The sequence below is a fragment of the Ahaetulla prasina genome, chromosome 1, assembly GCF_028640845.1.
Source record: "Ahaetulla prasina isolate Xishuangbanna chromosome 1, ASM2864084v1, whole genome shotgun sequence".
NCBI lineage: Eukaryota > Metazoa > Chordata > Lepidosauria > Squamata > Colubridae > Ahaetulla > Ahaetulla prasina.
In genome coordinates this window covers 90,103,830-90,376,061 of record NC_080539.1, presented here as the reverse complement: position 1 = coordinate 90,376,061, position 272,232 = coordinate 90,103,830, and the positions used below count along the sequence as shown (strand labels likewise).

The 272,232-nt window shown below is 38.2% G+C and overlaps 1 protein-coding gene and 1 long non-coding RNA gene across 9 annotated transcripts; one reads left to right on the top strand and one right to left on the bottom strand.

Annotated features, from left to right (window-relative positions):
* Nucleotides 1-1,947: 1,947 nt before the first annotated feature.
* On the bottom strand, nt 1,948-29,172 carry LOC131190756 (uncharacterized). 2 transcript variants are annotated; one of them, XR_009153308.1, is made up of 3 exons: nt 29,100-29,172; nt 4,067-4,214; nt 1,948-2,180 (listed from the first exon to the last, which is right to left on the bottom strand). It is a non-coding gene; the product is annotated as an uncharacterized LOC131190756 (long non-coding RNA). The 2 variants fall into 2 exon arrangements; XR_009153307.1 differs by lacking the exon at nt 29,100-29,172 and adding an exon at nt 11,467-11,927.
* A 22,134-nt stretch (nt 29,173-51,306) lies between these two features.
* On the top strand, nt 51,307-187,260 carry QKI (QKI, KH domain containing RNA binding). 7 transcript variants are annotated; one of them, XM_058168080.1, is made up of 9 exons: nt 52,281-53,190; nt 102,678-102,820; nt 123,349-123,465; nt 128,288-128,431; nt 172,577-172,664; nt 176,027-176,050; nt 176,363-176,635; nt 179,896-179,970; nt 184,200-187,260. In XM_058168080.1, the coding sequence occupies exons 1-9, from the start codon at nt 53,049-53,051 to the stop codon at nt 184,214-184,216; spliced, it is 1,023 nt and encodes a 340-aa protein (XP_058024063.1). In that variant the 5' UTR covers nt 52,281-53,048; the 3' UTR covers nt 184,217-187,260. The 7 variants fall into 7 exon arrangements, 5 of the variants coding, with proteins under 5 accessions (XP_058024087.1, XP_058024063.1, XP_058024075.1 ...); XM_058168104.1 differs by lacking the exons at nt 52,281-53,190; nt 176,027-176,050 and adding an exon at nt 51,307-51,328 and having other exon boundaries at nt 176,339-176,635; XR_009153306.1 differs by lacking the exon at nt 176,027-176,050 and having other exon boundaries at nt 176,342-176,635; nt 179,141-179,970.
* The last annotated feature ends 84,972 nt before the right edge of the window (nt 187,261-272,232 follow it).

Here is a 272,232-nt window from a genome sequence, read left to right as displayed (position 1 = left end):
AATTGTATCCTGTAGAAGAGCGGCCCCCAATTTTTTGGACACCAGGGACTGGTTTGGTGGAGAGAGGTTTTTCCATGGACCAAAAGGGGAGTGATTTCATGTGCTGCCTGCATCCTGCGGATCAGCTTCGCTTATTTGCATGGCCATTTCTGGCATGCCACAGCTTGGTGCCCATCCACGAAGCAGGGATTACAGACCCCTGCTGTAGAATAAAGAGCACAAATGATTCCTTTTTCTAGACAGAAGAAGAAAACATTTTGCTGAAAAAGAACAAGAACAGCTTTCCATCTCTAGAAGATTTGTGCCACCTGTGTAAATATGGATGCTAAATATTCACAGGGAGATAAGTCAAAACAAGAAGAATCCAACCAAATGCACAGGGGCATAGCAATAATTTTCCATCCCAAACTGGAATTGTCCGATAAAGCAAGATCTGGATCACTAGTATATAAAAGGCTATCGTCTTTGTTGGAAGCAGAACGCCCAGAACAGTATTGCATTTAAATTATTTAGAGTCAGAAAATGGTTGAGGAAAATCAAGAGTTGAACTTTTCTGCCATCTTTCTGGTATTTGTCTAACAAGATAGTCATGGGATTTGCAATAGCCAAACTGGGCCAGAAGCCAGATATAAATTAGTCTCTGCAATCTGTAACATCAAAAATGTTTCTACCCAGTTTGTCTTCAATTCTTAATTCTAGGGAAAGTAAGAACTGAAACTGAAATATTGAAGTTCAGACCATTTTTCTGTAGACGAACCTTATCGCTATCTTCTTCAAAGGACTAAGTCCTGTCCTATCTCTGATTCAGCTTCCTGGAGCCAACAAATAATGGTCCTTTAACAGATGGATAAGAATTGATTATATAATTGAAGAGCATTATTTCAGCCTTCCATCCTTTATAAGGTAGGTAAAATGAGGACCCAGATTGTTGGGGGGCAATAAGTTGACTTTGTATATAGTATACAAATGGATGAAGACTATTGCTTGACATAGTGTAAGCCGCCCTGAGTCTTCGGAGAAGGGCGGGATATAAATGCAAAAAAACCCAAACAAACATCTGTTAGCCTGTTCACTGTTCAATTACCTGCTGGGTGGAAGAAAGGGAATATCAGCTTTGAATGAATGTGATCATCCTTCCTCATCTCATGACTGTTGCAGGCAAGCACTTGTAGGTCAGCCATTTTGGGAAAGATAACTTGAGTAGTCATGGACCCACTTCCAGTGCAAACCAGCTGAATACCATGTCTGAAGTGCATGCAGTTTTAAGCAAAAGACATATAAAAACATACAAGTAAGGTGGAAAGGTCTATCCTAGAGAATGTATTTTGATATATGTGGATTTGGGATTGGACGAGGTCAAGTACCAAACAGGTATTTCCACCAACTAGGAATCACATGGCTATCCTTTGCCGAAAGGCAAGGCCAAATTTCTGTACTCATACCTGATTCCTGTAAGGTTGACAGACTCACTGCATTGTAGATCTGCATCTTCTATCTCGTCCCTGGATATAATACAGATAGGCTCTGAGCTGATCCTGTACAGCATATCATTGTCAGATAATCAGCCATCATGAAGATAAGCTGTTTAGGGGGGCATTAAGTCCAGTTCCTTTCTCAAGCTGCTTGCTGGAGCCCTTTCAGATCATCTAATGGGGTTATGTAAATAAAAATCTGGCTGCTCAATCAGGCTAGGGAAATCAAAAGTCTGTTGAACATTGCCTTCTGGTTCAGGCTCCACACAGTGTTTATAACAGCCAGATCTGTTTAAGAGTATTACATATAGCTTTCTAGTAGAGATTGCCACACAGGCCTGAAACAGCTTCTCTTAGTCTAATGAAAAAGAGAAAGCAGGGAATTTGGACTGTACTTAAGGGAACAATGTAGAAAGATTTGTTTGTGCCCAAATACAAGAAACTTAGACAAAGAGGCATAAATTGTTCCAAACCATTTTATTAAAGCATTGTTTGTGAATAAGTCAGAGTTGATTGGATTCACATAGGATGCTAAGCCATAAATCATGAATGACTAATCATGATCACTTAGACCATACAACCTTCCAATCCAAATCAATTAGAAGTATGACTTGCTTCAATTCCTTGGAAAATACCAGATACATTTGACCTTAGCTTTCCAGTTCTTGTTCACTCAGACTCCAAAGGATGACGCTACAACAGCCATGCCTAACAAGGGTGGGGAAAATTACAACACTTAGATAGTAAAAAAACACCCTGATGGGGAAAGGGGAATATTGGATTGAATGACTGGCAGACTTGTCCCCAAATCTGAAGTATGATACCATCATTGGTTGTTCCAGTGATTCTAACTTGAAAGGTAGAATAATGTGAGAACTGAGGTAAATTCATTGATCCTTAATTATACAATTCAGTTCTTTGTAATATGGTCCAGTCTCATTTCCTCAGTGGTTGTACTGATTGATTGACTGATTATGTGCCACCAAGTCATTTTCGACTCCTAGCACCCACATAGATTTTCTCCATGACAATCTATCCCTAACCTGCTCTTTCAGGTCTTCCAATGGTGCACCCATCGCCACTGTAACTTCATCTGTTTCACCAAGTTCTTTCCATATTGTGTTTTCCCAGTCTGGATGTAAGTGTCTCATGAGGACAATGAGATGTCCTAGGTAAATTTATAGTGACTACAAATTGCATCTGCCAGTTAAGACAGTTTAGCAACTTATGATGGGAAAATCATGTCAGGCTTACTTCTTACTTTTATTTCAAACGCTAACAATGGTCTCTATTGTATTTAATAAAATACATTTATTATAAACACTCCTTCTCTTTGGGCTAAAATTGGCTTTTCTATTTTTTATTATTATTTCTATTGATTTAATATACATAACATGGTAAAATTTGATTTTTATCATTTTTACACACACATACACAAATTATAAATAAAAATAAGAAAGCAAAAACATAGCATGTTGCATATAAAAGATCATTTGGCTTAGTTTTTAAACAAAACAATGTATGTTCAAGGGCATCCATGGATTGGAGGTCTACAACATCAAGAGATGGAACTGCTTTTGATGTGGTGTGCACATGTGCTACATACAAAAGGGGAGGTGCTAAATTGTTTCTATACCCCAACTTGCCTTTTAAAAAAAATTCCTCCTGACATCACCTTGTATATGTTCTTATTCTTGATGCCAGTATCACCAGGGATAACAAAATCATGACTACTTCAAAAGAAGCACAGTTTGAGAAATCAGCATCTGTGAAACTTCGTTTGCACCATCCCTTCAAGACTATTTAGCTCGCCTGTTAAGCAGGGGTGAAATCCAGCAGGTTCTGACAGGTTCTGGAGAACCGGTAGCGGAAATTTTGAGTAGTTCGGAGAACTGGCAAATACCACCTCTGGCTGGTCCCAGTATGGGAATGGAGATTTTGCAGTATCCTTCTGTAGTGGGGTGGGAATGGGGATTTTGCAGTATCCTTCCCCTGCAATGCCCACCAAGCCACACCCACCAAGCCACACCATACCCACCAAGCCACACCCACAGAACCGGTAGTAAAAAATTTGGATTTCACCACTGCTGTTAAGTATAATTCCATTCTGAAAAACAAAACTTATAAATTTGCTTCTATTTTTTTTCTCCATGGTAGCTTTAGAATCTGGAGCTCTGTTTCCAAAGATCTAAACAAACTGAGCCAATTCTGGAGGGGTGAGGGCAAGATTGGGCTGTTTCCGGAAACTGAGGCCTTCCTATTTCATCAAGTTGTCTCTTTTTTTTCTGCTGATACAGAATCTGTATTTGCCTCATGAGCTCCCAAATGTCTCTCTCCCTCTCTCCCACCAGTTATGGGTCTGAGAATCCATTTCAGCAGCTTTATGTACCCCAATGGAGCACAGCATGTTTCTTGTTTTCTCTTCCTGCACAGCTCTGTCAACAGATTGCTGCAGAGCTTGACAAAGTAAACATTGCACTGAGACAAATCCATTTCTGGAAAGCAACTAAGTGAATTCTGCTATAGAAAGAAAACTAAGCAATGAGGGGAGGTGGGAAATTAAACTTAAGTAACTGACTCCATGTGAGTATTACCTCTTCTTCTGTACTCTCAGGAAGAAAAACTCAGTCGTCTTTGTGTTTAGGAGCAGCACCCTGCTCATTTTATTTCTCGGTCATTCCCTCTAAGAAGTTTACGCTCCAAACTGTTTTGTTTTGTTTTCCTAATAATGCAGAACCATTCCTGTCAGGAACAAAAGAAGAAAACGCCAGTGTTATGCTCAGGAATCCAAAGAATTCACATCTGTTGCTGTAAAAAAATCTCTTACATCGCCTTCTTATTTGTGGTGCATTATTACAAGAATCATGTGATTTAATGAAAACATTTGCTGCCTCTGTCCATCCACTGCTTTGGATGAAAAGACGGGTAGCTTAGTTCAAGCTGACCGAACAGCTGAGAGGCGATCGCCACATATGATCAGAGCCAGGCATGCTTTGATTCAAAGCAGGGCACAATAGGATCATTCAAAAAGTTGTCCTTCTCAAAGGCCTTTTTGTCCACTCCCCCATATGCCTGGGATGTCCAAGCATGTAAAAATGCAAGGCGAGGAATGGCAGAGTGGGAAAGAAAATTAGTGAAAAACAAAAATATGCCTTTCTGGGCAAAGAGAGTGTAGGCTGTATTCAGGTTTACAGTGTGAAGCTGCTTTTGTTGACTCGTTAGCGAACCTGTAGGCCTGTCCCACATTCAGAGGAATGTGCCAGTAAAACAAAATGAAAAACACTGAAAAGGCATTCTTGAAATAAAGCCCTGTGGGCGTTTTAAAATAAAATTATCTAAAATATTGACAACTTTGAGTTTCAAGAATGTCAACATCAGCCGCAATTCAGTATCTGAATACATTGAGTCCTTGACTTCACGAGTTCTTGACTTATAACTTTGAACGGTTGCTAAACAAATGGTTATAACAGTACTGAAAAAAGTGACTTACGACTGATCCTCACACTTACGACCATTGCAGTGTCCCTGTAGTTAACTCATCCAATGCTTGGCAACCGTCAAGTATTTCCGATGGTTACAGCCTACTGGGGTGATGTGATTGCCATTTGCAACCTTCCCAGCTGGCTTCCATCAAGCAAGGTCAATAAAGGAAGGTGGATTCACTAAATCACAGGTCATAAAATCAGGCACAAGTCATTTAACAACCACTCTGCTTAGCAACACAAATTCTGGTCCCAATTGTGGTCATAATTCGAGAACTACCTCTATATTTTCTGGGTCTTACATTTGTGTAGCAACAACACAATTTAAAGTTGTTAAAATGCAATTTAACCTGCTTCCATATTGCATCTGAGGATAAGGACAGGATTTGCCAAAAGGACTAGTAATTAGTGGATATGGCTGTGGGAATAGGGAAAATCCTATTTCTGATTCTGGAGACAGTTGGTGGTGTCATGACAGGCAGTCATTTCAGACCTGTCACAAATGCTGAAAGCGCCATTTTATTGGCACCCTTAAAGAACATTTCTTTTCCTGGGAGCACAGCCATCTATCCTCTCAGGAAAGGTTAAAGGTGTGGGGATTTTTTAGCCTGGAGAAGAGAGTGGAAAAGGTGATGCGATAATAACGAGGTTCAGATACAAGAAAGGCTGTCATAAATATGATAGAGCAATTTTTAAAAAACTTTTGCTCCAAAAAAATAAAGACTGTTTTCTAATCGGTTGGTGTCGTGTGCAGCTAGCAGCCATTTTATGAATAGGCAATCTCCACTCCATGACATTTGTTTTCTTTGGGCTTCCATGACTTGCTCTCAAAATGTTAAATGAGCCTACTGAATGTGTAGTCTAAAGGTTCCTTCTTTAACCCTGAAATGGGTAAAAGTTCACAGCACTAGTCAAAGGTGAGTACTGGGTTTGTAACAAAATTCTTAGATGACCATTTACTCTGCTCCACGAGCAGTATTATCTAACTTTGTTGCTGGCAATCCTTATGATTTATATTGATATACTGACCATCAATTGTGTTGTAGATGTTGTACCTTGATGGACGTGTCTTTTCTTTTACGTACACTGAGAGCATATGCACCAAGACAAATTCCTTGTGTGTCCAATCACACTTGGCCAATAAAAAATTCTATTCTTATTCTATTCTTCTATTGATCAACCTACTGGGATGCCATGCCATTTCATCCAGATCAAATAATCCCACCATAAGAGTTATTAAAACCATAAGAGTTATTAAATCTAATGGTCTCATTCTCTAGGGGAAGAAAATCTAATTTTTTTTTGTATTTGATGATTGTTTCAAATGTCACTGGCTGAACCCATATTTTAAAAAAATAAATGATGCCAAATTCAACTCCTGCATCTCCAGATAATAGGTGGGATAGATCTCAACCTGCTATCCAGTCAAGTCACCTCTGGACAATGCATCATCGGATAATACTGAACTCTGTGGATCCCCAGAGTGACTTGTTATAATGCATTTCCTATGAGGTCATTCTAAGCAGTTGTTTGCTGACAGCCGAGCTTTTCTTGTTGCTGCTCCTCAGTTAGAAGGCCAAAGTATTGGGAGGTTAACTGACTTCTTCCAAGACACACAATCTGGGCCTTTCAGAGCCAAGGTTGAATTTAAGCCACCGGAGCTCTTGTAAATGTTAGTGTGAGGTTTCCTGCCAGCTTTCAACCTCACCCATCTGAATATGACAAGCAAATGAGTCCAAAAGATTTTTGCCAAATATCTGTGGCAGAGTACAAATAGTCTAGTTTCAAAAGGCTGGTGAAAATAGAATGGCATAGAGATTTATTTACACATCACGACCAGCTGGTTCTCAAATCTTGTAGTGCTATTCAACTAAGGTAGAGCTTGACTTACGACCACAATTGAGCCCAATTTTTTTGTTGTTAAGTGAGACATTTGTTAAGTGAGTTTTGCCCCATTTTACGGCCTTCCTTGCCACAGTTGTTGAGTGAATCTGACTTCCCCATTGACTTTGCTTCTCAAAAAGTTGCCAAAGGTAATCCCATGACTTTGGGACACAGCAATGGTCATAAGTAGGAGCCAGTTGCCAAGCATCTGAATTTTGATCACCTGATCATGGGGATGCTTCAGAGGTTATAACTGTGAAAAAACGGTCACAAGTCACTTTTTTCAGTGCCATTGTAATTTTGAACAGTCACTAAATGAACTGCTGTAAGTCAAGGACTGCCTTTACTGCTTTGGAAAAGCACAAAACAACACATAAGAAAGCGTAACTTTCAATAGCATTGTAGATATTGTTTGTTTGTTTTTAAGGGAGTGAGAATGGATGATAGATATTCAAATTCAAAATAATATGCTAAATTGGACAATGAAGAGGTATGGCCCCATGATTTCTTTGATGGTTCAAATTAACTTTTTTCTTATGATGCCTCCTTCTAGGGATGGGGACTAGGACAATTTGAAAATATGTCGGCAGGAAGGTGTCTCTAAGTTCGGTGGCTTGAAGGTTTGATGTCTCTGGCAACCAGAGGTGGGTTCTGGCCAGTTCCAGAGAACCCGTAGCAGAAATTTTGAGCAGTTTGGAGAACTGATAGTAAAAATTCTGACTGGCTCCACCCTCATCTATTCTCTGCCTCCCAAGTCCCAGCTGACTGGGAGGAAATGGGGATTTTTCAGTATCCTTTTCCTGCCATACCCATCAAGCCACACCCATCAAGCCGTGCCATGCCCACTAAGCCACGTCCACAGAACTGGTAGTAAAAAAATTTGAAGCCCACCACTGCTTGCGACCCATTAGTGTAGAGAGGTGGGTTCAGAGGTTGCCAGGAGTCTGAGAGGAAGTTGTATAATAGAGACCTCAGTTTTTCCAGCCACTTACTAATCCCACCACTTTTTTCTTATAAAGCCATTTAGCTAGGTAGTTGTTATGGTTTTTTTTTTCATTGAGTTACTACTGTATGGTGACTCACAATAAAACTGACCAGGGAGGACTTAAACTCAAAATTAACCAGTGGAATGTTAAAACCCCACAGCTGCCTGAGTTTAAGGATAATACCATCACCTGGTTCGTGATCCAGTTGATCGTATCATCTGAACACATCACTGTGGCTCATTTTGTGGCTTGGATTACACTCAGGCTTCATTGGCATCCGATTCAATCCAAGGCAGTTATTTATTTTTTTATTTTTCCTTATCGCTGATAAAACTCTAAATGGGCATCCGAAAGTCTGCTTTGTTTGACACGACCCTGCTTCACTTATAATCATTTTGGTGACCTTATTCTAAGAAACGTAGCTGGTGGCATGCAAGATAAGGGAACAGCCGGTTCAACATTGACTGACTCTTTTCCAGGAAAGATTAGCCTGGCCTCTTCCTTAATGATTTCTAAGTGAGGGAAGGAAATGTTTTCATGCAGTCATGCTACATTTTTTCTGCCTTGTTTTTATTCTAGATTTTAGACGACTCCAGTTTATGAAACTGGCTTGTAATATTAAGATTAGTATTATCGTATTAAGATTTTTCTTTGGTCTCTGTAAAGTGAGTCATAGGCCAAGTGGTACAGAAATTATGAGCGAGCAAATACTTATATCAAATCACAAACCCAAAGAGATTCCATTTGTCAATTGAATATGGCAAATTTCACACTCTACTGACCATCAGATTGGACAAGGATCCACCTCAGAACTGTATTTATCTGTTTGAATTTATTAGCCATTTAACTCCAATGGATTATAGGCACCATACACAACTAGAAAAAGCAAACTAACAGAAAAACGGGGTGTGGGGGATCAAACCAAACGAACAGCCCAGACTTCAGTAATTTTGATGATCACAAAGGTTAAAAAAAGAGGGGGCTTAGGCAGTGGTGAAATCCAAATTATTTTACTATCGGTTCATGGCTTGGTGGGCATGGTGTGGCTTGGTGGGCATGGCAGGAGAAGGATATTGCAAAATCTCCATTCCCACCCCACTCTGGGGACAGCCAGAGGTGGTATTTGCCGGTTCTCTGAACTGCTCAAAATTTCTGCTACCGGTTCTTCCAGAACCTGTCAGAACCTGCGGGATTTCACCCCTGGCCTTAGGCAAACAACAATACATCAACCCCTAGCTTGGGACCAAGAGGTTTTAAAGGCTTTCTGGAACCCTATGAGAGACGGCATCCTCCTTATCTGTCTCTGTGGGGGGGGATGCTATTCCAGAAGCTTTGACAAAGAAGACTCTTCTTTATCCTGAAAGTTGGAAACATTGAATACAGGGGAACTTGGAACCCATCCACTGCTAATCCCTAGTGCCAGGCCAGAAGGATACTGTTATCAACAGCATTGAAAGTCATTGTAGGAAGTGTAGAGAGGGCATTTCACTCTTTCATCTGTACCCAGCCATCCCAATCATAATATTAATTCAGAATTAATTAATTTGTCATGTTTTTGAACCATCCATCTCCCTGCTAACATTCTCTTTTCCCATTTCTTCTGTTCTTCAATCCCTTTCCTTGAGAATTTTTTTTTATGTCTCACAAAAATGGCTGTTAAATTGAATTAAATTGTTAAATTAAATGGCTGTTAAATTGAATTTATGTAATTCATGCAATGAAATGTTTTTTATTTATTTTAAATTATTTATTTACTTTTCACATTTTTGAACTGCCCATCCGGGGCCATATTGGACATTAGCATGTGCCTTCCCTTCAGGAAAATGAATGCAACATCATCTAAATACATTAACATGAATCTTAAAGTATTTAGCAAACAGGCAGCAAAAAGCAAATTCTGTTTTCTACAAGAAACTGCTATTGTTGTTAATATTATTACTCAATAGCCGGAGTCAGGTTGTCCGTCCAAGAAGAGAAAAAAGGTCAGAGTTTTAATCATACAGTTGTGGCCACCATTTTACATTTTTTAACCTTTCTTGTGGACATCCATAACAGTAGAGGTTAAAGTTTTTCCTCCACAGCTTTTGAATGTCTTTTTGTTTTGATAGTATTGATCAAATATGATCCTACCAAAGGAGGCATTTTATTGTTCTTTCTCTGTTATGGAATGAAAACCATACCTGTAAAAACCTTTACTGCAATGAAAAACAAGCAACTTTTGCCATTTATAATTGGGCTAATGCACCAACAACTCCCTTTTTTACGACCCTGTAATCCTGTGTAATTTAATTTTTTTTAAAAACCCTGTTATTTTTCACTTAAAATAAACCAGAACAGTTAGTTAGGATGCATTTTTCTTTCGTTCCATCATTCTGAGATTATGTTTTCCTGAATAAATGTTTTGCTTTTAATGGTACGGGACTGTAAATAAATGATTTGATTTGAATGTTTTGTTCAGCTATTCTTTGTTGGTGTTTTTAATATGTCAAGTAGAATTTGAAAACTCTGTTAGGGCTGTTCCTGATTATTTATCATTCAACTGAAAAACACATTTCAGTTCCCTAATATAATCAGAATAAAACTGTAGCAAGAATATAAAGACAGCCTGAAGAGAGGCCAGAGATATATCGAAGCTTCAGATGCCTCACTAATCAACAATAAACAAACAAACAAATAAATACAGTATTGCTATTTTTCTGGGGCAGATTCGCTGCGTTTGGAATATATAATAGCGTGTGTTGATTTATGAAAAAATATTATCTTCTCCAGTGACTTTTACCATATCGAGAGCCAGTTAGGCTTAGTGGTTAAGGCACCACACTAGAAACCAGGAGGCTGTGAGTTCTAGTCCCACCTTAGGCATGAAAGCTGCTGAATGATTTGGGACCAGTCATTTTCTCTCAGCCAAATCTACCTCACAGGATTGTTATTGTGGGGAAAATAGAAAGAGGAAGGAGTGTCATGTATGTTCACCACCTTGAGTTACTTATTAATAAATAAAGGTGGGATAAATATTGAATAAATAAATGATTATAAAAGCCTATTTCTAAGAAGTACAGTAGGCTGAACTTTTGAGTTTGCTCCAATCCTGAGTTCATTGCAATCTCCTTTGGTTGTTTGATGCTGCTGAAGAGACTGAAAAAGAAGTTATTGTCAACCAGGCATCAAACATCAGACAGCTGAAAAAAGTCCATAATTCTTCAGTTCAGCTGGTAACAGAACTCAGTTCTATTAATAGACATGCAACTGTTGTTGAAGCTTTTTCTCTAATTCATAGTTAACAGTAATATGGGGCTTCCAAACATTCAGAAACCTGAAATTACTTTCATATGCAATTTTCATAAAGGACCTGTAGGAATGAAAACCCAGGTATTTCAATACCACTGTCTCTATATGCCTCGGTTTCTATAACTGGAAAATGATTAATATTAAGCAAGCAAAGCTGGGATAAAATGAAGCTAACATTATGATATCTTAAAGCAGGGGTGTCAAACTCAAGTCCCGGGGGCCAGATCTGACTCGCAGGGTGCTTAGTCTGTCATTTGCACCTCTATAACTGTCTGGTTCGGTTCTGCAACCCAACAAGAAAAACACAGACTTCAGAGGATAATTAGAACTGCAGAAAAAATAATTGCTACCAACCTGCCTTCCATTGAGGACTTGTATACTGCACGAATCAAGAAGAGGGCCGTGAAAATATTTGCAGATCCCTCGCATCCTGGACATAAACTGTTTCAACTCCTACCCTCAAAACGACGCTATAGAGCACTGCACACCAGAACAACTAGACACAAGAACAGTTTTTCCCCGAAGGCCATCACTCTGCTAAACAAATAATTCCATCAACACTGTCAAACTATTTACTGAATCTGCACTACTATTAATCTTCTCATAGTTCCCATCACCAATCTCTTTCCATTTATGACTGTATGACTATAACTTGTTGCTGGCAATCCTTATGATTTATATTGATATATTGACCATCAATTGTGTTGTAAATGTTGTACCTTGATGAACGTATCTTTTTTTTTTATGTACACTGAGAGCATATGCACCAAGACAAATTCCTTGTGTGTCCAATCACACTTGGCCAATAAAAATTCTATTCTATTCTATTCTAGATCTGGCCCGCGGGGCCACTCTAGAAACAGCGAAGGACCAGCCTGCGTTGCCTCTGCCAACAAACATGGAGCTCGGGAGGGCCACAAGCGGGTCTCCCAAGCTCCATTTTCACTGGCAGAGGGTTGCAGGAAGCTTTTACAGCTGAAAACAGAGCTCAGGCGCTTGTTTTGGCTGGCAGAGACACTGGGCCGCCACAGGCACCCCCAACACAAGTGACATCGAGCTAGCCATGCCCCTCCCAAAGTCAAACACAATCTTAATGAAATTGAGTTTGACACCCCCCCATCTTAAAGAAAAGATATCCCATAATTGTATAAATATAAGTAGATTTGAAAAAGAGAGAGAAAGCTGTACTGATCCATTAGGAAAACAACAATAACAATGCATGAAAAATATCCTAAAGAGGATCCATAAACATATCACTACAAAATGGGCAATCAGAGAAATTAGAGGAAATCCCCTCCTTGCCAAAAATTGAAAAGGAAAAAAGAAATGCCAGTGTAAACAGAAAGAGGGGTGGGGCGGGGGGGAAATAGACCAGAAATTGTTGGCATAAAGTCTGCATTAGCTTCAGCTGCAAGCTGGTGAATGAAGAGTATGCATCCCTAGCTATCAGTTTACATTTAGAGTCCTGGCATGCAAAGAAACAATGGTGACCACCCTGTTTTTGAAAAGATAATGTGAATATTACTTTAAAATTAAAATAAATATTTATTTAAAGATAAACTAAACTAGACCACCTCTAGTCCCCAGAGAAACTCACAGATTCTTGCTTTTTAAAGAGAGAAGAAGATAAGAGAAGCATGGCCACCTTCAAGAAAACCAAGCTAGAGATCCATATTAATTTGTTCATATAAGTTAAATGGATGTCTGGAACTATTTTCATGACCCTTTTGCCTCTCTGCCCATTTTTTTGTGTTTGCAAATACAGTACAGTATGAGGAGAAGGAGAGCAAGCATTACTAATGCTACTTTACCACACACTGTCAAGTACTTATAAACCCTATTTATAGCGACAGTTAAAGATTCAGATATGAAGTACTCCATTAAAAGACCACTTTAATGAGCCCTCAGAGAAAATATCTGACAAAGCCTTTTGAGCTCATAACTGCTTGCTTGTCCTGGGCTTCTTGCTTGTTAACGTTCATAAAATATAGATACTGTGAATGAAATACCAGCACTCTCATTCTGCTATCAACAGATTGCATTGTGTGGTTAAGAAATGCACCACTAGAACTTAATCGCCATGCTGTCATTTATCTCTAGATGAGTGAAGAACACACCTTTGGTTGGAGCTCTTCTCCCCTGAGGCTTTTGTTTCTGGGGATTCACTACGTCAGCATCAGGGAGGATAATCTCAGAAATATCATCCAAGTCTATTAAGTTAGAGTCACAGAGCAAAGCTGCCTTAGATGTAGTGCTAGCTCCAGGGTTGCTGAGAACTGGCCCAACAGCTATAACAAACCTTTGGTGGGATTTAAAGCAATGACAAAACAAACTGTTCTTTGACTTATGGGATCCTACGGTGTCATCACAGGCAGTAGGAGTGTCATGAGGGAGCAAGGATAAAAGAAATGCAGATAGTAAAATTGGATTTATTTATACTCTTTTTTTCCCTCTTCGTTCTTGGCTTTCCATTACTGATGTTGATTTTTTTTTAAAGGTATCTAATGTTTTAACACAGATTCACAAAAGCGGTGAGTTAACAAGTATTATCTCTTTTCTATTGCTAATTGCTGATTTTGGGCTTTGGGATATTTATGCCAGAAGCAATTTTGCACAGAATTAGCCTGTAGGTCCATCTATCCAGGATTGTCAGGATGAACTGGCAGCAATCCTTCAGGGATACAAACAGGGATTTCTCTCAGGCCAACTGGAGAAACTGGAACTGGGGCTTCTGCATGTAAAGTAGGCGCTCTACATAGGAGCTATATTCTCCTTCTATGGGCTGTCGCTTGATAGCCGATCACAGTAAGCCTATCACTGTTTAAGGGAAACCCAAGGCCAGGAAAGAAAGATATACTTTTTTTATTTTTTTATTTTTTTATTTTTGTTACACAGTATATATAAGCATAAGTATGAAAATAACTATACAATATATAAGCATATATATAAGCATAAGTATGTAATAACTATATTAATTGGATATAACGAAAGGAAACAATAGGAGAGGAACGGTAGGCACTCTTGTGCTCTTATGCACGCCCCTTACAGATCTCTTAGGAATGGGGTGAGGTCAATAGTAGAGAGTTTTTGGTTAAAGCTTTGGGGATTTTGTGAAGAGACCACAGAGTCAGGTAGTGTATTCCAAGCATTAACAATTCTATTACTGAAGTCATATTTTCTTCAATCAAGATTGGAGTGGTTACCATTAAGCTTAAATCTATTGTGTGCTCGTGTATTGTTGCAATTGAAGCTGAAGTAGTCTTTGACAGGAAGGACTTTGTAATAGATGATTCTATGAGTTAAACTCAGGTCATGTCGAAGGCAGCGTAGTTCTAAATTTTCTAAACCCAGGATTTCAAGTCTGGTGGCATAAGGTATTTTGTTGTATTCAGAGGAGTGGAGAACTCTTCTTGTAAAATATTTCTGGACATGTTCAATTGTATTGATGTCAGAAATGTGGTATGGGTTCCAAACAGTCAAGCTTGTCTTGTTTCATAAAACCTGGGATCAATATTTGCCTATGATGAAGGATTGCTGTTTAAAGATCAATCCAATAAACAGATCCTCTTGTTTTGGGCGTAGAAGGTATCCAAAATAATCAACTAGAGGTTTGAGATAAATTAATTCATATTATTTCACTTTTTTCCTTGTATTTGGTCACTCCTATCTTGTTTGTGCAATGACATAAATAAGGAACACAAGATAGATAAGGAAATAAGGAACACAAGATGCAACTTTGTGCTAATTCAGACTATGGCTGTCTTGTGCAATGCATTAAGTCACTGTTTGCTTAATCTTGATTTATTGAAGCAGTCACAAGCGGGCTTGAGTTCAAACACACCACACTGAGGCTTAATGACTAAGCTGTAAACTAGAGTTTACACAACACAACCACTGAATTCCTGCAACATATTCAGCCACCAGGACGCAAATGCCATTATGCTTTAGTATGATGTGCATTCCTGTCAAAATATCAATCTGGTTAAGAATTGATTGGCCTGGTGGCGAGAGTAGCTTTCTCTAGGATCGCAGGCAAAAGACACTGCCATTTGTCCTGCTATTTGATTTTTTTCAAATGGAAGAGTTTAGGTTAGGATTTCAAAACCTGGCATGTTCTGCATGGAATATTTTACCAATGCTGTATGTTCTACTTCTCATTTGTAGCTCTTTCCACAAATAAAGGTAAAGCATATGTGCTAGTTGTTCCCGACTCTAGGGGAGTCATCGGGAGTCGTAGTCGTCAAGAGTCAGGAGTCATCTCCATTTCAAAGCCGAAGAGCCAGCACTGTCCGAAGACATCTCCGTGGTCATGTGGCCGGCATGACTCAATGGCAAAGGCGCAGGGAACACTGTTACCTTGCCACCAAAGGTGGTCTCTTATTTCTCTACTTGCATTTTTTACGTGCTTTCGAACTGCTAGGTTGGCAGAAGCTGGGACAAGTCCCGGGAGCTCACCCCGTTATGCGGCACAAGGGATTCGAACTGCTGAACTGCTGACGTTTCGATTGACAAGCTCAGCATCTCTTACCCACTAAGCCAATGCGTTCCTTCTTTCCGCAAATAGCACTATATTATTAGTGTAAGGCAGAATAAACCCTTAACTCTGCCATGAATTCACTGCGACCTGGGGTTACCAGGAAAGACTTTAGATTTGATAGGAGCTTAGGTAAAATGCCTCTCCACTGCTACCTTTTGGTGGGCCTTCCATAAAACTTGAGTAAGGCATGGGACAACATCTCAACATCAGGGATGAAAGAGATGAAGTTTGCCTTCAAAAGTGCTGATCACTGTAGTAGAGCATGCTGTATTTTCTCTGTGTTGATTTCTGGTCACAGGTCCCTCACTGAATACTTCTGTTTAGTGGGTTTTCTCCCCCCAAAATAGATGAATTTGCAACTTTATTATTTTTTTAAAAATAATTTTTATTCATAACCATTTTTGAAAAATAGTGCCTTGTCAGGATAACATTTACAAATAGGGCAAAACCAAAGAAAAATTGATAGTAGCTTTTAGCACACAAACTAAGTTGACTTTGTAAAAATATACAAATAGAATGAGACTATTGCCTTATACACTGTAAGCCGCCCTGAGTCTTCGGAGAAGGGCGGGGTATAAATGTAAACAACAAAAAAAAACAAACTAATAATAATAACAATAATATAATAACAGTAATTATAATTGTATAACCAAAAAACCTAAACTAAATTTCTTCTTACATTAGCCTATTTACATTTTTATCCCTTACTGTAGTTATAATGTTATACATCTTTGAGTCAAGAGGTAGAAATGAGAGAAAGTAAGAGTATGAATGTTAACAATTGTTAGTATGGAGTTTGTAACTTTAGATTGCAGCTACCTTCAATACGTGGATGATATCCGTGGCCAGATAGAAAACTCCTAGGGGTTTTTATTACAAAGTTGTGCCCAAAGCAGACCGCAATTCCCTGGAACTCTAGCGGGATCAGTAGAAGTCCCCTGAATATAAAATAGCATGAAGTGAAAAATTACACTTTCCATTTCTGCTGGAATTTCCCCTGTTCTGAGAAGATGTTGCTTTTTCTTGTTCTTATGAAGGTTTGTTAAGAATAAGATGATGATGTCAATTCTGCTCATAGACTGCAGTATGGGGAAAGCCCCTCCAGAAAGTCAGCTTTGTACCCAATACTGATGGGCGGCACAGAAGGAGAACCCTTACATTTAGCGGTAAAACACTTCTTCTCCTTTCATAGGAAGCTATGCTCTTCTGAGGGGCAACAATAAAACACACAAATCGAGAACTTCTGATACAGAGCTTCCAAGCAGACAAAACCTCTGCAGTCACAGACCTTCCATGGACCCCAAGTGAAAACTTTTAACGTGATATTAAGGGAATAGATTGAATGAATATGTCTCTGGGTGGTCAGTGAAGCCTCATAATCACGTTTGCTTTCTCAATGAAAAGATGTGCAAGCGTTGTTTGACATTTATGTTATAATATATGGAATAATGGCTTTCTTTTTCTTTTACAGCTGACACGAGAAGGGCTTTAACTGCCATCAGCTTTCATTGCTTCCACTGACAATTCTCCACCCACCAGTGAAGTAAAATTCCAGCCATCGTTCGTAGCTATGTGCAAAAGGTTTAAATCCAAACATTTCATTTCAAAGCACCTGTTTGGACTGTTCCAAGCATGAGGTAAAATAAGTGTGACTCTTCCATTTTATTGCTTGTGTGTCTATGCAGAGCACATCAGTTCACTGTTTTGTGACTTGGGATTGGTCTGATTTGTTTCCCCACCTTTTCTAGTCTAGCCAGGGCAGTAGATGGCTCAGGCACGTCTTCTTAATTTAGACTGAATGGGTTGTTGTGGGAGTGGAGCATTGAGGAAAGAAGCAATTAAGCACATGGCTAAGCAGAAAAGAGCTGGTTACTGCTGCGTGTTTGCAGCCTAACAAGTTACTGGCACAGGTTGTCATATCATGTAGTAACATGGTTGGACTTGTACTTGACAGGCTGCAAAAAAAAAAAAAGCTGGAGAAGAAGTAAAAAATATCTACAGTAGGGTGACCTAAGGTGATTAAACAGAAATAAAAATTAAGGAAGCCTTGTGGGATGGATATAATAAACGAAACGAATGTTAAATAGTTTGGTCCCACTGTTTGTTTTATCACTTGGCTGAACAGTCTAGAAGATTTTGTTTAATATATCTCTTCTTAAGGGTTTTTTTGTAATAACAAGTGCTAATTGAAACATTTAAAAAAAATTAGATTGCTAAGCTGCATTACCATAGCCTCTTGTGGGGTTCTAATACTTTAAAAAAAAATGCTTTAAAAATCAAACCCTGGGCAAAATTTTCTGCAATATCTGTAGTAGGTAGCATTCATCACATGTTACAATAAGAGAGCAACAGTTTCTTACAGGTGGAATACCCAAACCATTTCAAGTTTTGTTCTGGCAGAAAATAATAAAAAAAGATGGAACTTTTAGAGTAAGATTATTTTCTTCTACACTCAAAATGAAACATGAGTTCTATTTTGTGCATAGACATACTTATTTTCACAGTTTTAAGTGGTAGAACTTCATTAGATCACCTTATGAGAATTTGATACACATTGACATAAAGGTGAGAAGATCAGTAGGGTACATTTAAGATGGTTGTAGTTGCCATATTACAATACAACAGCCCTACAGCCATTTAAAATATTCTTGATTTCTTCAGTTACACTTGATTAAAAACACTGATATGGGACTCCCATTACCTTCACTGTAGCCAGTCTTTCACTGGTCACTAGTAAAAGACTTTAGGACTTGTAGGTGATCTACAGCCAGATACATCTAGTTTTCCACCCATCGTTTGCAATAATCTATATAGGTGAATATATTTTATCTTGTTCTTCATCAGAAAAGATTCACTTCAGAGGTGATCAAAGAACCTAAGATGACCCCTGTTCATCTTCTCATAGTCATCTTCTCATCCTCCTTTCTTTTACATCAGTTTGGCCAACAAGTGTTAACTCGTAAAGCCTACAGGGAAGACATGTGGGACTCTGGAAGAAAGGGACAAGAAACCAAGAACAAGATGGTTTGCATTTTGGTTAACCCCACTGCACCCCAAGATAGTACTGTAAATGTCAACCTACTTTTTCATGTACTCAGATATTCTATGTATACGTATGTCTACTCAGAGGTAATGCTCGCTGAACTCTACATTAAACTTTGGTGTTATCTGTGAAATTGGCAAAGCTTCCAGAATAGCTGATGGGGCATAATTCTGCAGCTAAACCAGAAAGTCAGGTCTTGCACAGTTATCATGGCAAGGTTGATTTCCGTTCAGCGCATCTTGGTTTGACTTACTTGAAAGTCTAGCTACTGAACCTTGGTAAGATTTGATTTTGTAAAGCAGTCACCGAGGAGAAGTGGATTAGGATTTTTTTCCCCCAGCAAGGAGGAGGTTGGCAAATCTAACACTTGCAAATGAAATGATAGGGCTTCCTTCCTGCCTCAAATATTACTAGTGTGTAGTAGTAGTAGTAGTTGTAGTAGTAGTTGTGTGTGTGTGCGTACAAACAAAGAGTATTAAAGAGGTGTGACTATTCTGCTTCTCCAATTCTACTATATGGTTCCTTATATCTTATGCAAACAAAGAGAGAGAATCTTCACATATTCTGCTAGTAAATATGTACTGAAGTAAAATGGAGCATTATCCTGAGAAACAAGTTAACATATGTTCATAATATTAGAGAGGTCAAAAAGAAGTGATATACAGGAGGCAGAGAAAATGGTATGTGATATTAACAGTGAACATCACAAAATCATTGTTGGTTTGGAAATCCCTGCACCTTCTAAGCGATTCCTTTTGAGGACACCGAATTGCAGCTTTCAGCCTCCCAAAACGTGTCACAAATGAGTCTTTTTCTGGATTTGTGGGTTTTCCAAGGTGGTGGTGGGTGGGTGGGATCTGAAAGGAGGACATATAACATCATGAGGACATACTTGCATCTAATATTGAGACACATAAGGGCAAGGTTTGCACCCTGTTGTAGCCAAATGTTCTCCTTATGGCTACCTGCAGAAGACTATGCACTGCCAAGGGACGATCATGTTCCTTCAGCAGGTCAAAGTTCAGAATATGTACCTGAATCTTGACAAAGCAGTGAACAAAAGAGAGCCCTCAAACTAACACGGATAGTGCTTCCTAGTTTGGGTAATGAAATGTCTGCAAGAAGCGCAAAGAGCACCAATGACCTCTCATTTTAATCTTGAACTACAAATATTCTCCTTATAGAAAACCTTTGTTGTGTCTCGTCCAATCTCACCTTCTTATCTGCTTCCGAACACGGAAGAAGAAATACCTCCAGCCCCCAGCCCTGGCTCCATGCCCAGACAGGCTGAAGAAGAAGAAATACCTCCAGCCCCCAGCCCTGGCTCCATGCCCAGACAGGCTGAAGAAGAAGAAATACTTCCAGCCCCCAGCCCTGGCTCCATGCCCAGACAGGCTGAAGAAGAAGAAATACCTCCAGCCCCCAGCTCTGGCTCCATGCCCAGACAGGCTGAAGAAGAAGAAATACCTCCAGCCCCCAGCCCTGGCTCCATGCCCAGACAGGCTGAAGAAGAAGAAATACCTCCAGCCCCCAGCCCTGGCTCCATGCCCAGACAGGCTGAAGAAGAAGAAATACCTCCAGCCCCCAGCCCTGGCTCCATGCCCAGACAGGCTGAAGAAGAAGAAATACCTCCAGCCCCCAGCTCTGGCTCCATGCCCAGGCAAACGGAGCAACTAGACCCCTCCCCCTCCTCCACAGCATGTGAGCCTGAGGAAGGTTTATTACCAACAGCTGCCGACTGGAGTGACCCTCGTGTCAGAAGACTTGATAGGCGGAGGCAACAGAAGGAAGGGAGGGGCAGGCCTGGATAAGTGCTGAGTCATGGAGCCACACCCCATGGCCTATATAAAGGATCTGCTTTCTGGCATTCTCTGAGTCAGGCAAAGTCTAAACATATCTTGCTGAAGTCACTTTCTGGTCTCCTGCCTGCCTTGAGGACTTTGCTAGGACTTTGGCAGAGCTGCAGAGGCACACCTGATTCGGATTTCCCTGATCCGGCCGTCAGCAGAGGAGTGGGACACGACAACCTTATTTGAGGTAGCCCCATATCTTTGGAGTTATATCTGGCGCTAACACTATTCTTTTTGATTCCAAGAGAAAACATTTTTATAGCTTGAGCTTGTCAATCGAAAGGTTGTCAGTTCAGCGCTTCAAATCCCTAGTGCTGCGTAACAGGGTGAGCTCCTGTTACTTGCCCCAGCTTCTGCCAACCTAGCAGTTCAAAAGCACGTAAAAAATGCAAGCAGAAAAATAGGGACCATCTTTGGTGAGAAGGTAACAGTGTTCTGTGTGCCTTTGGTGTTGAGTCATGCTGGCCACATGACCACGGAGACGTCTTCGGACAGCGCTGGCTCTTCGGCTTTGAAACGGAGATGAGCACCGGCCCCTAGAGTCAGGAACGACTAGCACGTATGTGCGAGGGGAACCTTTACCTTTACCTTTATTTACAGTACTTGGGATTTTATCTTATCAAATTCTCAGTTATGTGAAAAGTTATTGTCAAATGTATTCTATTTTTATTACGTGTATTCAGATTTAATCTTGTCATATAATTTTCAAATATTTATGAGTTCTGTCCTGAGATTTGTTTCTGAACCATGGTACAATTAAACATTATTAAAATGCTTAACTAGTGAATAAGGTTATTCATTTAAATGAAGAGTCATTCACACCCTTTTTCCACACTTTGAAAATGATTCAGGAGTGCTCTGGATTCCATGCACAGAATCTTTGCTGTTCATCAAAGCAGCTTGTCAATTTTCAAGTTTTTTGCTCAAGCTCAAAAAAAAAAAAGGTGCTGCTGTTTTAAGGGTCCTATTAACATTCGCAGTGGCTCCTTTTAGCTACACAAGGAAGTCTTATAAAGTTTGACCTGCTTTAATGAGCAGCAGAGACAGTCTCTGCTCTTTTGAGGTCTAAAGCACTCTTTCAACTCATTTTCGAATTATCCGTGGCTCAAAAAATGAAATTAATTAAACTAAATGATTTAGATGATGTATTTAAATGAACTTTTCTGGTTAAAGGGTCAAACTTGACAAGCTCTTAAGAGGCCAAACTTCAAAAAGTGGGTGGGTCAGAACAAAACTGGAAATTTCTTTTGAACGAAAGAGAATTCATCATTTGTCAATTGAATATCTTCGATGATCTCTGGGGCCATTCTCAAGTCTTTGCCAATTTTAAGATGGGTGGAATTCAACTCCCAGCTGGCTAGAGAATTCTAGAAGCCGAGATCCACTCAACATTTGCTAAGGTTGAAAAACAATGATCTGGATTTGGGTCTCCAACCTTAGCAACTTTAAGACTTGTGGACTCCAACTCCCAGAATTCTGGCTGAGGAATTCTGGGAGTTGGAGTCCACAAGTCTTAAAGTTGCTAAGGTTGGAGACCCCTGATCTGGATAGTACCTTCTTGTGCTCTAAGATTAGTGAGTACAGGGAGTCCCTGACTTACAGAAGTTCATTTAGTGACTGCTCAAAGTTATGATGGCACTGAAAAAAAGTGTCTTATGACTTTTTGACCGTTGCAGCACCTCCCATGGTCACATGATCACAATTCGGCCACTTGGCAACTGGCTTATATTTATGAAGTTTGCAGTGTCACAAGATCACCTTTTGCGAATGTATGACATGCAAAGTCAAATGGGGAAGGCAGATTCACGTAACAGCCCTGTAACTAACTTAACAACTGCACTGATTCACTTAACAACTGTGGTAAGAAAGGTCATAAAATGGGGCAAAACTCACTTAACAACTGTTTTGCTTTGCAATGGAAATTTGGGGCTTAATTGTAGTCATAAGTCAAGGATTACCTTACAGAAAGAAACCAAGAGACAAGGGCTTTTTCATCAAAACCATCACATTAATCTTAATGTATTTTAGTTTTAGTCCACTCTCTCAATTTTTATGCTGATTGCAGTGACTAAGTGCCAAACTAAATATAAAATATAAACTTGATATTGTGCCGTACTGCTGTCTTTATAGAATTGTAGAGTGGTCCGATCTATGTCAGGATCATCGCGCATGAGAAACAGAGTCTTAATCTTGTCATTGATACAGCCTAAGACGACTCACTTCAGAGCTGCATACCTCCTGGAAATTCAAGTTGTACATCTCTGCTTTAAATACATGCACCTAAATGGCTTCTTTTGTTAGGCAAAAGCTTCTTTGAAGGTGGGGGGGAAATCAGATAGCGAGACCTATTTTGAAATAGATGGCAATTTTATCATGTGAAAAAATTTAATAGAATGAAACATGATACCCCTCCAGCCATCTCTTCAGTGCCAAATGTGTAATTTAAAGTGCATACACAGCTTTTTTTTTTTAAACAAAACCACACATTTGGCACACAAAAGCTACCATGTGGATCCTCTATATTCAGAATTAGTATATTTATACTGATAACAAAGGAGACCATTGCAATTTTCTTGTTCCTGTGGGAGTAATCTAGCTGGCCAGGAGACAAAATACAGTACAACAGAGAGAATTTACAAGAAGGTTGATCTCAGGTAATGAACTACCTAGTGACTGACAGGAACTGGATCTCCCTGCCTGCAACCTATTGTATGATCCACTAATAGTTAATGTGTGGTTAGGGATACACCACAGCAGAGGGAGCTAAATGGGTTTAACCCGCCCCTTTATGATACTATTCAGTGGAAATAGATTAATTCAACTACATAACCCAATATATTGATGAAGCATTTAATCTCTCTAATTGGGGGTACTGACAGCATAAAATGGGAACAGGACGAACCTTGACCTTGGAATAAAGCAAAGGAAAAGAAATTCTCCCCATATGACAGGATTCACTTTAAACTGTTAAAATATGTGATTCCAACATTACCGCCTCCCTCAAAAACCCATGTTTGATATATACTTTAAATTTCCTCCAGCAAAGAGAAAGAAACACACAAAAAATTTGAAAGCTTGCAAGATTCATTTCCCTTTTTTTTCTTCCAGAGACGGAGATGTCAACATTTCATTTCCCTAAAATGCATCTAATGCTCCGTCAAGAGTTTTTCCATGTCAGCTCATGTGATAAGGGAGGTTTGCTGCGAGCAGCTGCAAAAAAAATCAGGTGGTCTATCTTTCCATGAAACAGGAAATGGAGTCCTTGAATATTTCCCTCCCTTAATTATTTTGCTGGAAAGGCAGACGGTTTGGCAAGGAAAGAGGCCTACAAGGCTACTGCAAAATGAAGATGATGCAATTTTCTTTCTCCCTGTTCCTTCTCCAACTGTGGTGGCTTTGTGCAAAAGACACAAAAGTTCTTGGATGGACCACGCTTTTGTTTGTTTGTTTTTGTTTCCATGTTCAAGGGTATAAATCCACTTTATACTCCAAAACCTGGTTCTAGAATGTGGAATGGCAGGCAGTCAAATTTTATGTGCAAGAATGAATCTATCAAATCATCACCTCTCTTCAAGTTCACATCGGTTGACAGCCTCATTAGTGAATGCAGTTATTGAGGAACAGTGACATGTTTTCATTCTTTAGGAAAGGACTCTGGGTTAATACCATCTCGATAATAAATTGTTCAAGATAAAGAACTTGGTCAGAAAACACTTTGAAGGCAACGCAAATAAATAAGCATAATGTCTCTAAGCATAGGCAGATACATGCTAATGTATCTGATTAATTTCATTCATTTTTTTTTCATTCATTCTCAACCTCAATCAATCCCCTGCAGGATGAAGACCTCCTCAGCTACTTTCCAACTGCTTATATGGAGATAAATAGGGATTGTGAATAAATCTGCATTATTTAGTGTTAATTTAATTCAGGTTTACCTCTTCTCACATAACCTTCAATAAACAGGAGCTACAGGATTGTCATGTGCAACATTTGGTGGGGGAGAGAGAGAAAAGCCTAGGGCTATATCCTTACCACTTGAAACTTAGAAGTCAGCGCTCCAATACATCTGCGATTTAACAGGTGTCGGGTTTTTTTATAATAAAGGAAATAAGTCTGCCACTGTTTTAGATATTTCTGATTAGTTACAATTTGCTTTCCACTTGAGGTCCAACAGGGTTGGATTACATCTCGGGTATAGAAAATTAAAACAGATTTCTGCAAATTGAATTTTGCTGCTTTTAAAAAGCTGTGGATGCCATCATACCAGATACAGTAAACACAAAAAGGTATCCCGAGTAGGAAGTCAAGAGATAGTCAAGAGAGCTTGCATACAAAAGCAGAGTAATGGGAAATGTATCATAGGGTTGTTCTTGTGTAGAGAGAACATTAATAAAGGAGAATATATGTTCATCAGAATGAAATTGCAGTTCTTGGTGCTCTCTGAGCTTGGCTGTTTGCTAGCAGTCATTTTGTTATCTGATTAGGTAACATCTTCAGTGCTAGAAAGGAGAGGGATTTGCTCTCTGTTTATGTAGCTTGCCCTGCCCTGCCCTGCCCTGCCCAAGTTGGCTGTGTGTGTTGTTTTGTTCTTGGTATGTCCTTGATTAGATTATTGTTTACAGCTTGATTGTTTGTCTGAGTTGATAGTTCCTTGATTAGAGATTTGTTTACTTCTTAATTGTTTGTCTGATATTATTTCTGATGTTAATCCAGTCTGTCTGTTAAAGACAGACAGGAAGATTAGCAGAGTGCCTCCATGAACACCAAGTGGCAGTCAGAAGACACAATGAAAATTCCTTAATTTCATCAACACATGGGCAGATTTAACCATAGTTTCAAATGGGAAACCGTGAGCATCCTAGACCAAGGTAAATCCACAAACTTTAGGGAATTCCTGGAAGTTTGGCATACAGACAAACCAAGAGGCACATAGAAATAAACAATATTTACACATAGAATGAATAGAATTCTTTATTGGCCAAGTGTGATTGGACACACAAGGAATTTGTCTTGGTGCATAAGAATTTCTTAGTGCTCTTGGTGTATATAAAAGAAAAGATACATTCGTTAAGAATCATACGGTACAATACTTAATGATAGTCATAGGGAACAAATAAACAATCAAATCATATTAGGAAACAGTCAATATAAATTGTAAGGATACCAGCAACAAGGTTACAGTCATAAGTGAGAAGGGATGGGTGATAGGAACAATGAGAAGATTAATAGTAATGCAGACTTAGTAACTAGTTTGACAGTGTTGAAGGAATTATTTGTTTAGCATCATTCAAACATTTGTTTAATATCATTCAAAAGAGGCAATAAAAAAGCTAAAAAGGAAACTAGAGGAACACTTCTTCTCTGGCAATCAACACCCAGAGAAGCAAGGATTTAACATCAGGATTGACACCAGACAATGACCAGCCCAGCAATGGTGGATGATCTGTTATTGTAGAACTGCCTCTCTTTCTCTCTAATTGCTTCTTAGGCAGCATCTCTTCCCTTCATCTCCCAAGGCCATCCACAATTCCATTACAACAACCTAATGATAGAAGTTGTAGTGCGGGTATATGTTTGCACTGGAAAAATGTAAGCATTGGAAAAATCACTCTAGTCTCTTAAAGTGTAAGTGTCTGATGTATTCAGCGCTTTGAAGTACCAACAGCCAAAATGATTACATGCACATCCACTTGTAAGTCCCATGATAATATAAGACAGGCTAATATGAGTGCTTAATTTATTTCTCAGATAGATGGATGGATGGATGGATGGATGGATAGACAGACAGACAGACAGACAGACAGACAGACAGACAGACAGACAGAGACAAACAGGCAGACAGAGATGCACAGAAACATATTCCTATAACAAAAACTGCAAATAATAAATATTCCTCTACTTTTTAATAACATTTGCAAACTCAAGAAATAGATTAATGAAGGTTGTTTCTACCAATGAGTATTTTCCAAAGATGGCGGATAGCAAAAAGTGAAATATCCAACACTTCGGTTTGAGAGCATATTTTTCTTAGATTACATGCCTTTCTTTCAGGAGCTCAAGAGGACATTCATAATGTTCCCTTCTCCAAGGAGTATTCAACTGAGGCCTTCCCTACCAGATTATTTTCGCTTTTCAAACTACATATTACTGCTATTGTCCTGGGAGGCTTGGGAGGGGAGCAAAGGGATATTTAGATTTGGAATGGTGGAAATGCAAAAGAAATAGAATGAAATTCTCTCAACATTGAGAATCCTTCTGTAGGATCCTCACACAATTGAGAACCACACTCACAGTTGTAGTTGCCTGGAAAAAGCCTAAATGGGTGTCTTAATACTCACCCACAGCAAAAAAGGTTTTTCAAATTACAGCTTGTATGCTTCTAGAACAGGGGTCTCCAACCTTGGCAACTTTAAGACTTGTGGACTTCAACTCCCAGAGTTCCTCAGCCAGCAAAGCTGGGAGATGAAGTCCACAAGTCTTAAAGTTGCCAAGGTTAGAGACCCCTGTTCTAGAATATATAACAATTTAAACTGGTTGTAACAACAGACACAGAATGGGCTGTCATAACAGAGTATAGTTTACTTCGCTTGTTCATATTAAATAAACCACAGTTGGCTGAATTCACTTATCAAGATAAGCCAAAAGAAACACTTAGTACTATGTGTTAACTTTGCCATATACTACAGTAGCTGGAAATATATATCTTCTGGAAGAATAGTCTCAGCAGTGTACTTGAACCTTCTATGAGCTAAGGGGCAATGCCCTTATTCTTGTGTGTTGTGATTTCTGTCTGACAACCCAAAGAATAGGAACTATGGAGTAGGAGAGAAGTTTAGTAATTAACAAAAAATGGTTTCTTAGAAGCCATTCCATGCACCCTGGAGGTCCTTGTTCTTAGTTGGAGACACAGTTAGCTAGTGCCAGTTATTCAGCAGGCCAGGTCAATGGACAACTCTTGGACTTTATATTTCATCGAGCTCTAGTCTGGAGAAAAAGTTCTCCTTATTGTTTTTCACTGACATAGGTGACACTGACAAATGATCTTAGGATGAATGAATCCATTATCATTATTATTATTATCTCTTTTATTCATTAAATATGAAACTCAATCAACTGGACATTTAAAAATGTGTCACAAATACCATTGACTGATGCTAATGGTTGATATGGGTTGCTGCCAGCATCCTAGGTATCAACCAAGGATCGCCTAAAAATGTACAATGTTCCGAATAGCAGAGTTTTTTACAGTCGCACTGGTATTATTATTATTTATTATAATTATTGTATACTTTTATTATTATTATTTCTCTAAAGAAACAAATAGCCCCCTTGAAAATAATACAATTTTTAGTAATTCTTTTCTCCCATTTCTCCCTGGCTGGCTGTGCATCTGATGGGAAAAGTGTAGGTAACCTTACTTTCATTATGTGCTCTCAATCAAAAGATGAACATTGAAGCATTTTTAGTTGTTTTTCTTTAAGCCCTCCGAACCTGCAGTCACATGCTATAGTAGTTTTGCTGTTTGTTTATGGCTTCTGGTTCATGAGAGTTCATCTGCAGAGAATACAGTGGGAATGATGAGTAATGTGGCTCTCATTACGTGGAAATGGAATTCTGGCTTAAACTACTAGATGAAACACACATCACAGACCAACTCTTAATTGTCACGAGAGACTGAAATTGGACAAAAGTGATAAGAAATTCCTTGTTCCAGGATAAATTGTCTCCATTATTCCAGAATCATGGAAGTGCCCATTCATCCAGATTCCATTTCCTTCATACTTCTTAGTCTCCCTAAACTGGAACTCACCGAACAAGAAGCCAAAGAAATCCACCCTGGATCTTGTTGCAGGTAGATTGGTGCAATCTGGTCACAACAGACTAGATAGCAACACTGAAACTAAAATTATGAGGTTCTTGGTGCTCTCTGAGCTTGGCTGCTTTCTTGCAGATGTTGCATAACCAAAATAGGTAACATCATCAGTGCTAGAAGGGAGTTGGATTTGCTCTCAATTTATATTCTACTGGCTTGCCCTGTCAGGTCTGGTGGGAGTGGTCTTAGTGGTTTCTTGATCAGGCTGTTGTTTACTGTTAGCTTGTTTGGCAGTTCCTTGATTGGGGTAGTGTTTGATTTTCAATTGTTGGTCTAATCTTAATCTTGATGTTAATTTCTGCTCATCTGGGTGTTGAAGTGTTTTATCTTTTTGTTTCCTTTTTGGCTTTTTGTTTCTCACTTTTGAATGATATGTAGAAGTTGTTTACCACTGCTAGTACAGTAGTTAAAGTGCAGTATTGCAGGCATACGCTGTCCCCAATCAGGAGTTCGATCCTAACCAGCTCAAGATTGACTCAGCCTTCCATCCTTGTAAGTTTGGTAAAATGTTGGGGCAATATGCAAATAATACTTACATTATGAACTGTCCAGAGCATGCCATAAAATGCTAGGGGGTGGTATGCAGTGGTGGAATGCTGCCTGTTTAACAACCGTTTGGGTGAGACTAAGGTGCTTTTGCACAGGGCTGAAAATGGAGCATTTAGAAGCTCAGCTGCTTACCTTCCAAGTCAGCAACGGTAAGTAGAACAGCAAGGGGGATGGAATCAGCTGTGCCACGCGACTGAGATGAGCTAAAAGCAGGAAATAAAGGACAAGGTAGAGCGTGGGCGTGTGGGTGGGACCAACTGATCGTCGGCACTACCGGTTCTCTTGAACCGGTCTGAACCATCTGAATTCCACCTCTGGGGGTATGTAAGCCTAAATGCTATTGCTATTGTTTATCTTTATATGCCTGTTGATGGCTGATTTGTCTGAGTGCCAGGCTTCCAGGAGTTCTCTAACATTTTTGGACTTGGCTTAGTCTAGAATGCTCATGGTTTCCCAGGTAAAACAATGATTAAGTGTGCCCAGGTGTTAGAAATTAAGGAGTTTTCATCAGGTCTTTTGACTATTAGTTGGTGTTCATGGATGCACTCTGCTAGCCTTCTGCCTGTTTGTCCTAATAATCTAAAATTAATCAAAGAACTATTAGAGACAACTTACCTATGAACAACAATCTGCAAAAGCGCAACTGAGATACTATATACTTTTCTAAAAGATGTTGGATATAAATAGGAGCAGGATTACACACGAAATGTAAAAACACATACACATATGGGGAAAGATATATTCAAAACTGTGCATCCGGGAAATTAATGTAAGAGTCTCATCCAGGAAACAGGCATTTAAAAAAAAAGGCAGTCAACAGCAACATGAATTGAGGAAGAGAACAACTTTGTACGTCGAGCAATTAAGGAAGTTCTGAGATATAGATTTTACTGTTAATTGAATAATACTAAGAAAAACACAGACATGCTGGAATTCTGCCTTACTGATATGGTTATCAAAGTGAACTTTTTTGATCTGCATATCCTTATTTACAGATGTTGCAGAGGAAGTCACTGAGAAAGTCTGAGCCTTTGCTTGTCAGAAGGTCACAAAAGAGGATCACATGACTCCAGGACACTGAAACCATTATAAATGTGAGTCAATTGTCAAGCATCCGAATGTCAATCACGTGGACTTATGACAATGGTCATAAATGTGAAAAATAAGTCTCTTTTTTCAGTACCGATGTAACTTCTAATGGTCATTAAACAAACTGTTGTAGGTCAAGGACAACCTGTACACTAGACAGAGAGTCACATTTTCCAATATAAAGAAAGGGCCTCTGGTGGCTCAGCAGACTAAGTCTGTCTGTTATTAACACAGCTGCTTGCAATTACTGCAAGTTCAAGTCCCACCAGGCCCAAGGTTGACTCAGCCTTCCATCCTTTATAAGGTAGGTAAAATGAGGACCCAGATTGTTGGGGGCAATAAAAGTTGACTTTGTATATAATATACAAAAGAATGAAGACTATTGCTTAACACTGTGTAAGCCGCCCTGAGTCTTCGGAGAAGGGCGGGATATAAATTCAAATTAAAAAAAAAGGGGGAATGCAAGAACATACAATAATTTGAAATATAAAAAGAGAGAGGAGCGCAAGGGTTAATTTGAACTAGACCCATGATGGGTTGGGGTAAAACTCCATGCAGTCAGAATAGTCATGACAGAGATAAGATTGATAGTAAATGCGAGGAACAGTTGTTTTCCAGCCAGATTTTTTTTAAAAAAACAACAACCAACACCTATTCATTTTACCCCCTCTGGATTACACAATTTAACTCAAGATCTGGGGCCTTATTTTTATTTAATCAAGCCTGGAACCCTGGGATGGAACAGTGGATGGAAAAGTGCTCCATGGGCATATGTGAACATCTTGTGAAAAACTAAATTGCAGTTAGTAAAATAAATCTAAATGGTTTGTGTCAAAGGATGTAGAGCACTCACTTTTCTGTCTTTCAGCAAGTAAACGAATAAGAGACACTTGACCCTTTTAAGTATCATCTCATGGCAATAATAATCTTTCATGCATATTTATGTACAGCACTTTGCTTTTATAATGGGTACTTGAAATGCTGTTTTGCGAAGTGTGGCAAAAATATTCCTAGGACCCAATATCTAAAATGGCTCTGGTGTTTCTTGCATATCAATGAAACCTGTCCCACAAAATTTCTGGGACACGACACACATACATCCCTTCTACATTTCTCCACATAGGATTCTTACACCATCTTAGTAACAGTGGGTTTCTGCGTCAGGAACCCCCTAAGCTTCTTTTCCTGATGTGGAATTTTATGTTATTAATTATGCACCCAAAAGCAAAATCATATGACTCCCGTGACCTCAGTAACATAATTTTCTTACTGACACTTACAAGAGGAAACACTGTTTTTATTGTTAATTAATACTGCCAAATCTGGTTATGCAAATCTGGAGACTGACATTCCAGCTAGTTAAATGTGTGTAAGAGGGAATGACTGTCCATATCACTTCCACTTTTTATATATGGTATATTATTGGAAATCTTTATTTCCTGCAGAGGATAAGGATGTGGTCATTATCAGGAGAACGAGTGTGCATGTGTCTGTCTGTCTGTCTGTCTGTTTTTCTAGCTATCTAGCTATCTTATCTTGATAGAACTTGCAGGGGGAAAAAAACCTAAAATACCCCAAAACATATTTGATAAAACTAAAGAGAGAACAGATGTACAGTACGTGTACTGCAAGAAACACTACAATCTAAAGAATTTAGTGGACAGTAAAATATGAAACATATCTGGGCTCTGAATAGCTATTTTTAATGGTTTATGTAAAGAGCAACTGTGAGGAAAGTAGAAGGAACTTCTGAATTCTTGCCTCGACCACATTTTTACTCTATCTCCTGGCAAAGGAAGAATCATCAGACAAAGTATTACTTCTTGATTCTTGCAGTCGTTAGCCAGTGCTGTAATGAATTTAAAACCTGCTATATCTGCCATACCTCACTGTTAATTAGTTTTCTATTTATTTAGCAGATCTAGAAGTGAAAAGCAATCTATTGCCAGCGAATTGTTTGACTTTTATGCTAAATAGGCCACATTCCAATCCTCTGATGTTAAAACTAGCAGGAGACCAACTTTCATCTTATTGCCGTGTCGAATTAGCACCCAGCAGACCATGGATACAAAAGCTCCTCTCTTCTACCTCCTCTTTTGCTGGCTTAAAAAACACCGGCATGCTCTTATGAGGCAATATAAACAGACACTAAAAAGTAATTTGCTGTTCCCATTTCATTCTTCTCTCTTTCCCCTCCTAAATTGAAAGGTTCACTTAAAATTAGAATCCATGAGGCACAAGCATTGGGCAAGAGCTACGGTTTCTATATTCCTTTTGATCTACATTTGCTTTGTCATGTAAATTTTAAAAGGAAAAATAGAGTAAGAGATATACAATAAGTGATGGGTGAATATAAGACTCTAAAGTAGCTAATTCCCTGATTTCCCCCCCCCCCATACATGGTGGGGCTCTGGGAACCGCAGACCCACACATAGAAGTCACCTGATTAGGGAAGGATGGGGCTAAAACATGTAGCGTATGGTTCAGGGCTGCGATCATATTAAGCTTGATGGGGCTTATTTCTAGGTCATTTGGATTTAGAAAGACAGGAGTGGCAAATTAAAAACGTGATTCGGATTATAAAATGAAAGTCATGCTATTTCTTTCTTATATATATGCTCACCTTTGACTATATAATACATGTCTTATCTTAAAGATTGCATGGATTTTCTCTTCAGAAAACTTCTAAGGAGGTCACTTAACGATACATAGGGATTTACCATGAATTTTGCTGGTACTATGAACTTAATAAATAACAGTGAGAGAGCAAGGAGAGGCTAAACTGGGAAGAACTTTAAATATAAATGGAGAGGAAGTTCTTAGCAGCTTATCTCATAAATGTCTATGGAGCCACTCAGTCATCCAGGTCATAATGATCCCAAAGTTACTGTTTCAAAAGGCAACTGGATTTTGTTTTTCCTTGAAGACATTTGGCTCCTCATCCAAGAAGCTTCTTCAGTACTCACTGAATGGTGGAAAATGGAAGGATTTATATTCCTTGCAATTATCTGGTTGTTAGCACTCTATATGAGAACTGTTGAGGCCATTTGGCGGTTTATCAGAGTGGGAAGGATATGACACTACCTCTCTCCTGTTTACAACAGTCCTTTCAGCATTTCCAAGAAGATTCCACATTCATTTGCACTATTCAGGTGACAGGGCACAAATAAACCTCCAAGTGATTCTCAGAATGAGTGTGAACAACCAGATGACTGCAAGGAATATAAAGCCTTCCATTCTCCACCATTCAGTCAAAACTGAAGTAGTTTTTTGGATGAGGAGCAAAACATCTTCGGGGAAAAATAAAATCCAGTTGCCTTTTGAAAAAGCACCTCTGTGGTTTACTTCATAAACGGCATCTCAGTCTTGTTACAAAAGTCAAGGAAGAAAAGATTCAGAATGTTAGAAGAATGTCTTTGCCTCAATGAACTCATTAATAAATGAGGGCTGGAAGTTCTTGCCATAGTTTATAAGATTTTGTACTTTAATACAAATCTTTGCATTAAAACATCTTATTGAAATTAAGAGAATTTTGTCTTCCTTGATTGTGCCTTACTACGGGGGCTTGAGAGTAAGAGCAGAGAAACAGCTTTTTCAGATTCTGTTTCCCCTCCATACCTCAATATTCATGTTCTTCAGCTAAGAACATTTGTCTTCAGCAGAAGTCAGCAAGTTTTTCAGGAGATGAGTATCTTACAGTAAATTAATATTTTAAATTAAGAAACCAGCTCCAAATCTATCCCAGAGAACTCACAGGATCTCACATAATAATACCAAGATTCTCCCTTAGAATCTCACAAGATTTCTGCTAATATCATTTTTATATTGTACCTTGATGAATGTATCTTTTCTTTTATGTACACTGAGAGCATATGCACCAAGACAAATTCCTTGTGTGTCCAATCACACTTGGCCAATAAAAAATTCTATTCTATTCTATTCTATTCTATTCTATTTTTCTACTAGCTGGATACCCATGCTTCGCTACAAAACTATATGATGGGGCTTGATAAATCAACACTTACAGCTTGACAATTAATGAGTAGTTACGATCGGCCTCTCCCCTCTCCTCCTCTCCCTCAGCCTTGCCCTACAGAACCCTATCCTATCCTATCCTATCCTATCCTATCCTATCCCATTCCATCCTATCCCCCTTCTCTCCTTCAGCCTTGCCCCACATAAACATATCCTATCGTACCTGCTTCTCTCCCTCAGGCTTGCCCCACAGAAGCCTCCCCTATCCTATCCCTTCTCTCCCTCAGCCTTGCCTCACAGAAGCCTATCCTATTCCCCTTCTCTCCCTCAGGCTTGCCCCACAGAAGCCTCCCCTAGCCTATCCCAAGTTGCTGCTGTGAAAGTAAAACTGAAAATGAAACTCCTCTCCTCTGCTTGTGTTTTGCATTTGGAACAGATTTCTTTTCAGGTGGGGAGGGGGAGTAGAACTCCTTAGCATCAGAGCGTGTTAATAATAACATAGGAAATACTAATGTTCTGATGGTCATTTCGAAAAATCCTTTCTTTGTGAGTACCTAGAAGCCAAGAGGAACATACATGGCAAATTTCAAGTTTGTAGGCTTTACGGTTCTGGAGATTTTGTGATTATACCATGAGTGGTTTTTGCTTTTATATATATAGATTTCATTTTTTAGTTATAGGGACAGCAATTGATGGGCTCCTGGATACATGCAGATACCATAATGTCAATTAAGAATTATATTAGAGAATGCACAGAGATTGCAACTAACTGAGAGCTATTAGCATACTGAAGATTAGAAGAAAGACATGGATTATCTTTTTTGGGTCATCCATAAAACTGAATTATCATTAGCTTAATAATCACACACACACACACACTTATACATATTGTTTTTTCTTTATTTCAGATATGTATCTGCATTCTATCATGCACTGACATTTTTTTAAAAAAAGAAAGATTTCCTCCATATGTAACAAACAGATGCCAGAGACTGGAGACCTCGCATAATCAATGAATGATAACATATAGTATCTGTAAAACTGCAGGAAGAAATCTGAATTTCAGCAAATTTCCATCTAGCCTGGTTTTCCAGTTTGATCAACTAGAAAAAGAAAGCCAGTTGAGCATAAAACTCCATCTGTTATTATAGCCTCGATGAACGTGTGCCTAGCAAAAGAATATTCAGAGGAACATTTGAGAAATGTTATTGGGGGTGGGGAGCCCTGAAAATGAGAAATGTCATCATCTGAGTAACAGTCGAGGCTTACAATAATCAGTAAGGATTCAACTTTCTGCAGATGTCCTGAAGCAGTCAAACAGTATGTGGGATGAGACAAGTACTTTGCAAATGATTTATACACCTGTTTGGATGGCATAACATCAGGTAACTTTGGATTGTTCTGTGGGTGAATGCTGCTTAAATTAGGCCTCCCTTTTACTGCAGCAATTAATTTGCTTATACCATACTTGGTTATGAAGATGTTCCACCAATGATTGGCAGATACTCAAACCAGTGATTGGCAGATACAGCCTGCTGAATGGCAAGGGCAAGAGGACTTTAGAAATAAGTTAATAGGGCTTAAAATTAACATGTGGGAAAGATTATATGTATCTCCCGTTGCACATGGATCTTAATTTTCTGTTAATAATATGCAATGCTGCTGTTAGAACATTTTAGATTTAGATTTTTTTTTTTACAGATTATTATTATCTTTAGAGCAGGGGTGTCAAACTGGCGGTCCAGTCAAACTGGCGGCCCATGGGCCAGATGCATGAGCCAGATGCGTCAGGCATAGGCCATGCCCACCCCAGCTCTGCAAAGGGAAAAAAAATGTCGCGATATATCACGTGATGCCGCAGGTTTGACACCCATACTTTAGAGAGGGTAATATGCAGAATTTGTACTAAGATTTTTCTGAATGAACTAATTCTTCAGCATCACTCTTCGAAATATTTTTTACAATGCTGGTTTGATTCATCCTACCATGCCCACGGCCTCATTTGTTGAACAGAAGACTAAAACTACCACCTGCTACTAGCATGATGATGTTATCACTGACTTAAATTCAGATGCGACTCTATTTTATCCAAGAAAAAGATACATTTAAATGCTTATGTCAGCCCCAGCCCTGCGACGGTACTAGGGGCCGCTTGGGGACAGCTTAAGATTCCATAAAAGCCTCAGTCAGAATAAGTTCTAAAAAGAATTATGGTTTTTAGGACTATTTCATAATGGGTAGAATGAAGGCAAATATGGTTTGGAGATTATGGGGGTTGAGTGATATAAATCCAGAAGGATTCCATTTTCCTGACCGAATACATCCCCCAGCAATCTGCCAGTTTTAACCTGCTGCTTTTGGCTAACCAGGAAAAAACACATCACTACTCTTTATTATTCCTGTTATTCCTAATCAATTCTCATCAAGAGCCAGATATAAGGATTTATCAGGGAAGTGAGTGCGATGAAGTGTGTGATTTACTGGGAAGCTAAGTATGATGGAGCCACCCGGAATCGTTTTTCAGAGTAAGATGGAGAGTATATAATTTTAATAAGTGGAAAGCATAAGAGTTGGATTGGAAGAGTCACTTGTTGAGATTGACAGCTACAGAAATCAAATAAATAAATAAAGTGAAGTAAAATTCAAACTGAGCACTAAGTGTTCTTAGGATTCATATCCAGATGCAATAGTAGCAGATACTTCTCCTCTTGTCCAGAATACTTTTTAGTCTTCAAATAGGGAGAGCTGCACCTCTCTTAAATCTACCTGATTTCTACCAATTTACTGATATGAAAAATTGACACCTTGGGCAAGACAGTGTCACATCTGTGGAACATACTGAGAACAGACATTATCTTTCAGCTGTAAAAAAATGAATACTGTTGTAGTTCAGAATAAATCAGGGAACGCTAACATGCTTTAAAAAGTTGTAATATATAGTCTTGGCTATACCTTTTGTGCTTTCTGAAGCAGGTGTTGGAGATAACATCTATTCAGTATTTTGTATGAATTCAAATACAGAATTCAAACTATAGTACTTTAAACTACTTTTGGAAATTCAAACGAAGGCGGAAGTATTGTTGTTGTAAGATCATTTATTTATTCACATAACTTTTTCTTAAAATCTTTTTAATCTCTTTATCCCTCCCCTTTTCCTTCTACAAAATGTTTATAAAGTTGAAAATTTTTCTTACAGCAACTTTGGGTTATTTTTTCCCCTGCTACATTTAAGGTGATAGAATAATTCATTCATTTACTTATTAAATAGTATCTACAGGCTGCTCCAATCTATAACAAAAAGCTCTGTTTTTAATATGAATATATGACCTGTGAATTTTGAACACAATTTCAGAATGGTACAGAAATAATAAAGCTATTTATTATGAGATCTAACCACATGTTCTTTCATTTTATCCAATAAACTTTTTGCAGAAGCATTTGTTCATAGATACTTCACAAGGCCTGTTGGCTCTATGAAAGGTAGACTTTAAGCAAAAGTCTAGAGTGCCCAGGTTTTAGATAACTACTGGAATGATAGTGGATACGGCACTGGTAGGAAACAAAACTTCTGCATGGATCACCATTTACTGGGCTGATTAGATAACATCTCTTTTCTTTTTTCCTTTTGTGTTTCTGTGGAAATGAAAATGGTGGTCCCAAATGGAATTTTAGCAATAGGTTTTTCATAGCATGGCATTCTTAATGAAATATTAATGGACAAACGGGGTGAAAAGCAGCATTTCCTGCCACTCTCTGATGAATTCATGAAAGGAAGAAAGAGGAATGGCAAGAGCCCCATGGAGGAAAGTGGGACCACATTCTGGACTGGGAAGCAGAGTGGTCTCATAGCATGGCCTAGACCAGGATGATTGGGAGAACTCTCTGAGAGGTGCAGTAGCTAAGGAATCTTTTGCTTTATGGATCAGATCCTCTTTGGGAAGTTACCTGAAGCCCATATATATTTCATTACTTAGGCTGCAAGGGCAGCAGAGGGAAAATGAGTCAGGAAAGTATGCAATACACACGTCAATGAAAAAAGATACAAGAGCAACAGTATTTCTGTAATTGACAGCCCTGTAGGACAAAACAGCCCACAGAGTTCAAAGTTAAAATTTAATTAATTACTGTTAATTTGATTACAACACATATGTTTAATGATTACCTGTCTTTTGAAAATTATTTAGTGCAGTTATAATTACAATTCCAGTTGTGGGCTGCTACCGCTTTAAATGCTTAGTATGTTTATAGAGCCCAGGGCCATCTCATTTACAGTTATTCGTTTTCTATTATTTTAAAATTATAACCATAATTAAGATCTGAATCTTGGCACCATACATACACACTTTTTTTATCTTCATTTACCATATTTCATCTTGTTGAATAAATATAAAGAACTGGGGGGGAAATGATAGATATAGCATATGAGAACATATCAGCTGATCTTTCTAAAGGAACTAGTCATTTCATTAAATAGACTAACTGTAAACTGGCGTCTGATAATTTCATCTGTATTAAATTATATTTATTTTTCACATTTTTGTACCGATCTGCCTCAGAGAAGGACTCTGAAATTAGATTCCAGAAGTATTCTTTTTTGTTTTATTATTCTAGATTTGTTTTAAAAAAGGAAAAATTTATTGATATCTTGAAAATTTGTGCTACTAATTAGGGTAGGTTTGTTCTGTAGATACTAAAGCAAAGCAAATGTTCTTCTACTGTCTTGAACATAACTATGTCTGAAGGACTTAATGAAGGTCTAGCACTTCTACTCTAGATAAGATTTTAGTCGCATAATATGTACCTATTTAAGATACTCTCTCCTTCCAAAATAAATATTTATCAAGGCAAAATGGTAGCTGCATGTTTGAAAATGATCTTTAAATGTTACATTTTTATGTGGTCCTATAACAATATTAATCAAACTATTTGTGCTGACATGCCTTACACAATTTATCAGGCAAACACTTCTGCCCAAAGGACAGTTTGAACATAAACTAAATCCCACTTGTATGCTTCCTATTACTTTTAGAAATAAATGCTGTAAATTCCCATAAGCCATTACAATCAGGTACAGCACACAAGGAGCGTTACTATCTTAAAACTGGAATTTCAGAAACAAAAAATATAGCAAATCTAGATGTAAAAGGCAGCAAAGAAAGCAAAATGAATATATTGCACTAAGCCATACTTTAATCATAATTTGCAGACTAGGTAACTGTGCTCACCTAATTCATTAAACTATAAATACTGGTTTGTATGCTTTATAAGGTGCATGATTGAGTAATTAACATAACACGCTACTTCAGAACTAAAAAAATTATTAAGTAGCTGGATGTATGAACCAAATCAATAAGCACAGGTGTTCAAATTTCCTCAGGACCTCTGCGAGAGAGTCCCAATTTAGATATCTGAAGCCACCCTGTTTTCCCCAAAACAAGACCTCTCTTGATAATAAGCACAATCAGGCTTTTGAGCGCATGGCAATTAGGCCAAGTGCTTATTTCAGGATTCAAAAAAATATGAGACAGGGTCTTATTTTTGGAGAAACATGGTACTCAGTTAAGGTGATGCATATTGAGAAGCTTGATATTTTTAAAAAAACAGGAGCGGGCAACCTGTGTCTCACCAAATGTTCTTGAACTCTTGGGTTATCTGGCTGAGGCACACAGACAGTGAAAAGTAGGATATAACTATGAATAAGTAAAAAAACAAGGACAATCGTGTCCAACTTTGGACTTTCTTTACACCTTTGGACTTTCCTTGGTTTACACCTAAACTTAAGCAGCTACGACATTCCAAAAAGGAAGCCTACAGAAAAGGTGATAAAATGCTGTACAATCAGGCCAGAAATGCACTAACAAGGGAGATAAGAGCAGCAAAAAGAAGCTACTCTGAAAAGCTAAAGAATCAATTTTCAGCAAATGAACCAGCAAACATGTGGAAAACTCTTAAAAATATCACCGGCTATGGCAAACCTCCTTCCCAGGCTGAACGTAATTAACAACTGGCAGATGACCTGAATGAATTTTACTGCAGGTTTGAAAGGAAACTACAGCCACCTATCTCCACAACCCCCATCTCAGATACACCAACAACAGCCAAGCCTCCTACAACTGACCCCATTTCATTGGGTTCACAACCCCTAGTGATCACAGAAAAGGAAGTGCAGGACCTATTTCACAGACAAAAGCCAGGAAAAGCTCCAGGCCCAGACAAGATAACTCCTTCTTGCTTAAAAGTCTGTGCTGACCAATTGGCCCCCATCTTCACCCATATTTTCAATAAATCACTAGAGATGTGCTATGTTCCTTCTTGCTTCAAAAGCTCTACCATCATCCCAGTGCCGAAGAAGCCCACCATCAAGGAACTGAATGACTACAGACCAGTTGCTCTAACATCTGTAGTCATGAAAACCTTTGAAAGGCTAGTGCTTTCCTACCTGAAAACCATCACGAATCCGCTCTTAGACCCCTTGCAATTTGCATACCGAGCAAATAGATCAACAGATGATGCTGTTAATATGGCTCTGCACTACATCCTACAACATCTTGAGTCTCCAAAGACCTATGCAAGGGTCCTTTTTGTAGACTTTAGTTCAGCATTCAATACCATCATTCCAGACATTCTTCTAACTAAGCTAAACCAGCTACAGGTACCGGAACAGACTTGTAAGTGGATCACAAGCTTCCTAACAAACAGGAAGCAGCAGGTGAAGCTAAGCAAGATCACATCAAATACCTGTACAATTAGCACAGGGGCCCCCAAGGCTGTGTGCTCTCCCCACTTCTCTTCTCTCTGTATACCAATGACTGCATCTCCAATGATCCATTTGTTAAGCTACTGAAGTTCGCAGATGACACAACAGTGATTGGTCTCATTCGAGACAATGATGAATCCGCATATAGACGAGAGGTCGAACGACTAGCCTTGTGGTGCAACCAAAACAATCTGGAACTGAACACACTCAAAACCGTAGAAATGGTGGTAGACTTTAGGAAAAACCCTTCCATACTTCCACCTCTCACAATACTTGACAACACAGTATCAACAGTAGAAACCTTCAAATTTCTGGGTTCTATCATATCGCAAGATCTCAAATGGACAGCTAACATCAAAACATCATTAAAAAGGACAACAAAGAATGTTCTTTCTGCCAACTCAGTAAGCTCAAACTGCCCAAGGAGCTGCTGATCCAATTCTACAGAGGAATTATTGAGTCTGTCATTTGCACCTCTATAACTGTCTGGTTCGGTTCTGCAACCCAACAAGAAAAACACAGACTTCAGAGGATAATTAGAACTGCAGAAAAAATAATTGCTACCAACTTGCCTTCCATTGAGGACCTGTATACTGCACGAATCAAGAAGAGGGCCGTGAAAATATTTGCAGATCCCTCGCATCCTGGACATAAACTGTTTCAACTCCTACCCTCAAAACGACGCTATAGAGCACTGCACACCAGAACAACTAGACACAAGAACAGTTTTTTCCCGAAGGCCATCACTCTGCTAAACAAATAATTCCCTCAACACTGTCAGACTATTTACTGAATCTGCACTACTATTAATCGTTTCATAGTTCCCATCACCAATCTCTTTCCACTTATGACTGTATGACTATAACTTGTTGCTGGCAATCCTTATGATTTATATTGATATATTGATCATCAATTGTGTTGTAAATGTTGTACCTTGATGAACGTATCTTTTCTTTTATGTACACTGAGAGCATATGCACCAAGACAAATTCCTTGTGTGTCCAATCACACTTGGCCAATAAAATTCTATTCTATTCTATTCTATATGAATTTTAGTGAGGGGGTTTTCAAATTTATCTTTAGAATTCATTTTTTTATTTAAGCATATTTTCAATAATTCTTTATTGAAGAATTAAATGCTTTAATTCTTGGTATTAACATTCTTGACATAATATAGGCTATGCACACTTAAATAAGGTACACACACTTCATCTTATTTTTCTCATTTATATAGCATTTATTGGGTATATTCAGCTTAGAAAATGTCTTAGAAATAATGTTAAATAAACACATAAAGCATTGAAAAAATGGGGAAATGCTTTAATTCTTGGAATTAACTTTCTTTTATAACAAAACCCTCATAAAACAAACACAAAATTAAAACATACAATTAGCACTCAGCTTCAGTACTGACATTTGTAGAATTACATTATGCAAACAAATTCCACTTGTGTTATTTGCAAGGTTGAACTGTCTTTTGATAGAGAAATAATATTAAAGTATGATACTGATGCATGCTTCTAAGATTAAGAAAAAGCATTTCATTTCAGATTTATGGAAAAGGCTAATAAAAAGCATTGCCGAAAATAAAATTGGGAAAATTAAGAGTGTGGGTAAATCTTAATCCAAGTCAAAAGTGAGTCAACCAATTCTATATGAATTAGTGATGAGAAAGAAGAATTTCAGTACATTTTAAATATATAAATTGTAAGTCATTGTTATTCTGAACAATTACCATGTGGCAAATTTATTTTAAATGACATTAAGTATTATATCATATTTAAAGAGTATAAGATATGCTTAATTAAATTTGGCCCTCCTGTATAGATTATATGTGAACTTCACTCCCACATTCCCAACTAGTGATTGTTGTTGAGAATTCTGGGAGTGGAAATCACTCATTGTGGGAGCTGCCCAGGTTGATTAAAATTGAAGCAGATTATCTCCAAAAATAACTTGCTGCTTCCTTGAAGGTCCCAACCACCAAAGCACTGTACTTGATCAGTGTATATCATCTGGGGGTCTTTTATGCCTTACTTCTAACGCATCAGGAAGCTAGCTTATTGTTGCTCTTGCTACAAACTCCCTGTGTGCCACATTATACTGAAACTTAATCTAGCTTGAAGTGATTTTTCATTCAGGAAAGCCCTTAGCATGGTAAATGAAAATGGTAATGTCAATATTGAGACTGATGTAAATGATAGGGTTTTGAATAAATGAAATGTAGATCACTTTAGTGGATCCAACTACATATGAAATTAGACAACTTGAAAACAAACTACAATGAAAACTGGTACATATTTATTAAGGCAACAGACTTTGAAATCCCAAAAGACAAGAATATAAACAGCAGGAGTCAGTTAAAATCCTATTGCTTTTCAAGAAGCAGTGAACATTCTGCCATATCTAACAAGTATTTAAATGGTAACACGGAATACATGTTTTAACATTTCCTATCCTTCCAAGAACGGAACAGTGAAATTCCCCAGCTTCTTGCTCCTAGAAGCAAAAAGAAATGGATTGATGGGTAGAGCTGCAATGATAAAAGATGGACAAGATTAATCTTGAACAATTGATTAAGTACCACTGCAGTCCCAGTATTTTAATGCAATGTATTCAACCTATCTGTACCACTCAGGTTTTGCACTGTCAAAAAAGGTTTATATCCAAATATGTATGTGCAAAACCTATTACTCAATGGATAATTATACTAAAGTAGGACCCACTGCAAAATCCTAATAAAATAAATACAAAATACTTCTGTATGCAGTGCCTTATCTTGTCTAAGATTATGCCCTGTGATAGAATTCACATTAGATATAAATGAGCGAGAAGGCAATGAAGATAAACCACTGTCACCTAATCTGATTGACAAATTAGGCTACCTACTGAGCCACCAATGGAATTTTGAAGGGAGTAGAAGGGCGCCTGAGATATATGAAGGGAAGAACATAAAGAAGCTGAAACGCTTAAAAAAGGAGATGAGGACAGCAACCACATCTACTTAGAGGAATGAATCCCTTGGAAAGTCTTTTAGATAAGTGTGAGTGGAACTGATATTACATTTAAGCTATGAACCATACTCTCACATTGTACGAGGAAGAGATTATTATTATAATTACATTTGTCCAGCGATGTTGATGTACATATTATCTTTAAAGGCAACTAAGATATTATAGAAAACAAACCATATTAAGATCTACATTATCTATGACTCCTTTGGTTTTTTAATATATTTTTTCATGTGCACAACTGAATTTTCTCTGATTATTGGACAAATCAAACTAGAGACAGCTTTACAGTGCAAAGTAACGTTTCTATATTAATAGGTTGCATTGTTTTTTTCCTGAACAGATTCAAATCAAAAAGATTTTAAGCTTTTACATTTGCCTGACAATCCTTTCTCTTGGCAAAAGGTTTTAAATTTGTTTGCCTCTCTTTTTCCATGGGAACTGTTTGGTAAGTACAGACATTAAAGCTGACAAAGCTTTGTCTGTGTTTTCCCCCTTTGCTTGGTTTCTGTGTCTGTGTGTGCAGGCATGCATTCATTAACGTAATTCTTCAACCTTCAACAACAGTGCATCATAAATGAGGGGGAGGGGAGGACCTCATAAATATTTAGATTCTCCTGTCTACCTTCCAAAGCAAAGGTGGGGGCAGAGTGTTTGGTAAGGACCTAGTCAGAGTTAATCTGCATGTGAACCAAAAGAAGATACAAAAGGATGAAAAGATGCTGGAAACTAGTATGCAAACTATCTCTAGAGGGCTATTCATCTTATTCTTGTCAGCCCAGGCCCAGCCTCACTGCCTAGTTGGATCCTGCACATGACCAACAGCTTTGCGAAGAGAATTTGGCAAGAGAAATGTGTATTTTGTTCCTCCATGTGAAGCACTCTTTCCTAACCTGGCACCCTCCAGATGAATTGAAATCAGGATACACTGATTTGTCAACCAGAACTATCTATGATAGAGGATCTAGGTTGTTTGTTTAAGGATTACAATTCGGATACAGGCAGCAATTATACATCTTTTCTAACAAGTGCCTTTGCTAGTTATATTTCCTTCCTCCTCCCCCACAAATCAAAATTCATAAACGTTATGATCCATTTAAATTCTTAACTCTTGAGATCCACAACATTTAGAATGTATAATGCAATTTACAAGTCTATCATTTACATCAAAATGGAAAAAATGAATAAAGCTCTTAAGGTATCTTAATAAAAGTGCAATTAAAATTTCATAGAAATTAATATTATTAACAATGAACAAATAAGCAAATATTGTCTGGAAAATTAAAACTTTCTGGAAATGAAGTCAATTAAATTATGCCTGTAGAATTTTTTTGCTGCAACACTATCAAAAAGGTTTGTTAAATAGATGTTTTATCAAGAGAATTTATGGAAAATTTAGTCAGGAAGCCCTAATTTTATCTTTTCAAACAACTGGATTTGTTTCCAGATTTTTCCATGCCAGCAGACATATTGCTACAAGAACTTTTGATTCATGAGGGAAAGCAGTGTTTTGTTGTCTGGTGGCCTCAATTCCATCTTCTAGATTGTCTTTTTGACTGTTGGGACATTAGAGAGACCTTAAAAATAAAGAAGGAATTGTTGATGATCACTTCCTTTCTACACTCCAAACTTGGTCTCTCAGAGATAACTGTGTGTTGCTTTAGAACCCTTCGGTAGAAAGAAAGGAAAAAAATCAATTTATAAGAGGAAGGCTCTAGATTAAAGCCAGTTTTATTTTTTGTCTTTTTAAATGATACCTACTTCTAATAGGGAGCAAAAGGTTATCCCTGCACTTTTTGTGTGCGATTGAAACAAAAATAGAACCTCAATGCTTATGATAGTTTGTTTCTGATAGATAGCGTAGTTTTTAAACAAAGCTAAACTTTTAAAAAAAGTTTAGTTTTGTTTAAAAAATAACTTGTTTTTGTTCAAGCCACCTTCCTTCATAGATAAGTCTTTAAAGATTAACTTTGTTTCAACATAAGCTATAGTTATCATGAAATACATTTATCCAACTGATCCCAGAGTTTTCCCCAGGAAAATCAATATACGTATAGAAAACAGAATTAAGAGTTTTAATTACTGAATTCTGAATACACTTTATAATATGGTCTGGAAAAATCTTGTCTACATGCTTGCATTTTAATTTTCATTCACAGAAATGAATATTTTAAAAAATCCAAAGGAAGACTATTGACTGATGGTCTTTTTGATTGCAATAATCAATACTGACTCCTGGTAGTTTACATAAATAACAACATAAAGTGAAATAAAATCCAGACTATAAAAAGTGCGACAACTCAACATGTGTAAATGAGCACCAGGATAATGTTATTCAATCTCCAAATGCCCTCAGGGACAATTCAATTTTCAACAATTTAATGAAAGCCAGTAAAGTAAGGAGGCTGGACTCTCAAAGAGAGACCATTGGGTATGGGTTCTCTGATATTTTTACAGGTCACTTTTACATAAGAAAACAGTCACATAAGTACCTTAACATCAAGCCCTTTGAGTTAAAACCAGCGCTTTGAATTTTACTTGGCAACCTGTTAGTAACTAATGCAGCCACCACATTATAGGTCATTTAGGATTATGACAATTCTGATTTATCATACAGGCATCTGCGTTTTGGACCAACTGCGGTTTCCAAATGGTCTTCAAAGGTAGCTGAATGTAGATCTATAAATCAAACAGCTATTAAGTGCATGAATCAATGTTGATAGGACTTCTGGCTCTAGGTAGAGGCACAACTGGCATAGCAGCTAAAATAGACCAAAGACTCACCTAGCCTTAAATCTCTCTAGCAGTAACTGTGAGTTCATGAGATTCTCCCAACTTGTAAATCTGCTTTTTCGGCAATACTACCATATTCAGACTTGTCATCAGAACTGATGACAAGATGGAAGACATTCTAATCAAGCAATAACTGTGAGTCTAGTTTAAATCCAAACTTCAGCACCTTGTAGACATTAATTTCCAAGACTTCTATAACATCTCCAGCTTAGCCTGCAGTGGACATGTAACGCTGTATATCTTCATTATTGTGGTATCTCAAACTGTCACGTAACTGAATACTGGCTGATTTCTCCCTTTTTTTTTATTTGACTTGTTTGCTGTTCCTATGTGGAATGTTTATTTTATTTGACCCATTCTATGTTCCATAACCCTGGGCAGGTCACAGAAGATCAATAGAAGCATAGAAACCACAAGAAAAACTCAAAAGTGCTTCAAAAACAACGCTTTCCCCTACATGACCACTTGCAATTGTACTGAGCTCCAACCTCACTACTTAATGCTTGCAAGAATGGTTATCTCTTCAAGGCCTTCTGGAAGGCTAGAAGGGTGGGAGCCTGCCAGATCTTTAGAGGGAAGGCTATTCCATAGAGCAGAGGCTGCAACATAGAAGATATGCTTCCTAGGTGAGATGCGTGCATTTAAGGGAAGGGACATGGAGTCTATCCACCTTATCAGACCTGGTGGAAACTACAGATACCTCACATGAAATTAAGTCCTGCAAAAAACCTGGCTCTATACCATTCAAGGCCTCGAAAGTGATAATCAGTACCTTGAATTGTACCTGGAAAGAGATTGGAAGCCATATCATGTCACAGTAGCCAACTTCTATAACAGTTTCTAAAGCCATGCTCTGTACAATCCCAGTATTAGAACGGTCTTACATTATGCCTAGAACAGTCTTACAATATGCAAAGTGCCTGGAAGAATTGATAACTGCTGTGCTATGTTTGTTACCTGAACACAACTAAGGGACAAGAGTGAAAAGTCTTCTTAATTTAGGATGAGCGTAACAGGGATTTTTTTCATAGGATTTTCACTCATTTAGTTTTCAAGACCCAACAAGAATCGTATCTTTGAATGAAGGTATGCTAGCAGATCTATCTTGATATGTTACACTAAAAGAATTTTTAAAAATCACCAGAAGAATTTTGAACAAAAGGTTACAGAGATGGAATGCAATGGAAGTCTTACTATGTTTTCTTCCACATATACTTGCTAAAGTGGGTTTTCACCACTAAGTACAATCCAATATTGAAACAGGCTCAATATTAATGCTAAGACTTTAATAAATCTGATATTGATGAAATATATTTTCTTATATAACCTCATATAGCCAATTTGGTGTAGTGGTTAAGGACTCAGGCTAGAAACCAGGAGACCATGGTGAAGCCAGCTGGGTGACCTGGGCGACCTGGGCCAGTCACTCTCCCTCAGCTCTAGGAAGGAGGCAATGGCAATCCACTTCTGGAAAACTTGCCAAGAAAATTGCAGAAACTTCTCTAGACGGTTGACAGGAATCAAAAACTGATTGAAATAAAACACGCTAACAAACACAAAACAACATTACATTTTATAGCTTTCTGAAATATAAAGAAAAATAAATATTACAGTAAGTTTTATTTCAACATTCCTTTAGGTTTTTTAAAAAGAAACATTTCTCATTAAAATGCTGGATATTCTGTATCCTTGAAAAGTTCAAGAAATATTGTTCCAGAGCAATGGTACTCGAAGTGTGGTCTGGTGATTCCTGAGGTCCCTAAGATTATGTCAGGAGGACCTGCAGAGTCAAATATTTTAAAATTTCTCTTTTAATTTCTAATGCAGTAAACATTAATAGATATCACTCACATAAACTAAAGCTCTTTGGGGTCCTCATTCATTTTGAAGAATGTAAAGGAATTCAATTGCTGTTGTAGATTATCTTTATACTCACAAGTAGAAGTCATTCTTTTAAAAAAAGATGAACAGATAAGGAGGCATAGGGAAATAAAATTGCCATTCTATAGCATACTTGAGTGATCAGATTTTTAGCAACATAGAATTTTTATTGGCCAAGTGTGATTGTACACACAAAGAATTTGTCTTGGTATATAGGCTCTCACTGTACATAAAAGAAAAGATAAGTTCGTCAAGAATCATAAGTCATACAACACTTAATGATAGTCAAAGGGTACAAATAAGCAATCAAAAACACATCAACAGCAAGATTCCCACAATATACTAACTTTGATAAATGTTTGAAATATATCTAAAAGAAAGTAAATAACTCAGTACATGACGTAGCCCTCATGTACTAGCATAGTATACCACTATTATTACTCTGTCAGCTAACTGGTATGCTTTTTAAAAGATGATTGCACACTAGAACAATATTCTTTTTTAGTAAGTAAGAAAAGGAAGGAAGCTAAGAGAACAAAGCTGTGAATTTGGTCACACCCAGGGATATGTGATCATCAGATTTGGTGACACAGTCACATGGGGAACTGTGTCTCACTTTTGTTGCTATTTCAATGGGAAGAACAGACTAATCCCATGGCAATCTGGGCAGTTGCCTAGTTAAGAATATTAAACAATAATCTTGAAAACATCGGAATCCTCTTGAAAAAAAAATGAGAACAACATGGTCTGTGCACGTACTGTATATAAGTAAATCTACATGACAGAAAGTAAAATAATATATTAATAGTTCTAACAAAAAAGCAACAAATAAGTAAAACATCCCGCTTCCTAAGTCATGTTTATTAATTATTAATTAATCAGTTGAAATATAAAATATTGCTCTGAAGATATTTTTCTGCTTGACATTTCTTTTAACAGGGCAAAAGAAAGGCCAGTGGAGTGATGCCAAAGCAGACAGGATGAGATCAGCCCATTCACTGTTAAGTCTTACCTTTAAATCATCAGGGTTTATTAAGTACTTATTAAGAAGTGTACTAAAGTCGATTGAAGGACTAAGGAAACAGGTCTAGGATTGGACTGTGATATACCTAGTTTTCAAGATTTGAAATTAGCAAGCAATGGCAACACATTTAATAAACCATGCTAAAATGGGGTTGCTTTATATGTTCTTCTTTTAATATACACATTGAATACAGATATTCTCCAAAAGGGGAAAAAGGATGTCAATTCAACCAAATTCCTTTTTTCCTGCTCCTACAAACCCCCATATAATCAATATTGACAGAAATTTGATTACTTTTTTCCTAAATTTTAGAATAAATGTTTAAATTAACAATAACACTTGGGAATGACACCATTCTGATTCAGTCAAAACAATTAAATTATTTCTAATGGAATATAAAAATAAACTGGCACTGGCATTGCTCCATGTGGTCAATTTTATCAATATCCTTGTTAAAATACAGAAAAGTGGACAAGGGAATTCATCGGAATTTGTTACTGCGTTTTTATGCATCAAGTTTCAGTGAAACACAGTCAACAGAACTACTGATTAAGCTTCCATGGGGAATAAAACCAGTTGTTGAACAAAGTGAGCCATTCTTCCAGATAAATGAGTGGCAGGTGCTTGGCAAATCACTTTGAAATCAATCAGTTTTTATGAAATACGGGGCTAGCATGAGGCTACAACAATAATAGAATCTAACTATATCTAAATTAGAAGATCATCTCTTCCATATCTTTTCATAAGTCCCTTCCGTTCCTGTATTCAGTTTTGTAGAAAGAAATCAGGCAGCTGTAAATTACACACTATTTATAACGAGAATGAAAGTTAAGAATGCAGGGATAAATTTTTGCAAGGGCAGCATAAGAAATGTAGTATTTGGGGGGGGGAGAGGAGGGGAAAAAAACCCCCCTCTGGTTATTTAGTTGACCGATAGCGTGGGAGTATTTAACAAAGGTAAAAAAGAGAGAAAAAAGAGCGGAGGCACATCTTCTTTGCAGACTATCTCAAAATAGGTGAAAATAAGATGCAGATTCGATAGCAGGTCGGTTGACCCCTGCGGCCCTTCGAAGGAAAGAATTCATTCAAGCTGCTAGTCTGGGCGGGAAGTTGATTTCTAAAGATAGTGGCGAGAGCACAGGGAGCCTTAGGCTTTTATGGGGACTTCCAGGCGGCTGGAAGCCTCCAGCCCGATAACTCCATTCATTCATCTCGGTGGAGTTTATTAAAAGAATAAGGCGGCTGGGTTACTAGGCTAAACCTCCTTTGTTCGAAGAAGCGAGAAGGGAACGACGGCGGCGGGGAGGCTTTTGCCTGGAACCGGCTCTTCGCCTCCTTCCCGGCCAGTCAAGAAACCCCGAAGTCGAAGTTGGGGATTTTTGTAATACTGAAGAGAGTTTTCCCGCCTTTCTGCTCCCGGCGGTGAAGCCCTGCCGGCTACTTAAAGCGTTGGAAGACCGCCTCAGCCCTCGGCAGAACTTCCCGCAGGAAAATGAGCCCAGCAGAGGTAACCGCTTTTCGCGGGAGACCCTCCACCCACATCCACCCCAAAGGGCACCCACGCGTGCCGCTGCGCCCAAGCCCTCTGGCGTGCAGAGGATGGAGGCGGGAGGGGGGGAGATGCCAAGCAGACGGGAAGGAAAGCGAGCCGCCGCCGCCGCCCAACTTCCCAGATAGTCTCTCAAGAAAGTGCAGCGGCCCGTGTCTACACCGCCAGAGGTCCGGATCACCAGCCGATGTAAAAGCTTTGGCTTCCCACCGTTAAGCGCTCGGACGGGGGGGGGTTCCCCCCGCATGCGGTAGGAAGAGACCTCCCGAGTGAATGGCTGAGGTAAACTTTGCACGAGTAAGCGCCTACGGCTTCCCCGCGGAGAAGCCGCCTTGCTTAATAGCCGCGCTCTCCCCATCCCCTCGCCACCGCTACACGAGATACACGGACGACCACCCCTTCTTGATGCACCCCCCCCACCTCCTCCCGCGACCTGTCTTCTTCTCTCTCGCGCAAGCGCACAATGCTCGCTTCGATCCCGCCTCTCCCATTTCAATCCTTAAAACCTAAAATATAAGGGGCCGCGGGCCGGCGCCACACAACCGAAAGCGCGCGCGGGCGCGCACCCTCCCGCGAATCGCGGGTGTCAAGAAAACGCAGCGCGCTTGCGCCTCGGAGGCAGCGCAACCCCCTCCCACTAGCACCACGTGACCGGGCCCCGCCCCAACAACGGATCTGTGAAGTACCCCGGAGTTTGTTCAGTTTCTTTCTCGGGCGGTTGCTTACGGGATTTTTGTACACAGCAAAACAAGCAAAACAAACAAACAAACAAACAAGCAAAAATCGGCAGGGCGGCAAACCGGGAAGGAGGGAGAGGGGAAAAGGCAGGATCACGCGCACGCGCGCAACGACCTCGCGCGTAAAAGTAGTACGAGGCGGGTGGCGCGAGCGTTCGGAGGCGCGCGCTAGCGCGCCCCGTCATTCCAAAGCCCAGGGATATCACACGGGTGTGGGTGTGAGGGGCACACTCCCTTCCGTTACATCGCCGGCCCTCAACCGAGTCCCCAGTCAGTCACAGGCAAGCCGGAGGGGCGGGGCGGAGTGGATCTGCCAAGTGGCGCCGCTGCCGCCGCCACTACCGTTGCCGTCGCTGATTAACGGCCGCCCCGCCTCTGCTCCTCCGCTTCCCCCTCCCTGCCTCTCTGTTCCCTCCCCTTCCCGCCGTCGTTGCTTGCTGCCGCCGCTGTCAGCGCCGCCTGAACTGAAGCGAACTCCAGAGCGAACTGAAGAGGAGGCGGCGGCAGGAGGAGGAGGTGAAGGCACCACGGCGGCGGCAGCGGCGGGGCTGAGAGTCGTCAGCCTCAAGCAAACGGCAGAAGCGGGAAGGGAGGGAGGCGAGGCGGCGCGGGAGACGAGGCGGAACTGCCACCAGCAGCAGCGGTGGGAACAACAACAACGGAAGCACCGCCGGTGGCCGGGAACAGCTTTACAATACGCGGCGGCAGCAGCGGCAGCAGCAGCGGGGACTCCGGGAAACAGCCAAGTCCGCCGCCCCTTTGCCTGCCTCCTCGCCTCCCTCCCCGCCGCGGAGACAGACCAGGGGGCAGCAGCGCCGAGAAAAGGGAGCCGCGACCAACGTCTGCCTGTGCGGCGAGGGAGAGGAGGGAGAACTACCGAAGACTGCGCCGCTTTGGAGAAAGGCATCCAGTGGGAGCGGCGACAGGAAGCGGCGGCGGTGGAGGAGGATCCCTGTACAGTCGGGGTGGTGGAAGAAGACTAGGGCGCAACCCTCCCTGGTGGCGGCGGCGGCTGAGGAGGGTTTGGGGTGGCGGTTATCGAGTTCTCCCCTTTTATTTTCCTCCGAGACCCGCTGCGGCGTGCTTGTGGCTTCTTCGTTGACGAGACCCCCTTTTCCCGCTCTCTTGTTTTCCTAAGGGGGGGAAGAGGCCTCTCCCCCCCTCAGCCCACATAACACACCCCGTTTCTTCCCCGCCTGGCGTGCACCCAGTGCGGTGGTTGGACGAGTGCTGGTGCGGGCGCTCGCTCGCTCTCTGTTTGGAATATGGTTGGGGAAATGGAAACGAAGGAGAAGCCCAAGCCGAGCCCCGATTACCTGATGCAGCTGATGAACGACAAGAAGCTCATGAGCAGCCTCCCTAACTTCTGCGGGATATTCAACCACCTCGAGAGGCTGCTGGACGAAGGTAAAACACAATTACACAAACTCAAAACGGACCCCCCCCCCACAAGTAACTATTCTTTGTAAGTCGGAGGGTGAGGGGGAAAATGGTGGCCCTTGCCCCGGCCTCTCCGCGACATAGATCCGCTTTGCCCTTCCCGTTCCTATCCAGCAAATGGGGGCGGACTAGGCTTTGCGCCCCCTCAATGGCGTCGTTTGGCTTTGCCTCTTTTGCCCATAAACAAAGAGAAGCGGGAAGTCTACACGCAGAAGTTTTGGCCTTTGGGGAGCTATGAACTCTGAACGTCGTTTTATTTTTATTTTTGCGCAGATACTTTTCAATAGGCAAACCTCAGTATATAAAATTATATTTTGTAGAAGAAAAAAGTCGGGAGAGGAGAAAGTTTTTTTTTTTAAAATGGGATTGTAGCATTTTGAGTTCTTAAATCCTCATTGGAAGTATGAAAGGCAAAGTAGGCCCGATGAAATACTTTTAAGCAACTTAAGTCTTTCAGCCTAAACTGTACATGGCTGATTTTTATTTTGAGGTTGGGCGGAGGGACATGAAAAAAGCTGGAGAAACTTGAGGGCTCAGTTTTTATTCAATATTGAGCTGGTTGTCGCCTAAAAAGACAAAAAACTCTTAGATCTGTGAATACACATTACGAACTTTATTAGCTTCTACCGTGAAGAACAAACATACTGGGTGATTCTCGATTTGAGTATCAAAAGCCAACGCGAAAAGTGCTTTTGGAGTCTCTGAATACCCGTTGGTAGTTTTAGGCCGTGTGCGTAATCTCGATCTGCCTGTAGTTAGTTGAGTTCCAAGAAGGTGCAAAGTGAGTAACTTTGCAGACCGAAGTGTCTGCTGATTTAGGTTTCTGCAAAATAACTTAAAGTATTACAATTTTTAAACAAATTATTCGGTTTGAGAATTCAGATAGAAATGTCATAAACAATATCTTCTTAAATATAAAAAGTTTTGAACGTATGCTATATGTTCAGTCTAAAATTCAGTCAAAATCCACTTCTAAAAGTTCCCATCTTGAAACTTCCATATTTGAAGAAGACTTGAAATATGAAATATGAAACTTTAAATATGGAATATGAAACTTCCATATTTCAAGAAGACGGGAAACTTGGTGACTATCAGCCCATACCATTTGTGAATTAGACTGATAGTGCTTTTCAGGTTCCGTCTGAGATGATTTAATCATCAGATGATTTAATCATGTTGGAGAAGCATATTCACAGTTGGAACTGAAATGTGACATATATTTGAAACATTTTTGGGTTCCTTTGAAGGAGATTGTTCAAACAGCAGTTGATTGGAGTGTGCATTTGGCTAATTCTAGTTTAGATGAAAGTTAATAACATACCCTGGATATCAAGTAAAGAAGTTTGAGTATAGACATTTTATGGAAATAGTTTAGTATAAATTTCTCCTTGCAGTTCCTTTTTTAAAATAACTGTATTTACCACAACACTAACAATGATTTTAAACATTTCTGGAATCATAGGGGAATAGAAGCATAATAAATCTGTAAGAAGAGCAAATGAGAATATTTTTGGTGTGCCTATTTCAAGAATATATTAAGTCACTGAATCTTTTGAATGCTCTTGAAGCTTTGAGCTGTCAGGTTTTTTTGTAAGTCCAAAATAAGGACTGGAAAATCTAATAATTCAAAAGTCAAACTGTTTGCCCCAATATTATATATGTTTTTTCCTGTGCTACTGTTAAATTTTGTTCGTTTAAATCCCTTTAAATCCTGTTTTCTTGTTTGCATTGGCTTCTGGGTGGAAGAACTGCAAATGTTGAAAACTTTCTGGAATGTTAAAAAAATGTCCTATGCAAATAAGTGATTTAAATGTTTTAAGAGATGAACGCTAAGGGGCGCCAGTTCTTTCTTTCTGAAAAAAAGATTAAGATGGTTTTAAATGTTAATATCAAAATCAATGTATTTGTGTTGTATTTAAGACATAAGAAATTAAGTTTAAAACACAAGCATATTCACATAACTTATTTTGATTTTTTGTTGCTTGGGTTAGTGATATTTCTTTCCCCTAAAATTTTATTTATTCATATTATAATATTGCAAAAAGTATTGCAAAATATTGCAAAAAGTTTATACAATTGGAAGATATTAGGAAGAATACATAAACTGTTGTTCAGTATCACTTGCAAGTAACTTGTTTACAAGAATAACATTTTTCCTCAAGAGATCTTTAGTGGTGGTTTTTTTTTTTTTTTTGAAGATTACATTTTTTGGAATGCTAAAAACTAATAATACTGTATTTCTGTGAACAAGCAGGGGGAAAGTAAAATACAAAATTTACTTATTCTGCAATTTTTAATATTATTGGTATTTACACTAAATTATCAATATTTGCTTAGCTTATTTCAAGTTTAAAATGAAAAGAAACATATAACATTTTAATGAAAACTGTTATAATTATTGAAAAAAATTGGATATTTTCATCTTTCCAAATTCTTATATATGAATGGATGTACTTTTGAAGGGGCATAAACATTTTCTATTATGCACCCTTTTATATTCAAAAGTAAAGAAGGGGAAAATAATAAGATGAAAAGATTTTCATTCTTTACATAATCTATAGCTGTTTCTATAAATGGATAAATATATAAATAAAGCAAAAGATTTTTTTAAAAATGAAGCAATTTCTATTGGTTTACAGTAACCTATAGAAAGAAGAGGAGGAGTTTTTCTGAGTTTGAAGCTATAATTCCATCAATTACATCTTAAAATTATTGAAATCATATTTTAAAGCTAAAACCTTTTCATTTTTTGAAAAGAGAAACCTGTCGATTTCTATGTTCTTGTGTCCTTGTGTTATGAATATCTATAAACTGAATATGAAATTCCAGTCAATGATCCAAATCATTCTTGGCATAAGGGAGAGAGAGGGAGATTGCTTTATGTGTATGATATTCTTAAATAATTTTAAAAAACAGCTGTCTTAATTGGGCTTCCAAGTTACTTTTTTCAGAAAAATCAGCAAGAAACTGCTATATTACATTTATAAATTTCTCCCCAGCCTTGAAGTGTGTGTGATGAATGTTTATTTATCATACATTATAACTTAAACATGTCCTCTTGACCTGTAGTATATATTTATTTAGCTTAATCTTTATAACTACACTCATTTGCACTAACTAATGATATAATAAAACCTTTATCATCTAAAAATAGGATTTTAAAAAAATTCTATGACTATTGTGTGTATTCTTAGCTAACATTTCTCATTATAAATTATTTAAAATTGGTTTGAAAAAATGTAACCCTGAATTTTTATTTTGAATGAATCATAATTAAATGACACAAGATGCAAAAGAAGAAGTGTTATTAGCTTGAATATGATCTAATAATACATTTGACAAAGACTAAACAGTCAAAATGACATGTTGCGGCAATTAAGTTTTCAATTTGATCCAACAGCCCAATTTTCGAACAAGTATAATTGGTACCACATTATTACAGACCTACTGCATGTGTGAATTCACGCAGTCCATTTTGAGCCTATTTCTAATATATTAAACTGAAATTAATTCAGGTTTCCAAAATGTTCTAAATTTCTCAGCACTTTTACAGTATGAATTCTACAGTGTTAATGAGTAGTAGCATAGGCAGCCATTTTTAATAATTCCTGAAAGAGCTAATACTGAATTAGGTAATATGTTCCTGAGTTTATTTTAATTAGAATTTTTTATTTTATAATCTATAAAACCACAACCAGGTAAGTCAGTAGGTAACAGTTAGAGATTCCAGTGAATATATATTTAAACACGGCATACAAGAGTTAACATTAATTATGTTTCATTCTATTAGTGAAACTTTCCTCATTGCTAATAATATTACATATTACAGTAATTAAATATATTATTGTCAGTGAAAAGAAATCTATAAGATTTCCTTAGCATTTCCTTCCTTTCCTTTTTTCTTGAAATTTTCTCCTATATTTTTATATTTTATATTATTTAATATATTTATATTTACTGCACAAGAGAATTTGCCAGCCATATACAAGCATTTTGGAAATAAGTTATTTTATTCCATTTAAGGCATTTATTTTACTTTTCAGTACTGCATTCAATAAACAATCCTAATGATTTCCCTACTGACATTATTTCATTGGTAGAATTGTTAAATGAGAGAAACAATATGTCTCAGTTAAGGCAATTACATTTGTGAGGAGTGCTGTAGAAACATACCTGTGGGTAAGATTTCATTTGAAAGTTGCAGTGCCCAATTAAATGTGTTTCTGTACAGATTTTATGTTAAATTTTAAACTTATAACCTATCAATATATATTTATAAAATACAGAATTATTAGAAAATCCATGTAGGTGTTTGGTGTGCAGGGATATGATTTTTTTTTCTTGATATATACTAGTAAATTTTATTTATTTGAATGTAGTACCTAGATGTGACTTGCACAGCAGCACATTATTTCCAGTGTTGATTTAATAATAGTGGAAAGTCTTGATTTAATAATAGTGGAAAGTCTGTATTCAATATAATGTTGCATATGACAACTTCCTTCGGGTTTACAGAAGCTTCAGGGTTTTTTAAATTTTAAAGCTAAAACCAGCATTTTGGAAAGATACTAAAAGTATACATAATTTGAAAATAGCTTCATTAAACCCAAATTATGTATTGAATAAATCAGAACAAACCATTTCATAGATAGTTTCTGATAAGATTAGTAGCTACTTATGATAAAGCTATTGAAAAAACATGTTTAATGACTTTTTGGCACTTTTGGTTGAAAGTAAATAAAAATTGTTTCTTTTTTGTAAGTTCCATGTAATTTAGAATATATAAACTTACGACAGTAATGGCAATGCATTTTAAATAAATATAGTTTACTGTAAACTGTGTTCTTGCATTTCAAATTCAAGATTTATGGGTCATTGGCTTATTTATATCATTGTTTCCAACTTTGATACAAAATACTAACTTAAAGTTCTCACTAATAATTTTTTAATTTTTAATAGCTTATCATACGAATACTTATTTTTTTTTCTTATCAGGATTTTTGAAAAGATTGTCCTTATGAATTTAAGATGAATATAAATTTATTTTTCCTGATTTGATATATCAATCATTTGATATGTCTGTTAGCTAAGAAAATATAAATAGAACCTTTACCTCTTATCCTTAGATACATTTCATGTTTTAGTATATACAGTAACAGGGAAGGAAGAAACAATAGAAGATATTTTTTATACGGAAACAACTGAATAATTCATTTGTCACACTAAACTCCTTAATTCTTAAAGCACAGATGGTTAAATTTTGGCTGAGATTGAGAGTTGTATCTGCTTTTGGGGAATCTTCACTGAACAGCAGTCTACCATGTCATCCAATGGAGGGAGGAGACTTTCCAAAAGCATCCTAGTTTCTTATGACTTACGTACAAGGGAAAGAAGTTAATGATAATTGAGGCATTAGTATCATTGAGATTGCTTACTATTTGCATGAAAGATTAAGAAGGATACCAAGACTATAAATTACACTAAGAAATTAAACATATTCTGCAAGAAGGCAATATTGAACCATTTCTGTGCTGTTGCCAAGAAAATTACCTAGTTGTATCTATTTAATCACTAGCAGTTGACTCAACTGTGATCGTAACCTTTTTTGTTTAACGTATGATAATAAGCTGGGAAAAAGAAATTGTTAGGATAAAAGCTCTCACTGGGCATTCTTTTTTTTTTTTTTTGTTTACATTTATACCCCGCCCTTCTCCGAAGACTCAGGGCGGCTTACAGTGTATAAGGCAATAGTCTCATTCTATTTGTATATTTTTACAAAGTCAACTTATTGCCCCCCCAACAATCTGGGTCCTCATTTTACCTACCTTATAAAGGATGGAAGGCTGAGTCAACCTTGGGCTGGGCTCGAACCTGCAGTAATTGCAGGCTACTGTGTTCTTAATAACAGGCTTTACCAGCGTGAGCTAAACCGGCCCAGCGATTCATGCTTGAAAACATGTATTTGGTTTCTACCCATTGTATTTTGATATAGATATTGCTTTGAATACCACTATAGTGGTGTATTGCTAAATAGAATGTATAAAGGAACTAAGTACATTATTCTGTGCTGTGTGTCTTTCCTGAATGAACTACTGGAAATTTAAAATACTAAACATAGTTTTTGAAACTGTTAGATTTTAAATTGTGGATTTGAACTTCAATGCAGTTAAATATTATAGACAGAATGTGAAAGAAGTAATGTTTGTTTACATCTTTTTCATCTAGAATTGTGACTGTTGACTTATTCAGCCCTCACAGAGGAATTAAAAAATAAAACAAATCAGAAGATTCTTGTGAAGCGTGCAGACCTCTCCCCAGAATTGCCCAGCCTATGTAATGTTAAAAGTGTCTATTTGTTTATCCTTTTGTAGACAGTTGTTGAATAGCTTCCAGAATTTTTATTACATTGCTCTTATGGGAATAAAAAGGTAACTTTATAAAGTCTTAGCTTCATTTTTCTAGAAGCCTCCTGTAAACCTAATATTTCCAATTGTATATTTATTCTTTGTGTGTTGTATAGAAATGGAAGTCAGTATGTTATGTTTTAAATTATATAAAACAGCCTAGTGTAGAAGATAAAAGAAATCTGTCTTTCTTTGTCAACTCCCTGCATTGTCAAACTGATTGTCGAGAAAATGATTTCTCAAGTTAGATTGGAGCCCATTGTTATCTATAAAGAATCATTTCATTCTTCTCTAATGTTGAATTTGAACAGAATTTAACACATGTTTATCTTTTCCTTTAAAGAACTCAAGGCAATGCAAGGCACATGGCTCATTTTTCCATTTTACCCAGAATTCTAGCAAGACTCCAAGGTAGATTTAGGCTGAGAGGGATTATTAATGAATGGCTGCTTGGATTGCACTCTCATATAGGAATTATTTGGGTTTAAGTTTCCTTGAGGTTAGTGGTGCAGTTCTAAGAAAACATGTAGTTAAAAAGTGAATAACTAGGGATATCCAACTAGCCCTATTAAAATAAAACATTACTAGTTAACACTTTGTAAAAATCAACTACATCTGAAACTGTTAAGCACAATAGTTTAATTTTGACTCTACAAATCTTGATTGTTTCCAAAAATATTAAATAATGAATTAGCCTCTTTTCTGAGAGAGAAATTAAAGGCTTGAACACATTCATTTATATTTGTCTACAGATTTACATAGTTATTTTTGTAATATTATTATATTCAATCCCATTTTTTTAGAAGCTGAATACATAATACTCTCTCATTTGATTTTCTCCTATCGTGACAACTCTGGATTAAGCTGGGCTAAGAGAATGACTGGTTCAAAGTTATTTACTGAATTTCTGTGGACAAAGGAGAAATAAAACCAGGATCTCCCTGGTGCCAGTCCAACATCTTGATTACTGCTTGAATGCTTCCAGATTTAATGTTAATGCTAGGATGAACTTTGGCTTATATAATTAGAACAAAGATTTATCATTTTTTTCTTGCTGAATTTACATAGGATTTGAATAAAATGGTAATTTGAATAGCTGTAGTAACTTCTGCTACAAATATTATATAGTATTATTATAGTATTATAACTTCTTTGGCTTTGAAACGGAGATGAGCACCGCCCCCTAGAGTCGGGAATGACTAGCACATATGTGCGAGGGAAACCTTTACCTTTACCTTACAAGTAAGGTAGCAGAGTTATAGCTACTAAAACTACTGTTTTTCTAAGACCCTGTCTTATATTTTTTTGAACCCTGAAATAAGCACTTGGCCTTATTGCCATGTGCTCAAAAGCCTGATTGGGCTTATTATCAGGGGATGTCTTATTTTCTGAGAAACAGGGTACATTTCATTTGATTGGATTAGATGCAATGTATACTATACATTTTTTGGTTGTTCAGTAAATTGACATGACAGTTTAATCAGGAGTTGCTCAATTTGCATTGCTGCCCATAAGTTTCTTGGCTCTTACCAAAAATTTTAGGACTTATAGTATATTCTATAGCACTGAACTTATTTTTTAGAAACGAGAGACTTTTAATGGTTCATTGCAATGTAAGTGGTCTAGTGGTTAAGGCACTAGGCTAGAAAGTGGGAAACTGAGTTCTAGTTCCACCTTAGCCATGAAAACCAGCTGGATGATTTTGGGACAGTCACTATTTCTTTACCAAACTCGTTTCACAGGAAGGTGGTTGTGGGGAAAATAGGAGGAAAGTGCATTGGATATAACATAACATAACAACAGAGTTGGAAGGGACCTTGGAGGCCTTCTAGTCCAACCCCCTGCCCAGGCAGGAAACCCTACACCATCTCAGTCAAATGGTTAGCCAACATTTTCTTAAAAATTTCCAGTGTTGGAGCATTCACAACTTGTGCAGGCAAGTCGTTCCACTTATTAATTGTTCTAACTGTCAGGAAATTTCTCCTTAGTTCTAAGTTGCTTCTTTCTTTGATCAGTTTCCACCCATTGCTTCTTATTCTACCCTCAGGTGCTTTGGAGAACAGCCCGACTCCCTCTTCTTTGTGGCAACCCCTGAGATATTGGAACACAGCTATCATGTCTCCCCTAGTTCTTCTTTTTATTAAACTAGACATACCCAGTTCCTGCAACCGTTCTTCATATGTTTTAGCCTCCAGTCCCCTAATCATCTTCTAATCATCTTTGTTGCTGTTCTCTGCACTCTTTCTAGAGTCTCAACATCTTTTTTACATTGTGGCGACCAAAACTGGATGCAATATTCCAAGTGTGGCCTTACCAAGGCATTATAAAGTGGCACTAACACTTCACGTGATCTTGATTCTATCCCTCTGTTTATGCAGCCCAGAACCGTGTTGGCTTTTTTAGCAGCAGCTGCACACTGCTGGCTCATATCTAAATGGTTATCCACTAGGACTCCAAGATCCCTCTCACAGGTACTACTATTGAGCAAGGTACCACATATATGGTACCTGTGCATTTTGTTTGTCACATTGAGCTATTTATAAAAATAATGAAGGCGGGAGTAAATTAATGAATAAATAAATTCTCTTAATTCATTTAGATTAATGCAGGTATCAGTATATGTCTTGCAATTTGCCTCTCTTGCAGTGAAAGATCTTAAATCATGCACAAAAATGATTTAGCAAATAAGGGACGGTATATTTGTAAAAGGTATTTGGAAACAAGAATGGAGAAGGATGAAGGAAGAGTTGCAAGGTTTAGAGGATACACATTCCTGAAAATGTGAATAATAATTGAAAGATTCCAAATAAAAACTAGACAGGTTAACCTTTGTTCATAGTTACTCACTAGTTCCATTTACAATCAATAGATAAAAATGCATATGAATGGAATCTTAATGAAAGTTAGATGGGAAAACATGTTTCAGAAAAAGAGGGAAAGGTTTTTCCCCCACTTTATCACAGCTCACTATATACCATCCAGATACATTTGAGAGATTTTCCTGGGGCATCTTAATTGATTTTGGAATATGTGCAGTATGTTGCAAAAATGTGTTTGGAGGGCATTATCGAATACATTCCCCTACCTTCTTGTAGATTTACTATATATGTAAACATTTTGTATAATAAACTGGAATTAAATACTATAGAGAAATCTGTTTATTTAAGTTTATTAAATCTGTTTATCTAAGTTGAATTCATATATTGTGCTATGATATGATTGCTTTTTAAGAATGCTTTTTATTAAATAGCAACTGGTAGAGAATATCCAAAGCACTAAACTATAACATTGGTCGTAAACTACAGTAGTACTTAGACTTATATACCACTCCATAGTGTTTTATAGCACTCTTGAGTGATTTACAAAGTCAAAATATTGACCCCAACAATTTTGGTCCTCATTTTATTGACCTTGGAAGGATGGAAGGCTAAGTCAACTTGTACCAGTCAGGATCAAACTCCTGGCTGTTGGCAGAGTTAGCCTGCAATACTGCATTCTAACCATTGCACCACCATGTCTCCTACAATGATTAAATTCACATAACATGTTAAGGTCAAAGTAGTAATTGTGCTTTAATATATTGAACGTGATAGCATGGATAAAAATCAATTATTAAAAATAATGAAAATCAGATGTCTTTTTAAATCAGATTTTTAAAACTCTTTAGCATTTTATAAAAAAAAGAAGCTAACAGAGATAAACTTCTAATCATATTGTTTTATTATTGCATTTTTCGTAGTTGCTAATATGACATGAGAACAAGACTGCACATATTCCAAAATCAATTAATCTGGTAGCTGATTTCTATAGAAAAATGCAAACTCAATAAACAGAGAATTTGAGCTGATGATATTTTTTAAGAGTTGGTGATGTTGGTTCTATTATATACCATGTATATCACAGCAAAATATCTTATGAAATATTCACTGTACTAAATTGGACTCGGGGTTGTTAAGTTTCTAATGGTCAAATATGTATCTATTTACCTGGTACTTATGTAGCATTTTTTAAAGTTAAAAGCTGAAAAATATTCTGATAAAATAATTGCTTACCTATATTTTTTAAAAATTGGGTGCATGTTTATTTGCATACTGCAAATATATAGTCAGGTTATATCAAATGAGGAGGTACAGTGTCTCAAAGATATTTAAAGATGCTGAGTTTGTCAGCAGGAAAGCTGACAGCCTGGGTTCAAGATTTGAGTGCTGCACAATGGGATGCCATTATATGTCCCAGATCCTGCCCACCTAGCAGTTCAAGAGCATGCAAATGTGAATAGATAAACAGGGACCACTTCAGTGGGAAGGTAACTGCATTCTGTGAACCTTGGCATATAGTCATGTTGGCCATATGGTCATGGAAATGTCTTCAGACAATATGGTTCCCTTGGCTAAGAAATTGAGATGAGTACCACCTCCTAGAATCAGAAACGACTGGACAGGGGAAACCATCACTTTCACTTTTATATCAAATGAGAAGAATGTCCATTTACTAGACACTAGAATTATGTATGATATTTCTAATTATTGAGTGAATTATAGTTTAAATCATTAAATTGAATCTTTTTGATAGGTACACTACTTTGGAGCATGTTGGAATAACAAAAGCTCAATTTAGATATTTGTTAGACTTTTTGGATACTCGGTAATAGAAATAGAAGTATTTGGTTTGTGTCCCATTATTTGGAAACTGCAAAACAAATACTTTCTTGAGCTTGATTCTTTATAGTAATCTACTTCTTACTCATCTATTCTGTTTGGTAACTAAAAGTATTCTGCCAAAGGCATGTGGCTTTTTTTTTTTTAAAAAAAATTCATATACAGCCCTGGGATTCCATGAGCATCTCCATCCAAATTGCTTAGCTTTTCAGGATGAGCCAAAGTCAGTTAGGTGTTGCTCCTGTTGGGCCAAACATATTAGTACAAATTAAACTACTTTGTATTGTCCAGTGGAAGGCTGAAATAATTATCACTTTAATAGTGAGTAGTTAAACTTCTTACCAGAGAAGCAGTTTATTTCTGTTCTATTTTAATTATACATATAGATAGTTTTACAGTTACAAAAGAATAACCTTAGGAAATTAATGGGGATTATTATTTAGATGCTTATATAAAAAAAATCACAGTCCTAATTTGGGAGAATTTCAGGAATTAGTTTCTAGTGAGTTGAAAGTACATTTTATATTAAATATACATTCTACATTCCCATCGGAGTACATTCCCAAAATCTTGGTTTTCTCAGTTTAGTTTGAAATGCCTCATTCTCCAGGGTTGTTGATGATGGTGGTGAGACATATACCTTCAACTTGGTAGCATATCTTGAAATCACTCTTAAAATTATCTTTATATCTCCCAAGATACTTCTAATGATATGGAAGCTGTGTCTACCCAATTTCTTTCAATTCAGCAATGTATTTGTAAAGTTGCAGTCATCAGTTGTGATGTATTTATGAGCCATAGAAAATGTCATAACAGTCTTTGTTTTTTAATTTGCAATTATCATGGTTAGGAATCAGCAATCCTTTCTAATCTAGAGGAAATCCCTTAATCCAGTATATTCCCATGTGCTTGTCCCCACTGTAGGGTAATTGATACTGATCAATGTTAATTAGCATTTGAGCATCTCAATTTGTAATGTCAGGAAAAAAACCTGGAGGTTTTTTTCCATATGAAGATATGGAGTCAATCTCCAACAATTGTCCTTGAGTGGAGGGTCGTATAAAGATAATAAAAAGTGATAGCATGTAACTACGTTTTGCAAATAATAATATAACAGGACTTTTAAATTTCACCACTTTTTTTTCAATTTTAAAAAATTGAGCTGAAAGCAATTGAGTTACTCTGCAAGGGTATGTTTAATAGTAGAAACAACAGATTTTATTTATAGACAAGGATGAACAAATAAAAATTAAAACTTAAGTCTCGCAGCATTCAATTGGTCTAAGCAAACATAAATGTAACATTAAAAATACTGAATATATTTTAAGAGATTTTTTTGGGCCAGTTGAAATGCCATGGCAAAATTTTAAATGATCATATAATTTACTCTGCTAACTTTAATCTACAAGGAAATTAAATGTTATTCGCCAATTCTTTAGGGGGAATTTATTCTCTTCTAATACAAGATAAGGAACCCTGGTGGCACAGAAGTGCAGCCTAATGATCCTGATGGGCTCAAGGTTGACTCAGCCTTCCATCCTTTCAAGGTTGGTAAAATAAGGACCCAGATTGTTGAGGACACTATGCTGACATTGAAAATAGTTCAGAGTGTGCTGTAAAGCACTATGGAGTGGTATATAAGTCTAAGTGCTATTGCTATAAGTGTTTGAAATGCCAGAATTTATGATTGTGACCAAATTCAGTCACATGTAAGTTAAAGAGAGATAGGCAGTTTATTGCATTATTGGAAAATTATGCTTTTATGAATAGATGCTACTCATTTAAAACAACATATTTCAATTAATGGAATTATTTAAAAACTATTAGCTCAATTAAATATCTTTTATTTCAACCCTGACAAAGTTTGGGATTTTCAGGGATTAAGACTACAATATTAGCTATTTGTAGTGGCAGATCGCAAATTGCACAAGTTTTTAAAGAAATTGTTGAAGGCATTTTAGTAATAGTGAGTAGTGTTTCTGTGTACTTGTAATATAAATAGAATATTTACATAGGAAACTGTGTAAATAATTGTATTGTCCCTAGTTCAACGTTGTTGACTTTTTGTTAGTTTGTTTTATTAGATTTAGTCACTATTCACCTCAAAAATTGCTCTGGGTTAGAGTTATCAACCTTAGAAATAACCTTAGAAACCCAATACAGTATAAACAAGATTGCATCTGACTAATCAGTACATGTGCGTGCGTGCACATACCACATCCACACCCCCAGCAAGGGAAGCCCATTCACCCTATCCCCAAACCCCAGAGAACAGCTAGGTTTTCAGTGCTATGTGAAACACAATGAGTGTGGAAACCACACATTTTTCTGGAAAGCATTTCATTCTTGATGTTGGTTGACTTTATTCATTATTTGTCCAAATTATAAATTTATTATTTCTTTACAGTGACCTTTTAACAAAACAAAGAATAGTTCATAAGAGTAAAAAATTATTTTAGTAAAGAATGACATGTAAATTATTATAAATTATTTGTTTCAGAAATATTTCAACATTTAAAATTTGAGTTTAGGATTCAAGTGTTCATTATCAATAAATTTAATGTTATTGGTATTTGAACATAATATGTTAACATTGCTTGTGACTTGGTACAACATATATAGGTGGTACTATTTATATAATAGAGAGCATATGCACCAAGACAAATTCCTTGTGTGTCCAATCACACTTGGCCAATAAAAATTCTATTCTATTCTATTCTATTCTATTCTATTCTATTCTATTCTATTCTATTCTATTCTATTCTATAATACTAGGGGTTCAATTTATATCGGCAATGTTTAGTGTAAAGGATTTTGAAAGTGACTGCAACAACAAAATCAGGAATATTGGATTTGATAATTGATCAAGGATGAAAATCTTTTTTCCAGATTTGACTACAGTGATTTCAAAATAAGAAGATAATGTTAAATAGTTTACATTTAACATACTATAGCTTCATAATTTACATACTGTGGTTTCACAATAAGGATTCCTCGTGATAGATTGAAGAATGGGGACAGTTTCTTTTATGCCCAAAGAAGTATAGATACATTTCAAATAATGGCTGTAATTGTTTATTAAATATTTGACTGTGGAAATATTTGTCATTCTATTATAAAATTAAAAAGATGTTAAACAGTATCTTTATGAAAGAACTTTTGGTAGTTAAGTAGGTGGGCATTAGCTTTAGATAAGGATCGTCAAGATTCAATTGCATATGATTCAATTGTTTATGATTTTTATTGATAGAAAGGTAGTTCTATTTTTGTTTCAAAATGTGAATTGCCACCTTTCATTATAAGCCATAGCAACAACTACAACTTGAAGATCCAGAGCTCTGTTCAGTTTTCAAAAATCTTGTAGTCAGACTTTTGCTAAGTCAAATTATTTAGTTACTTAATTAACTTGGTTAAACTAAATATCTTACTATTTTCCCCCACTTGCTGAGGTGTGGGGAATCTGCCACATAAGCACTAACAAAGCATTTATGATCTATCACTAATGTTTTGCTATTTAATCAAAAGGAAAAATTGATATGAACTTTTGCATTTTATGTTTAGACTATTTGCTGATATTAGACTACAAATGTTTGTCTCTTGTGGCTGTATCCAAAATCAGTCTACTTCTATTAGCTCAATTAGAATTTCTCCCATCCCCTTTTTTCAGGCTTCCCAGCTTCTTTGCAGCAGATATGTAATCAAATTGTGCAGCAGATGTGTAAACAAATTGTGACTGTGTAAAATAAGGAAGGAGAATCTGATGGTTCATCCTTTCTGAGATATTTCTTTACTAGATTCCTCAATGTCTTGAACAGTGGCAGAACCTGTAATGTATTGCCTTCAGTAAAAAAAGTTGGAATACATTTAAAAATGTATTTGCATTGAAAATGCCCCATGTTGAACTGTAGTACAGTCAGCATAGGAAACATTTTATGACATTTTATGTTAGGTCATAAACTGCTTTGTGATAATTTTATGTCATAAAAAGTTTTATAAAGTTACAACATTGCAATTCCATGGGGATCCAGGATTTTGGGCATATTCTGTAAATTAGTGCATTTGAGGTACCTTAGTTCAAAGATTGTTCTCCCATGATTCATTGTTTCATCCAGTTAAAGGTTAAAGGAACAAAAGTTTGAGTAGTATGTGTAGATACAGCTGTTCTCCATAGTGTATTGATGGAAGGGGCTAGAATAATTAAATTCCAGGCTCTATGGACGGTCTTGAATTTTCTGAAGTTCCGCCTCCCTGGTGACGTTCCTCAGTTTTTTCAACTCCGTCTCAGCTATGGACACATGTTGCTTAGCTCCATAGAGCTTCTGAGCCTTTCTTCCCTGAACTTTAGCATTTTTTTTTTAAAAAAATCTTTCTTTGTTGTCATCTGGCATTGGCTTTGCAGCTGGGGGGGGGTCTCTCCTGGTTCTGGATTTGAGAATGTGGGGTGGTCCATATCAGTGCATCCCGCCCTCGTCACCCTTACGACATGGACTGGTATGCCTTTGGGGGTACTGCAGAAGGGGGCTTGATCCTCATCTTGGGTGGCAGCTCCCCGCTGTGAAGGGTTGAGCCGGGAGCCCCCAGGACCGCACCAGCCTCCTGTAGCGTTGGGGTGGTCCTATTCGCTTCGATAGAGCTGCTTCGGCGCCCGCCATTTTTTCCTTGCCATTTTTGCGCCTCAGCGCCTGTCAGCTGTGCGGCGGAGGCAAGCCCTCGCCACTGATTGCAGCGGAACGAGTTCGGCCATGCCAACCTTTTAACCCTGGGCATGGGCCGTTTCTTTCCTTGGAGCCAGGCGCGCAGAACATGCGGAAAGTCGTCGGAGTGCTTGGGACCATACCCGCCTCTCGCAGCCTGGTGTGCCTTCTGGATTAATTGTACAGGATCGGAGGTACAATTTGCCGCATTCCTGTCCAAGACCCTTCAATCAAATTGTATTGTAAATAATTAAATTGTATCGTTTTGACAGGTGAGTTCAATAAAGAGACAAATACTCTCTACGCTATTCCACATCAGATCTTGCTTCTGCCCTTCATGAATAAAGTCTGGTAAAATTGTTTTCAACCTTTCAGACAATATAGTTGTATACAATTTATAGTCATTATTTTATAAAAATATTGGTTGATAACTTCTTGTTGAACTCAGCTCTTGGGGCATTTTAAGTATTAATACTATACTAACCTTTTCCAGCTGTCAGTTTTTCCATTCTATAAAATAAAGGTTGTAAAAATTCACCTTTAAAGCATTAAATGTAGCTGACAGCCCATCTGCACCAGATGCTTTTCCTCTTTAAGCCTTTTTAATAAGTTCACATACTCCCCTGATGGTCCATTCAAAATTTGCCTCGGATTTTCCGTTATCTTCAGTAAGTTTGAGAACTTGAATTGGATCTTCTTGTGAAAGTTCTTGAATATATGAATCTTGCAGGTAATTTCGTTAAATGGATGAGATTGATTTATGTTTCACAGAAAAAAAATGTGGAGAACTGAGAAAACTGAGATTCAAAACGGGACAGGACATGGATATCCACTGTCTCTATTCCTGTTCATTTTAATTCTTGAGGTACTAAATAGAAGATTAAAGAAGAAAGAATCATAGGTTGTGCTCTCTCCCTCCCTCCCTCCCCCATCCATCCATCCATCCTAAATTAATGGCATTTGTGGATATCTTGCTCCTGGTTTTGGAAAATCCACTAGTGGGAATAGAAAGATTAATGGGAAATCGATAGAAAGATTTATGGTACTAGAGCAAATAGAAAGACAATTTGAAATACAATTGTGTATTGATGATGAAATGTATAAACCTTTGTTAAAATTTGAAACGGGAAGAACAGGTTCCAGAATGTATGATAAAATGGGCTAAGAATTTTGGTTATAATATAAAGATAAATAAATATGTAACTAAATGGGTTGAAATTTACAATAGATTTTTATAGATTTTTATAAAATGATGAATTTTATTAAAATTATATAGTACTAGCTGAATAACCATGCTCCGCAGAATTATGTGATCAGGCTTGATAAACGACACAGCTTGAAAATTAATGAGTAGTTACGATTGGCCTCTCCTGTCCTCTCTGTCAACTTTGTCCCACAGAAGCCTATCCCCTTCTCTCCCTCAGACTTGCCGGGCAGAGGCCTCTCTGATCCTATCCCCTTCTCTCCTTCAGCCTTGCCCACAGAACCTTCCCCTATCTTAATCCCCTTCTCTTCCCTCAGGCTTGCCGGACAGAGGCCTCCCCTATCATATCCTCTTCTCTCCCTCAGCCTTGCCCACAGAAGCCTTCCCTATCCTATCCCCTTCTCTCCCTCAGGCTTGCCCCACAGAAGGCTCCCCTATCTTATCCCCTTCTCTCCCTCAGACTTGCTGGGCAGAGGCCTCTCTGATTCTATCCCCTTCTCTCCTTCAGCCTTGCCCACAGAACCTTCCCCTATCTTAATCCCCTTCTCTTCCCTCAGGCTTGCCGGACAGAGGCCTCCCCTATCATATCCTCTTCTCTCCCTCAGCCTTGCCCACAGAAGCCTTCCCTATCCTATTCCCTTCTCTCCCTCAGCCTTGCCCCACAGAAGCCTCCCCTATCTTATCCCCTGGCTGCTGTTGTGAAAATGAAACTCCTCTCCTCTGCTTGTGTTTTGCATTTGGAACAGATTTCTTTTCAGGTGGGGAGGGGGAGTAGAATTGCTTAGCATCAGAGGGCTGTTTGGAAAGTGAAACAGTATTTGCTGTGTAAGCAAGGAGGAGACAGGAAGGAGCCTTGCCATGGCTTAGCTCAACTGTTTTGTAGTAAAGCTGCTTGCTGCTGTGAAAGTAAAACTGAAACTCCTCTCCTCTGCTTGTATTTTGCATTTGGAACAGATTTCAGGTGGGGAGGGGGAGTAGAACTCCTTAGCATCAGAGCCTGTTAATCATAATATAGGAAATACTAATGCTCTGATGGTCATTTCGAAAAATCCTTTCTTAGTGAGCACTTAGAAGCCAAGAGGAACATACGTGGCAATTCTCCATAGTGGTGGAGACAGCAGCCAGGAATGGCTTGTACTTGTCTGTTCAGTTGAAAAACTGAGTCTGTCAAAGTTGCAAGTCCTGCCCTTGTTTGACTCAGTCCTTCAGATTGGACTCAGTCCTTCAGATTGGACTGATGTCAGATTGTTTCTCTCCAATTCTTCTCTTCCAATTCCTGGTTGCTGCTTCATCTTATAGAGACTTTTTCTGGATCTCTTCAAATTATTTAGGCTTGTGAATAAAAGGGCTGACTCCCCATTTGGTTGAGTTGTGGCCTTTCCCCAGCAGCTGGGCTTCGGCTCTGCCTGCTGTCAAGGGGACCCCAGCTCCTTAACAGGTATTTCTTTTTGGACAGGTGTTCTGGAGTAGCTGTGGAGCTCTGCACTCCCGTGGGTGCTGAGATTACTGACTGGTGGAATTTTCGCGCTCTCTTCTGTTGGGATGAATTTGGTGGAGCTTCACGCTCCTGAATGGGCTGGTTGGGTGACCATTTGCTTTTATAACTTGGAAGGAGCCACCCGATGTTCAGCACTGTCAGAGGAGCCTCGTGCTCCCATTTCGCCTGCCTGCACTTTAGGCAACAGCCCTGCGTTACCCTGACTTGGTAGTGGCGTATTTGCTCTTCAAGCCACATTTTTTTCAGAGCTTTGAGTTCTCCTTTACCTCTGAGGTACCCTTGGAGCTTTGTGTTCCCTTGTGGATTCCTGAGCCACCATTTTGAGCTTCATGCTAGAAAATTGTTTGGCGCAGGTTAGCGGGAGCCCCACGCTTTACAAATCTCACCCTGGTTGCTGGTTCTTCTATTAAAGACAGTTTCAGCCCCTTGGCTTTCAGGCTTGTGCTTTTCAAGCGTCTAGAGGGAAGGGCCTTGCACCCTCAATTGACTGTGTAGTCCCCACACAGGAACAGGCATTTTAGGAGACCCCAGAGCATGCCAAACATGCTCGGGGGTCCATTCTCCTGCTGCGCAGAGGCTGGTTGGACAGTCTATTGATGCTGGACTCTTGATTGTGTGAGGTGCTGGCCATTAATACAAAAAAGACAGAAAGAAAGAATAAACCAAAGAGAGGAACACTTATAACAAATATAAGCTTCCAGTCCGCAAGGCTGAAGCAGCTAAAATAGCTGCTTTGATCCCAATGGACACATGTCCAGGGACATCTAAGGCCAGGACTCCAATGAATGAGACCAAGGACAAAAATGGCTCCTGCTCTCACCACAAGGCTGGTCATCATAGTAAGGCATCCCTCCAGGATGAGAGGCGCAGGGATCAGGCCCTGCAAAAAATCTGCAGCAAGGCCAGTAAAAATGCGGTCTCTACCATGGTATCCAGAGATGATCCATGTACATCAGCTGACCCTCTTTCCCACAAACAGTCCCCAGAGGCTACTCCAGACCAGGTCTCTTTCAGACTGCCCCTTGCTGATTTCGATGACTGGATTGTGGGGACCGGCAATTCCACTGGCTCAGGCATTGGCAGGTGAGCACCCATCACAAGTGGCACCTCGCTTCTGCTCCCTTTACAGGGGACAAGTTATTTGGGTCGGCATTGGACCCATTGCTGGTGGAGACAAAGGACAAGCGTAAGATGTTACCTGCATCTCAGTGGCGGGATGATTTCTGCTACTCTCCTTTTTTCCACAGGTCTCCCTTTCGGGGATCCGATTGGGGTGCTGGAACGTCTTGTTCCCAAGGGTCTTTCGGGCCTAGACAGGGGACACCAGGACAGGCCACCTTGAGGTAGAACGTTCCCAGGCAAAGGGCCATTTTGAGGGGGAGGAAGTCATTTGTTCCGATGCCATAGATAACTACATGTTTGACCTGGCGTCAGGAAGGACGACTTCCTCATCTCTATTGACGTCACTGAGGCATATCTGCACATTCCGATTTTTTCTCCACATCGGAGATTTCTTAGATTTTATTGTGTTGGTACTCACTATCAGTATCAAGTGTTACCCTTTGGGCTTTTTTCTGTACCTCGTACCTTTACTAAGGTATTAGTTGCCTTGGCGGCCCACCTTAGCACCATACCTGTCTGTGTCCAATGTTACTTGGATGATAAATTCAGTTCTCTTCTAGGCAACTTTCCATAAAAGATCTCCAAGTTACTATTCATTGTCTCAAACATTAACATGGAGTAAAGCCACTTAACCCCTTCGACCTGCTTGTTCCATCTTGGGGCAGTGATAGATTTGATAGAGTGCAAGGTATACTTGTCTCAGGAGTGGCAGGCCAGCCTCAAAGATCTAGCTGGTAGGGTTCAGAAAGACCATAGAGTACTCTTGGTGCTGCTGTCAAAGCTCCTAGGCAAAATGGTGTCAGCCATTCTCAATCAATGCTTTGAAATGGTAACATTTTAAAACTTTCATTTGTAATTATTTTATTAAATTTCTTTGCTACTACATTCTTTAAAAAAAATCAGAACTGGACAAATTTTTAAATACAACCCTATGTCTAATAAACTCTACTGACACCCTTAAAGGCAGGGAAGTTTTGCTAGGTTCTATGAAGAGATGAGTGCAGAATACATGTCTTATTGTTGTGAATAAAGGTCAATAGTCCAGGGAAATATTGTTACACTAGTGTTTGTAATTAACTATAATTAAGTTCTTAAAAATACTCTCAGAATTGGACTTTTAAACACAACCATCTAAACGTTTGAAGCCCTCCATGCTAGCCCACCAGAATATGCTCTGTTGGTGCATACTCCCACACAGTATGATCACTGCAGGAAATTTGCACTCCTATTATCAATAACTGAAAGGCTTCTAAGCTTTCCCCTATAATTTCTTTGCAAAAAAGGAATATTTTTACTGTTATCATCTTTAATAAGCCATACATAAAACTGAACAACCTTGGTACAACTTGTTGCCTTACCTATTCAGACAGGGTCATTTTGATTCAAGTAGTTGCTCTTTGAGGTTGTCCTCTATCTCCCCAATTCAACAGGGCCTAATGCCATTGGACAATGAGATGTTTGTTTGTCTTGTATGCCACCCATTTTGACTCTGGGCAGCTTACAAACATTTTTAAAAGTCATTTAACTATCTTCTCTACATGAATGACATTAAACTGTAGGCCAAGATATCAATAAGATATCAACTCACTAATCTACTTGACACAGATCTACAGAGAGAACATTGAGATGTCATTCAGAGTTGAGAAATGTGGATATAGATGGTAGTCAAGAGAAGGAAAATGGTGGGTTAGAACTACCAGTGGGGGTCACAAAGCAGACATGCCGACCAACTACAATGTGTCAAAGCTATTGTACTAATGAAACCTACAGCATACAGGAGTGCAATGGCATCAAAAAATGAGCTGCTGAGAGAATGCCTGAGGCAGCAGCAGACTTGGGAGAAAGATCAAGTGGGGGAACTGCCATGGCAAGAAAATCTTGAATGAGATGTACCATAACCTGATATGTAAGGTGGCAGAAAGTGGGAAATCCTACCAAAAGACAGCACTGACTAAAAGACAGCACTGAGACATTGATCATAGCAGCATGTGAACAACCACTAAGCACCAGATCTACAGAAGCAAATATTTACCACACTAAAAATGATCTAAAAGGTAGATTGTACAGAGAAGCCTCAGAGACAGTCTAATACATAGTGGCAAGGTGTAATATTCAGGTGGGAACAGCACATACCGAATGGCACAACCAAGTAATTGGCACTGTATACAGGAACATGTGCATAGTATATGGACACATAGTGTATGGACATAGTGTATGGACCCCTTTCACAGAAGATTATGGAGAATAACGGGGATAAGATCCTATTGGACTTTTGACAGAGATATTGGCCAATCAACCAGACAGCGTGGCAGTAAACAAAGATCAGAAGACAGTGATATAGCAGTGCCAAGTGACAGCAACATCAGGAAGGAGTATGAGAAGCTGAAGAAATACCAGGAACTGAAAGAGGAACTAGAGAGGATATGGGCAGTAAAGTGGTTCCAGTGATGCTAGGACCACTCAAGGCTGTAACTCCTAAGCATGATTCCATCAGAACCCCTTTGTGTTCTTCACATTTCAAACATGCACTTGAAATGCCTTTATGCATTCTAGTTAATTTCTCCAGCATTATCTAGTAATCTATATACATAAAAGCGACCACTCATGTATCATCACAAAATCTCCAGAACCGTAAAGCCTAAAAACTTGAAATGGGGCGTTGGTCTTACCTGAGATGCACCTTCTCATTGGGTGGAGACAGCAGCCAGGAATGGGTTGTACTCGTCTGTTCAGTTGAAGGACTGAGTCTGTCAAAGTTGCAAGTCCCATCCTTGTTGCTAGGGTCTCCAGCTTTTGGCAAAGACAAAAGAACAGTGTCAGAAGAAAAAGTGCCCTGCCTAAAGAAGATCAGACTGACCCAAGAGTGGGGCTGGTGCTGTCTCCACCCAACAAGAAGGTGCGTCTCAGCTAAGACCAATGCCCCTTCTCCATAATGGTAGAGACAGCAGCCAGGAATGGGACATATCAAAGCTGACTGTCCCTGAAACTACAGGCGGGTTCCAGTCTTGTCAGAAGACTCCCCTTCGATATGAACCCGCTGCAAGACCCTGCGACCAGATGCCGCCTCAGCCGAGATGAATCTAATTTATAGTGTTTAATAAATGGCAAAGCGGAAGTCCAAGTAGCAGATTTCCATCAGAGCGGCCCACCCTGCTGACGTGGCCACACTGTGGGTCAAATGTGCCGTCACATGTGCGGGGTTCGGTAGGGAACGCAGTTCATATGCTTTGGCGATAATTTGATGAATCCATCTGCCAAGGGTGGAAGGTGTTACCCTTGGAGATGGCCGGTGATCTCCACCATTTGAGAGATATGCTGATGCTGAGGGGAACCTGGGCCCTGGCTGGCGAATTGCTTCTGCCCATCTTCTGAAAAGGCAAAAAAACCCATTGAAGATTTCTTGCATAAAGCCGTGCCCATGGGGTAATGTGAACAGTAATCAATGGTTCTAATCTTTACACATTTGTATATTTTTTTTATTTCATTGAAAGAAATGTGATTGATACAGAGAAGCAGATTCTTGATGTGTGGAAGTGTGAATGGAATAAGAAAGCTAAAAGGCAGTAGAAATTCACTGATATCTATTCTGATAGCTTTCTCCCAGAATCGGTTTTCCAGTGATGTCATTCCCTGAAGTGCCAGCCCCATTAAATGGATCAGACTAGGAATTCAACTCCACAGGAAGGCTAAAAAAAGTGCTTCATTGAGATTAACTGTAATAACAGAACCTTGCATGTCTGAGTGTGTTCTACCTCCTCTTTCTTCTTGTAATTCACTGAGTTAAGGAGGGATACATCTGAGCCTTTTCCAAATGTTAATCTGTTCCAGTCTTAAAAAATCGCTTTACCCCTTTTGCCTGGGCTACAGCTTCCCCGTATATCCGGCAAGGTATTAACTCCATGCCATCCAGATTCGTTTTACAGTGAGTTGGGCATCATAAGCAGATAGGGCCTCTGTTTGTGCCCTGGCCAAGGCTCTTTCTAGCTGGATTCTTATTTTGCACTGGTTCAGCCAGGAATTTCTTTCACACACTAAGCTTCTTTCATGAAAGACACTCAGGGCAGGACATGAATAGAGGTCCTGGGCGTGGCACAAAGGAGGGCTTGAACAGGACACAAATGGAAGCTTGGCAAGATGGTCATGAAATGAAGTAGCACAAAATAAGACCCTACGCGGTACAGGGGTGGTGTAGTAGTTGTATTAGCAGGCATGGCTGTGTGGCAAGGGCACTGGTGGCAATGCATTGGCTGACAGTCAAAAGAGCAGAGATGGGCAGTTGGGTAGGGGGGTAGTGGGGAGTTCAAGAGGAGACAGTCCCTTCCTTTATGGAGGCTTGGAGTTGGGAGGAGCCAAGCTGGTAATGATTTTCCATACCATACCCCCATCAACATTGTAAGGACAAGGCAAATCCCTTCCTCTCCAGCATTGGTGGTGTTACCTAGTTGGATAATGAAATATCTGCAAGCAAGCAATGAAGCCACAGCACCAAGCGACTTCACAATTCAATCCTAAACTACATATATTATTGACTATTAGAAACACATTCACTTAGATTATATTATTTAAGAGTTATGGATATGTTAGGTGTAGGTAAGAAAATTGATGAATTAGAAGGGCACATTTGTTTTTGATTTCTGGAGTGGCATTTTGCAGAGTTTACATTTTTTTTTCAACAAAGAGACGACGAATTTCCAAGCAATGACATCTAATATTACTTAAAAGTTTACTGAGTTGCTTATGTTGGTTGTGTACTTCTGTTTAAAGTTTCATTATTGTTTTCTATAGCCTTTGTTTTCCTTTTCCACTTGCTATATAATTTGGCAGACCAAAACCAACTTGAACTCATATCCCAGGCTTTGGGAGACAAAAGTAACTGAATGAAAGTGGTGGCTGCTTTATTTAGAATGATGCTGTTCTTATTTTTAAAATCTTCCTCACCATTTCTTCCCAATAGCTTATGGAGTGCACATATTTTTATAATAAAGAAGATGAATTTAACAGCAAACTGGCAACTGAATGGAAATTACAGACCTTGATACTGGGAGAAAATTGTCTATAAAGCAACTCTGGGAGAACAGGCTTTAAATTTATCCACTCATTTCAAAACTGCATAGACGATAGGAATTGCAGGATATTTGGTGGACTTCCTTAGTTTAGATGCATGATGGTTTATTTTTTCTTTATTTAAGAACTGGAGAGTATGTTAAAAGATAATCTTGCGATCTTACAGACCTGACATTTTTCAGCTTTCTTTGTAAGATTTTAAAACATTTAACACTACAAATAATTTTCGTTACACATCATAATTGAAAATTTATTAATTGAGTAGTCATTAATTTTTTTATGGTTATATCCTGCTACAATTCAAAAATAATTTAAAAATGTTTTGAAGTTGACAAAAATGGTGAGATTGTTAAGGGTTTGTTTTGCTTGCTTGTTTTTGTGAAACTAATATAATACAATGTTTATGGAATTCTAGAAACCTTGTATTATATATGCCTGTCTCCCTATCTTATAGGGAATTGCAGTATATATTGTGTTTCTGTAGAATTACTGTGTTTCTGTTCATCAATAATGACTGCAGATTAGTATGCAAGTTCCTTCCCCATATTATGAGATAGATCAAGCTACAATAAAATATATTTGCCCAATCATAATTTTTATGTCTTAACCATATTGGTTACAAATAATGAGAATATCCCTGCATCCTGAGAAGGAGCGTATCAGGTAGGACCAACGCCCCTTTTAATATATTGAGTCATTATGAAGTCTGAAAATGATTTTCAGAATTTTTCCAGTGCACCTGTAATCATAGATTTATTCCAAGGCAAGGAAACTATACAGAAATACTTTAAAACGGGTCACCAACCTTTTGGATCTCAGGGACCACTAAATTTATAATTTTAAATCCCATTGACTACTAATATGATCTGCCTAATGACTGGCTGGGTGGGTATAGCAAGATGGTCATTGACTGGGTGGACATGGCCAACTCAATGTCACTCATGTCGAGCGGCATCTTGCCAGCCTCTACTTGCTACTCCTTGCCTGCCCACCTGGGCTCTTTAGGGCCCCAACGGGAAGTTGTTGGAGCTAAGTAGCCACCACGAGAAAGAGTTGGCAAAACAGCTGGCTCAGTTCAAATTGGATTGAGCGAGAAGGAGGGTCAGCAGAAGCACTCACTGAGGACTACAAGCATAGGCTTTCCAAACAGAGGGAAGACCTGTGGGAGTGCAAGGCCAGGTACTGGCTGGCACCTGGCAGCTCAGTGAACTAAGATGATCAGCCAGTTCCAGCCCATGATGAAGTCCCACTGGAACAAGGCCCTCCGGCTCTTCGCCACCAGCGGCCCTTTCCTCTAGCCTTTGCCCAAAGCCGCACACCAGGAGGCTGAAGCAGACCCCAAGTCGGAATTTCTGCCCCCCTCTGACCCACCCAAAAAGATCCCGAAGGGGGAGACACTCTGCAGCAACACAAATGTTCATTGCATGTATCCATCCCAGGGAGCGTAGTTTGAGGACCCCTGATTTAGTACAATATAAAAAAATGCAAATTATTTTTCTGGGGACCACCAGATTTTTCTCATGGACCACCAGTGGTCCACAGACCACCAGTTGGTGACTGCTGCTTTAAAATATAGTGTTGATTTGTTTTTTCAGTCAATGTTTGAACATATTTATTATATAGCAATAAGAAAAATGAATTTTGAACATTATGGTAAAAATTTTTGAAGTTACTGATTATAACATGATCTATTAGGCACTCTCTATTTCTTTAATAATTATTGTGTTTATAGAATTCAAGTTACAATATCCCACTAAATATATTGCATGTTTGTAAATTTTTCTTTTCAGTACAGTAATATTTGAAAACTAAAATAAAATGCATAAAGTACACAGTAATTGACTAATGTAAAAATCAAAATCTTGCCCTTTAACCATTTTATTTTGGATAACTTTCTTAGCAATTATTTACTTGTCATTACACTTGTTCATTTATTGACAGTGTCAGTCTAATATCAAAGATAATGGCCTTATAATAACACCATAGTAATGATAGTATTTATATTGCACTTAAAAAGTAAGTGTGATTTTAGATTTTATTTTAGATTATGTTTGTTAGACATTATACCCTGTATTCTGTTCTGGGAAGTCTTGGGGAGGTGGGAGGGGAAATGGGGGGGGGGGGGAAGGGGGAAGATTACAAACTGATTGATTGCCAATGTACAGGAATAATTGAAGAATTAAATAAGTTGGAATGGTGCAAAGTCGGGGCTGCTCACCAACCACTCCAGAAGGGAAAGGGTAGGGAGAGAGGAGAAGAGAGAAGGAAGAAAGTAGGTAGGTTGGTAGGAAAGAAGGGAGGGGGAAGAAGGGATATGAGGAGAAGAAGAAGAAGAAGGAGGCGAAGTGAGAGGGTTAGAAAGGGTGGAAGTGAGAAGTGGGAAGGAGGAGACGAGGTAGGAAAGTGAGGAGGAGGAAGGATGGGGAAAGTAGAAGAAGGTAGAGAAGGGTAGAAAGGATTAAGGAAGGGAGTGGCGTTGAGTACAATTTAAGGGAAGGAATAATTCTTGGATAATTGATTGTACCGTACACTGATTAAATTGTTGGAAATAGTATGGAAAATAAAAACATTTTGGGGGGAAAAAAAGTAAGTGTGGGACAGAAGTAAAGCCAAAGCAATTAAAATATACAGAATTAGAAAACAGACATACTGTACATCTAGGCAGCTCTAAAGAAATGGTGGGAATAAAAATAGTAAATAAACTAGACACTATAAAAATTATTAACCTAATCAATTAAATCAGATAAAATTAAATAATATCAGAATGGTGCCATCTGTTCATATTAAATTGGAAGATTTTAATATTTTCGTATAATACTATTTATATTTTGAATGCTAACTTGGGATCTTTAGGGATTCTGATGGTTTGCAAAGCTAATTAATACATAAAGTATTTTTTTTGTTACGAATGTTCAGGTTGATTATAACCTTACAATCAACAATTAATGAGCTGATCTAATAGGTCTCTACACTTTTAGATATTGCTGTCCTTGGGCAACCCTTGCTGTCTTCCTTCCACTTCTTTCATGATGTCATTGAAGATTCTCAGTTATCCAGGTACAATTGTGTGGAAGTTGAATCATGTCAACTGAACTTCTTTTCTTTTTTGGTTTGAAAGGTTTTGCTGCTATTCAAGCAGCTTTAACTCAGACTGAAGACAGCAGCATATAACAGCAAAACCTTTCAAACCAAAAAAGAAAAGTACAGTTGCATTACTCAACTTCCTGACAAGATGCCCCTCCTAGCCTTCTGTCAAGGTTCCCTCAGCCTGGCCTTATGTAAGGCAATTGCTGTTGTGCCATGACTTCTTTCCGAGGCATCGCAAGAACAGCACACAATTTGGAGGACAGCATAAATGGTGTTGCGAAGAAGGCATGTTGTGGCTGGGCATAGCTCATCAATGGAAAAATAGTAAAGATCAGCGAAGTGCCTCAGGCTCTGGATCGTAGCACGGTGATTGCTTGGCACCAGACTGGCTGGTCATGGCCTGGCGCTTGAGGCTGCTCTCCTTACTGATGGTGCTGGGTCTGAAGTAGAGACTTAGGGGTGGCTGGATGAGACTGCTGAAGGCCTGGGTCCTCTATTTCAGTCCTAGCACTGCCACCATTACAGAAGAGTGCTGCTGTGCAGGGTGTCCCAAAGGACAGATTGTGTGTGTGGGGAGGAGGTGAGTTAGAGGGAATTGAATTGCTTCTGCAGTTGTAAGTGTGGGCAGGCTGCCATGCGCACAAATTTTAATCGTGACAGTGGGGGAACTCCAACAGACATAACTTCAGGCACTGGGTATAAATACCATTCTTTCAGCCCCAACATAATTTTGAATGGTCACTGAATGAATGGTCATTAAGTGAGAACTACCTGTATATGAAGAAAGAAAAGAAAAGTTTCCAGTATATATTAGGATACAGTAACAGCTTCAGAAGAAGATAATTGGAAGTCATTATTCTACACCAGCTTATCTTGGCATCAGTGATAGCTTTCTCCTTTGTGTCAAAATTATTTCATTTTACCATACACATTTTTCTTTTATCAGTTTGTATTTTTCTTCTTTACTGTTAGTTCCTCCAAGTTAAAAGAAAACCCTGTAATTATGCACTGCATCAACAGTCCAACCTTTTTTGCTCCATGGACTGGCAGTGGTGATGGTGGAGGAAGGTTTCACATGCACAACCTAGCTCCTGTGCATGCGCAAACGAAGCTTTGCAACCCGCTCACCACTTGCGTGGCCCGGTTCTCAAACCAGTACCAGTCTGCAGTCCAGGAGATTGGGGACCTCTGCACTACATAGTTGCTTCAGGAAATGTTACTTTTGTATTTGAATACTTTTGTCATGCTTGGTTAATTCATATAGTAAGCCAATACATTTGGAAAGCTGCTGAGTTATTCTTTTTCACAAATGCTTTGGTCTGAAATATTTGAAAGGAGTTAAAAAATTAAACCATCATTGTGATTGAGGTAAAATTTCATTTATTAAGGCATCAGATTAGAAATCAGTTCTGTCCTGTGTTAGGCTTGAGAGCCAGCTGGATGATCTTGGGCCAGTCACTATCTCTTAGCCCAACTTTTGCTTAACAGGGTTGTTGTGGGGAAAATAAGATGAGGAACATTAGGTATATTCATTGCCTTGATTTTTATATATAAAAATAATACTGGATATAAAGAAATAAAATAATTACCATTTTTATTTGAATCGTGGTTAAAAATTTGAAAGAAAATATTGCCATATATTAGCTAGATTTATATATCAGTAAGGATACATAAGTGTGTCTTAAATGAGTCTAGCCATTTTGGCCAGAAATGTTTTATGGTTTATGTTTTAGAATTATTTATAAACCAAAGCTGTTGAAAACAATTGACAGGCTAATGGTTAGGCAACTGAAGAAATAAAAATCATTTATTTCCAATATCTATTTTCTTTTTTGTTTAGGTTATTGGTATACTTCACATAATCGGTTATTAGTTGGGAGTTTTACTTCTGTACAGTGTTTATTTTTTTGTTAAAGTTGGTTATTTCTGTTGTTGTTGTTTCTTAGGAGCAAGTGAATTTGGAAATCTGATAAGCTCAGTAGTGCATGTTATTTTAGTGATATTTTTCCATTTTGTTTTGATTGAATTCAAAGCCTTCCGGTTCCATTCACAAGAAGCTGATGCTAATAGATTAGAATCTTAATGATAAATCTGGACAATATTTGAGTATTATGGGATTTGTTTTACCAAGTGAGGAGAATTGAATGTTTGCCAAATCATCATTTTGCATGCATCTGTCATTCCTAGCCAATTACTATATTGTGGTATATTCATCTTTTGTTAAATTCTGTCTTCTATGTTGAGAATTCAGAACATTGACTGTCCAATGATGACTTAGCTTGCCGTCTATTTGTTTTATTAGTTCAATTAAATACAGGTGATAAAGGCAAACACTTAAGTTATTTTTCATTCTGTTGTCTTAAGTATTTCTAGAATATTAGAGAAACCTGGTGAATCTGTTTTGGTTTTCTTAATAATTATTGACCTTGAACCCTGAACAGGATATTAATGAGAATATACTTCTCATTAAATGTGGTAATTGTGAATATTGTGTCATCTATTGAAACCTACTGCAAGTAGTGTTAGTAGCAAGCAATTTAAACACAAAGCTGAGCTCCACTAAGTTTCTGCTGACAGTGGGAATGAATATATGAATATGAGTCCTTCGGGAGAAGGGTGGTATAAAAATCTAATAAATTAATAATAATAATAATAATAATAATAATAATAATAATAATAATAATAATAATAATAATAATAATATATGTCTTTGGTTATTCGTGTTTTCTCCCGCGTAAAATTGGAAGTGTCTTGGGGACGTTTTGACGAAGTCCTATTCGTCATCTTCAGGTTGGGTGTTTACAGCTTCGTGCTTCTAGGAGAAATTTCTCCTGGAAGCACGAAGTTGTAAACAACCAGCCTGAAGATGACGAATGGGACTTTGTCGAAACGTCCCCAAGACACTTCCAATTTTACGCGGGAGAAAACCCGAATAACCAAAGACCTACATACAAACACCCGTGAAAGCCTCCGAAAATATAAATAAATATAAATATAAATATAAATATAAATATGTGTGTGTGTGTGTAGGTCTTGGCATATTCAGGTCTTTTCCCATGTAAGGTTGAGAGTATCCTGGTGACGTTTCGATGAGATCTCACTCATCACTCACTCACTCACTCACTAGTCTTTTGTGTTGTAACAACCTGGTTAATGGGCTGTGTAGAAACATCCTGAGTTCTGGGAATGTGACCTCCTGTAGTGGTAATGGGTTTCCAGAACTCAGGACATTTCCAGGAAGCCCATTACCACTACAGGAGGTCACATTAACCAGGTCGTTACAACACAAAATACTAGGACCACACCCACATAGGATGCTATGAAACGGCTGACCAATCTGCAAACACCCACTCCATCCACCAATCAAGATGCAACCACACAGCCAACCAACCTGCTCACAGCAACACTCCCCACCTCCCCACCAGTATTTATATTATTTATAGAGAGACCACAGCTCCAACCACACTTTGCTCACACAAGCATGAAGCCAAAAGCACCAGCCTGAAGATGATGAGTGAGACCTTGTCGAAACGTTGCCAAGATATATATATATGTATATGTATATGTGTATGTATGTGTATGCATATATATATATATATATTTGTTTTCTGAGGTTTTTGTGGGTGTTTGTATGTAGGTCTTTGGTTATTCGGGTTTTCTCCCGTGTAAAATTGGAAGTGTCTTGGCGACGTTTCGACGAAATCCCATTCGTCATCTTCAGGCTAGGTGTTTACAGCTTCCTGCTTCTAGGAGAAATGTCTTTTTTCTTCTAGAAGCACGAAGTTGTAAACACCCAGCCTGAAGATGACGAATGGGACTTTGTCGAAACGTCCCCAAGACACTTCCAATTTTACGCGGGAGAAAACCCGAATAACCAAAGACCTACATACAAACACCCGTGAAAGCCTCCGAAAATATAAATAAATATAAATATAAATATGTGTGTGTGTGTGTGTGTGTGTGTGTGTGTGTGTGTGTGTGTGTGTAGGTCTTGGCATATTCAGGTCTTTTCCCATGTAAGGTTGAGAGTATCCTGGTGACGTTTCGATGAGATCTCACTCATCACTCACTCACTCACTCACTAGTCTTTTGTGTTGTAACAACCTGGTTAATGGGCTGTGTAGAAACATCCTGAGTTCTGGGAATGTGACCTCCTGTAGTGGTAATGGGTTTCCAGAACTCAGGACATTTCCAGGAAGCCCATTACCACTACAGGAGGTCACATTAACCAGGTCGTTACAACACAAAATACTAGGACCACACCCACATAGGATGCTATGAAACGGCTGACCAATCTGCAAACACCCACTCCATCCACCAATCAAGATGCAACCACACAGCCAACCAACCTACTCACAGCAACACTCCCCACCTCCCCACCAGTATTTATAGTATTTATAGAGAGACCGCAGCTCCAACCACACTTTGCTCACACAAGCATGAAGCCAAAAGCACCAGCCTGAAGATGATGAGTGAGACCTTGTCGAAACGTTGCCAAGATATATATACGTATATGTATATGTGTATGTATGTGTATGCATATATATATTTATATATATAATTGTTTTCTGAGTGTTTTGTGGGTTTTGTATGTAGGTCTTTTCCATGTAAGGTTGAGAGTATCCTGGTGACGTTTGACAAAGTCTCATTCGTCATCTTCAGGCTAGGTGTTTACAGCTTCCTGCTTCTAGGAGAAATGTCTTTTTTCTTCTAGAAGCACGAAGCTGTAAACACCTAGCCTGAAGATGACGAATGGGATTTTGTCGAAACGTCGCCAAGACACTTCCAATTTTACCTGGGAGAAAACCCGAATAACCAAAGACATATACGTGTGTGTGTGTGTGTGTGTGTGTGTGTGTGTATGTTTTCTGAGGTTTTCGTGGGTGTTTGTATGTAGGTCTTTGGTTATTGGGTTTCTCGCGTAAATTGGAAGTGTCTTGGTGACGTTTGACAAAGTCTCATTCGTCATCTTCAGGCTTCAGCTTTGTGCTTCTGGGAGCAGAAGCACGAAGCTGAAGCCTGAAGATGACGAATGAGACTTTGTCAAAACGTCGCCAAGACACTTCCAATTTTACGCGGGAGAAAACCCGAATAACCAAAGACAGACAGACAGACAGACATACATACATACATACATACATATATATATATGTATGTATATATTCTCCGTGGTTCTCTTGTAATTTCTTCAGAGACCAATTAACATTTTAGATAACTTTGCCAACATAGTCATTGTCTTATTTTCCAGTTAATCGGTTACTAGGGTGTTGGGTTCACCTGTCTATTTTAGAATTTTATTTTAGAACCTGCCTATTTTAAAAAATACCAACTTTTTTTTAAAAAGGCTTTGACTTAGCATGTGATTTAGTTTTAACAAGACAGCTCAGCATTTCTTATTATTGACACTTGCGTTATTTTGTTTGTGATTTTTTCTTTTGGTAAAGATTGGGGAAAAAGGGAAATAAGGAGGTTAGTATAATGTAATTTATCATCTAGCAGAGGAATAAATTTTTCATACTGATTAATCTTGTATCTGTCCTTTGAGGTGTATGTCCCCCATAGGATCTGCAGATTTGATAAACATATTTTCAAATGCCATCCACTTAAACTGTGCTCCCTGTCTTTTTACTCACCAGTTTGCCACTCTTTTCTTTTTCAGTTGCTCTATTTACATACATTTGAACAACCTTCCCTTTTGGGGAGGAAATCAAAGGAGAACAAACATATTAAGGAATTTAAAAACTTCTCACAGTCACCGGTCCTACTATCCTCCCTTGACAACTGGCTTGCCCATTCTTTTCTATATAGCCAAAAAAGACTTTGTGTTGCTTTTAGTGTCTTGCAAACCTGTTAATTTTGCACTTTAGCTTCTCTTCCCTTTTGTAAATACCATATACTGGCTGGTTAATCCTCTTGATGATTCCATCTGCTTTCCATTTCCTACACATGCTCCTTTACTTGTAGTGCAAAGAAAACTCTCCCATGTATCCACAATAATTTTCTAAACTGCTTTCCATTGTAATTCAGATATATTATCAACAGTAGTTTTCTTAGCACTTTGTTTTATTTGAAGAAATTATATTTCAAGTATTTTGTTTTTAATTTTCCCCAATCTTTTAATCTTAAGTATTTGTATTTATGCTATTTTATCTGTCTTATCTAATATTCCTTTGAGTCTGTTGAAAATGACTCTCCTGAAGATTTCAGGTTTTTTTTTTTCTGTAGATGCTCAAACTGCAAGATGATATGGCCACTTCCTTCCAGAGTTCCTGCTGTGTTTACCACTTTAAACAACTTTTTCTTGTTGGTTAAGAGCAGGCCTGGGACATCTAATCTCTTTGTCTCTTCTTTAACCTTCTGGAAAATGAAACAGCAAGATCATTGAAGAATTGTTGAGCCTTGCAGTCATGACTAGGTTGGTTTTCCAACAGATGTTCAGATAGATTTAAAGTCTCTCTCTGTTTCTATTCCTGTAACATGCTCCAGAAAGCAATTATCTAAATCTTGTTCCTGGCTTACTGATCTGGAGAATAAAATAATATTTTCGTTATACCCCCTTCCTTACAATCTTACTCAAAACTTTTAACTGAACATATCACCTATGTGCTCTGATAATTCACATAATAAAAAAGAAGCTAAATAATTGAATGAGGGAGATGGATTAGTTCAATAATAATTGAAGCATTGTCTAAAAAACAAAGACTGGAATTGTGTGAAAGGAATGGTAAATCTTGGAAAGAAGAATGCAAACATTATTGTGAATGGGAATAAACTTAATGAATTGGGGTAAAAAACAAATTTCCGGTGAAAGAGTTACTAAAATATGGAATAAAAAAGGATGGGTGAACAATGAACCATAATAACAGTTCTATAATGGAAAATACATCTTGTCACCCATCCAAAAAGCAGTACTTGAGTGGCAAATACAACGATACTAATCCATCATGAGGTTAGTGATTATAGAAACTGAACTGAAGTATTGTATGTCTTTTCGATTTGTTTATTTGTATTCTGCCTTTATTGTTTTTATTAATAACTCAAGGTGGCAGACACATCCAATACACTTTCCTCCTCCTACTTTCCCTACAACAACTCTGTGAGGTGAGTTGGGCTGACTGGCCCAAAGTCACCCAGCTGACTTTTGTGCTGAGGCAGCACTTGAACTCATGATCTACTGCTTTATAGCCTGGTACCTTAACTACTATAGCAAACTGGCTCCCAGGACTGGTGTTCACCAGATACATACTGCATGTATTTTGTTTCCATATAATCTCCAAACTACAGGTTACATAAATTATTAATAAATATCCTGTTTCCCCCAAAATAAGTTATCCCCTGATAATAAGCCCAATCAGGCTTTTGAGTGCATGGCAATAAGGCCAAGCACTTATTTCAGGGTCTTATTTTTGGGGAAACATGATATTTGAAAACTTGGAAGTAAAAGTCTATTAGAAAATAAGACATCAAAATGTACATTATTGTGATGATAGATGGGATGGAATCTCAAAAGCCTAATCTGAATATTTTTGCTTACTTGCCAGTACCTGACTTCTCATGCAATTTTTAGTGTAAAATATAAATATTTTATTTCTTTTGTAGTTTTATAAAAGAGATGGTGTAGTTGGTTTATTATTCTTCAGTGTGCTGAGGTAGTGAATCCAAAGGAATGGAGAGCAATTCTAGATCTGAAGAGGCTGAACAAGTACCTCGCCTACAAACGATTCAAAATGTAGTGCCTCCAGTCAATATTGGAGAGCATCTGGGAGGCCACTTCCTCACATCTATACCTAACGGAGGCATACCTCCACATGCCCATCTTGCCAGCCCACCAGCCGTCCTCTGGTTCCACTATGCGGGTCGGCATTTCCAATACATTCCCTGCCATTTGGCCTGTCGTCACCCAGGATATTTACCGAGCTGTTGGCAGCCCACTTCCAGATGCTGCCCGTACGAGTCCAGTGTTACCTGGACAACTTTCTAATCCAGTCCTCCTCTGGCCCCCGGGCAAGGAGGATCTGCAGACCATGATTCAGGTACTTCAGGAGCATGGCTTCTCAATCAACTTCAAGAAGAGCCACCTGTCTGCAACCAAGTGCTTACTGCACCTGGGAGCAGTCATAGACACAGTATTGTGCGAGGTCTCCCTTTCCCAGGAGCGACAAACAAGCCACATTCAGAGAGAGCGGACAGTGCCCCTGGCGCTCCTCTCACAACTCCTGGGCAAGATGGTATCTTGTATCTCCATCGTCCCATGGGTACACTTGCACGCCAGGATCCTCCAATGGTTTCTTCTGCCCTACCAAAGGTCTGGCAGAAGCAACTCACTGGCCAAGGTTTGAGTCCCACTGGGAGTGCTCCGGTCTTTCTAGTGGTGGATGTCCTAGGCCATCACCAAAGGATGCATCTTCAAAGAGCCCAGCCGCCTGACCATCACTGCAGATGCCAGCCTTTTTTGGTGGGGGGCACATTTCCAGTTTCAGATGGCACAGAGGCAATGGACTCGGGTAGACCAGGGCCACAATATCAACTGGCTGGAGCTCAGAGCAGCTTTCCTGGCCCTCAGACATTTCCAAGACTTGGTGTCTGGCAGGCATATCCTCATCCTGATGGACAATGTGGCTACCAAGGCGCGTATCAACCGCCAAGGGGGTATCCATTCCAGGTCCCTCATGCAAGAGGCCGAACTATTAGGCCTTTGGGCGGAGAGACACATTCTGTCCCTCAGGGTAGAACACATTTTGGGGGTGAAGAACATCCAGGCAGACTGGCTCAGTAGGGCCACAGTGGACCATTCAGAGTGGTGCCTATATCCCACTCTATTCCAGGAACTGACGGAATGTTTCGGCTCTCCAGTCCTGGACCTGTTTGCTACGCCATCCAACAGTCAGCTGCCCAGGTTCTTCACCAGATTTGCGATACCACGGCTGGAGGGACTGCATTTTGAATCGTTTGTAGGTGAGGTACTTGTTCAGCCTCTTCAGATCTAGAATTGCTCTCCATTCCTTTTGGATTTTCTCTTAGCACACTGAGAAGGAGCGTATTAGGTAGGGCCAACCCCCCTTTTAATTAAAATTAGTCTTTTAACTCTGTAATATATAGCATTTTAGTGTGTTTTGCTTTAAAAAATAAATCTGATTTAAGAGCAAATACATCTATATGAAATATGGGATATTTCCATAGTTTACCTCTACATCTGCCGGGGTGTACCCAGCCTACAAACAATTATGTTTGTCATAGAATTACATTGCTTTAGATGGTATTTTGTTGTTGAAATTGGATAGCCCAGATTAAATCTGAATTCAAGCTGATATGAACTTGATATAAATCTTCACTATTAAGTTCCTTTCTGGATCAGCAAGCCTTCCCCAGATCTTGATGTTCTATATAATATAATCATTATTGTTTAATTCATATTTAAGGATCAGCCATTGCTAACGTTCCTACGTATTTTCTGTATGCAATCTCATATGGATATCTTTGCTTTGGAGGTGTTTTGTTTAGGCAGTTTTGCCTTCTATTACAATTTTTCTCTTGTCACTAGCTTTGTATCATTAGCTTTGATATTTTCAAGGTAAATATTAGATCAATGTTTCTGAATCTTAACAATTTTAAAATATGTGGACTAACTCTCCAAATTCCCTAGCCAGCCATCTTGTGCATGTATTATATAAATGCCTCAGTGAAGTGTGTCTTAAAACCTTGTAAATTCATAATACAGTAAGTTAGGATTAGTCTGGGACTTCCTAAGACTGTTTCCTTAAAAAAATACCATAAAAGGAATATTGGAATAAAATATATTTTGTTTCTGCTGTTTTATTTTCTCTTACAGATATATATTGATTGCAAATCTTAATTAAATATATAAATATGCATATGATAACTTATTTCTTCATTGCCTGAAGTGAGATTTGTTTAAACAAATTCTTAGAATCAGCACAATATATGACCAATTTTGATATTTGATCTTGGTTGCTGGTGTGCAAAAAAAAAAAAAAGCTTTACAAAGCTAGGTTGAAAGAAAAGTTAGCAGAATCTTTATTACATTTTTACTTGATATTTGAATTATTTTATCTGTATTATGAAGGATTTGATACATTTTTTACAAAGCTTGTAAGGTGGTGCTAGAGCTTTCTATTTTAGCATACTAGAAACCATTGATCAAACTCCTAATGTGATGGGTTTTGATGGAAAGATTGCATTTACATGTAATGTAAGAGTTTAAAACTTGATGCCATTTTATACATAAATGATAAAGCTGAAACATTAGTAAATACTGATCTTCATCTTATTATTATTATTTATTATTATTTTATTATTTTATTTTATTTTATTATTCATATTTGTATACCGCCCTATCTCCCGAAGGACTCAGGGCGGTTCACAGATTCTTGATAATCGATTCTTGATAATCCAATACTTCTAACTATTATAAATTGACATTTGAAGGGAAATAATTAAGAATGTGCAGTTATTTTTAATCTTACAAGATGATGTGGCTGATTAGAACAACCAGCCAATGTTCCAATATCTCAGGGGTTGCCACAAAGAAGAGGGAGTCAAACTATTCTCCAAAGCACCTGAGGGTAGAACAAGAAGCAATGGGTGGAACCTAATCAACGAGAGAAGCAACCTAGAACTAAGGAGAAATTTCCTGACAGTTAGAACAATTAATCAGTGGAACAACTTGCCTGCAGAAGTTGTAAATGCTTCAACACTGGAAATTTTTAAGAAAATGCTGGATAGCCATTTGTCTGAAATGGTGTAGGGTTTCCTGCCTGAGCAGGGGGTTGGACTAGAAGACCTCCAAGGTCCTTCCAACTCTGATATTATTATTATTATTACTATTACTATTACTATTACTATTATTATTATTATTATTATTATTATTATTATTATTATTATTATTATTATTATTATTATTATTATTATTATATAATGAATGGTTTAATATTTTAAAATGAAAGAAAATTATATAAGCTAAATAAAATATTCCTGTATAAAAGGTTGATAAGAGGAAATAATTAGTTTTGAAATATTTATATTTGCAATTATGTAATTAATTTAGATCAAAGTTTGATAGAAACTGTTTGGATTTTTGTTTATTCTAAAGAAGAAAATAAATGTTCAGAGTCTTTCTATTCCTGCAGGGTCTCCTCAGATATTTAATTGCGTTGAGAAATTCATTCATGCAAGATAGACTGCTTATTTATTAACAGCTCAAAATGTTCATATTTGCTTACACAGACACTTTGGACATGAGATACTATTAAAGCTAGAACAGAGATTGATTTTTGGTGCAAAGTTGTTTTATGTTTCAACCAAAAAGAAAAAGAAAAAACACATATTTCACTGCCACTTGTTGTGGAACTTTTGACCTAATTCTGATCTTCAGAAATCATGGCTATCATAACCAAAATATTAACCATCCACAAAAATGGAAAGTTTAGTGAGTAAAGAAAAGTAGCCAAAACAACACACTCTCCATAGCAGAAGAAACTTGTTCAAGTTCAGAGCAGTCTCCAAGGGTTCAATTTAAAAAAAATAAAAATCGTTATAGGAGAACTTTAATTAAGGAATTCAAGAAAGAATAAGATGCTCATTAGCCAAGGAGTAGAATGTTCTCTATGTGTGTATATTTGAAAAAGTCATTTTAGAGGAATAAACATTAAACAGGAATAAATATTTTCAGCATAGTTTTTTAGATTCATCTTCTTCCTAAACTTGCCCAGGTGTTACTAATGTTAAATATAATTTTTACAGGAATTGCTTGACTTAATTTGTTTAAGGATGGTTCAAAGTTAAGAGGCATTGGGAAAAAAAAAGACAGTGTGCTCAAAATTATGACTGTCACACAACCTCTATGGTCACATGATTGTGATTTGGCAGCCAGCACACACATTGACAATGGTTGCACATCCTGTGATCATGTAATTGCAATTTGCGGCTTTCCCAGTCTACTTCCAACAAGCAAACTCAATGGAGAACTCACGGATGGTTGCAAATTGTGCTCATGTGATCTGGCGCTTAATGATTGGGGCAAAAAAAGGTAAAGTTGGGTGTGTAGTCATAACAACAAATGTTCTGATCCCAGTTGTGATCATAAGTAAAAGATTACCTATTCTGTTATACTTAGATTTCCTTACATTTGGAACTTAGTTGATTTTTAACCTCTGAGGGAAATACAGTAGCTATCAGAATAGTATCACCAGTGTAGCAAAGGTTATTGATGTTTCTTCTTACAATTTTAAATCCATGTCTATTTTTACCCAATGTAGCATATAGATTGAGTAAATAAGGAGAATATATAGTGTTGTTTCACTCCTTCCCTGACCTGGAAACAATTTTATTATTATTTTTACTATTTTCCATTCAGACTGGCTCTTATCCTGTGTGTTCATTTTGCATGAGGATAATAAAATGTTTTGGCATTCCCAGTTTTCCTAAGGACAATCCACAGCTTGACATGCTCATTACAATCAAAGGCCTTTCTCTAGTCAATGAAGCACGTAATTACTTCTTTTTAGTTTTCTTTGTCTTACTCAGTTTTCCAGCATGCATCAGAGATAATTTCTTACTCCTCAGATGTTATTAAAAGTAACTTGACTTGCTGGCAGCTCCTTTTCTATGCAGGGCTCTAATCTGCATTGGATGCAGGGGTGAAATACTCCCGGTTCGCACCGGCTCTCCCAATTAGGTAGCGATGGCAGCTGCTGGTTCGGAGGACCGGTAGCAAAAATCCCTGGCCCCGCCCCTCTGCCTCTGCTGAGCCGCACCATCAGCAGAGGTTTTTTTTTTTTTAACTTTTAAAAGTTTTTCTTCAGCTGAAACATGCCTTGAAAAATTAAAAAAAAAACCTCTGATGATCGCGGGGCTGAGCAGAGATCACCAGAACACTTTAAAAGTTTTTTTAAAAAAACCCTCTTCAGCCGAAGGGGAAAAGAAAAAAGAAAAAACCCCGAGGTTTTAAAAGCCTCCTCTGGCGATCGCAGAGGAGTTTCCTGATCCTCACAGGCTTTTAAACTCACTTTTTAACAGCCCCCACTTACAAGAGCCCCTACCCAAGCCCAGCCAATTTCCCCTCCTCACTTGCCTATAATTACTGCTCTTTCGGGCTGGCAACGGCATGTTTTCTTCAGCTACTGAAGAAAAAAAAAGAGCTTGCTTTGATTTCCTGCTTTGCTGGCTGAGGAACTCTGGGATTTGAAGTCCACAATAAAATAAAATAAAATAATAAAATATTTGTGCAGTTTTCTGAGATTTGGTGTGTTTCTGTAGTGTTTCACTCTAACTACACAAACACACAAATTCTCAGAAAGCTGTATGTGGCATTTTGTGTGTATGTGTGTGTGTGTGAGTTGTGTGTGTAAAGTGTGAAGTTGGTTTTTGAGCTTTTTGTGGCTGTGTGAAGTGTGAAGTGCAGCTGCTTTTACATTGTGTGTGAGTCAGTTGTGTTGTGTTGTGTGTGTGTAAAGTGTGAAAGTTGGTTTTTGATACCTCTTATTGTTTTTTATACTTTGTTTATTATTTTTATTATTTATTGTTATTGACCACACCCACCCAGTCATCTGACCACCAAGCCACGCCCACAGAACCGGTAGGGAAAATTTTTAGATTTCACCCCTGATTGGATGATTCTAAGTTTTATTTTGCTAGCATACGAAATTAAGGACATTATGAGACTCTTTGCCCACTATTAACTCTTTTCTGTAGTATTGATATGTTGACATCTGGTTTGTTTGCCATTGTGTTGTTCACCAAGTATGTTGGCATAGCTTGTTTGGAAATGTTACTGATTCTTAAGTTGCTTACCATATTTCTATACTATAGATACTGCATCAATCCCTGTAACCTTTTGATTAGAATATTGACATCTTTACTGTATAGAATTTCAATATACACCTTACATTCCTTGTGTGTCCAATCACACTTGGCCAATAAAATTCTATTCTATTCTATTCTATCTTTGATCTTTGAATCTGTTATTTGTTCTTTAGTGTCCTTTAGCATACAAAATTGAGGCTGGAACCTCCTTTTGAATTGGATGATCTTTTAAAAAACTCCTTTTTCCATGTTCGTTTCACTCTTTACAGGTATTGATCTAAGCAACAGAACCATGAGTTCAAATATATATTAGGCATTAAAATTGGCTGAGTGATTTTGAGCTAGTCACTCTCTCATACATCAGCCCACCTCATAAGAGTGTTGCAGGGAAATCTGGTATTGTTCATCAAGATAGGTGTTATTTTGCTTGTTAGAATTGAAGACTGTTAGTAATGAATAAGTAATTGGATTTGCAGAAAGTGGTTTTTTATTGTCGACCTTCCCTTTTTCTGTATCACTATCAAAGAGTTGTTCATTCAGTGATATTAAATAATTTATTAAATGTACCCAAATATAGTTTTTGCTTTATCCCTCCTGTTTATGAAAGAAACACCACTTTGTTTTTCATAAGCTGCAAAGATAGAATTACAGTTGGGTTTTCTTTTCCTGCATAGTAGCTTCTGCAACTAAACATTTCAAAAGCTTTAATCTAACCACATCATAAACAACACTAGTAGTATGAGAGATCCTCTTCATCAATAATAGCATGTTGAATGCCATCTGACTTCAGGGGCCCATCACTCAGCACTTATATCAACAATCACTTTGTCTTGTCTGCCCATGAGATTTTCTTGGTAAAATACAGGAATGCTTTATCCTGGCTTTCTCCGATGCAGTATGAAGTGAGGCCTTTATGAGCAATCATCTGCCTCCAGAATCTCCCTATATCACTGTTCTGTCTAATATAACTGCTTGCTTGTTTTAGCTAGGCAGCTGAGATGACTTTTTGTGCTTTGGGAGACTCTGCTGGGAGTGTATACTTTAGGCATACATTCCTGGCGTTCTTTGGTCATCCCACTGGGGAGTAGGCTCACCATCATCAGAACGTGACACCATAGCAGGACTGGGGAATGAGGTATTTCTCATGATTAATATTAAAGAAAAAAATATTTGTGTCTTTCCATTAGGCAAATCAGATTGTCCATTCCCCTGATAAAAGTTATTACCTTCTACATTTGTTCCAAGAATTCAAAAATAAAGTGGGCTGGGAAGTGGCTCACCAGGCTAATGCAGCCTGTTATTAACACACAGCTGCCTGCAGTTACAATTAGTGCAGGCTCGAGTCCCACCAGGCCCAAGGTTGACTCAGCCTTCCATCCTTTATAAGGTAGGTAAAATGAGGACCCAGATTGTTGGGGGGGCAATAAGTTAACTTTGTATATAAATATACAAATAGGATGAGACTATTGCCTTACACAATGTAAGCCGCCCTGAGTCTTCAGAGAAGGGCGGGATATAAATTCAAATAAAAAAAAAAGTGGAAAGGATATCAATATGCAGTAATATCTCTTTGAGTGAATGGACAGTACAGAAATGTGATAGATAGATAGATAGATCAGAAACCAGTAATATAACCTACATGAAGATAATTCAAAGAGGAAAACTTGCAGGGGAAGAAGACATTGGATTAAATTTTTTTGCAATTTTTCATCAGTAAAATCAGGCAGGCCAGTTCTGTCTGACTTTGGATAGTCACATTTTACAGGTAGGAATTTCCAAGGATATTGATTTTACAGTTACAGAACTAGCAGTGGGCAGAATCTGTAGTCCCATTTTTTCAAATCAGACTGGGTGCTTAAGACCCATTTGAAGTTACGATGGCCTCAGCAAGAGTGTTTACAGCCTCTAAAGCAGCAGTCACCAACTGGTGGTCTACAAGAAAATTTTGGTCCTTGGTGAAATCTTCGTATATTTGCCAGTGCACCCTGGTGGAGGAGCTGCGGCATAAGCGGGCCGAAGCAGCAATTGCGATGGCTGGAAGCTGTGGGAGCGAAGCACTACTTGCATTTGTGCAAGTACCCCTCCGTGCAGCATATTTGCCCAGCCGATATTTGTGCAGCATATTTGCCCAGCCGATGGCGCAAAGCAACCCTCGTCTCCTGCTGCTTGGGACTCGGAGGGGTACATGGCAACTGGTCTGGGGAGCAGCCGGATTTTGCTCTACTGTGGATGCCAAATCGCCCCCCTGCAAGCTCTCGTCTCTCAAGGAGTGCTCGCTGAAGCAGCGCAGGAAACTTCGGCCAGGCTCCTCGAGAGACGAGAGCTTGCAAGGGGCTGATCTGGCATCCACAATGGAGAGCAAAATCTGGCTGCTCCCCGGACCAGACGCCGATAATAATAATAATAATAATAATAATAATAATAATAATAATAATAATAATAATAATAATAATAATAATAATAATAATAATAATAATAATTTAATTTGTATACCACCCTTCTCCCGAAGGACTCAGGGCGGTGAACAGGCAGATAAAATACAAACATACACAATAGTTAAAAACTACCCTTAAAAAACTGATTTAAATTTGCCCAAAAATTTAAAATAACAATACACCCCATAAAATTACAAAAATTTAAAAACCCATCAAATTCAATTAAAATTTAAAAGTAAAATCAAGCTAGTCCAGCCATACGAAATAAATAAGTTTTAAGTTCGCAGCGGAAGGTCCTAAGGTCAGGTAGTTGTCGAAGCCTGAAGGGAAGTTCGTTCCACAGGGTCGGAGCCCCCACAGAGAAGGCCCTCCCCCTGGGGGCCGCCAGTTGACACTGTTTGGCTGACGGCACCCTGAGGAGTCCCTCTCTGTGGGAACGCACCGGACGATGGGAGATCAAGGCCGGCAGTAGACGGTCCCGTAAATAGCCCGGTCCTAAGCCATGGAGCGCTTTAAAGGTGGTAACCAATACCTTGAAGCGCACCCGGAAAACAACAGGTAGCCAGTACAGTCTGCGCAGGATAGGTGTTACGTGGGAGCTCCGAACCGCTCCCTCAATAATCCGCGCAGCCACATTCTGGACTAGCTGAAGTCTCCGGGTGCTCTTCAAGGGGAGCCCCATGTAGAGAGCATTGCAGTAGTCCAGGCGAGAAGTTATGAGAGCATGAGTGACCGTGCATAAGGCATCCCGGTCCAGGAAGGGACGCAACTGGCGAATCAGGCGAACCTGATAAAAGCTCTCCTGGAGACGGTCGCCAAATGGTCTTCAAAGGACAACCGACCATCCAGTAGCACGCCCAAGTTGCGTACCTTCTCCATCGGGGCCAATGACTCACCCCCGACAGACAGCCACATCTGCAGCTGACTGTACCGAGGTGCCGGCATCCACAGCCACTCCGTCTTGGAGGGATTAAGTTTGAGCCTGTTACTCCCCATCCAGACCCGTACGGCTTCCAAACACCGGGACAGCACTTCGACAGCTTCACTGGGGTGGCCCGGGGTGGAAAAGTATAGCTGAGTATCATCAGCGTACAGTTGGTATCTCACCCCAAAGCCACTGATGATCTCACCCAGTGGCTTCATATAGATGTTGAACAGGAGGGGTGAGAGAATCGACCCCTGCGGCACCCCACACATGAGGCACCTTGGAGTCGATCTCTGCCCCCCTGTCAACACCGTCTGCGTCCGGTCAGAGAGGTAGGAGGAGAACCACTGATAAACGGTGCCTCCCACTCCCAACCCCTCCAACCGGCGCAGCAGGATACCATGGTCGATGGTATCAAAAGCCGCTGAGAGGTCTAATAGGACCAGGGCAGAGGAGTAACCCTTGTCCCTGGCCCTCCAGAGATCATCCACCAGTGCGACCAAAGCTGTCTCTGTACTGTATCCGGGCCGGAAGCTGGACTGGAATGGGTCTAGATAGACAACTTCATCCAGGTGCTGGGGTAGCTGACATGCCATCGCATTCTCTACAACCTTCGCCGTGAAGCGAAGATTGGAGACTGGCCGGTAATTCCCTAAAACAGTTGAGGAGAGATCTCACCACCGCCTCTTTCAAGGCAGCGGGAAAAACCCCCTCCCGCAAAGAAGCATTTGTAATCCCCCGGAGCCGGCCTCGTGTCACCTCCTGAGTAGCCAGTACTAACCAGGAGGGGCACGGATCCAGTAGTGGCATTCAGCCTACCCAGCAACCTGTCCATGTCCTCAGGAGTCACAGGATCAAAATCATCCCAAACCACCTCAACAAGACGGGTCTCGGAACCCTCGCCTGGATCTACCCAATTTTGATCCAATCCGTCCCGAAGCTGAACATTTTATCGTATAGATAACCGTTAAACTCCTCGGCACACCCTTGTAGGGGGTCCTTCCACCCCTCCTGTTGAAGGAGAGAGCGGGTAACCCGAAACAGGGCGGCTGGGCGGTTATCTGCCGACGCAATAAGGGAGGAAACGTAGAAACGTTTCGCATCCCTCAGTGCCACTAGGTAGGTCCTGCTATAGGACCTAACTAGTGTCCGGTCAGCCTCAGAACGGCTGGATCTCCAGACACTCTCTAGGCATCTTCTCTGGTGTTTCATCTCCCTCAGCTCCTCGGAGAACCAAGGAGCTGGTTGAGACCGACGCCGGGTCAGAGGCCGCAAAGGCACGACATGGTCCAAAGCTCCAGCCGCGGCCTGTTCCCAGGCCGCAACTAGTTCTTCAGTCGTGTCATGGGCCAGGTTCTCGGGAAACGGCCCAAGCTCCGTCAGGAACCTCTCCGGGTCCATCAGGCGCTTGGGACGGAACCAGCGCATTGGTTCCGTCTCCCTGCGGTGGTGGGTAGCGGTCAGAAAGTCTAGACGAAGGAGAAAATGATCTGACCATGACAAAGGTTCGACAACTAAATCATTTAAAACCAGATCATTCAACCACTGGCCAGAGATAAAAATCAGGTCTAGGGTGCCTCCCCCGACGTGGGTAGGGCCGTCAATTAATTGAATCAGATCCATGGCCGTCATGGAGGCCATGAACTCCCGAGCCGCCGAGGATGCCACGCTGGTTCATGGCAAATTGAAATCCCCCATGACCAACAGTCTAGGGGTTTCAACTGCCAACCCGGCCAGCAGCTCCAACAGCTCAGGCAGGGCTGTTGTCACGCAGCAAGGAGCCAGGTACGTGATCAGCAAGCCCACCTGAGTCCTACGACCCCACTTCACGTAGAGGGATTCACACCCAGCTATCTGAGGCACAGTGGTCTCCCTCGGCTCAAGACTCTCCTTAATAATAACCGCCACCCCGCCACCCCTACCTTGGGCCCTCGGCTGATGGAATGCTCGGAAACCTGGTGGGCACATCTCCAGTAGGGGAACCCCCCCTTCGGTGCCCAACCAGGTCTCCGTAATGCCCATAACGTCCGCGGTCCCCTCCTGAATAAGATCTGAAATCAGGGGGGCTTTATTAACCGTGGACCTGGCATTACATAACATCAGCCGAAGGCCCAAGTCCCGAGTACTCTGGCCACTCGGGTCACGGGAAAATCCTGGGGGGCCGGAGCACGCAATCTCTCGTAAACAGCGAGAGCGAACCCCCGAAACCTGATGTGGCCCCCCCTTCCGTCATATCTGCCTCTCCCACTTACCGTTTTAATAGCTCGACCCTGACAAACTGGAACGACACCCCTCTCCACAACCTTCGGACCTATTAAGTTACCGCCGCGAACACATGGTGGACCTAGCACCCTCCCTGACGAGTTTCCTCCCGCACCCATCCACCCCCCTGAACCAAACCCGTCAATTTCCCTCCCCCCCTTAAAATTCCCTTTAAAACTCCCCGTAAAAAACCATTTAAAAAACCCCTACCCGACGAGTATCCCCCATTACCCGACTTCCCCCTCCCTCCCCTTAAAAATCTATCTAAAAAACCCCAAAGGTTTACCATTCCGAGTCCCAAGTGGCAGGAGACAAGGGCTGCTTTGTGCCACTGGCTGCCGCAAATGTACCGAGGCGGAATGCTGATGCCGCACAAAATGAAATAGAGAAAAAGAGAGAGAATGAGAAGAGAGAGAGAGAGAAAGAGACAGAGAATGAAAGAGAATGAGAGAGACAGAATGAAAGAGAATCAGAGAGAAAGAGAATCAGAATGAGAGAATCAGAATGTGGGGGATAGAGAGAGAGAAAGAAATGAGAGAGAAGGGGGGAGAAAGAGAGAATGAGAGAAAGTGGGAGAGAGAGAATGAAAGAATCAGAGAGAGAATCAGAATGAGAGAATCAGAATGTGGGGAAGAGAGAGAGAAAGAGATGAGAGAGAAAGTGGGAGAGAGAATGAGTGGGAGAGGGGGTGAGAGAAAGAAAGAAAGTGGGAGAGAGAGCAAAAGAGAGGGAGAGAGAAAGATGAGAGAATAAATGGGAGACAGAAAGAGGGAGAGAGAGAAAGAGAATGAGTGGGAAAGAGAAAGTGGGAGAGAAAGAAAGAGAAAGTGGGAGAGAGAGAGGATGAGTGGGAGAGGGGGAAAGAGAGAAAGATGAGAGAATGAGTGGAAGAGAGAAGGGGGGAGAGAAAGAGAATGAGAGAGAAAGAGTGGGAGAGAGAAAGAGAGAGGGGGAGAAAGAGAGAGAGAAAGAAAGAGAGGAGGGAGAGTGCCTGAAGGACCCTATCCCGTCACTGGGAGTCCAGGGGCTTCAGCAAGCGGCATGCTGGATTTGTATTAGTGGTCCATGGGATTTAAAATTATGAACTTGGTAATCCCTGAGGTCCAAAAGGTTAGGGATCCCTGGTCTAAAGTACTTTCAGCTATTGTAAAATTTGCCAAATCCCCTCACAGTCATGTGATCACAATATTGGTTCTTGGCAACCTATGACTAGTTGTCAATTGCCCCACATTCAATCATATAATTACCATTTGCAATATTTTCTTTCCCCAAAAGTCAATGGGAGAGTGGTAGGGAAGATTGTAAGGGCTGCCTCCTGTCACAGAGCTAAGTTCCCCCCTTCCCCACAACTCTTTGCAAATGAAAGGACTGCCTGTTTGGAGGAAATCTCAACTCTATACATAGAGGAGATACCAAAGATCTGAGGTCTGCTTCTGCAGCCTACCAGAGGAGTTCCCTTTAATGCCCTGAAGGGGTGGGAACTCCTTCAGTGGGTTGCAGAAAAGGAAATCTGATCCCAAAGCCCTCTGGTAGGCTTCAGGAATGGAGCTGGGAATTTAAGGATCTATCTGAGCCCGTTTCTCCTCTCCCCTTGAAGAGTTCATCTCCCTTCCAGGCTTCAGGAAGAGTTCCATTGGATGAACTTAAACTTGAACTCTTCTAGTGGCGTGAAAAAAAAGGTCAGATACCAGTTCTGTTCCTATAGTCCATCAGAGCCGTTCCCTTCCATGGATGGAGGGGAGTTGAACTCCATAGGCAGTTACTTCACTCCATCCACTTCACGAGATTGCTTAATGGCTACAGTTGGAAGGGCTGGGATTGCAGTAATTGAGCAAAGCAGTCAGGTGACTGACTACCTGTATTCTGAATAATTGAAAGATAAGCAGAATGTTGCTTCTGCTGAATAATGGTGAATGGGAAGGGGTTGAAGTTCTGTAGGATGTGTGCTTTGCAAGCCTGAGAATCAAAGCTTTATCCTTGTGGTTTGTAAACTCAAAACCAATTCATTCCCAAGACTATTTGAAAATGCAAAAGCAAGTTTATATAAAATCTCAGAGACTGTTCATGATGAGCAAAAGACATTCAGTGCATTTAGAGATGGTTTCTAATTGTAGCCCTTCAGTACTTTCAGCTCAAAAAGCAGAAATTTATTTAAAATATATCAGTTTCTAATTACTTTGCTGATTAAATACAGTGTTCCATACAGATGGCAGTTAATACATTATTATTCCAGATTTTTAATTTTGTTAATGTAACACACAGTATATTTTTCTCCTACAGAAATTAGCAGAGTACGGAAAGACATGTATAATGACACATTAAATGGTAGTACGGAGAAGAGAAGTGCTGAGTTACCTGATGCTGTGGGACCTATTGTACAGCTACAAGAAAAACTATATGTGCCTGTAAAAGAATATCCAGATGTAAGTACCTACTAGTCAGTTAATTTATTTCTTCTGGTTCATATGATACCTTTGTAGTGTATTTTCTCATGTGACCTCTGTTGTACAAATGTTGCGGGCCCAAGAATGCTGTTGAGAGGTAAGCCTGTATTTGATATTTATAGCTTCATAGCAAGTGTGATGTTGTTGTTTTTTAAAGTGCTAAAGTTTGCAAACATTCTATATCTATCCATAATCCTGCAGTATTACTACCTTCAGTGTGATCTAAACTTACAAAAAGACCTGTTAACAGATAGAGATTCCCATTTAATAGCCCACAGCATACAATGTCTCAGTAACAAGCTTTCAGGCTGAATTACCATGGTCTAGGGTTTTTTTTTGTTCAGGTATTTCTCCAGAAGTTGTGGTTTTCATTTTCAGAGGCAGAGTGGACTGCTTTGTGGCATATTTCTCAGCAGCTCACAGGTACCTGAAATGGACTGATTGGCCTCTTGTATTTGAATTTGGCTGATCTGTAACTGATCCATGTTACAAGACTCCAAGAAAGCTACTTCCTAATTGGATCATTCTCCAATTGGCCCATTTTGAAGTTCAAAGACCAATGAAAGTACAGTTTCTTCTATTTAGTTGTTCTCCTCTACTAAATACTGTATAATAGTGCACTGGTGCACGCATCATTCTTGCTCACTTTTATTATGATAGACTCATTTGTTGTTGTTACCATATGTTCACTTAAAATACAATACACCAAAAAATGCAACCATAGCCTGAAGTTCCTTTACAAAATATTTTATGCCTTATTCTTGGTGTGATATTCCATGATGAATAACAGTGGTGTTAATTTTCTCTAGTTGTACACTGTCTGCCTGACTGAGGCATGATAAGAGTCTTTCACAATGGTTTAGTTGCCTTTTCCAGTCTCATAAACAACAATTTTCCAGAGCATAAACAACACTTTTTCTGAATTATCCTAAGAGCTCTTGTGATCAAGCATAGTCAGTTCTACAAACTAGGGTCATGAAAAGTAGACTCCGTTAGTCACATCAACACATATGTGTCATTTGCTTGTTCCCAAACTGACATCATATTGTCATCTCATAGGAACATCTAACTCAACTTATTCTCTTAAGAGAGCTAATTATTATAGTTTTCACCTACTTTTCCAAAAATGACCGTGAACATTTCTGAAGTATATTCAGGGGAAAATTGCAAAATGGACTATTTTGGCATGGTTCAATTAGAATATCCTTATCTTGGACTTAAAGCTCTTAATGCACTAAAGACCTTAATGCATTAAAGACTGCAGGATTTGGGGTATAGAATTCTAAAAGATTCATGAACTTTCTTCCACCATAGCATAAGAACAAGCATGACCTAGCCTGCTAGGTAAATGACATTCGATAACAAAATAAGAGAGTTGGAAAGGACCTTGGACGTCTTCTAATCTAACCCCCTGCTCAAGCAGGAGACCCCACACCATTTCAGACAAATGGCTATCCAATCCCTTTTTAAAAGCCTCCAGTGATGGAGCACCCACAACTTCTGAAGGGAAGCTGTTCCATTGGTTGATTGTTCTCACTGCCCTTAGTTCTAAGTTGCTTATTCTTTGATTATTTTCTAACCATTGTTTCTTGTCTTGCCTTCTTGTGCTTTGCAAAATAGGTTAACCCATTTTTTTTTGTTGCAACAGATAATTCACTGTCTCCCCGCACCCCGCACTGATGATGTAGTACTGCAAGAGCTTTGCTTCAATTGTATTGATATAATATAGTGAGCATATACAGACTTCATAGTTTGATTTCTTTAAAAAAGTGTATTGTATAGCATTCCTAACTAAGACAGACAGACAGATATAGCTTTTTTCAGTAATGCCATAGTTCAATTAGAAAATGGCTCAGATTAAATTATATTCCTTGGTTAATGTGATTCATATTTATAGAATTATAATACGTTGTTAATATGTTAGTATATAGAAATATCTAGAAGTTGATCCAGTCTTACTGATATCCACATTGTCTGTGGGTTGTCTGGAATAGGAGAGTAGTTATATAATGATTTTTCTAATATATTCTCCGTACTTTCTGTCATGGGAGAAGGAAATATTGCTGGGGGGGGGGTAAGTATATCCTCATTAATCGTTTGATTGAACTTTTGGGGTTTTTTTAAAAAAAAAACTGCTTTACTCCTTGTAACATATCTTCATTCTAATAAAACCACATTTAAATTATACTGCTGGATTTGTAATTGAAGACCTTATGGAAGTACATTCTGCAAAATATGTTTAAAATAGGTGCGGGGTGGTGTGTGATCTTAAGATAGTGACACATTCTAGAAAGTTGTGAGAGAGTGGAAATCTGGCTTTTTGTTAACTAAACTAGCTGAAACTGTTAAGTAGGATGACTTTTCTTCAGAGAGTGTATTGAATATTTTTATTCTTGTTACTTCACTTAAATTTTGTTTTACATACCATAGTTCATAAAGGAAATTAAAGTGTTGGTAATAGGATTTTGCCTTGGAGCAGGTGACAGTGATCAGTGTTTCTTCCATAGATGAATAGTGTATCTCTGACAGTTGTCAGCGTTGTCACCAAGTAGGTGATAAAGCACTGGAAGCCTTGGACAAAGCTGACTTAAGGTATTCTCTGGGGATCCATTCAACATTAGATTGACTCATTATTAAAAGAGAGCTGATCAAGCATGATAAAAGTCCTGCTTATGTGTTTTCTCAGTTAATAGAATGATCAGCAAATGAATTCTTCATTGGAAATGCTTAGCTTAGCTCCTTTATGAAAATGCTTATGTGAACTATCAATTATTTGAGTTCGGTCATGCTAACCTGTTGTACTATATAATTCTAAATATTGCTGCAGAATATATAAAAAACAGGTTTTTGTGGCTAATTTACCATATTGTGAGTTGCATATGTATATAAGTATAGAAATATTTTTTCTAGCAATTTTTCTAAAGTCAGCATTCTAGCAATTCTTTTGAAGGACTTTTAATGGAAATAACCAAATTGTTCATATTCTAGTTTCATGGAGCATGAATATTATTCTAGATTGATTGATTAATTTGAAACAACAGTTGCAAAATATTTTATTTTTTAATAGAGTGAAAAGTTATTTTAAATTAATGTTTTTATTCTAATGCAAATTGATTAAAATATTTTTTCTAGTTAAGAAATATGACAAGTAAAATAACTAAAAAAAATCTTACGGTCTTCACGACTTTGAGATTAAAAAGTATCAGCAATTGAAATAAAACCTCAATGAAATAATCTGAAAAAAAAATTGTGTTAGATAAAACCCTTTTATAGAAGCTCTATAGATTAAGCATCTCAGTTATACTTTGTGGCAGGTGTGGGTTGTTTGTATGTGTATGTGCACATTTGGAAAACTTTCTTCTATTTATTTTGCTCATAGTTATGTGTGAATAGTGTAGTTGTACTGCTAAGGTTTTAGTCTACAGATCTATCATGTTTTCTGAACATTTAGGAAAAAATAGATTATATTTTTAAGGATTAAAAGATTATTTTTTCACTATATTTAACACCAGCTTTGTTTGTGACCAACAGTCCACAAAAATAGTAACATTCCAAGAAACATTTTTTTTTTTGCCAAATTCAAATATTTCTCCACCTTGAGGTTCCTAAACTTTCTAAAACAGACTCTTGTCTTACAACTTGGGTCTCAAACTTTACCACAGCATTTTGTTGCCATGGTCACTACTTTGTCTACTATAGCTTGGAATGATTTTTTAGACCAAAAGGAGGTTATTAATTGTATGTTATAAATTATTTATTACTCCAAAAACTTACCAAATATTCCATTCTCCAAGTTCCAAGTTTTGTTGCATATTTATTGTAAAAAACTGACACAGATTCAGATTTATAAATAAATAAAACCGGCTAAGAAATACTAATATTTAAAGAGGCTTTTTTTAAAAAAAGAAAAAGACACGTTTACCTACTTCGATCTCCAGTTGATTCTATTTGTGGTTGGCTTGATGTTGCCTTAATATATTTGCATGACAAATTCAACTTAGTGGTGCATGAGTGAAGTTTGAATCCTTACTTTCTCTTTCATATTTCATAAGCCTTATTTCACTAGGGAGCACAAGCAAGATACCTTTTCCTATTAGTATCTATTTATATCTCAAACTATCTATAGGGGAAAGATTGCACAATTAATTATAGCATTTTGGCTGTAGCAGATACCATTGAAGCACTTCCATTTATCCTGTAGAATCTTCTTACATAGGTGCAAGGTAAAAATCCTGTATCATATATTGACAGTTTGAATCCTGTGACTTGATTTTGGTAGACATAAAAAAGGCATTATTCTTTGCTTGTTGATTTCTAAATACAGAGATATGCATTATTTCATTATTTATGGGTTAGATGGCACCTCTTGTTTTCCATTCAAATTATTGCTAATAATTTGAGGAAGTAGTCTTTAGTCCCATTTCAGAAACATTTCAAGGACGGGGAGGAAGGGGGAGGGAGAGAGAGGGGAAAGGGAGGGGGACTGAGGGAGAGAGATTTATTCCCATTAGTCCCATTTCAGAAACATTTCAAGGGGATAAACAGACAGACACATACATAGATAGATACTCTTTTATGCAGGTCCAATATAAGTATCTAATACTTATATCTATGTATTCAAATAAGTAAATTGTTTTTTTTTATCCCTGTTCAAAATTTCTCTTGAAAATTTTCAGCTTAGTCAAGGCCAATTTTTATCTACATTTATTCTATGTGACTCAGTAATGTTGAGAGGACTTCAATGATCCAATGGAGGTAGATCATTGCCTTCAGAAACTTTTTGAGTTTCAGGTTTGATTCACTAGGGTAATTTTCAAATACTCCTTATCTCATTGCAATGCATGTCAGTATTCAGTCTCCCCTCCAAATTATATGACAGTTACTACGGTATGTACTCTTCATTCTAATCTATGTTCATTTAGATGTTTCTATATTAAATTCATTGCCAGATACTTACAGGGAGATGCTTCATGAGTTCTGCTGACATTTGGCCAGAAATATTGCAAGGAGAATTTATAGCATTTCTCATGTTCTCTGAGACTACTAGAAATTGTCTTCTTTTCCATTTTGTTTTATTTTTCAATACATAGATGCAAACACAGAGTTCTTTCTTGAGAATGTTATAAATTGTAGGTGGGAATAAAATGTGTAAAAGTTTTTACCTGATTGGTTGATATTATGAACATGCTTGATTCTGGACTTAAAACACACTAATTGTTGAATATAATATAAGTATTTAAATCTTTCTGAATTCAGTAAGATAAAGATAACCTAATTTACAAGACTTTAAAAAAAACAAAAACTAGTCTCAAAGAAATAAATCACCAATAAATGTATTTGACTGGAATATATGTCTCCCAAGCTTCTGCTTTATGGTTGCATATTGTCTTCTCAGTAAAATGGCAGTGTCAGCTAGGTAAAGAATGTCAGTAGATGCCAGAAAAAAGGATAGTTGTCAAAGAAGAAGGGCAATAAATGAGATCAGAGTTAAATATATGCCTGTCACATTCTACCAGCTGGTTTAAGCCCTGTTGTTGTTGTTGTTCAAATACACTGGCCTTAAAAAGGAAGCAAATGTATTGTAGCCTACATATGAAGAAGGAAACAGCTGGTGGATTTATCACTCCTCTTAATTGACAGAGAAGGTCAGACTTAAAAAAAAATGAAGTGAATTTTATATTCTTTGTGTAACAAATTAAAGCGGTACTACTATATAAAATAAATATATTTCCTTGTGTTCTATCTACAAACATAATCATGTATTCCCTGTAACATACCTGATATTGAGAGATTTAATTTATGTATGTAGGTTTCTTTTTTAAAAAAATTGCCACAACTAACTTTTCAGTTTTTCATAATGAGAAGCAAAGAACAGTATTATCTTGAAATAAGTTCAGTCAGTTATGAGACTGTTCCTAAAAGGAACTTTCAGGAGCTTTAAAATTGGGGATAAGACTCAAACAAATGGGCATTTGCATTCATGTATGAGTCCTGTAGATATTTATGTCATTAATTATAGTATCTTCTTAGACATACCACTACAGTGACTCTGTGACTGTATGTATGTATTCTATGCAATGGAAATGATCTAAAGTATTGTTCGATCCCTATAGAAGTCACAGGCTACATGTAGTAATCCATTATCATTTTCATGTTCTAGATTGGAGAAGGTCAAATTTTTCAGTCTGATTTCAAGAGTTTTAAGAAGAATATTGGTAATCTAAAGCCTTCAGAGGACCGCCTCCCTCCAGAGGACAGAATCTCTTTGTGTCCTTCCAGCTGTCTATCCTTGGTCATTGGGTTATGTTGGCCACTTTGGGGCGCTGGATTAGAGCAGTGATTGCTAAAGCCTACGATGCACAGACCTTACCCGCCTCTAAACGGATCACGACTCACTCGACCAGGAGCGTGGCCACCTCAGCCACGTGAGCTATGCAGGCCTCCTTGGAGGAGGTCTGCCGTGCCACCACCTGGTCTTCCTGCCATTACAAATGAGATATTTATGCTTTGGCAGAGGCAGCCTTTGGCCACTGGGTTCTCCAAAGAGTTCACATGGGCTGAGCATGCTGGACCAGTCGGGTTCCTCCCATTAGACACACTGCTTTGGTATGTCCCATTCCTGATTGTAGGTCCCACCTTTCTGGAGAATAGGGATTGCCTTATCTGAACGCCCTTTCTCACAAAGCAGGGACCCTCAGTCAGCCCCACCCTGGTTCCTCCCAGTTCCGGCCTCGGGGGAGGGAACTAACCTTGTTGTTACAGCTCAGCACAACAGTTTGCCACTCATCCTCGTCAGAAAGCTGGGAGGCAAGAGGAGAAGCCTATCATCTTGCAAACTCAGTCCTATTGTATCAGAAGGAGTTAACCCATTCCTGACTGCGGGTCCCTGCTTTTTGAGAAAGGGCATTCAGATAAGGCAATGCCCATTTTCAGAAATCTATCCAGCTTATAGAGTTCTTAATGATTTTTTCCAACCTTTTGTTTGAGCTGATATAATAAACTCTGGTATGGTGTTTGTGTCAGTAGGAAGTTGAATTCTATGTTTAAATTCCCTGGTTTCTGCTTTCAGAGTTGAATTATGTAAGGTTATAAGATAAAAAGTAAGGTTTTAAGAATAATGTTTATTAAATAAAATATGATCGGTAGTATAACAATCACTTCTTACATAATGATAAATCTGGAGAAAAGATAAATACACTCAGTATGGAATATTTTATTCCCAATTTTCCACAAAGAGCCTTTTATTTTGTATTCATTTATTAGCAAAGATATAGTTGCCCATCTACCAGAAGGAACAGGGAATGGGCAGCAGAATAAAAGCACAGTGCACTGAAAACAAAAACGTTATCTAAAACAACAGTGTTGACAATTAAATTCATCAATCATCCATTCTCCATTGTGGTGGAGATAGCATTCAGGAAAGGGTAAACCTCATCTGCTAGCCGATTGGACTGAATCTGTCAAAGCTATGTGGACACACCTCTTTCACCAACAGTCCCCAGCTTTTGACTCAGTCCTAGCTAAAGACAAGCTATATTACCACCAAATATCAGAGTAAAGAGCTTTACCTTGAGCCCATTGAGGGCCACACAGCGGCAAGTCAGATCACCAGGAGGTGATTCTGACAGGACAGCGAGCATGAGCTTCGCTCAAAGCAGTTGGCCCTGGGGCTTTGGAAAGACCAGGATTCAGTGTTCTTCCGCATTCCGGCTGGGCGAGAACTGTGTACTTTACCATCAGTCGAGCGCGTGCTTGGCTGCCAGATGAGCATGGGACTATCGAACAGACAGCTGCCACCTCGGAGCCATAGTCCCCAACGATTTGAGCCCCTGCCCGGTCTCCGGGCATATTGTAAGTAGCCGTCCATCACATTTTTGGCAGCAGTGCCCTTGCTGGGTAAGCCTGCTAGGTGGCAGATTCAAAATGGAGAAAGCAGCTGCTGCTTTAAGCGGAGGGAGTCGCTTCGGCAGAGGGAAGCTCGGCTCTCTCTAGTCAGATCGGCAAGGCTGCAGGGGCCTCGGGACTGAGGCCTGCAAGCAAGAGACCCTCGGCAAAGCTCTCTAAGAGCTCCCAAGTCCTATGCGAAAGACTTGTAAGGTTGCAGAACGTGAGGCTGCATGGCGCCAAAAGGGGATAGACCACAAAGTGGCCAGGGTGCAGAAGGAAACTGACCACCGAAGGGAAGCACCCCAAGCTGTCTCTCAGGCTGGTTTCCGCCAAATTGCAGGACAACCGTTGGAGCTGCCTGACATTTTTGACAGCTGACCTCCACAAACATGGTTTCCAGATGACGCTGGAGAGCAGCTTTTTGCTGCAGGTTTCAATCTGCCCAGCAACAGTGAGATCTATTTTGGCTCACTTCCAGAACTCTTTTTTATTGTAGGTGCCTTGCAACAGCCTTTAAGGCAGAAAGCCTCATCCATAGAGGCAACCTTTACCCCAGCTGCAGAGGGGCTCCGCTCAGGGAGAACACAGGAGCTTCAACTCCCTGCTGGTATGGGACCCTTGATTTCAGAGGCAATTAAGCAGAGAATAGCCGGCTTACAACAAAACCAGAGAGCTGCTTCAGTTCAATCTGACCGCCCCTTGCCTCCAGATCTCCCAACACTGGCCCAGGCTTCAGGGGACTTTTTGGCTACACAGGAATCATACTCCCCTACTTCCTTTAATCAGTCACCCTTGGAGGAAGAGAGACACAGAGACCTATAATTGTCAGAGGACAAAGGCTCTTTGCTGCCTTTTTCGTCCAGCCTTATTTATTTATTTATTTATTTATTTATTTATTTATTTATTTATTTATTTATTTATTTATTTATTTATTTATTTATTTTCATATTTTTATACTGCCCTTCTCCGAGCTGTACAGCATAAAGAAAACATAGATATCGAAAAATTTTAAAATACAATATTCAATTAAAAATCTGATTCAATAAGCTGCATGTTAAGATTTTATTCAAATCTTTGCTTTTTAAAGCAAAAAATACTGCTCGAATGGGAACCCATCTGCCAATGCCAGATCCAACATCAGAGGCTGCTGATACTCTGGACTTGCTGTTCTCTGAACCGACAACAGAGGGCCGAAGTGGTTACTTTGCCCAGGCTGTTTTTGGATGTTGTACAGAGGCAGTGGGCCTCTCCAGGGGCAGGAGCAAATCCCAGCAATCTGGACAAGAGATTTTATAACATGGGTCCAGACCTATCTAAGGCACTTCAGGTACCTGTAGTGGATCCCCCAGTGGCAGTGTTAGCTGCACCTTCTGTAATGACAGATTCGCCGAAAGATGCCCTCTGGCCTGAAGACAAACATGCGGAGCAGTTGCCTAGGAGGGCCCACCAGGCTGCTGCTTGGGCGGTTAAAGCGTCCACAGCAGCTTCCTTTTTTAATAGGGCTTCATTGCTCTGCTTGCGGCAACTGCAGGACAGAATTCCCACGGGGGACACAAGGTCTCATCAAGACCTTAATAAATTAGCAGCAGCTATGGAATTCTCAGCAGACGCCATATTCAACGCGTCAAAGGCCATCACCTCTTCAGTGGCTACCAGAAGACTACTGTGGCTTCTCCAGTGGCAGGTGTATGCCAAACATAAGTGGAGGCTGGCCTCTGCCCTGTTCACAGGGGAGAGGTTGTTCAGAGACTCCTTGGATCTGATTCTGGTTGAGTCCAGAGACAGACGTAAGATCCTCCCATACCTATCCCGATGAGCGGATTCCCGCCCACTGCCTTATTTTCACCACCAATCTTTTCGGGGGTCGGACAACGGGTTTGGGCCATCACGCTCACAGCACCCCTTCTTTCAGAGGCAGGACCAGCAACAGGACAGGGCAGGGAGGTATAAACAGTTTCCCCCCAAATGGCCCTTTTGTGGGGAACGAAGTCATTCCTTCAGACGCCAGAAATAACTGCACCACCAACGCTCCCATTGGCGGCTGCCTGGCCTTTTTTGCCAGCCATTGGGAAAACATTACCATGGATGCCTGGGTCCTGGAGATGGTCGGATTGGGCCTCTCCCTAGAGTTCCTCTCCACACCCCTGAGGTTTTTCATTTGCTGTCTTATTTTATAGGACAGGTCGAAGAGGGTCCTTATGGAAACTGCTATTCAACATCTGCTGGATATTCATGCAATCCAGCCGGTTCCAGGGGACCAAGAGAGGATGGGATTCTATTCCATCCTCTTTGTGATTCCAAAGGCCTCAGGATGGTGGTGGTGGAGGGCAGTTCTGGTACCTGAAACGGCTAAACTGCCTTGTCACCTATAGGTGGTTCAAGATGCAGTCACTTCAGTCCATTTTGGAAGGAGTCAGAGAGGGCAACTTCCTTACCTCCATTGACTTGTCAGAAGCTTACCTGCATGTTCCTATTTTACCAGAACACAGACAGTATCTCCCTTTTTCTTATGGAGGATGACATTATCAGTATAGGGCCTTGCTATTTGGCCTATCGTCAGCTCCCAGGGCGTTCACAAAACTATTGGCTGCGTTGGTGGCACATCTTCGGGCTCTTCTTGTGCATGTCCAGTGCTACTGGGACAATATCCTGATCCAGTCTGCCTCTAAGCCCCAGGTGTGTCGTGTCCCACTCCTCCGCTGACGGCCGGGTCGGGGAAGTCCATATCAAATGTGTCTCTGTAGCTCTGCCAAAGTTCTATCAGAGTTCTCAAGGCAGGCAGGAGACCAGGAAGTGACTTCAGCAATCCAAGTTAGACTTTGCCTGACTCAGAGAATGCCAGAAAGCAGATCCTTTATATAGGCCATGGGGTGTGGCTTATCCAAGCCTGCCCCTCCCTTCCTTTTGCTGAAGTCGCCTCTCAACTCTCCGGAAGCGAGGATCTCTCCAGCCTCCAGCTGTTGGCAATCCTAGCTCATGACTGGCCTCACATTCTTCAGGCTCACATGCTGTGGGGGAGGGGTTTAGTTGCTCCATTTGCCTGGGCATGGTGCCAGGACTGGGGGCTGAAGGCATGTCAGGCCCTTCGTCTTGCTCAGCCTGTCCGGGCATGGTGCCAGGGCTGGGGCCTGGAGGCATGCCAGGACATTCTTCCGAACTATCAGCGTCTGGCAGGAGATAAGAGGGGCCCGGCTGCGGCAGGGGGAGCGGGAGCGGGAGCGGGCGAGACACAACAAGGTGAATCAGAATCACCATCTAGGTCCTTCAGGACCACAGGTTTTCTATAATTACACCAAGAGCCATTTGATGCCAACAAATTGGTTGCTTCATTTAGGAGCGGAAATAGACACCATTGCGTGCAAAATACACATCTCCCAGGAGCGCCAGACAAGTATAAAAGAATTGGTAGATCAGGTCAGGAGGGAACGTACGGTACCCCTGGCCACCGTCTCGGAGCTCCTGGGTAGGATGGTGTTCTGCATTCCATCATGCCTTGGGCACACCTGCATGCCGGGTCGCTCCAGTGGTTCCTCTTGCCTTACCAGAAGCAATTCCCCGTCCAAGGTCAGGGTACCACCGGAGGTGATCCGTTCCTTACGATGATGGGCTTCCAGGGCAATTTCAAAGGGAAGTTTCTTCAAAGAACCGGAACACCTGACAGTTACAACAGACGCCAGTCTCTTTGGCTGGGGAGCACATCTCCAAAATAGGATGGCCCAAGGACAGTGGCCACAGGCAGACCTGGGCCACAAGATAAACTGGCTGGAACTCAGGGCAGTACACCTGGCCCTCAAAACAGTTCCAGGACATAATGTCAGGCAGACATGTCTTGATTCTGACTGACAATATGGTCACTAAGGCACACATTAACTGTCAGGGAGGAACCCACTCCAGGACCCTTATGAGAGAGACAGAATGACTATTTTTTCATTTCATTTATTTGATTTTTATACCGCCCTTCTCCCGAAGGACTCAGGGCGGTGTACAGGCAAATAAAAACAGACAAGACAATATTCTATAAAATACAACATTAAAAACCTTATTATAATTTGCCTAAAAATTTAAAATATATAGAAATTAAAACCCCGTTTAAAATTAATAATAAAAAACTATAAAATCCATAAAATTTAAGCCAGCCCGCGAATAAAAGATCGTCTTCAGTTCGCGAAAGGTCCAAGGTCAGGTATTTGGCGTAAACCGGGGAAGTTCGTTCCAGAGTGTGGAGCCCCACAGAAGGACCTTCCCCTGGGGGCCGCCAGCCGACATTGCTTGGCGGACGGCACCCTGAGAAGTCCCTCTCTGTGAGAGCGCACGGGTCGGTGGGAGGCATATGGTAACAGTAGGCGGTCCCGTAAGTACCCAGGCCCTAAGCCATGGAGCGCTTTAAAGGTCATAACCAAAACCTTAAAGTGCACCCGAAAAGCCACAGGTAGCCAGTGCAGTCTGCGCAGGAGAGGTGTTATGTGGGAGGTACGCGACTCTCCCTCTATCACCCGCGCAGCTGCATTCTGGACTAGCTGAAGCCTTCGGGTGCACCTCAAGGAGCCCCATGTAGAGAGCATTACAATAATCCAAGCGAGAGGTAACGAGTGCGTGAGTGACTGTGCACAAGGCATCCCGATCAAGGAAGGGGCGCAACTGCCGAACCAGGCGGACCTGGTGGAAGGCCCCCCTGGAGACGGCCGTCAAATGGTCTTCAAACGACAGCCGCTCATCCAGGAGGACACCTAAGTTGCGCACCCTATCCTTTGGGGCCAATAACTGCCTCCAACAGTCAGCTGCAGCTGCAGCTGACTGAATCGAGATGCCGGCATCCACAGCCACTCCGTCTTGGAGGGATTGAGCTTGAGCCTGTTTCTCCCCATCCAGACCCGCACGGCTTCCAAACACCGGGACAGCACTTCAACAACTTCATTGGGGTGACCTGGGGTGGAGAAGTACAGCTGAGTGTCATCAGCGCATTGATGGTACTTCACCCCAAAGCCACTGATGATCTCACCCAACGGCTTCATATAGATGTTGAACAGAAGGCGAGAGAATCGACCCTGCGGCACCCCACAAGTGAGGGCCCTCGCGGTGACCTCCGCCCCTGTCAACACCGTCTGCGACGGTCGGAGAGATAAGAGGAGAACCACCGATAAACGGTGCCTCCCACTCCCAATCCCCCCAGCCGGCGCAGCAAGATACCATGGTCGATGGTATCAAAAGCCGCTGAGAGGTCTAATAGGACCAGGGCAGAGGAATAACCCCTGTCCCTGGCCCTCCAGAGATCATCCACCAATGCGACCAAAGCTGTCTCTGTGCTGTAACCGGGTCGGAAGCCACAGGTTTTCTATAATTACACCAAGAGCCATTTGATGCCAACAAATTGGTTGCTTCATTTAGGAGCGGAAATAGACACCATTGCGTGCAAAATACACATCTCCCAGGAGCGCCAGACAAGTATAAAAGAATTGGTAGGTCAGGTCAGGAGGGAACGTACGGTACCCCTGGCCACCGTCTCGGAGCTCCTGGGTAGGATGGTGTTCTGCATTCCGTCATGCCTTGGGCACACCTGCATGCCGGGTCGCTCCAGTGGTTCCTCTTGCCTTACCAGAAGCAATTCCCCGTCCAAGGTCAGGGTACCACCGGAGGTGATCCGTTCCTTACGATGATGGGCTTTCAGGGCAATTTCAAAGGGAAGTTTCTTCAAAGAACCGGAACACCTGACAGTTACAACAGACACCAGTCTCTTTGGCTGGGGAGCACATCTCCAAAATAGGATGGCCCAAGGACAGTGGCCACAGGCAGACCTGGGCCACAAGATAAACTGGCTGGAACTCAGGGCAGTACACCTGGCCCTCAAAACAGTTCCAGGACATAATGTCAGGCAGACATGTCTTGATTCTGACTGACAATATGGTCACTAAGGCACACATTAACTGTCAGGGAGGAACCCACTCCAGGACCCTTATGAGAGAGACAGAATGACTATTTTTTCATTTCATTTATTTGATTTTTATACCGCCCTTCTCCCGAAGGACTCAGGGCGGTGTACAGGCAAATAAAAACAGACAAGACAATATTCTATAAAATACAACATTAAAAACCTTATTATAATTTGCCTAAAAATTTAAAATATATAGAAATTAAAACCCCGTTTAAAATTAATAATAAAAAACTATAAAATCCATAAAATTTAAGCCAGCCCCGCGCGAATAAAAAGATGCGTCTTCAGTTCGCGAAAGGTCCAAGGTCAGGTATTTGGCGTAAACCGGGGAAGTTCGTTCCAGAGTGTGGAGCCCCACAGAGAAGGACCTTCCCTGGGGCCGCCAGCCGACATTGCTTGGCGGACGGCACCCTGAGAAGTCCTCTCTGTGAGGCGTGCGGGTCGGTGGGAGGCATATGGTAACAGTAGGCGGTCCCGTAAGTACCCAGGCCCTAAGCCATGGAGCGCTTTAAAGGTCATAACCAAAACCTTAAAGTGCACCCGAAAAGCCACAGGTAGCCAGTGCAGTCTGCGCAGGAGAGGTGTTATGTGGGAGGTACGCGACTCTCCCTCTATCACCCGCGCAGCTGCATTCTGGACTAGCTGAAGCCTTCGAGTGCACCTCAAGGGGAGCCCCATGTAGAGAGCATTACAATAATCCAAGCGAGAGGTAACGAGTGCGTGAGTGACTGTGCACAAGGCATCCCGATCAAGGAAGGGGCGCAACTGCCGAACCAGGCGGACCTGGTGGAAGGCCCCCCTGGAGACGGCCGTCAAATGGTCTTCAAACGACAGCCGCTCATCCAGGAGGACACCTAAGTTGCGCACCCTATCCTTTGGGGCCAATAACTCGCCTCCAACAGTCAGCTGCAACTGCAGCTGACTGAATCGAGATGCCGGCATCCACAGCCACTCCGTCTTGGAGGGATTGAGCTTGAGCCTGTTTCTCCCCATCCAGACCCGTACGGCTTCCAAACACCGGGACAGCACTTCAACAACTTCATTGGGGTGACCTGGGGTGGAGAAGTACAGCTGAGTGTCATCAGCGCATTGATGGTACTTCACCCCAAAGCCACTGATGATCTCACCCAACGGCTTCATATAGATGTTGAACAGAAGGGGCGAGAGAATCGACCCCTGCGGCACCCCACAAGTGAGGGCCCTCGCGGTCGACCTCCGCCCCCCTGTCAACACCGTCTGCGACCGGTCGGAGAGATAGGAGGAGAACCACCGATAAACGGTGCCTCCCACTCCCAATCCCCCCAGCCGGCGCAGCAAGATACCATGGTCGATGGTATCAAAAGCCGCTGAGAGGTCTAATAGGACCAGGGCAGAGGAATAACCCCTGTCCCTGGCCCTCCAGAGATCATCCACCAATGCGACCAAAGCTGTCTCCGTGCTGTAGCCGGGTCGGAAGCCGGACTGGAACGGGTCCAGATAGACGGATTCTTCCAGGTATTGGGGTAACTGACGCGCCACAGCACTCTCTACAACCTTCGCAACAAAGCGAAGGTTGGAGACTGGCCGATAATTTCCCAAAATAGCCGGGTCCAAAGAGGGCTTCTTAAGGAGGGGTCTCACCACCGCCTCTTTCAAGACGGCAGGGAAAACCCCTTCCAACAAAGAAGCATTTATGATCCTCTGGAGCCAGCCTCGTGTCACCTCCTGAGTGGCCAGCACCAGCCAGGAAGGACACGGATCCAATAAACATGTAGTGGCGCGGAGCCTCCCCAACAACCTGTCCACGTCCTTGGGAGCCACAAGGTCAAACTCATCCCAAACAGAATCGACAAGACGTGCCTCCTCTCCCTCTATGTCTCTGGGTGGAGAGGCTCCATTTGTTGCTAAGGACGGAGCATATTTCAGGGGCCACAAATGTACAGGCAGATTGGCTTAGCAGGGCCAGAGTCGATCATTCGGAGTGGCGTCTGCATCCGACTTTGTTTCAGGAGCTGACAGAGTGCTTCGTAGGACCAGCTGTGGACCACTTTGCCACCCAAGACAACGGCCAACTACCAAGTTTTTTCGTGAGACGTAAGGGATTGATGCGCTTTGCAGCCCTTGGCTGCGGGAACTCCTATATGCCTTTTCTCCCCTTCCCCTTGTCTCGAAGGTTATACAAAATATTTTGGTGGAAAGGGCGGAGGTGCTGCTCTTAGAGAGGTTCTGAAGGCTGGGGGCAGCAAAAAACATCCCTTCCTGTCCAACCGGAAGTTGGGAAAAGGGCCATTTCTGGCCTCTGGAGTGCCTCTGGAGGGTGGGAAAGGCCATTTTTGCCCTCCCCACAGTCATAGAGAGGCTCTGGAGCCAGGTATGAGAGAAAAATGGGCCTTCCCCACCACCACCCAGGCCCTCCGGAGGCAGGAAACAGCCTGTTTCCCTACTTCTGGTGGGCCCATAAGGCCCAGAGCTGAGCTCGCATACCCATTGATATGGCTACATATCAGTGGGCCATCAGGGTGGCACGTGTGCCGTAAGTTCACCATCACGGAGTTAGGTTGATGAATATATTCCTATGCAGTAAACAGTAAACAGTTTTTAGCTACTATAAGATTTTGATCTGGTATTGATTAGTCTGATTTGTAATAGTGCCTCTTTGGATTGCTACTCAGCCTAATAGTGATGCTTCCTGATCACTATAAAGCTAGTGATGAATATTCACGTTCAGAAATTGTCTACAGATCATCTGATTAAGGAGAGAGAGAGAAGGGAATAGACATTTGTCTCTCATTTGAACAACAGTTGTTCAGTGAGTCATTGCAGTTGTTAAATTAGTAACACCCTTGTTAAGTCAATCTAGCTTTCCCATTGACTCTGTTAGTCAGAAAGTCACAAAAGATGAGCACATGAACCCGGGACACTCACATCATAAATATGAACCAGTTGTCAAGCATCCAAATTAAATCACATTGATGGAGATGCTGCAGCGGTCATAAGTGTGTAAAATGGCCATGTCACTTTTTTCAGTGCTGTTATAACTTCGAACGGTCATTAAATGAACTATCGTAAGTTGAAGACTACCTGTATCTTGATTTTTTCCTTTCTAAAAGCTTCTGTTCATGCTTATTGCTTGATGGTTTCTGAAGCATAAGCCAAACATTTTCACACCTTGATTCACCAAAGTTTCATTGTATTATTATTATCTGCTATGACAGCAAAGTGACCTCTAGTGTTGTTTCGAGGTTGGAAGGGCTTAGCAGAAATGCTAAAGGCAAATATGGAATGCTGATTCTGGCATTATTATTTATATATATTGATCCCTCTTTCCAGATTGGAATTGATTTATTATAATCCCAATATACCAAAAATGAGATAAGGAGCAAATTAACATCAGCTTGCTAAGCCTGTTGAGCAAGGGTACAGTTCAGTGGTGGGTTTCAAATTTTTTTTACTACCGGTTCTGTGGGTGTGGCTTGATGGGCATGGCATTGCTTGGTGGGTGTGGCTTGATGGGCATGGCAGGGGAAGGATACTGTAAAATCTCCATTCCCACCCCACTCCAGGGGAAGGTTACTATAAAATCCCCATTTCCTCTCCATCTGCCTCAGAGAGGCAGAGAATAGATGGGGGCGGGGCCAGTCAGAAATTTTACTACCAGTTCTCTGAACTACTCAAAATTTCCACTACTGGTTCTTCAGAACTGGTCAGAACCTGCTGAAATCCACCTCTGGTACAGTTGGCACCATCCTTGGCAAACTCAAAACAGGATGATACAGCATAACATCCTGATGGAAGAACAAGGTGGTTTCAGAGAAGGACAGTTAGCACTTCATACTTCTCCTTCATCTTCAAACTGAAAAAAATAATAGGCATGTGGAATCCTTTACATTGTCTCTTACTGCTTGACAGGCAGACTTTGATTCAATCTCTAAAGCTAGGTTCGGGGGAATTTTTTTTTCACTTTTTGTTGCAGAGGATGAAACAATACAAAGGCACTGTAACTGTGTTGCTCTAGTGCTTTAGGTGTTTTTTTCCCCACCCATAATCAACATTCACAAATGGGCAAAGCTTACATTTCTTCCTTTTCTTATTAAGTAATAGATTTGTTTGTACTCATCTATATTCCAATATAACAACTCTCTTGGTAACACAGAGTAGATCTGAGATAGTTTCTGTTATCTGCTAGTAATTAATAAGTACTAGTCTACTAACAAAACTAGTCACCTTTCCTAAATGGCCTATTATTCCTGCCACTCGTAAAAAATGAATGGCCTTACCGTTTATCAAATTGAATTCTTTAAGCATTTAGATATATTATTCTAAAAATATAGTATTCATATATATGTGTGTGTGTATGTAGGTTTTGGTATGTTCGGGTCTTTTCTCGTGTAAGATTGGAAGTATTTAGGCAATGTTTCGATGAGATCTCACTCACTCATCATCTTCATCATCATCTGAAGATGATGAGTGAGATCCCATCGAAACGTTGCCTAAATACTTCCAATCTTACACGGGAAAAGACCCGAACATACCAAAACCTGCATACATATACCCGTGAAAACCTACAAAAACATATAAAAGAATATATTATTCTAAGCCTTGTTGACCTGGAATCTGCAGAAAAGAGACATCACCGTTATCATCACTGATAAACTTTAAATATAATTTTTTATTTTGCTAATGGTGATAACCAGCTACAATAGAAATTTTCAGACTTCAGGTCATCGTCCACCTGTTTGATGGTATAGAGTCACTGAGTCAGGGGTGAAATCTAAAAATTTTCCCTACCGGTTCTGTGGGCGTGGCTTAATTGGTGGGCGTGGCTTGGTGGTCAGATGACTGGGTGGGTGTGGTCAATAACAATAAATAATAAAAATAATAAACAAAGTATAAAAAACAATAAGAGGTACCAAAAACCAACTTTCACACTTTACACACACACAACACAACACAACACAACTGACTCACACACAATGTAAAAGCAGCTGCACTTCACACTTCACACAGCCACAAAAAGCTCAAAAACCAACTTTCACACTTTACACACACACAACACAACTCGCACAAACACACACACACACACAAAATGCCACATACAGCTTTCTGAGATTTTGTGTGTTTGTGTAGTTAGAGCGAAACACTACAGAAACACACCAAATCTCAGAAAGCTGCACAAATATTTTATTTTATTATTTTATTTTATTTTATTTTATTTTATTTTATTTTATTTTATTTTATTTTATTTTATTATTTTATTTTATGATTTGATTTGATTTGATTTGATTTTATTATGGACTTCAATTCCCAGAGTTCCTCAGCCAGCAAAGCAAGCCAGCATTAGTTGATCACTGAAGAAATAGATTAGCTAAGCAATTTGTTCTGTCTGGGCTGAAAGTGAAATTGCTTTCGGGCTGGGAAAAAAGCCATGCGTTCATCAGTAATCAGGTAAATGCCTTAGAATCTCTACTCTTACTTGTAGAAAACATGTTTTCTACAAGTAAGAGTACAAGTAAGGTTCTGCTGATGAGGAACTCAGGTGAAATCGCCAGAGGAGACTTTAAATTTTTTTTAAAAAAGTTTAAAGGCTCTGCCGAACTCAGCTGATGGGTGGGATCCTCAAAGGCTTTTTTTTACTTTTAAAGGCATGTTTCAGCTGAAGAAAAACCGGCTTTTAAAAGTAAAAAAGAAAAAAGCTCTGCTGATGGTGCAGCTCAGCAGAGGCAGGGGGGCGGGGCCAGGGATTTTTGCTACCAGTCCTCCGAACCAGCAGCCGCCATCGCTACCGCATCGCGTGAGCTGGTCCAAACTGGGAGCATTTCACCGCTGCACTGAGTGGATTCTGTAGAGCTGATTCAGTTCAGCTTTGAGAGTTTTTGTGCAAATGAACCATTGCACATCCCATTTTCTACCAAGACTAGTATTGGACCTAATTTCTGTGAAGGCCAGCATGCAGCTTTGCCATTTGAAATACTGGATCAAATTCCTGGATGCTGAGGGTGGTGATTTCCATATAGTAAGACTTTTGTGTTGTCATAGAAGCCAGTCATATTCTTAGATATATCATGTGCCATTGACCCCATTGTCTTGGTTGACATGGTCCTGAGAAAGCCTGGCCTGAATTGAAACAACGGGTGCTACCATAGATACTGATATCCAGCATGAAATAAAATCTTACATCTTTGGTAAATGTGCTTGTTGGAGAGATCATTCTTCCCTGTCAAATGTTTATCAAGCAGATTTCACTCTCACCATTACAGTGTTTTCCCACTTTCACTATAAGAAGGAAAATTAAATCACAATGTTGCACTAGAAAAAATAGTCTTGCCTGTACTTCTGTAATGGACCTTCTCTATGATGTGGCAAGTTTACCAAATAATGCTTTTATTAATACTTTCCTCCTTCTAGCTTGTAAGTACTGGATATCTGCGCTCACTGAATTTGTTGCATTTACAATTCCTTTAACATGGTCAATTGTTCAGCAATTATGGTAACTGATATATAGTAATCTAAGCATCTGTTGTAACTTACTTTGTCCACACTAGCTTTTTTCTATTTTCTAGTGCATTTTTTTAACTTTAACAAGTTTTTTTCATTGTTTTGAAGGAATAATTCAGAATGATAGGCATGTACTAGGGCAAAGTTTTACAGAATGCTGCATGTTAATTATTTTCACTGTGTTCTGAGCAATTATTTTTCTTCTTTAAAATTTCAGTTCAATTTTGTTGGAAGAATTCTTGGGCCTAGAGGGCTAACAGCTAAACAACTTGAAGCTGAAACAGGATGTAAGATAATGGTCCGAGGCAAAGGGTCCATGAGAGACAAGAAGAAGGTAAGTTCATTCAAAAATAGCAATCGATTGTCAGGAAAACTTTTTCACAGATGGCAGAATTTCCGATATAATTAACTGATTAAACTAATAAAATACTCCACAGTTTACTCTGTTACTAAATTGTGCAGTACTTTGGAAAAAAGTTCTTTGCTTTATCCAAATAGTTTGTACATATAAATGTTATGTGTCCTGAAGGAAATCTTGAGGCTTTGCTTACTTACAGAGGATGTGTGTATGTTGTACAATGTTTATTGGGATTCTGTAAAATACATCTGTACCCATCCAAATGTAGAGGGAATTAAATTTAACATTAAAAAGAATTAAATGCAATTTTATTTTCAAGAATAGAGTAGCAACTGTATTTTTTTAAAAAATAGAAAATCTGCCTGTTAAAACTTCATAGTATATTTGAATTTTGCAAAAAACTTAAAGAAATTACATATTTCAAGCCCTAATATATAAACTGACTGGAAATAGCTGTTAACAATCATGGTTAACTATGATTGTTAACCATGACTGATTTTAATGCTTGAGGTCTGTAATCTTGGCACCTCTATTATACATTTATGATTGAGATGTTCATTGCAAAAATCCTAAATACAGTATCTTATTAAGAAAAAGACCTTTACTATAATTCCACCACTCATTCCATGGTTATAACCCTTCACTGAAAAACAGATGAGATCATCTGGCTGGTTCTTTATATAAAAGAGTTGCTATATTTTGAGAGTTTGATATGAAACATAAATTGTTTTTTAATCTCAAGACTACTAATTTAATTTTTATATCAGAACTTTAAGGCAATAGTATTTAGTTTTCACTTTATAAGAAATACAAACACACACACATATCCCACTAATATTCAAAATAAAAATTTACATTTACAGAGTTCTTCTTCATTGTGGTGGAAATAGTATCCAGGAATGGGTTAATTCCTTCTGCTACCTGATTGAACTGAGTCTGCCAAAGTTGTGATGACACACCTCCTCTGCTTGTGTCTCCCAGCTTCTTGACTCAGTCCCAGCTAAGGATGGTCGTGTTTAGAGTTGATCCTTGGATTCATCCTCACCACAGGGACTGGTTGAAGAAAGGCATTCCAGCTGGCTCCTGGTCTCGACTGGTGGAGCCGCTGGTCTTTTCCCAGCGTGACAAGTTTTTAGCTCAAGCTCGCTGAAGGCCGCAGATCAGCGGTCAAATTGCCAGGAGGCAATTGTCCATAGTGGTGGAGACAGCAGCCAGGAATGGGTTGTACTTGTCTGTTCAGTTGAAGGACTGAGTCTGTCAGAGTTGTCAAGTCCTGCCTTTGTTGCTAGGGGCGTCCAGCTTTTGACTCAGTCCTTCAGACTGGATGGACGTGTCAGATCCATCCCACACAGGGGCTTCCTGGGAGCAACCTTTGAGGTAGAGAATTCTTTCCAGAGAGGCAAACTTCACCCCAACTGCAGCAGGGCTACATTCAAGGGGCAGCCAAGAGCCTCAAATTCAAACCAACATGGGTGCTTTAATCTCTGAGGCAATTAAGTAGGGAATAGCATCTGGCTTAATGCAAGCCAAAGAGCTGCTTCGGTGCAGCTGGAATTTCTCGTGCGTACTGGTCATCAACAGGTGACCCATGTTTCAGTGGATTTGTTAGCCCCCCAGGAGATATACTCTCCAAACCAAAGTATATCTCAGGTTCTTCTGAGTAGAATCATTCCTCACTCTCGGAGGAAGAGGTTCAAAAGGATCTAGAACTATCTGAGGACAAGGGCCTATGGCCAGAGCAAACAACCTTTTGCCCATCATTATTCAAGTCTCTGCTTTATAAAACAAAGAATACTGCACTCCTGGGAACAAATCTGACTGCCCAAGATTTGGCCTCATGATCAGACAATCCTACGGATTCACTTTTCTGAGAACCAGTCACAGAGATGGAAGTGATTCCCATGCCTAGGCTAGTTCTTGATTGAGACAGAGACAGTGGGCCTCTGTCAGTGGCAAATCCCAGTGGCAAATCCCAGCAGTCTGGATAAGAGGTTTTATAGCATAGAGGTTTTGCAGTCAGTTACAAGGTTCTTTTTGAAAACACAACCCATTTTTATTACCAGATGTAGTTGATGTATGTCTTAAGTGGTAATTACATTGCATTCAATTTAAAGAATTAAAAAAAAATACCCTTCAAATTTGTATATCCATCCATCTTACCAAAAGCTACTCTGGGCAGCGGGCAACTATGATTGTTCCCTCCTAAATACTTTACAAGGACCTCCACCCCTTCACTTAGGCCTCACTTAGTCTTCAGATCTATAAATCATTAATTCATTTTATTTCTTCTTTCAGCAAAAAATCAATATAAAGTTCTAGTTGTTCAAAAAAAAGTTTTTGTTGTTTGTTCTCTGACCAATGAGATCAGTTTCTCCATTTCTGCAAATTTTGACATAATCATGGTCCATTTCTCTATGGTGGGGATTTTATTATTCTTTCATCGTTGTACATACAATAATTTTGTTGCAGTTACCATCTACAATATCAATGTGCCATAAGTCACAATAAGAAAAGTTCTGATTTTTCAGAGTATTAATCCTTAAAATCTTTTGCAGGATTATATGAACTGGTACCCAAAATTCCTTACCTTTCTCACAAGTCCACTATGCATATAAAATATCTCCTTCTGCTTTTCACATCTTCAGCATTGGTTTGAAATACTTTTATAAATAGTTTTGATAATTTTATTGGTGTCGTATACCAACACTATATCATTTTATAGACATTTTCTCTTAAATTATGACAGCATAAGTTAATACCAGTTTAGTAACAGCAATAGCACTTATGTACCGCTCCATAGTGCTTTATAGCACTCTCTGAATGATTTAAAATGTCAGCATATTACCCCCAACAATCTTTACTGACTTCAGAAGGATGGCAGTCTGAGTCACAGGTTGCACCAGTCAGGATCGAATCCTGGATGTGGCCAGAGTTAGTTTGCAATGTTGCATTCTAACCACTGCACCACCATGTTTATCTACATTTTCTCTCAAGTACTCTTCTCTATGAAGTATGTTGCTTTATTTTAAATGTTAAATTTGCCATTTCAGATACTTGGTGTTCAGTGGTGTTCTGGCATCCAGCCTCTTTGTATACAACTAAATTTAGATCCAGTCCATAATACCTAGTGAATATTGTGTATTTTCTTAATAGTATGATATTTATAATAAGACATCTGGCAGATTTATAGGAGACATTTATCTTCTGAGAGGTCTCTATGTGCAGAAGAAAAAGAATAGGATTGATTGCACACAGTCTAAAATTTCAAAGTGCTTCTAGATTATTTGCATGCCTAATTACTGTGCATTCAAAATTAAGTGAACTATAGCTGCTTGGAACTGGAAAATGAAAAGCAATCTTTTATGGAGAAAATATCACATTTGCATGTTCGCCTTTCTATATTTTAGAATTAGATTTTTTTCCGCATGTGTAATAATAGTGTCTAAAAATATGCTTCTGTATTCAATGAGTGAATGGGGTCCTGAAACATTGGCTTTGCTTTGATGTAGCACAGCAAAGTGATTCTGAGATAACAGTAGTGATGTGCATTTTGATGATAAAGGAATATGTCAGAATAGTAATTAATTACCTGCTTTGCTTGATATGGAAAACAGTGGTCCATACTCACCTTCCTAATCCTCGGGAATATTTTGTTCAAATGTTTCTATTAGTGAAGGATATTAATACACATTTGAGTTTGCTGAGATTTCTATTTGATTTGTGTGACTCCAGTATATAAAGGAATTATATTTTAGTTCTTAGTATTTTGTCTAAAGTATGTGGGAAAGTAATGAAAAGAACAGTTTACATATTTATATAATGAAATCTGCTAAGTTAATTGAAGAACAGCTCAGTAATTTGCACTCAACTTACAAGGTTTCACTGTACAGGTAGTCCTCGAGTTACGAATATAATGGAGCCTGCCTATTTCGTTCGTATCACGAGGATTAGTGGGACTGAATCTCGTACCTTGAAGGAGATTCACTCCTCTTTTTGCCCATTCATTAATCGAATGCGAGGCTCGTTAAGTGCACATGAGGTATTTCAGGGTAGGGAAGGCCATGGGGGGGGGAGGATACTGATGGAACAGGCCATCTGCCTAAGACCACCCAAGGCGTCCCTTACCCACTGAAATACCTCATGCTCCCCAAATTGCTTTTCCTTCTCCAACCTGGGTCACTCTCCAGCCTTGTGCATCCCTCCAACACTCCATCAGATAATCTTTATAGTAGTCATATAAAGCAGGCTAATGCTTTCTATATGTGGGCATGCTTTTGTGATAAAGTGGCACACTACTAGATAAGCGTCTATTAAAGGGAAATATAGTAATAATGAACTCAGTTGAGTATATCAAGAATGGGTTATTGAAATGAGCAGGATCTATTAGTGCGTTTGGAAGATGCTGAGGTTTGCAAAAAGAAAAAAGAAAGAGAGGCCTAAGGTGATTGTCACTTTTTCTCTGCCCCCAAATGAAGTCTGAGAATGTATAATGGTATCTTATTTTCAATTGAGTTATGTCATGATAGCAGTACAAAGTGAGAAAATCCTTAGATCTCAAATTATTCTTTTGTCTTTCTTACTCAGTTAAATCTCTAGAAAGTTTTATGTTGACTTCTCTCTGTTAGCATTAGAAAGTGCTTTTGGGCCATTTGATGATAATTGTTAGGGATTTCGGAAATACAAAATGCACAATGAAGCATACAAGCACACACACTCATATATGGTTCTAATATTGTCCAGTAATCTGACTTGTTGCAATTAAGGTTAACCAATTAAATGTGATCTTTCATTTTTCTAGGAAGAACAAAACAGAGGCAAGCCCAATTGGGAACATCTGAATGAAGATTTGCATGTATTAATCACTGTGGAAGATGCTCAAAATAGAGCAGAAATCAAATTGAAGAGGGCTGTGGAGGAAGTAAAAAAATTACTGGTACCCGCAGTAAGTAATATTATTGACATATTGATGTTTGATATATGTTCCTTAAGGTTATATTATCTTCCATGTGGTATTACATTGTATATAGTGAAAGGAAATATGTTCAAGTAAAATATTTTTCATCTGAAGCCTTGTTGGTATATAATGCACTGTAATGTAAAAATAAGATTGAATGTAGGATATCAATTGCTTTTTAAAAAGCAACTTTCTCTAATTTGAAAAGAGTAATATATAACTAGTGCATACTTAGAAGACATATAAATAGATTTATAGGAGAAATAGGAATATTTCAGATAATTTTTATGATTGTCTGGAGAGCAGTATGAGGCAATAATTCATTTAAATAAAGCATCCCATCTCTGTAGTAAGTGATTTTTAAAATTATAAGATTCGGTTAACTTGTGGAATTTTCAGAAACAGTTTATAATGAGGGCTATTAAGAAAAAAAAATGGTTAAGCATGGCATGGCTCTTGTACACTCTAGTAGTAACTCTGCAATCTATCTATTCCATCCAAGTGAGTAGAAAGAGGGTGCATCAGATCTCACTAGTTTATACAGTACTATTGACTAGCCATAATTTTGAGATTTGATTTCATAATACACTGAGGCAACATTTTTCTTGTTATAAAATTGTTTTGCTGAACATAGATATCTATCAGAGAAATGTATCAAAGAAGTCAATGTATTATTGGCTGTAGTTTATTATTTAAGATCATAGCTTTTTATATTATTTATGTTCCATAAAAGACCATTTTGGAGATGGGGATATTTCATTCCAAGTATGTGCATGAGCAGGATGTTTAGTTATATGAATTTTATAAGTATTTATAAAAGAAAGAAACATGCAAAGGAAGAAAACTAAAAATACAAATAAAAAATACAAACACAAATTCTGTTGGCTTAATATAGAAGGAATATAGAAAGAAAAATTCCTTAGAAACCGATATAAAGTTGGAATTTGTTTTTCATACAAACTCGCATTAGAAGGATTTTTTTCTAAAATTATATGTTGTTGTATCTTAAACATTGTTACTAACTATAATAAAATTATCAGAAAGATATTGTTATACCTCTGAATTAAATTAAATTCTGATGAATTTTAGTAGAATGATACAACTATTTAAAATCAGTTCTGGATAGTCTTGCTTGATTTTAATCATTGAGAACAATTGAAACTGCATGTAAAGTTGCAATTTTATTAAAAATTGAGAGTCAGTGTGATTTAGTGACCAAAGAGATCCTAAATTCCAATCTTCCCTTAGTCATGAAAACTAGCTAGGTGACTTTATGTGGGCCAAAAATAAAAGCAGGATAAAAATCAAAGAAATATTAAAAGAAACTTCATTCATATCAGGGAAATAAAGTATAGTTTGTTTCCTTAAAACAAAAATCTATAAATTTCATTAATTAAAATTTTGCTCATGTAGCTAATCAATTCTTCAGCAATCAACTAATTTAGTTTCATTTTTGGTCTTAAATGGAAAATGTTTGCTTTGACATAGTACACATAGTCATTTGTAACTAAACTGATCTCAGTTGTAGATATATTACGTTTAAAGTGTAATTGTGCTGATGTAATTCTTCAAATCTAGACTGAATAATTAGCTGTGTTAAACTTTTAATTAATGTGTGTCATCAGTTGATTTTAGTTGGTTTGGATAAAGATATAAAGATAAAACGTGCAAACAGTATTTTTTAATTCTAATTGTAGATAAATTTGCCAATATTTTAAATACGGATCATTGTTTATTATTGATCCATAATTTGGGTTTTGCACTCTGTATCCTTTTATCACTGTTAATATTTTAATATATATCCAAAATGTGCTTTATGTAGATGTTACAGTTATTTTTTTCTTTTTGAAATGTTTACTTGGAAGGAAAACAGGATTTTTTTGGTGTTTTTTAAAATAGTTTTTATTCAGCATTTACATCATTAAAATCATTGTTACATTTTTGCATCTTTCCGATACCGGCATCTTTGATAACATCCATTTAACCTTTTAACCAAACTATATACATATACATTTTATATATTGCTAACTAATTTCTATATTCATTACACTTTATAGCTATCTATTACACATTATCTATTTTATTCCTCTATAATATTTTCTCTTATATTTATACATTTATACATTAATTTTAGATTCTTTCTCCAGCTAGTTATACCATCTATTCCCTGTTTTGTAACATACTGTTTCCTCTCGGTCTTTTAATTCCATTGTTAATTTATCTGCTTCTGTGCATTCTAGCATCTTTTTAATTATCAAGTTTGATGGAGCAAATTTTTGCTTCCAATTTTGTGCAAATGAAATTCTGGCAGCTGTAATTATATACAATATGAGATAGTAAATTTCTTTTCTAATCTTCTGTTCGATAATTCCCAATAAAAATAATTCAGGTTTCATGGCAATTTCCCCCCCTGTCATTTCCTCTATCCAATTTTGGATTTTTAACCAGTATGCTTTTGCTTTGGGACATGTCCACCACATGTGGAAGTATGTCCCATGTTGATAGTTGCATTTCCAGCAATTTGGTGTATTTTTTGAGGATATCTTGGCCAATCTGGCCAGGGGTAAATGCCACCTATAAAACATTTTGTAAGTATTTTCTTTGTAGGCGGCTGACAATGTCATCTTATAATTTGTTCCCCATAATTTTTCCCAATCCTCTAATTCAATACTATACCCAAAAATTTTGCCCAAATTATCATTGTTTCCTTCTCCGTTTTTTCCTCCAGGAGAAAACGAAAAAGGAGGAGGAGGCATTTATATATTTTGGTAATTATTTTCTCTTCAGTCCTAGTTAACATCTTATCCATTTCCTGTTGGTCAGTTTGGAATCAATATACTTCTAAGTCTTTTTGTATTTTCTTTGAATTTGTAAATAGGGCCACCAGTCAATTTTGATTCCTTCTTCTAATAATTTTTGTCTAGATTTCAAATTTCCTAATCTGTCTAACAGTTCCTTGTATGTTACTATTTTATTCAGGTCAATTAAGTTAGGGTAGACCAAGGCTTTCATTGTCAACACCCATCTTGGAATTTTTGGATAGAATTCCTTTTAATTTTTGTCAAATTAAAAGAAAACAGAGTTTTATTTGAGTGCCTCTATCTAAATGTTCTTGACTACACAGGCAATCATAGAGAAAATGACAATCATGTTAGTTGTTTAAAATACTACCACACTAAAGACTATGATTCTTAAACAGCAACCATCAAGTTATATTTAGAAATCTATTTTTCACTCAGATCTTAGATTGTATTAATTCTACCAAATTTTCTTTGTAAATGTTGAGGTGTAAACTTTTTAGTTGATTTAGGAAATATTATCCTTGGTAGGCATACTGTAGGATAAATTGATATTAGTATCTGTAATACACATAGCTTGTTGAACAAGATGTAATATTTAGGTTAGCACAACATTAAATTATAGGCCACTAGTTTGCCAGCTGCATTGGATTTTTCACTCAGATTCATAAATTGCACTGAGCTAAAAGAAAAGTATGGCTTAGCATTTGAGCCCAAGTACTGATTATAGTAGCATGAAAAAAGTGAACTATTGTATCTAATTCCCGTGCCAAGGAGTCATTTAACAAATGAAACCTACAGCAAAATGTTGAATGTATCTTTATCTACTTGCAGAATTATGTTCAGGATTCTGCCAGCCAACCAGTTGATTGTAAATTATGTAAACAGTTGACTTCATTCTTCACCTCTCAGTTGATATTTTCTTTCTTTTTTCCAAGTATTACTAAACATTGTGTGGTTCTGGAAACTATTAAATATATGCAATTTGTAAAACTTTTTTGACATGGTATAGTGTCCTTTTGGATATAAAACATTTTACGATTCTGCTTGCTTCGGTATTTGTCCAAGTATATTTGTTCTGTCCTCGTTTCTCTAGTTTTGTTTTGATTCCATATTTGATATCACCAAATCATATGAGTTTGCAATTAGAGGGAATAATAAGTATCAATACATGAAAGTATCAATACATATTGTTTTGGAAGTTCAAACAACTAATTGCTTATGCTGTGTTCAAATGGAAAGCACCATATTTTTCGGAGTATAAGACGCACCGGAGTATAAGACGCAGTTTAGTTTTTGGGAAGGAAAATAGGAGGAAAAAAATCTGCCGATCAGGTATTCATCTGGCTATCATCCTTAGTCTGGTCAGCTTCAGCACATCAGTTTGCTGGTTTTGAGCGTGCGCGCACGCTTTTTATCTCCTGTTTGGGGATAAAAAACAGCTTCTAAAGCACATCTGAGAGGGTGCAGCAATGAGAAAAGCAGGCAAAGCACAGAGATTGCTTCACTTGCGTTTCGTTAGGGCAGAAAAAAAGCTTCTAAAGTAACCAGTACCTTGAATTGCACCCGGAAGATCACCGGAAGCCAGTGCAGCCTGCGCAGGAGTGGTGTTATATGGGAGCCTCGATTTGCTCCCTTTATCACCCGCGCGGCTACATTCTGGACCAGCTGAAGCCTCCGGGTGCTCTTCAAGGGGAGCCCCATGTAGAGAGCGTTACAGTAGTCCAGACGGGAGGTAACAAGGGCATGGGTGACCGTGCATAGGGCATCCCGGTCTAAGAAGGGACGCAACTTATGTACTTTTCCTGATACTGCATATCTAAGAATGCCTCCGTAATAAAGCTTTAAAATAGGCAGATTTGAACAAACATTAATATAAACGTGAGTATATATCAACTAGTATCTAAAGTTGATTTATATATATATATAAATAAATCTGCATGCACTCTCACACCACCACCCAGCACAGATTAACTCCGTAGCCAAGACACTCATCTCTAGAACAAAACGCTTAGCTGACGAACAACACCTAAAAACCGAACTACACACTCTCACAAACGTACTAACATCCAATGGATTCCAGAGAAATAAGATTACCAAACTAATCCAAAAAGAACCCCCCGCTAAAACCCAAGACAGAGAGCAAGAAAACGGCACAGCCCTCCTCCCATATATAAAAGGCACCATAGACAGAATCAGCAAGATCCTCCACAAACATAACATCAAGACAGCATTCTGCACAAACCAAAAAATATCCACCATCCTAAGAAACCCCAAAGACAAAATTGAGTTAGAAAATCAAGGAGTATATGAAATCCCATGCACCGCCAGCCCCACCACATACATCGGACAAACCAACAGAAGAATAAGTGCACGCATTGAAGAACACAAGAACTCAGTCAAAAAAGAGGAACCAACTTCTTCCCTGGTCCAACACCTTAAAGCCACAGGACACGATATTGACTTTAAAAAGACCAGAACTATCGCCAAAACTGAACACTTTAACAACAGAATAATCAGAGAAGCCATCGAGATAGAAAAACGCCCACACAGCATGAACAAACGAGATGATACCTCCTGCCTACCAGCCATTTGGAAACCTGCCCTTATTGACAAACGAGTCCTTAACACGAGGAATGACACCAAACTCACACTCAAGAGGTCCACACAGGATGTCACCACCACACATCCATTCAGAAAGCAGACCCAACCCACACTGATCAGGAAGCACGACCAAGGACCAGAAGCCAGACCGCAGCTGCAACATTAGCCATTTCAAACCCCTCCAATCCATATATGCAGCAGACTGACACCCACTACGAAGATGTAGCATGACCACGAACACAAAGCCAAACAACAGCAATGCAGTTCACCAGCTCAAATCCCCCTGCAACTCAGACAAATCTGAGCACAACCAAGCCCCCACCCAAACAGGACACACCCCCAGCCAATCAGAGCACAAAAAACCTCCATCCAATCAGAGCACAGCCAAGCTCCCACCCAATCAGTTCAAACCCCCACTAGCAGTTAAAAAGGAAGAAACAGCTGCAATCACACATTGCTCCCAGAAGCACGAAGCTGAAGCCTGAAGATGACGAATGAGACTTCGTCGAAACATCGCCAAGACACTTCCAATTTTACGCGGGAGAAAACCCAAATAACCAAAGACCTACATACAAACACCCGCAAAAACCTCAGAAAACATATATATATATATATATATATAGAGAGAGAGAGAGAGAGAGGGAGAGGGAGAGGGAGAGGGGGAGAGAGAGAGAGAGAGAAGCTATATCAACTATTAACTGTAGTTAAAAGTAATCCTGTGTCATCACACTTAGCAATTTTACAAACTACTTTTGTAAATTGGTCACAGTTCTTTAACATTAATTCCCGGCATATTTTAAAATTTAGAAGTTCAATATTTGTTGTAGATTATGTTTCATCTCTAATTGATCATACTTTTGGCCATGAAGAGAATTTAGACCTGATTTAAAGATAGGATTTTCTCCAAGGGAATTCATTAATTTTGTGACATTAATTAATTTAATCAGGTAATGTGGTAAAGGGATCAGAAGGCTAGATGGTGATTGGAAAACAGAAACTGAAATTTCATAAAATGAAGTGATAAAGTGAGTGGTTCCAGATTTGGGAGTTGGTAGAATTGAATGTTCTGAATGAAAATGTACTTCAAGGAACAAGATTGTCGTTTGTTGATACTCCTTGGTATAGTTTTATTTCTGGAGCCTAGATAGATAGCCACAGCGATTAACTTAATTCAGTTCTGGTCATTCGTCTGTTATGCCCTTTCTTAAATGAATATAGCCTGGCCACAATAGCCATGCTGTAATGTCTTAGGCCTGTGATGGCAAACCTAAGGCATGCATGCTATGGGTGGCACGCAGAGTCCTCTCTGAGGGCATGCGAGTCGTCACCCTGCTCAGCTCCACCCTGCATGCGCATGCACCAGCTATCTGCTTTTCGAGTCTCTGCCGCGCATGTGTAGTGGTGGGATGCATGCGGGAGACGTATGCGCATGCCCGGTGGGATCATGAACGGGGGTGGGGGAGCACGGGGGTGCAGCGCTCCCACCCATGGCCCATTTTGGGCCTAGCAGGCCTCCTTGCAGCCTCCTGGGACCAAAAATGGGCTGCGGGGAGGGGCGTGGGAAGCAGGTGTGTGTGTCGCACATGCATTGCATTATGGGTGCAGGCGTGCTGAAAAACCCAGTGATGAGCACTTGTAACCCTCACTACCACTTCCTGTGCTATCAACATTTTTCTAGCTATTAAATAACTGATTGGTGCACCAGGTATTTCTTTATGAGCTCATAATGATGTTTAACTTATCAATATAGGCCTTTCCCCTCTAGAAGTTTTGCCGGTCTGATTTAGAACTTTGAAATCCCTTGACTTGTTTGTTCTTGACTGCTTAGAAAGCTCAATAAACATATAGAAAGTTTAGTTTTTATTTGTATGGTTTTGTTTTTTTATTATATACCCTTCAGTATTGTTAAGTTTAAAAGTGCGTAAATTGTAGTAATTATATAACAATGGATTGAATTAAAGAAAACAACTTCTTTATTGATGAGAGAATAAAAGTGTGACTCTTTCATATTTGAATTGAATACGGCTTCTTTTTTCACCATTAGATTCCTTCCAAAGCATGAATTGCAAAGTACAGGTGAAATGTTATTCTATTTTTATTTTTCCACTGTATTTGAAAATTAGTTTGATTTTATGTTCTTCTTTGTTATTCTAAAAAGGGGGATATGTTTGTTGTGCAAATGTTTTAAAAAACATCTATTAGGATTGTAAATCTACTACATAGATTCTACTTTGTGACAGTTTTCATTGGAACATAGCTGCTGCATTTTCAGTATTGTTCTTCTCAAAATAAAGTATTGAATAAAATCTTGAATCCATACATTCTGATACCTGTGTGTCAACTCTGGGGTGAAAGCCAATAGTGGTGTGAAAGGAAGATTTGAGTTTGAGGCTCTGCTTATTTATGAAGTTTGTTGATTGGTCTTGTTCAGACTGCTGAGCTGTTGTGTGAATAAAATATTGAAACAAATTCTTTGAGAAGTGGCATACAGTGTTAACATTCAAGAAATAATTAGCTTCCTCTATGATAATTATACAGGGAGTTAAATTTGCACTTTTGAGGATTATATTTAGAAAAATGTGTTTTCCTTGAAAATACTTGACAACGGTGTATGCTTTACAAATTTGATGACTTTACTCAGTCTCTGCTCTTTCAAATTTAATATTTTAATTCTAATTTTACTATTAACATTCTTAGTTTAATCTAATTTCTAATCATGACACAACTGTAGCTGACCAGATACCCATATTATATTTTCTGCCCAATTCAACCTGTGACTGGACAGGATCGCCTGCATGAGAAACGGAGGTTGCTTTCCTGTAAATAAGAGTTCTTCCAGAGTGCCATTGTCTAATCAATTATCTGTAGTGTTTCCCGCTTTGGGGAATGTTTTAATTAGTGAAAGATAAGCAAAGCAACCAAATACATTGTCTTCATTTGTTGAATGGAGCGTCCTGTGTATTTGGTGACTAAAGTTTCCAGTATTCCCAGCAGTTATTTGCTTGGGCAGGGTGGCTAAGGAAGAATTCTCCTAACAGGCAAGGAGCTTCTTCTTTCTAACTCCAGTTTTTGTGTCATGTTCCAGGTCTTCCAAAGGTTGATAAGTTCCTCCCCGAAAAAGTAAGTTGGGCTGTAATTTTTCTGATTTAAAAAGTTGTAAAAATAAGCAACTTTTATGGGTATTTTACCTTTTTATAAGACTTTAAAAAGTTGGTTGTAAACATGCACTTTATTTTATAAACTGTATAATTTATACAGTTGCAATTCCTGAAATTGACCCATGAAGCTAAATATCAATATATCTGAATCATATTGTGATTTATTATAGGTACTTGATAGTAAATTCTAACATTTTGGAATAAAAAAAGGAAACATTCATGCAACGGCTAGATAATAGGGAATTCTGAAAGGTTTATGTTTGAGAATTTAAGGCAGAGGTGTCAAACTCGTGTCATCATGGTCTCACATGACGTATCGGGACTTTTTTCCCCTTTGCTAAACCGGGTATGGGCATAGCCAGAGCGTGACTCATCTGGCCTGCCCGTTGTAAGTTTGATAGCCCTGATTTAAGAGGTCTAAAATGATCGTAATAATTTCTTTTAAGAAAAATCAGAATTTAAATTGTTAATGCTGAAATTTATTATTTTAGGCATTGTATTCTAGTATTTATAATTCTAATAGTATGACTTTTTTTCTGCTTTCAAATGCAAGGACTATAATTATATTTCTACTTTTGAAAACTTTGTATTTGGAAATAGTGTAAAACATGTATAATATATATTTTAATGTAGCCCAGATTAGGAGTGTAGCTCAAACTATATCCTTGACTCTCCTTTGTATAGAATGTGTCGTTGTAAAATGAACTCAGGGGATATATGATAAATACAGGTTTTTTATAGTTTGTCAATAGGAATTGTCCATAAGACATGAATGGCATAATAGTAGTATCAGACAATAGCTGTTGTCATTTCAGAATTATATCTAGGATAATGTAAAAAATAAATGATAAATAAATAAATAAATTGACAAACAACTATAAATGTGGAACTACTAAAAGTCCTCACAGTGGAGGTCTATTCACTTTGGTCACATGAAGAATTTTAATATCTTAAGTTCTAAAGGGTTATCTTGTCTTTGGTGATACCAAATAATTTAGAATGGTTAAAAGGAACAATGGATTCTTTCAAAAGTTTATGTTGGGAGAATGAAAATTAAAATGGCAAAGTTTCAGTATAAGCAAATATAGTATTTTTCATCTCTCTCTCTCTCTCTGTCTCTGTCTCTGTCTCTCTCTGTGTATGTGTGTGCGCGCTAAACCCTGCATCTGATGGGGCCTAAACTAATAATTTATACAAAAGTTATACACATCATTATAAAAAATGATTTTGGGATTAGGGTGGTTTGCTTTATAAGAACATTTACAATGCATTTCTGATTTCCAATTGTATTGGAAATAAGAAGATGAATTAAACTGAACTGGAAAAATCATCATACACTTAGAAAAATTTTGGGGGTAGTATTCCTGGAATTCCGAGTGTAATTCTGATTATTGTACTTAAGAAAGATGCAGAATTGGACAAAACACTGAAGAGGGCAGCATAGATTCTGAGCCATCCTGCTAGGATGAATAGTTCACTTTTGGGAGTGTTTTTTAGGTGGAAATAAGTACCGTATTTTTCAGAGTATAAGATGCACCTTTTTCCCCCCTAAAAGAGAGTGAAAATTTGGGTGCATCTTACGTGCTGAATGTAGCCCCGCCCACCATTGGAGCCCACCCTTTGGTCTCTGCCTCCCAGCAATTTACCTCCTTGCAGCAAGAAGAAACAGCCCATTTCAGCTTCAGCACAGTCTAATTAGCACAATTTGATTGTTCCTTCGATCAGCCTCCCGACTCTCAGCTGTTTCAGGCTGCAGGATTGCCATTGCCTATTGCTGCGTGGGCCTCTGCTGCTTGCTGCAAGGAGGTAAATTGCTGGGAGCAGATTTTTTTTTCTTGTGCTAATCAAGCTATGGTGAAAACGAAAATGAAAGTAAAGCAGGCTATTTGCTGTTTGCTGCTACAAGGCAAAATTGCTAGGAGGCAGGGACAGATTTCTTTTTCTTGTTTTCCTCACTAAAAAAAGATAGATGCATCTTATAGTCCAGAGCGTCTTATACTCCAGAAAAATACAGTAAACAAAGGAAAAACTATTTATGAATGGTCTGGAAAAATGCATATGAAGATTTTTTTATCATTTGTAATGAAGTTGAACAATGAATTTCAACTTAGATGAGAAGATGCATTTGTATTGTCTTTTTTAAATCTTTCAGTTGATCTTTGACATAAAGATAGGTCCTTAGAACAGTTTATAACACTGCCTTCTTCAGTTTCCCGCCCCACTCTGTAATGTAAATTGGAGTGAAAGAAATTGGCTGGTCAAAAGTCACTCAATTCCCTAGTCCAAGAGCGGACTGAAATTAAGATTCTTAAATGCAGAATAGTGATATAGTTTATGTCCTTCCCTAAACAACAAGTTGAAAAGATAAATCTTAAAAAATAACATTTTGAAGACTTGTGAACTTACATCTTATTTCCAATAATTATTAAATTTTTGATATATACGGCCTTTATTTTAAATTACAGTATGTTTCTGTAGCCTTAATTCAAATTTTTGCTCTAATTTAAATTTTATTAACTGTATGTCACAAATATCAATGTTACCAGATTGTATCAACCATTAAAATTCATATACAAGAAAGCTAATTTTTTTAAAAATTAATAATAGATAAAACTTTCAATATCGTAATTATTATTGATACCTGCTTTTTATTTTATATCTGCTAGGACCTATAAAATTGACAGTTAAGTGGCAATAAATTTATACTACTTGAAGTGCTTGTTGAAAATGTCTTTAATCTGTTTAAAGAGTTCTTCAATTGATGCATTTCCCACATCTTAACAAAGTTGAAATTGTCTGTTACCCTGTAAGTAAGTTAAGCATCCATACAACTATCTGTTTCTGAATGATTATGGTCAGTTTGCATAAATTATTATGCAATTCTTCTAAATTATTGTTGAAGATCATAGTTAAGCTGCTTGAATGATGATCTAAGCTGTATGATAGCATAATCTGCATTTACATTCCTTGGTTTGATACTTAAAGGTTTTGAACACAAGAGAGAATTAAACAGGGCATTTTAGTTTTTTTTGATATAGAATTAGGGTTTGGTCAAGAGTGGCTAAATGGAAGCAGTAAGATAGCTAAATATTATTGAGAAAATATATCTCTTATGGAAGAAGAAATATTTGGTCTCAGGATTTAGCTTTTTCCTTTCTGAAGTCATCCAGGTAAGACCAACGTCCCTTTTCATATACTCGGGTTAACCAAAAGTGTTCACAAAAATCCATTGACCTTTTTAAAACTTTTTTTAAAAAAAACAAATAAGCAGCTTTTCATGTGTTTTCCCCTTGGAGAAAATGATACTGTACATTTTTTAAAGATAGTTTAACTAAATTTACTACATATTGCAGAAGCTTTTCTTTCTTAATAATCTAGTGTTTTGGTTTTGTTGTTATTGTATTCAATTAATAAAAGATGTTTTTTCCTGTACATTGCAAGGATTGAACTAGTTGATCCTTGTGATCTCTTCTAAGTCTATAATCCTCTAAACATTTATCTGTTTTCTAGAATTACTATAAAGATACAAACTATGCTAGCACCAGTGGATTTTTGTGAATGGAAGTTGAAGGCTTTCATCTCAACCAAGATAACAATGATTTGGCTGATAAAAGGAATGAATTCAAAATTTGCTTATAGGGCTTGCTTCTGGAGGATCTGTCACACACTGAATGAGTGATAGAATTAACCTTGCTTTTAAATACTGGTTAAACTATATTTTAATAAAAGTTATTTTTTAGAAGTAGTTCTTGGAATTGATTTTCGTCAGTCTATGCATCATTTAGCAGCATTGATTGTAGTGGTGTCATAATGAATTTGAAGACACTCCAAAACTAATGTTAAGGAAATTTAAACTCTTGAATATTTCTAAATAACTACCTTATTTCACGTAAGGCTTTTTGAATTTGTATGTAAAATTTTGTAGCGCACTTCATAGTCAACCACCCATTTGGTAAACTCTATTAAAATATTTTAGGCAAATATGACAATTAAAAAAATCACAATGCTCTTGAATTCCTTTGATTACAGTATTATGACTTCATGAAACGATCCTTTTTTCCAAATCAAGTATTACACTAAAATACAAATGGCAATCAAATGATTATAATATGCCGTAACATCACAATTATGAGCTGGTCACCAAGTGCCTAGGTTGCAATCATGACCACGAGGGCATGCAACAGCCAGAACTATGAGGACCTGTTATCGGCACCATTCATTCATCACTCTTGTAAGTTTAAATGGTCACTGAATTTAAAGTTAAACAGTGACTGTTCAAACTTACACTTTTGCTGATGATGCAGCTTGTACTGTATACTGACCATGCAGTCATTCTATCCCTAACTTGGATAGAGTTTACAAGTCTACAAGGGTTATTGTAGGGAAGAAATACAATAAACTAATTTAATCATTTTCTTGAAGGAACAGACATCACAAACACGAATGGCAGACAGGTAAACCATGGTAATACAGGATCAGAGGTTTTGTCTTCCGAGCTTTTGGATGTGTGCTGGAGCCTGTCTGCAGAGAACTTCTCTCTAGCACAGTATGTGCTGTTCTCTCTGTGATATTTATTGGGCTTGTAGTAAGTAGCTTTTAAAATGTTGATTGGGATGTGTTGATGGCAGGCTTTTAAGTCATTAGCTGCCATTTACTTGTGCTACCCAGTCCTCGCCTTCAAAGTACTGGATAGGCCTGGTGGTAAATCAGCTCTCCTGTTGACTGACGAGAAGGGGCCTGTTTCCCAGGCTTCAATCCCCTGGCTGTGTTTGTGCTTGCTCGTCCAACAATCTTAGTAGCTGCAAAGTTGAATGTGTGTTCCCTTTCATTGCAATGTGAGGAACCCTGTTTTGACTGCTCGCTTGTGTTCTTGCAGTCTGGTGGTTAGCGTCCTCTCCGTCTGTCCTACATAGTCACGGGGATTCGTTGATTACATTGGAAGTATCTCCCGCCTTCAAATGATCTTTACAATGCATAATGTGTCCTTCTATAGTAGCCTCTGGGCAGTGTGCGACGCCCACTTGCAGATCTCAGAAACTGCTTTCTGCAGCTTCTGCAATGTTTTTGATGTATGGCAGGCTGTGCCGTGTGGTTGGTCTTGTACCTTGTCTCTTCCTTTCTCTCCCCATTGTGTTGCATAGACATCTTGTGATAAATAATTGTGGGTATCCATTCTGCTTGAATTGTTCACATCTGCTCTCTACCTGTTTGGTATGTTAGGTACTACAGAGGATTCTCACCCTGCCATATAGTGTTCCAATGCAACTCTTTTTGTGGGACAATGGATGGTTGCTGTTGAAAATCAGAATGCGTGCAGTGTTGGTGGCCTTGCAATAAACTGATTTCTAGGATTCCATCCTCTTGTCGTGAAATTTCAGTTTTCATGTTTGTAAGATGATTCACTTGGGGATGGCTAGGACAATTATCCACTACAAGGAGAATGGACCGTTTCTTCTTCATTTCTCAGTCAATACCTCTTACCCACTTTTCACACAGGGCACCAGTCATCCAAGTAGATTTTTTAGATTTCCAGGTGACAGGAAGGTCTTTGGACTGCAAGTTCTTGAATGAGATAGCTTTGCCGATTTACCAATCATCAAAATTTTAACTTCTCTCTGGTTAAGCTAGCACACAGTAGAACTGTGAAATGTGTTTTGGAAAGTTTTCCATCTTACTTTTGTCACCAGGCTCCTCTGTCAGGCATTGCCTTGAAAAAACAGTCCACGCTCGTCAGCATTAAAGATGTCATCTTTACTGCCGAATCAAAGTCAAAAACATTGTATTGTATGATATTTTTCTTGAAAGAACTTCATTGCTACCAATTCTGCATTTCACTTCTCCATTGTATCAATGGGAGAGTCCAGGATGGGTTGCTCTAGTCTCATAGCTCGATTGACTGAGTTGAAATTCTGAGGACACGCCTCCCTGGTAAACGGTTCCCAGTTTTTCAACTCAGTCACAGCTCTGTAGGACACTCATTTCAGCTCCCTCAGCTTCTGAGGAGAAACTAGTTTGCCTTTTCAAAATTCCCTGGTGTTTTTGACAATATATAGAAGAGCGGTTTGAAAGGTTTGAAGAGCTTCGGAACACTCAATTATTTGCGCCCCACAGCTGATTGGCAGAACAAAGGCCTCTGACATAGGAGTGGCCCCTTGAAGATCCATGGCAGCATAAAGGGGCCTGGGGCCTTCTCACTGTTCCGGCTGCTATTTTGCTTGCAGTTTGCACTTCACAGCTGATTTTCAGGGACCAGATCCACGCGCCTCACAACTACCATCTGCGCGGCCCCTTGTATCTTGTATCTCCGCGATGGCAGAGAGAGGCCTGGGCTGCAGCACTGCTCGAGCCAACTTTGCCAGATCAAGCCCCGTGCCTTTCAGGATCTTCGCGCTTCACAGCTGATCTACAAAAGCCAGTACCATTAGCAAGAGTCCCTAGACTTTCCGCAGCTGCAAAAAAGGGCCTGGAGTTCCTTTTAGGGAACTCGGCCTTTTAAGGCCTACTAGAAGAGCTGAAATTTCTGCTCATTCTATGTCGAAGATTCCTGTAACAGCTACTGAGAGAGGACATCCCTTAAGGGGGCACAAACACATTCCAGAGGCAACATTTACCCCAACAGCGATGGGGTTTTTCCTCCACTGTCCCATTTCCAAAGACCCGGCAAGAAGGGAACTCATGGAATTGGTGATCCACCATTTGTTGGATATTCGGGCCATTCAGCCGGTTCCCCCAGACCAGTGGGAGCAGGGCTTTTATTCAATTTTTTTTGTCATACAAAGCCCTCGAGTGTGTGTGTGTACGGCAATTCTGAACATTAAGGGACTCAACAGGTATCTGGTCTACAGAAGATTCAAGATGCACTTCCTTCATTCCATTCTGGAAGGAATCCAGGAGGAAGACTTCTTGGTTTCTGTAGACCTGACAGAGGCATATCTCCATGTCCCTATTCGTCCAAGTCAAGGCAATTCTTGAAGTTTTGTTATGCTGGGCACCATTTCCAATATGCGGCCTCCCATTCGGCCTGGCATCGGCCTTACGGGTATTCACCAAGATCATGGCAGCTCTGCCAGCATATTTCAGAGATTTACCCATTCATATTCAGTACTATTTGGACGATTTACTAATCCAGACATCCTCCTGGCCGCAGGGACTCCAAGATCCCTCTCACAGTTACTACTATTGAGCAGGGTACCACATATATGGTACCTGTGCTTTTTTATTTTTTTGCCTAAATGTAGAACCTTACTTTTTTCACTGTTGAATTTCATTTTGTTAGTTAGCGCCCAATGTTCAAGTCTGTCAAGATCCTTCTGTATCTTGAGCCTATCTTCTGGAGTGTTGGCTATTCCTGCCAGCTTGTTTTCATCTGCAAATTTGATGAGTTCCCCATCTATCATTGATGAAGATGTTGACGAGTACTGGGCCTAAAACAGATCTTTGGGGTACTCCACTGCATACTTCCCTCCATGTGGATGTAGTTCCATTGAGGACTACATGTTGAGTGTGGTTGGTCAGCCAGTTACGAATCCATCTGGTGGTGATACTCTCTAATCCACATTTTTCTACTTTACCTAGCAGTATTCTATATATGTATTTTATAACAATATGTATCCTATAACAGATAAGAGAACTTTTTTTATTACATTAATAATAATTGTTTATTGGAACATTGCAAGAACAGTATTATATAGAAAGAAGATAGAAACATAGTAGATAAAGACTAAAATATCTATAAATTAATAGAGTTTACAATTTTCATAAACTTTGAAATTCATTATTTCATTCCTTAATTAAATGTATAGCATTAAGTTCTGAAAATAACTAGAAATCTATAAAAATCTGAATGTGATATTAATATTGATATTACCCACTTTGTCATTGTTTCAAGGATGAAAGTGTGTAATTACATAAAGGAAAGAGAAAAGAAAAAGATATAATTTTTTTTAAAAACCCCAATATTAGGAAACTATATATATAAAACCATAGGCAAGCTTTGCAGTTTCCTCCCATTATACCTGATGATTGAAATTGTTTCTAATTATTATCTTTATGTAACACTTCCCCCTTAAAAACAGTACATGTCTGAATTTGCCTTGTAGAGTGGCATCTAACAGGAAAATTTTTCTTACATAAAATCAAATCTCTGTTCTGAATCTACACTGATAATTTTGTCAGATGTTAGTCTTACGATATCTGAATTTAGTCAGGTGTCAAATGTCAAAGAAAGCACATTTTGTTATAGTAATTTTATATTGTCAGATTTTTGAATGGGAAAATGTTATGCAAATTAGAGACTCAGTGAAGTCAGGAACCAACTATGAAAAAATGAGCCCGCACAACATGGTTAAATTTAACGGTTAAGTGCAGTTCTTTGAATCTTAAATTGGTCACACTACCAATTTGCTGGTAACTCAAAGTAATCTTGCTATTATTCAAATCTGGCCTTTTTAACTATATTGATGACATGATGATGATGAATCAAGTCATTCTCAACTCCTAGTGACCACATAGATTTTTCTCCATGAAGACCTATCTCTAATCTGGACTTTCACATTTTTCAATGGTGTACTCATTGCCACTGTAATGAATTCATGCCCACCTTGCAAGTAAGTCTTGGCACTTCTCTTTTTTCCCACCTTTTCCAGGTGGAAAAGGTGGAAGTATGTCTTTGCATAATGTGTCTGAAGTAAGATAGTTTGAGCTCGATCGTTTGTCTACAGAGATTCTCAGTTATCCAGGTCGTGGTTGACCCAAAGGTGTTTTTTCAGGAGGCAACTGAACTTTCTTGTTTTTTCTTTGAAGACATTTCAAAGAAAAAACAAGGGGCACGGGCCTCTGTGGCTCAGGCTGCTAATGCAGTCTGTTATTAACAGCAGCTGTCTGCAATTACTGCAGGCCCAAGGTTGACTCAGCCTTCCATCCTTTATAAGGTAGGTAAAATGAGGACCCAGATTGTTGGGGGCAATAAATTGACTTTGTATATAAATATACAAATAGAATGAAGACTATTGCTAACATAGTGTAAGCCGCCCTGAGTCTTCGGAGAAGGGCGGGATATAAATGTAAATTAAAACCATTTGACGGCCGTCTCCAGGAGAGCTTTTTATCAGGTTCGCCTGGTTCGCCAGTTGCGCCCCTTTCTAGACTGGGATGCCCTATGCACGGTCACTCATGCTCTCGTGACATCTCGTCTGGATTACTGCAATGCTCTCTATATGGGGCTCCCCCTGAAGAGCAACCGGAGGCTCCAGTTAGTCCAGAATGCGGCTGCGTGGGTGATAGAGGGAGCCCCTCGTGGCTCCCATGTGACACCTCTCCTGCACAGACTGCACTGGCTACCTGTGGCCTTTCGGGTGCGCTTCAAGGTTTTGGTAACTATCTTCAAAGCGCTCCATGGCATAGGGCCGGGCTATCTACGGGACCGTCTGCTGCCACCGATTGCCTCCCACCGACCCATGCGCTCTCACAGGGAGGGACTCCTTAGGGTGCCATCAGCCAGGCAGTGCCGACTGGCGACACCCAGAGGGAGAGCCTTTTCTGTGGGGGCTCCCACCCTCTGGAACGAACTTCCCCCAGGTCTTCGTCAACTATTATTATTATTATTTAGATTTTATTATTTCCGACCTTCGAACCTTTCGCCGCGAGCTTAAGACACATCTATTTATTTGCGCAGGACTGGACTAGAATTTTAAATTTTAATTTGGTTTTAATGGGGTTTTATTATTTTTATTGCAATTTTTAATATTCGGCCTTATTTAATAAGTTTTTTAAATTGGTGTTTTATTTTTGTATTCACATGCATGTTTTTATTAGGCTGTAAACCGCCCTGAGTCCTTCGGGAGATAGGGCGGTATACAAACGTGATTATAAAAAAATAAATTTTTTTTTGCTTCTCATCCAAGAAGCTCCTTCAGCTCTGACTGGATGGTGGGGAATGGAAGGATTTATATTCCTTGCAGACAGCTTTTAGCTATCCAATTTGGGACGGGCACCCTTCGAATGGCATGGGAGCATAAACAAATGTCCATGGAAAGAGAAAAAAAAATTGCAGACTACAGGAGCCATCAACACTACTCAGGTAACCCTGAGGATATAGATAAATGTCCAAGTGCTTCAACGACCCTCTAAAAGGATGCAAATAACCAATTGTCTGCAAGGAATATAAATCCTTCCACTCTCCACCATCCAGTCGGAGCTTCTCCATCTGAAGAACTTTCTTGGATGAGAAGCGAAATATCTTCAAAGAAAAAATAAGAAAGTCCAATTGCCTCCTTAAAAAGCACCTTTGGGAGTGATCATTTGTCCCTCCGAGTGACAACTCTGGGGTGATTTGTTCAGTGATCCCTTAGTTTGTTTTCTTGACGATTCCACTTCTAGGAATACTACAGTTTGCACAATACTGGTCTTTGTAGATATAGACATATCATGGTATTTGAGTATGGCTATTGAGAGTTGATCCTAATAGGCAGAAGCGATATACTAATTTAATATCTTCATTACCAATTTGGTTGGCAAGTTTGGTTGTTCTATCATCATTAATTTGGTCTTCTTTATAGCTTTAACTTATATTTTCATTTTTCACTGCGCTTCTTGATTTTTACTAGTACTAAGGGTTACAGATCATTTATATTTTCATTGGTTAGCGTCATTGGCATAGTACAGGTCATGGAAGTTTCTTCCTCTATTAGCTAGATTAATAACATGGACTGTACAAATACCTTTTCAAATAGAAATATTTAATATGAATGTTTATTTTTTTTATTGAAGAAAAAAATTTACAATAATTTTTTTTTAACAATTATCTCCTCCCTCCCCCCTCCCCTCCCCCCTCCCCCCCTGGAGACTTCCCAGAGCAAAATACAGGGTATAACATCTAACAAGCATACGCTAAAATACTACAAAAACCATAACCCATGATTCTTCTGTCCCTTTGCTTTCTTAACTCCCCTTTCCCTTTTAAACAAATATACAAATACAATACATTCCCTACAATCACTCATAAGCTATTTGATACTTTTTAGTCTGATACTTATTTTGAATATAATCAATCCATTTTCTCCATTCTACTATATATCGTTCTTGTGAATAATCTTTCAGGTACGCAGAAATTTTTGCCATTTCTGCTAAATTTGAAACTTTGAGTGTCCATTCTTCAATTGTAGGCAATTCTTCTTTCTTCCAATGTTGCGCCACCAAAAGTCTCGCTGCTAATATTAAGTTCAATATTAATTTAGTCTCTATTACTATACAATCCATAATTATACCTAATAAAAACAGTTGTGGAGTAAACTTTATCTTCTTTTTCAAGATATACTGCATAATCCACCATATCTTAATCCAAAACGGTTTGATTTTTTTACAAGTCCACCATGTATGATAATAGGTAGCATCATCACAATCACATCTCCAACATTTAGGTTGCTTATTCAGATACATACATGCCAGTTTTTTAGGGTCTGAATGCCATCTATAAAACATTTTATAAAAATTTTCTCTTAAATTTTGTGCTTCAGTAAATTTAACATTCCTAACCCAAATTTTCTCCCATGTTTCCATCATTATTATAGGTTGTTGAATATTTTGTGCCCATTTTATCATACAATCCTTAACTAATTCCGTTTCTGAGTCTATTTCTATCAATGCATTGTATAACCTTTAAATATGCATTTGACCTTGATCTCTAATTTGTTTTACCAAATTTTGAATGTTTAATTTTTTAATTACATGTTTGGACATTGAATACGTACTCAAAAAAATTAGCCTTTTCTTTACATGTTTCTGTGTTCTCTTTAAATTCTATTATTCTGTTTATCTCAGATATTTATTTCCATTTTTATGTTTATATTTGATAAAGTAATAATAATAATAAAAGATGTGATAAATAATTGTTCATTCCACTTTGAAAATATCATTTCATCCGATTTTCATATGAAAAATAACATTAACTTCTTGGTCACTATCCATACTGCAGATTTTTTTTAATCTTAGCTATACTTTTTCTTAGAATGTAAATTAATTGATTTGCTACTGTGTGTATACCCTGCTTTTTTCTTGAGAATTCAGGTCAGTGTATATGATAGTCTTCCCCCTACATCCACAACTACTGGTCTATGAGGCAGGTGAGAAGGAGAAAATGTGAAAAATCACCAGTGAGTACTGTGGATGGGAAATGGGGAATGTAACTTGAAGTTCTGATACCAAGTCAGTATAGAAAACCATGCCCCCTCCAAAAATTGGCGGCGGGGGGGGGGGGCTACTACATATAAACAGAGAGCAAATCCCACATTTACTTACACTGATGATGTTACCTAGCTGGGTAATGAAATGTCAGTAAGCAAACCACCAACATCAGAAAGCACCAAGGACTCCAAAAGTTCAAGTCAATTTATAAGATATAGTTTAAAATGTGTTGTGTGTATATGTGTGTGTGTGTGAAACTATTATTTCCAACCATCCAAGGCCGTTTTAATCTGAATGGAAAATCTGTCTTGGGACCCCAAGGACAGTAATTAGCAGTCTCTTCAGAGTGACAGAGTGGAATTACCATTGTAATGGTTTAGTCTAAGGATAAAAGGATTGAATTTGGGTCTCTCAGCCTGCCAAACGAAATCAGTTGCCATGGGAATTTTCAAATAGGCATTCCCTTGAGTGATTTGAAGGGTATGAATAAACTCATAATAAATTACAGATTTTAAAGGAGCAATCTTTGCTGTCTCTGGCATAGACTGAGCAGCAAGCAGTGTGGGGGCTTTAAAGAAAAAGCTTACATAGAGAAGTTGAACCATGTTTCTATGCAGGCTATCCGGCTTATTAAAGCTAAACTGTTTCTGCTTAATGCTATAAAGTATAGCAAGCAGAATTCAAGAGAGTTTGTATCAATTCCTTTGAGTAAAAAAATCTGATTGCTGTAGATGTAAATTAAATTATTTTGCTGAATTAGATATTTTTTCAAGAAATTCTATTTAAGACAGATCTTTATTGTTTCAGCAAACATTAATTTGATTTTAACTTTCTCCTCTGCATGTAATATTTATTAGACATTACATTCCAAATGTAACTATGAAGGATACTAAAAGCTTTATAGGTAATCCTTGATTTACAACAGTTTGTTTAGTGACTATTCAGAGTTACAATGGCACTTTAAAAAGTGACTTATGACTGTTTTTCATACTTACAATAGTTGCAGCATCCCCCTGATCATGTGATCAAAACTCAGATGCTTGGCAATTGGTTCATATTTATGGCAGTTGCACCTTTTGCGACCTTCTGACAAGCAAAGTCAACTGGGAATCCAAATTCACCTAACAACCATGTTGCTAATTTAACAACTTCAATGATTCACTTAACAACTGTGGGGATTTTAAATACGTGGATGCTCCGAAACGGCGTAGTGGATGTGTGGAGAGAGGTCAAAGGAATTGAAAGAGTATATACTTTTTTCTCTAAGATATATAATACATATTCTAGAATTGATTATATTTTTCTTTCTAAAGATTTGCTGAACAATGTGGATAAGGTAGATGTGGGAATTTTTAAAGATTCTGATCATGCAGAAGTTATAGTGGATTTAGATTTTAATTTTGAGAAAAAAAGAAGTTATTGGCGATATGAGGAGAAACTGTATAAAAATGAAAAGGATAAAAAATGGATACTTAAAAAATTGGAGGAAAGTTGGAGACTAAATGATAACGGGGAGGTTAAATTTGAAATTGTTTGGGATGCGATGAAAGCAGTGTTTAGAGGGGAGAGTATTAAATTATCAAGTAGGAAATATAAAAATTATAAAATTAAAATGGAAAGGGATAAAAATCAGATTAAAGAATTGGAAAATCAATTTTTGCTTACTAAAGAAAAAAAATCCTTGAGGAGCTTAATATGTTAAGAAATAAAATGATAGAAGAGGATACAGAGTTGGTAAAAAGAAATTTGAGATATTTAAATAGGAATTTTTTTGAATTTAGTAACAGAAACTCTAAGTTATTGGCAAAGATGGCGAAAAATAAAAGAGAGAAGAGAGAAATTGAGCTTTGATAGATGATAGAGGTATAAGATGTTACAAAAAATTAGAGAAATGTGAAGTGGTTAGAAACTTTTTTCAGAATCTATATTCAAAGAAACCAGTTAATCGGGGAAAATTGCAAAGTTATTTAGAAAAATATGTGGTGAAAATTGATAAAACATATAAGGAATTGATGGAAGAAGATATAACACAAGATGAGATTAATGGAGTTATACAAAAAATAAAATTAGGGAAAGCTCCAGGTGAGGATGGATTACCTGCTGAGTTTTATAAAGAATTTAAAGAATTAATAATACCAAGATTGCAAAAATTATTTAATGGAATATTACATGGTGGAGAAGTACCTTCGTCATGGAATAGAACGGTGATATCCCTAATTCCTAAGCCAGATAAAGATTTAGAAAGGATTGAGTCCTGTCGGCCCATTTCTTTAATTAATCAGGATGCAAAGATTTTACTGCTATTATAAGTAATAGATTAAGTAGATTTATAGATAGATATATAAGTTACAACCAAGTAGGTTTCGTGAAGGGCAGATATATGGGTGATATTGTTAGAAGAGTATTAAATATTATAGATGTAGCTGAACATAATGGTGATAAAATTGGTATAGTATCATTGGACATTTTTAAAGCTTTTGATTCCGTACAATGGGAAGCTATTAAAGTAATTGTGGAGGCTTTAGGCTTTGGTAACAAGTTTATACATGTTATTTCAAAATTGTATCAAAAAAGTAGTGCAAGAGTGAAGGTGAATGGAATATTAACTGAAGAGATAAAATTAGAAGCAGGTATGAGACAAGGATGTCCCTTGTCCCCAACATTATTTTTATTGGCTATGGAAATCCTGACAAAAATGATAGAAAAAGATGAAGAATTAGAAAGATATAAGGGGTATAAGATAAATTTGTATGCGGATGATACTTTAATTATTTTGAAAAATATAGAGAAAGACCTGAAAAAGATATATAAGCATTTGAAAGAATTTGAGGAAATGACAGGTCTGAAAGTAAATTGGTCAAAATCAGAATTATTGATGGATAGTAATGGTAATGAGCGCGAGAATATGCAAGAGCAATTTGGGATAAGGATTAAAAATACATTGAAATATTTGGGTATAGTGCTCTCACTCAAGGTTAAAGAATTGAAAAAACTTAATTATGATGTGGTGATCAATGAAATTGAGAAGAAGATAGATAAATATAAAATGTTAAAGTTGTCTTGGTTTGGTAGAATTGCAATGTGTAAGATGATGTTGCTGCCCAAGTTTAACTTTTTATTCGAGATGCTACCGCTAAATTTGATAGAGAAAGATATCTTATAGAGGGATATAAATTATTTAAAAGAAATAGACCAAATAAAAGAGGAGGTGGAGTTGCACTATATATAAGAAATAACTACATCTCTACAGAAATAGAGCACAACAATGATGAAAATCATCTTGAATGTATTTGGGTCAATATAAAAGGGGTGAAAAACGATATTGCCATAGGTCTATACTATAGGCCACCCAACCAAACAGAGGAAGTAGATGAACTTTTTGCTAGTCAGCTAACTAAGGTATGTAGAAAGCACATCACAGTAGTAATGGGGGATTTTAACTACCCTGACATCAACTGGGAAACAAACTCTGCACCAAGTGGAAAATCCAACAGGTTCCTAACAAACCTAGCAGACAACTTTGTTTCCCAAAAAATAGAGAAGGCGACAAGGGGATCAGCCATATTGGACTTAATTCTCACTAACAGAGATGAAATGATAGAAGGTGTTGAAGCTACAGGAACCTTGGGGCAAGTGACCACGCAATATTGGAATTCAACATTAAGCAAATAAAAGTAGTAGAACAAAGTCAAACTAGAGTCTTGGACTTTAAGAGAGCTAATTTCAATAAACTTAAGAGAGATCTTGAGAAGGATTCAATGGATGAGAATCCTCAGGGGGAAAACAACTCAAGAAGCTTGGGAAATTTTGAAAAGTGAGATTATAAAAGCACAGTCTAACACAATACCAATGAAGAAGAAAAATAGTAGATCACAAAAGAAACCAGCATGGATGCATAAAGAACTATCTGACAAATTGAAAGACAAAAAGGACAAATATAAAAAGTGGAAAGAGGGGCAAATAACTAAGGCAGAATATCAGCAAATAGCCCGAGCCTGTAAAGATGAAGTGAGGAAAGCTAAGGCTCACAATGAACAAAGGCTAGCGACAAAAGTAAAAAATAACAAAAAAAGCTTCTTCCAACATGTTAAAAACAAGAAAAAGTCAAGGAAACAATTGGCCCGTTGCTGGGAGGAAGGGGCAAGAAGATGACAAGCAACAGGAGAAAGCAGATCTACTTAACTCATATTTTGCATCTGTCTTTACACAAAAGGAAAAACAATCCAACCTATCAAAAACAGCACTACAAAAACAGATTGGAAACACAAGTTAAAATAGGAAAGAAAATGGTAAGTGAACACCTGTCTACCCTAGACGAGTTCAAATCACCAGGACCGGATGGATTACACCCCAAGGTTCTGAAGGAACTGGCAGACGTGATCTCAGGACCACTGAACTATATCTTTCAAAGATCCTGGAGGACAGGGGAGCTGCCAGAGGACTGGAAAAGAGCTGATGTAGTTCCCATCTTCAAAAAGGAAAAACAGATCCAGGAAACTACAGACCTATCAGTCTGACCTCAATACCGGGAAGATTCTGGAAAAGATAATCAAGCAACGAATCACGAACACCTAGAAGCAAACAAAGTAATAACCCAAAGCCAACATGGGTTTGTCAAAAACAGATCATTCCAGACTAATCTTATTGCATTCTTTGACAAAATGACAAAATTAGTAGACCAGAGGAATGCTGTCGATATAATTTACTTGGACTTCAGTAAAGCATTTGATAAAGTAGACCATAACCTACTACTAGATAAAGTAGAAAAATGTGGGTTAGACAGCACCACCACCAGATGGATTCGTAACTGGCTGACCAACGCACTCAACGTGTAGTCCTCAACGGAACTACATCCACATGGAGGGAAGTATGCAGTGGAGTACCCCAAGGCTCTGTTTTAGGCCCAGTACTCTTCAACATCTTCATCAATGACTTGGACGGGGGGATAGATGGGGAACTCATCAAATTTGCAGATGACACCAAGCTGGCAGGAATAGCCAACACTCCAGAAGATAGGCTCAAGTTACAGAAAGATCTTAACAGACTTGAACATTGGGCGCTATCTAACAAAATGAAATTCAACAGTGAAAAAAGTAAGGTTCTACATTTAGGCCAAAAAAACAAAATGCACCAGTACCATATATGTGGTACCTTGCTCAATAGTAGTACCTGTGAGAGGGATCTTGGAGTCCTAGTGGATAACCATTTAGATATGAGCCAGCAGTGTGCAGCAGCTGTTAAAAAAGCCAACACAGTTCTGGGCTGCATAAACAGAGGGATAGAATCAAGATCACGTGAAGTGTTAGTACCACTTTATAATGCCTTGGTAAGGCCACACTTGGAATATTGCATCCAGTTTTGGTCGCCACGATGTAAAAAAGATGTTGAGACTCTAGAAAGAGTGCAGAGAAGAGCAACAAAGATGATTAGGGGACTGGAGGCTAAAACATATGAAGAACGGTTGCAGGAACTGGGTATGTCTAGTTTAACAAAAAGAAGGACTAGGGGAGACATGATAGCTGTGTTCCAATATCTCAGGGGCTGCCACAAAGAAGAGGGAGTCGGGCTGTTCTTCAAAGCACCTGAGGGTAGAACAAGAAGCAATGGGTGGAAACTGATCAAAGAAAGAAGCAACTTAGAACTAAGGAGAAATTTCCTGACAGTTAGAACAATTAATAAGTGGAACGACTTGCCTTCAGAAGTTGTGAATGCTCCAACACTGGAAATTTTTAAGAAAATGTTGGATAACCATCTGTCTGAGATGGTGTAGGGTTTCCTGCCTGGGCAGGGGGTTGGACTAGAAGGCCTCCAAGGTCCCTTCCAACTCTGATGTTATGTTATGTTATGTTATATTGAAGGATATCAGAAAAAATTGGACAAATTTTGCAATGGTGGGAAAAGACCTAGATTAGTGAAAAAAATGTGGTATCAAAATCAAAAGGAAGGTGGATTAGGAATCCCCAAATTATTTAATTATTACTGTGCATATGGTATCCGGATAGTGGTAAAAATACTTAAAGGTGAGGATAACTATTGGAGAGACTTAGAGTTAAGGGATATAGAGAAATTTGGATCAAGGTGGTTTTTAGATAAAGCAAACTTAAAATGTGTAATTAGAAGTTATTGGTTAAAGGGATTAAGTAAAATGTGGAATAAATTTGTTAAAATTTTAATTCCGGATATAATCTTTTTGGGGAAGACAATTGGAAATTGGCCGATTAAAAATAATATAAGACGTAATGAAGTGATTAAAGAGGAAAATATAGAAACTGTTAGAGATTAGATAAAAGTTTTGGAAAATCAAAGGAGGAACAAAGAAATTACTGAAAAATTAGGGTTAAGCTGGTTTGAAAAAATACAGATAGAAAAATGGACAAAAAAATTAAGGGAAAACTATTCGATAAATAGATGTGAAACTGAATTTGAATATTTAGTATCTCGGATTATGAAAGATGAAATTGGGCTAAAGGGACTCGTTAGCAGGGTTTATAAGATTATAAATTCTGATGAAAAATTACAAAGAGTGATGAGGACAAATTGGGAAAAAGATCTTAATATTGAAATACCAGAGTCAGATTGGAATGTTCATTGGAATAGTAGAATTGTGAGAACTTTATCTATAAGTATTAAAGAGCATAATTATAAAGTTGTTTGGAAATGGTATTTGACTCCAGTTAGATTGTCACAAATGGATAAAAAAATTAGTAAAAAATGTTGGAGATGTGAGATGGAATCGGGGACTTATGAACATATGTGGTATAAATGTGATAAGGTTAAAAAGTTTTGGCAACAATTGGAGAAAATGATATTTGAAATGATGGGGAAAGTAATAATATTGAGAGTGGAAACTATATTATTGTTGGTAATTAAGGAAATAGAATTAACAAAATATGAAAAAGAATTGATTAGAATTATGATTATAATAGGTAGAATTATAATAGCTAGATATTGGAAATTAGATGTGATTTTTAGAATAGAAGAGTGGAATTCTGAAATGTGGAAATTAGCCTTAAATGATAAAATGACATGTGATATTAAAATTAGAAGTGGTGTGTATAAAGAAGATATTTTCTGGAAGACTTGGAAACCATTCGTGGACTATGCGCTTGGAACATTGGACGCCTCGGTACCTGTACCTCGAGAACGTGGATTTTGGCAATCATGAGGATATATCCGAAGACCCAAATCTTCCTTTTTTTTTATGTATAGCACAAGGGTGGAAAAATGTGTTTTCTTTTCTTTTTTTTTCTGTTTGTTCGTAATGTGAAAATTTTTTTTAAAATAAAATAAAAACTAAAAAAAAAAAACTGTGGCAAGAAAGATCGCAAAATGGAGCAAAACCCTCTTAACAAATGCCTTATTTAGCAACATAAATTTTGGGCTTAATTATGGTCATAAGTCAAGAAATACCTGTATTTGAAGCAAATGAGATCTGAATTGATTCTTTAAGATTATCTATATATATAAAAGTGAAATACCACTGACGAATCATCACAAAATCTCCAGAACTTTAAAGCCTACAAAGTTGAAATTTGCCACATATGTTCCCCTTGGCTTCTAGATACTCACTAAGAAAGGATTTTTCGAACTGATTATCAGAGCATTAGTATTTCCTATATTATTATTAACACACTCTGATGCTCCCCTTTCCCACCTGAAAAGAAATCTGTTCCAAATGCAAAATACAAGCAAAGGAGAGGAGTTTCCGTTTCAATTTTACTTTCACAGCAGCAAGTAGCTTTATTACAGAACGGTTGAGCTAAGTCTTGGCCAGGCTCCTTCCTGTCTCCTCCTTGCTCACACAGCAAATACTGTTTCACTTTCCAAACAGCCCTCTGATACTAAGGAGTTCTACTTCCCCTCCTCACCTGAAAAGAAATCTGTTCCAAATGCAAAACACAAGCAGAGGAGATGAGTTTCAGTTTCAGTTTTACTTTCACAGCAGCAAGCAGGGGATAGGATAGCAGAGGCTTCTGTGGGGCAAGCCTGAGGGAGAGAAGGGGATAGGATGGGGAGGCTTCTGTGGGGCAAAGCTGAGGGAGAGAAGGGGAGAGGAGAGGCCGATCATAACTACTCATTAATTTTCAAGCTGTATCGATTTATCAAACCTGATCACATAGTTTCGTAGTGGAGCACTGGTATTCAGCTAGTATATAAATATAATAGAATCAAATATGATTCCCACTTTAAAGAGTTTGTTTTGGTAGCTTTTTTCTCCATATTGACACTTCTGAAATTTGAGAAAATAGAATATGTTATTGGAAAGAACTAATTTAATAATAATTAGTCAACTATAGATGTAAACGTAAATTATTCTATTTATATCAAACATGATTTATGTTTATAAAGTCAGAATAGTTTATGTTCTCTAGTTACTACCATGTTTCCCTGAAAATAAGACAGTGTTGTTGTTGTTTTTTTGTTGTTTTTTTGTTGACCCCTGAAATATGGCCTTGGCCTTATCTGGGTTCTTATCCCTAAACTTTCAGCTGAAAAAATTACTAGATATTTCATATATATCATTTCCTAAACAGTTGGTTTATTGGCATCAAAATTGCTTTGCACTTTTTATCTCTTTATCTTAACTGTTCCTTATACTGTTCGACTATATTATTTACAGCTATTTTTCTCCTTATGCATCCCGTACTTGTTTTTCACAGTACAGTAATTTAAAAAATAATATTTCTTTCACTGTCAGGAATTCCTTTTCATATTTTTCATATAGTCCACATATTTCTGTAACATTCCATCACATAATTGTTTGTAGGATAATTGTCATTTAGTACTCTTGGTTATCTGAGAAATGTTCTGTGGTCAGAGACTATCTGAAAATAATATATATTCTTTCCATGAACAGCAAAAAAACCCCAACCATTTAAGATCTCTTATATTTTTATCATAGTTTTATAAAGTGAACAAAAGAATCATGTCTTAAGGAACTTCTGTTACCAGAAATTTGTCATCCAGTTGCCCTTAATAAATAATACTAATGCATTTACAAAAGCAGTTTCAGAACTATTTTTTCACTGCCTAGAGTTAAATGTAAACATGCTTGATGTTTGAATTAATTGGCTAAAAATTCCAAAGGATAATTTTCCTTCCCTAAATTTTCTATTTTGTTATGAGAAAATTGTCTTATTGAGCAAACCTGGGTGACTATTATTAGATAAAATATGAAATTGTACTGTGTAACATTATTGTTCTTAATAATAGTTGACACTAAGAATTTAGGATCATTAGAGCCTAGAGTGGATTGTAAATACGATATTTTATGCTGTGGAGAGGCACCCTCCTTAAAAGTTGCAGAAAGGTGATCACTCCTGGGAAGAAAAAAACCTTCGTTTCAGAAGATTTTAAATAAGTGGAAGACATGTTCTATGTGCAAAGTAGAATAAAGCTCTTAAAATAGCTTATGAGATCTTCATTCTGAGATCTCCCCGCAATCTCATTCTCTATATTCAGTATCTGTGTCAGGTTATTTAACTGTATATAGTTTTTATCACTGTTATGCAAGGGACATTAAGGTCTTTTCCTGTTTAAAGTCAGATATGATAAGGTGGCATTGGAATTGATACCTCTTTTTCTAGTTTTGCACATAACCCTAAGAAGACCAATGAGATACCTAAATTGCTGTCTTTTCATTGTGAAACCAATGAACTGCATTTTAGTCCAATGATGTGTGTTTGATTCCTATTCCTATGAATTATTTCAGGTATATTTTATAAATTATCCTATACGTGCCTGTTACATTCTTTTTTAATCTTGGCTGTTGGAAATAATATATATGGGAAGCAATGGCAGAGTGTTGTGGAGTCAATGACCATGACAAAAAGAGGACCCACTGAATTAACCAGTTCTCTGAACTACTTTGCAGATTAAGGCGAGAACCTTCAGAAGGACATGCTTTATTATACTGGGTGATTTTCATTCAATCATCAGAGAAAGAAGTTATATGTAACTTTAAGAATTTAAAGGAAAAACATTATTTGAAAATAAGCAGCAAATAGGGTGATTAGATTGTTAATTTTGACAGTTTTAAGCAGACTAAGGGGCCAAATTGACTGGTAATAAGATTTTGAAATAATTAATATACTTGATGTATTTGTTTAAAATCTTATTAAAATATATGAAGATTTTGAATTTAATGTAAGAAATCTTTTTTTGCGAAAATGTTGTGGATTAGAAAGAAACATGATAAGACAAGACCTTGAAAGCTGGTTACTAGAGGGAGCCAGAAAGAACTAAGAATTATTTAGTTAAAGGAGAAGACCCATTACAGAATGGACAAAAGTTAACTCTAGAAATTATCAAGGATATTAAGCAACAATGTAGTCAGAACTTTCTCTTAAGATTATCCATAACTATAAAAAATTGTTCAAAAATGAGAAAGGAAAAGAATACAACTGAGAATCAGACTATTGGTTATGAATATGAAATGAACAGGATACAAGAATGATATTGACAAAAATTGTATACAAGACTTTAAAATGAAACTGACTGATATTTTAATAATTAAAAGGGAGAGACTTATTTATTTGTAAGTAAATCAGAAAAGTGACTTCGTTGTGTGGATTTCAACTCAGAAGAGTGACTTGGACACCTTTTTTTTGTTAATTTACCAAAGAGATATATTACACTTATAAAAGCATTCTTGAAAAAAAGAGAAAGAGAATGAAATCAGCTTTAAGGACACTACTTAAAAGGAATACATATTAAAATGGAAAAAAAGTGTTAAACTTGTAAAACAGATGTTAAACAGAGATGAAGGGAGATAATATGAAATTAATTTATAGAACAGTATTTGAAGGGATTAAATTTCAATATGTTGTTTCTGGTATTGTAGCTCAATATAATTTTTCTTGATTAAGTTTGAATGGTGAGGCTTTAAATATTTGTTTATATATAAGAGATAAGACCTGGCTTGAAGAGTTTTTTTATTTAGAGAAAATAAGACTGTGATAAGAAAAGGAAAGGAATATGAAATTAATTTATTTAAGGTCACAATATAGTTATTTCTGGCTTTTAATTGATTTGCTGATTAAGAATGAATGTTGAGACGTTATTATTAATACATAAAAGATGAGATATGGGATAGCAAGGATTTTGGTTGAAATCCTAGAGAAGGTGATACGTTACTGAAATTGTACTTGTCTTGATGAAGGGACATGAGGTTTATATATTTTTCTTTATATATTTTTTCTTCTCCCTCCACCTTTTAAATTCTGTCTGTACTTTTTATTTTTTATTTTATTTAAATTTTTATTTTACTTTTTATTTGTATTACTTTTTTCCTTTTTTTCAGGAATTCCTGTGTGTTTGTGTTTGTATTAATTTTTTCTTTGTATTTTTAAACTTCAATAATGTATGTATGTATGTATGTATGTATGTATGTATGTATGTATGTATGTATGTATATATGATTATTAAATGGGCTTTATTTACAGCTACAAGTAAGCAGCCTGAATTTTGTACTTTCTGAAACAGTGCCGGATAATTAAATCTAGCTGAGAGGCTAGATTAAAACATGCATACATATAGAAAATTATTCCCAGCAATATAAAGAAGACAAAGTGGAACTGAAGATTTTGAATGTAAAATAGCTGAGTGACACGTCTGCTCCTTAGAGAGAAGTCACACAATTTTGTTTAGTTCTCTGTATTAAACTGACTGTAAAACCTTTGCCAGAAGTAATATGAGCCAAGACAGTCCAACAGAAATAGCATTAACATCTCATCCTGGAATCTACAGACTGTCAGCAATAAAAAGCTGCAGGAAAATAATGTGCTTAGATTTACAGTGAAAGTCATTTTGGTATAGTGGTTAAGGCACCAGACTGGAAACTGGGAAACTATGAGTTCTACCATCCTATTGGAATGAAGCCAGCTGGGTAAATTTAGACTAGTTGCTCTCTCTCGTCTCTAGGAAGACGGCAACCACAAGCCACTTTTGTTCATCTTGCCAAGAAAAGTGCACGGATTAGTCCATGCAGTAACTAGGTGGTCAGTGTTCCCAGGTAAGCCAGTCAGGAAGCACAAGAAGATGAAATAATTATACTTTACTGTAAGGCTGTATTAATGGAATCTTGCACATTTGACTCCCCAATTTTAACTATTGTTAAAATTGTTAGGAAAAGGTCCTTTCTATATTTCTTTCTCTGAAATCACATGACAAGATGGTACACCGTATTTACTAGATCTGTTCTGTAAAGTGTACTGTCAGATGTGTTCTCTCTCACCCAGGAGATGCAACACCAGATCCAATTAATGGATTCAGTCTAGATGTTGAGAGAAATTTTCTAACAATAATGGCCATCAACCAATAGAATAGGCTATTTCATAAAGTGGGAAATTCTTCTTCACTCTGGAAATCTTTACAAGAAGCTGAATAATCAACCTTTAGCAAATTTTGCACCAAGCACAGAATTGGACCAGTAACTTCTGAGATCCTTTCCTATTTAAAATTCTCTGAAGTATAGATAAAGGCTTTATCTCAGAAGTTCATGGTCTCTACCTAAAAATTACTAATGCTTTTTAGATTGTGTTGTGTTTGCTTAGCTACTTTGGGGCAACAGCACACTGAAGAACAAATCTGCTGCCAGGTAGGCCACCAATCCCAAAGTACTGTACCCAACAAGGTGGCACTGTTTCCTTTCTCTGTTCTTTTCCTCTCGCAGGCGAAGAGTTCCTGAAATGTAAAATACAGTCACTGCATCATAGCCATTCTCAAGAGTAGGGGAAGTCAGGGCAGTAAAGCATACTTCTTCTCACTCCATCATGGAAGAGGTTGCAATAGGAGTAGTTAAAAAGAACAAAATCTCCACCTCCTGCTCCATCCCTGAACCAGTAGTTAAACTGTTAACTTTAGAGAATCAGTTGGAAGGCTTCTATTGTGTATAATAGGTATAATGTTGCTGTTCCTTGTAATATATGTTACAAGCTTTTTCAGAGGAAAATAAGCTATACCATACTTATTTAGCACTACAATTGTTTCATGGGAATAAACTTGGTGTTCATACATTGCTTATAAATATATAAAAATGATCAGTTGGCTGTGTGATATATCTAAACACCATTTGAACAATAGTTAAATTATCCATAGTTGACTACAGCTTTGCAAATCATCTTCCAAAATACTCTGATTTTTTCCTTTCACATATTTTAATTCTAATACAATCTGGTTAAAGATGTATACATAGAATGTTCTTTTGCCAGACCTTCTTTGAATAAAAAGCAATTGGTTAAACATTTTATAGTCCAGAAATGCAACTCATTGGCAGAAATGCAACCAGCTGTTTTCTTCAGCTCTTTCTAAATTAGGTTTCTATGCTGCACATTCAGGTAGAGGCATTTTAGCAGAGTCAGTGAGTTTTGAAGGCGTATATCATTCATTACTACAATACTTTGTATTTCTATCCTAAACATATGGAAGATAAAACCTTGTTCTGCCACCTGTTAGAAGCAATGTAGCTACACACTGGAGCCTTGAAATGCGTATCATTCTGTTGCAAATCCACTGTGCTGCTTTGCAGGGAATAATTGAAAAGGCTTTGCATTCTGCACTTTCAGTGCAGAAAATTTCTCCCAGTTTACTGCATTTCCATGTTGGTTACAAGGGATGGGCTTCTCTTTTTCCCTGGCCAGCACAAGAATAAATAAATTTGAAGTGTATATAATCTGAATCTGCTATAGTCTGCTAGCATATTGAAATTATTGTATAATGTTCCAAAATCAAAATTGTTTTCAAGTAAATCACCCTATGTGCCATGCTGCTTCATGACATTCTGTGATTGGTTTGGTGATTTGGTTAGTTGTTTTTGTTTTTGTTTTTAAATGCTTCCATGCCATGGAGACCTGAAGGATTGTTTGAGGTAGGCAACACAGTAGGGATTGTTTATTATAGTAATGTAGAATAACAGAATATTGAAAGCTTCTCTATATTTTTCTCTGTCCTATCATATATTAAACAAAATCAAGGCAATATTGTTTTGAGTTTCTTTCTCACACTTTTCTTTTTCATGTTGGTTTAATCTTTTCTGCAAGTTTCCCCTTAACAATTTGTTCCTTCCTTCTGTATTCCTATTACAAGCTCTGTATTCTTTTACATTGTTAAACAGGCATAAATTTCATCATTGCTGTCATTGGGTGAAGTCAGTTAGGAGGACAAGGGGGGATAAGACAGAGTGAGTGAAACACCTGTTCAAGCAATTGCAAAGCATTTTTAATCATGATAAAAAAATGCCTGCCATATAAATATGTAATTGTTTTAATTATAGCTATTTCCCCATCTTTGCTGTGGTGAATCCAAGAGTTATAATATAAACCATCCTTGTGAGTTTCATATGTGTTCAACTTTCTTTTTCACATTAGTTGGCACATGCAAAGAAACACTTTATAGAGTGTTGCTATGCTTCTGAATTTTCAGATTACTGCATCTGAAAACTGTTGTGTTGCTTGGTGAGCATTACAGTGAATGCACTGTGAATTTGATAGAACCTTCAAGCCAACAGCCAGATAGTATTTTTGCTGTTATATTGTGCATGGGTTGTTTTGTTAATCCATTTCTTCCTGTTCAGTTTTGTGGTTGTTTTTCTAAGCAGGCAATCTATCAATCAGTAAAAATAAAGTTTTTTATTATTTGCTATGGTTTGTAAAATGTTCTTTTATAAAAAAACCCTTTGAACACTGTTTTTGTAGGATTAATGCAACATTTGTAAAATGAAAACTAGGTTACAGAATTTATATGATGATTCATAGTATCCTAAAAGTACTCATTAGCAGCTCCTAATTAAACTAGAAAGAATGGTAGGTGTTATGTTGAATAGCTCAACCCAAACCATCAACTTCAAAAAAGTTATTTAGATAAGAAAATATTAGATGCACAAATAACATCATAGGTGTGCATATATGAATGTGAATTAAAAGCTGTTTGAAATATGAATATCTTACCAATTTATTATATGAACTTAAGTTTGTACTTAACATGTATGTACCCCTCTATATTGCTAAATTATAGAACTCCCTCATCAGTTAAGTCTTAGTTATATTGCCCAGCATCCCTCCATCAAGCACACTTGAAGTTTGTTGCTTTCAGGCTTTCCACAAGTACATTTTTATCTTATCTTTCATCATTTTCAGCTGCGCTTTGGGTTTTCTGCATTGAGTTGGCAGGTGGCCCCACTGTCACCTCCTCTTTAGCAGGTTTCTTAGAGTAGGACTGCAAAGGGTTTTTGTAATCTTCTCATTTATCCACAATCTAATTCAGCTTGTGTTTATCAGCCCATATTAGGCTGATATTAAAACCAGTAGCCAGTGGTTTCAATCCATTTCACTCCTTCTCCTTTCTAAGCATCTCTTTTTCAGAGTCCTCTCTGATGCTGTTTAAAATTCTAGCTGGGATGCTAGTGTGACATTTGTTACTAGTCCATATGCACTGCTCTTCTATGAAAGTTTTCTACCAGGTTTTCTATTCTCAATTTTTTATTAATAAAATGAGTGCAAACTGTTTTATTTGGGTACCCTTTGACATGTTGGGTGTAATTCAGAAAAATTAATAAAGAAGAGATTAAATAAATACAGGTAAATTGTTTAATGGCTGCCCCTTTTAGCCACCATTTGAAGTTATGATGGCACAGAAAAAGTAGCAATAACACTTAGATTTATATGCTGCCCCATTGTGCTTTAAACTGCTGAGCAGTTTAAAATGTCAATATATTGCCCCTAACAATCTGGGTCCTCCTTTTATCAACTTGGAAGGGATAGAAGGTTGAGTCAACTTGAGTTAGGATCAAACTTCAAGCTGTGGGCAGAGTTAGCCTGCAAAACTGCGCCACCAGGGCTCTTTAGTAACTTTATTATTGATCTTTGCACTTACAACTGTTGCAGCATCCCTGAGGACATGTGAGGAGATTTTGGCAATTTGGAACCTGTGGGTGTTTACGATTGTTACTGTGTCTACAAAAACATGATCACTATTTGCATGCTTGCATGCTTCAGCTTTCAACATACCTGTCAATGGAGAAAAAAACAGTAAACTCACAAGACACTATCCCACAATGTCTTGCTTAACAACCATGAGGGATTTGTTCAACTGCATCACTTAATGACAGAGTTGCTGGTTCCAATTGTGGTTCTTAAATGAGGACTATCTGATTTTGTTGTCTGTTCCATAAGTCAGTTCCATTGGATAAAACCAATTTCCAATTATAAATTCATGTAATAAAGAACCTTATCTTACCCAACAAACAAAAAAATAATTAACTAAGTGCCTTGCAATGAGATGGACAGCAAACAAATTTAATAAATAAATTGTATCAATAAAGGAGAATGTTTGTAGCTCAAGGTTGAAATGAGAGGTCTTGGAGCTTGGCTGTTTTCTTGCAGATGTTTCATTGCCCAAACTATGTAACACCATCAGTGCAGTAAAGAGTGAGGTTTGCTCTCAGTTTATATTGGTGGCCCTAGAGGTTCTTCGGTTGAGCTGTTTACTGTTGACTTTTTTCCTCTTTGGTAATTTGGCCTTTCTTAGTGAGGTCACTGAAATTTTTTTTGATTCGGTTGTCTAATTTTTATATTCTGTTAGTGTTTACTGGGATGTAAGTTTCTTTATCTTCTAGTATTTCTTTTGCTTTTTAGACATAAATAATATCCATAGATTATGCAAAAGAGACAATCAACAAGCCAAAAAGGGAACAAAAAATCCTAAACATCTCTCCCCCAGCAATCAGCACCCAGATGAGAATAGATTAGCTTCAAGAATAACATCAGACCAACAATCAAGTAAACAATACCCAAATCAAGAAACTGCCAAACAAGCCAACAGTAAACAGCCCAACCAAATAACCTCTAAGACCACCCCCACCAACACTGACAGGCAAGCCACTAGAATAGAAACTGAGAGCAAACCCGACTCCTTACTAGCACTGATGATGTTCTCTAGTTTGGATAATGAAACGTCTGCAACAATCAAGCTCAGAGATCACCAAGGATTCCCCAATTAATTATATGTTAGTTATATATCTGACTTTCAGTGCCAACCAAAAATTTTTGTAAATTATTTTTAAAAAATCACCCACTCTCAGCCCAACTTATTTATTTATTATTTATTTATTATTTAGATTTTTATACCTCCCTTCTCCCGAAGGACTCAGGGCGGTGTACAGCCAGATTATAAAAAACAATACAATATACAGATTAAAACAGAAAGTTAAAATAACATATTCCATAAATGGCCGAAAGTTTCAAACCATCAAATTTAACCCATAAAATTCATAAAAATACCCCAATTAAAATTGTTTAAAATTCAAAAAGTTTAAAAAATTTAGGCCAGTCCCGCTTGGATAAACAAGTGCGTTTTCAATTCACGGATAAACTAGTGCGGATAAACAAGTGCGTTTTCAATTCACTTGCCTCCCAAGATTGTTGTTGTGGGGAAAATAAGAGGAAGGTGGGTTGGATATAACATAACATAACATAACATAACATAACATAACATAACATAACATAACATAACATAACATAACATAACAACAGAGTTGGAAGGGACCTTGGAGGTCTTCTAGCCCAACCCCCTGCCCAGGCAGGAAACCCTACACCATTTCAGACAAATGGCTATCCAACATTTTTGTAAAAAAAATTCCAGTCTTGGAGTATTCACAACTTCTGCAGGCAAGTTGTTCCACTTGTTGATTGTTCTGTCAGGAAATTTCTCCTTAGTTCTAAGTTGCTTCTTTCCTTGATCAGTTTCCACCCATTGTTTCTTGTCTTGCCCTCAGGTGCTTTGGAGAATAGTTTGACTCCGTCTTCTTTGTGGCAACCCCTGAGATATTGGAACACTGCTATCATGTCTCCCCTAGTCCTTCTTTTCATTAAACTAGACATACCGAGTTTCTGCAACCGTTCTTCATATGTTTTAGCCTCCAGTCCCCTAATCATCTTCGTTGCTCTTCTCTGCATTCTTTCTAGAGTCTCAACATCTTTTTTACATTGTGGCGACCAAAACTGAATGCAATATTCCAAGTGTGGCCTTACCAAGGCATTATAAAGTGGTATTAACACTTCACGTGATCTTGATTCCATCCCTCTGTTTATGCAGCCCAGAACTGTGTTGGCTTTTTTGGCAGCTGCTGCACACTGCTGGCTCATATCTAAATGGTTGTCCACTAGGACTCCAAGATCCTCTCACAGTTACTACTATTGAGTAAGGTACCACATATATGGTACCTGTGCATTTTGGGTTTCTTTGCCTAAATGTAGAACCTTACTTACTTTTTCACTGTTGAATTTCATTTTGTTAGATAGGGCCCAATGTTCAAGTCTGTCAAGATCCTTCTGTATCTTGAGCCTATCTTCTGGAGTGTTGGCTATTCCTGCCAGCTCAGTGTCATCTGCAAATTTGATGAGTTCCGCATCTATCCCCTTGTCCAATTCATTGATGAAGAAGTTGAAGAGTACTGGGCCTAAAACAGAGCCTTGGGGTACCCCACTGCATACTTCCCTCCATGTGGATGTAATTCCATTGAGGACTACACGTTGAGTGTGGTTGGTCAGCCAGTTACGAATCCATCTGGTGGTGGTGCTGTCTAACCCACATTTTTCTACTTTATCTAGTAGTAGATTATGGTCTACTTTATCAAATGCTTTACTGCTATGTTCACTGCCCGGAATTAATCATAAAAATAATAGTTGAGATACAAATTAATAAAATGAATACATTCTTGCCTTCTCACTGCATTTTAATATATACTTGGGCCCTGAAATCCAGCCTTCTAAAATTGGTTGTTCAAATAGGGTCAGTCAGAATTTGAGCATTGATGCTATGTGTCTTGCTGATATTCACAGTTTTCATAAACTGCCAGTCTGTGGTAGGTGGGCAAACAGTGTAGAACAGAAGGATTTCTTAAATATGCAGAAATATTGTGTGTTTGATTTGGAAGCTTCTGAAAAGCTTGAGTGTACATCAAGCAAGATTTTCTACTTTTTAAAATAGCAATCTACTTCAATTAGAGAGTTAACTATTTCAGTGTAAAAGGGAAAAGGGTATAATAATACTGCTCCTTTAATCCTTTTATTTGTGATATTACATGTAGTTCTTGACTTCTGGTCATTTGTTTAATGACAGCTTAAAGCTATGAAGGTGCTGAAAACAAAATGACTTGCAGCATCCTGGGGTCATGTGATTGCCATTTGCAACCTTCTCAGGAAGCTTCTGACAAGGTGGGGGGAGGGGAATCCAAATTTGTTTAATGACTGTAGCAAGAAAATTTGGGCGCAACTAACTTAATGACCCCATTACTTAGAAACTGAAGTTGATTCCCAGTTGTGGGAATTAAGTTGTGGATTATTTGTATGCCTCATTAATACCATACCAAATATCTGATTATTGAAAGGAATTCTATATTTTAAATGCTATTTGCTTTCAGATGTATACTATAAGGTGAATTTGGGGGACTCACGGGCAGGAAGAGTCTTATCATATCAAAAATGACTAATGAGGTCTGTGTTTTAATGATCTGTCACTATAGTGAGTAAGAGATCTGTGAGTAAGAGATCTGTGACTTCGTAGAGCAGGGATGTGTAAACTTTTAGCATAATATTCATGTCTAATTGAATCTAAGGAATTGAATTCCCCCCCCCCACACACACACACCATTGTAGCTAGTGCAGTTGGAGTATTGCAAAATGCCATTAATTTGGATAAGCAGCTGTTTTATTTTCTTTAAAAAGCATGGTATAACCCAATTAATGAACTTAGTTTTAATGGTAGCTATCCTTTGGGGTTTTTTATGATAATCATTAACATTTTTAAAAATCTAGAAACTTTACCTCACACATCATGCACAACATATTATAGCAACTCCCCAAATTAAGAATGCCATGGTTTAAGGACAATTCAGATCCAGATGATTACGCAATTACTGGCCATTCAACACTGATAGTAGACAAGGACCAGAAGATAGCATGGGTGATAGATACAGCAGTGCCAAATGAAGCAACATCAGGAAGAAGAGGTATGATATGCTGGTGAAGTACCAGGTCTTGAAGGAGGAACTAGAGAGGATGTGGAAAATACAGTGGTCCCAATGGTAGTAAGAGTCTGTGACTCCTAAAGCGGAAGATTGGCTTCAACAGATCCCAGAGACAACATCGATCCAAGAAGAATGCAGTGCTACGAACGGCTAAGCTCCTGCCCAGAAACTTCAATTTTCCAGGCCTCTGGTAGAGGACCCAAGATTAAGGAAGATACATACCACCCATAGGGATGAGAAGGGATTTATTTATATTTACCTATTACTTGTGTCATGAAACCCTATTCCAAATTTCCTATGCTTGGAATAAATGATCAGATAAAACTTATCTGATCTTATATTTTTTTAATGACACTTCATTAATAGTAGAGTAGAAAACATTTTAGATTTTAAAACCAGGTGTACTCTTCCCACAACAACAGACACTTTGAAAAATGCAGCAAGCTTGCTAAAGCTTGACTGGTTAATCTTAATCATTCTGGATCACCTCTATGTAACTATAATGTTTGAGTAAACATTAACTTTGTATATAGCTTAATAGATTTCGAGTTTAAAATAAGATGTCTAGGAAGATGGAGCATCTTGTGTACATCTACTGTTTTTAGAAGAAATCCTTTAAGAAGCTTATAAATAAAAATTTGTAAAGGTTGTTTTATATTTTGCAATCAAATGTATTTAACTAGTTTTCCTTCTCAAAATCAGGAATGGGGAACCTTTCTGCCAATGACTTTGTTCCTCCAGAATAGTCTCTTGGGGGCTCTGAGATGGGCAACATTAAACAAATGGGGGGAGTCAACTTTAAAAATAAATGGGAACAGGCACTTTCTCTTTGATCTCTTCCTTTTCCGAATACTTTTTCTTCCCAAAGAGTGGGCTGAAGAAAAGGTAGAGCTAACTTTGTCAGAGATGTACACTGAACTTTTGATACTACTCAAGGCATTTTGAAACACAACACTCCTTTCTCTATTTCCCCCCAGCAACAGCCCTGTGAGGTAGGTAGGGATGGTAGTGACTGGCCCTAAATCACCTAGCTGGTTTTCATAGCTAAGGCTGGACTTGAACTCACAGTCTCACGCTGTCTAGCCTGGTGCCTTAACCACTAAACCAAACTGGCTCTATCCATTATCATATGCATTATAGTATCCCTTTCATTATGCAGTATTTTTTAAAAAAGACTAAAAAAAGGAATTGAAGACAGGAGATAAGAGAAAAGGAAAGAAACTCTAACTAAATCCAGTTTGTATTAAACCTATTCGCTACAACTTTCTGTGCTGTTCTGTCCTTGAAAGCCATCCTTGCTTTGATCATGTCCATACACCAATTCATACTTAGTCTTTTGTTCTTTAAACTTCTCAGTTCTCTTTTTGAAGATCACATTAACTCCATTGTGCCACTAGTTTCAATTTCTTCATCTCATTTACTCCTTGCTGCTTAAAGTTTGCCATTAATGAGAGGCCATTTTACGATTTCTCAAACATGAGAAGAATTGGTGGGGGCAGAGGGAAATCAAATATTGATACCAAAAACTACAACAGGAATTAAACGTGCCTAGTAAATATAAGTACCTAAAGCCCCACAAAACACATTTCTAGTAATTACTAAATTTTTAAAAAAACCAAATGATTAATCATTTCAGTAATATATTTTTCTGATCATTGTTTCAGATTATGATATGTCTAAGATTGATTGTGATTTCAAAGATGAAATGCTTGCATAAGTTATTTTATTTTAAGCTAAAAGCATGCATAAACATAGTTGCTGATTTTATTGAAATCAGCTCCCTCTCAGTTCATATATACACACAGTATTGTGTTTGTTTTAGAAGAATACATCTTTAAAACTGCTACAGTCATTGTACCAGTTTTCTGTAATTGTCAATCTAATAATAGCTGATTCACTAAAATGATGTGCTTCCTTTCTGTTGTATTTTTCAAGAATTTGATTTAAGCATTTTCCATCTAGTGTTAAAGGCACCAGGCTAGAGACCCAGGAGATCATGAGTTCTAGTCCTGCCGTAGCAATGAAAGCCAACTAGGTGACCTTGGGCAAGTCAGCCCAAGTCATCTCACAGGGTTGCTGTTGGAAAAATATGAGGAAGGAATATGGGATACATTCACCGACTTGTGTTTTTTTTTCATTAAAAAATGATAGGCAAGATATAAATAAAATAAAATTTAAAATTAGGAACTGGTGAAATGCTGCAATTAAGAGTGTGTAGTTAAATATTCTAAGGATAATGTCTACATTTATTGGTGATTAGAAATCCCTTATGGATTTTTGCATAAAAATGAAAAAGAAATGAACTTGTGATTTATGGCTTTGATGATTAGACTGGCTGGATGATAGAAAGAGGAGGGTCATGATGTAACTTTAGAGTAAAATTAACTGTGCTTATAATTGCAGTGAAGAATATAGAAAGCCACATCTTTATATCTTTTTTTACATCTTTTTCCTTTTTTAATTTTTTTTCTCATTGCACTTTTTTGCTTTTGCTTTTCCTTCTATTTTAGTTTGTATTAGTTTTTATTATTAGTTCTTATTAGTTCTTACTATTGCTTATTATTACTTTTCAATAAAATACTTTTTAAAAGCATATATACTTAAGTTTTTATTTATTACTTATTAGTAACTAATAAATTATATTTTAGAATACATACAAACAATATAATACAAAGAAAAAAATAGTTTACTATTTGTACTTTGGCCTGTTGATACAGGAATGCTTCATACAGTTTAATTTTGTAGAAGTTATATCCATTAAAGTTTTCATAACCAAACTTGGTTATGCAAGTAGCAAAGTAGCAAATATGCATGGATCATAACTTTGAATAGGTGTGCTTGTAGACTTCCCTCATGGAAGCATTAGTACTTGTGTTACAAATTAAGAGTTTTCATTTGTGACTTAAGAATCATTAGTCTTCCATTTCAAATTGCATGGAAGACAGATTCAACCCTTTAAGCTACTTCTGTAGTATATTTTATACAACTCTGATTCAAGAAAAAGTTTCCTATCCTCTTCCAGGTTTGTTTTACCTGAAAGAAAGGATTTCATGCATTGCTTTATACATTGGAATTGCTGTCCAGAAAAGAGCAGCCTCTCTTACTTTTCTTATAGCACTGTCACAGTACAGTACTATTACAGTGGTTTTTACGTATTCTTGAAATCTAATAGGTGCATTGCAAGGTGCAGGATTTCGAATTTACAAAAGCATATAAGAAGTCATTATGTGACTAGAGCAGCATCAGCATCAATTTCCTTTATGTAAATGTGTTTCTATTTCATATATCACTTAGAAGTTGTATCAAGTTCTTTGCAATTGTGCTATGAGATTATAAACTGCTTTGCTAATAATGTACTTCATTTGTGCAGGCAGAGGGAGAAGATAGCCTTAAAAAGATGCAGTTAATGGAACTTGCAATCCTGAATGGTACCTACCGAGACGCCAATATCAAATCACGTAAGTCCTATAGTACTATAGAACTTTTCATATGTGTACAAGAATTTTAGTTCTTTATATGGCGAATAGAAGCTGACAAAATGTGTTCTAGTTCTTTTTGTTATTCACATATTTTATAGCCTTTTCAAATATCTTTGGTGCTCACAAGAGTACATTTTGTGTTTGCCCCATGTGTATTATCCTGCTTTCCAGAGTTTGCATATCTCTGTTCATATTTTTGTACTCCTTAACATAGTATACATTGAGCAAAGCTTGTTGAAAGGTATTGCACATATTTTCTGGCATCTCTTGTTTTTTCTTAATTAAATCTTCACTAAATAGTCTTAATTGTGGTGACTTTTACAAAATAAATTCTCTCCCAAAGGTGCTTTTTTTCAAGAGGCAACTGGACTTTCTGGTTTTTCTTCACCTCATGACAACTGGAGAAGCTTCTTGGGTGAGAAGCAAAATGTCTTCAAATAACAGTCAGAAAGTCTAGTTTCCTCTTGAAAAAAAGTACCTTTGGGACAACCATGACCTGGATGCCTTAGAATCTCCATAGACACAATAAATTCTGTTTAATTCAGCCATGGGGGCAGAGACTTGGCACCTTCAGGAAAATAGTTATCTTATATGTTAGGGTGAGATCAGACCATAGTTCATTCTATGTAGTATTTTCACTTTCTCCCATTTCTTTTGCTGTGAATACTGAGATCAGTCATATGATAGTAATGATGACTGTAAACACTCTTAGTTGATTCAGCATGTTTTCACAAATGCATGTATTCAGGGATATTTGAAAACTAAATGCTTTTCACTTACTGACTGGATTATATTTTAGTCATGTTGAAACATTAACAGGCAAATCATTGCATTTTGAGAATAAGAATGGTTTATCTAACCACTAATAGATAATAGGAAATTATACTTCACATCAGTGCTCTTTTATGTTCAGTGAATCATAAAACTGATAAAAGTTTTCTGGTGTATTAAGGGACCTACCACAACATTTGGTCCAGACTATTCCTATAATAAATTCATTTTCTAATATACACATATAAGGAACTTGTAGTAACAAGATTGCAGATCCCTTGTATGGCAGAATAAGGCTGAATTTGATTCAGAACTCTGGCAGTGCGTTGGGAAGTTATTCTCTATTGGATTTCATTCATCCATCATTTTAGATAAGCCAATATTTTATAAATTTGCAGAAAACCTAACTAAACTTACCTATTACTCATAGCTTCCCATGCAAATGGCAGTGTGGGAAATTCAGCATACATGTTATACTGTTCTCAAATATTAAATAGTCCTTTTAAAAATTCCAGGGATACACGTGTCCAATATCACTGCCAATGAATCTAAACAAAGTCAAAATAAGAATTCTTTTTTATTATGCCTTACCACTCCATTTGAACTCATGGCATTAAAAGAATATATCCAAACATAAATTGAAATAAAAGATAAATACACAAAAGGCAATACTAATTTGAAATGTTCCTTACTTCATTGAGTAAACTTGTATGGACTTTAAGCTGCAGAGCTTTAAAATGAATTTGTACCTGCAGTGTATAAATTGATTTTGCATTAGGTCTTGAGATTATTGAGTTTACAATAGTGTGGGTTTGCTTAAAGTTTAGCCATGTAATCTGATACCTGTTTCAGCATCTAATCCCAGATTCTTTTACTTTTTTGTTAAATAATGTTTTACAGCTTTGAGAGATTATTCTTTCTTATAAAATAAAAAAATTGTAGTATAGTATAAGTTTTCTTTTTTAATATGTTTTAGTATGATTTTAGCAGCTTAGGGGACAGCTGAATCACTGTTAATATTTAGTGTTTATCTGAATTTTATTTTTAGTTATTTTCTCATAGTCTAAGTTGCACTGTAATATTAATGGTCTCCAACTTCAGTAATATAGTACATTCAAAGCACATCCCAGTGCATTCTTCTCACTCCAGATTACCATTAATAAAACATTGTGTTAGTATTTCTAAAACTCTGATGCACAGATTAGTTTGTACTTGGCCTTGACCACTGACAATCACTTGTGTCTCCTGTTGGGCCCCAAAGCTTTCGTTTTAAAAGTAATTTATTGATCCACATATGCTGATTTTGACATGTTTTTAGTGATCACTTTGATAAGTTATGCTGCAGAGCAAGTGTTTGATCTCTCATAGGTTCAAGAAGTAATCTTGTCATGCCTTAAGATAGTTTGCTGTTAGGTATAGAAATATTTCCTAGATGTATCATAAGGCATCACCATTTTCTAGTATAACAGCCCTAGGATTTAATTTCCATCATCATGCTAGGAGATGCCTGAGTATTTTAAAATATCTACAAATTAATGAGCATATGAGTCTTATAAACAGAATACTGGCAACTTAGAAACCTTGTTACCAGGTTATGTTGTCCTGAGAAAGAATGATTCTCTGAAGCCTGCCTTTTTGTGATGAATTGGCTACACTTCAGTGTCTCACAACTTCTATTGTTTACAGTTCTCTTAAATTGTGTCAGAAAAATATAATCAAAGAGCTTTAAGACAGAAATACATCCCTCTCTTCTATGCACCTGCTCCTTGTGAATTACTGGGAATGGTATTTGTAAACAAAAAATTACAAGTGATATTAGTAAAACACACTTGAATAGAAAATAATGGAATCTATCAGAATATTTTATATAAAAAGACAGGAATAAATTACCCATAACATGACCAGCATGCTATTTATTTGCTTTTGTTAAACTGTAGCTCAGAATTTTACCTTTCTTTGCTTTCAGAATTGATTCATTATTTATTGATCAGTCAAGTTTTAGTGGTTCAGCTTCATCTTAAATTTCAAAAATTAAATAGTGCTGCCTGAATATACCCCAATTGCTTTTTAAGTTGGTAATTTAAATATATTGTAAAATATATACTTAGCAGTATTTCACTCTGTTTTGATAAACTATTAAAAGTAGGCTTAAACCTAGGAACTCATGGCAATTTAAATATTTTTCAAATAGTGTTAACATATATGCACATCTTTACTTACAGTTTATTATATTTTAGTTTTTTAAAATATTACCAACCTGTCTCTAAAGAGAAAAAAGTTACAGAATTGTTTTCCAATTACATTAGATGGGAAAAAATGTAGCAAATGTTTTCTGTATCCTTGTCACCACTTGTGCTGTGATAGTTCAGAAAATGGACAGGAGATACAAACAAATGTTGATACTGTACTTGCTCACTCAATAGAATGTTTACTGGTTAAGTTGCAACTGAAATATGTTATATTGTATATTTAAGCTTCACTGAATTTCTGTGGATTCTGAAATCTCACTATTTTTAATGTTCCATATGCAATTACAACAGTATTTTCTTTGTTTCCTGCATGCCTCTCAGTCTCATGCAGTCTTGAAGGCATAGGTAATGAAAAATATGTGATCTACATTGAGCTTTTGTGCCGTGTGTTACCTGTTTTAGAAATATATTCTGCCATTTTAAATTGGCTTTTATTTTGCATGTTCATTTTAATCACACTGGGAAATGGAAAGCTGTTGCTTTTGAATGGTGTGCTTTGGCACTGTGTGATCAATGCATGTACTAATGATTTCCTTTTATTTTTCTTCTTTCCTACTTTTCTACTTTTCCCATCTTTTCATGTTTTGCACTACTGTCTCCATACTTTCTTCTGAATTTCTTTGCTTACTGTAGCAGCCCTTGCCTTTTCTCTTGCAGCAACAGCCCAGGCTCCAAGGATTATCACAGGGCCTGCCCCTGTTCTCCCACCAGCTGCCCTGCGTACCCCTACGCCAGCTGGCCCTACCATAATGCCTTTGATCAGACAAATACAGACCGCTGTCATGCCAAATGGAACTCCTCACCCAACTGCTGCAATAGTTCCCCCAGGACCTGAAGCTGGTTTAATTTACACACCTTATGAATATCCCTACACACTGGCACCTGCTACATCAATTCTTGAGTATCCTATTGAACCCAGTGGGGTATTAGGTAAGTTTATCCAAGATAGTTTAATTGAATATTATAGGTAGCATGGTTTGTGCCCCATTATGTTTGGGGAGATTCTGAAAGCATTTTTGTTTTACTGTCAATGAAATGTGCTTCCCTTTTTAAAACAAGTGTGTCCCCACATAATAAGGATATTCGGTTTGAAAAATTACACTTTTTTTTCTGTAAAGGAGATTAGGAGATTGAAATATCTGATATTCTTAATCCTTTGGTTCTTTGGTTTTCAGCATGAAGACTTTATTTTAGTATCACTTAGAAAAAGTTAGTGTTAATTTGATATTGCTGTTTTTGTTCATATCACCTTTTTTACTTTTTTCTCTGTTCCGATATTAAATGTATATAATGAATTATGTTGTTTTATGTCATTTTTAATGCTTGATTGAAAAGTAGTTACTGCTGGTGATTATATTCAGAAGCAACATATAGTCCTAGTAAAACACACATAAAATCTCATTTATTTCAGTTTGAGAAATTAATTGCAACCTTCTATCTGTTTATGTGAAAGCATGCCTGATTGAATATATTGCTGAATACATAAGCTATCTATTTAGGTTACTCTTCCATTAAAATCCATGGGACAGCTTAACCATTGGTTTTTTGGATCCCCAGGCATTTGAAATAGTGAATCAATTATTTAGTTCCCTATCTTAATTTTTTTAACCTAAAATTCTAAGCTTGCAAAGCAAGCAATACATTTTATGCCTACATCCATACTTCCCATTTTCTCTGGGATTGAGAAAACAGCATAGCTATTTTATATTTCACTGTATTTTTTTTTATTTCTTTTTGTCACAACAGTATACACAAACAATTGTCAGATAAAACAACATATCTTGAAGAAATATATATATATATATATATATGTATGTATGTATGTATGTATGTATGTATGTATATATATGTATATATATATATGTATGTAAAAAAATATGCATCAACTATATTAATTTGAAATAATGAAGGGAACAATAGGACAGGAACGGTAGGCACTTTTGTGCTCTTATGCACGCCCCTTATAGTCCTCTTAGGAATGGGGTGAGGTCAATAGTAGACAGTTTTTGGTTGAAGATTTTGGGATTTTGAGTAGAAACTATGGAGTCAGGTAATGAATTCCAAGCATTATTTAAAAGTGCTTTTGTAATATCAATTCTTCTACTATAATTTATAACATACTTTTTTACATAAAATGGCTGTTACTTTAAATTAATTACAATTAACAATAGTGTTAAGATTGGGAAATTGTATATTATCTGGTAGTTCACATTTTCACTTCCTTTGTGAGTTTTTCCAAGATGATATTTTCAGGAACACTTTAACTTAGATAGATATATTTATTTATAATCACCAATAAATGCTTTTCACATTACTTCATTTGGATCAGCATATAGTGATGAATAACATGAATGTAGCATTTCCATAGATATTTATAATACACCATCATATATAGTTAACTATGCAATTAATTTATGTTAATTCTGTTTTAAGGCTAGGCTGTTGGAATTATGCAAATTAGGGATTTTTAAAAAAAGAATAGAACATGATCCTATAATTTTTAATTTTTTAAATATAAAAAAATATTTTTTTAAAGTTATTGCTTCTGTTTGAAATGTTTGCATGCTGTCATTTTAGATATTGATATTACCTATCAACTTAAATATAATAATATAGTTTTATACGTAGTATTAGTTTATGGCTAATTTTCAGCTAAATTCAACTTTACTAAAGATTTACTAATTTAAGTTAATGTTTACAATTGTGTGTAAATATTCATTTTAATTTTGACTCTATCATGTGATAAAGTTAATAGTAATAAAATCTGAAATAGGTGATATAATACATTTTATAAATATAAAGATTATAATTGTTTCTTACAAGACAATATCAAAGTCAAGACACTGCTTCCAATGTGGAGAACTGATCACTAAAGTAAATGCCATCTATTACTTTCTGCTGTATTGTGAAAATTAAGTATAAGTCTAATAAACTATGTGTTAATAAATGTTGACGCTAAAATGCTACGTGTTAAAACTATTATTATGGAAATATGCATCTTAATTTTTAGTGATGAATGCCAGCAAGGCTGTGCAAATTATATGAAAGATTTTATTTTCATTGTGTAAGAACTTTATTCTAATTGTTAAAGTAGCTGCATCTTTTTTTTAAAGTTCATAAGCTGTTCTCAGCTATTTTTGCATGCATGTGCATGCCCATCCCTTTCATTCCCCTTCCAATGAGTCCACTTTAATTGTTTGAGAACTTGTGCTTGTATGTGCCCTTTCCCCATTGTTAAAAAAGAAAGAAAACTATTTCAAACTATTTGTAAATCCCTAATTTACTAATATTTTGGCAAAATTTAAGGATTTAAAAAGAAAAGCAATTTAGGAAAAATGTGTAAATAATTTAGGGAAGATTAGGAAATAAATTTATGGGAAGGATTGACAGCATCAAATCTTAGTTGACTAATATTTAATTCCCTTTTATCTTTAGGTATGGCTTTCCCAACGAAAGGCTAAGAATTCAAGAATGGTCTTAACTGAACCTCATCAGAGCTGACTTTTAACAAATGTTTAGTTTTCAGCAGCCTTGAAAAAATGTAGCCTAGCAGTCAGTGACTTACTTGCACTTTTTTGCACATAGAAATAAAAATGCTATTAATTTGATGTAGCCTATGCTATGGCAAAGTAGCTGTGATTTATGAGTGTATGGTAGTATACTGACTGCTATGTATTCTGTACTATTTGCTTTACTAATCACTTAATTCATTGCAGTTCACAGTTATTGACTTAGTTTTTAAAACAGTCTGTAGGCTTGAGGAATTGTGTTATATATTTTTTAAAAATGGTAAAAACTGGAAGTTGTTTAAAAATTAGCAAAGAACCTTCAGTATTAAAAATGGCATTATTTAAGATAGTCCTGCTGCAAGGAAGGCACTTCAGTGAATATGTGACTAGTAAAGCTCAGTTGTGTTTGGGTCTAGTAGATTTCATGAAATACTGTAATCAAGTTTGTAAATGAATGGATAATGCAGGTTAAGGCCTGGATGTTTAAAATAAATGCAATATTAATCTGCACAGATATAATTCATATATTAAGGTTAAAATTTGAAACTACTGTGCCTTAACTTGTTGCTTTCTTTAAACAGTATTTTAAGAAAGTGATCATTTAAAATCCATTTTAATAAGCCTGCTGTTAATGTTTTATCAAATGTTTTCTAACTGTCTTGGTAATTGCAATTTAACTAGGTGCGGTGGCTACTAAAGTTCGAAGGCACGATATGCGTGTCCATCCTTACCAAAGGATTGTGACCGCAGACAGAGGTTAGTTTAGTTCTGCAGTTCTTGCTTATAAGAAATGCTTTGAGTGTACATGGAAATTTGCAACACCACAACTGGTTAATCAAATTCTATTTTGACTGTTTTATTGATATTTATATTAAATTGAAGTGAACATAACACTTTTCTGGCAATTTAAAACTACTGTACCCTTTCTATCAAAAATCTATACACACACACACACATACACACACAAACTTCAGTGTATTGAGTATACAAAGTTATAACTTCCTTTGTGAGCACTATGATTTAATTCAAGTAGGCGTCATTTTATTGTTGGGTCGGTATTTGATTTTCCTATGGGACTCTTAAATGATTTGTGATATATCAAATTGGTGTTGCAAAATAAAATGAATGGATGAGTGCTTAATAAGGTAGAAGTAAGTGCTATATGTATTTTTTCAGGAGAAAAACTGAAGATTTATTTCCTCTCTGTTGACAAGTTGTTTGTGCCATTTGCCCTAAAATCTCTACATTTAACAAGGAGATTAAAAGTGATATATCTAAAGTTTGTGTGTTTTTTCCTGGCTTCTAGGATTTAAAAAATGCATTTATAACTAAAATTCATTTTTTGAACTTACTACTTTTGGTATTTTGGTAGGCAAAGCAAAAAACATGCTTGGCTTGGTTATTCAAGGGAAAATAAATCTTCATTTTCTCCTTTATATCACACAATTTACATTCCTTGTAAATTTATAGGCTTTTGAATGATGTCCTTTTCTTGTGAGAAGTGACTTCTCGGTTTATTGACATTGAGTTTACTACTGAAAGCAGTGTGACAATTCAGGAACATTTGTTCCACTGTAGTATTGTTTTGGTTTCTGAATTTGGAAACTCAGATGTGATATCAATATACCTCCCTTAGTTGGCAGAGGTATCGTGAGGATTAAGTTAGGTTCCATTGCCTAAAGTGCAAATCAGATTAGAATGCAAAATTTTAATTCTTGGAATAGATTTGTAATATTGCACTAGAATAAATTCAGGTAAGAATAAATTTATTGCAAAATGATATTTCAAATGCTAAATAAATACCAGTGCCCGTATTTTTAATTTTTAACCAGTTCTTGAGCTCATAGCATAGGAGCTCATTGTTAGAAACATTCCAAACCAGATAGGTACTTTCTACAACATTTCAGAAATGCCACATTGTATTTTCGAAGTATTTCCTTTTCTGAATCCCCCCCCCACTGTTTGTATTGAATCACCATTATGAATGTTCACTTCTGTGAAAAATACTTTTTGTACATATAACGAGGGAGCAATACCATGCATTCCTACTTCCATTCTTCTTGGATGCCACATGTGAGTATTGTTTAATGTGAAAAAAATTGTGCTATAAAACCACTTTACTTGATTCTCCTCTTTTGCAAATTATGGTCGCATGTGGATATCTAAAGATAACGGAATCAGGACAGATATCTCACGTAGAATGGGAAGAAAAATCACATTTCACTACTGATTGAGAGAATTGTACAGGATAGTTACTGGGCCAGAGAATCAACTAGCTTTTAATATTTTGTATCTAGAAGTCTGACGTTTGGGTGGTAGTTCAGTTTGTGACTGAATTTTTAATTGTATCTAGAGTTGGCAGTTGTTAGAAACAATGTTTTGTAGGTTTTGGGAGTTTTGTTAAAACTAATTTGCAGACGTTGTATAAAGATTCATATTTTTATTTTGGTAATATTTGAGAACACGTAGCCTACACTTTAGTAGTAGAATGTTATAGTTATAGTTACCATTGTATAGTCCAAGGTGACCTTTTTCCTCCTAATAATTAGTTTTACTAATGATGGTATATGATTCAGATACACATGACATTAGTGAACATGATGAATAATTCCATCAAACTGAGGTGGCTTTGTTTATTCATTTTGAATTGTGGGCAATGTAAAAGTGTAAAAGAGTAGAATACTATACTGGTTTTTGTCATTAATACATTTTTATTTATATCACTTGGTTCCCCATTCAGGTTTAATTTGTTGTGTGCAACCAAGTTAAAAATTCCATTGTAACTGGACACTGTATAACTTCACATGTTTGAATAATTGTCCAGTTCAATATGCATTAAAATTCAATGTCAGTAAACCGAACCACTTTCTGTTCATAAGAAAAAGTATGAGAAATTAACTGAAGCTAGCATATGCATTAATTTGATCTTTGGTTAACAAAGGTTTTAAAAGAAGTATCCCATTATTGTCTGATGAAAGATTTTATTCTTAATGCTGGCTTATATGTAAGCATTGTGTTTAAAGCAAGAGCTCCCAACTTTTCAGAATTCATTTCTGTGAGCATTAAACATAATTTCTCCTAAAGCCCCGCCATATAAATAATATAAAACTGAATTTATGTAACAGAGAGACTGACTGATTTAATTGTAATAAACTGTAATGGTGTTGCACACTTGACAAACCTGTGTGTACTGTAGATGGTCAGGGACTTGGCAGAGGATGTATCACAGGTGTACTGGTATCTTACGATAGCTTGCATTGATTTAAATACACAAGAAATGGCAGTGCTGAAACTATAATAGTAAAGTGTTTTTCTCAAAGCCAATTTTCACATAATTTATATCTACAAATTGTAATACCATATTAATCAAAATTGTAGTAAGTACCAAGAACGCTTTAAGATTCTGGATATGTAATACACATTTTTATAGTGGCAAAATAATGCCACATTAAATATTTATTAATTTTAAGGTGGTTTTTTTTACAATATTTTTAACTTAAAACCCCTCTTCTCAGCATTTAAAAAAAATCAGGGAAAATAAGGTATCATTTAAGTTACAACAGTAATGGTTTTAGAGTTCATGAACTGTAGCCTAAATGATAGGCCATAGAAATAATATAAAGCCAACCCAAGATGTACGGCCTTTAAACATGTGCTATCTGTGAACATTGCACCTACTGAATTCATTTTTAAAAATGGCACAACTCTGACTTTGCACTGAACACCTTTCTCACTTTCATCTCCTCTGCTTTAGTCAATGGCAACAGTACAAATATTCTTATCAAACCTCAGAATTTATTAGAGATAATAAAGCTGTTGAATGAGTCTTAAAATTTGTACTACTGTAAAGTGGACCAAGTTGTTGAAGGAGAATGAGAAAGAGAGTAATTAAAGAAGAAACAGCTCAAGAAAAATGGGAATGATAACTTTCCACTTGAGAACTTTTTTTTAATGTTTTATTGTAATATTTGTGTGTTTTGGAAAAGAAAATAGTATTTACAGGTGGCTTCTTTTAAAATATAAAAATATAAAGCAGGAATGTATATGAAATGTCAAATTTTATTGTATTTGCAAAGTATTAGCTTTGAAAAAAGAGCTGTTTGTAGTTTTTAAAATGCCTTATTATTATCAATTAGATTTCCTATATTTTTGATGTAACTAGAGCATTTTAAATATAGAATTTTAAATGGCAGGACTTTTACAGTGTTTACATACAAGTGCATTTTCTTAGTGTCCTATATGTGTAAGATAGGGTTTTTTTAAAAAAAAAAAAGGAAAAAGCTCCCTAGAACATTTGGGCTTTTCCTGTTTCCCATGAACGATGCCTACTCTTTTAGACTTCAATTTAGTATTGCTTTGTATCATGAAGCCAAGAAGTTCAGTGTTGATTGTAAATAGAATCATTGAAAAGCAATAAAATCTATTGAACAAAAAACTTGTTTGGCCGGTAGTTTGTGAAATCAAATGTCAAAAAAATCAAATTTCTTAGATTCATTTCTCTTAACAGTCAGTTATTAATAATCACATTCATCATTACTAGTTGCTTTGATTGCTTGCACATGGGAGAATACTAATGCTTAATAGCAGTCAGATACTGATATGGTGCACTGACTGTTCTCAATTCTTTATCAAGTTCCAGAAATCGTTCATCATTTTGTTTTGTTTTGTTTTGTTTTTTCTTTCATCGACTGCTACTAACCATTAGTTATATTTTTATTTCTATTTTTCCTTGTTAACCAGTTTTGTGGGGACTGGGCTTCTCCTTCATATGTTCAAATCATGATACTAGGCGGTCATGATTTTTATTGCATTCTGTAGATGGTGTCAAGCAGTATGTCAGAATTAAACATGCTTGTTTTTATTAGTTGTGATTAGTTTTCATGTTGTCATTAAGCCGTCACTAGCTGAAACTAATCTCTTCTCTATCTTTCTTTCTTTTTTTGTTTTTTTGTTTTTTGTTTTTTGTTTTGTTTCTAACCACCCAGCCGCCACCGGCAACTAACCTATGACCTTCTGACCTCTGAACTCTTCACCCAATGATGACCTGACCATGCCTGCCTGCTGATCAGTTAACTGGTAATCGCCTTTGCTTGTCTGTCTTCAGTGCAGCGAGCTGAGGCATTTGTCCGTTCGTCTTACCATCTAACAAAAAGACAAAGAATTTGTTGTCCTCCAACTCAGCTTTTTTTCCCTGTTTGGGTGAAAGTGGTTCTAGAACCTGCACTGAATAGTAGTAAAGCAATAAGGTCCAATTCATCCTTCCGCACTGATCATCTTTTAGTGTCCCACCCTAAAAATGGTAAGAAGGGCCTCATTTAAGAGATGGAAGCAGATGTCCCTTAACTCCCTGATGTCAGAGGCAGTTACTGTGAGACTTCTAGGAATCTTTCTCTTCTCATAAAGAAGTCAAAGCTCTCTTTGAATGTACTGTGTGATGATGCATCATGCATGAACCTTTGGTCAGGGATATCATTGGTGAAGGGATTCCTAAAAGTATTCAAAATTTGACATGCAGTGTAATCACTACCAATGCCCTCAAAGGGCAGAAGATGCAGCCTTTTTTATATTACCTGCCAAATTGGGTGTTTTTAAGAAAAAAAAAGTGCCATGAAAGATAGGTTACTGAATTTTTGAACCACATCAATGCATTAAAAGACAGCAACCCTATCGAAGCAAATGCTGAGATACAGTTCTTTTACTATCATCAACTTCCTTTTAAAAACTACATGAGTACAAGGTACATGCATTATGTGTCACATTACTGGGCAAACTGTTCAAATATTTTTTTAAGCCTCCCTGTATAGAGTAAATTCATAAGGATATAAAAGCCATGCTTGCCTATTTGCTGTATACATGTAATGAAATTGTAGATAAAGTGTAGTGCATTGAAACAAATTGAAAAAAAAAGTAGATACTTTTACTATACAAGGGTGCTGGTGCAGAAGAAATATATATTTTTGGAAATGTAGCATTTTATACTTTCAAGTGTTATAAAAAAGAAAAAAGAACAAAGAAACCCTTTATTTCATTAAATGATTTTTTCTGGTGGTTGTCGAGAAACAAAAGACCAAAAGAGCCTTTTTGTCTTTCTTTTTTTATTTTTTAAGTATTGGAATAAGTATAAAGAAAAGAAAGTGCCTTATTTTCTTCATGGTCATTTAGTCAGGTGTGTCGTATAATCAGCTCCTCCCTAAGACAGCAAGTTAATGCATGCCACTCAGTCCGCCCAGTATGTGAAAAGAAGCTGTGAGGAAAGACAAATGAGTTGACTATTAAAATTACCTGGTTTTTGCCACAGCATGATGCAACCTTGCCAGATCCCAAACTGTGAAATAGAATTGTTCCACCAACAGCCAACCGCAATATTTTTGTAACACGTTCCCTCTTCAATTGTAGACAATATATTTTTATAATACTTGCTCAGCCTTAAACCAAAGGGTTCTACGATGCAGTTTCATTCTAAATCAAATTATAAGATAACAATAGTTATAGAGTAGCAAGTGTTTGGGTTTTTTATTATTATTTAGAGATCAGTTATCTTTTTTTTTCTGATTGAACTAGATGCAGGAAACTACAAGAGAACTTAAACTTGCTCCCATATAATTTCGTCCATGACTAAACCAAACATTAAGATTGAGCATATTATAAGTTCTGGATGTTTTAGCTACAATGCCAAGTGCGTATGGATTTACATAATTTTCATGAAACTTCTACTTGAGGAATGTTAACTACTGGTTGCGCTTTCCCTTAAAGGAGGAAAATCCAGCTGTGGTTCAGTTTGAATTATTTAAAAGAAGTTTGTGTGGCTGAATTAGTATTAATTAACACTAGTGTTTATAAACACTTTACGCACAAAGTGGAGTGTAAAATTAATGAGCAAGTATCAACATGGTCACGGCTTTGAAGCAAATTGGCAAAGATCAGGTGATACCTTGCCCTTTACATTGTGTCAGCTTATTCTCCTAAAAACCTTCACAGTTTCCAAATCAAAGGTCAATAGTAAGTTAGATAAAGAGGGCTTATTTTTTAAGCATCTGCATGGTGACTTTATCAACATTGTGTCTCACCTGGAAACAAGTATCAGTTTATTTACTATGCAATAAACATTCATCTTTTTGTACGCAGCTAGCTTTCCTTTTATTCTGCCACTGGCTTTGTCTTCCTGTTACATAACATTTTTGTTGTTTTTTTTATTTGGTTTTACTTTTGGTATATGCTGTGCCATTTTGATTTTTGTTTGGTTGAATAAACTTGCGACACTCAAACATTTTGGAGAGAGGATTGCTATAACGTTACCAGTATTTGATCCAGTTTCATCTCAACTGTGATAAACCTGGACATTTTTAGATGCTGATCAGAGGTCTCTTCTTGGGAGAAGTGTGACTTCTAAAAGTAATGTTTGTTCTGAAAAAAAAAGTTTTAAAACTTGGTTGATAACATTTTGGATCAACTTAAAGCATGACTTTTGAATCTCTGAATGCCTTGGTTCTCAGTATTATCATCCTTTATTGAATTTTTCTTTCTTAAAATATGTAGTTTAAGTCTTTTTTCTGACAGTATTATGTAATTTTTAGAGTGGGTATATGGGAGTGTCGCTTGTATGTAACCGTACAGATGACATGTATTTGTCTATTCTTTTATCTTAGTTTGATGCTATGTATGTAACATAACCAACCTATTGCCTATGAGAAACATGTAAGATAATGTATTTACAGCCATTGTTACAAGTTTATAATGTATTTTTCTATCTTGTTTTATATGTATGTTATATAACATTCAGAATAATTTTTCCTGATTGAGAAAAGGATACAAAAATGCAAAACCCACAATTTTGATAACTGAAAATTGCTAATTGTTTTGCAGTACTTTATTATTATATTGGGAGTGTTGTCTTTCTTAGGCTTTTAGTTAGCTACTGGATTGAATACATTAGACATATTTGGGTTTTAGTTGGGTTTTTACATAGCTTGCATTTTAATTCTTTGGTTCTTTGCTGTTTCTATTAACCCATAGCATTATTTTAATAAATGTTATAATACCAACCTACTAACTTTGGACTATGTCAGTTTATTAACCATTACATGTTTAATTGAATAAACAAGAAAGGACAGAAGAATGTAAGTTATGAGTTCTTGGACTAACCCTGAAGAAATGACCACAGATAACACATGATTTGTTTTATGTTGTTTGTTTGGCTGACATTCTGCACACTACCATTGAATTGGCTTTGGTCATATTGGACTTTTACCTTATGGGTAAGTGCCAGTAGAGTGGGGAACAAGTAGCATATTTGCAGGTAATCTTCTTTTAGAGTCTTGCCACTCGTCTTTCAGCATCTGCATTACTAATTCCACAATCTCCTTTTCTAAATTAATCACTGTCACCTCACAGCAAAAGGGCAGAGATGCCAATATATTGGTATACAGTATATGCCCAAAGAAACCAGTTTGATTCTTTGTTGAGCCTTTATGATAGAAACATTTAGTTTGATTTGAATGTTCTGACTAAAATGACAGTTCAAGCATCTCAGTATCTAAACAGCGTTATTGTGCACATTTCTAAATGTATCTAAAGAAAGAAACACCATTAACTTAGCAGGATCCATATTTCTTTCAATTTCATTGTGATCCTAAAGGTGATTTTAGAAGCAGTCTTCAAATGATAAGTCTCAGGTAATCAAGTTGTCTTAAAGCAAACTGTTTCTTAATAAACAGTTTTAAAATTGTGGGTTCACTGCTTCTCAGGTGGAACATTTCTTTTTTATATCTATGGTTTGTAGTATTTAAATGACATCATAGTACAGGTCAAAATTATTTAAAACCAAAGTAGATAATTTATTAATTACTGCAAAAAAGGTATATAAAATATCAATTTTTAAAAGAAGTCTAACATTATTTTGTATGCTTATCTAGGAGATAATTGCTTGCAGAAATCTGTTGCAATAAATTATTCAAGTTTTTCATGAGTAGATAATGGTTACTAAAATATGGCTAATACGGCCTATTCATCTGTTTTCAAATTTAATTTAATATATTTTATGGAAGACCTATTTATATGGAACAGCATTTATTCAAAACATTCCTTTCAATGATCCACTTCAGAGAATTTAGGCTGAAACTTATATCCATTTATGTCAGATTAATAAGGCTTAATTTTGAATAGACATACATAAAATTGAGCTGTTATAAGCACAACATGAATATTGTTTTTAAAAAATGAAGTCAAGCTTTTTCATTTTTAAGAAAAATAAGATTTTGTTAATACAGTGGCATACAATCAGTATTTCTTACTGAAATATGTAATATATTTGAAACACTGTATTTCATAATAGTATGCAACAGAATCTTAACTCATCATTATTAGAAGAGTCTGGATAAACATAAGGATTTACCATCTATGAATTATATAGTAAAAGAGAAATTGAAATAAAAATGAAGTAAAGCCAACTGTCTCAATCTATTCAAGCCTATTTTCCTAAAAATATGCAATAGGAATGGGTTTTGTTCAATATTGTAAGATAAAATACAATAGGAATAAAGCCATTAACAATATGCATGGATCCATACCTATTTGAAATCATACCCACCATCGACTGAACAGTAACTAATACTAAAAATTAGGTATTTTTTATAGCTACCATTCCTTGTGTTTTTGATACAGAGAGAAACAATCCAAATGCTGCAGTGGTCAAATAGTATTTTTTACGAATGCAGAATGAGAAGCAATTGACAATTACGTATACCTAAAATTACCTAAGGCATGAAAAAAAAATACATATGATAACTTTCCATAACATCAGTCAGTATTCCATATGATTTGATGAAATGGCTGTTTAATTATGTTAATTTGAGAGATAATAGAGGGAAATTTATCTCTGTTTGTAGGATCACATAAGTCAACAGGTGTAACATTTCCACGTTTTTAACATCACTAGCTCACTTTCTAACAAAAAGTTACTTCTTTTGGAGGAAAACCAATATTTCCTGAGGTAAATATAACTTCTTTAATAGATTGAAAACAAAAGTAATAAAAGCTTCACTGTAGCTAGAGTGAAAATAATGTAAAGAATATGTTATTCATAACAGTACTTTTGATTTTGAAAAACAGCCATAATGTGAAGCTTAAAGAAGTCAGGTACAAAAATTATTTTTAAGTATGCTAAATGTTAGATATTTTGTTTAGTACTTTCATTCAGAGCAAGAATCCAGCAGAGAGTTGTCCCTGGAGGATGATGAAGTTTTTTCCAGTTCCCTCTTCGCCATTTCATTTCTGTCTTTTAAACAGTAAGATCTTACTGGAACAATGCGGGTGATGCATTGGTTTCATGGGTTAGGAAAATGCTTTCCCCCAGTTAAAATTTGAACATTATTATAGTTAAGGTAAATTAACACTAAAATTAAAGTTGAATCTAGACTGTGATTTCTCTAATAAAGTGGACTGTAAATAAAAGCAACTACTGTAATTTCATTTGGTCAAGTAATAAATTGCCAGTATTATTCCCTTTAGGAAGCCACAAAAGCATTTATTTTTGCTGGAATTAATATTTCTAGAACTTTAAACATTTAGTGTTAGTAATAGTTCTTTAGACTTATATTTGTAAATCTCATTTTTTCAGCCTATTAACTAGGGAACCACTGGAATAATTCCTGTTGGAAATACTAATAGAGAGTGGACAGCCGGTCAAGAATCATGCAGGGACATCATCTGCAGATCATCTTATGTTGGCATAAAGCCCATAATTACAGAATATATCTTGATATTTTTTTTAAAAAAAAGATACTCTAACTGGAATTTCGTATCTTTTTCAGGTATTCACTATTGCCAGTCAAATATTTTATGTAATACTCAATGTTGAATCAAACTGGTTAAAAAGGAACTGTGCTCCTGGTTCTTTTTATGCTGCCGGCTAACTAACTGCAGGTGTGAACATCCTGCCTCAGAAGTGGGTATTTGAGCAACACAGATTATTTATTTGCAATAATCAGTTCTTGATACTAGATATGATGGCAGTAATTAAATCAGAGTTACTCCCAGGAGAAAGATTTGCATTTGAGCAACTAATTATTAGACAAAAGTTTTTTTAAAAGATATAAATATCCTTTTGAGTTGTATTATTTGAATTTTGTGTCCATGATATAATGTGTATTAGGAAAAATGGATGTTGCCCAAACACATGTAAATAAAAAACATCACACCTGTAAACAATGTGCAATGAAACTGGAAATTACATGCACTTTATGCTTAGAAGCCAATGGACAGCTTACAGGGCTACCATTACTTTTATATTTTGAAAAATAAAATTTTGTTCTGTATGGCAGAATAAAGAATGTACATTTTGCACTCTTTAACTGTCATTAATGATTTTGGCACCTTCGTATATCCCAGATTTCTATGCCTGGCTTCTTAACACTCTTGTCACTGTAGATTATATATCAGCAGCTTGTGTCAGATTTTAAATACAAATAGAAATGATTGTAATAACAGGTTCCTATGAAGGTATTTTAAACCAAAGATAAAATGATGTGAAATCCAGTGTAAACAAAGAATAATTCTATTTTGCATCGTTTGTGAACAATAGAAAACGGTAATGTTGCATTTATCCTATGGAATATTAAATTGTTATAGGTGGATGTTATATATTGCAAGTGAAAAAGTTACACATTTTCTTACATTATGACACATAATTAGAAAGAGTTTAATCATTTATCTGGTAGCTATTTATTTGTACTGTTGGTACCAGTTCTGTCCCTGACAAGCCATTTTAAATCTGTTCAAATAGAACACATCTCCTTTGCCATAATAAAATTGGTAACAAGATTCATAGACAAGAAGCCTCCATTGGAATTTCTGATGCTTCTATGACTACCATAAATATGTATTCTTTAGCAATAGAATCGGAGCTAAATGGTCTCAACAACATGTGTTTCCTTTTGCTGATCGTTACTTCCAAACTTACCTTTGGCCAGAGTTGTTTTCCATTTCCTTAGATCTGCTGGCCTTCAATACTGTAACTAAACTGTAAATGCTGCTGGAGGTAATTTTGTTCGAAGAATTTCAGCTGGGGGTTGGGTGAGAATGGGAAGGGAGATTTGTACAAAGGCTTAAATGTAAATGTAGAAAAGTCTGAGTGCTCATGAAAAGGGTAAGGATGGGGTGTTTTCTTCTTTTTTCTTTTTTGGTAGCTTAAGAAAGGATACTTGCTTTCCTGGCCACAAAAAGACCTATATATGTTGTCTCACCTTGAAGGAAGCAGTCAATAAAGAATATAGATTGAAATGTTGACAGTGCCACTTAATCATTACATAGCTTCTTGCTTGCTTCTAAGCCCCCATAATAAGAGTTACTTAAGTGAAAGAGGTGGTATAGAAATGTGATGTATAAATGAACACAATTATCTAGTGGACAACCATTTAGATATGAGCCAGCAGTGTGCAGCAGCAGCTGCCAAAAAAGCCAACATAGTTCTGGGCTGCATAAACAGGAATAGAATCAAGAACATGTGAAGTGTTAATACCACTTTATAATGCCTAGGTAAGGCCACACTTGGAATATTGCATTCAGTTTTGGTCACCACGATGTAAAAAAGATGTTGAGACTCTAGAAAGAGTACAGAGAAGAGCAACAAGGATAATTAGTGGACTGGAGGTTAAAACATACGAAGAACAGTTGCAGGAACTCGGTATGTCCAGTTTAATGAAAAGAAGGACTAGGGGAGACATGATAGCAGTGTTCCAATATCTCAGGGGTTGCCACAAAGAAGATGGAGTCAAACTATTCTCCAAAGCACATGAGGGTAGAACAGGAAGCAATGGGTGGTAATTAATCAAGGAGAGAAGCAACTTAGAACTAAGGAGAAATTTCCTGACAGAACAATTAATCAGTGGAACAACTTGCCTGCAGAAGTTGTGAATGCTCCATCACTGGAAATTTTTAAGAAAATGTTGGATAACCATTTGTCTGAAATGGTGTAGGGTTTCTGCCTGGGCAGGGGGTTGGACTAGAAAACCTCCAAGGTCCCTTCCAACTCTGTTATTATTCTACTTTTGAGAAGTGTTTTGATATCAAGAGCACAATGACTGGATTTTAGAGTTTTGTTTTTTAAAAACATTAATGAGTGTGGTTAGACGATTTCCTTTCCAGTTTGGCACGTTCATTTAAGAAATGAAAAAGATGAATGAACCTTTTTCTTCCCATCAGTATGACAAGCATTACATGATGAGGGACAGTAGCCAAGGTAATTCTGGCTTTCTTGTTTTATATTACTGATAAGCTAGCTATTGCTTATAGACACAAGGAATCCTCCTCTTAAAACATTGGGATTCTGGTTGGCAGATTTTGGAAAGGAACAAATTAGTAGAGTCTTGAAAGAAGGCACTCTATGACTACTAAGTCAATTTAGATCCTGAGAAAAATAAACAGGCATAGTCAGTGCAGCATTCCAAAAAGAGTGTGGCCAGGATTATTTACTCAAATACATTTAATATGATTACATGTGTTTCATTATGTCATAATTATGGTTTGGTGCCAATTATTGGAAGTGTTCTGGAAGCTGCATCCATTGCTTTGAAGGATCTCTAAGTTATGCACTGTAGATTTCATTCTTGAATGGAGTCTATTATCTAAACACAGAGAAGATCTGCAATCATATGTGGAACTATCAAAGAACTTCTAACCTAGCATAAATTCTTGCTGATAAATCCTTTTGGTAGCAGGTAACTGGTATAAAAATGTTTGGAGATGAGATCTGATAAATCACACTGTAGATACCATCATATGTTAGTCACACATCAGAACAGGAAACCTAGATATTAAGGGAGAGGGCCATGAGTACTTAGCGGTGATAAGAATAGGGGACCTACTGAGGAAGTCATAGGAGGACTGCTACAAAAAAATACTTAGTCTTATAGAACTATGAAAGACTGAATATTCTGATGTAATTATGGTACATATAAGTAGATCTGGAGTATTATTTTGGCAAATATTCTACTTTAAAGATTCTGTTACATAGTAGCAATAAAGTTCATTTCAGAAATTCAAGTAGTTTCTGCTTCTTGACTTTGTTACTATCAAAAGGCTTAGCACTTGGTAATCTTAGTCTCCACACTGGGATTCCCAGATACTGTATATCCAGGATAGCTCTTGCTTGGCTTGAAAAAAGATAACTTTGACAGTAAAATATGTTTCATAGCATCGAGAGAGAAAAATGGGGATGAATAAGAAAGATTTATTATTGGGTGACGCTAATAGACAAAAAAGCAAATGAGGAACAGTTGAACGATTTTTTTTAAAAAAAAGTTAATGTTTTTTACATTAAGAGGAACTTGCCAACTGTCCATAGAATTCATAGTCTCCATGCTCTAGAGATCAAGTAATTTTCATTGGTAGGTTCATTACAACAGTTCCTACTTTATTTTTGAACAAATTAAATGTGCTTTAAAATGTTTGCCATTATTTTAAATGTTAAACAGGATTTCTCTGTTTCTTTCAAAACAATTAACATTGGGGGCAGACAGAAATTTAAGATTTTCTCAACTCTCGGAGGCATTCAGCTATGGGTGTTAGTCCTATTTCTGTCTGTCTCTTATGCTTTGTCATTTAGGGGTCAACTTGTTTTTCTACTGCTTCTAAAAACTATTTTTGAAGGTGTAGAGTTTTAGATATGGTTAAGTAGAGGGAACAGCGGCTATGAGAATTGGCAGAGGAATATGGGAATGCTGTTTCCCGCTGATCAGACCCAGCAAACCCTGCATATTAGTTTTGATGACAAATAGCAGCCGCCTTTGCTGCTGGACATAAGTTACCAGTGCTGAGTGACAGGGACAACCTGCATGTTTATTCTTGGTATCACAAACCTAGTCTAACAACAAAACAAGTTTGAAAAGGCTGACGTTTTTATGACAATAAAATATCCTCTGTAAGTAGCTGTAATGTTTTGATGCTACTGGTAGAATATTGCCCAAGAAGTATTTTCGACTTTATATTTTACATTTTTGATAGAATATTCTATCCAATTCAATAGTCTGTAATCAGTTATTGCTGCAGTGTCATATGCAAATATGGAAACAACAATTTTAACTCCATAAAAAGTTTTTTAAAATCAAGATGAAGGTTGATTTCCAAAGAAAAATGAATTATTTGATTATTTATATGTGAAATACATCAAATATTCAATTAAAATGAAATTGTTTTCCTTTTTGAAGCAGCTGAACTTAGAACTCTTTATCAATTTAGTGTTCCATCTTTTATTCCAAAGTGCTTAATAGAAGAGCTGAGGTGGCACAGTGGTTAGAATGCAGTACTGCAGGCTACTTCTGCTGACTGCTGGTTGCCTGCAATTTGGCAGTTCGAATCTCACCAGGCTCAAAGTTGACTCAGCCTTTCATTCTTCTGAGGTCAGTAAAATGAGGACTCAGATTGTTGGGGGCAATAAAATCTGTCGGGCCTCTGGTGGCTCAACAGACTAATGCAGTCTGTTATTAACACGGCTGCTTGCAATTACTGCAAGTTCAAGTCCCACCAGGCCCAAGGTTGACTCAGCCTTCCATCCTTTATAAGGTAGGTAAAATGAGGACCCAAATTGTTGGGGGCAATAAAAGTTGACTTTGTATATAATATACAAATGGATGAGACTATTGATTATGTAAGCCGCCCTGAGTCTTCGGAGAAGGGCGGGATATAAATCCCCCCCAAAAAAAATAGGCTGTCTCTGTAAACTGCTTAGAGAGGGCTGTAAAGCGGTATATAAGTCTAAGTCTATTCCTATTACTAATAGTTGATTTTGCAATGGAGAGCAATTTTTCAGAATCAATTTTATTTCGACTATCAAGTCAGCTTTCACTTTTTGGTGTCTGCAAAGATTATATTTATTCTTGTTATTCTGATTGTTTTATTGCTAATTCTTGGCTTTTCCAACAACATTTCACTTGATGCATCCGGCATATCCATTGTCTTTCCCTTCTTTTCCATCACCTGCAACTCTTGTTCTTTTCCAAAAGTGTTACCCATTCTCTGCTCAGGATTGAGATTACAGTACTTACTGGTCACTGATGATGATAAGACTGCAAATGAATACTATGCAGATCTCACACTAACTAACATTGATGGGTGTGCCACAGTTTGGTGCATGGCCTTCCTAGTTTTGTCCAGATTGAAAACAGATGTTTTGGAAGCCATGGACTGCCTGCAAAACAAAACAGTACAGATTGAAATATAACTGTGACAAAGGATTAGAGTATGGAGAAGGGAGGCATGGAAGTGGGGTCAAGACTAAGTTTTCCTTGAAGCTGTGTGTACAGATATTGGTTGGCAGAGTCCATGAGCAAAGGCAAAAGAAATTGCTGGAAAAATCAGAGGACAGATAAATGGGATTTGCCCTCCTAAGTGCATGCTCCTCCTCCTGAATCCATTATAATAAGAAACATGTACACAATCCATTATATAATTAACTAAGCCAAGGGAGGAAAAGAAGGAACCGGTAAGTTGGTTGTTGGACTGGGGCACAAATGTCTTGCAGGCAGGAATGGGGTGATGTACTCCTATCTGTTTCAGGACTTTTCTATATTTTGTTTTTGCCAAAATAAAACATCCTAGGTTTCTACTGAATCAGAAGATGATAGCAATTGATTATGTGCAATCAAGTTGTCATCAACTCACGAGTGACCACACAGCTTTTTTATGTGAAGAACTTTTCTGATTATCACAAATAAATATACCTATCATAGATTTTTTTTTTTATCAATGTCTAAAGCCATCCAACTCAGCCAAATGATTCTGAGTGGTTTACATCTCTAACAATTTTGTGATAAGCAAATGAAAGTAGCCACACCTTGTTTCTTATGTCAGGGAATACATAGAGTTTTTGGAAGTCAGATAGTGTACAAGTTGATGAATAATTTTATTCAGTGGAGTGAACTCCAGTTTTGCTTTTGTTCACTAGAGCCCATGTACAGCACATTTTTTCATCACAAATTCATTTTCATAGGACAGAATAATAAAATAGGTATTTTTGAGTATACTTGATTTGATTTTAATCGATATCTACCCCATTTAAAAAGTTCTTCTATAGTCTCTTCCAGATCTGTTGAAACCAAAAACAAAACTTGAAGAAAATGGAAGGACTGCTAATCAAGTAATGGCATAATGAAAATTCAATATATTTACATGATGAGAATGATCTATTTTTTTTCCATATGGAAGCATCTGGTGTGCAACACAATTGAAAGGCTATTTAATTTTTACCTAAGTATAATTATTCTTCATTGCCACAAAATGCAAGGTTATGTTCATGTACAATTGTTTGCTGTAGAGAGTGTTGTCCTGATCCTTTTTTGAACACTAGTCAAACCTAATTGCTACATTTCACCATTGGCAAACATCAGCTTGGCATTTTTTTAAATTTAGAAAACAATCTGCAAGAATAGAAGAGAACAGAAGTGTGATTGGACACACAAGGAATTTGTCTTCGTGCATAGGCTCTCAGAGTACATAAAAGAAAAGATACATTCGTCAAGAATCATAAGGTACAACACTTAATGATAGTCATAGGAAAACAGTCAATATAAATCTTAAGGATACCAGCAACAAGGTTACAGTCATAAAGTGGAAGGAGATGGGTGATAGGAACGATGAGAAGATTAATAGTAATAATCTTCATCTTCCTTTGGAGTAGACAAATGCAGCAATAGATAGTGCTAAGATAAGCATCTGTCATGCAACTGCTGCATAATAGAACCATGGATTGCCTTTTATAATTCTATTTCACTTTTAACATCTAAATTTTAAGGTCTGAATTTTTTTTATTAGATTCCTACTGGTGTTTTTACTTTTTAAAAAAATATAAATCACTTTTACATTGTCTTCAGCCAGGAAAGTTCCCAAAGTTATGCATAAAAGAAAACCACATCCAGGAATTAGCCTTTGCCCTTTAATAATCTAAATCAAAGGAGACAAAAAGGAATGGGCTGGGGAAGATATATAAAGGGATGGAGGGACTGCTTGCTTTCAGGCTTGCATAAATTATAAAGCAGGCTGGGTTACATTTCACGAGCCACGCTCCCTTTAAAATCTTGGTCAAAGCTGAATGGACAAAACATGGGCTGATTTGGGGATAGGTTTTGTCCTAGCTAGCATTGCCAAGTGAGACATACTAGCAATGAATGATTAAAGCATATTTTTATAACTTTGCAAAAATATTTAGACATGATGGCATCGTGTATATGCTTATTCAGAAATAAACTCATTAGAGTTCCCTGAGGCATTCCAAAGAAGTGTAGATTTGCACTTTTCTAAAAATTATTTTTTTTTCAATTTATATGGCCATCCATTTCAAATCCATGACAAATTCACAACAATAAAACAAAAATGACAAAAAAGTGTACATAATCCACAGCCAAGATAAACACAAATCAGCACAACTATTGCACAGGGTCAGGTGCAACTTTCCTCTCCATACGCAATTTTTAAAAAAAAACCTGCATAGGAAAGGCTGATGGAATTGGGACTCAAGTAAGTTCTGTTGGAATTATGTTCTCAAGCTGGGTGTCAGGTTCTGCTCTTGACTTACACAAGATGACATTTCCTAATAGTTCAGACATGGTGTGAAGGGCTTTATAGATCGTTACCAGCACCTTGAATTGTACCTTGAAGCACACTGAAAACCAATCCAACTCTTGAAGCAAGAGATATGCCATGTGCTTATCAAAAAGCATGCATAAATGTTCATGCAGCTGTTGGGAGTCAGCAGCATGATGCTGTCCTCATTCTCCTCCGTCCCCCAGAGCCAGTTGCAGTTGGTATTAGGGTGGGGTGGATCTACCTCTCAGCTGCTACTTTGTGGACTACGCCAGGGTTTGGTGCTTTTCTCCTGTTTATCTACCTGAAGCTACTGGGTGAGGTCATCTGGAATGAGGTATTTTCAGTGTGGTGATGATACTCAACTTTATATCTCTATCCCAGGTCATCTTAATGGAAATTCTGTCTCAGTTTCTGGAGGCCTTGGGGACCTGGAAGGGGCAAGATTGAGTGACTCTGAGTTTTGGACCTCCTGGTTGCAGGGATCTCCTCTCTTTGATTCTGGGTGGGGTGCTCTTCAATTGCATCATGTAAAGTCCATTCAGGAGGTGACCATGATATAAGTGACCGTAAACAGATTCTCATGTTCCAAGAATGGGTACAATTTCTACACAACATGAAGATGTGCAAAGGCCATCCTGGCCACAGTTGTTATCTGATCTAACAGGAGCTATAAGTCCAGCAGGACTCAAATTGCACACTGATTCTGTTTGGAGTACTGCAGCCCCATTCAAAACTAACAATGAAAAGCCCCCAGAATCGGTCCTTAATATGCCTAGCCACCCACTCTTGCTAGGATTGAATTCAAATCTCTGCAGCTATCAAGAAAGAACTTCCATAACATCACTTGGGCAGCCAGGGATGGAAAAGCAAAGTTGGGTATTATCATCACACTGATAATATCTCACCATATGACTTCATCCAATAGTCTCATGTAGACGTTTATTAGAAGCAGGATGAGTTCTGAACCCTATGGCACCACACAAAGCGGGGACTATTGGCAGGCTCTCTCACCCTCTATCCAAACCACCTGGAACCAACATGGAGAAAGGGGGGGAAAAACAGCATAACACACTACCTCCCAATCCTAGAAGCTGATCTAGAAGGGTACAAATAGATGTTGAGAGATCAAGAAGAACAAGGTTGAATGCTCCACTCCCATATTGCTCTTACCAGAGGTTATTGATATACAAGCATGATCAATGCTATTTCAGTCAAATACCCAGACATGAGTTCTAACTGAAGGGGACCCATATAAAAAGGAAAGGTTAGAGACTGAAAAAAATTGTTCAGTACCAATGGGTTCTTGAGAAAGGAGCAAACCACTGCCTCCTTAAGATATGGTAGGACCGCCCACCTCCAGTGGTTTGTTTTTGTCCAGTAACATCAGACAGAGTGAGTAAGCTCCAAGTCCTTTCAATTAAACAATGTTATTTATCAGACCTAGGAAATGCACGTTCTCTGTTACGGCATCTTCCTTCAGGAACATCATTCCCCGCCCCCCAAAAGACCTTTGCGGCTGGTGACATTCTGAAAGTCTTTGAAAGCCTGACTGTCTTCCCAGGGTGGGTGAGTGTTGAGTTCCTGTGTTAGCCCTTCAAGCTAGACCAGACTAGGAAACCGGAATTATGAATGCTACTATTACTTTTATTATATTGAGAGGAAATTGCAAAATGGGCACAATAAATCGGGATGGTGAATTTTTTATTTTATTTTATTTGAATTTATATCCCACCCTTCTCCGAAAACCCAGGGCGGCTTACACAGTGTTAAGCAATAGTTTTCATCCATTTGTATTTTATATACAAAGTCAACTTTTATTGCCCCCAACACTCTACCTTATAAAAGATGGAAGGCTGAGTCAACCTTGGGCCTGGTGGGACTTGAACTTGCAGTAATTGCAAGCAGCTGTGTTAATAACAGACAGACTTAGTCTGCTGAGCCCCCAGAGGAGATCAGAAGATATTTACAAAGCTGACTCATGATCACAGTTCTGGTACAGAAGTACCCAATATAAACGAAATGAATTCAGTAGATACATCAACCCGAGGATAATGCTGGCTATAGGAACAATTGACTTTTTAACAGAAGGGGCACTGAGGGAGACACGTTTAATGCTTGCATCATACTCTTGTCAGAAGCAATGAGGCGCTTCCAGGTTGAAAGGATTAGCCAGTGATATCACCATTGCCCTGGCAGACACCCAGTTGGGGGCTCCTTTCATGTCCCTGGCAGGAACTAGCACAAAGGATGGGAACTCACCCCCACCCCACTGCAGCACTGGGGTTTCAAATACGGGCTTGCTAACCTCCAACCTAGCATCCTTACCATGTGAGCCACTGCGCTCCTCAGGTTTTATTGCTGAGGAACTAGACAAGGATGAGAAGAATGTACTTATCTTTTTGTGATCCAAGCACTATTTAGGCCTTACCTTGAAAAAGAAAACTACACACCCTGTTTTCAAGATTCTGTAATTGATGCAGCTGTGTTTCAAACACATTAGAATTTACTAATCACGGAATACCTTGGTTAAATGCCAGAAGTTTCTTAGTCATTATAACATCCTGTAACCTTCCTGGTGGTAAACAACCCACTTGGTACATTGGAAAGACTTTTTGTGGGTGGGGTGTAATTTGGACATTATAGGCTAGAAATGACTAAAGGTATTTGCATATGCATTATTGCTTTGTATGAGGCTAAATTAGCTTTCTCTCCTTCCTCATTCTGTGTGGAGATGAGTTTTTGGTTCCTTGCAAGTTTGCCTATTGTGATTCTTAAAGGAAATTAATCCAATAAAACCTATTACTTTACTCCTTCTGAGGTGCTCACATAAATTAAGTGAATATAATTGAAATTGGGAAGGAGGCCAGCCAGGCTGTTGACTTCACACACCTAAGGACAAGGAAATATTTACTAGCACTAGAAGATAAGAGCAGCACTGTCATTCACTTCCTTTTCAGGAGGTAGGTCTTAGCCTGATAAATTCTGTTTGGTCCATTTCTTCTGTGCCAGTGTACTGCCTCTAAAACACATAATATATTTCTACACTTCTTATTCATCCTAGATAAGGAAAGAATTTGGTATGGAGGCTGTAGTTGCATAGGATTTGAAGATCATCCCTCTGACTCGAAGCTACAGCTGAAAAGATAGCATTCACTAACTATTCCTAAATGTACTGTGATTGAATCCAAACATCAACCTGAAATGCATACCAACGCTCAATTCATTTATGACAGTGTTTGAGTGATAATATCTTCTGAAGCCTCCAGGTCATTCTTTTCATGTAATTTGGGTACTTCCCAGAATATGGCTCATTCTTTGTTCTTGTCAATCATTTTGGCGTTAACCTGTGCAATATGTTGACCCTGGACCCTGTTTGTGCCACAAATGCCTCCTTTAATATCCACCAATAATAAAAGAGAAACAGCATGGTACAGCAGTTAAAATGTGGACTACAAGGTCCATGTTCTGGTCCATGTCAACCCTCTGGATGACTTTGAGCTATTGCTAACTCTGCCCAAACTGCTTTTCAGGGCTATTGGTAAAAATGGGAGGTGTATTATATCACTCCTGGAATAAAGATGGAATAAAAATCTGACACAGAACAAAAATGTAATGGGAAGTGGTATGCTATAAAACGTAACATAGGTATTTTTATGAAAAGTAGGTGACACCAACACAGAATTTTGTTAGGTTCAGCAGGAATGATACAAAGTTGGATTCCAGTCAGTCTCTATACAACTTGGAGCCAGAGCTTCTGTCTTTAGGATGCAAAGCTCTAGTTGTTAAATGGCTGCAGAATTGGAACTTCATCTACCTTTTTGCTGCTATCTGGGGTGCATATGGATTTTTGCAACCCAAAGGGGGTAAGTTCTGTTCTTCTAATGTCCCATGGGCAGTGTTGTGTCTTGCCCGCTCTCACCGCAGCCGGGGTCTGCTTATCTGCTTCCGAACGCTGAAGAATGTCCTCCCGGCCCCAGCCCTGGCTCCATGCCCAAGCAGGCTGCAGAGGAGGGAGCACCCCCCGGCCCCAGCCCTGGCTCCATGCCCAGGCAAACGGAGCAGCTAGACCCCTCCCCCTCCTCCACAGCATGTGAGCCTGAGGAAAGTTTATTTCCAACAGCTGCTGATTGGAGTGACCCTCGCATCAGAAGACTGGATAGGCGGAGGCAACAGAAGGATGGGAGGGGCAGGCCTTAATGAGTGCTGAGTCATGGAGCCACACCCCATGGCCTATATAAAGGATCTGCTTTCTGGCAGTCTCTGAGTCAGGCAAAGTCGAACTTATCTTGCTGAAGTCACTTTTTGGTCTCCTGCCTGCTCTGAGGACTTTGCTAGGACTTTGGGCAGAGCTGCAGAGGCAAGCCTGATTCGGATTTCCCTGACCCGGCCGTCAGCGGAGGAGTGGGACACGACAGGCAAGATGTGGAGTACATGCAGGCTGACCTGGTTGCCTTCCAAACTGTGTGGTACTGAGGCAAAGTAGAAAGTGGTGAGGAAAAGTAAAGGGCCAAAGCAATCATCTGAACCTCCTCCCCTCCCGTCTTGGTGGCTATCGATGCCAATTCAAAGAGTAGTGGTAAGAACACTTTAGGCTCTTCGTTGGACAATTTGAAATCCTATTGGGTTGTTCTTTCTTCATCTCTTTTGCTTCTGCCTTGACAGAAGTGGAGGGGAAATTTTAAAATCATATTGTGTTGAAAAACTTGCAGCTCTCCAGACATGAGCAGACACAGTTAATGTCCTCTGCCTTGCAATTTTTTCCCTTTCTGACAAAATAAATAAATAAAAATGCAGGCATTTTGATGTCAATGGCGATTCTCAGCCATCCAGGTCATGGCTGTCCCAAAGGTGCTTTTTCAAGAGGCAACTGGACTTTCTAGTTTTTCTTTGAAGACGTTTCGCTGCTCATCCAAGAAGCGTCTTCAGCTCCCATTTTGATGTTTCTGTGTTATAATCTGTGGTTGTCCTTGAATCTGCTAGAATCAGATTGGGTATGCTCTCAGTTTTCAAGCTTGAATCAAGTAACGCCCTCTGTGGATTTTGAATGGAATTGAATGAAGGCTGTTTTGCTCACTGCAAGTAGGAAGCCGTCTACAAAAAGAAAAAGTGCTAGAGGCAGGGGTTAGGAATGCACCGTTCAAGTTTGTCTTTTGGTAAACAGCACCTCAGTGTTTTGTGACTGGAAAAGCCAACCATGGCAATCATTTTATGAGAGACCACACAATGTGCTCTTCTAAATGTGAACGTTATCCAAAAAATGTTTTGTGGGGCTAGTATAGATCTATACACACGCACACATACACACGCTACTCATCAGGAAGATCTCTGGGGAAGAAGAAGTAGAGGGCACCATTTCATTGAGAGTTTCCATAAATAGAAGCACTTCTAATGGTGTAGCCAATTCAAGCGGCCCCTGAGTAATGTGATGTGGATAAATTCTGAATGTGTAGAAACTCTGTAGGAGGAGTCAAGAGAAGTCTGCATTCTCAATGGAGGAGAAACAGTGCTGCTTAGGGGAACGCCTGAACGGTTTATTTGCAAGAAATGACTTGCTGACATTCTGATCTGGAGCACAAACAGAAAGCAATGGAAACTGAGAAATACTTCACAACTACTTCTCCAGCTCTGGAAAAGAAAGCAGTGTGTTTCCACCTGTCACTTGTGACTTGATCCACCAAGAGTAGTAGATTTCTATAGTTCTCAGTTCTGTGTTGCAATAACTCTGGCCACATTTAATGTATAATATTGATATGGGGTAATAAAGTTCTTTATCAGCCTGAGTATTCATGCAATTCCTGAACATAAATGAAGTGAAGATTACTGTATTATGAAATATGTAGGCTACTTTTCAATTATAACTAAGCATTAGATACAGAATCTGTAGGGCTCACATGTGTGGACCAGAAAAGGAATGGGAATTTTTTGGCTGTCATTTCAACTAACTCTGGATTTCTATCAGATCCTTATTGAATCTGAATCTACGCAAACTGGTTAGTATTACACTGCCTTTGTAAAACAAACCAAATCCTTGGCTTGTGAGTCTGGTTTGTTTTACTAAACCATAGCTAATAATAATTAAATTAAAATTGATACCTGTAATCTGAATTTAAATGGACTCCAGAGGATGGTAGAGGACCGGAAGGCCTGGAGGAATGTTGTCCATGGGGTCGCAATGGGTCAGACACGACTTCGCAACTAACAACAACAACAACAAATCTGAATTAGAAATTAAGGCTTTCAGCTTTCTCACTATGCTATACTTGAGAAACTTAGGAAAGCACCAAGAACTTGACCTTATTTTCATATTTAAGCATGGATTCACTTCCTAATGCAGTTTCTTCTAGCAATCTGGGTTGCTAGAAGTGTGGAGACACACAACGTTCTCTTTGGTAAAGGTGTTTTTTGTGTGTGTTCAAGCTCCACTCGTGATGATTTATGGAAGTGCCAATGCAGTTTTCTCAGGCAATATGGAAATGGTTTCCATTATCTTCTTCCCAAGTATTTTTTTTTACCTCCCACTCTAATCTAAAATGCTAGGATTTCATGGTTGCCTTCCTCCTAAGTATTAATGGCTTCTGATCCTGGTTAGTTAGGATCTGTCAAGTTCCTCTATATTTCAAGGTTCTTTTGCCAAAATGGTTGTACAGCTTTGATTAGGGCATGTCTAATAAAATTCTGGCTTTGAAATGTACAAAAAACAATAAACTCTGTTATGAGAATTGTTGCTCTTCTTCATGTCAATAACAGGTTTTCATAAGGGTGGGGAAAATGAATAATACTTCTTGTCTTGAAGCTGAAACCACACACTGCAAAACAGGCCTAGGCTGGAGAATTCATCTAGCCCCTTCAAGCAGAAAAAACAGCTTCGATAACAGAATTGTTTTCCCCTTAAAAAATGGCTCCTTTATAAACCTGTACACTTTCTAAACAAATATATGGCAGTCTATGTCGGACACCCTAAACCAGGGGTGTCCAAATTTGGCAACTTTAAGACTTGTGGATTTTGACTCCCAGAATTCCTCAGCCAGCAAAGCTAAAGTCCACAAGTCTTTAAGTTGCCAAGTTTGGACACTCCTGCCCTAAACCTATTAGAATATTTGAAGAGTTGATTGTATGCTGCTGGAATAGGCAACATAGCATCCCTAGAAACATCTTCATCGGTTCAATATACATGTTCTAAAAATCTGGATCTGGCACGCTTCAAAAGAAACATTCAAAATTTGCAGCAATACTTTGGACCACACAAAAGCCCGGTTAGAATGGCAGGCACCATCAAGGAAGGAAAGTTAATGAGAAATCACAGCATTATAGGAAGCTTTTTTGATGACCAGAAAACTCATCTGTGGCAGTCATTTTGTGAACATGCCTACAGAACACTCTCAAATCTCCAGCTTAAAAGGCTTGTATCTCCCTGATGAATAGACAGAACCAATTGGCCCCAATGTCCTTCTCTTTATGGTTTGGGGGGAGTATCACATTTCAAGGGACCAAGTAAAAAGTGTTTCATTTTCACCTCATCAGTGTAATCCAGTTACAAAGGCTTATATGTCGATTGCTCCCTCAGAGGCTATGTTCACACTTCAACAAAACATGTGGTGAAGCCACTGTAGTGTAAGTCACAAAGCATAAAAGACTTCACTAATAGAACTCATGTCATCTCGGACCATCAGGGAGAAGCTAACTATAGCAAAAGCACCATAAACTGTGAAATGAAAACTGCTCCATTCCCTCTGATAAGAAGAAGCGGTCATTGAACCTATTACCAGATGAATCTGAATTGGTGAATTGCTTTTCTTCAGACTGTGCCCTCCCCACCAACTATATCAGAAGTGTTGAATGGCTCTCTTTTTGAATCTGAAAAATTATATAATGTTTTCTTGAATCTGGATAATAAATCCTTGACTCACAAATGTTTCCTTGATTATTTGATGAATTATTTTCTTCTAGATTGGAAGGCCACATAGATGAGGAGAAAGGCAGGATTTTTTTTTAAAAAAACCCAAAATACTAGCAAGTCTGGATTGAGCACAACAATAGATACTGCCTTAAAGTCACTTCTAGGAAGATGTTACCCCTTATTAAATTTCCTTTATATATCCTAGGCCTCTAAGTAAAACATGAAAATAAGATTAGGGTATGAGTAGGTGGTGTAAGGGACTATTTCTCACAATTTAATCGAGTTATTCTTTTCATTTAGAATAGAAAAAAATGGTTAATAAGCAGGCACTTAAACAATTATCCTTGAGCACTGTACAGTTGTGCCCATTGCAGGTTTCTAATATCACTTGCAATTGACTTTCCTGAATGCAAAATCAGTTGGTGAATATATCTAAACAGTAATCAACTTTTAGTATTTCAGTGTGACTTAGCTCACTGCAAACTGCACATCATCCAGGCAAAGATTACTGCCTGACATGTTATTACTATAGTTAGAGACTTGCATTAAGATACACGTACACCCATACCCACTGAAACACCTTCCCCACTAGATTTTCCCCCTTCGGCAAGCATTAGGCATAGACTAATAGACTAATATATGCTCCTTTTTCATTTCTTCAAATAATTCCCTTACTTGTCAATATCTATTATTTGCTATGATTGGATCCCAGCCAGTTCATTCTGATTTCATTTCAGAGTCCATGGGAAATCAAAGAGGCTAAGTTGAGGTATGATTTAGCCTTGTGTATCCTCTACCCATACTTCATTTCCATACCTTCATGGTTAGGAAGGAATCTGGCAAAACTCCAGTAAGACAGTGATTGTTAGCACTGAATAGAATTTGAAGAGAAAAGCAAATCCTCCTTCTGAGTTTTGGAGTTTGAACGTAAATACTCACTGAAATTTACTGTATGCTTCTTTACACCTTTATGTATGTAAAAACAGATTATATTTTTGCTGTATATTTCTGCATAGTAATTTCTCTCTTAATTGTCTTGCCCTCAGAATTTCCCCAGATGCTGTCTGGGTTTATAGCATTTGAATTGTCATCCTATAAAATTATTGTTAAAGCCACAGTACAGTACTTTTTGCCAAAGTACAGGGCCAATCACGCTATGTCACTTCTTTCTCTGCTCAATTAATTGAACATTATTAATCTACTGAAGTTTTCAAAATGCAGTGAGCCAGATTGCTTCGATGCTACAGTATCAGCGGACCATCATCAGTGCTTAATGATACAAATTAAAGTCTCCAGTTCTTCAAAATTCTAGAATTATGTACTGCAACTCAGAATTCTGACACAGGGAGATATTCTGTGAATAGTTGCAATATTCTTGAGCAGGAAGTTGGATTAGAAAATCTCCAAAGTCCCTTCTAACTTTGTTATTCTATTATTAAAAGCCTTACTGTGTCATACTCACTACACAGGGACTCGTCTTATGTTGGATACGTGTATACACTATACTCAGTCACAAACTATCAATCACACGGTGGTTTAGTATGTTGTGTGAACCCAATCATTGTCAACCCAATGCACCAAGACAAATTCCTTGTGTGTCCAATCACACTTGGCCAATAAAAATTCTATTCTATAAATTCTATCTTCATGACCAGTTTATGATTCAGTTTATTGTGATAAATTGACTTAATTGAATAACCATGTCTAAGATAATTTTGGCTCAGTGAGCACTGGGGACACAATCACTGAATGTAGTTGATCCCACCATCCACTGATATAGTGTCATTTTGATAGTTTTGACCAAGCATGTTGGTGAATTGTGACAAAAATACAGAACAGTCACTGAATGTAATTTTGATTAAAGACGAAGTGTTGTTCAGGTTGTTCACTTGCATCTGAGTCACTACTGTCATTCGTCCTATCAGTTCATATTTGGGAACCTTGGGAAGTGCTATGGAAGATAATGAACTTGCAGATCTTGGCCTCAATACAGGGAATAGAGAAGAAGCAATTCACTCAACCATGAAGCTCATGTTTTCAGGTTCTACTCCTGATTCTTTGATACAGTGTTGAAGACTATGGAAGTGTCAAAAGTCAAAAGGCACAGGGTCAAATTGCAGATAAAATCATCATAGAGATGGGACACCAGCCGAGCTGGGACAAAGGCCTCTGAATAATAATAATATAAAATTATTCTTAACAAAACTACTTCAGGGCTACTACAACTGTGACTCCTTTGAGATCAGCTATCTTGTTCCTGCCCACATGATGCTCTTCCTGGATTACTGCCTTTGTTTGTTTTTCCTTGGCAGCCTTCTAAGCAAGCCATGATTCCTTGCTTTGCTTTAATCTGATTGTTTCCCAATTACCCTTGTTATTGATTATAGGTAAATACTGTAGGTTCTCTTGGAAAGACCCTGAACTTCATGACTTTGCTTTTGCCTGTTTTCTGCCAAGCTTTCTGAATAGCCAAATAAGCTACTGGACGGAGTTGGCATATGGATTCCTGACCCAGGCAGTGAATTGGACTAGAAGACATCCAAATGTCCCTTCCAACACTGATATTCTTTGATTCTATATCAGGACAAACCCTGCAATAATTCATTCATAGAATCAGAATTGGTCATCACCCACATGATCATCAATAGAATGAAATATTTAGGTATTCGCCTGGTCTTAATGTGTGTAAAATAAAAGTGTATATAGTAGAGAGACTGGAATTATATGCATGACTCATTCCCCTATATCACAAACACTGGTTATTCTATTTTGCCAAATGTGAGCAATGCTGGACAAAAGAATTGAGAGGTCCACTATTATTGTAAATGCCATTTATTATTTCTACTAAAGAATGTCGCTAGTTCAGATGAAAGCAATCAAGTACTAGGAATTCTCAAATGCCCAGAAGTGCTATTAAGATAAATGAAAATGTTAACCTCAGGAATGTAGATGGGGCCAATAAGAATTCACAATCAGTGTTGGGAACTCAAAGCTTTTAGACAACACTATGTTAAAATAATTCAATAAGGTTAATCTTGATAGCTATGTCCTATTGCATGAAAAACAACTATAATTTTATTGTAACCTATCAAATCAAAGGATAATTTGCGTAAATCTATTATGATACCTCATAAGCACACTCTCTTTAATCTTTTTCATTCTGTCTCTGGTACCAAATCTATCAATAAACCAATCTGTGTTTCAATTGTAATTGTGCCTAGTTTGTGATTCAAATGTACCCCAAGAAAATTATCCTTCAGCAATCTGTGGCTCCAGGGTTGTATATCACTTTCAATAAAAACAAATGCACCTACCCACTTAAACACAGGGGGAAAAAATAGAAATTTTGGTCCTTAACTTATGCATGATGAATTCCCAACCAGTTCTGCCTTGCTCATTATAGCTATTCACTCTGCCAACCTCTGTATCTCATATAATTTATCTATCTGTTTTCTGTAAAGAAGTAATCTGTAAAATAGATTTGGGGTACAAAAGTATCATTGGTGGACAGAGGTTGAAGGCAAGCTCACACTAGGGATGATTCCAGGTCTATACCTATTAAATAATTGTGTCTACAGCTGGACTGCCTTGGATTTTAGGGGTTCAGAATCTAGTTTATGCATTTGTAGTTGATGCCTTCTTTATACAAGCATCCCCTACAAGATGCAAGGTGGGATGATGGATTATGATAAAATTTGCTTAGAAGGAATCCCTTTCTTAGTCTTTATAGCAATTGGATTCACAGCCATTCCTGCTACTTTTCTTTGATAAATGTATAGTGTTTTCCATAAACATTTCTTTCAGTTGTCCATGTGTTCAATGTGTTCCATAACTTGCATGTTTTTTGTTCTCTTCACCTGGCAATTATTCCATTTCTCAAAGAACATTTATTTTCTTTTATAATTTCCTTGACACTTCTTAGTGTTTCCTAACTCATGGTATGCATTCTAGAAGAGTTGCCAAACATTCTGGAGAGATTATATCCCCTTGATTTTCCCTTCCAGTTTCCTTTATTAAATCAACTGTTTTTTATTTAAGACTTGATAAACCAATTAAAGTAATGTGATATGGAAAACTCAAGTTCACATAGGGGCAATTGATAATTCTATCAAAGCTAAATCAACCATGAACAAGAGGGACAAGTGTTATCACACATCACAACATCAGTGCATGATTATGTAATTTGTAATGCATAGTTTGGAATTAATTTTACGTAATTATATCATTTCTGAAATGATGCCATTTCTGAAATGATGTTCTCTTTATGACAATTTTTACTGGATTCCTATGAAATTGTTTTGCTGCATCAAAGTTAGCATGCTGATTGGTCTAACCATAACACCAAATCTAGATGTAGAAATATCAGTGATGATTTTATTTGGCATTTAATACATCCTCACACATTCATGAATCAAAAATTGGAATTAAGATTGCCGGAAGAAATATCAACAACCTTAGATGTGCAGATGATACCACTCTAATGGCAGAAAGCGAAGAGGAACTAAAGAGTCTCTTGATGCGGGTGAAGGAGGAGAGTGCAAAAGTTGGCTTGAAACTCAACATTAAGAAAACTAAAATCATGGCATCCGGCCCTCTCAATTCCTGGCAGATAGATGGTGAAAATTTCATCTTCAGGATCTGGCCTTCTAAGGAGCAGTCAGGGTTGATCTCCTCTAGAACTGACTTGTTTGTTTGCCTTGCAGTCCAAGGGACTCGCAGGAGTCTTCTCCAGCACCAGAGTTCAAAGGCCTCAATTCTTTGGCGCTCAGCCTTTCTTATGGTCCAACTTTCATAGCCATACATTGCAACTGGGAAAACCATAGCCTTGATTATACACACTTTTGTTGGCAGGGTGATGTTTCTGCTTTTTAGTACGCTGTCTAGATTTGCCATAGCTTTCCTCCCCAGGAACAAGCATCTTTTAATTTCTTGGCTGCAGTCCCCATCTGCGGTGATCTTGGAGCCCAGGAAAATATGTCACTACCTCCATTGGTCGCGATGGATCGGACATGACTTCTCAACTAACAACAACAACACACATTCTCTCTGTGTGTCAATAGGACCAACAAGAAATTATCTATATAGTCTATACATTTGTAACATAAGTAGTTATTATTATTTTGGTGCACAAAGTCATATATCCCTCATTTGTGGTAGAGGGATCGGGAATCAATTCTAGTATAATTACAATTCAAACCACCAGAATAGCTTTACAAAGGTCATTTTAGACAGGAAAGAAATTGAGAGTGTTGTTGGTAATCAAACAAAGGATATTTAGTTAGCCTCAACATTAAATGAAGAAAGCAAATAATATTAGGTCTGATATTACTGCAGTCACTCAGAAATACTTTTTAACAAAGGTAGAAATAGCTATTAATTCTAGCCTTATTTGATGTATCCCTGGCCAACAGTATATATATTTACTAAGGGCAGGCAAAGATCGTGGTAGCATGTAATAGTGAATATATGGCCTACCACAATTCATTTTATTTTGTATAAGTATGCACCAGATGAAAAAGTCTTGAGTTTTTAATCCAAAAGCTACTAGAAGAGGTCTATGAAGTAAAAAGTATCATAACTTTCAGAGTTACTTCTACTAATTCCCCAATCAGAAACATGAAGCTTGAAACACTTTTGATCAGAATAGAGCTGGAAGGGACCTTGGAGGTCTTCCAGTCCAATCCCCTGCTTAAGCAGGAGGCCCTAGACAATTTGAGACAAGTGGCTGTCCAATCTCTTTTTAAAAACCTCCAGTGTTGAAACAGCCAGAACCTTTGAAGGCAAACTGTTCCACTGGTTAATTGTTCTCAGTGTTAGGAAGTTTTTCCTTAATTCCAAATGTCTTCCCTCCTTGATTAGTTTCTATCTATTGTTTTTTGTTTTGCCTTCTGGTGCTTTGGAAAATAAGTTGAGTCCCTCTTCTTTGTGACAGCCCCTCAAATACTGGTATACTGCTATCATGTCACCCCTAGTCCTTCTTTTCTTTAGACTAGCTATACCCAAGTCCTGCAACCATTCTTCAACCTTTCTTCCTCCTTCTCATCTAAAGTAACTGGTCAATTAACTTACATGAAATATCCTGTTTCATACATTTCCTTCGCTAATACCTGTCCTCACTATCAAACCTGTCTTTCCATTCTTATTTTTTTCTTGTGATATTATATATTTTTCTGAAAATCTCACCACATAGTCAGATTTAGATAATAAACTAAACCACAAAATGAGTTTATCTGTGGCTTAATGTAGTGTGAATTTAGCTGCTTTGGTTTATTGAATAATCCATGGTTAAAAAGCTATCATTTAGAATGAATGGTCTCCAAATCTATTCAGATGATAGTATAATATTTTCTGCTCAAAAAAAGACATCAAGGGTGAATCAGATGAGAGACAATGATGATCAAATGTATTGCTTAAATATGAATGTCAAGCTGTCAACAATTTGAGGTAATCCAAACAAGAAGCACCAACCATGAGTACTACCACTTCCTTTAGGTTACAGCAGGCCTGTCAAACCGGTGGCCCATGGGCCAGATGGGTCACATGCAGGCCATGCCTACCCCAGCTCCGCAAAGGCAAAAAATGTTGCAGTGTCATGATACGCCACGTGACGTGATCGAATTTGACACCCATGGATTATAGTAACAGAATCTTGCAAGTCTGAAAGTACATCTTTCCCCCCTTATTGTTATAGTTCAAAAAATTAAAGAGGGTCCCTTTTAAGATGTTTGCAATGTCCACATTCCTTCTGTTTGCTAAGCTGTTTCTTATCTTATCATTGCCTAGTCTGTGCCTCTTCCTCTTCCTCCTGCTCCTCCTGTCCCTCAAGGACATTGATCTGCAGAAACTTCTTCCACTGAAGCTGATGGTTGAAGAAAAATTTGCTATAAATAAGTGTAATGGAACAGCTTCTCATTAGGCCCGTGATAGCGAACCTATGGCATGCGTGCCAGAGGTGGCACGCAGCACCCTCTCTGTGAGCATGCGAGCTGTTGCCCCAGTTCAGCTCTGCCGCGCATGCACGTGTGCCAGCTGGTCTTCGGGTCTCTACCTTGCATGCTTGTGGGACAAGTTGCTTGCAAGGGAACATGAGTGCATGTGGGGTGGTGAGGCGCATGGGGGACACATGTCGGATGCATGCACATGCCTAGGGGGGCAGGGCACATTGAAGGGCTGTTGTGTCTGCACCCCCCCCCCAAGCCGGGGGCCCTGCCAGAAAGTGACTCGGAAAGTGAGGGGGAAGGGCCATGAGGACTTATCTCTGGAGCACCGGCTTCCCTGGCTCAGCTCCAGGGGCCAGAGGCAGGCCAGGTGGAGGAGATAACGAGGCCTCCGTCCCCTGACTCTTTCCCCCCCCCAGGCCATGCCTCCAGACCCGGCTGATGGCAATCAGGCCTGGCTGGACCCTAGGTTTCATAGGCAGGAGTGGCGGGAGCAACAGAAGCAGGAGTGGGGCAGGCCTAGGAAGTGCTGAGTCATGGAGCCACACCCCACAGGATATAAAAGCAGCAAGGGCTGCTATACTACTTCGTGGCGAGCAAATCAACTGCTTAGAGGGAGAGAATTAGAGCTGAAGTCCTGTTTGTTCCTGGTTTCCTGGCTGACTCATCGGCATCAAGAGAGATAACAGAGACACTTGCCAGACGTTTGCTAGTTTGCTGCCAGAGCTGATAGTTGCTGGCTAATTAAGTCATTGCTCGTGTCTCCCGGACTGAGGAGGGGGACAGAACAGGGACACGCACATGCACGGGGGTGGGGGCCATGCACGGGGGCCACACACATATTGCATTTGGGGGGTTTGAGCGCATGCTTTGGGCGCTTGGTCCAGAAAAGGTTAGCCATCACTCCATTAGTCTATTGACATAAAGTGTTAAAGGATTCAAAGGTATACCAAGTTGCCCAAAGTTTAGGAGAAGGCTCCTAATCTAACCATCATGAGCCAACAGAAAGAACATATATTGCTGTTGTACAAAATTAGCTTTTGTGTATATAAGGGGAAAAGCTAAGATTATTTCACTGTCTAAAAAACCAGCAACTTCTGTTCGAATGCACACCTGTTCAAAAGCTTACTTCCCCATGGGATACCCACAGGAATAAAGCCCAGCTGCTTTTGGAAAAGCATGAAAAACTTTAACCAAGCCAGAAAGACTTTTGCTGTTCTTGTTAATCCCTTAGATCAAATTTGTAAACTATTTAATTCTAAATGGAACGCCAGGCTTGCTAGCTGCTAATCTTTGAAACACAGTTTTAAATTTAATGCACTTGCTTGATACGTTTAAGATACATCTGCATTTATATAAGTTATTTGGCATATTCATTTATTTCCATGTCATTTTTTTGGCCAGCAATTTTCCAACTCCCCCCCCCCATTTTATTTGGTAATTCTTATGCATCAGAATCTCAGTAAACTCTTCATTTTTTAGCTGGCTTATGACAAAAAGTGGATACAGGCCCAGGGGCTGAAATAACATATAACAGAATTATGTTCAACTTTAGGTAATCTATGGTTTAGCCCCTGAAAACCATAATTGGCAGGCCAAGAACTGAAGAAATGCTCTGCTGAACCAGAATAGAGACTGTGAGATTCTTCATTCAGTGGTCAGCTAGATGTATTTGGGAAACACATAAGCTTGGGCAGGACAGTAGCATTCCTCCTCTAATGTTTCTCTCCAGTTAGTGCTATATGCCAGTAATTTGGAGGGTTGCATGCAGCTATCAAGAGCATAGCCATCAAGGGGTCTGATTATCCATGAGTTTGCTCAGTCTGCCTCTTAAAGCCACCTCAGTTCATGGCTGTGCTGTGTTAAAAACTACTATCTCTTTTAGTGGATCTCCCTGCATTCAGTTTCAATAAGTGCTTCAAAAGTCTAATTTTGCCAGAAAGGAGATGAGGGACTTTCTCTTTGGCCTCATTTTTCCAATTATGCATTATTTTAATCTATTATTTCCTTCCTTATCCTCTTCTGCTGCAAACTAATAAGCCCCAAATACTGTGGTTTCCTAAAATGGATCTCCTTTAACTCTGTAATAATTAGGTGGCCTTTTCTTCACCTTTTTCAGCATAATAATTTGGTAATAGAACACTACAGTACACAGTATTACAAGTTTGAGCCCTCATTATATAACAGCTTTCTCCTGTTATATTTTTATTTTAAATTCCTTTATTGATGATTCCTAGTATGGATTTTGCTTCTTTCAAAGTCAGGTGCATATGGCGCTGTTTTTTCATTGAGCTATCTGCTGATTCTAAACTCTCTCTTCCTGGGTCAGTTCCTTCTAGCTTGCCCCACTAATGTATGTTCCAATTAGCACCATTTTCCTGTTGCTTATATTGAACATCCCTGTCTTTGAATAGAAGCTTTATTTATGTGGGTTCATGTGACTTATTGAGTCATAAAGCAGTTGCTTTGGTTTTGGCTTCAACATGATGTATGAACTTGGCTGCTGTATTGTGGAAAGCTATGGCATGCTTTTTTTTTTTTTTGTCTAAGCTTTGCTGAAGAAACCACGGGCTTAATTTGATGATCTATGAAGCTGGTTGTAAGATCTTGAAATGGCACTCTTCTGTGTTTTATGTTTCTGGTTGATTTATTTTAATGGTTTTTATTTTTGTGAATTTTTTATTGTTTTAACTTGTGATGCACCCAAGTCTTGTCTTTGAGATAAGTGGCTATATAAATTAAATACAGATAATATAAAACCTGTACTATTGCCACACAACTCTGCCTGTACCCTCTTCCTCCTTAACATTTCGGTGCTGAGGCTGTTGTAAACATGGGGGCTGGTGGGGAGCAGGTGGAGATAGAGAGGAGAAGATGAATGGAATAGCTGCAGAAAAGTTACCAAGTACAGTAGTGTTAGATCGTGGGAGGCAATGAAGAGGCGGGATGACAGACAGTAACTTCAGCTCTTTATTTAAGTAAGTGACTTCTGCAAAGGCTTAGCCGGCAGTGCTCCCTTTTAAAAGGAGCTGTCCCATGGATTCAGCCACTGACAATGCTTTCCCTCCATTTGAATTCACCAATCAGCGGTGGGCCCCGTTTGAATTCACCAATCAGCAGTGGGCATGCAAATGTCCAGCTAAAGCGGACCTGAGTGAAGCCTATATCCCTGGCTTCACTCGCTATTTACATATGTAACAAGTAGATTCTTTTGTTTGATTGAGGGACTGTTAAGGCCAGAGAGTGAGGATAATGGCGAGAAAACAAGGGGTTTCTCTGAAAAGTGAAAGCAACATTGACAATGATCCAGAGAGTTAAAATTTTGCAAAAAGAAGAGCTAGTTTTGAGGCAGACTGAAAGGGATACCAAGAATTGAGTTTCCACTCTATAGGCATCTTAGAAGTGTTGTAGAGTTCCTTCCCTGCCATTTTCAAACTAATTTGTTTCCATTTTGGAGGAAGAAAAATACATTTAATTATTTCTGCAAATTTTATGGCCACCCATCCTAATCAAATAACTCCAGGTGGCTAATGAAGCGCAAAAATAACGTTCATACAAAAACCATGGAAAAATACAATAAAATGCCAGTAAAATTAATAATTTCCTCAATCAACACAGGGTAAAAACTCAAACAGGGCTCCACTAACATGCTGGTTCTAAGGTTTGAAAGAAGAGCGAGGTTTTTAATGCCCTTTGACAAGCCAATAGGATTGAGGCCATTTGAATGTCAGGGGAGTAGGCTGTTGCACAAGACAGAGGCTGTGACAAAGAAGACATGCCCTCTAGGTCCCATAAGATGATGTTTCATAGCAAAGTTCTGGAACATGCCCACCTTGCTGGATTTAATGGGACAGATACAAACCACCCAAGATAGATAGTGCTCATGTATCATGACCGCCCTGAGTCCTTTGGGAGATAGGGCGGTATATAAGTTTAAATAATAAATAAATAAATAAATAAATGACCCTGTGGCTTTGTAGGTCATAATCAGCATCTTTAACTTCAACTGGAAATCTACTGGAAGCCATTGCATTTCATGAGTTATTAGTATTACATGATGTTTCATGGTGCACCAAGACTGCCTGGGCCATCACATTCTGGTCTAGCTTCCCAAAGGGTCTTGAAGGTGAACCTGATATTACTGTAGTCCATCTGGAAAGTGACTAAGGCATAAGTGACCCATGATCCAAGAATGGGTCCAATATATAAAGAGGGTCATGACTACCACATGCTTTTCACATGCTCTTCTTAAATATTTTCTATCCCTTGAAAGTCCAATAACAAAAGCAGATCAATTTTTCCCAGTCCCTCCTTTAGGATCTCAAAATGTAAGCCACATCCATTCTGATATCATTAGCTACATTCCCCCGCAATCCCAGGGAAATCATCAAGATAAAATATGTTCCCTAGCAGCGGTGGGTTTCAAATTTTTTTACTACCGGTTCTGTGGGTGTGGCTTGGTAGGTGTGGCATGGCTTGGTGGGCATGGCAGGGGAAGGATACTGTAAATTTCCATTCCCACCTCACTCCAGGGGAAGGATACTGTAAAATCTCCATTCCCTCCCCAATCCAGGGGAAGGTTACTGCAAAATCCCCATTTCCTCCCGATCAGCTGGGAATTGGGAGGCAGAGAATAGACGGGGCGGGGCCAATCAGAATTTTTATTGAGTTCTCTGAACTACTCAGAATTTCCGCTACTGTTCTCCAGAACTGGTCAGAACCTGCTGAAACCCACCTCTGTTCCCTAGTCTGAAAAGGCTGCCTATGCCCAGCCTTGATCATTTGATATGGGAACAGCTGATTGATCATTCGTTTAAGTGCTTCTTTCAATAGCAACCAAGTTAGACAATCAATCATTATACCAATCTGGCTTCCACCACAGGTCCTGGGACTACAATTCCCAACAGCCTTATCCATCATGGTTAAACCAGTTGGCTAAGATCTCCGAGAGCTGTGATCCTGTCACATCATAAAATTACTTCATTGGATAAGGCTGCAATATCTTTCCTTGAACTTTTCACCATTCATAGAACAATAGTAAATAAAAGATTTACATTTGTATTAAGTTGCATATCCAAATCTGAGAATATTTTCCTCCTTTCAGCTGAGGTGATGCATGGAATGAAGTGGCTCTTCCTCACCCTTTGTTTTCTCCACCCCCCTCTCCCATAGACTATTCTATTTGGAAATTAAAAATTAATTTAGTTTTTTTTTTAAAGATGGGGTGAGTTGCAGGCTGTCCGGCTAAAAAGAGAAAATATTTTATAAATCTCAGTATTTATACAATGCATTTCACAACCAGCTTACCAATTATCTGCAGAAAGTGAATCAAGAATTAAAATATTTTGCTGTGTCTTCAGCTGGAATGCTGTTGCTGTCCATGCACTGAGTCCCCCCCCTCTTTTTTAATAAAAGAAATGGCTTACTCTTGACTGCATTAGAGCTAAATTATCATTTATGTTTGTCACTGGGGTTGCTAATGTGTAATGAGATTTTAGAGTTAATGTTTTGTACAAAGCACTTAGCTGAGCTGGGATGAAATTGGTTTAGGGTTTTGATGTGGTGTTTTAATTAAAGATAGTTTCCAATCAGGGCCAAGCTAACAGCTTGTCAGAAGATTTGGTTTTTGTCAGCCAATACACCAAGGTAAGCCCAGTCTTGCTGTGTGCATCTGGATTCCCCTGAGAGAATTAAATGGCACAAGGTTTTTAGTTTTGTGTTGATACTGCTTCAAGGAACCAGTTTTGGGAGGATGGTGAGATGGCAACAAGGTTGTAAACTTGGATCTGTAGAATTTTTTTGTGCAGCCCAAAAAGTCTTAAAATCAATTTGCCAAAATTTTTATATTTTTGCCTTAGCCAAAGAGATAATTTAACTATTACTGCTTTGGATTTATACTTTTATAGCTTTAATTTTTCACTGGTTTTGAAGACTGGTAAATATTTTCTAGGGGTATGAATTATATCTGGATGAACCTCAGATCTGAAGAGGAAATTGGATTATATGGTGATGCTTTCTTCGTACCTTGGTGAAAATTGGGATTGATCATATTGATCTTTATGAGGTTCTGGTCTCAATCTGCTCTGCGATAACTGGGCATTTTCTGTGTTACCTGACTGGTCAGGCAGCAGGAATGATCAAGAGAGCTTTAGTTTTCCTTACATGTATGTATTCAGTTCAGCATGTCTTCTGATCAGGACAATTTAAATCAATATTATGAAGATGGGGTATAATGTTATTTTAGTTTTGATTTCCTCCACATGGCTTTACTTATTTTGGTCTAAATCTGAGAAGCAACTCCTCACTTCAGCAATCTTTGCTTTATTTTACTACTGATTCAACTAATTACTGCTGAAGCCCCTGACTATAACATTCCCCAAGTCACTCACTTATATTGGGATTCAATTATTGGAATGTGATTTATGGGATGTGATTTAATGAATAATATTTCTGCAGATTTCCTTTATAATGCTTAATTCATTTTGCGACTCTGACATAGAATTGGTTTGCTAATTGTTCCCAATTTAAGCTTAACCTTAAATTCTGCAATGATTCCATCTTTATTTCAAAGTGGGTTGGAATTCTGAAATATTTGTTGATGGAGAACAATTACTTTTTGGCTGTCCTACACAGTGCTCGCTTATCACATGAACTGTTAGTGAAGAATTCTGTACCGTACAGTCAGAGTCCCTCTGTTTTTATTATTTTCATCATTGTTGTGAGTAACATTTCAGCCACTTTTATCTGCTGTGTACCAACTTAGCTTTATCCCTGCAACATGCCCTCTACTACAGTGTCAAAATGCTTTATCTTGGTAAAATATAGGACAATTAACTTAATACATCTTTTGACACTTGGTAAGGAAGACTATTATCTTGAAGCTAGTGTGTAAAGCTTAAAAAAAGAATAGACCACTTCTTTTCAGAACAATGCCTTTAGCTATGTTTTTCTATACTGTGGTGGTACAGTGGTTGGAGTGCAGTACTGCTGCTTGCCGATTTGAACTGCAATTTGGCAGTTCGAATCTCACTAGGCTCAAGGTTGACTCAGCCATCCATCCTTCCGAGGTGGGGTAAAATGAAGACCCAAAATGTTGGGGGCAATATGCTGACTCGGTAAACAGCTTAGAGAGAACTATAAAGCACTGTAAAGCAGTATATAAGTCTAAGTGCTATTGCTATTGCTATACAGTCAGGATCTGGTCAAAGCAGAATGGGGCCAGTCATTCTACCATTTTTATCTGTGTCCAAAATGGTAGGTAAGAAATGCTGGGATGTCCTTCTTGTAAGTGAATAAAGGGAACATAACTACTCTCGTGGTCAAGTGATATGCTATCTATAACTTCTTCCTATAAAATATTAGAAAGTGTAGTTTTATGCAGGAGGCAGGAATTTTAATTCAATATCCATAGCAATTAATTTTTCTGTATCTGCCAGCATAAACTCCACCAAGCTGTCTCAATCAGACATTGACACTGCATTGGTTTGATTTTTAAAATTTATTTATAAGAAGTGTAAACTGCTTCAGTCCAAAGCTCTGGGTAATTTACAAAGTCATAGCACCAAACACATTGCAATACAAAACATTTTTTCTATTGTTGCTGTGATGAAGGCCAGTCATTCCAGCAAGCCAAACAAAGCAGCAGCTTTAGTCAGTAGATGGGTAGACAGTGAACCAAGGCCAAGACCTTACTTCTGTCTCCTAATTCACCATCTGAAAAGCTAATTCATTGAGTTGAAGTGAACATCTCTCTTGAGCTCTTGCCCACTGGCATTGCTCTAAAGAGGATACTCATAATGATGCTTTGTGGGCTGGCTATATCTGCTGCCTATATTGTGAGAATTGTATTACTTTGGAGAACCTCTCAGAATAACATGGACCTGGCAGATCCTCCTCTTGTCTCAAGTAGCAAGATACCAGGGTAACATCTGGTCCTATTAGCTACCACTTATCTCCAAAATCAGTTATGGGGCTCAAGATGTCTGCCCTGTAAAAAGAAATAATAATAATTGTATAGAGATCAGCTCAAACTAACAATGGAATGGAATCTGATATTCAAGTACACTTTATGGTTGAAAAACTGCTTCATTTCCTTAAAAACAAATAAAATTTGCAAGAAATTCCTGAACAGCTGACAAATAAGAGGTCGGTTTTTATTTTTATCCCCTTCTTTTGAAAAAAAAAAGAGCTAGCTACAAGGACATGAACAAGCTTCCATATCTCCTTCTTAGTTTCAAAATAGTAATCTGACTGCTGCAAAGTTGCACAACTTTTGGTAACTAGGAAGAGATAATGGGAGGCAGAAGGATGGCATATGAAGCTTAAAAGAAAAACAAGCATCCATGAAGATTTTCCCTTTCCATCCCAAATTTCTTAAGAATGAAATGGTCATGCCAGGCAAGTGTACAGTGTTAGGTGGTTAAGTGACCATTTTATAACTAGGAGAAGAAGGGGAGGGATGGAAGAGAAAGGCTGTTAAAGGTCCTTCCAAGCATAGTACTGTAGCTTTTTTTTAAAGAACAAAAATAAGGGACTTTTCTTTTCACTTCAGATTAACTCCCCTCATTTAACTTTCTTCGTATTTTCTCTTTGCCTTTCCGCCTTCATTTATAAGGCAAAATGGAAGAATTTGAATCTTTGTCTCGGCGCTAAATTAATGAGAGTTTTGGTTATCGTTATAGTCCAGGGTATCATTCCATCTCAGATAAGCCTGGATTGCAAGTATGTCTCTCTCTGTGTGTCCATCTAGTGCTTAGCTCCGGTTGCTGAGAAAGATATGTGCTATTTTTCCTGTTCTACCCACCCAGCATTTTTGTATTCCTGGTTGATCTTTCCCTTACAAAGAGACAGGTCTTCTCAGTATCCAGTAAAGAAATCTCCTGTTGTCCTCTGTCATTCAAATGGCATTGTGCTTGCTGACAGTTCCCGCAATGTGTCATTGTTTAATCTTCTTTGCTCTCCAAATAAATACATTATGACAAGCCATCCCAAATTATCATTTACAGAAAGAAACAAGCAGACACCATGTCCCACATTGCCACATTTACATGCTGACTAGAGAATTTTAGAAGTGGAAATAGAAAGCTTCAGAAAGGCATGAGGTAGTAGTGGAATGCAATTCAGCTATATTTCAGACAGTGGTGACATGCATTATAGGGCTAATGTCTATATCTCAGTTTCAACCAGTTTATTGCCATGAATTTTCTCTCAGAATATTAGTAACACAGTGTGGTGAATTAAACAGCAGCATTGTTGGAGGAAAGAAAGACATTCTGTATTGGATATTTGTCAGCCACTTTGGAAATATCTCTTCTCCTTAATCTCTCTCAGTTGCTCAAGCAGCTTGCACACAAGGAGCAAGAGATAAAAATGGACTTGCTACAGGACTTGGTGTTCCCATGATAAATGGCAGAATCTTCACATAAATTTTTTGAACATGGAACACTGCTGTTACTTTTTAATGATTATAGTTGAGGAAGTGGGCCACCTGAAACAAAGCAATAGTCTCAGTATAATATCCTCTCCCTTTTCCCCCCCCACAGAACAAACAAGGCTGCCCAAGAACAGAGGCAGCAATAACCTGGCTTTAGAGATGCAACTGGGTTTATTGTAATTCAATAATTTCAGTAGGTTGGTGTTGTTCTCATGGACAGTGCGCCATTCCTGGGGTGCTAGAGAAATTAGGTCTCGTTTAAAACTGACTTTATTTTTCCCGAACTTAAAAATCTAACTGAGACTGGACAATCAGTACTTTTTCTGAGATCTTCAGGAAATCCCAGAGCAGTGGACTAAAGTGGGAAATCACTAACCATCTCAGGAAAAAAGCACTTCCTTATTGTACCCAGGAAAACTATAGGGAATATTCATGAAGTCATGAGTCAAGCTTGATTCAGATAAGACTGGCATTATTTTTACATTGTTAATTAAATTTATTAAACAAATTAAACATTTCAGAGTTCTCTTTGCAGTAGTCGTCAGTGTTATTACTAATGGTAAGTAAATGAACTATAAGTGCAGCTAAATTTTATAATTAGATTGAATACTACCTGTAGTGATTGTCTTACAGTCTGATACACAAAAAGATGTTTTATCCCTTGTTCCATTGACGCATATTTCTGAAAAACAGATGAGGTCTTTTCTTATCCCCAATGGTATTCAGAATTCATTATAATCTTAAAAGTTGCAAGGGACGGATTGTAATAATTTCCAGTCCCCAACATTCAGATCTACTTCCCATCCATGTTTTTCAAATTAGCTTGCATGAATCTTATTATCTGTTAAAGTTCTGTAGCTGGACAATTCCTCAGGAGACCTAACAGAAGGCATCAGGTGAATAGGCTGCATTTCAAAAACAGATAACTTTTGGATGGTTTTCTGAAGTCAAGAATTTCAGAACATGGTAAAATCCCTGATGTATTCTTCATCAATTATAAATCTGTACTTGATGTTTACAGAGGTTTCTTGTTTATCATGAAATATTCATTCTTGAACTCTGCATCTGCTGCCTTGTTGTCACCTACTGTTCACCTAGAGGAAATGAAATACTCTGAAGTAACCTTTTGGTTGTATGGCTCATCCTGTGAGGCAGCCACTCTTAAAAAAAACCAACCTAAGTATTTCAGGGCAGTCCTGAATCAAAATACTTTTCTGGGTATCTTTATGGAATGTGCATAAACATACATGACTGCAGTGAGAAGAAACTGTACAAAATGCAGGAGGGACAGACACCAAGTGGGACAGAATCCAAGACTGCAAACCTATTGATCAGCAGGACTGCTAACCACCCAAAGATTTCTAAATTATCCAACATGAATCCATTCCCATATTGACCCATGTACCTCCATCTTGTCAACCCGAAGCATGGATGTCCAGAATCCAACTCAGTGAAGATCTACTTGCATAACATGAAGGTGAGACTATCAGTGTTTTCCTACAACTTAAGAGTCAGCCTCTGCAGGCATTGTCAAGTAAATGACTCACTGCCCTAATCATCAAGGACATAATTAGCTAGACATTTATCTATGCCAGACTCCATCTTTATGTTTAGGGGCATTTATCATTTGCAATGTTTTCATGAAGAATTTGGATGATTTGTTATGTTTTCTACATGATTCTGATTTTCAAACATAAAAAAACCGAATGGTGTCAGAAAACACAAGTCTGAGCCAGCATAAGAAGTTCCCCTACTCTTAAGTTAAAGCACCAACAGTTCTTGAGTTGGCAGAAAACTCTTCTGGTGTAAAATTTGCTGCCTCCATGGCAACTTGTCTTCTATCACAGACATGATTCTGGCGAATGGGCTCTCATAGCTATCAGAACAAACAGAATGACAGAGTTGAAAGGGACTTTGGAGGTCTTCTAGTCCAACCCCTTGCTCAAGCAAGAAACCCTATATTATTTCAGACAAACGGTTGTCCAATCTCTTCTTAAAAACCTCCCGTCATTAATTGTTCTAACTGTGAGGAAATTTCTCCTTAGTTCTAGGTTGGTTCTCTCCTTGATTGGTCTCCATCCATTGCTTCTTGTCTCACCTTAAAGTGCTATGGATCAGTAGGAACAGAGTCTAAGAGAAAAGCAGAGATACTGATTCTGGTTCTTCCATTGGGGAGTAGAACTAAAGACATTACAGACCATGATTCAAGGACGAAGATGTCTGATAAGTATAATTTTTACAAGAATTACAGACAGCTATTCAGAATAATGCAGCAATTCTCAAATGTAAAATGCAAACCCCAAGTTTCAGTTCTTACACCTCTTTCTTCTGCCTTTGTAGTCCAACGGGTTGTGACTTTCACTTTTTTGCAGGAGTTGTGATTGGAGTAATCTACTTACCAATAGTTTCATTCTGAGGTTGCCAAACCTAGTTCTCCCATTATGTAACTGGTGATTAATGTAGATTCTGTTGTTTCATTCAAAAGAGTATCTGCCGTTTGTGTTGTAAAAAGTCTTTTCTAGTATAGTCTAGCTGGTCTTAAAACCAAATCAAAGTAGCAAGTTGGATAAATTAACCATGTCTTTGATATCATGCCTGCCTTTCTGAGTGAGGCCTAAGTGCACCTCCAGGGATTTTATGGCCTAAGATAATGACTTTTAATTAAAAGGCTTTTAAACAATAGCTTTTACCTCATTTGTCCCTTAGGAACAATTTTGGGCTGGATGCACATTACTGGCAGTTGGGTGGATTAGCAGAAATGATCTACTTAGTCTACTGAGAATAAGCAATGAGCCTCATCAGAAAACAGAGGCGTGTTTCACTGAAGCCAGCCAGGAAATAGCCAAGACCCAAGCTTAACCTCACCCTGCTATTAGGGATGCTTGTTTAATATTCTTGGGGAGGGAAAGAGAATGTATAAACAAGCCATGATGACTGATGCCAAAGGGGTGCAGTGTCTGAAGCTCCAAAACAGAAGTATCCTGAAGATTTCAAGGTTTATTGCAATTTTGGTATGAATAAACAGAGAATCGTATCAGAATAGAATAGAATAGAATTTTTTATTGGCCAAATGTGATTGGACACACAAGGAATTTGTCTTGGTGCATATGCTCTCAGTGTACATAAAAGAAAAGATACCTTCATCAAGGTACAACACTTACAACACTTAATGATAGTCATAGGGTACAAATTTAACACTTAATGATAGTCATAGGCTACAATATATCAGAGATATAATGCTTTTTAAATATATGCCTGGATGCATTCTGCAATTGTGAGGCCATTGAAAACTACAGGTATGATTAACTAAGTGAACGAGTGCTGGAGGGAAAACAGGGAATAATTCTCAATTTGCTAACCTGTTATGTTGAATGCGTGGCAGAGTCTACAGAGGGCTGGCACCTGTTTCAAGACAGTTTATAAAAAATATGCAGATTATAATTGAGACCCAGTTTGATCTGGTGGTTAAGGCACCAGGCTAGAAAGCAGGAGACTGTGAGTTCTAGTTAGCCATGAAAGCCAGTTGGGCGACCTTGGACGAGTCACACTCTTTCATCCCACCCCACCTCACAGGGTTATTGTTGTGGAGGGAAAAAAGGAGGAAGGTGTGTTGGATATATTTGCTGCATGGGTTATTTGTGAAAATAATAAAAGACAGGATATAAATTAAATAAAAATATTTGTACTGGATAAAGGCGTCTTCCCTTCATAAATGCCATATGTATTTATTTTATTTAAAAGGTTTGTATGACTCTTATGTGTCACAACTCTGGATGGCTCACAAATAATAATAAAAACCAAGAGAGACAAACCAATAAACAAATAAAAGCTATGTGCAAAAAACAAATCCTGTCCCTCCCTAAAGAGTATCTCCCTACCCATCAAGAATTAGAATTATTGGGCTTTAGCCTTACACTTGAGGTGTCCCACAGAACAGGGACCAGTATGGAAAAAGGCACATTTTCTAGGTTTTCAAAGTGAAAATAGTTATGCAAGGGACTTGGTGAATCAGGCACATATTCCTTCAGGGAGAATAGCTTGGTGCAAGGTTTTAATGTGCAAAGCTTTAAAGGTAGTAACCAGCAGCTTGAACTATACCTGCACAGGAATTGTCGCATTAGTAGTGAATTAATGGCAAACTGAGGTACACTTGAAACTGCATGTACTACCACATTCTGGACCAGTTTTATATTACTGCAATGCCCATTTAGCAGCATTGCAGTAATTATCTAACCAGGAAGTGACCACAGCCTGAGTAACTGTGAATAAAGCCCAGTGGTGGTATTCAGTTACCTTCGCTATCGGTTCGCATATGTGAGTGCGCGCCACCTCTACCGGTTCGCCCGAACCGGTTAGAATCAGCAGAATACCACCACTGGTAAGGCCTCCCAATTCAGGAATAGGTGCAATTGATACAGAAGATGAATGTGAAGCCCCACTAACCATAGCTTCCTCCTGCTATTTGAACAGGAGCTGTGAGTCAGGTAGGACAAATGGTGCACCAACTCTGAATGGGGAAGTGAGAATCAAAGATGACACATTACCAGGTCCAGGTGGTGCCAAAAGTCCAAAGCTACTTTGCCTTGCTAAGGTGACGTTGGAATGGTTCTTCCCCATGTGCATCTTTCCAGTATCAAGTTTTGTGTCAGCACCTCTTGCTGATGATACCAGTTCTCGTGCTGTTGGGTGACCTCTCCAGTGGTTTCACACAACGGTGAAAGAAGAGTGTGAGAATCCTGAATCCTGAGCCACCCCATATCGCAGGGAATTAGGGTAAGAGCACTCTTCCCAACCAAGGCCAACTGGAACTGTCCACAAAGGAAGAAAGAAAACCACTTTTAAAGAAGACTGGGAAGAAAGATGCTGCTGAGGTCAAGGCTCATTCCAGGTGCTTCACCATTTTATAGTACATTTTAATACAGATTTTCAAAACAATTAAGTCAATAGATAATTGAATTCTGATTTAAATATAGGATCAGAGAACATGTATTAGATTAACTCGTATCAGAGTTTTTTTTTAGGATTAGAATAGAAGGTTACTCTGAGGTGGCAATACTTTTACCAAATCAATTATGCAAAGCTTAATAATACTATTTGAATGAGAGAAGCCTAGAAAACTGACAGATTCAGTATTTTTGAAAGAGCATCTATAAAACAGTCCAAGTGCAGCAATTGCTTTAATATATGAAACTGCAAGGAATATGAGGGGCAACCAATGATTTGCATAAAGTGACTTACCATATAATAACAACCACCATAGGGAGCAGGATTTCTTAAACTGTTCTTCCTAGATTTTTTTTTGGCTTGAATATGTGGCCACACAATGTATTGAAAACTTCCTTTGGCATTTTCTCTTCATGGATTTTTTTTTTGCTAACATTAGGCACATAATATAACAGTGACAATATAACTGATGGTTGAACAGGCTGGTTTTTAATTCATGGAATATTTCCATCTAAAGTGACATCTGTTTAAAGTCTGTAAAGTGTAATTATTGGACAGATTCCAGCATCATTCTTTCTGCTGAGTCTTTTTTGAATGATAGTTTGGCATCCCTATAGCATTTCTTTCTGTCGGGTCAGCTCTTTTCTTCTGTCTTTTCAATGTCAGAGACAAAACCATTTTATTTTTCTTTAGCTTTAGACCATCCTTTCCTTTCCTTTCCTTTCCTTTCCTTTCCTTTCCTTTCCTTTCCTTTCCTTTCCTTTCCTTTCCTTTCCTTTCCTTTCCTTTCCTTTCCTTGCCTTGCCTTGCCTTGCCTTGCCTTGCCTTGCCTTGCCTTTCCCCTTTCCCTATACATGTTCCATTTTTGTTTTTTGTTGTTGTTAGTTGCGAAGTCGTGTCCGACCTTCGTGACCCCATGGACAACGTTCCTTCAGGTCTTCCTGTCCTCTACTATCCTCTGGAGTTCATTTAAGCTCACGCCTACTGCTTCAGTGACTCCATCCAGACACTTCATTCTCTGTCATCCCGTTCTTCTTTTGCCCTCAATCATTCCCAACATTAGGCTCTTCTCTAGTGAGTCTTTCCTTCTCATTAGGTGGCCAAAGTATTTGAATTTCATCTTTAGGATCTGGCCTTCTAAAGAGCAGTCAGGGTTGATCTCCTCTAGGACTGACTGGTTTGATCGCCTTGCAATCCAAGGGACTCCCAGGAGTCTTCTCCAGCAATAGTCATTTTATATAGCAGGTTAAGCTGAAAAATAGGGATTGACCACAGATCACCAAGTAGATTTCTGTGGTCAGCTTGGGTTTTTAGTCATAATGTATCAATTTGGATGAAATTACTGCTTTGTTTTTGCTTGTTGTATGCATGCTGGGAGATTGGAGACAAATCAGAATGACTCAGTCTGGAAATCTAAAGTTGGACCACTTTGGTAAACATCATCATGTGGATGAATTTATCAGCAACTGTATTAATAGAAAGAGCTAGCATTAGAGGAACATCATTACCAGCATTGCATAGATACCTTGGACCTGGGTATACATAAAGCTTCACTTCTTTTTTTAAAAAAAGAATTTTGATTATCTACTTTCTTCCATATCTCTTTACAGCATCACAGCTTCTCTGGTGTTTCTTATTTGAAGGCAAAATCCAAAAGGAAAAACGCTGCTCCCAGTTGAAGAATGTGATGGGGCTCGGCTAAACTGTAGCCCTTGGGAGCAGCTGTGTGAAAGGATGTCAGTGAACATTCCTGTTTCAATAAACACCGACATGCCCCTTAAAAAAAAATTGCACTGAACAAATAAAATATAACCAGAGTTCCTGCCTTCTTCCCTCCCTATCAGATGTTAGCATTCAGCAACTATAAAAATCTGTCAGTACAATGTTTTTCATAGAAAGACTATCATAATAGTCCCTTGGGAATGTGATACAAGTACCTGTATGCCCTTGCAGATCAAGCAGCACTGCTTTAGGCTCAGAAACCAGAAGCCATTGAGAGAGAGCAGCTGTAACCATCACACACACACACACACACACACACACACACACACACACACACCCCACTACATTATGTGTTATTTGCTTGAAGGTACATTTCTCCTTAGACCTTTTTTTTACTCTTACCTTTATCTTGATACCTTTATCTTGATGGCTCAGGATGGGGGAAATGCAACTATCCTGACCCTTCTGGATCTCTCTATGGCTTTTGATACCATCGAACATAGCCTCCTTCTGGAATGGCTTGGAGGAATGGAACCGGGGATAGAGTAGTACAGACTTACTATAGACCTGGTGAACAGCCACTTTGGTGTGCGTGTGGGAGGGCAGGGCACTTATGAGAAAGTCATCAAAATGGTGTCATTGAAGAGTATAGGGGCTGAAATGTTCAGATTATTTATTAGTTGGGGAAAGGACTGTAAGAGAACCTGTAATGTAAATGTTAAAGTTACATCCCTGTTTTTGCTCTGGATTTAGCAAGAAAATTCCGAGTGCTGCAAGAGCTGTAGAAATGGAGTTGAGCACTGATAGGCGTTTTTCAGATTGATCGGACAACACTCGACACACAAAGATCTTCTAGAAACCTGGATATTTTTGTTTTCTTTGTAGCTTATCAAGACTAAAGATGTTAGCTTCTCTCTGGGATTGACTCTTAACAGCCAAATAATTATGCAAGTAGCATGCAGCAAAGGCACACATACTGGACTTCAACCTCCCCTCCCGGTATTGGCATCTGTCTTCAAACAGGAATGGAATGTTGAAAATTGTTTTCTAGCCTAATTGCTCTGCTACTCTATTTTGTTTTATTTATTTAATTTTGTCAAAACAATATATACAAGCATAACACTAAAAGATTATATAATGTATAAACAAATATATGAGGAGAAACAAGGAAGTATAAGCATATATATATATAGGGAAAGAAACAAAAGGACAGGAACGGTAGGCATGTTTGTGCTCTTATGAACGCTCCTTAGAGTCCTCTTAGGAATGTGGTGAGGTCAACAGTGGATAGATTTTGTTTAAAGCTTTTTGGGTTATGAGAAGAGACCACAGAGTCAGGTAATGCATTCCAAGCACAGATAATTTTCTGCAATCCAAACTGGAGTGGTTGACATTAAGTTTGAATCTATTGGTAGCTCTTGTGTTATTATAGATGAAACTGAAGTAGTCGTTGGCAGGAAGGACGTTACAACAGATGATTCTATGAGCTAAAACCAGGTCCTGTCGAAGGCGACGGATTTCCAAGTTTTCTAACCCCAGGATTTCAAGTCTGGTGGAATAAGGTCTTTTGTTGGTTGCGGAGGAGTGGAGAACTCTTCTCGTAAAATACCTCTGGACACACTCAGCTGTATTGATGTCAGAAATATGGTATGGATTCCAGACAGGCGAGCTGTAATCAAGAATTGGCCTAGCAAATGTTACTCTGAGATTAACTATCTCCTGCCTGAAATGGTATTGATTCTGATAATATGACAAAAGCCTGTCTAAGTTGTATTTTGGTGGATGACGATTACCAGCTCCACCAAGAGTTAATCAAGGACTTTTAAAAGTTTGCTGGCAACATCTCATGGCTGGTGTAATTTTTCTTTTGGCTATGTTTAGATCTTCTGCCTCTCAATATTCACACTTGGTAGACAGATTCCAGCCTTTCAATTTCCTCTTTGAACAATCAATGCCATCTTGAGAGAATGAATCACCCTGGGACAACCAGAAAAGGATGATGATGATGATGATAATAATAATAATAACAACAACAACAACAACAACAACAACAACAATAATAATAATATTTTAATTTTATAATTTTTATACCGCCCTTCTCCCGAAGGACTCAGGATGGTTAACAGCCAGGTAAAATACAGTACAATACAAGACAATAAAAACCAATTAAAAAACAATTCAGATGAAACAATCCAGTGGTGGGATTCAAATAATTTAACAACCGGTTCTCTGTTCTAAGGATTTCTTCCAAAAACCAGTTTGCCAAACTGCTCAGAAAGTTAACAACCGGTTCTCCTGAAGTGGTGCGAACTGCCTGAATCCTACTACTGAAACAATCCCCCTTTCTGAGGAAACATTCTCAGAAGCTTGGATTTAATATTTGTAGTATGTAAAATTACAGTGGTATGGAAAGCTACAGTTAAATCTTCTATCATAAGTATAACATTATGCTATGATTACAGTCCTCATGGGGGTTCAAAGAAAGAAACTCAAATTAAACCCCACTTGATTTTATTTAGTTAAAGCTGGGACAGAAACAAACTTGGAAAGGCATTCAAGTTCCTATTTTAGTACAATAAAAATCCTTCCTGGGATTCTTGCTATGTTCGTTTTTTGATTTGGCCTACAATAAAAAAACCCAGTAAAATCAATTGGAAAAACAAGGCCATTGGACTTTCAGAAAATGGTGACTGAAGACATCTTCACAAAAGCAGAGCAGATGACTGTGGGAAACACCAAGGAATTGGTGAGTTCTTTGGAACTTCTCTAGATAAGGAGACAATAGGACTTTATTCACATCAGTAGTGGGTTCCACTTACCTTCGCTACCAGTTCAGAACTGGGAGCGTGCTCGCTTGCGCAAGGTGCTTCTGCGTTTGCACAGAGCATTCATGATGACATCTGGGTGGTTGGGCGGAGCCTCCTGCTGCCACCATTACCGGTTCGCCTGAATCAGGGTGAACTGTAGAAACCCACCATTGATTCACATGTGGTCTTTTTATATATAAAAAATATTTTTATTTTTATACACAAACAAACATTTAATACATCAATCCTTCCGTGTGTCATCTCGGTGTTTCTTCCGTGCCGCCTTCTTGTTGTTGCTCCTCCTATCTTCATTTTCTCTTAATCTATTTCAACATCTCTCCTAAAATAACATATTCTGGTTATACCATTCTCTTATATAGTTATTAATTTATTTATCTATATATCTTTTCTAACCAATAATAAAATTGTCCCCATATCTTAAAGTATTAAGTATCCTCTCTTTCTTTAATTGTTAAAGTTAATCTATTCATTTCTGCACAATCTAGGATTTTCTTAATTACTCCCCCTTCCAAGGGGATTTTCTCTGCTTTCCAATTTTGCTCAAATACTATCCTCGCTGCTGCTATTACATGTATAATCAAATATATATTTTCTTTACTAATTTTCTCTGGAAGAATACCCAATAGGAACAGATCTGGTTTTAAATCAATATGTTGTTGCATTTAATTTAAAGTACACTAAATTTGAAATCCTCATTTTCTAATCATTTTTGGAAATTGCCTATTAACAGTTTTGCAGCTATTAGAAACATTTAGAATGAGAAGTTTAAAAAGTTGTTTAGCTCCAACTCTGAACAAGAAAAATTAATCACAACCTTAAGGACAAAGAATTTGAGATAGACAATAAAAATCTAAATAAGATTTTGATTGAAGAAAGTTACAAAAGGATTAAGGGTCCAATTAAATTTGGAATATTTATTTTTACTATAAATTTTTTGGAATTAAGTATAAAAATATAGCTTCTTAAGAGAAATTGATTATTTTGGCTAGCTTGTCTCATAACAAAGACAAAGCAACTTTATAACTTTTGAAACTAGATACTAGAGGACTAACGATTTTTAGTAGAAGGAAAAAAAAATACAAGCCTGCTTTTGGTGTTGATTAGCATTGGGACTTACAAAATGACTCTACCATAACACTGAAATTATTAAAGATATTTGAAGAATAGGCAGAAATTAGTAGCTACAACTTCAACAGTGTGATTAATAGAGCCTCTCTCTTAGGATGATGGGTGAAAGAAGCTTGATAATTAATATAATATAAAGTATGATATATGATATAATGTTTGATTCTGTGTAATTATGTACAAAAGATGCTAATAAAAGATGTGGAGCAAATTTTGTCTGACAAAACAGAGACAGTATCAAAAGTGGTACTACAAACGACATGTCAAAGAGGATGTTTTGGAAAACGATGCTTTTATTGGAGATACAAAAGAAACTGACTGACGTCTTCAAAATTAAAGTGGAAATACATATGACAAACCAAGAGAATGCCCTGGAAAATGTTTTCTTATTGGATTACAAAAAAAGTTTGTCAACCTTTGAAGAAATCCATGCAATGGAATAAAGAATTGAAAAGTAATCTAATATTACAACAATATTTGAATGAATCAAAAATTATGATTGATTGAAGTAAAAGGAAGGAACATAAAGTTGGTTTATTTGATCAACTTTAAATTAAAACATTTTTTTTTGCAAAGTTCTAACAACTTGTGGACTTCTGCTGATACTAGGGTATCACTTCCTGAAATGGCAGTCGAGCATCCCCAATATCATTTAAAATTTTTAATTTCATATCTTCAAAAATTACTGTACATTAATAATCAATCCATATATCATTTCCCCCCCCTCCTCCCCTTCCCCCAGACTTCCCAGAGCAAATACCGGGTATTATGACCAACAATCACAAGCTAAAGTATACAAAATATACATAACCTCCCACCTTTAAAAATTTAAAACTTTAGATCCCCTCACAATAAAAATAAAAAGATAGGAAAGAATAATAAAAAAAAAGAAAAGAAGAGAAGCAATACCAACTTCACATATTACTTCTTCTTACAGTCCATTTTTAAAATTAATCCATCTTCTCAAATTCAATTTTTTTTTCCACTTGTATATTCCTTCAAATTTCATGTCCATTTCTCAAATTACTGTCCATCTTCTCGAACTCAAATTTTTATCACTTATATATTTCTTCAATTGCCATAACATTTAATGTCCGTTCTTCTTACAGTCCATTTTAAAAATTAATCCATCTTCTAAAGTTCAATTTTTTTTTTCAGCCACTTGTATATTCCTTCAAATTTCATAAGTCCATTTCTTAATTTACAATCCAGCTTCTCAAATTCAAATTTTCATCACTTATATATTTCTTCAATTGTCATAAGATTTAATATCCAATCTTCCAATACTACTCCATCAATCAAATATCATTTCGAATAAAATCTCTCAGATATAGTATTTCCAGCTTAACTTCGTAACTTTTACTATCTATAAACGTATCATTTAAAACAAATAATCATTTAAACTACATCCACAATATAACAGTAAGCAGTTAAAATCATTACATCCACATTATCTAAATTCATAAATTTCACTTTCCATCCTTCACAATTGTTTTGGTATTGATTGATGAAGCTTGGATATTAAAAACTATGTACTTTATTGAAGAACAAACACCAACTTAATTGGAAATTTCTGAGAACTCTAGGAATGGAATGGTCTGATTATATAATGGATTGGAAGAAATGTATTTTTTTTGTTTCTGGAAGGGGAGTTGAGGTTTTATGGAGTGACTATGGATTATGATTTGTGTTATATTTTAATTTTTGATTGTTAGTTTTATACCCTGTATTCGGTTCTGGGAAGTCCTGGGGGGAGGGGGAGGGAGGGGGAGGGGGGATGAGTGGGGGATGAGGGTAGAAAATGGATTGATGGTTAATGTACAGAGATGATTGAAGATGTATAATTAATGTAAGATCGGAGCTGCCTGGCTACCATTTCAGAATGATGGGAAGGAAGGAAGGAGAAGAGAGAAGGAGGTAGGAAAGAGAAGAGGAGGAAGAGGGAAGGAAGGAAGAGGGAAGGAAGGAAGAGGGATAGAAGAGGGAGAAGAAAGGAGTAGGGAGGAAGGAGGACAGGATGTAGATAAGAGAAGGGGAGGATGGTCGTGGAAAGTAGAAGAAGGTAGAGAAGGGAAGAGAGTTAAAGGAAGGGGGTGGTGACTGGGCAGGTCTGATTAATTGTATATGATGGTACACTAAATATGTTATTGGATATGAATGTTAAAATAAAACTTTTTTATAATAAAAAGAAAAGAAAAGAAGAGAAGCAATACCAACTTCACATATTACTTCTTCTTACAGTCCATTTTTAAAATTAATCCATCTTCTCAAATTCAATTTTTTTCCCACTTATATATTCCTTCAAATTTCATAAGTCCATTTCTCAAATTACTGTCCATCTTCTCGAACACAAATTTTTATCACTTATATATTTCTTCAATTGCCATAACATTTAATGTCCGTTCTTCTTACAGTCCATTTAAAAATTAGTCCATCTTCTAAAGTTCAATTTTTTTTCAGCCACTTGTATATTCCTTCAAATTTCATAAGTCCATTTCTTAATTTACAATCCAGCTTCTCAAATTCAAATTTTCATCACTTATATATTTCTTCAATTGTCATAAGATTTAATATCCAATCTTCCAATACTACTCCATCAATCAAATATCATTTCAAATAAAATCTCTCAAATATAGTATTTCCAGCTTAACTTCGTAACTTTTACTATCTATAAACGTATCATTTAAAACAAATGATCATTTAAACTACATCCACAATATAACAGTAAGCAGTTAAAATCATTACATCCACATTATCTAAATTCATAAATTTCACTTTCCATCCTTCACAATTGTTTTGGTATTGATTGATGAAGCTTGGATATTAAAAACTATGTACTTTATTGAAGAACAAACACCAACTCAATCGGAAATTTCTGAGAACTCTAGGAGTGGAATGGTCTGATATATAACGGATTGGAAGAAATGTATTTTCTTTGTTTCTGGAAGGGGAGTTGAGGTTTTAAGGAGTGACTATGGATTATGATTTGTGTTATATTTTAATTTTTGACTGTTAGTTTTATACCCTGTATTTGGTTCTGGGAAGTCCTGGGGGGAGGGAGGGGGAGGGAGGGGGAGGGCGGGATGAGGGTAGAAAATGGATTGATGGTTAATGTACAGAGATGATTGAAGATGTATAATTAATGTAAGATCGGAGCTGCCTGGCTACCATTTCAGAATGATGGGAAGGAAGGAAGGAGAAGAGAGAAGGAGGTAGGAAAGAGAAGAGGAGGAAGAGGAAAGGAAGGAAGAGGGATAGAAAAGGGAGAAGAAAGGAGTAGGGAGGAAGGAGGAGAGGATGTAGATAAGAGAAGGGGAGGATGGTCGTGGAAAGTAGAAGAAGGTAGAGAAGGGAAGAGAGTTAAAGGAAGGGGGTAGTGACCGGGCAGGTCTGATTAAATGTATATGATGGTACACCAAATATGTTATTGGATATGAATGTTAAAATAAAACTTTTTTAATAATAATAAAAAAAGAAACTGGGTCTCTTTAGGTTGCCTCCATTCACAATACCAGACTGACTGAGTGCTCTTTGGCAAGTCTTAGGAGGAAGAAACACGAGCTTCAGTTTTCAGAATTTTAGAATCAACATTTACACCATTGAAAGGAACCTTAGGGAGTCATCAGACCAACCTCAAGTCTTGTTACAATCCTGAACTTCTTAAAGCAGCTTTTCCTTGAGAGAAAACTGGCCAGTGACGGCCATCCAAAATGTATCCTCTGCGTTTCTAAGCTTAGAAAGGAGTTGTCTCCTCCTGCTACGGTGCTTGTAAGATAATTAGGTCACTGACAAGCCAAGATATCTCCCTTCTCTGAAGAGAGGATTGTGACCTTTCAAGGAAGAAGAAAATGTGAGTTTATTCACTGAGCCTGAGAGCACTGGCTAAACCTCAAGGTCAACTTCACCCCGGGCCTCCTCTATCTCTCTGAATTAAGTGGCTTCAGCAGGAATATGAAACATGGTAAATACATCATTGTTAGTGGGTGTTCTTCAGGAGTGCCAAACATGTGGCAATTTATAAGGAGGCTCAATTCTTAAGTAATTTTGTCATAATACTACTTAAGCTCAATTACAGCAGGTTTCTCGTCATCCCCTTAGCTATAAAGGTATGACCTTGCCAGGGAATAATTATTTATTTTTCACTGTTTTTCTCAGGCTTTGCTTGTCAAAGGTTCCCTGAAATGATCATTAATTTTTTGTTGGAAGAATGATGTCCCCACATATTTTCATGCCTCTATTCAAGAAAACATCTTACTGGAATTGACGAAAGGGACATTTTGTGGCAAAGCCATAGCTCACATCCTCCCATTTTTTTGTCCCCACCATAAAATCACTACCACCTCATTTTTTAAAAAATTTTCAGCTTGCAAATTAACCTGTCAGAATAACAAGAGTAACAGAGTTGGAAGGGACCTTGGAGGTCTTCTTGTCCAACCCCCTGCTCAGGCAGGAAACCCTGTACCATTTCAGACAAAATTTATAGCATTTCAGGGGTGGGCTTCAAAATTTTTAGCAAGGGGTTCTCTGCCCAGTTGCTGGGTGGGCATGGCCATGGTGGGTGTGGCCTAATCAGCCTCCTACATCACAGCCGTGGGGCCCTTTTTGCCCTCCCTGGGCTCCAGAGGCTTTCCTCGAGTCTGTTTCTGGCCTTTCCGAACTTCTGGTAGGCCTGTTTTTCACCCTCCCTGAGCCTCTGTGCATGCCCTGCACCTACCTGCATTGAAAATGGGCCACATGGGGACTCCTGGAGGGGCAGGGCAGGGTCAGCCAGGAGTGGGATTTGGGGGTTCTCAGAACTGCACAGAATCTTAGTTAAAGATTCTCCCGAACTCCTGCGAACCCCCAGCAGCCCATCCCTGTGCATGGACAACGTTTTGCATCCCTTCCTCAAAGAGACTCTAGCTGGGAAGTGAAGCCTGGATTTAACTAAAGGTCTCTTTTCACTTATTCCACATGTGAAAATGAGAAACTAGATTTAGGGACCTGACATACCTGTTAGGTATAGCTGTGCCAGCCTTATGTTAATCTTCTGGAGCTGTTATTACAGGAAAGTAATGTTAATTTGATATTATAATGGCCTCCATTAGACTTTACTTTTCTGGAATTATATGTGCGTTTCAGGTAACCTTGCTGTGATCTTCTACAGACCAGCAAAAAACACAATAAAAGCTTTTGCAGACCCTAGCCCACTTCAGGCTATGGCACCTATAATATCAGTGGTGCCTTGACAGTACTTGCCAAAATTATTATTTAATTATTGGCATCTTATAATTTTCCTAATCTTTTGTGGTCTCCTTACAGGAGACTTCAGATGAGACTTAGAATACCTTGTGGGTCTCAGATGACACCTAGAATATCTTGTGAATGAACTTCAGGCAGTTTCATGAGATTGATGTTCTTGCATACGTTTGTACAAAATGTCTGCATTCCTCTGCAGGATTGCAAAGCTGAGATCACTGAAACCTTATGAGATATGTTGAACTTGCAAGGTTTGTTTTTATTCTTGAGAAAAATAACGAGTTTTTGGTGCCTGGTGCTTTAAAATGTTACCAAGCCCTATAATGGAGTGGTCTCCTGGGACAGGTAGTGTATGGGTGAAGTGAAAGCATAGTAAAAATTAAAGGAAAAATGAAGCACAGAAAGTATATATTGCAATAATGCCACTCGCAACCATATTTATCTCTGTCTTCTGCATCGTATTTCTCTCAGACATCACTATTTATTAAACTCTGCCACCTTGGGTTTATGATCCCATAATGAAATTCCAGAAATGAAATGGATCGGGGCCCATGAGAACATATGACACCATAAATGAAATGCCACAGCACTTCTTTGTCGGTTTTGCTCTTGTAGCCTGGTAGGGATGCTTCTGTCAAAATGGGTAGAATTGTTGCAGTCCAAATTTTTATACTATCGGTTCTGTGGGCGTGGCATGGTGGGCGTGGCATGGCTTGGTAGGCGTGGCAGGGGAAAGGATATTACAAAATCTCCATTCCCATCCCACTCCAGGGGAAGGATATTACAAAATCCCATTCCTCCCCACTCTAGGGCCAGCCAGAGGTGCTATTTGTCGGTTCTCCAAACTGCTCAAAATTTCTGCTACCGGTTCTCCAGAACCATCAGAACCTGCTGGATTTCACCCCTGAATTGTTGTCCTTTGGAGAAGCTGGTACTAAGAGCTACCTGGATTTTGTAGTGTTCTGGTTTTATGGCAGGTTGAAGAGCTTGGCTGAAGGAAAGCAGTTGAGTCTGTGCCAAGGTCATGTTATTTTTTCGGGAAGGCAGATAACTCAGCAAAGGCAAAGGAGGAAAAGCTGGAAGGTACCTAGACAGTGCCACATGTATGTCATCAATATAGAATATAAAAAGAGGTAGAAAAAGCAGAGAAGATAGAGGTGGTTTTGGTGGATATGTTGCAGATACTATGGGTCTTGCCATTAAGGAGGACATCGCTTGGCAAATGTGTAATTATATGGAGCCTGCAGGTCCAGAGATTCCAGTCTTGAATGAGGAGGAAGATCAGGAAAAAAAGTCCCAGAGCAGATTTCTGAATATGTGGAGAGACCAGGAGATTTTGATACTTGAGAGTCAAACTGTGTGAGTTAAACATTTTTTTTGGTAAATTTTTTTATTTTTAACAAACAAACATACATAAAATCATCATCAGTCCAAATACATTGTGTCGGTGGATTGATCCCCAATCCTGTGTGCCCATATACATTCCAATTAATTTATCTATACTTACATTTTATCAATCTGATATGTATCTCAACTATAATCAAATAATTTCTTATTAATTATAAATTTTCAATTTCTCCCTTAGAATCAATTTTCCAAATTAATATTATACATCTTCAAATCCATTCCCTAAAAACAATTATATAATTTAAACATTTCCTTATATTCTAACCTTTCTTAATTCACTTTAACATAATTCCCCTTCTATGAAAGCTGCACTAGCTTCCTGTGGTCTTCCGGGTGCAATTCAAGGTGTTGGTTACCACCTTTAAAGCGCTCCATGGCTTAGGACCGGGTTATTTACGGGACCGCCTGCTGCTGCCTATAGCCTCCCATCAACCTGTGCGCTCCCATAGGGAGGGCCTCGTCAGGGTGCCGTCAGTCAAACAATGTCGACTGGCGACCCCCAGGGGGAGGCCCTTCTCTGTGGAGGCACCTGCCCTCTGGAATGAGCTTCCTCCAGGATTACGATAACTTCCTGACCTCCGGACCTTTCGTCGCGAGTTGAAGAGGTATTTATTCTATCGTGCAGGGCTGGCCTGAAATCATTAGTAATTTTAATAGGGGTTTCTCATAGTTTTATTTTTGTATTTAAGTTTTAAATTTGGCCAAATTGAATCAGTTTTTTAATATATTTTTAATTTTTATATTATATGTTTAACTGTGTTTTATCTGGCTGGAAACCATCCTGAGTCCTTTGGGAGAAGGGCAGTATAGAAATAAAATAAATAAATAAATAAATAAATAAATAAATAAATTAAATAAATTAAATAAATAAATAAATAAATAAATAAATAAATAAATAAATAAATAAATATATATATAACCATTGATAAAAGAGATCCCATATCGTATAGAATTGTTTATCCTCTTGTTCTCTAATTTCTAAAGTCAATTTACTCATTTCTGCGCACTCCATCATTTTCCTAATAATTTCATCTTGCAATGGTAATTTTTCATTTTTCCAATTTTTGGCAAACACGATCCTTGCTGCTGTCAAAATATTTACAATTAAATATCTCAATTGTTTACTATATGTTTCAGCTATGATTCCCAATAAAAAAACCCCGTTGGTTTAAAATCAATATGTTTCTTGTGAGTTAAACATTTTGTTCGGCAGCAGGAACAGCAGAAAAACTCAGAATTTTTTTCTCCAAAATCAGCCATTGAGAAACAGAGGGGAAAAAAGAGGTTGACAGGTAAAAGTGAGGGAAACATTGAAAGGTTGTTGAGATAATTAAGGAATGTGTGTGTGGATGCATGTATATTTTCACTTATGCATACTTACTCACATTATTATAGTTCTATAATTATCTTAGCATTCATTTGTTTCTTCATTTGTTTAAGTGCTGTTCATGCCTATGGAGATTGTCAGTCATCCAGGTCATGGTTGTCCCAAAGGCAACTGGACTTTCTTGCTTTGTTGTTGTTGAACTGAAGAAGTTTCTTGAATGAGAAAAGAAGCATTTTTGGGGGGGAGGGGGAGGGAGGGGACAAAAAAAATCCCATTGCTTTTGGGAAAAAAGCACCTTTTGGGACAAGTGTTGTCCAAGTTTATGTCTCTATCAGATCTTATCCTAACCCAACATCTGACAAACATATTTACCACAGAATAACTGATCAAGTATTAAGCAAATTTATAGCAAACTCTGCTAATCAAAAACTATATTACCATTTGTAGTGGCAAAAGATGCTGATTTCTAGGCATTTTTTTTTTTTAAAAAGCAAGACTGCCAGCAACTCCAGTTGTAATTGTTGGTGGATCTTAGAAATTTCACAAACCAATATTTGGGCAGAGTTTTCTCAGCCTTTTTTTAAAATAAAAGAATGTAGAACTTCAGGGCTTTCTGAAGACTTCAGATAAAAAACAACTACCTAATGGAAATAAAAAATGTCCTTGCCAGGAATTAAACGAATGCAGGTTTATAGGAACACTGGAAGCATTTTTAAAAATCATGTCACCTCTAAGGCTCTGGGCAACCTATGATGAATATTGTGGAACTGTTGTCAGTCTGGCCAATAGCAGAGAATGATAATACAGCAAAGCCCACACATTGCCTGTCCCGGCCTTATATTGTGTCTTTCCTAGAACATCTTGAGCATAAAGATACATTTCTTTCTAATTGGAAGAATGCTGACATGTCAATATATCTAAGGGCTATAGCATTTCATAGATCTTCTTTCTAAGCATTTATTTTCCTGGTCTCCCTGGAGAAGCTCTTCTGAGTAGATATAATATGAGATATGAACTGAAATTTTAATTACAAGTGTGATTTGTAGCTCCTTCTTAAGTTTGACTGCTCCTACCTTTCCCCCCCCAAAGGCCTGCTTTATCTGTTAAGATTCTTTCTGAACATATTCCTAGTATTCCTACATATGTAAATCACTGGATTAATCAAGAAAAACGTGTAAGCAAGAACAAGATTGCACGTTGCTTGTCTGTCAAAATGTTCAGAGGGACTATATGTGAGAAGCTTTGGAGGTAACAAAATGAAAACATACGTTTTCTGTTAATTAAAATTTGAGGCTACAAACCTAGTTCCATTTAGTTTACAAATCCTATGTTGAGATGTACAACGATGGGAGATTTTGAATAGATAGGTCTAGTTATCTCTGATTGTTGTACTCCAGGAGGCAATCACAAATTATGAAATAACCCTAAAGAAATGGAACTTGAGATTACAGGATTTTAGGGTTTAGATTCTAGAGGTCTAGAAACTGACTAAAAGATCACCAATTACTTGACTGATTATGCCTCATCAAGTCATTTTTTTTTATTCCTAGCAACCATAAAGGTAGATTTTCTCTATGACAATCTATCCCTAACCTGGTCTTTCAGGTCTTCCAACTGTGTACTCAGCCCAGGGGTGCTAGGGGTTCACAAAGTTTTGGGAGAACTCTAGCTAAGATTCTGTGCAGTCCGGAGAACCCCCAAATCCCACTCCTGGCTGGCCCTCCCACCCTTCCACTCCCAGGAGTCCCCACGCAACCCGTTTTAGATGCAGGTAAGTGCAGGGTGCACGCAGAGGCTCGGGGAGGGCAAAAAAATGGGCCTACCAGAAGTTCAAGAAGGCTGGAAATGGGCCTGTTTCCGGTCTCCAGAGGGCCTCCAGAGCCTGGGGAGGACAAAAACGCCCCCCCGCCATGGTGTAGGAGGCCGACTAGACCATGCCCACCATGCCCACACCCACCCAGCAACCAGGCAGAGAACCCCTTGCTAAAATTTTTGAAGCCCACCCCTGCCCAAAATCATGGATAGGTGAAATATTTTTCAGTGGATGTATATATTTATTTATTTGTTTTGTAAGGTTGCCCAGTTCCACCACAACCATATTGATAAAGAAAAAAAATGGTGGATAACTGAAAAAAAGCAGAACATTTCCCTCTTCTGACATAAGATTTCTTGCAAGCTCAAGTTTGTGAACCATGGGTATATAAAACTACAGTTTCATAATACTAGCCTTTGCAATCCCATACTTGTTATGTAAGTTTGAATTTACTAAATAGAGAGGTACTGTCCATTTCAGAAATCTGTTTTTGCATATATCCAACCACTGACCAATATTTAGTATTTCTGTTTAATTTTTAGCTTGAAATCCTAGAGTTGGAAAGGGACAGTAAAAAGGTAAAGGTAAAGGTTCCCCTTGCACATATCTGCTAGTTGTTCCTGATTCTAGGAGGCGGTGCTCATTTCTGTTTCAAAGCCGAAGAGCCAGCGCTGTCCAAAGACGTCTCCGTGGTCATGTGGCTGGCATGACTAAATGCCCAAGGTGCATGGAACGCTGTAACATTCCCACCAAAGGTGGTCCCTATTTTTCTACTTGCATTTTTTTACATGCTTTTGAACTGCTAGGTTGGCAGAAATTCACCCCGTTACACAGCCTAGGGATTCAAACCGCTGAACTGCTGACCTTTCGATCGACAAGCACAGCGTCTTAGCCACTGAGCAACCACATCCCTTAAAGGGACAGTACAGGGATCCATATTAAAGCCTCTCAGAATGATGATTCTCTAGCCACAGTATTAATACCTCCAATGAAAGCTCTCCCACTTCTTCTCATCAAATATTCTCTGTTATTTTCTTGCCCACAAGATTCCTAGAATGTTAATGTTAATTTCAGCTCCGACAACCCCGGTTCATGGTGCTGAACTCCATGTTGCAATAGTGTACCTGTCTTTTCCACATTTTCTTTTGCCTCTGATCACACCAGCAGCTAGACATTTTTTTAATCCGGCCACATCATAAATACCAGTCTTATTCATACTTGCCCTCTGTTCTTCCTCAGTAGCTTCTGTGGACATTTTTTTGGGACATCTTCCAATTGGGGGTGGGTGGGTCATCTTTCAATATCAGGTTGACCTCATCCCAATTGTAAATATCCAGTTGGTTTTCTTGGCAGAATATCAGAGAACGTTTATGTTTCCTTCTTCAATGGATTGTATTTGGTCTGATCCTTTGCTCAGGTCACTAGTATTTTTCTGGAAATGAACACAACCCACAGTATAGCTCACAAAAGTCACTGGGATATATGAAGAGGAAATATTGCTTTCCTTGCTGCTCCCCCTGAATCTTTTTGTAACATTTAAGTCTTGCAAATATACAAGGTAAGAGAATTCTGTTATTTATAGAACAGATTGGGAAAAGCTACCCAATGTTTCTAATTCTTCAGAAATAATATTTGCCTGAATAATAACAGTTAAAAAAAGAAACCCCTCTAATGGTTTAAACTAATTTTAAAACAATGATTACACAAATTGAACAAGACAAAGCAATTGGGATGAGAATTTGGTTTTTATTATTATTACAGCTATCTAATTTGAAATACCAGTGAAGTTTGCAAGTTTTCTTTTTTCTTTGTTCAGTTTTGTGGATGTGTTCAATCAACTGTTTGAAGACATGTTTCAACTTAGTAGAAATTCAAATAGGCTGCATCTGAGCATCGCATAAAGTTACACTATGCTTTGATTTGAGTGCAATGTGACTCCAGTCAATTGTAATTCGTAAATAATAGCTTATGGTTTAATATGCTGAGTGAATCTATTAAATTCAACACAATCAATATTATGTGTGCACAAACTAAATATTAGACTGTTGGCACCTTGGTCAAATGTTATCCTAAGGCATTGATGGGTGACAATTATTGTTTAATAATTAATCATGGTCTCTTTAACTAAGGTCCAGTGCTCATAGTTTATAAATATCTAGAATACCATGGTAAGTCACAACCAATTAACCTTCATCATGATTTAGAATAATACATGAATCCGGGCATCATTTCAAACAATGCTAAATGAAGACAAACAGGAAACATGAGAATCACATTTCCTGTTCTTTAACTTATAATATCTGAAGTGAAAGACATGTGCTTTTCCCTGGCTTTTGTTCCACAAATTCTATGTGCAAATGTAGGTTGTATGTCACAGAAACAATGCAAAATTTAGCATTTCAAAGCATCCATTACCTTGGAAATAAAAGCCGTATTTTAAAGTCCCATCCATGCAACTGATATCATCAGACATGCCCCATGCAGTCCTTGAGGTCCAAAAGAATCTCAAAAGCACTAAACATTAGGAGTATTGTTTGAAAGAAGTTGTACTTCTCTATCCTAAAATATCCTTTCTTTGTCTGGAAGGCACTGTGGGGTGTGTGTGTCAGGTGGGAGACAGGAGGTATCTAAAGGATCACTCAAGGGTGGGCTGCTAGGGGTTCGCAGGGGTTCGGGAGACCCTCTAGCTAAGATTCTATGCAGTTTGGAGAACCCTCAAATCCAGGCGTGGGTTCTAAATCTTTTTACTACTGGTTCTGTAGGCGTGGCTTATTTTGTGGGCATGGCTTGATGGTCATGTGACAGTGGGTATGGCTTGATGTTCATATGACTGGGTAGGCCTGGCTAACTCAATGTCTCTCATGTCAAGGGGTACCTCGCCTGGCCCCTCTCCTCCCAGCCATTCCTTGTCACACCCAGCCTCAACGTATCTATAGTTCTGCAAAAATGTTGTTCACCATTTTTCAACTTTATTATCAACATATTATAGATCAGGGGTTTCCAAACTTGGCCACTTTAAGACTTGTGGACCAACTCCCAGAATTCCTCAGCCAACTTTGCTGTCTTAAAGTCTTAAAGTGGCCAAGGTTAGAGACCTCTGATATGGATGCACTTTCATGGATCACTGAAAGGAGGAAATGGCTCACATGCTTTGCCCAAGAGTCGGCAACAGTCTTTTAAGGGGCTGCTAGAAAGAAGGGGGGGGAAAAAGTATTTTCCAAAGCACCAGAAGGCAAAACAAGAAGCAATGGGTGGAAACTCAACAAAGAAAGAAGTAATCTAAAACTAAGGACAAACTTCCTGACTGTGTGAACCTATATAGGTTTCGTCATAATTTCACATATAAAATAACCATTCATGTAATACAACCTGCATATTGTTCAAAACAACCATTAGTATTATGGCTGATGTTTGACAGCAAGCCTAAAATCCCCAATCCCTCCCCACTCCAGGGGAAGGTTACTTCAAAATCCCCATTTCCTCCCCACTCCACTAATCTGTTCTGGGAAGGAATCAAACTCCCCCCTCTTCATTTCCCAAATAAAATATCCCAGATAATTAAGGAATAATCAAGCTGCTAGCAAGGAACCTGCCTGGAATTCCACATTCCTGCCAGCTGCATAAAGGAAACTTTGTAAGCAGAAAACAGCTACCGGTGCTTACAGATAATATAAAGTGGAAGCCGGAAGTTCGGCTCCATTTACAAGCAGGCAGAAAACTCATTCAAGACAGGATACTTCACAATGGAAATCGCCTAAACCTTTTTAGAAACACAAAGCCCATGTTGCACAAACCCCAAAACTTCAAAAACATTGAACCATATAAGAATTCTTCCTCTTATCCAATTTGTTGTTCAGCTGACCCAGAAAGGAGCTTCTAGCCACTCTGTCAATTTAAAGCGACAGCATTTTTTTCTCCCCTTCTTCTTTGCCAAGTGATCTCCTGGCTGAGAAGCGAGCCGATCAGTTGGGAGGCTTCTTGGCTTCTCAATTTAAAGGGACGGTGTCTTGTTTTTTTCCCTCTTCTTTGACAAATGAGTCTTGATTTTTTCCCTCTAGCCGATCAGCTGGGAGTCGGGAGGAAACAATAGATTGGGGGCGGGGCCAGGCAGAATTTTTACTACCGGTTCTCCGAACTACTCAAAATGTTTACTACCGGTTCTTGCGAACTCGGGAGAACCGGTAGCAACCCACTACTGCTCAAATCCCACTCCTGGCTGGCACCACCCACCCCATCCCGTCCCTCCCCTCCCTTCCCAGGAGTCTTCACATGGCCCATTTTGAATGCAGGTAAGTGCAAGGCATGTGCGGAGGCTCAGGGAGGGTGAAAAACGGGCCTACCAGAAGTTCAGGAAGGCTGGAAACTGGCCCATTTCTGGCCTCCAGAGGGCCTCTGAAACCTGGGGAGGCCATTTTTGCCCTCCGGGAGGCTCAACAAAAGCCTCCAGAGTCCAGGGAGGGCAAAAACACCCCCCTCCCCTGCCGTGGTGTAGGAGGCCACGCCCACCCAGCAACCAGGCAGACAACCCCTTGCTTAAAATTTTAATGCCCACCCCTGGGATCACTACTATTTTTTCCAAATAACTCCTGGTGTCAGATTTTTTTTTAGTTTAGTGCCCAAATATCCAGCAGATGGAGAAACATAACTGGAAAGAACCAAAGGGCCATAGAATATCAAGCAAAACATCGGTTAAAATGGCACTCCTGATACACGTCTCTAGATAACGACAAATGAAAAATTCAAATTGGAGGCTGTTCATTTCTGAATAGGAACCCTTTCCTTAGAACCGAACCTCTGTTGCTCCCAAACATCTGGAAAAGGAGAACACAGCTAGAAGTTTTTCTGCAGTTTTGCAAAGTTCCTTCCATAAATGTTTTCTCATTTATTATTGCACTAAAATACAAGGTGCTTTCTTGAAAACCAGTCTGATCATGAAAACAATTTCCTGCTCCCCCCCCACCTTTCATGGAAGTATGCTGAGGTTCAGATTTATAACAATGTTTTGAGCTTGTTTATATTGCTAAGATGTCTTCCGTAACACAAATTGGGGGAGACCTATGCACACACAAAATGAGGTGTTTCCTTTCCTATACATCCACAAGTATAAAAACTCAACAATCGCCATCCATTCCAACAAAACCTTGCTTTTACAAGTTAACTGCAGCTTGGGAATGCTAAGAGGTGGTTTCATTCTTGGGTAATGGCTACACCCAAAGAGAGAAACGAAAGTGCAGTTAAAAATCCCTGGCTTTTGATGCATCTTTTGTTGCTGTTTGGTAGAATGAAAATAAAAGCCCAATGATTTATTAGCTATGTTATAGAGTTTTATTGAAATTCGACTTAATTAGCTGGGTAATTTGCTAGAACCAGAATTTAGCATTTTTTAAAAAAACATCGTGTATATTGCTGCTAGCAAAATAGAGATGTACCAGGCTGCCTATGTGGAAGAAATTCATTGGAACATAAAAGCGGCAACAACAAATGGCCAAGAATTCATTACTAGAGAAACCATTAATAGATATAGCTAAGATTCTTACTGGACTAAATGCCCAATGTATGATAGACTCAAGACATCTGCTGTCAGCAGCCCATTCCACCTTTCTGTTAAAAAGATTGGTGACCTTGTTTAGACAGCAGTTCACCAATCCCTGCCACCTCTAGGACTGCCTGAAGCAAGCTACTCTGCCCTGCAGAATGCCAAGATGAAGCCTGGGATGCTGCTAGAGTTCTGCCCCCTCCCTCCCCAAAATTTATTTCCCTGGGATAATGAAATATCATCCATCATCAGATTTGCTTGCTTTTTCTTGTTCAAGGGGTCTGCTCTTTCTCATCATCAACCTCTTTATTGACCTCAAATGATTTATTTTCAGAAGCAAGACTACTTCATGAAGGGGTGACTTTTGCCTTCACTTTTGGATAAGCATTGGTTGGGGATCCTACACTGAAGAGAAAGTTGGACTAGATGACCTAGAACAGCGGTTCTCAACCTGTGGGTCGGGACCCCTTTGGGGGTTGAATGACAATTTGCCAGGGGTCGCCTAAGACCATCGGAAATATGGGAAGTATACTTGCGAGTCGAAGAATCACGCTCCAATGGTTGACTCCACAAGCCAGCTGCAGGCTCTTCAAATCGCTAGCCGAATTCGGCTTCAGGTGCAATGAATTAAAAAAGAGAGAAATCTTTGCTCTGATGTCTCCCTCTCAAGCCAGCTGCAATCACCCAATCACTAGCCTAATCTGGCTTCAGACGCCATAAATTTAATAGGGGAGGAGTCTCCGCTTTAATGCCTCCGTCCTCCAGGCAATCGCAAGCAGTTCAGATCGCTAGCCAATACGGCTTCAGGCGCAATAAATTCAAAATGAAAATAATTTTACGGTTGGGGTCGCCACATCGTGGGGAATTGTATTAAAGGGGTCACCACATCGTGGGGAATTGTATTAAAGGGGTCGCAGCACTATAAAGGTTGAGAACCACTGACCTAGAAGGTACCATCCAAGTTTATAGTAATCAAATATAGGAACCCAATATAATCACTGAACTATAGGATACTCAGACAGGATGTGTGATGACTCAGGGCAAGGCATGGAGACAACATAGTCAACTAATGGTTCAAGATGCCCTTTTATTTGCTCAAACTTTCTCCCAGACACTCCAACGTCTATGGCAAGTCCCGGAGCAAAGTGTGCTCTCTCTCTCTCTCTCTCTCTCTCTCTCTCTCTCTCTCTCTCTCTCTCTCTCTCCCTCTCACACACACACATACACACACACACACACACACACACATACACCTCCAGCAGTCTCTGATTGCAAGTAGTCCAGCATAATGTTGTTAGCACAATGGCTTCAAGGCAAGAAGTCCAGCAGGGCAAGGGAATAAGTCAATGAGTCCAGGAAGTAAAGGAACAAGTCAATGGGTTCAGGAAGCAAAGGAACAAGGCAATTAGTTCAGAAAGCAAGGAATAAGGCAAGAAGTCCAACAAACTTCAGAAGTCAGCAATGGCACACAAAACTCTATAAATTCAGCATTTGTTCCTGACAAACACCCTTTCCCACACATCTCCTTAAGTCTCAGTCCCCAGGTGTGCCTTGTGAAGAGGACGGGGCTCTTCCTGAGTCATTGGATTGGCTTGTGCTGTTCCTACCTCCTCTCTACTCTCTGTATTTGGGGATCAGGAGGAGGAGTCCTTGCTCATCGCCTGAACTCTGTAGCTCCTCATATCCACTGCCTCCACTCTCTTGGTCAATCTGACCCAGTTCCTCCCTGCTGGCAAGCCATCCCAAGCCCAAGGGGCCCAGGTCTGCCTCATCCTGCTCCTCCCCACATTCCTCCAAAGCCAATGAAACTGCCACCCCAGTCTCTGTTGGCCCCAGCTCTGGCTCATACTCCTCCGCGGATTCAGGCTCTGACTGGGGGGCGGGCATGACAGGATGGACAGGGCTCAGAAAACAGGGTAAGCAGGGTCCTAAACCTATACAGGTAAGCCCAATAGCAAGCCTGTTGGAATGTATGGGACCAAAGAGGCATTTTAGTTGCCATTGCCACCAAGTAGAGTTAGGAAGAAAGTGGTTGCTCAGTAATACAGATATAAGGTTTTTTTTTCTTCCCAGTCACTCTGTAGTCTCAACTCTTTTTCTTGGAGGACTATTTAAATGGGATGGGCCTCACATTTGGTCAGATGATAGCAGTCACCCAAGAGGACACTTTAACCCAAAAATAAACCCAGCATTGTTAAAACTGAATTCCCTGAGCTCAGAGCTGACTTAGGTTAACCAAGTGCTGAATTAGTATAGCAATTTAGCAATTATTGTTGAATGTGCAGGAAACATACAGTGAAACCATGCCTGATAATTGTTTGGAGTACGATCCTCTATTTAGGCAACAGAATTTAATTTTTAATGTGGGCCAGTAAAAATGACAATAAAGTTTATCTTATTTTTAATCCATTGTTTTATTTAGCCCATTTCAAACCCACCTAAACTGATGGCTGTTAGTATATTTTGTGGGAAGCAATTTCAAAACCCTGCTATAGAATCCTCTCTCCATTCCCTATGCATGGCCACACATACTTTTAAATTAATCTTTATAGTGTTTTCTCCAACTCGCTTTCAAAGTCCCAAGCTTATAACTGTCTCCAAAGCAGGGTTGCTTCAGGCTGCTTCTTTTGGATTTCCCTTTCCAATAATGTGATCAACTGTGTTCTTGAGGTGCACAAGAAGTTCTCTCGTGACCCTGAATTAAGCAAAGCAAATGTTCAAGGTTGGCAAAAGAAATTGTGTTTTTGAAGTGCAGAAGACAGCATTCCTTCTTTTTCAATGTGCACAAGCCAAATGGAACACCAGGGACAAATGTACTTTTGATGTTGCATTATATTTTAATACTATTGTATACAATTAGTTGGATATCGTAAAATTATCCATTTATCGACTGGATAGTGTCCTCTCTGAATTTGAAGTACCAAATGCATGTTAGGTGAGTCTTTTCCGAATTAAAAGACAGATGATCGTTGATTGGCTGAGGCCTGGACATTTTACTGATGATGCAGACCAGCTTGGTTGTGCAAACCAATGATTCAAATTAGGTGGAGCCAGGACATTCCTGGAGATTTTGTTGCCTTGGAACAGGGGTGTCAAACTCATGGTGTCAAGTTGTTGTCACGTGACATATCACAACTTTCCCCCCCTTTGTTAAAATGGGGGTGGGCGTGGCCAGCACATGACGTAACTGGTCTGCGGGCTGCGAGTTTGGCACTCCTGGCTTGGAAAGAGGGTTCTTTTTTAAAAAAGCTATTTTAAATGTATTTTAAGACTTACAATAGATTTTAGTTTCTGAGCAACACCCAGTGCAGATTGCACCATTCATAATGGTGAGATGTGAAAGTGAAGGTGAGAAAATGGGTTGGAAGACTTCAGGAAGCTCTGGGCCCTCAGTTTGACTAAGCCAAATCTCCTGCTAACATTTTCAGCATACACTGCCTGAGGCAGCCATTAAAGTAGCTTAATATAAAAGCTGGGTTTGCAAATGTTGTTTCACATTGTGGCTTCCATTTGGAAGAAATTGCTCCAGCTATTGGCACAAAGAAGAGTTGTGTGCCTATGTGAAGAGAGACAGAGAAAAAAGGAAGATGGGAAAATGTAGTTTAAATTGTGATTTCTATTTCTGATTTATTTGCATCCACTGAAACATTCTATAGTGAGAGCACAAAGGACCCAGTAAGATTGTTGCAGGTAACAATAAGACAGGTGTTTTATTATGACTACTTTAGACAAATATAAACAGATAAACCAATATCATTTTTTTTACATTATTCATTTTGTCTATCCCAGGGTATAGGCTTCTCTTGTACTGTCAATTCTCATGTGTTCTATATTCAAAGAATAGCAAACTCAATAATGGAATCTAAGAGTTTTATTAGGAAAATACATACATTTGAGAGAAAATCGGCAACTGTTTGTGGTTCACAGGCACTGGGGAGTCTGCATTGTGAAGTTGTTTTGATTGTTGCATGATGCTTATTTCAATATATTTTGCTACAGAAGAGAAAGGAGATAAGCCCTATTCTATGTTATTTAACACTTTATAACAAGCTCTCTTGCATCAGGCCATAGGACCATCAAGTCTAGTATTCTGCTCACTGCAATGGTCAACCAGATATTCCAAAAGGAAGTAGTGTGATGGAATGCAAAAATAGTGCTCCATTAATCTCCAACAAAAACTAGTACAGAAGACAGCAAACTTCCAAAAACATTCTATTTAGTCATTCTAGTAGCAGCCAATGTTGGTCATGCCCTCCTTGAGTTTGTTGAATCCTCTCCTCTTAATCTGGATCTGAATTCCACAGTTTGATGTCATGTTGGGTTGAGAAGTGCTTCCTATTCCTCATCCCAAATCATCTACTATTTGATTACATCGTTCCTATCACCCATCTCTTTCCACTTATGACTGTATGTCTGTAACTTTATTGCTTGTATCCTTACAATTTATATTGATATTGATTGGGTCTTGATTGCTTATTTGTAGCCTATGACTCATTAAGTGTTGTATCATTAAGTGTTAAATTTGTACCCTATGACTATCATTAAGTGTTGTAAGTGTTGTACCTTGAAGGTATTTTTTCTTTTATGTACACTGAGAGCATATGCACCAAGACAAATTCCTTGTGTGTCCAATTACACTTGGCCAATAAAAAAAATCCTATTCTATTCTATTCTATTCTATTCTATTCTATTCTATTCTATTCTATTCTATTCTATTCTATTCTATTCTATAAATTGGAGAAAAAGTTCCTCTTACTCCTTTAATCCACAGGTGCAAACAAATCTGGAGACATACTCCATAATCCAAATTTACTGATATGCATTTAGACCTACACCTACATTGCAAGAATCTGTATGGATTAGGACTCACCGTATATGAGCAAAAGATTCACAGTGACCAAAAACAAATAATTCAGGATTTCAACCTCCGAGAAAGCTCCATCCATTGATACTCTCTTCCAGTAAAAAGTTGCACTATCTACCTGGATGACCATAAAGAGAACAATGCAATGTTTAGCTACTATGCATACTTAAAATTCTTGATATTGCCAAAAGACGTGCTTGAATAGCACTAGCAATAGTACTTAGATTTATATACCGCTTCATAGTGCTTTTACAGGTCTCTCTAAGTGGTTTACAGAGTCAGCATATTGCCCCCAACAATCTGGATCCTCATTTTATTGACCTCGGAAGGATGGAAGGCTGAGTCAACCTTGAGCTGGTGTGATTTGAAATGCCGAACTGCAGCTAGCAGTCAAACTGAAGTAGCCTGCAGTGCTGCACTCTAACCACTGCACCACCTCAGCTCTCTAAGGGGTATATTTACAGGTATTTGGGAGAGTTTTTCTGTATCTTGTTTATTATCTCATTGCTTTGCTTCCATTGTATGTCTTGGCAAAACTGAAAAGAGTTGAGTGTAATAAAATGTGTTTGGATTACGATTATATTCCCAGAAATTCAAGGAAATGTGTCCAAATTGGTGGTATAGTGGTTAGAATGCAGTATTGCAGTCTAATTCTGCTGACTGCCAGCACTTCAATTCTGACTGGCTCAAGGTTGACTCAGCCTTCTATCCTTCTGAGGCTGGTAAAATGAGGACCCACATGGATGGGGGCCATATACTGACACTGTAAACTGCTTAGAGAGGGCTGTAAAGCACTATGAAATGGTATATACTAAGTGCTATTGCTATTAATATATCTAAAAGACACTGGATTTGGGAAGACTATTTCAGCATATTATTAAATAATTTTTAGACATTTGTATAATTGTCATTATACAATATTTATAATATTGTAAGTCTTAAACCTGTGTGCATGTTTGTGATAATCTATCATTTTATTTGAGTTCATTATGCAGTTAATCCTTCCCTTCAAAATTCCCACGAAAAGTTACAAAAAGAAAAAAAGTAATCAAAACTCAGAAAAACAATTGAATCATTTTCCTAAAGAAGTTCAAGTCAAAGTGGGTGGATGCCATCACCAAAATGTACCTGCTTGTTGTATTTATCATGTTATCTTAAGCCATGAAAGACATCTGAGGCATAGAGCCAAGAAAGTTCATGTAGAAGAGGGGTGTCAAACTCGATTTCATTGAGGGCTGCATCAGGGTTGTGTTTGACCTCAGGGGTCTGGGTGGACATGGCCAAGATGGGCGTGGCCAGCTCGACGTCACTGGTGTTGGGAACATCTGTGGTGGCCCAAGTGCTCTGCCAGTGAAAACGGCCCTCTGAATCTCCGTTTTTGTTGGCAGAAGGTTGCAGGAGGTTGTTGCAGCCAAAAATGGAGCTCAGAAAGACCATGCACGCCCCTCCCCTGAGCTCTGTTTTTGCTGGCAGAGAGTTGCAGGAGGCCGTTGCAGCTGAAAATGGAGCTCGGGAGGTTTACACGCAGACCTTCCGTGCTCCATTTTCACTCGCAGAGGTACCACAGGCCATTCCTTTGCTGCTTCCAGGGTGGCCCTGTAGGCCAAATCTAAGTATCCCACAGGTTGAATCTGGCCCGTAGGCCTTGAGTTTGACACCCCTGATGTAGAATGAAGAAACTGTCCCAACCTAGAAATGAACAGAAGACTCCACCTCATGAAAAACCATTTGAGTGATTCCTCATCCACCCCCATTCTCCACCTTCCATTCTTATTTACTGTATTAATACGTTTAAGTTATAATTCTTTCTCCTTTGATGCTTACCTTCAGTGTGGTCAGAAAAAACATAACCAAGGTTAAACAGTTTTACATACCTACTGCTATTAATAAGAGGGATTTATATCTGTGTTATGCACAATTCTATCCACAGTACATTTTTGGGATGGGGGTGCACTCTGTTTAATTCAGGGAGTCTTAACTTCTGACTATACAAGGAGAGGGATGGATTAAAAGTCCGCATTGCAGATTGTCACTGTTGTAAAATAGAGAAAGATTCTTTGTGGCATTATGTCTAAACCTTAAATACATTTGAAATGGTATGAAGGCTGTCTTCCAAACCTTGCATCATGCGAAGAATATTTGCTCAAGCCTTGTTTGGACAGGCATATTGGTTAGAAATTAAATGCATCTCCTGGGGGTAACCGTAGCTTTGTATGTAATTATGTATTTGAGACATAAGCTATCTTCAGTTTTAGAAGATGAAAATCAATTGGGGCTACATTTGCAGCGGTTAGGAATATTTTTAATAGATACTCAGCCCGTTCAGCTCTGCCTGTTGGTGTAATAACATTTTTCTAAGGTTTCAGATTCTGTTATTGATACATTCTAGCATGCCAAGAAAATTCCTGCAGCTGAAGGAGAATTCCTACCTTGTTTAAATCCAAGCAAATAGGGTGAGAACCGGTGATGAAATCCGAATCGTTGGCTGCGCATGCATGCTGTGTGTGCATGTGCGGTGCACACCACGCACCACGCATGCACAGCGCACGCCAAAAGGAGGCATGGGGTAAGTAGAACAGCTCAGGCGTCGGGGGGGGGAATGATCAGCTGTGGTACACGATCTTTTTTTTACTTTTAAAAGCATTTTTTTTACAATCTATTCAGCCGAGGGGAAGCGGGCGACTGGGCGATTGGGTGGGCATGGGTGGGTGGGGGGCAGGGATTTTTGCTACCGGTTCTCCTGAACCACCTGCTGCCATCGCTACTGGATTGGCCAATCTGGTCCAAACGGGAGCATTTCACCCCGATGAGAACTTAACCTTTTTTTTAAAATCATTTTTTTATTGAGTCCCCCCCACGCACACACATAGTTTATGAACAGAGTTCATAAGTTCTAATTTCTCCATTTTTACTAATATATATTCTCTTTTATTATTTTTTAGCTAATTCAATTTTTATCCTGATATATTCAAATATGTTCGGGGTTGTCTTTCTTCCATTTCATCTTTTTCGTTTTACAGCCATCTTTCTTCTCTTTCTCATTCCCCTCCCTTCCTTCTTTTATCCTTCCTACTTTCTTCTCTCTCCTACTCTTTCTCTACTTCCCCTTCCTTTCTCCCCCTCCTCCATTCTTCCTCCCTATCTAACCTTCTCTCCTACTTTTATTTCCCCTTCCTTTCTTCCTCTCCTCTTCCCTTTCTTCTTTCCCTCTCTCTCCTTCTCCCTTTCTTCCATCTCTCTCCTCCTGTGACAACTTAACCTTGTCCCTTCCTTTTTTGTGTGTGACAAATGTGGGAATTACCATGTTTTTATTAAAGCACAAAGAACATTTCCCTAGCAGAATTCTTTGCACACTCCTGTGATGCAGTCATAAAGTTCTAAAAACATTCCTACAGCATACCTCTGTTATCCCTGTCAGCTGTTTCAAGCATTAAAGTCCTGGGTACTGTAATCTTAAGCATGTCTATCTCAAAGTAAGTCCTGTAAAGTTTAATATGTCTCAAACCCAAGTTAGCATAAGTTTGAATTCTAACCAACTGGGCTTACATCAGCATAGTGTGAGAATTTTTATATCAAAACTTATTTTATTTCTTTATAACTTTTCCATTTTTCCTTAAAACGTTAATAGAATCTACAATGGTCTAAGAATCAACATCTCCACTAGATACTTGACAGTCAAACGGAAACTAAATTAAGCAAGTAAAAATAGCAAACTGGGAGGGGGGGAATTCCTTTATGCAAACTTTCCTTCCTCAAACCTCCAAATAAGTTACCCAGACATAATCCACATATCACAGGATAAGGTCTGCAAACACAATAGAGTTAATTAAATTAGGTCTCCCAGCAGAACTGCATGTTCACTAAAATACATACCTACACACAAATACCCCTCAAGTGTCACTCTAGAATCAGCATGTAGACACTTCCATACTGTACCCCATTTCTTTGCAGCTGCCTCTTAAGGCAAACTGTTTGCTTTTAGGAATAAATATTTCTTCTTTCCTCACAGCTGTCTGGACCTCATTTTTATTTCTTAGAATAGACTTCTTTATTGGCCAAGCATGATTGGACACACAAGGAATTTGCCTTGGTACATACGCTCTCAGTGTACATAAAAGAAAAGATACATTTATCAAGACTCATAAGGTACAACACTTAATGATAGTCATAGGGAACAAATAAGCAATCAAATCATATTAGGAAACAGTCAATACAAATTGTAAGGATACCAGCAACAAGGTTACAGTCATAAGTGGGAGGAGATGGGTGATAGGAACTATGAGGAGATTAATAGTAATGCAGACTTAATAACTAGTTTGACAGTGTTGAGGGAATTGTTTAGTTTAGCAGAGTGATGGCGTTCAGGAAAAAACTGTTCTTGTGTCTAGTTGTTCTGGTGTGCAGTGGTCTGTAGTGTTGTTTTGAAGGTAGGAGTTGAAACAATTTATGTCCTGGATGTGAGGGATCTGTAAATATTTTCACATCTCTCTTTTTGATTTGTGCAGTATACAGGTCCTCAATGGAAGGCAGGTTAGTAGCAATTGTTTTTTCAGCAGTTCTAATTATCCTCTGAACCAACCTTTTGGACCTCAAGGACCACTAAATTCATAATTTTAAATCCCACGGACCACTAATATGATCTGCCTAATGACTGGCTGGCTGGGTGTGGCAACGTGGTCATGTGACTGGGTGGGTGTGACCAACTTGATGTCACTTACTTCGAGAGGTGCCTTGCCAGCCTCTACTCGCTACTCCTCGCCTGCCTGCCCGGGCTTCTTAGGGCCCCAATAGGAAGCAGTTGTTGGAGTGAAGCAGCCACCACGAGAAAGAGTTGGCAAAACAGCTGGCTCAGTTCAAATTGGATTTGATCGAGAAGGAGGCTCATCACAAGCACCTAACTGAGGACTATGAGCATAGGCTTTCCAAGCAAAGGGAAGACCTGCGGGAGTACAAAGACAGGTACCAGCGTCTGAAGGCTCAGCGGGCTGAGATGGTCAGCGAGTTCCAGGCCATGATGCAGTCCCCACTGGAACAAGGCCCTCTGGTTCTTTTGCACCAGCAGCACTTCCTTCCAGCTTTCGCCTAAATCCCCAGCACCAGGAGGCTGAAGCAGACCCCAAGTCGGAATTTCTGCCCCCCTCCAACCCACACAAAAAGACCCCGAAGGGGGAGACTCTCTGCAGCAACACAAATGTTTATTGGACGTATCCAGCCCAGGGGCCATAGTTTGAGGACCCCTGATTTAGTGCAATATAAAAATGCAAATAATTTTTCTGCGGACCACCAGTGGTTCACGGACCACCGGTTGGTGACCACTGCTCTGAAGTCTGTGTCTGTCTTGTTGGGTTGCAGAACCAAACCAGACAGTTATAGAGGTGCAGATGACAGACTCAATAATTCCTCTCTAGAACTGGATCAGCAGCTCCTTGGGCAGTTTGAGCTTTCTTCTTGTGCAACCCCGGCTTGAGTTGGAACCCCAAATTATTCTTCTGACAATAGTGTTCAAGGCAGCTTTCTTTGACTTGAACATTCATTTGAGCAAATATATTTATCATATAAAATTCAGGTAATAAGAACACTACAGTGGCAGATTAATGTAATTATCTCTCAGATTCTGAATGGTATAACCATTTCTCCTGCTTTTTCCTGCAAAAAATTCCCTTCCCCACAAAATCTACAGACAGTATTAGCAACTGCTTCACCATGTTTCAAGTTCAAAGGAAGAGTTGTAACTCGGTGGATGAGTTTCTGTTTTGTATCGCAAAATTTAATCCAGGTTAAATTTGTCTTGCATCCTCTGGTAGGACCAAAAAAACCAACAACTCCCATATGAAACCTAGGGATTTGCTGTCAGTAACTGATCTAGAGTCAAATGGACTGATCTAATTTGGTGACTAATCCCTTTCTGTGTCCTATTTTAAACCATTGCTTTCTCATTTTTCTATTGCAGTTTGTATATTAAAAACACAGAATAAAAAAACTACACAAAAGGAGAAAAAAAGCTAGCTAGAAAGAAACATAGCGGGTAACAATTTAAAAACATTAGTAAATAAAGAAGTTTATAATTGCTATAAAATTTCAAATGAATGTATTAATTAAATGTACCTATTTTTGAACCTTGGATCCTTTTCCTAGCAAAGCATCTGAGAGTTGTGGTCCTTCAAGTAACTAAGATGCTCTTAAGACAGCTGTTCTATGCTTTTATTATGGAATATGGCATTCACTAATCAACAATGCATACATGTAAAATAAATTTACTATGTTAATGTGGCCCATAGTTCCATCTTTGCTACAGCTTGGTCCATCTTCCATCCCAGAAAAAAAAATATTGAATGATCTTGAATGCTCTGGAATGAACTAATGCTTGAATGAAAAATTTGTGAAACCAATATTGAAAATGTAAATGCATTTGTGTGCACGCATACACACAAGCATGCATCAAGTAACAACATGATAGATATTTTTATATCAAGTAATTTAGCTTCTGACTGAAATCTTTATTATAAAACAAATACCTTAATATATGCTGTTCCTTCATTTTTTTCATTTCTTTTCCAATGAGATACTTAATGTTGAAGAAAAAGTCAAATAATCATAATTTTAATCCAAAACTGTAATTAATATTGATATAACATCCCTCTCGTCCCTCTTATCTATATTCAATACTGTAATGCAGTGATGGCTAACCTTTTCGTTGTCGTGTGCCGAACGTGCACGTGTGTGTGTGCAACAGTGCGCCCACATGCCTGCACTCATAATGCAATGTGTGTGCGACCCCCCCACCCTGTTTTGCGCCTAGAAGGCCTCCCTGCAGCCTCCTGAGACCAAAAATGGGCCGCAAGGGACTTGCCACAGGAGGCTTCAGCAAGGGGTGTGTCCCAGGAGGCTTCAGGGAGGCCTGCTAGGCCCAAAACGAGCCATGAGGGGGCGCGCTGCACCCCCCATGCTCCCCTCACATGCGCACGTGTTTCCTGTACATGCGTGGCAGAGAACCAAAAATCACCTTGCTGGCAGGGAGGAGCTGAGCTGGGCGACGGCTTGTGTGCCCGTAGAAAGGACTCCGTGTGCCACCTGTGGCACACATGCCACAGGTTCGCCATCACAGCTGTAATGCAACTAAACAATAGAATTTTAAGAATGTAACTATATTACATAAATATCACGATACTGTGTTGAAGTAACATATTGCATTAAAATGGAGAAGGTGGAGCAATGGATGACTAAATAATACTTTAAAAGATTGAGTTAGTTCTATATGAACATTTTATGTATGTATTTTTAGTTTTTTCAAATGCCACTCATGTAAGCAATGTTCTGCATATTTTTTTCTGATAATACTAACAATGATACATTTTTGATTGAACTTTATTATATCTTCTGGTTATTATATTTCATCAATAAACTGTTTTTTTTAAAAAAAAGAAAAAAGTCTATTGGATCTTTGAACTTATTTGAAAGATTCTTGATTTGATTCCACATATTGAATAGATTCATCAATTCAGCTTCAAAAGTCGATTTGAAATGGGTGATTCAGTTGAATGGCTTTTGAATTGAAATTTCATGTAGCATTAGAGATATTCACGGATTGAAGGGGTGAAGGGTAGGCCTAAGAAATGAAAATAAATGACAGGCAAGAATTCGTTGCTTTGATGGATTTCACTTGCAGAGTGATAGCATTTAACTAGAAAACAATGGTTTTTCAGTAACTTAGAATTTATAGAAAGGGGATATATATATATGTATCATACATACATATATTCATACATACATACATATGTGCATGCATGCACGCACACATACCTCTCCTTCACAGTTTTCTCCATTTTTTATTTAAAATTTCTCAACAAGCTTTGGACTAAAATTAAAACAAAGAATTGTCTTTCTAATTAAACAGCGTTTGGATACGGTCTGTGTTTTTCCTTGCAGGTTGAAGGATGAACTTCAGTGAAAACAGATGGTCACCATGGTATTAAAAACTAAATACTTAATTCAAGCTTTTAATTGAAAACAATTGGACCCTGCTGGATGGTAATTACCTTGGCTGTTTGCAAATAGCATCTCAGCATTTGCACCTATGCAGGAAGAAAGCTGAAAAGTTAATAAGAATGCCATGATCTGCATATGATAAGCAAAGAGAGTCCAACATTGTTTGCACTATTGGCTTCTTCTCCTCTAAGGTGGCTTCAAGTGGTTAGCAATGTGAAACAGAATGTACTGCTACAGAAGATGAAATGTTTATTGATTCATAAAATAGTCTGAGGCATATTTATGCGCTCTCTTCCACCCTTTTCTTCCCAAGTTAAAAATTAAATTATTGAAATTTTGCTCCAGTGATTCACTCTTCCCCTATCTTCCGTTTAATGTCAGAGACTCTATTATAACATTAAATAAGCTATATTTTACCGATTTTTGATCCACACTATTGTAATGGGATGCTTTACTATGTGCCATGTCCCTGGAAGCTGGCTTGCTGCCTTCTGCAATCATGCATTTTAAAGTAATATAATTCATATACTTCCTGCATTTGGCATCTGTCAGCTTAAATGCTGCCAGAACATCCAACACCAGATCTTGCACTCATTTATTAGTATCTAGGATCAATCTTCCCCCGCCTGATGCCGTTTAGGTATGTTGATCTTCATCCCAGTGGTGGGTTTGCCTCCGGTTCGGACCGGTTCGCAAGAACTGGTAGTAAAACTGGTGGGAGGCTCTGCCCACTGACCCGGATGTCATCAAGAAGCTTCTGCGCACGTCTTGGCCCGTTGTGAACTGGTAGTAAAGGCAGGTAGAACCCACCCCTGCTTCATTCCTTATAATTTCTGCCAGCCTTTGACCTGACGGCTGATACTCAGGAATGTTCTGGTCCAGGGGTATCCATCTTTAAGATTTGTGAATTTCAACTCCCAGAATTCCCCCGCCAGCATGGTTAGATACCTTGCTTTAGTCAAACGGATGGATGATCTCTGGAGGGCCAGGGCCAGGGGTTGTTCCTCTGTCCTGGTCCTATTAGATCTCTCAGCGGCTTTTGATACCATCGACCATGGTATCCTGCTGCACCGGTTAGGGAGTTTGGGAGTGGGAGGCACTTTTACCAGTGGTTCTCCTCCTATCTCTCTGACCGGTCGCAGACGGTGTTGGCAGGAGGGCAGAGATCGACCGCGAGGCCCCTCACATGTGGGGTGCCGCAGGGGTCGATTCTCTCGCCTCTCCTGTTCAACATCTATATGAAGCCGCTGGGTGAGATTATCAATGGCTTTGGGGTGAGGTACCAACTGTACGTTGATGACACGCAGCTGTACTTTTCCACCCCAGGCCATCCCAATGAAGCCATCGAAGTACTGTCCCGGTGTTTGGAAGCTGTACGGGTCTGGATGGGGAGAAACAGGTTCAAACTTAATCCCTCCAAGATGGAGTGGCTGTGGATGCCGGCACCCCGGTACAGTCAGCTGAAGCCGCGGCTGACTGTTGGGGGCGAATCATTGGCGCCAGTGGAAAGGGTGCGCAACTTGGGCGTCCTCCTGGATGGACGGTTGTCTTTTGAAGATCATTTGACGACCGTCGCCAGGAAGGCTTTTTACCAGGTTCGCCTGGTCCGCCAGTTGCGCCCCTTCCTTGACCGGGATGCCTTATGCACGGTCACTCATGCTCTGGTTACCTCTCACTACTGTAATGCTCTCTACATGGGGCTCCCCTGGGTACCCGGAGGCTCCAGTTGGTCCAGTTGGCTGCGCGGGTGATAGTGGGAGCCACACGTTGCTCCCATGTAACACCTCTCCTGCGCAGTCTGCACTGGCTACCTGTGGTCTTTCGGGTGCACTTCAAGGTGTTGGTGACTACCTTTAAAGCGCTCCATGGCTTAGGGCCACGGTACTTACGGGACCGCCTACTGTTACCGAATACCTCCCACCGACCTGTATGCTCACACAGAGAGGGACTCCTTAGGGTGCCATCCGCCAAGCAATGTCGGCTGGCGGCCCCCAGGGGGAGGGCCTTCTCTGTGGGGGCTCCCACCCTTTGGAACGAACTTCCCCCTGGACTCCGGCAACTGCCGGACCTTCGGACTTTCCGCCGCGAGCTGAAGACCTATTTGTTTGTTCACACCGGACTGGCATAGGATTTTAATAGGATTTTAATTAGTTTCAATGTTTTAATATTTTATAATTCGGGGGTTTATTTTTAATGTTTTAATTCGGCCATTTGTATAATAAGTTTTTTAATTATGGTTTTATGTGTATATTGCTGTTATTTTATTATGGCTGTAAACCGCCCTGAGTCCTTCGGGAGAAGGGCGGTATAAAAATTTAATAAATAATAATAATAATAATAAAAACAGGTAGCAACCACCTCCCCAAACTTCCATTCTACAGCCTAGTGGTCACTTAAAAAAAAATAGGAGAAAAGCAACCTTTTAAAAAAAGGCTAGAAAGATGGCATAACCTTTCTGCCCATCTGGCACTGCTGGGTTATGTACATGTGAAGAGTAAATGATCTAAGTGGGAGTGCCTATTGGAATCCTCATTTCATGTTCATATTATGTGATTGACTAGAAAAGTCAGTGTAATTATAAACAGATCTAGGGTTATTTCATATTTCAACTTTACACTGATTGGACTTATTTGTTTGACAACACATTAACCTTATCCATTACTCCACTAAGTATGCTGTGTGAACAGACTCCTTATGTGTGCCTGATTGACTTCAATGGGAGCTGAGTGAAATGAACTTAGTCTGCATATGTCCCTTCCTCAACTGAGCAATGGCTTTTTCTTATAGTGAGTTCAAATTGATGGGTAGATAATTATGCAAGACAGATGTCAGAAGTCAGCCATAAGGCATGCCCTGAAACACAAGCCATCTGAATAGGCACTTCAGTAATGGCATCCATAAAGCATTTTTCAAATAAAGAAATTCCCATAACTCTTGGCTATAATGGTAGCTATGTGCAGTATTTGTGATGTTTTTGAAGGCAGTTGTGGAGGATCTGCGTCCTCTGTGGATTTGTGTAGTTAAGAATGATGGGAAATGTACTTCAAAAACACATGGAGGGCCTCAGGGTTTCCAGCCCTGACTTTGGAGCATCCTACGGCAGTGAGAAAAGAAATAAGATTTGAAATATAATAGGGATGTGGCAACAGGGGAGAATCATTTTCAACCACAGATTCAACTTGCTGCTATAATTACATTTCAGGCTGAAGTCTAACTGATGATACTTCTCCCATCCTATTTTCTTGAGAAGTACCTTTAACCCTGGTAAATACCTGATTGTCACACAGGTTGCAAGTGGTCTGCCAGAAAACACACAAAAACTGTACTTACCTTCTACTGACCATTTAAATTGGCCCTTGGCAATCTTTCAGTCAATTCCACTGTTCTCCAGGTTAACTGAGTAATGGATCGAAGCCCTTGTTTTTTTGGATGGCGGGGAAGAACAGATAAACCAATCTTTAACTGCCTAATACCACAACAGCGAGGACTTCTCTAATGCCAACAAACTAGTGTCTCAAGTCCCAAATTGCTCTATTGAAGATTATGGTCATATCCTTTGCTGGCACAGGGATTTCTTTGAAGAGAACTCTGTAAATTGGAATCTTGATAAGCTCATATCTGGTTCATTGTTGTGTTGTTCCAGTGGTGGGTTTCAAATTTTTTACTACCGGTTCTGTGGGTGTGGCTTGATGGGCGTGGGAGGGGAAGGATACTGTAAAATCTCCATTCCTATTGTGTCTTGCCCGCCCTCAGAGCAGCCGGGGCCTTCTTATCTGCTCCCGAACACGGAGGAATGTATGCCTCCCGGCCCCAGTCCTGGCTCCATGCCCAGACAAACTGCAGAAGAAGGAGCACCTCCCGGCCCCAGCCCTGACTCCATGCCCAGGCAAACGGAGCAGCTAGACCCCTCCCCCTCCTCCACAGCATGTGAGCCTGAGGAGGGTTTATTACCAACAGCTGATTGGAGTGACCCTCACATCAGAAGATTGGATAGGCGGAGGCAACAGAAGGAAGGGAGGGGCAGGCCTTAATGAGTGCTGAGTCATGGAGCCACACCCCATGGCCTATATAAAGGATCTGCTTTCTGGCAGTCTCTGAGTCAGGCAAAAGTCGAACTTATCTTGCTGAAGTCACTTACTGGTCTCCTGCCTGCTCTGAGGACTTTGCTAGGACTTTGGGCAGAGCTGCAGAGGCAAGCCTGATTCGGATTTCCCTGACCCGGCCGTCAGCAGAGGAGTGGGACACGACAATTCCCTCCCCAATCCAGGGGAAGGTTACTGCAAAATCCCCATTTCCTCCCGATCAGCTGGGATTTAGGAGGCAGAGAATAGATGGGGGCGGGGCCAGTCAGAATTTTTACTACCGGTTCTCCGAACTACTCTAAATTTCTGCTACCGGTTCTCCAGAACTGGTCAGAACCTGCTGAAACCCACCTCTGGTTTGTTCTGAACCTCAGTCCATCCAGACTAAACCCTAAATAAGAAATTTGCGCATGCAAGGCTGGAAGAGTTTTTTCTTTCTTTTCTTGTTTAAATATCTGGAACTTGTGTGACAAACAAGCAACCAGAAATCGGTCACATCTAAAAGGTAATGTGAGTGAGTACCATTATTTTTACCAGGCGGATAATAACTACTCTCCACTGGTTCTCTGCAATATAATTGCATGCTGTAATTGCCACTTTCAGCTTTGTGGGGCTGATGGTGTATAGAAAACTATTTTAAAGGTATATGTAAAGCATAAGCACTATTGATTCGTAGTACACAAAGCAATAAACAGCTGCTAGCTTTGATTAAAGCTGACGTGAAGCTGAAGCTCTTAATCAATCTCAAAGCTGCTTTGAATGTATCACAAAGCAATACTGATTATTGCTATTATATGGCAAAACTAGGGCATCTAAGAAAAAACAAAAAACCCAAAACCTTCCACATCATCACTAAGATTCTCTCATCTCTCTCCTCCCTTCTTCAGGAATGCTGGTTTACATGAAATGCTTTCTTTCTTTTCTTCTTTCATACACCTGGAACAGTCATGGTAGAAACTAGACAATGGTAATAATCCAAGACTTTGAATAGTTACTCCTGAAGATCTATGAACTTTTGAGCAAAAACTGAATAGGAGAAAATGCTATTCAAGAATGTGCACTCCCTGCTTTGAAAAAATGTTCCCAGATGATTTTAGGAGAGTGTTCACAAAGAGTGTGTGCATACTACACTTCTTCTCCTATATGTATTAAAGGATAAAATGAACTTCTATGTCCTCTGACCTCCTAGAATCTGGTAATGTCTATGAAGATTCTCAGTCAACCAGGTCCTGGTTGCCCCAAAGGTGCTTTTTCAAGAGGCAACTGGACTTTCTGGTTTTTCTTTGAAGATGTTTTGCTTCTCATCCAAGAAGCTTCTTCAGCCCGGACTGGATGGAATGGAATGGAGCTGAAGAAGCTTGTTGAATGAGAATGAAATGTCTTCAAAGAAAAACCAGATAGTCCAGTTGCCTCTTGAAAAAGTACATTTGGGGCTAGAAGTCAGTAATATTTCTCAGTCCCAAAAATTTTACATGCCATATAAAGTCTGGAGTGATATTCCTATTGTAAATTGGAATTTCTTTTAATGTCAGTGATTCTTAAATTGTGGATTGAAATAGCCAGATTTTTTGAGCAACTTGAGGGTATAGCACATAAAAAAAAATGATCAGACTTAAGCAGGCCAAGGGAAAGCATTGTCAAAATTGTGCTGGGTTTTGGTGCTCATTTTTCTTATGCACGATGGAGTGCAATGTTTAAGAATACGGGTTATCTGATTCCTCCGCATACAAAATCCACAGCTTATATAGGTTCAGCAAAATGTCATGGGAATGACAGTAGAAAGATGAGATTGCAAAATGGATGGTAATGTTCCCAAAGGAGAAGGCAAATGAACTGGGTGTTATTATATGCAAAAACAAACAAACAAACAAACAAACAAACCCACCACCAACAACAAAAACCCCCTACCTCTTTGAAATGATAACATAAGGTTACAACCAATGGAAGAAGTGAGAATCTTGACAAGCAATTTGAACAATAGCTAGATCGAGGGGAGGCAGTTTGACAATCTTCATCTGGTCTGGATTACAGCTCCTACATTCCATTATTATTGTAAATGTCACCTAGAACAGGGGTTTCCAACCTTGGCAACTTTAAGCCTGGTGGACTTCAACTCCCAGAATTCCCCAGCCAGCAAAGCTGAAGTCCACCAGGCTTGAAGTTGCCAAGGTTGGAGACCTCTGACATAGAATACATGAGAGACAAAGCCTCAAGTTTCTGGAAGACACTAGGTTGCCTGTCCCTGAATTAAAAGTCTTTGCTTAACTCAATTCTGCATCTATGTGTGATAATATCCCAAATAACAAATTTTTTTTTTGAGCTGACTGAAGGAACAGTCTAGCAAAGCAGCGAATGGTTGTGAATGAACACAGTGAGGTGTAAAGACTTGGTATAGTTAGTGGGTAAATACCCACACCATGTAATATTGCCAAATGAAACCCACCACAAGTCTGTAGAAAGACTAGGATTAATGATATTTTAAAAAACTTACAGAGTATTTATACTGAATTTGGTACATTCTTATTTTTCTGCAGGCTTGATAGATTACAAAATGCATGTCGTAAGTCCCAGTGTGTAGAAATTGTCCACTAAAAAACTGATTTTGCAAACATTTCTCTTAGGGAACATCAACAACTTTTTTCCTCTCAAAGTACTTCATCCTATAAGACCAATACCTTATGAGTAAATAATTTCCCTACAGGCTGAAGCATTTCCATCATCTTGAGGAATGGGTGTGCACCACGGATGTGCAGCTATCTGTACTTCAAGCAGTTTACATATAATGTAGACTGTAGCTACACAATCCCAGAAAAAAAAACACTTTTTGAGTTGAGGAAGTGACTGAGTACAGGAAGGTCCCCTATATCACATGGCTGTCTCCTTACATATACTAGTGTGTGAACCTATGAAAAGATCTTTAAGTAGGTTCCAACAGACAGATGAATTGAATGTATCCATGTTCCCTCTGAAGTATCTTCTCTGCTTTTTATTTGAATAGGTGCACATCCTAGGGTGAACCTATTTTTCCAGCCAATTAAAAGCAAGGACAATCTGAACTTTGGGGCTTGTCATTTATGTCCAGGACCTCAAGATGATATTATTGGCATCAGCAATGGCCAGAAGCAGAGTAGAGAGATTTGTGATGCACATTATTATCATTCTGATGACAGTGTCAACTGGGAAATTAGGAGACTGAAACTGATTATATATGGAGGGTCCCAAGTTCAAGAAGTAGGGCTGGTTAGCTTTAAAGTCATTCCCTAACACCAAGGTTGGGATTGGAGTTGTTTTTTTCCCCCCCTCTTCAGTCCCAAGCTCAGAATGGTATTCATCCATCTAATTCTTCGAGCCCCTTATTCTTAGCATGGCCCTTTGAAAAATCTGGAGCTGTATATTAACCTCTGCAGCCCTGGCTTCCCTAAACAGAAAGGAATTTCAAAGCTCTATTGTTCATTTGGATTTGTGATCTATGGGGTAAGGTTTTAAAAGAACTCTCATCTCTTGAAAAAAATCACATTACTGAGAACACTGTTTACTTTCAGCGGTTGCAAGTGACACTTAAGACAACCATAAGTGAAAGAGATTAGAGAGAAAAATAGTCTCTCCCTCCCCTACTTTGTTTACCGACTTTTTTTTAGTAACACCATACAGAGTTCTGCTTTTGTCAGTCCTCCCAACCAGTCCATTCACCTTGAATGAAATTCCTCGGTGTTCTTTCAGTGAAATAAAATCGGCAAGACGAGACACAATAGGCTGCTCACAATAGGGTTCTTCTTGCTGCCTCTGGTAGACAAATCCCCAGCAGAATGAGTCACATCTGTCAATACCTGTCGTCTGAGGCATTTATGCATGAGTGTTTGTGTTGGTGCATTCACACATCAGACTGAAGTGGGCTTTGTCTGAAGCTGATTGTCACATGGCAAATCAGTGTCAGCATGGATTGATTTATACCGATAGCCAAAATCAGAGGGCCGCTGAGCTTACATTTTTCCCCCTCTCCTTCTACCTCAGGGCTGGAAAAGAAGCTAAGAGGATTGTGCCTGTTTCAAACACAATTTAGGAGAGCCTTGACTCTTCTATGCAAATATGGCTTAGCTTTGCTATTTACTAAACAATTCCCCTCTTTTTCCAGGCTTCAGTCAATATCGGTCATGATTCTTAAAGGATCCATAGATTGGAAACGCTCATGAAACATTTTCAATTGCGCAGAGCTTTACCAAGGAAATGTGGAAAGGCCTGGGTGCTTTCTACAATCTACCAGGCACTAGACTACATTTGTAAGCAGTGATTAGAGCCACCATTGCTCCCTCAAATATTGATGCAGCTCTAGGGCAACCTTCCTTTATAGCTGGGAAAAGTGAGGGACGACTGAAACATTGGACAGTTTGGAGCAATAGGCACACTGGTGAAATTTGAGACCGCTCTGAATTTCTCAAAATGGGTTCGTGGTACTTTTTCAACTTATTTTGGTTCTTTCTTTTCCTGAGTAAAACAATATACACAACCAAAACATATGGCTACAGTTACACACCATAATCCTATGTTAGCTCCCTCATGGTTGCAAGTGCGAGTTGGGTTCCCATATAAATGGTTATAATAAATATAATTTTAATTTCTAGGGATGTTGATGGGTTCAGTCTGAAGGCCAGAGTCATCTTTGGAAATAAATATTCATTTTCAGAATGGAACATTTCTTTGCTAGTTTCTCACTTCTTTATGGACAAAACCTTTTAAAAAAAACACCAAAACACCAGGTGAGGCAGGGAGCCTCAATATCTCAAGGGGATTATCAGTGAACATATTGGTCCCAATGGATACTATATTGGGAAACCAGGACATGAAATGTGACTGAAACACATTTCTTGTAAAGTGGCTTCATTCTCTATCATTATTTCTAAGGTGAAAAATGTGGGGGCCAGAGCTCCCTGAAATGGCTCTTCAAAGTACTCTCTCTTCACCTGGTTCTAGAAGGATGAATTCTGACTTGGGATTTGGCCAGAGGTCTCTAGGGTTTAGATGGAGAGGCCTAATAGGGTAGATTTGTCTTGTGATCCAGGAGTTCCTATCAGAATCGCTGGAATGAATGCATTAGCTAAGCCAGTGTTTCTCAGACTTGGCCAGTTTAAGATGTGACTTAAGGACTTCAACTCCTAGAATTCCTCAGCTAACTGGTTTGGAGAATTCTGGGAGTTGAAGTCCACATGTCTTAAAGAGGACAAGGTTGAAAAACACTGAACTAAGCAACTAAGTCTGGTTATAAGATCATTTGGTTCAGTGCCTACATCACTGAAACAAATAAATTTTTCACAATGTTGAATACTGTGGGATGTCATTTTGCCTTTAAAATAATTTTCAAAAATCCTCAGTACTCATTTAATTAAAAAAGAAGTTTTTTAATTTAACCCCAAATGACATTTTTTTTCTTTCCAGAATCTCTGCCAAGAACTGCCATAACCTGACATATTAAAATGGCACTGGAAAAAAACCAAAGGAAAACAATATAATTTTACTGGATTTATTATATATACATTATATATACAATGTATATATTTATTATATATACATTGTACTGTTGTCTTTTGGCCATCATATATAGATAAACTTAGCTCCTTAGAGTCTCTGGAATCTATAGTCCTCCTTTTTTGTCTCCAGGCAGTTGCAGGAATCTTGCTTCACAATCCTTCCTGTTGAAGGTTACTTCAGCTTCAATCGCAATAATACAAGAGCAAACAATAGATTCAAACTTAATGTCAACCGCTTCAATCTTGATTGCAGAAAATATGACTTTTGAAACAGAGTTGTTAATGCTTGGAACACACTACTTGACTCTGTGGTCTCTTCTCAAATTCCCAAAATCTTTAACCAAAAACTGTCTACCATTGACCTCACCCCATTCTTAAGAGGACTATAAGTGCACAAAAGTTCCTACCGTTCCTGTCCTATTGTTTTCTTTCATTGTATGTGATTGTATATAATGTTGTGACAAATAATAATAAAAAAATCAACATAAATTATTCATGTGGTCTGCATTTTGGTTCCCCCCCCCACACCTCTTTTATAGTGGCATACGGTGTTCAGTCATCTTCAAATGCACCACTTGCTGTGTGTGTCACACTTGTGCCAAGCGCACCATTAATTACCACTCCAGTCCAAGTTTTAATTATACATGACTGAATTATTTTGTGTAAAACGATTTGTTCTAATTGCAGGATGACTTCCAATTGGCAGGGTTACTTCAAAAAATGGTCACGATCCAGCAAAAGTTGAACATTTTTATACCTCATTGGTTTCAATAGTAAAATTAAATCATCTCTGTTAAAATGAATGGGACTTAAGTGGACTTAACTTTTAATTAGCTGGATTGCTAAGTTATTTTTAAAGACTGTTTTGAGCTAATGTTTCAATTCATGGATCATCAAAAGAAATGTTGAATATGTTTTTGCTTGATATAAATGCTACTTTGACTCAATGTATCAAAACATTTCTAATATTCTTGATTCGTGCAGGGCTGTGAAAATATTTACAGATCCCTCACATCCTGGACATAAACTGTTTCAACTCCTACCCTCAAAACGATGCTATAGAGCACTGCACATCACAACAACTAGACACAAGAACAGTTTTTTCCCAAAGGCCATCACTCTGCTAAACAAATAATTCCCTCAACACTGTCAGATTTTACTAAATCTGCACTACTATTAATCTTCTCATCGTTCCCATCACCAATCTCTTTCCACTTATGACTGTATGACTGTAACTTTGTTGCTGGTAATACTTATGATTTATATTGATATTGATTGTTCCTGATTGCTTATTTGTACCCTATGCTTATCATTAAGTGTTGCATCATTAAGTGTTAAATTGTACCCTATAACCATCATTTATGTTGTAAATGTTGTACCTTGATGAAGGTATATTTTCTTTTTATGTACACTGAGAGCATATGCACCAAGCCAAATTCCTTGTGTGTCCAATCACACTTGGCCAATAAAATTCTATTCTATTCTATTCTATTCTATTCTATTCTATTATCAGAAATTTCAGTATTTATTTTTTTTTGTGGGAGGGACATGCTGCATGGCTGCTATAGGCTGAGTAGCAAAATACTTTTTGAGTCGCACAATTTATGGATTGTGTGGGCTTCCCCAAATTGGTGGTGCTCCCTTTGAATTACTTCTTAAATTGTTACAGCAAGAAAGACACTCATCCATTCAAGGATTCACAAGGTTCTCCTGCTGCTAACATGACTGCTGCTTGAAATTCCACATTGCCCTCTCTTCTATATGAGGGTCAGTCTGAACTTGC

What these genes read in the sequence shown, in the direction of transcription:
- QKI (XM_058168080.1), top strand. Translation starts at nt 53,049, where the DNA reads ATGGTTGGGGAAATGGAAACGAAGGAGAAGCCCAAGCCGAGCCCCGAT. An exon ending in AAAAATTACTGGTACCCGCA is followed by an intron (nt 128,432 to 172,576) that starts GTAAGTAATATT and finishes TCATTTGTGCAG; the next exon opens with GCAGAGGGAGAAGATAGCCT. An exon ending in ATGCAGTCTTGAAGGCATAG is followed by an intron (nt 176,051 to 176,362) that starts GTAATGAAAAAT and finishes TTTCTCTTGCAG; the next exon opens with CAACAGCCCAGGCTCCAAGG.